Source organism: Perognathus longimembris, chromosome 17, assembly GCF_023159225.1.
Source record: "Perognathus longimembris pacificus isolate PPM17 chromosome 17, ASM2315922v1, whole genome shotgun sequence".
NCBI classification, from domain to species: Eukaryota; Metazoa; Chordata; class Mammalia; order Rodentia; family Heteromyidae; genus Perognathus; species Perognathus longimembris.
Window position 1 is genome coordinate 432,830 of NC_063177.1, and position 288,358 is coordinate 721,187.

At 45.1% G+C, this 288,358-nt stretch overlaps 3 protein-coding genes and 1 long non-coding RNA gene across 8 annotated transcripts; 1 reads left to right on the plus strand and 3 right to left on the minus strand.

Annotated features, from left to right (window-relative positions):
- Positions 1–2,041: 2,041 nt before the first annotated feature.
- Positions 2,042–12,252, minus strand: Rcvrn (recoverin). Its single transcript, XM_048366212.1, has 3 exons — positions 11,846–12,252; positions 6,355–6,466; positions 2,042–2,499 (listed from the first exon to the last, which is right to left on the minus strand). Exons 1-3 carry the CDS (start codon positions 12,224–12,226, stop codon positions 2,384–2,386), a joined length of 609 nt encoding a protein of 202 aa, XP_048222169.1. The 5' UTR covers positions 12,227–12,252; the 3' UTR covers positions 2,042–2,383.
- A 9,805-nt stretch (positions 12,253–22,057) lies between these two features.
- Positions 22,058–242,712, minus strand: Gas7 (growth arrest specific 7). 5 transcript variants are annotated; one of them, XM_048365734.1, is made up of 14 exons: positions 242,451–242,712; positions 110,619–110,739; positions 72,086–72,166; positions 61,713–61,798; positions 52,637–52,690; positions 45,964–46,053; positions 44,780–44,895; positions 41,455–41,529; positions 36,876–36,954; positions 29,427–29,555; positions 28,695–28,818; positions 25,447–25,526; positions 24,002–24,100; positions 22,058–23,148 (listed from the first exon to the last, which is right to left on the minus strand). In XM_048365734.1, exons 1-14 carry the CDS (start codon positions 242,631–242,633, stop codon positions 23,035–23,037), a joined length of 1,431 nt encoding a protein of 476 aa, XP_048221691.1. In that variant the 5' UTR covers positions 242,634–242,712; the 3' UTR covers positions 22,058–23,034. The 5 variants fall into 5 exon arrangements, with proteins under 5 accessions (XP_048221691.1, XP_048221692.1, XP_048221693.1 ...); XM_048365735.1 differs by lacking the exon at positions 242,451–242,712 and adding an exon at positions 128,806–128,914; XM_048365736.1 differs by lacking the exon at positions 61,713–61,798 and having other exon boundaries at positions 242,451–242,566.
- LOC125365570 (transmembrane protein 11, mitochondrial-like) lies at positions 90,463–91,193 on the minus strand. Its single transcript, XM_048365739.1, is given in 2 exon segments — positions 90,463–91,015; positions 91,017–91,193. Coding segments are annotated over 2 exon segments (582 nt in total). The 3' UTR covers positions 90,463–90,610.
- Positions 97,338–104,399, plus strand: LOC125365571. Its single transcript, XR_007213723.1, has 3 exons — positions 97,338–97,352; positions 98,703–98,707; positions 104,259–104,399. It is a non-coding gene; the product is annotated as an uncharacterized LOC125365571 (long non-coding RNA).
- Positions 242,713–288,358: the final 45,646 nt, after the last annotated feature.

The window sequence follows — 288,358 nt, forward strand, 5'->3', positions numbered from 1 at the left end:
GGGGAATCGAACCGAGAGCTTCATGTGTAGGAGGCAAGCACTCTTGCCACTAGGCCATACTCCCAGCCCCATGACTTGCATTTTTTAAAGACTGGTGATGTTGACCATCTTTCATGATCTTAATTATTGGTCACTTTTGTCTCTTTTAGAAAATTATCTGCTCAAATCTTCAACTTTATGAGTTGGGTTATTTATTGTTGAGTTGTAGGAATTCTTTAGGTACAGTGGCTATGGATCCCTTATCAGATACATTCTTTAAAAATATTTTCTCATTTTGTGAAAGACCTTTTGTCCTCTCAGTAAACACCCTTTTATGTATAAATGTTTAAACTTTTGATGAAGTATAAGGTGGTATTTCCCTTCTGCCCCTTTTATTGTCTGTGTTTTTGTTGTCAGAGCCACTTGAGTGATTATTTCATGTAACTGACCTCAACCCTGGATGTGGCAGAACAGAAGCAGGTGACATCTTCCATATGAACCAACACCTTGCTAAAGCCCTGAGAAGCTAAGCCCTAGCAGCATTGTGAACTTAGAAATTCTTCCATAAGAACATTCTCAGGTCACTCACAGCTCTCCAATGCTGTGGTGACTAGCCCAGATATGTGACTTGCTAAGGGATAGGCACTCCTGCTGGGTCCTATAAGCCTGAGACACAAGCTTACTTAAATTTGTATTACTACTGAGGGATAGGACTTGGGGAAGATGAGCAGGCACATGGCATCTGTCATCCCACTAGCCCCATGGTCATGGTCTGAACATGAACAAATCCAGAAGAGCTGTCCCCATGGCACACTGTCTGGGCAGTCATTCTAAGAGACTCTAGTGTAGAAATGTTCCTATCAGATGTATCTGTACACAGCTTGGGCACCTCAGGAGCACTGTAGCTGTGCCTGTGGTAGGAATAACTGTGCCTGGGAGCAGCACTGGCATCTGGCACCAAGGGACTTACTGGTGATTCTGTAGGAGGCACCTTCAGGAGAGGCTTTGAGATACTCATAGGGGCATGCACAAGGGGCTGGGATCCTGTGTGAGCAGGTCTTATGGTGGCATAGTGCAGTTTGGAATTGTTCTTAGTTGGACATTGGTCTGCTTCTGCCCTTCAAGCAGGGCTGTAGAAATTTGAAGTAACTTCCCTATGTCTTTAAAGTGAACATCTATTTGATGTTTTACAATCCTGCATCTACATACTTATGGTACCCCAGATTTCCTCTTGGTAGCCGTTCACCTTCTTTTTGTCATGATTTTTGAGCTCTCCTGACTACATCATCAGCTCTAGAGATTGGCATAGCAATCTTCTTTGTCAATCAAGGCCTTCCATCTTCCAGGCATGAGATAATGGGTCAGGGATGGACATAAAATCTTACAGAGGTCAAGATGCACTCCTGGGACTTAGGCTGGGACTCCAAACAAAAGATTTTTTTTTTTTTTAATTTCTGCTGAGTTTGAAACCAAGAAGAAATCAGCACTGCTCTTCTAGTGAATATCTTGCTAACCTGGGGAGAACTTGCCTAGAAATTACAAAAATACTAAAAAACAAAACAAAAGATCAAAATCACACAATTGCAATATATCCTTTCCTAATCTGGGCACTTAAGAATCACACCTGTAATCCTAGCTACTTAGGAGTCTGAGATCTGAGGACCCTGGTCTGAAGGTAACTCCAGGCAAAAAAAGTCAACGAGATTCTTATCCTCAATTAACCAGTGAAAAGCTGGAGGTGATTCTTTAAAAAAAAAAAAAAGTCTAGTTGGGATAGTTCAAGTGGTAGAGTACCTGCCTAGGAAGTACAAGGTCCTGGGCTCAAACCTCAAAACTGATATAAATAAATAAACAAATAAAGCAACTCTATTTTTTAAAGCTGCAAGTAGAGGTGTATTAGAATACCAGTCTTGACTGAAAAAAATGAAAACAAAAGCCAAGCAAGAGTGCAAGATTCTGAATTCAAACACTACTATCTCACCCCTCCCATCAAAACAAACAAACAAAAAAAAAAACGCCTACATTCCTTCAAAATGAAAAAGAATGACCAACTAGCTGTGTCCCTAGCTCCTGTTGTATTTATTGGAACCTGCTTACTCAGCAACCCACCAAGGAGCTTACAGAGAGAGGGACAATACTTAAGACTCCTACTATGTAATCCTAGGATTATCACAGGGGTGTGGGGAGGGAGGGATGGGCAGGTGATGATGGGAGAAGGGTCATTAAAGACAGAGAAACAGGGACCAATGGACTGGTCAAGACCTTCAGCTTGGCAGGGAGCTGCTCCAGGCTTTGGAGCCTCTTTCTTGGTCCTGGGTGTGTGTGTGTGGACATGCAGGTGAATGTGTGCTCACAGGTATTTGAGTTGGGGGAGGGGTAGGTAGAGAGGTCTGAGCAGTTGGCATCAGGGTTTCTTTTCCTTTATCCTTTCCTTCACTTTCTGAGGCTCAAATTGGATGAGTCGCAGGATTTCTTTATTGGCGAGGGTTCCCTCTATGAATTCTTCTTCTGTAAGTTTATCTGTGGGCAGGGGAAAACCATCAGTCACCAGTGGCTGTTGCAAGCTGCAAAGAGGATGACATCAAGACACAATGCCAAATATAACTGTATCTATTATAAAAATGTTGACTACACAGTGGCTCTATGGATTCTTCTCCCTACTATCTCCAGTACCCTTAGATACCTCCCCCCTGCAACCAGGAACAAGAAGGCTAGAACTTTGTGAGTCTCAAGGACACCCCTTCTGTGGATTCTATGCCTGTGCTTTGTGCTCAGGGCTGGGGGGGGGGGTAGGGGGCACTGCTTTGCTGGTCACGTCACATTTAAATTCTTAATACCACTGTTTCCCTTTGGGTACTTTAAAAAATTACCTCAAGTCACAAGCCTAGAATTCTATGGGTACTTCTAGGGCACTAAGCAAAGCAAAATAACCCAAATGACAGGCCTAGAGTTTCTGGTGGAGAGCCAGGGCCCATCCTCACCCCTTTGGTGGGTAGAGGACCAAGAGGGCAAGGTGAAGGGTCACCAGATGCAGAGAAGCCTCTTTGGTGCCCATAGCACACAGGCCACTCCAAGGAGCCACAGCTGAATGCTCGACTGTGACCCCTTCCTGTGCACCCACTCCCATACTGTTGCTCTGATGGGATGAGGATGGAGGGAGAGCCCTGCTCCTCAGCCAGGCCCAGCTTCCCAGGGTTTCACAAGTGACTCCATGCAGCTGTATGAATGTCTCTGGGCCTTTCCTCTGTGTGCAAGATGCTAGAGAGCTTGGGGGATGAGGCTATTACAGGGAGAAGAGGGTGGGTATTACAGCAAGATCCTCCCCAGGAAGCTATACATATGGTATGAGAGACAAGCCTCTATAGGCAGAAGTCTAAAATGAGAGCTGGAGATGCAGCTCAAGTGGTAGAGTGCTTGCCTAGCAGGCAGAAAGCTCTGAGTAGGATAGAAAAGAAGGAAAAGAACAGGAGGGAGGGAGAGAAGGTGGGAGAGAGGGAAAGAAAGACAGAGGGAGAGGGAAAGAGAGAGAGGTGTAGATAAGCACTGCTGTCCGTTCATGGTAGTATGTTCATATAGTCCCTTGCACACAGTAGGTGTTCACCAAGGTGTTGTTGCTCTGAATTTGATTTCCATTGACTTGTGTTCTGGACCATTGGGACATCCTTAATCCCTTTGGGAATTAGGATCCAGGACAGTTCCCTGCATAAGTCTGGGAAATGAAATTTGGATTTTACAATTTGAACTGCCCAACCAACAACACCTAGAATAAGAAAGTCCCACCCTCAGAGCCTGCCACCCTGGCTGGCCTTGCACTGTCTCTAGATGGGCCACACAAGAATGCATGCATCACTGTCAGGATTACTGTGTGGGTCCTCCAAACTGCCCCTTCCCGAGATGTGGCTTGGGTCAGCTTTCAGCCTAGCAAACCACAGAACAGAGAAGCCAAAACCTGGACATGCCCAAAGAAAGATTAGGAGGGAGGTTAGAGAGCTTGAAGAGCCCAGATGAAGTGCCATAGGGAGGCATATTAAGTAGCCTAGGTTCCTGCAAATGAAGAGAAGAAGCTGCTCAAGGGAGAAGTACCTCCAGAGCTAGGACCAGGTGCCCAGAGAGGGGTCCGGGCAGTTTGAGCCATGAGAGTACAGGGGTAGCATGGAAGAGTAAGGACCACCTTAAGTTATGTGCTTCTCTAACTTGGTCACTTCTCCAGTGACTTTCCTTGACTTGGTCAGAACAGCTCATCACCTCCATCTGTCCTGATCTGGTGTCCTACTCAGGGGTCCTTGCTGGCCTCTCAGATGTATTTGGCCATGCTATGCTTTATTAGATGAGACACTTCTAAGTGTCCATGATTTGGTTGCTGGCTTCTATTTTAAGAAAAGCTTAGGGACAGAGCCCAGGCCCTGAGTTCAAGCCCTAGAACAAGCAAAAGGGAAATCAAATGGCATGGTGCCTACAGGATCTTTATTTCCACATAGAATATACTGGAAATATACTGGTAAATATACTATTTACCAGCCACTGTCACTTAGAGCCACCATCTTCCAAGGTTCTCATTTTCCTCATTCTGGCTGCTGTGGCCTATGACCCTGGGCACCATGGACCAACAGCCTCATCCAGCCTCATCTGATGAGTTTTTGAATGTATAGGGTTTTCAGTGTGAGCCCACAATTCTCCTGGGTAGCTTCCAGCCAGTGACTGAGCAGAGCAGAGAAAATTCACTAGGTACCCTCCCCGCCCAACTCCTCTAACTTCCACTGGCTTTGCCAGCACTATCCTAGAAAAACACTGCAGTATAAACATCTTTTTTTAATCTTTTTTGGAGGTACTGGGGTTTGGACTCAGGCCCTCATGCTTTCTAGGCAGTAATTCTATTGAACCTCCATCTTCCTCCAAAGGAAGAACCTGGGGCTTGAACTCTGGGCCTGGTTGCTGTTCCTGCACTTTCATGCTCAAGGCTAGCATTTTTATCTCTTGAGCCACTGCCCCATTTCCAGGAGTCTTTTGTGATTAATTGTAGATAAGAGACTCATAGATTTTACTGTCTGGACTGGTTTTGAACCCCGATCCTCTGATCTCAGCCTCCCGAGTAACTTGGATTACAGGTGTGTGCCACTGACACCTGGTTTCCTTTCTGTGGTGGTTATTTTTGTGACAGCATCTTGCTTCCTGCCTATACATGGGCAAGGACTATGATCTGCCTGTTGTAGGCTTTCTGCAGTAACTGGGATGACAGGCCTGTGGTTCCACATCCAGATTCTTTGAACCTTGAGACATGATCCTCCTATTCTTGGCCTTCTAAGTAGCTAAGATTATAGGCATGAGCCACCAGTTGATAGCTCTATCTAGACATCCCTTACCAACCCTCCCTTTTTTCTTTTCCCCTTAACAGAGGGGTGGATCTGAATATTAGTCTGATGGTTTTTCTTGTCTCCATTAGATCCCTCCCCATTTCCTTTTATGGTCTTCCCAACAAATCCCTAGCAATGTAATTTAAATTGAATCTCATGTTTGTGGTGCTTCTTGGAGGATCCAAACTAACTCTAGGGAGTTAAACCAGACACATTGAGATTCCAGTTATTCAGGCATTCAGGCATGGCTAGGCTGAGTTGCAATCTTGTTCTTGCTGTTTTTTGTTTTTTTTTTTTTTTAAGTTCACTGGGGAAGGGAAGGGGAACATCAAAATGGAGAGATAAAAGATGAACCAATGCAACAGCAATATTTACAAAACTATATGCTGTAAGTCAACTGTACAACTCATGGGGAGGGGAGGGAAACTGGGAGGGAAAAGGTGGGAGAAAATTAGGGAGGAGGTAACAAGCTGGATAAGAAATGTACTCACTGCCTTACATATGAAAGCGTAACCCATCTGTATATCACTTTGACAATAAAGAAAGAAAGGCTAGGGAAAAAAAGTTCACTGAAGTGTCTAGAAAACAGACTCTCATTTAAAGAGAAAGGAGTTTGTACTTTCTCTGAGCCTGCCATTTGGGTACAAGCAGCTAATGAGTTTACTGATTTTATATTTTATTCTTCCATAAGCAAGTAGGTTATTTTTTTTACTATCACAAAAGATGTTTTCCATCAAAAGCACTCCTAATTTGGGGCTTTTCTTTTCCACAAAGAACCCCACGTGGCACTTGAGTTTGGCCAGTGATGGGGCATGGTGGGGGCATGGCCTCCAGCTGTATTGGCTCTAAGGGGCAGGCTTTCTGGTTATTCCCCTTCTCTTTGGCTCCTGCAGACAGCCTTGGCTGTGTGCAATGGCACGAGGGGTTCCCAGTGCTGTCTGAGTACTGTGATTCAGAAGAAGAAATCTTGTTGGGGTCCCCAGGCTGTAAATTTTAAAATAACAATAATGAAAAAGGAATTCACCATCATCTTTCTTTCCAAAGAATGTCCAGATCTTCTCAGCCCGCTTTTCCGGGGTGTTTTCATCATCTGGAAGGTGTTTCATATCCTCAGGGTTGATCATTTTGAAAATAGCCTGTACCAGAACAAGAGAGAGAATTTGTGAAAAGGAGAAGCTGGAACTGGCATTTCTGGGTCATCTCAGGCACCCACACCAGACACAAAAATCCCCTTACACCTAGGACACAATGTTCCACAACTACCAGAAAACATATGAGAAAAACTTCTTGGGGGGCTGGAAATATGGCCTAGTGGCAAGAGTGCTTGCTTTGTATACATGAAGCCCTGGGTTCAATTCCCCAGCACCATATATATAGAAAATGGCCAGAAGTGGTACTGTGGCTCAAGTGGCAGAGTGCTAGCCTTGAGCAAAAGGAAGCCAGGGACAGTGCTCAGGCCTTGAGTCCAAGGCCCAGGACTGGAAAAAACAAAACAAAACAAAACAAAAAACCAACTTCTTGGTATTGGTCTTGGCAATGATTTTTATTTTCTTGGCTATGACTCTGGAAGTATAGATGATAAGTGGGGTTATATTACATTTAGGAAGTTTTAATTTGCAAAGGAAAAAGAAAAACAAAAAGACAATGAACTTAATGGGAAGAAGTATTTGCAAACTATCTCTCTGATAAGAGAATTAATATCCAAAATATGTAAGCAGCAGCAAATGAACAAATGACGATTTTTTTTAAATGGGCAAGGGACATTAATAGTCATTTCTCCAAAGAAGACATATTAAATGGCCCACAAATGCAAGAAAAGTTGCTTGACGTGATGATTCAAAACTACAATGAAGCTGGACATTAGCGGCTCATGCCTGTAACCTTGGCTACTCAGGAGGCTGAGATCTGAGGATTGTGGTTCAAAACCAGCCCAGGCACTAAAGTCAGTCAGACTATTATCACCAATTAGCCACTGTAAGTACAGCCATGGTTCAAGTGATAGAAGATAGTCTTGAGCAGAAAATGCTAAGGGAAAGTACCCAGGCCTTGACTTCAAGCCCCAGTACTAGCAAAACAAAAACAAGCCAACCAGAATGAGGTATCCCCTTACTAAAAGCACTAAAATGATGGATTGATATTAAAAACCCCAAGAGATAGATGGGGCTGGGGATGAAATTCATAGTAGAGCACTTGCTGAGCATGTGCAAGGACTTAGGTTTGATCCCTGGGAACACACACATCCACACCCACACCCCCCACGAGATAAGTGTGGAGAAGGGTATGGAACAAAGGGGGACCTTGTTACACTATTGGCGGAAATACAAATCAGTACAGCCACTAAAAACATATTGGATACGTTTTTGATCACCTCCAATACAATTTCCCTCTTTAGTGCTCAAATGCCTCCTGAAAACCTTTAAGGTAATGGTCCAAATACAAAGCTCCAGGTCTACCTTTCCACTGAACCAAAATTCCTGAGCAAGGGTGGGATTAGCGCTGGAGCACCTGCAATTTTGGAAGTTCTTATAAGGGACAGGGAATGTGAGGAAAGGAGTGAAATGAGCTTCTTGCTGAATACTTTTCTATACTGGTGGGATTTTCTGATACTGTAGATACTTCTTTTTTTTTGTTTGTTTGTTTGAGATTCTATCAATATATAGCCCAAGATGATCTTGAACTGACAATCCTAATACCTCAGCATTCCTAGTGCTGAGATTATAAGCATGTGCCACCATACCTGGCTACAATCCCTTTATTTAAAAGGAGAAGAAAGAAAAGAAAACCTGCCAGCAATGATCCTACAGCAGTACTAAGGTTACTGTTTGGGAAGCAGTAGCAAGACCCTACTTGTGCCCAGGTTTTAGAACATCAAATGGCTTCTTCTAGGCCCAGGTAGTACTTAATCTTAGTTCCCTAGCAAGACTGAAGACTAATTTCATGATATATGTTGAGAACCATTTTTTTCTAAGCATTTTTACACAGCACCCTGATAAGATAGACATTACCAGTTCCATTTTACAGATGAGGAAACTGAGATTTTCCCTGTCAAGCAGAGATTCTACCCCAGGAAGTTTTTTGTTGTTGTTGTTTTTCTAGAACCTATATCCAGTATTACAGCAGGTCTTCCCATCTTGCCACTGGAGAATAGTGGGTGAGGCTAGATAAAGGGAGAGAGAGATCCATGAGACTTTCTGAAGGTCTTCCAAGGGTATGGTACTCTCTCATGCATCCTACTGCTCATGGAGGGATCCAGCTGAGCTTTAGGCTCAGGACTCCTCACCTCTCTCTAATCAAGAAGCCAGGTAGACAGAGGGCAAAACCCACAGTGCCTCTAGAACTGAGACATCAAAGAAGGGTATGAGTGGCCTTGATGTGTTGTGCTCTTCCTGTACCAAGTGGTTAGAATTTTATTGGTTCAATAACACCTGGGCTGGCCAGGCCTAGGCCCAAGGTAACAGCACTGAGCAGGCTCAGGGTTCAGGCTGGCCTGCTGGGCTGGCATGGTTGTTGGAAGGCTACTGTTTCTGTCCAGAGCCCCTGTCTCCCTGGAGACATCTGGGAGCAGATCAAGTGGGACAAGTAATGTCTGGGAAATTATCTTGGAGTCCTAGAAGGTCAACAGCTTTGAGGAGGCCCCTCTCAGCCCTCTGATGCTAGGAGAGAAAAGCTGACCAGGAAGTCAACGCCAGTGGTTCAAGGCAGCATCCTGGCTGGCAGCATGCACAACCCCTGAGGTGGCTCCCAAAATTCCATTCAGTCGGGCACTACAGGCCAAGCAGGATGAGCAGATATGAAGCCTGATGTTGTAAGTGGCTGGCTGCCTGCCCTCTCTCACTTCTAATGGGGGAGGGAAGGGGGAGAGGCAGACCTTGAAGATCCTGGGAAAGGCCACAGAAATCAACAAAGCCTCACTTATTTATGATTTCCCCTAATAAAGGGGGAAAATTTCCAATAATGAAACCACAATTGTGAATTCACACAATATTATATAAAATATGAAGGAAAGTATTCTTTCCTAATAAGAATGGAATTTAAAAAAGAAATCAAGTGGTATGAGGCATTAAAAACATTAAAAATATATTAAAACAAGGGAACTGTACATGCTAGAATATAAAAGTGAAATACTTAATGTGTAAAAGTATAGGAATGTTTTAATAACCTTGTAGCATTTCCATAAGATGATTTTTTTGGCAGTACTCAGGTTTGAACTCAGGACTTTGTGTTTATAAAACAGGCACTTCTTCACTTGAGTCATGCTTCCAGCCTTTTGTGGGTTAGTTATATTTTTTCCTATAAGGTATCCATGTGTCCCATTTATGTCTAGACCAGCCTGGACTTCGATTCTCCTATTTACACTTCCCTAGCTGGTGCAGCAGATGTACACTATCACACCTAAATTTGATAGTTGAGGCAAGGTCCTGTGAACTTTTTACCCTGATTGCCCAGACAGTCTTCTCACTCTCTAGCTCCTGAGTAGCTAGGATTACAGATATGAGTTACAATGCTCACTCTCCTAGGATAGAATTTTAAGTAGCACTAAGAAAGTATTTTTAGGTCAGCTATGGTGGCACACACCTGCAACCGCAGCTACTTAGGTCACTGAAGCAAAAGGATTAGAATTTGGGCCTAGCCTGGCTACATAGTGAGACTCCACTGCCAAAAACAAACCAAAAATGTTCCTGAAAAATTTGTAATGAGATTCCATACTCACAATGAGACAGTAAAAGAATTTAAAAAAGGGTTGGAAAATTATGCAAATATGTAATTCCAGAGTTGTTTAAAAAACTACACAAACTAGAAAAATGTAGTAATTGTATTTTTCTATGGACATAGGAATTGAAAGCGATTTTAATTTTTTTCCCTGAATGTTTCTGCATTGCATTGACCACTTATATGCTAGACTAAAAATGATTTTAAAAATAAACTAAGCCAAATACTGGCAGCTCCTACCTGTAATCCTAGCTACTCAAGAGGCTGAGGTCTGAGAATTGCAGTTCAAAGCCATTCCAGGGTAGACAAATCCAAAAGACTCTTATCTGCAATTAACCACCAAAAAGCCAAATGTGGAGATGTGGCTCAAGAGGTAGAACACCAGCCTTGACTGAGAAAGCCAAGTGAGAGCCCGAGGCCTTAAGTTAATTCAAGCCCCAGTACCAGCACAAGGAAAAGATCCCTAAAATATTCAGAACAAATGATCTGGCTCAGGAAGCCTGGGGTGAGGAGTGAAGAGGAGGCTGAGGATGCACTATGGGCATTGTTCTAGAGCCTCACCTAGAGCCCTGACTTAAGGCCCCTGACTTGGAGAGCCCAGGTGCAGGGGTGCAGTGACTGCTTTGTTAGGACCAGGACCCACATTCCTCTCCTCCTTCCCCCAACGGGGACTTCAGGCTTGACACATGCTATGTGTTTCAGTTTCATTGTGACAGAATTTGAATGTGGATTGCTGGAAGTTTGATGGATATATTAATGAGCAGAGGAAAGGAGGGAAGAGAAAAGATGGGAAAGGAAAATGAAAGGAGGGGAGTGGGGAGGGAGTGGGGAGCAAAAGAAAGTTGGAAAAGGAGGAAGGAAAAGGGAGGAAAGGGGAGAGAAGGGAAGGGTAGAAAAAAGTAGAAAGGGAGAGGTGGAGGGAGTGAAGGAGGAAGAGAGGAAGGAAGGAAACAAACCGGGCAATGGCTCATACCTGTAATCCTAGATACTCAAGAGGCTGAGATCTGAGGATCATGGTTCCAAGTCAGCCCAGGCAGGAAAGAGTCTGTGAGACTCTTATCTCCAATTAACCACCAAAAAGCTGAAAATGGATGTGTGGCTCAAGTGTTAGAGCCCCTAGCTACTCAAGAGGCTGAGATCTGAGGATCATGGCTCCAAGTCAGCCTAGGCAGGAAAGTCTGTGAGACTCTTATCTCCAATTAACCACCAGAAAGCTGAAATGGATGTGTAGCTCAAGTGGTAGAGCCCCAGCCTTTAGCAAAAAAAAAAAAAAAAAAAAAGCTCAGAACAGTGAAAAGGCCTTGAGTTCAAGCTCTAAAATTGGTACAAGAAGGAAGGAAGGAAGGAAGGAAGGAAGGAAGGAAGGAAGGAAGGAAGGAAGGAAGGAAGGAAGGAAGGAAGGAAGGAAGGAAGGAAGGAAGGGAGGAAGGAAGGAAGGGAGGGAGGGAGGGAGGGAGGGAGGGAGGGAGGGAGGGAGGGAGGGAGGGAGGGAGGGAGGGAGGGAGGGAAGGCGGGAACAAACAAGAGGGGAGGGAAATAGGAAGAGGAAAGGAAGGAGATGTTAAGGGGAGAGGGAAGGAAGGGAGAAGAGACAGAAGCAAACACACTGCTCTAGCAAAACCTAGGTTGTTCTTTAGGAAGCAGCAAAGCTGCAGAAAGGCGCCTCCGTAGCACTGACCATTACACAGCCCCTCCTCATCACACTGGCTGGCGTCCCTCCCCACCCTTCCATGCCTCCTCCACTGCAGGGTGACCCGGTCCCTCCTCCCTCCTCTGGGCCTGGGGGGTGAGTGGCAGGGACCAACCATGACAATCTCCAGCACTTCACTCTTGCTGATGGCTCCGTTGCCATCCACGTCGTAGAGGGAGAAGGCCCACTCGAGCTTCTGCGTGGGCTTGCCCGCCGTAGTCATGTGCAGCGCAATGACATACTCCTTGAAGTCCAGCGTGCCATCGCTGTTGGCATCGAAGCTGCGGAAGACATGCTGCGCGTAGGCCTTGGGGTCAGCATCGGGGAAGAACTTGGCATAGATGCTCTGGAATTCCTGGCGCGTGATGCGGCCGCTGGGGCACTCTTTCAGGAAGGACTGGTACCAGGCGCTCAGCTCCTCCTCAGTGAACTTGGTGTTGAGCTGAAGCTCCTCCAGGATCTCTTTGGAAAGGGCCCCGCTCTTACTGTTCCCCATGCTGAGGGCGGGTGGGCACGCGAGGGCTCCCTGCTCACTGCAGCTCTGAGCCGCCCTGGGATGGCCACCAGGGTCCCTAGCAGATTACAGGGATTTGCAGCCTGTTCCTCCCAGTCCCTGGACGGGGTGGGGCCTCCCAGAACCTTCAGGAGATTAAAATGAAGAGCTGGGAGCGACCCACCACTTCATCCTGGCCTCTGCAAAGAAAGGCAGGAGGAAAGGGAACCCCTTGGACCAGGGTCTCCTCCTCATGACTCCAGCCTGCTGGGGACAGTTATGGTCTCTGGGTATGCTCTGCAGGAGCAAAGGGCTGGCATCCCATGTGGGCCTACTAATGCAGGGGTGAGGAGCCTAGGGTTCCAGACAGCTGGCATTGCCAACTGCCTAGCTGTGTGACCTTTCCCTTCCATTTCCTCCCCTCCCCCTTTTCTCTTTTTGTACCCATAGTGAGGCTTGAACTCAAGGTCTGGGCACTCTGCTTTAGTTTTGTTTCTCAAGAATGGCACCCTAGCCAGTGGCTGGTGGCTCATGCCTGTGATCCTACCTACTCAGGAGACTGAGATCTGAGGATCGTGGTTTGAAAAGTCTCTGAGACTGGTATCTACAATTAACTACCAAAAAGAAGAAGAAGAAGAAGAAGAAGAAAGAAGGAAGAAGAAGAAGAAGAAGAAGAAGAAGAAGAAGAAGAAGAAGAAGAAGAAGAAGAAGAAGAAGAAGAAGAAGAAGAAAAGAGAGAAAGAAAAAGAAAAACCAGGGTGGAGCTGTGGCTCAAGCAGAGGAACACCAGCTTTTAGCAAAAAAGCTAAGGGGCAGAGCTCAGGCCCTGAATTCAAGCCCCAGTACTGGCACAAGAAAAGAAAGAAAGAAGGAAGGAAGGAAGGAAGGAAGGAAGGAAGGAAGGAAGGAAGGAAGGAAGGAAGGAAGGAAGGAAGGAAGGAAAGAAGGAAGGAAGGAAGGAAAGAAGGAAGGAAGGAAGGAAGGAAGGAAGGAAGGAAGGAAGGAAGGAAGGAAGGAAGGAAGGAAGGGAGAGAGATAAATCCCTCATAGTAAATGAAGAAACAGAAAGGCCTCTCTGAAGGTTTCACTCCAGCAAACTCTCCTGAAGTGGGGGCTGTAGGAATCCCAAGCAGTGTGTGTGTGTGTGTGTGTGTGTGTGTGTGTGTGTGTGTGTGTGTGTGTGTGTGTGTTTTCTGATGCTGTCTCCAGAAAGACAGGATTAGAATTGAATTGGACCACAGCATCACTGGACTCCTCCTCAGAGGGGAATGTGGGCTGCAGGTGGGGAGAAGCCTCCTTATCTTTTGGGGTCATGGAAGTGCCCTGTATTGTGAGCAGACAGGAAGAGGAGAAGGTGACTTTGAGCTTGTTTTTCCTTTATGTGGTCAGACCAGCTTTGCAAGATTTTTTAAAAAAAATTATTCAACAGAAATAAAACTTTCAAATGTGACTTAAAACTTTTAAACTTTGGCAATTAATTATGAGCCCAACACAATGAACCAATGGCTCCGTTTCAGCCTGCAGGTTTACCTCTAGGTAGCCTGGCATGATGTTGGGAGCTCCTTCCCAATAGTACATGTTTGCTGAGTGAGTAGACAGATAAACAATAAGCTGGAGCAACTTGGCATTGCACTCCTCTTTACTAGGGATGAGGATTTTGAAGAACAAAATCCCCAAGTCTCCAGGCAGGTAAGTGGGGTTCGATTCCTATTTCCTAAGAGGTTACTAGTGGGGAAAGCAAGTCCTCCCTGCTGAGTGAGTCACTTGGCAGACCCATGTGTTAGCCAGATTTTTGTCACTGTAAGAAAATTCTAACCAACAGTAAATTTTAAAAAGGGGAAAGGTTTGTTTGGGCTCACAGCTTTCTAAGATGCAGTCCATGGACAATTGTCTCCATTTCTTTTGGATCTGTGGTGAGGCCGTACACCATCTAAGAGGGAATGATAGAGGGAGCTGCTCACATCACAGCAGCTAGGAAGGGTAGGGGAGGGAAAGAGAGGGAGAGTGAGGGAGCGAAAAACAGAAAGACAAGAAGGGGCCAGACCCAATATCCCCTTCAAGGGCATGCTCCCAATGATATAACTTCCTTCCAGTAGACTCCACCTCTTAAAGGTACCACCAGCTCCCAGTAGTGCCATGGCCCAGGGACTAAACCTTTAATACATGGGCTTTGGGGGATCTTTATCCAAACTATAGAACCCACCTTAGCATTGCTCAGGAAGGACCTAGAAGGTCAAGGATCAGAGTGCTGACTCATCCCTGACATGGATGCCACCTGATGTTACTCCAAAAACTTTATGGTTAGGGGTGTGTGTGTGTGTGTGTGTGTGTGTGTGTGTGTGTGTGTGTGTATCAGAAAGAGAGAGAGAAAGGCAGAGAGAGAGAGACAGAGAAAGAGAGAGACAGAGACAAAGAGTTCTCAAAACTTTTTCCAAAATTTGGGAGGGACGATTATTTCTTAATAGGAGTACTTTCTCTGCTTCTCTTTCACTGTCCCGCATCAGATATTTATTGGCAAGAGTAACTAGAAATGAGACAGTCACCAAACTTGAAAATCAACCCACCCACCCTGATTTAGAAATCATTCATGCTTCCTGATGCATCCTTGAAGGGTAGGAGGCAAGTGAGGCCAGGGGCCCTGAGGCCTTTGTTCTGTGCCCTGAGAAGAGACAGCTAGAAGCTCTCCCACTATCACTGGCCTGTGTACACCAAGTCTGCACACAATGCAAGGCTGATACCACAGATGAGGAAACCAAGGCTTCATCCCTGGTCCCAGGTTTCTACAAGGTAAAGCCTGGAGATCTGAGGCTTACCCACTTGGGGGCTTTATAATACAGCCTCTTTTTTTCAGCAGCAGATGGAACAAAGATACCAAAGGTGAGGGCTTGGGGCTGCTGTAGCCACAGGGGAGATCATGGGATAGGAAAAACTTTCCCTGCATCCCAGGAGACATCTACCAGAGTTGCCAGGTATTTCTGTCTTTTTCAGGAGTGAGGAGGAGAGAGCCAGAGCAGATTTGATGCAGTCTTATTTTTCAGATTACTGTGCCCAGGGCCCCTCTGTGGGTGGGGACCTGGGAAGGGGACCCACAGGCAGCTGTGTTGATATTGAGAATGTCCTAGAGGTTTGTTTGAAAACCTGCATAAACATCTTCTTGATAGACAGAGAACTTTGGCTTCTTAGCCAAACAAGTTGTTGGAGATGATAGATGGTGAATGGATTTGTTAAGTCTACCCTGGGGCCATAAACCATAAACTCACTGGGTACTCCCTCTCCCCAGCCCCACCCACCCATCCCAAGACCACTAGCTGTGGGGAACAAGGCTATTTGTGTCTCTCCTCCATTGATCCTGCCTTGATTGAGTGCAGCACATGCTTTCCAGAGACTGGTTGTGCCATGCCCTAGGTGGGAGTTCAGGCTTGGCTGTTCTGGGCTCAGTTATTCAAGCCCACCCTTCCACCTTGCTTGTTCTGGGCCAGGACCATGTGGTTCTCCAAGATTGCCTTCAGGGAGAGGAATGGTGATGGACACAAAGAAGAAAAGGATGCCCTCCCATCCCCCATGTCCAACCCCATTGTGATAAATGGCCACTCATCCTTTGGGCTGGCAGGACTGAGATCTTAGATCTCATATGTCTTTCTGCCAAACCCATATCACACAGGTCAAGACACCATCTTGTTCCCCCCAGAGGAGGACCTGCCCCCATCTCCTCTCCCATGGCGAGCACTCCCTACCAAGAGCATTGAAGTTTTCCCTTCCTCTGCCCTTATCCACAACAATGCCACATACTGCATTGTGTCTTTTTACACCAACATCCCCCAGAGTGATGGTCCACCTTGCCCTGCCTCTATTTCCCCAAACATACCTGCTCCATCCTTCTTACTCCCTCCACTCCAGCCACGTTGGCTTCAGACATTTATTCTGGCTTTAAAAAAAAATCCCTCCTGGAACCTTCTTCCTCTAGAGACCTGCGATAGTCTCCCTGTACTTGATCAGATAGCACTTTCTCAAGCTGGTCATTCCAATCACCCTGGTTGTGACTTCAGTTCCCCTTTTCCCCTTCCCTGCTCCCCATTTTCCACAGTTGGCATCTTCTGAGCCAAGAATATGATGCTGTCACCAGCTCTCTGGCCTTCTCTCTCTGGTATAACTCAAGCTGCATGGTGGCAGGGCTCTGTTCTGGTCACTGGTACATTCTCAGTGCCCAGAGCCGTATCTGGCATACAGTAGACATTCAGTGACTGTTGACTGAATAAACAAATTGATGAATAAGAATGGACACAATAATCAGTAACCCCAAAGGCAAAAGGGAGGCAGAGGACTGGGACCCATAGAGATGAAACACACCAGAGGGAACAGGGCTGGGGCTAGCAGTGGGTATCAATGACTAGGTGTCCTTTGTCCTTCCTCTGAGTTACCAAGCAGACATCAGCTCTGGGAACTCCAGTGGGGGTGGGGGTGAGGAAGGGAGGAATGCAAAAATCATGTGTGCAGCCTTCTAGGAAGGAGGGCAGCCCTGGGAACCAGTGTCTCTGAACAGTTGGTTTTACATGGCTTAAATCTAAGCATCTCAAGTGTACACAGAGCTGAAAGAAAATAAAAATAAAAAAGACAGAGCATTGAACTTCCTGAAAACACTTTATAATAACATAGGGCAGCTATCTATAGCAAATGCCTTCAAAATTTAAACTCTTTAAACATTAAATTCTTCCACATTAATACACATAAATGCTATGAGAGGAGGAGAGGAGGGAGCTACAGCCCCCATTGGGGTCAGAGTTTCAACAGTGTTACTTATAAATTACATTACATGAGTTTGATTTAGTGATGGAGGCAGCCAGAGGGTAGGAGGAGATACAACATGGAATAAACACATTCATACCATGCTGAGGAATGCCATCGAGATACCACCCACTGCTAGGAAACAGGACAAACATATATAAAGTATTTAGCAAAAGTTACAGGAAACAGACCAAGCAGGTTTATTTTGTTAGGAAAAAAATCCACTTTCAGAAGGTTTGTGGGTGTGCTTGTATCTTTCAGAGGGGAAATTTGTGGCTGTCTTCTGCCTCAGGGAGAGATGCAGACTGGGGACCTCTGTCACTCAGGCTGCCAGGTGTCCCCCATCTCTCTGTGGTCCCCAGAAAATCTGTTGAAGGAGTTTCAGAGAGAAGAGGCTGTGCTGGACAGGTGGGTGCACAGAGTTCGGATAGGAATGGCACTAGATGACAGGGAAATGAGAAGCAGGATTGGGCCTTCATATCCCACCAGAAAGTGCCCTGGCTGTCACCATGGGCCCCCGTGAACTCTGACTTCAGGACCCCCCATGTTCATGTAGGCTCCAACCCAGGTCCCCAGTGCAACATGGAGGATTTCTAGCATTTGATGATGATCGACACTCAACCTTGAGGAAGGGGTACCCTGGGGGGTTGTCACACCACAGCCTAGCCTAGCTGGGTTTGGGGTATAGATACGAGCTAGGCTCAGTGTGACAACTTGCAAGGCCTATGAATGGTGGCTCTCTTTTCATCCCTGCCTTGGCTCTTGGGGCATAGATCTAAAAGACAATTACTTAAGAGGGTTTTTTTTTTTGGGGGGGGGGGGGCTGGGAGGGTCCTAGGAGAAACCACCTCATTCTTAGCTCAGGAAACTCTAGCTCCCTTTGGGTCTACATGAAGAAGTGTCAAGCGAGGAGGATTTGGGGGTAAGTCTGAACAGCTGTGCAGATGCCACCCAAATTTGCCCTGCATAGAACACAAAGGAGAAATGAGGGGAGGAGCTAGGGAGCCTCCTTGCTTGATGCCCTGGAGACCATCTAGAACCAGTGCACTCCATTGGCAGATGAAACAATAGTCCCAGAGATGGGTCAGCCTGTGCCCAAACAACACCCTTCCATTTCACCATGCTCCTCCCACTCACCTCCCATGGCCCCAGCACTCCAGGAGTTCCAGGTCAGTGGGGACTGAACTGAAAACCCAGGAAGGCATTGATTTTTCTGCTGTGATGGAGAACAACTGAGACCCTGCCTGCTACTTCCCTCCAGTTTGTGCTTTCTTCGTGGGCCAAAGTACATATGAACCAAAAAATACAAGTTTAACTCCCCTCTCCCCGCCCCACACACAAGAGCACTCATGGGTCCAGGGGCCTGAGAACTTTAGGTTGGATGTAGTTGTATGAATCAGATGGAACACTCAGCTCTCTTCAAATGACTCATTTTTAAAATAAAAAAGCAATGTGGTCCATCATGCATGGAATACTACTCATCCCTAAAAAGGGAACACATTACTGTCACATACAACATCTTGAGTGATTCAAAGGTTATATTAGAGTGACTATTTATATGGCATTCTAGAAAAGGCAACAGTATGGGGTCAGAACATTGGCAGGGTTGCTGGTCCAGGAAGGTGGGAGGAAGGACCACAATGCAGATGTTAAGGTATTTGTGGGGGGAGTGACAAAAATATTGTACTGATTTTGGTGGTGATTAGAAGATCACATAAGTTTGTCAAAAGCCACTGAGCTGAATACATGTGGCAAATTGCATCTTAGTTTCCCTGGAGAGAGAAGGAGCAGTGAGCTTTGCAGGGGTGGGAAGTACTATGGGGGTAAGATGGTATCCAGTCCAAGCCAGCAGGCTGCTCATCTCTCTCTACTTAACATCTGTGAAGTGTTTTTCCCTGCCTGCACAATAGGAGCAGCTCTCTAGGATTCCTGTCTAAACTCTCCCCATCAAAGTTAACTCACAGCTGGGAGTAAAATCACCTCCACAAACCAGGGTCTTTGATATCCTTTGAACTTTAATGGCTTGTATTTCCAAGAAGGGACTTTGGCTCAGCCAAGATTTTTCTATGTATCTATCCACTAAATCTAGTCATTGACTTTTTTTTCTATAAAGGAAATAGAAACAAATCCCTGGGATGGATTTGTACAGTCTGTGCCCTTTGGCAGTTTAATCAGCCCCAGTGAATGGTGCAGAGCCTCCTATTCTAGAAATAGGTCAGGAGGATGTGGAGGGGACATTTTCTCTATGTCAGACCTAGTACAGGGACCCACATTGCCCAATGTCCTGTTGGGTAGGCCTGCTCAAAAGTTCTACAAGTAGTGCTTCCTGGCAGTTGTCATGGCAATGACCTCACTTTGAATGCATTCATCTTCTAGATTTAAAACCAGGCTTTCACAGACAACACTGAAGTGCAGCAGGTCTCTCAGGCAGGCACACACAAAAGGACTTCCCTTGTTTTTCTACCTGGACAATGCATGCTCACCCACCATGAAGAAACCCAAGCCAGATCCTCCCATAGCCTAATCCCTACTCCCCACCCCCCATGCTCACATGCATCATGTGCATGCATGCACACACACACACACACACACACACACACACACACACACCACCACCACCACCACCACCACATAAAGCTGGAGGCACAGCTCAGTAGTAGAGTGCTTGCCTTCACATGAGGCCCTGGCTTCCATCCCCAGCATCACAGACAAAATAAAAGAATCCAAACAACAACAACAACCCTGACAGTGTGTTTGTCACTCCAAAATGCATATTTAGATTTTTTTTCTAGATGTCACCCTAATCTTGATTTTACCCTCAGGTGACTAGTTATTTCTTCGCTCCTATCTTACTTTTAATTCTGTGTCATTTCATGACACTGACCTTAGGCTTCAGCTTTCTTCCTGGTAGAGCATGGAGAGTTCTTTACAACCTACAAAAGATATTTTGGAGGGCTGGGAATACGGCCTAGTAGTAAAGTGTTCACCTCATATGCATGAAACCCTGGGTTTGATTCCTCAGCACCACATATATAGAAAAAGCTGCAAGTGGCGCTGTGGCTCAAGAGGTAGAGTGCTAGCCTTGAGCAAAAAGAAGACAGGGACAGTGCTCAGGCCCTGTGTTCAAGCTCCAGGACTAGCAAAAAAAAAAAGATATTTTGGAACTTTGAGTTGGCTCCGGGCTGGTCAGGTGATCACAATCTTGTTGCTGTTAGGGCTTCTCACACCCTAACTAAGGGCCTCATGGTAGTAGACATACAAAAGTGGCATTAGGGAGATGTGGAAAGTATGGCAAAAATGCTCCTCTCTAGAAACTTCTAAACATACCCTGTCTATAGAGATGAATTGATAACAGTGTCCGTCTTAAACATAAGTGCGATTCTAGAATTCAACACTTGCTAAGTTTTCCTGAGCATTTGCTGAGAAAAAAAAGAAATGTGTAAATGAGCCAGATGTCAGTGGCTTATGGCTGTAATCCTAGTTACTCTGGAGGCTGAGATCTGAGAATCACAGCTCAAAGCTAGCCTGGGCAGGAAAGTCCATGAGATTCTTATCACCAATAAACCAGAAAAAGCTGGAAGTAGAGCTGTGGCTCGGGTGGTAGAGTGCCAGCCTTGAGTGGGAAACAAAGTCAGAGTGAGAGGCCCTGAGTTCAAGCCCCAGTACATAAATACATACACACATACACACACACACACACACACACACACACACACACACAAACATATACACACACATGCAGTTGAATCAGCGTAAGAAAACTCCTGAAAACCTAAACTTTCTGTAGAGAGTGTGAGTGTAAATACCAAGATGATCTTGGAGAAGGGAAGGCTCTGTGGATCAAGAGTTTGTGGGCTTCCTGGATGATCCAGCGGTATCTTGTCTTCTGTGAGATCTTAGCACATTGCCTGACCTTAGGTAAATGTTCAATGAATGAAGCAAGGAATAAAGAAAGTAAAACAGAAAGGCCTATGTGAAGAAGCTGAAGAAGAGGAGAAGGAGGAGAAAATGTCCTCAGAACAGGCTGGTCCAGAGGCTGCTTGGATCGATGTGCAAGAGGTGAGACAGTTTAGAAGGCTCTGCACCCCTCAAACAGGAATGAGAAGACAATGTCACCGTGCCACCTTGCCCTCAAAACATCTGCATTATTAAGAACAGAGCCACATTGGCTTTGAGTGGCAATCATCCACAAATTAGTTCATGAAGCCATACTGCAATGACCACTAGCACCCATTTGTAAAACAAAGAAACCAAGAAATAAGATCCTAAAATTGGTAGCTGGTATATGGTAGCCTGAGCTCAGCCTAGATCCTCCAAGTGGCTCCCCAACCTTAGTTTTGGTTAACGTCTTCATGCTGGTCTTTGTGGTTGGGATATTTGAATAGGAATCAGGGACAAGGTTCCATTTGCTTTAGTATGTTAGGTGTCTAGTAGAAACCACGAGCGAGCAATTCAACAGAAAAGGTGCAGGAAGATTCAAGATTCATTATTTGAGATTCGTTATTAACATGGCAGACAGAGAAAGATCCCAGATTGGTGCTGGCAGCATTCTGCCCCCATGGGGAATGGATGGATGGAATCCATGGTCATCAATAGGAAAGATGGATTCCCAGGGCTTTAGCATAGAGCCAAGACCTGTCCCCTTTGCTCTTGGTGGGATATCCTACAATTTCTTCTTTTTGCCTGCCCCCTCAGCTAATTCTTCTAGGCTCACATGGTAGAAAAGCTGCTTATGAGGAAAAGACAGAAGGGGAGGTGGGGTGCTGGGCCCAGGGCTGGAAGCATGTCCGGGTGCATGGGACTCAGGATTTCAGGGAAGAGGAGCATTGGGAAGCAGGCACAGGGCCCATCACAGAGTTGGGAGCTGGAGGAACTGGAGGCCAGGTAGCAGGACACAGCCGTAAACCATCTGGTTTACAACCTACTGCAGTCTTAAGACAGTCTGCAACAAGGAGCAGTAATTTCCAACCCTGTCATGTATAAGTGGCTGGAGCCTTCCAGGGAATCCCAATGATGTGTCCTGACTTGTATCCTTTATGGGACAGTCCCACCCCGATGACACCCCTGGGAGAGCAGTGGCTGGGCCAGCTCAAGGTGCAGGGGACATGGATACAGACAGATCCTTGCTGGCCCCTCTGTGCCTACTGGTCTCTGAGGCAAGCCAGGAAGTCTCTACCCTCAAAGCCTTTCAGTATGTTCCCAACTAGCTGAGTCCTGGGCAGGGAAGTAGGCCAGGGCAGGGGCAAGAGGCTTGCTTGAGCAGGCAAGCATGCCAGCTGATAGGTGGGTTGGGGCTTGGAGTGGATGTCTGATCTGCTAGGAACCAGGATTAATACATGCTCTGACTTTGGGCTGATGTACCAAATGAGGTAGTCCCATCCTGCCCTTTCCAGCCAGGCTTGGTCTGGGATGACAGGAGCCAAGCTTCCTTCCTAAGACCCCTGGGGATGAAAAGTGACCAGAGAAAAGCCAGATGTGGGCTTCCAGAATGCAATGGGAAAAAACAGGGGAGAATTGCAAAAAAAAAAAAAAAAAAATTCTGGGTGTGAGCTGTGAGTGGAATGGTGCCTTCTATCCACTATTCTGACACTAACATTGGTTGGATGGAAACTTCTCCCCTCTGGTTTTTCAAAGCCCTGGAGACAATGGGGCCAGCTGGAGGGTGAGTCTTGAGCATCCATGGACAAAAGCATGTGACAGCCACCCGTTTGGAGCTTAGTTGGGGTCACAGAATTCCAGCCTCAGTTTGCTCTCTAAATGACAAGCACAGGGCAGGAGTTAGGGAGGCTTAGTCTTGGAAACAAGGGCAGGGTTGTGGGTCTGTTTTCATGGCCTGGCACTATTGGGGTGCCACTGGCCTCCCCAGTTGGGCCAGGTCGCCTTTCTGGAACCACCAGCTCTTTCCCTTCTCCTCAGTGGACTGGGAAAACAGACAAGAGGGCAGCTCCACCCAGCATGAGCCACCACCCTCTCTCCACAGGCCCCCTAGCCTCTCCCAGGCAGGATCCCCAGGGGCTGCGCAAGTGTGTCTAGATCTCCATGTCCACAGGGCGAATGTTTCCTGTTTTGTGCTCTCTGACCCACAGCTCCCTGTCTTTGGCTGGGTCCACTTTTCGAAGCAGTTGGTCCACAGGCTCGACTGTCTGCAAGGGACAGAAAGAAGAGGTAACACTGTCAGAGGTGGCAGGTGAGCTAGGGCTGTCCCCTCTGTACTGTGCTGCTCTTGCTCAAGCACTGATTTAAGCAGCCTTTCTAGAAGGTTCCCTGGGCCCCATGGGAGGCCCATCTGAAGGCTTTAAGAGCTAGATGGAGCCTAGGACAGGTGCTGATTTGGTTTCTCACCCTGCAGATTTGAGGCCTGGATGAGAGTGCATAATGCCTTAAAGACTCATGGCCAGTGACCTTTGCCTCTAGGTGTGTCTCCCGACCAGCCATGAGAATGACCTCCATGTTTTAAATACACCTAGAAGTTGCAGTTGTTCAGAGCTGCTTTTTCACTTCATTCCCCTTAAGATATTCACCACAGAAATGGAGGGACAGAGGGTGAAGAAATGTAGTAGTGCTGTGGGTGGGGATGGGAGGGAAAATCTGGGAAAGAGCGAGGGAAAGGGAGACACTGCCCAAAAAGAAATGTACTCATTACCTGACTTATGTAACTATAACCTTTCTACACATCACCTTTATAACAATTTCAAATTTTTTTAAAGAAATTCACTATGGCAGGCAATAATGTTTTCAGCCATTTTAACTATGGCAATGGCTCACGGGGACATCTGTGCTCCACCTAGGATGGACACAGGTGGACAGTCCTAGCAAGTCCATCCCAACAGGTCACTTACGAGCAGCAACAACTGGTTGCTGCTGCTTCGGGACAGGTTCTTCTGTAGCAGCCACTTGATGTGCCATGGGCTGGAGCCATGTGGGTCTCCCCTGGCTCTTTGTCCCTAAGGATCCTGCTGGCTAGGGTCTTGGGGGGAGGGATGGGGAGGAACTCACACTTTGGTTAAACATGTCCGTCTCGTGCCGCAGCTGTGTGTACTGGCAGAGATGTTGCCGGATCATCTCCACTCTTTCCACCTCTAGCCGCTCCAGCTCCTGCCCAGGCAGGAAAGACCAGAAACTTCTAAACATATCCTCTAACTCAAGTGCCTGCCAACCACACAGGTCCCAGACTTCTGTATGCCTTCAACACAGGCCCTTGCTGCTAGCCCCCAACTGCATCTGATGCTCTGGGCTCTGATGGAGAAGAGACCCTTCTGTGGGAGGAAGGAGATAATGGAGGCCAACACTACTTCCTGAATGTGAGAGCTCTGCCAAACGGGATGGAAAGCCTCACATGGATCCTCCAAATGTCCTCAGCAGGGTTTTCATAGAGAGGTTCTCTGATCAGCCCTGTTCTCCTAACCAGGGGATGATGACATTTACCCAAAGTGATGATCAACTGTGTGAGGTCCAGGCCTTAAACCGGGGGGCTAGCATATTCTTAATGATGATGGTACATCTGCTTAACCCCAGCCCTAATAGGACAGAGCAATGAGACACATGTGGGAGCTGCTGGGTCCCTCAAACTCCTTGTCCTTGAGCATTTTTCCATCCTTAGGGCTATTGGATGGAGCAGAAACCTGGCAGGGGAGTGGTAGCAGGTGGGGAGTGGAGCAGCCCACTGTGGAAGGGAAGAGGAGAAGAGGCTTGTCCTTTGGTTTCTAGGTGGTTCTGTGTCTTTGGTATGAACTTAGGGGATTAGACTGTTATGCTGTGCATAACTAGGTCAGAGCCCAGGTGATTAACCAAGAAGGGGAGTAAAGCAGGGGGCTTAATTGGAAGCTTACTAAGGAAAAAAACCAGGTCACTGACTTGGGGGAGGCCTCTAATCTCCCTGGTGGTCTGGCTGGCTCCTTAGGGAAGGCAGCCACTTGGGCCTGTGTTAGATGCACAGGATTGGCTGTGGGTGGTGAAAGGATGAGATGAGCAATGGCACACTCTCTCCTTTCTCACCAGTCACACTTCAATGACCTTTTCTGGCAGGTCCTGACTAACCAGGAGACACTGCCTCTTATAAAATATGCTAGAGCTAGGGAGGCCTTCTGCCTTGGTGAGAGGCTGCCTTACATTCCCCCTTGCCAAGGCAGTGGTAAGGGTAGGGTTGAAGTCATTCTACTCCTTGGTTGTTTATCATAAAAGGGCCATTATCTTCTCAGTTAGAGAAGTCCCCAATAATCTTGACCCTTCAGTTGGCAGCCCAAGGAACTCATACAGCAGGGGTGACAGACGAGGGGTTTGAATGCATGGAGGCCTAGACTGAGGTCTTAACCCCAACAAGTGGAACACATCTAGTGACTTTGGCCACCTCCATGCCACTCCCTGTGCACACTAGCAGCTGTTCAGGGTTCCCTGGGTGCCAGCCTCTGTACTAGCATGCTCCCATATCTCTGGTCACATACCAAAGTGGTGGTCACCATCTCTTCAAACCACTTGGACTGGGCCTGGTTGTAGAGGTCCACACAGCGCATGAGGTCATCTCCTGGGGGGGAGGGGAATATGGCATCCATCACATTCCATTCATCCTCCTCAGGGCAGGCCTACCAACCCCGTGTCTTGGTGGTTACATACTCTCTCCTCTCCTCAGGGCTGATCCTTACCACCTGCACCCCCCTCCCCCCTAATGTAGGAACACGAAAACCAAGTGAATGGAGAAAAATATATCTTGGAAAGGAAGTTCTTACTATCAGTCTTCCTCAAACCTAGATTCCCATGAAGAAAATACTAGACAGAAAAATAGAAACAAAAACTAGATGAATAAATAACAAAAATCATTTTTTAAAACAAAGAACAAAATTAGTTGGAGAAGTGGCTCAAATGATAAAGCTCTTGCCTAGCAAGCTGGAGGCCCTAAATTCAAACCCCAGTACTGCCCCCCGCCAAAAAGAAAGAAAGAACAAAGCTGTAAGATAAATGATAACCCTAGTAAAAAAGTTATAATTCAGGTGACAAAGAGTTCATCTCCCAAGCTTAATCTTTGTCAATTAGTCAATAAGAACAAGATCAACCACTCAACAAAAAAATGGGGAGGGGATAGGAGTTAATCAAGTCACAGAGAAAAATAAAAGGAAACAATTTTCTAAGTCTATTTTTAAAACACTCAACACTGCTCATAGAGAAATACAAATTTAAAACATCATCATCATCATTATTATTATTATTATTATTATCATCGTCATCATCATCATTATGTGCCAGTCCTGGGGCTTGAACTCAGGACTTTGGTGCTGTCTCTGAATTGAGCTTTTTTGTTGAAGGCTACTACTCCATCACTTGAGCCACAGCTCCACTTCTGACTTTTGTGCTTAACTGGAGACAAAAGTTTCAGACTTTCCTGCCTGAGCTGGCTTTGAACTGTGATCCTCAAATCTCAGTTTCCTGAGTAGCTTGGATTATAGGTATGAAGCACGCGTTCCTAGTTTCAAAGTATTTTTTTTAACCATCATGTCTAATGATTGCCAAAAAGGCAGTCCTAAGCATTTGGGAACAGATATTCATAGATGATTCTGATGGGGATCCCCTGTGGAAAGTGCTTTGGAAATACTCACTGAAATGAATAAGGCTTTATTTTTTGGTGGTTTTTTTTTGTTGTTGTTGTTGTTGTTTTGCCAGTCCTGGAGCTTGAACTCCTTGGGCACTGTCCCTAACCTTCTTTTGTGCTCTACCACTTGAGCCACAGTACCACTTCTGGCTTTTTCTGCGTAGGTGGTATGGAGGAATGGTACCCAGGGCTTCTGGCATGCTAGGCAAGTACTCACTCATGGCCCTATGATTAAACCTTTTGAGCTAAATTCTCTCTAAATTCAGATCTTGCTTGTCAATACACACACACACACACACACACACACACACACACACACACACACTTGTAGTTACGATAACCCTGAAGAGCTAGTATTGGAAAATGCTCTGACACAATCTGAAATCATAAAAAAAATCTACTAAGGGAATGCTGAAATAAATATAGATGTGATCCTACAATAAGATATTGGGCAATCATTAAAAAACAGAGTCTGATGGGAGTCTTGGGATGGGCTCCTGCCTCATTTGCATTGTCCCTCCTACTACAAAGCAATGGGGCCCAACCCTAGGATGACTCTTAAAAGAAGGTCATCAGGAAGATCTCGCTTTGACCCTGCCCTTTGGTAGCCCCAGGATGGGGCTAAACTGGGGCCTATCCTTTCCCCTAGCTCTTTTAGGTGGGCAATTAAATAAGTTAAAGTAATTATTTTAAGTAAAAATTAAATGCGATATACAGGAATTCATATGTAAGTAGATCTAGAGGACATTAAGTTGGGCTGTTTCTAAGATATGTTAATTAAAAAGTAAGTTCAGAAAACAGTGTAATGATCCAATCTGAATAAACTTAATGTGAGAACACTGTTAAAACATTAGGAAGTACTGTTGGGGATTATTTCTGGCAAATAATGCTTTTTATTATTGTGGAAAGATTAAAATGTTTTGCCACATACCTGTATTGTTTTTGCAATATGACTATTTACTTAGTCCTGGTCCTTGGGCTTGAATTCAGAGCCTGGGCTCTGCTCCTTAGTTTTTTGGTGTGTTTTTATTTTTCTTTTCTCAGAGATGCTGTTCTACCACTTGGCTACAGCTCTGCTTCCAGCTCTTTGCTGGTTAATTGGAGATAAGAGTCTCATGGATATGTCTACCCAGGCTGGCTTTGATCCTCAGACCTCAGCCTCCTGAGTAGCTAGGATCACAGGAATGAGATAATAGCATGTGGCTTTAAAAAAAATAATAAATTAAACTAACTTAAGTCACTTCTTTCTCTGATCCCCTTCCTATTCCCAAGAAATCTATTTTGTATTTATAATAATGCTCTGGACCTAGTGACTTATCATTTTGCACTGTCAGGTCTATACAGTAAATGCTATGCTTATACCACATTGGGGAGGGGTGGCTTATTTCTGTTCCATTTTATTTCAAAATGTCTGCCATGAGGCTGCTTCATTATATAACAAAATTAATTATAATAGGCTCACTAGGAGTTAATATTAAAGGCAACTGAATGTCATCCAAAGACTAATCCTGCAACATATATTTTAATTACAGAGACACACGGTGTCTTTGCATGTCATAAAGCCTGGCTTCTTTTAGAGACAGATCCTGCGCTGCTTTATTAGTTCTAACCAGCCCTTTTCCTTAGATCTTGTATAGTACATAACTTTTTCCATTAGATGGCAGCAGAAAACAACTCACTGGGGGAATGTGGGTGATTCTGAAGGCTGATTAACCAGCTATCCCTGCCTGGAGAGATTGGCAAGTCTGGGTATTTTATGGGTTCATTTCTATGATCTCTTAGCAGGGCCAGGACACTACACTCTTGTGCAGGAGGGATTGTTCACTCCTGGAGAGAGAATCAGAGTGGGAAAGCAGAAAGGCCAAGAAAGGAGAGTTTGGTTGTTTGTCCTGCCCCTACCAGGGCCAGGGAACAGCCTGGTCCACTTCTACCTCGCACATCTTGTCCTTTAAAACCCCTGGTCATAGACAGGAGAGAAGACAAGGTGCTGGAGGGAAAAGAAGGGAAGAAACTCACACAGGAGAGGTGCCAACTCCCTGCAGGAGCATTTCCAGACCTCCTCCCACCCTGTGGTCCAGTGCCAGGTCAGGCGGGTGGCAGGGGCCTCACCAGCCTGCGTGGACTTCCTCCTTGCCTTCTTGATGTCCTCTTCTGTCTTGTTGCTCAACTTGATCTCCAGCTGTTGGGTCTTCATCTCAAGGTCTCTCTGTCTCTCTGTGAGGGCTTTTCGGGCCTGCGGTATAGGGACAGGTCACAGAGACAGTGGCAGGTTCACAAAACTCAGAGCCTGCTTGGGGGGGAGGTGGGGCTCTCTCTTCTCACTGCCAGCCCATTGCTTTTCCTGTTTGTGTGGACGTTGCCACCATGGCTCTGAGGGACTAAGCAGAGGCTGCATCCTGGCCTTGCCCATCCTGACCTGTCCCACTCCATGTGGACTTGGCCTAAGTCATCTTTCAGGTGGCTCCCCCACCCCTCTAGGGTGTGACCACCTGCAGAAGGTGGTAGTCAGGTAGCAGGGAAGGGTGAGATTCTTCAGGCGAGATCCCAGGCATAGCAGCCATGTGGATAACAGCACCACATCAGCCATAAGAACTCAGGCTGCCTTGCCTCAAGTCCCTATCATAGTCACCAGTGTACCTGCAGTCTCCATGTGTTCCCATTGGCCCCTGGGACAGTGATCCTGCCTACCACTTGTATAGAAGAGAGCTCTCCAGCCTTCTCACTATCCTGCTATATGGGAACAAAGGTCTCTGGATGGTACACACAACCACAGCTGGCTTTCCAGCCCTATCCCTTCTCCCCCAAAGCTTCCATGTGTGGCGTAGCTGTCCAGCCCCTCACCTTCTCCACGGAGGCATAGCGGCTGGCCAGCTGCTTGCGGAGGTCGGCAATATGGTGATCGCACCTTTTCAAGTCTTTCTTGAAGTTCTCACGGAAGTTCATCAGGGGCTTTTCTACCTCACTGTGGAGCTGGAGAGGAAGGTAGGAAGGCCACAATCAGGCCTGGACACAGTAGCAGCAGCAGGATGAGCAGGCAGGAAGGAGGGATGCCTCCATTTTTCTCCCACAAGAGATGGGGTTGGCAGGACAGGAAGGTCAGGGACAAGGGGTAGATGTACAGGCCTCAGTGTACACAAGTCACCTTGGCTCCCAGGCCTGCCATTCATATTTTGGAAGAAACAAGTTAGCTTGGAACTTTCTCCTTCCCCTATCATCTAAGTGTTTCCTCTTCTAATTGTCTATGATAGCTGTCTCTCAAAAACCTAGGTCTTAAGTTTTTCTTGCATATGTTTAGGGTATACAACATGTATGCATTGGTAATTGGCTAAATTGAAGCAATTACTACCACCCACTTCTCACATGGCTTTGTGTGGCATCCCTCTCTTGTACTGTCTAAACAAGAAATTTCTGGGGACAGGAATTATGTCATACCCACCTACATCCTCAAGCACTTGGCCTGGGAACTGCTGCTTGCAGCTCAACAAATACTGATTGAAAGGACTCTGTTTAACTGGTGATCCTGGGTGATTCCTAGGTATTGACTGTCTTCTATGGGCCAAGGGCCTAGGATGCAAAGGTGACAGGGACCTGCTGCAAACCTCTAGGAACCTACAGGGGGCGCTGCTTGGGGGCTATTGGGAACTTACGAGGGGAAATGCCTGAGCAGCACCCATGGGTACTCTCAAGTGAAGGGGCTGGAGGGGGCTCTGACCCCCAAGGTCCCACCCAAGGAATGGTGGGTTCCTGTCCCACCCAAGGAATCATATTGTATTCTGAGAGATAGGGAAAGAGAAGAGTTGGTTGGCACTGAGATTAGATTTTCAGCTTTCTTTCCCTCTTTTCCCCCACTCCCCCCACCCTCCTGCTCAGTTCTTTGGATTTTGATCGTCAGATCTCAGTCTCCTGAGTAGCTAGGATTACAGGTGTGAGCCACTGGTGCCTGCTTTCTTTCTCCTTTTTTTCCTTCCCCTTTTCTCACCCCACTCGACTTCTTTTTGGACTATTTTATTCAGACAATTTTGGAGATTTGTTGTTATTGTGAGTGTGATATTTATTTTATTTATTATTATTATTATTATTTCTTTTCTTTTTTTTTTTTTTGATCTTTTATAGTTTTGTGATTTTTTTTCCGGAACCGGGGACCGAACCCAGAGCCTCGCGCTCGCCAGGCAGTGCTCTTCTGCTGAGCCAGATCCCCAGCCCCTTATTATTTCTTTTCAATGGCATTGACCTTGGGGGCTTGCACTTCCAGAAGGGCACTCTTATCTCTTGAGCCATATCTCCAGCTCCTTTTACCTTCATTATTATTTTTCAAAATAGTTTCATATTTATTGATACCAAGGATGGCCTTAAACCACAATACTTCCAATCTCAGCTACAAATACAGGCGTGAACCTCCACAAGTGGAGATGACAACATATATTTCTTTAAAACAACAACATCCTCCCCCACCCCCAAAAAAGAACACCTAGATCAACAAAAGGCTGTTCTGATCAAAGCCAGGGGTAGGAGACAGCCTAATACTTCCCTGCTCACTCCTCAGCCTTCCAGAATGCACTGCCCCCTGCTCACACTCAGCCTGGAGTCCCAGCCACTCAGCTTCTCAGGCCCTTCCCCTGGGTCTTGGCCTTCTATAACCTCACTAGCCATCCTCTCCAGGGCTCCCCAGCCCAGCCTCTATTTGTCCCACAGGTGCCTGTGATTAATACCACTCCATTGCTTCTATTAAGTGCCATCCCAGCTGAGGTTCTGTGACTTCTTTCCTTTCTTGTCCTCTCCTCTCCAGGGTTCTTGTGACCCTATCTGCCTTGGAGATAGCTAGGACCATGCTAAGCAATGCCCATGTGAATACCTAGGGAAGAGGCCACAGCTGGCTTGACCACTGTGGGACACAGTGTCTGGGCCATGTCTACAGCAGGGTAAGATTCATTCACTACTTGCAGAAAGTGATGGATGTCTAAGCAGCCCATCTCCCTAGTGGCAAGACCACCGCTTTGGGGTGACTAATGGGGAGAGCCCACTGGCCCTCTGGACCCCTGGACAACCTTTTATGGGTTGTGAATGTCTCCTGTCACTCCATTTTAAGTCCATAGAACTTCCCTTCCATAAGAGAAAATCCCCACCAGATGGTGTTGGTGAGAAGGACCCTTTCTTATCACTATTGACTATGTCCCCCAAATTTCATGCACTGAACATTTTTTCCTTGAATTCACATGTCGAGCTTTGGGAGGCAACTAGAATTCCATGAGATTGCAGGGCTGGGGCACCCATGATGGGACCCCATGCTTTGTAGGAGATAGGACATGCTAGCTCTGTTTGGCCGTGTGCTGCTGGCTGCCATGTATGACTCCGTGAGAAAGCTCTTGCCAGATGCCAGGTGCCTTTCATCTTAGACTTTCCAGATTCCAAAACTGTGATCTAAATGAACCTCTACTTGTTATCAACCATCTAGTCTCTGGAGTTCAATTATAACCAAACACTGCACTACTACACCTCTGTAAAGTGATGAGGCATCTTCTGTGTAGGAGCAGTGGAATTTAGTTGCTATGGGAACCAGCTCCCGACTACTGGGGCAAGGAGGCTAACTTAGCTATTGAATCCAAAGCTCTAGATCTCTTTGAAAACGTGGCAAATGTGTGACTGCTGGATCTTCATGAGCTCTTCAGTGACCTGAAAGGAGGCTCAGCATGAAGCCCCAGCTCAGGATCCTTGGCATGAAGCCAGTGGATGTAGCAAAAGGCTTTCCCCAAATTCCAAGTGACATTCAGGAAGCAATGCTGCCCTCTGCCAGAGGTAATTCAACTGCACAGGCAATGATTTGAAAATTCAGGCTCAGTCCTAGGTATATGTGTGTGTGTACATGTGTGCATGTGCACACGTACACACACGTGTGCACACACATGCACACTGCATGTGCTGATACTGGGGTTTGAACTCTAGGCTTCTTACTTTCCACTGTTTTGCTCAAGGCTCTACCCCTTGAGCCAAAAACCTAGCCCAGCATTTTGCTGTCTCATGGATTTGTCTGCCCAAGCTGGCATTCAGCCTTGATTTTATTTGATTTTTTCTTATTTATTGTCAAAGTGATGTACACAGAGGTTACAGTTTCATATGTTAGGCATTGGATACATTTCTTGTACTCTTTGTTACCTCCTCCCTCATTCTCCCCACTCCCTTCCCCTTTTCCCTCTCCCCCCATGAGTTGTTCAGTTGGTTTACACTGAACAGTTTTGCAAGTATTGCTTTTGTAGTCGTTTGTCTTTTTATCCTGTGTCTCTCGATTTTGGTATTCCCTTTCACTTTCCTAGTTCTAATACCAGTATATACAGTTTCCAATGTACTCAGATAAGATACAGTGAGCAAAGAAACATGGACTCTATGGTCTCCCTCATAGGGAATAATTAGCACAGGTTTAGGCAAGTCACAGCAGAGGATCACAAGAGCCTAATAGCTATGCCCCTATGAATGCATAAGATAATGCTAAGTGAAATGAACTCCATGTCATGGGAACGAGTGATATATCACTGTTGTAATTACTTTCAACATGCCATGTGAAACCATAGCTTCTATTGTTGATGATCCTCTTGTATCACCTTCCTGTGGTTGTACCTGCACTATCAGCCTTGATTTTAAATGTCAGTTGCCTGAGTAGCTAGCATTATAGGCATAAGCCATGGTACCTAGTGTATCTTAAGTACTTTTTGAAGATATAATCTTTTCCTTTAAAAAGCTGGTTTAATTTCACATGGTATGTTGAAAATAACAACAATGATAAACCACTTGTTTCCATAACTTGGAGTTCATTTCAATTAGCATTGTCTTATGTGTTCATATGGGCATAGCTATTGTAACCTTCTGCTAGGACTATCCTAGACATGTACTAATTACTCCCAATCAATGAGGAAAACCATAGAGTCTATGTTTCTTTGGGTCTGGCTCACTTCACTTAGTATGATTTTTTTTCTAAGTGCTCTTTGTCTTTTGTCTTTCTTTCCCATGGTTTTTACTACTGATATCACTATAACTGATTTTAATACCCTGGATATTGTACATACGTATATTGGAAGTAGGGAAGGGAAAGAGAATACCAAAATGGAGAGACAAAGGATAAAAAGAAAAACCAATGCAACACTAATGCATACAAAACTATGTGGTATAGGCCAACTGTACAACTTACAGGGTGGAAGGAAATAGGGAAGGGGGAGGCAGGGGAAAATGAAGGAGGGAGTAACAAGTTGGATAAGAAATGTACTTGCTGCCTTATGTATGAAACTGTAACCCCTCTGTACATCACATTAACAATAAAAAATAAAAAAAACCCTAGCTTAGTAGCTTTTAATACCCATTCTTAGCTTGCTAAGAGTCTTCGCTTACCAGGGACTCAGTGAGAAGTCCCTCCTGACAGTGTGACTCTGTGGGTGGCCTGGCCCTGTACCGGAAGAGCCTGCTGCCTTTCCAAACCTCAGTTCTTCTGGCCCTCCACTCCTTTGCACTCACACACCATGAGAAAAGAACAAGAGAAATTCAGAATGCATGCGATTTCAGATATCCAGCATTCTTCAAAAGATGAGTGATGACTGAGAGCACAGAAGTCACTTTAATGGATCAAGACCAGCTCTTCAGGGAGAACAGAGCAAACGCTGATAGAAGATAACAGTGTTTCAGGCAGAGGAGAAGTCTTGGGTCAGGAAACATCTGTTTCTGCCACCTACGTGTGTGAATACGTATGAGCCGGCATAAGTGTGACTACACGCTGATTGTGGCTGTGTGAACTGTATTTGCGTGGGTCACTATCCATGAGCTTCATGTGATAGTCTAGTTCAAGCTTTTCATTTCACACCTGAACAAATGGAACCTTGGGCTGCTAAGCGACTTGCCCTAGGTTGCAAAGCTTGTTAGAGACAGCACCAAGCTAAAACTCTTTATCCTCCCTCCCCTGTCCTGCAAATCTGACTGCAGGCATGGCTTGTATTACATAATTAAATTTCCTGTCAGCAGCAGGAAATTTCCCAATCCTTGCTTTTTTCGTTGGAGCCAGGTAAAGCTCTTTTGGAATAAAGCAATCACTTCTCTTCTACGATTAGCAACAGCTTGGTTGGGTAGATGAGAAAAGCCATAAAGATTGACATAATGAAATTACATTTCTTAAAGAGCTTTTACCCCTTACAGTGAACTTACAGAGAAGAATTTCAATATGTCTTTTGGGGAGCAGATCTGAAAACATCTTTCATGTGTATGTAGCTTCATGATCCAGGGCGCGTGCACACTTACACACACACACACACACACACACACACACACACACACACACACACGTCATTGCTTCCTCGCAAGGAATTGCCAAGAGACCACTAGGAGGCTCCTAGGGCAGCTCAACACCACCAGCTGGACAGAAAGACTAGAAGCAGTGGAAAGTTTCCATTGCCAAATCTGTTGGGGTGCTTGGGGAATCCTTCTTTATAATTCTCTGAATTGATGAATGTGAAATCTACAGTGCTCTGTAGACACTGGTGTAAATGGCCTGACCAGTTGGGGGACCAACCTGTACCCCATTGTTGCCACTCCCAGAAGGGCAGAGCATCCCTCAAGAACAAGGCTTTATGATGCTGTGTTTGTGTGATCTTGAAGTTAGAAACCAGACCTCTCCAGTGGGAGAGATTCATCTCTAGCCCCAAGGACCCATATTTTAAACATCACTGTTGAAAAGCTGGTGCTGTGGGAAGCAAAGGTCTGGGATCAAAGTCCTTCACTCGCTGGCCCCTCTGTTTCCACATCTGTGGCTGGGCCCACTTGGTTGTGGGAGAGGGCCTGGGACATCATCTCTGTCCTTTCCCATTTGCAGAGTGGAGATGCTGTCTTGCATGATGGATGATAAACTCAAGAAACATGAATTCTGCCCTGTCCTGTGTACCTGAGAGCAGTGTTTGTGTGTGTGGGGGGGGGGGGGGAGAGGGTGTATCAGACAGAGAGAGAAAGAGAGGAAAAGAGACAGAGACAGAGAGAGACTGAGAGGGAGCATGTGCTGGTCCTGGGGCTCAAGGCTGTCCCTCTGTCACTTGAGTCACAGCTCATTTATGGTTTTTTGCTGGTTAATTGGAGATGAGTGTCTCTCTGATTTGTCAGTCTGGGCTGGCTTCAAGCCTTGATCTCCAGATCTCAGCCTCCCGAGTAGCTAGGATTAGAGGTGTGAGCCACCATTGTCTAGCAATGAAAGAACACGTTGCCACCCACGTTAAAGTCTAAGTGGTGGTAAACGAGAGGTCCTGGCAATGGGTAGAAAATACCACCCAACTTTTCCAAAGCTCCCAATTTAGCTTATGGCCCCACCCTGCATAACAGCAGCCTCCCATTTATTCCTCCTGTTCCTGGCCGTGTCCACCAGCAATGGTGGAAATGGGTGCTGCTGGGAGCTCAGACAGGGAGCCAGAAGAGCACCTCATGATCCCCAGCATAGACATAACCTGTTGGAAGCTATGCAGGAAGCAGGATGCCACCTCGTCCCCACTCTCACACCTGGCCGCAAGCTCTTGGGGATGGAAGTTACATCCTTTAGAAGCAATGGTGATGGTGTGTCTCTTCCCTCCCATCCCAACTCCTCACAAAGCTCTCTGGAGAGTCTTGGCCACCTGAGCCAATCATTCTGTCCAATGGAGGTAGAGTAAGAGACCTGGGTACAATGACATTCTTGTGCTCCCAGAGCTCTTATCACATGGAACCCTTCCATCTTGGACTTGTTGGGGAAGTGCAATTGCAAGAGGGAACAGCCCAGAAAGGGAGATGACCAATGAGTCCCAGGGAGGAACAAAACCTCTGAGGAGTGCCACCTTCAAATAATAAAGCAATAAAGCAAGTATTTAAATATGGTGCAGAGGGTTCAGAGAGTTTACACTGCTGTATATGCCTGGTGACTTTAGGAGGGCAGAGAGAAGAGTCAGCCAGCATCATCACTCTCAGGGGGCCTTTCTTCCTTTAGAAGGTAGCTGTGAGAATAGACCCCATAAGTCATGCACACTTTAGTATGAATTTGGAGATACTAAAACATAGTAATGAATACTTAGTACTTATCCCTTCCTATGACTATTATCCAATGGATCTGCACAACGGAAACATGATCTAGGGGTGTGCTACTTCATATTGCTTCCCACCTCTTAGTGACTTACTATGTGTAGCTTAAAAGTTACACCAACAGAAATGGCTAACACTATAAACAGACAGTTCCTAGCCCTGGGTCAGGATGCACAGGTCCCCTGTGTAGCACTAGCCCAAGGCCTAACCTCAGGATGCACTTACTTTGGCAGAGAACTTAAGGTGAACTTCAGCCTCATCTGCAAGGCTCTTCTTTACTTGGGCCCAGGCTTCTCCCAGGGAGCTGCAACAGGAAGGAGACTGTGAGATGGGGGAGTGGGACTCAGAGGCTGTGCCCACTTGTGGTGGGCACCTGAGCCACAGTCCTCCCCAGGTGGGCTCAACTTCATGTCTGGACAAAGTCTGTGCTCTACACCACTTTGGTCCTGGACAAGGCAGAGGCCAGGCACAAAATACCCACCGGGCCAGACCCAAAGCCAAGATGGGCTTGTGTTCTCTCTGAAGCTCACAGAGCAGACAGAAACATCCAGCAGAAAGGCTGGGAAATATGTACAAGACAGTGGGATGCAGCTCTAAATCCTCAGCTGCAGCAAGGGCTTTGATATCCAGCCAAACAGATGCTTTCCCGGAGCCCCTCTCCCTTGTTTCCCAGGGAGGGTGCACATGTATCCTGGTAACTCAAGGATCACAAGCAGACTCTTGCTGCTTGGATCTGAGGAGAGGTGCAAGTGGGCCATCAGGTGTGGGGACTATGTAGATACAGCTGCATGCAGAGAAGGTTCAAGATCACCATCCTGACAGGTGTGGCTTCTCCCCTCGGAGATTCTGGATGAAGCGCTAACTGCTAACTCTGCTCAACTCACAGCATTCTCTCTAAGCTACATCATGGCTCTATGCCAAGGAGAAGATTCAAATAGAAGAAATTTCCAGAAATCCCTAAGATTTTCAAAGGGAGGACCCCATGCCTACAAGCTTCATTATTTGGAATTAACCTCACGATCATTCAAAATAATATCTCTCTCCCACACAAACACACTTATTCCCAACCTCTCCAACCCAGCCAAAGAAAGCCAGGCTGAAAGTTCAGGAGATTTAATTTCATTGAAAAGCTACATCGCCTGGGGAAATTCATTAAACGTGAGTGGCAAAAGCTGATGAAAAGATAGCACACTGGGATGCTTCCAGCTTCCAGACCAGGCAGTGAAGAACTGCCCCCACGAAACAGAGCAATCATCCCTCTGATCAAAGTCCAGGTCTGTCTGGTTCAGGGGTGTGTGTGTGTGTGTGTGTGTGTGTGTGTGTGTGTGTGTGTGGATAATGGCTGACTGATTTTTATCTAAGTCTGGGCTAAAAAGAAAGGGCTTCCTGAGAGCCTGCTGGAGAGGCTGTGCAGGGATGCCGGGGCTCACTGATGACATTTGTCCTTATAATAATAACAGATGGGACCTTTGAGGTAAGATTAACACAGACAATAACAGAGTTCCATGCTGCATGCTGGCTGGGCATCACACTCACTTTCTTACCATGAGATGCCTTTGGCCATGTTATGGTACAGAAAGAGAGCCCTCAGCTTCTGGAAGTGAAAATAAATCTCTTTTCTTTATAAATGACCCAGTCTGTGGTATTCCCTTATAGCAACACACAAAAGTGGAAAATGTTAGTAAGAGTCACACAGATATGATGCATCAGGAATGTTAATGAGGAGACCAGTGTGTGTGTGTGCGCGCGCGCGCGCGCGTGTGTGTATGTGTGTGTGTGTGTGTGTATTCTGCGCTAAGTACCTGCTCAGAACAATTCTATCCTAACATACAGTTTAAGGTATACAGAATCAAAATGCAGGTAATGACTGCAACTGCCAACTGGGAATGGTTAAAACTTCATTTTCTTTGTACATTCATGGGAGAGAAAAACTCAAGGCAGAATAAATAACCAATTCTGCTTATCCACCCCCCTGCTCATGTCTTGTGAAATCTAATCTGGACATGGGGGCTACCACAGTCCAAGTCTCCCACAGCATCCCCTAGACTGTACCAAATTTCTAAGCCCTAGCTTTGCAGTGATTTATTTTTGGTTATTGCTGGCCAGGCATGTGTTTGGACTGTCATCCACCTATTTTAGGTGTCCTGTCACAGCTGGGATGACAGACATGTTTATTTTGTCATAATTTCTTTCTTAAATGAGAACATATCTAAACGGCTCTTCCCGTCCCTCGCCCACAAAGCAGTTATGAGACACTACACCTAACTTTCCTTCTTTGGACATCTCTTCCCTGGCTTGCCACAAACTTTGATCCTTCCACTTTCAATCTCCAATGTAGCTAGGATTATGGACATGAGCCACTGGCACTAAGCCTGCTTTGGCAGTTTTTAGGATGGGCTGAGTTACTTGTCCTGATGTAAACTAGTGTCACTGGACAGTGGGTGGCAAAGATCCCTGCGCTACTACCTAAGTATCTGTTAGCAGAGTGTGTGTGTGTGTGTACATGTGTGTGTATGTGTGTGCATGCACAAGCACAAGTGTATGTGTTTGGGGGGTGTTGGAGAACTATAGTCTCCAACCAGTGGAAAAATTTAGCCCCAGCGCAGTTACTCCGATGCCTCATTAGCACACTAATAGGCCCTTGGGAACACATTCCCAGTAAGGGGTTTCTGGTGTTTGCGGGCCAAAGGAAGCCACCTGTTGTTATCTCCTTTTCCCCCCTGCTTAGCAAGTCTCCCTAAGGAGACTTGCTTGACCAGCTGCCTTTAGTGTTAGATTCTCACTATAAACAGGAAAGTCTCCTCACTGTTATTTCACAAGTATTTGGAGAAGTCAAGATTGATGATATCTAGCCTTAAGGAGATAGTAGCTAGGAGATAATTATAGTTCTACCTTGGTTGTATACAGTTCCTTGTTTTGATATCAACAATCTTTGTAGTCACTACCTCCTGTAATTAGAAAGGCATTTGTACCAAGTTCCTGCCCTCACAGTAGGAAATTTCCTCCACTTTTGTATTTGAGAAAAATGTCATGCTGTATTGATCTTTTACCCTGTAATTGTAAAATTGGTTTCTAACCCTATATAAACCCTGTCCCTCTTGGAATAAAGTATGCATTGGTTCACTCGCCTTGCATCCCCCGTGTCCTGATTACGACTGCAGTTACCCAGGTTCAACAGGGGGGTATGTGCATATGCAGTAGTGATTGGACCTTATGCCTACATACAGCTGAATGGCCCTGATGTTTGGATGTGAGCTTGTGCTGTTTGTTCCTAGGTTTGCCCCTGTGTATGTACCTGGAATAGTGGTGCTGGCCAGACGTGTGGAGCAGAGCATGGCTGCTCAGTAAGGAGCATGTGTGTGTGTGTGTGTGTGTGTTGGCAGGACACTGTGTCTTTGGCAGGAACCCAGCCCCAGGGGATAGAAGCTGTTAGACTGCAGAGTGGCACAGTGGTGCAGGGAGCAGGGCGTGGCTGGAAGTCCCCACCCCTAGCAGCCAGGCTACTTCCCTCTGTGCCTCCTTCCTTCCCCATCCCAAGCCCATGCACCCTGCAATGGGTGTGGGGGGGGAGGGGTCAGGAAGCCTCTCCGGCGATGAATATATGTGGCAAAGGCACCAGCCCTGCTGTGGTCCATGAGGGGAGCGAAAATCACTGTGCTCCTCAGCCGTCAGCCCACATCAAGGCCTTAATCAAAGCCACATTTGCCTGGTAAAATCTGCGTCCCCCGAAGGGTTCCAGGCCATAAAGGCAGATTTGGATTTGTTTAGCATCCCAGCTGTCTCCCCAATGACGTGTCTTCCTTCTTGGGGATTCGCTTCCCCTTGCGGGGGATTAAAAAACACTTACATGGGACTGAGGTAAAAATGGAGGCACTTTCAACTCTAACCTCCTGAAATGCCACATTAGTTTTTTAAACAGGGATGAAAAACATCACATATCATAAAATGAACCAATCTAACACAAACTATCCCATGGTGTTTAGAATATCAGCCATATGGTACAAACAGTCTGTGTTATTTTGGGATAGGAGCCGCATCAGAAAAATATACACCCTTAAAGGAAAGCTGTACCCCCTTATGCAGTCATTCCTCAAGTCCCTTTCCCCTGGCCCTGGTAACCCCTTCTGTCCCTATGGGTTTGTTTATTCTGGATATTTCATATAAATGGAATCATGTACTATGTGACTAAAAAAAAATACATGAGATTCTTATCTCCAATTAGCTACCAAAAGGCAGAAGTAGAGCTGTGACTCAAGTGGTAGAGTTGACAGTCTTAAGCAACAAATCTAAGGGACAGTGCCCAGGCCTTGGGTTCAAGAGCCAGTACCAGCATGTGTGTGCGCACACATACACATACACACACGTATGCACACATATATTCACACACAATCTCCTCAGACCTAATTTCTCCCCATCCTGCTCTCAGAGAAAGAGGAACAGGAGCATGTATCCAGATGCCAGGACACAATGCCATAGGGGTTCTGGAAGGTTCTGAAACCTGGTAGGAGGCCTAGGTGTCTAAAGAGACAACAAAGAGAAAGTGCTTTTCTGGACCATGGCTGTCCAAGCTCTGAGCCACGACCACTGGTTACCTTCCCCTTGAGCAAGGAGCCCCCACACTGAGCCATGGACCTCATAAGCTGCCTCCAGCTCCAAGCCACTAAGTCACACCTGGATGCCATCTTGAGCCAGGCCCAGGGAGACTCCCCAGCCAAGACAAGTGATGGGCAAATGAGGACACCCCCCCTTCCTCCACATCCTCTCACTCCCCCTACCAAATCTCCTCCCTCTGCTCCTAACTCACCCTTCCTCCTGTGCAGCCAGGGAGTTCTGGGAGAGTTTGGCCAAGTTCTTTGCATACTCCTCTTCAATCTTTATCCTGCCAAGGGGGAAAAAGTGACACGTCAGCTCACTGCTATACGATGGACAGGACCTGACACTCTGCCATGTGTCAGAGGTATAAGGGAACCTAGTATACCTACTAGGCTGTGGGCTCGGAGGGGACATGGCCTTGTCTCTGCCCAGCACACAGTAGGGCTTCAGAGATGGAACCTATTTCTTCATCTGAACAACAGGACATTTCTGCTGTCAGCAGGGCTGTGAAGAAGTAATGTGCTGTTTGCATGGCATGTAGCCCAGGGTCGGGCCAATGAGAACCTTTACACAAATGAATGCAACTTGTGATGTGCCATCAGGGGATCCCAGTATGTTCCCCCCTTCTTTTCTTGTACCCAAACCTAGGTTCAAGCCCTCCCAGATGGTTGTTGGCCTCTTGGAAACAAGAACAGAATATCCCTCTAGGGTCCCCCACCCCCAGTGTCTCTAATTGCCAAGAACTGTCAAGGGCACATGAGTTTCCATGGAAACCAAGCAGTGTCCAGAGCTGCAGCTCCATTCTACTTCCCTGGAGAAGAGAGCACTTGACAGAGTTTAAGGTAAGCCTCCAGGGGATGTTCTGTGAAATCAAGGACTTGTGTGCTGAGTGTGGGGTGTCAAAGGCACCAGGCACCACCTAAGTACTCCTTTGGGCCAGAGTGGGGGGTCAGGTGTGCTATGTTGATGACCACCAGAGTTAGACTCAGAGGTGGGACTCCCACAGCCCCTCTGTGCCTTCTGGCAGTGATCAGAAAAGCCAAGAGACCCTGGGTAGCAGCATTGGCTTCCTGGCTGCTCAGGCAGCTGGTATTGACAGGGTGTCATGAGGGGGTGGCTGACAAAGTCTGATGGGCCCATTTTGTGCTAATGATTATGACACAATTAGGTACAGGCATTCATGATCTGTTACCTCCCACACTGCTTGGTCCTAACCTCCACCTCCAGCTGCTCTTTCAGTCCTTCTGAGTCTCATACTCATTTAGCTTCCATTCTTCTCTCACCTTTGTTGCTCCACCTCCCCTCTCCAGGATTATGGGGATTGCTAGCTGCAACTCCACACTGTGGCTGAAACCTCCGGAACCCAGATCTTCCAGATCACCATGAAGATGGCACACACTAGTACAGGAGGGGCAGGTGCCATCTGTCTCCTCAGCCTCCCATGAGTGGCCAGCCCATATCTTTCTCATCATGTGCCCCACTTTCCTGAGCAAAGCGGACCAGGGCTGCATCCCTAGCCAGTGATACTCCAACCTATGCTCCTAGACTCTTATCTCTCCTGGTCTTGACCCCAGGGTACACTGAGAAAAGTTCCAGAAATATTCATTTCCTCTGGGAGGGTCTGAGTGTCCCGAAATAGCAGCACCCAGGCACCAGCTAAGTTAATATTGTTAAGAGTACAGAGCTGGGTGCCAGTAGCTCACGCCTATAAGCTTAGCTACTCAGGAGACTGAGTTCATAGTCAGCCTGGGCAGGAAAGTCTGTGAGCTTCATATCTCCAATTAAATACTAAAAAACTAGAAGTGGAGCTGTGTCTCAAGTAATAGTGTCAGACTTGAGTGAAAAAGTGAAGTAAGGGCTGGGGATATGGCCTAGTGGCGAGAGAGCTTGCCTCGTATATGTGAGGCCCTGGGTTCGATTCCCCAGCACCACATATACAGAAAACGGCCAGAAGTGGCGCTGTGGCTCAAGTGGCAGAGTGCTAGCCTTGAGCAAAAAGAAGCCAGGGACAGTGCTCAGCCCCTGAGTCCAAGGCCCAGGACTGGCCAAAAAACAAAAAAAAGTGAAGTAAACTTACAAACCCTGAGTTCAAGCTCCAGGACCAACTGGCGCACGCACTGTCTCTGTCTCTGTCTCTCTGTCTCTGGCTCTGTCTCTCTGGCTCTGGCTTTCTCTCTCTCTCTCTCTCTCTCTCTCTCTCTCTCTCTCTCTCTCTCTCTCTCTCTCTCACACACACACACACACACACACACACACACACACACACCCCACACCATGGTCATGGTCATGGTCATGGTCTCGCTTCAGTTCACACACTTTAGTCTATTTGTCTGCTCTATACTTCTGCTCCCTTGTACCTGAGCAATGAGCTTTCCAATATCTTAACCAGCTTGATGGACCATAAAATAAATATTTACTTCTAAAGATACAGAATAGGCCTCCCAAGGACAAAGAGAGGGGCTGTAAAAATGCCAAAGCATTATTACCCGATGAATGAATATATATGAAATCTGTGGCTGGGTGCCAATTGCTCACGTCTGTCATCCTAGCTATTCAGGAAGCTAAGGTTTGAGGATTGTGGATAAAAGCCAGCAGAGCAAAAACTCTTACCTGCAACTAACTGCCTCCTCCAGCACCCCACCCCCAGATAAAGCTGTCAGTGGAGGTGTGGCTCAAGTTGATAGAGCACTAGCCTTGAGCACAAAAGCTCAGGGACAGTGCCTAGGATTGGCGCATGCCTGTGCATGCACGTGCACGTGTGTGCGCACGCGCACACACACACACACACACACACACACACACGAAACCTGTGAAAAAGCTGTTGCCATTTGCTGTAACTATTTCCAGTATGCCTGGGAAATTCTAGCTTTTGGCAAGTTGTAAGCACATGCATGCAGGTATGTGGGTCTGTGGCACAGAAGGAAGGAGATGGAAAAGCGACTTTCTTCTGTAGCTCCCCATGTTTTCACTGGGCTGGATTTGTGGTTTCTTCATCCATCTTCAGATGAAGCACTGAAGACAGGGCTGAGGTTATGGGGGTGATTCTCTTCCCATCAACTCACACAAAGCCAAGGTAATATCGGTAACATCACCCTTTGGGGTATCGAGGTAAAAGGTAATATCGCCCTTTGGGCTTTATGGGGGCAATGCTTCAAATGAGGGCTACAAAGGGAAATCATGAAGTGGAGGGACCTGTTGGGTATAGGCAGGAACAGTGAGGACTGTAACACAGAGGCTGTGTCCCTTCTTCAGAGTAACAGGGACTTGGCTCCTGTCAGTCACTGGAGAAGGGTATAGAAAGTATCGTGACAACTTTTTAGTTTCTCAAGAGATGCCAGTTACACAGAATATTAGGTTAAATTTTACAAGAGTTTTTTTTTTTTTTCCAGTACTGGTTCTATGCAAGACAAAGCCACATATCTGCTGGCCTCTAACATCCCAGGGCTGGGACTGCAGTGCTGAGACCCTAGGTGGACTCCCCTGAACACAGCAGTGGGAGAGGCAAGGGAGGGGCGAGGGCAGGGCCTGGGCATCACCTTTCTCGGATGAACTCTGACATCTCCTTCTGCATCTGTTTGCCTTTCAGTTGCTTCTGGAGCAGCAGTTCAAATCCAGCCACCGTGCCATTGCCTTGGGGGTCCTTCTTATCAGCCTAGGGAGAAATGGAAGCATAATTGATCTGTGATGGGAGTGTCTGGAGCTGGGAGAGAAGAGTGCAGGGAAGGCAGAGTCCAGGGAGGATACAGATTTACCAGCCACCTGGCTCCCAGCTGGCTAAGGCTGGCAAGAGCACCCATCTCCCTGGTCTCACCTGGGGCTCCAACTCCCATGTGCTGGATCTCAATCCCAGGCTCCAGAAGCCATAAGCCAGATAAACCTCTGTTCACCATACAGGGCCCAGCCTCAAGTGATCTGTTATAGTAGCACAGGTCAGACGGAGACCTACATGTATCTCTCCCCATCTCCCACCCCACCCCCACCTGCACAGCACATGTGGGCCACATCACCTGGGATTTCCTCCTAAGCTCTGCCCCTCCATACTGCAAACAGCACAAGCCCCCATATCCTTCCTGGATCCAGCAAAGTCATACGTACTGTGAGGCCTGCTCGAGGTCCCTGCTGCCCTTCCTACCTCTGGGGGCTCTGCTAAAGCCCCCTCCCCCACCACCCTGTGTGCAGTTCCATGCCCTTTACACAGACCTCTGGCCTAGAAGTAACACAGTGGGAGGGACTGGGGTGGTCCCTAGTGGTGGAGCACTAAGCACCTTTGGGTATCTCCTCATGTGGAAGCAATTGGTAGAAAACAAAGATACACTTTGCCTGTTGGTTATTTTTCACATAAGTTCTGTTTTCACCTGAGGTTGGCTTTGAACCACAACCTTCCTTGTAGGTAGCTGGGATTGTAAAAACATGGCACAATACTAAGCTTGCTTGTTTAGGTTTCACTAACTCTTTTTGTCCAGGCTGACTTTGAACCATGATCCTCCTGATCTCTACCCTCCTAAGTAACTGAAATTATATTCATGAGCTACCAGGCTCAACTCTAGTCTTTTTAAAAAATATATTTTCAAAGTATGTTACCATCATCACTGTGATTCAGAATAGGGTGATTCTACCTCCAGGTATCAGCAAGAAAGCTTCCCCTCTCCCATGGTGTCTCCTAGATGTGTACTCCAGACTGTTGGGGCCCTAAAGAGAAAGAAACTGAGGCAGCACCTACCCAGAAGTAGTCACAATAGCTCCACTCTGTTGGCTTCAGCAGTTGCTGTTCGGGCATGGTGTCGGGATGAGGGAATGTCACACAGTTGATCTGCAGGGCAGAGAGCAGAGAGGAAACAGTTTTCCTAGAGGATTAGAAATGAGAAGGTCCCTGCCTCCAGAACAGAGTACATAGGAGGCATTCCCGTGGCCAGCCTCATGGGACATACCCTATAGGCCAGCATCTCAAATTCAGGGCCACAGGCACTCACACTCCCCCTAGAAGTAGGAAGGCTCTGACATAATTGCAAACATCTGTATCCTTCCACTCGGTAACTGCACTGTGTTTTTTTTTTTTTTTTGGGGGGGGTGAGGGGGCTAGAACTCAGGGTATGGGCACTGTCCCTGAGCTTTTGCCTTGAGGCTAGTGCTCTACAACTTTGTGCCACAAAGCCACTTCCAACATTTTGGTAATTATTTTGAGATAAGTGCCTCATGGACTTTCTTGCCCAGGCTGGCTTTGAACCTGGATCCTCAGATCTCAGCCTCCTGAATAGCTAGGATTACAGTTGTGAGTCCCAGATGCCTGGCTTTCAGCACCTGCACTTCTAAGCGCCTTTACTATAGATTTGTTTGCTCCTACATGCAGGGATACATGTACATGTCTGCACTACAGCAGTATCATGTCAGCAAAGGCTGGACCATGAATCCATTATCCACATAGAGCACAGGAAGACAAAGAATGAGACAGAAATCTCCCTTGCACATGCTAGGCAGGAGTACCACCACTTGAGCCACACCTCTGGCTCTTTTTGCTCAATTTTTTCAAATAGCATCTTGCTTCTTGCCTGGACAGGCTTAGACCATGATCTTCCTATTTAGACTTCCCTTATATCTGGGATGACAGGCCCACATACCACACTCAGTTTTTCCCACTGACACAGGGATCTCATGAAATGTTTGCCTGAGCTTGTTTTGAATCATGATCTCTCTGATCTGAGCCTCCCAAATCACTAGGACTACAGGTGCGGGCCACTTTACCAGGCTGCAGATCCAATTCTTAACCACTGATATATCAGGATGAACTGTTAAGGTGGGGGTGGGGGAGGAAGGCAAGGCATCAAATGAAATTATTAGAGTATGCTTCACTTGTATAAATAAGGTGAGACTAAATATACATCCATTTAATTTTTTTCTGAATAGAATAATTCTGGAAGTGGTCTAATTTCTTCCCAAGATAGAAACAACAAAATTGGGGACAAAAATGACCCTGAAGTGGGTGAAGGTCACATGCAAGAGGTTATTTCATGATCCATTTTAAGATCCACATTGCATGAACTACAACAGCTTAAAATCATAGCGAAGAACCCACACTTGGGGCTGCCCTTGCCAAGGAGAGTGTGGTACAGAAGTTTCTGGGTGGCCTTCAGCATGTTTTGCCCTCGCATATTTGAGGTGCTCCCTGGCTGTTGGAGATTCAAACCCCAGATGCTTCTGTAACCCCCCCCCCCCCTTGCAGCCTGAACTTTGGCTGGATCAGGGGGATGTCAGGTGGCAAAGGGCAGAACTGGGGATTGCACAGATTCCCCTACCCGCCAGGGGCACACTTACCAGTTCGAGTAAGAATTTAAATCACCTGCCATATTATGTAGTGACTTGAGAAAAGCTGAAAGCTGGGGGTTTATGCAAATTCTCTCAATTTTTTTCAGTATTGGCAATTAATTTAAGATTTCACAGAATAGTAAAAATAAAAATAATAATAATAATAATAAACCAACAAAGTCCTCTGTCCGCTGAGTCAGGCCCAGAGGCCTTTCAATATGATCTCTGATTAAGGGTTCCAGGTTGGCTGCAGGTCTGTGTGGCCTCTTCCTGCTGTGGCTGCCAAGGGTGCATGCTCTGGGAAAAATGTTAGCTGAAGGGAGGACCCCCTCCCCTGGACACTGACATATGGTGAAGCAAGGCTGGGAGGGGGGTACTCTGGAGAGACATGGGGGAATGACCCAGCAGGTTGGGAAATGGATAGTACTGAATTTTTCCAGGGACATGAAAAGCCTAAGAGATTCCCAGGATTTAAGTCCCAGTACTCCGCCACTCCAGGAAGCCTGACCTGCAGCAGCCTAGGGGAGGCCAGACAGCATCTCACCCCAGCCTCAGGAAAGGGCTGGCTTGGGGCAAGCATAGAAACAAGGGATGTTTTCTGAACTTTCATATATTCCTCAGAGCCCCGACTGTTAGGAATGCATATCTGGGAGATGTCAGGGTGAAGCACATGGTGAAGGTGGGTGATTCAGGAAGTCTGGGTGGGGCCAGGGCTCCCAGGTGATGCTGGGGATTCAGGAGCCACAAGTGGGGGGGGGGAGGGGGGGGTGGAGCACCATCCAAGGAAGGCATTATTCTCAGCCAAGTGGGGAAAAAAGCCCCAGATCCTGCATGAGCCTTCCAAAGAGATGCCTGCCTCAGGGACTAGAAGGGGAGGTCCCTCAGATGGCCCTGCCACCCTACCAAAGGAGAGCTGGATGGATCAGAAGGGAGGCAGACGGCCTTGCCAGCCCCCTAGGTGCCAGTCACTGCCTCTGTCAACTCTGGTTTTCGGGACTTCTTGCTTGCACATTGCCCAAAGGGATCTCCTGGCATCGAGGCTCTCTGCCCCCTGGTGGGAATGTGAAGAACTGCACCTCACTGACAGGTTTCTAGAGAGCACTTAACTCAGTCCATGTCCCAGAGCTTGGCATATACCCTTAGAATAGGCAGAAACCCTCAGCCTATGATATGGGGATATGAGAAAATCAAAGATCACAGAAGTATGAGTATTTAAATCCAGATCAGGCTGACAGAAAAGCTAAAGCCTCAACCCCAAGACAGGGGTTTCAACAGTGAGCATGAGAGGGGACTGCCTCCCACTGTGGAAAGGGTAGGAGAGTGCTGGTGGCCACTCCTGCCCTCTCCTCCCTGAGCTCCCAAGGATCTGGACCATGCTGAGAGCCATGTCCCCTGCCCTGTCCCTGCTGGGGTGCCCCACATGCAGAGGATGCTCTACCAGGCCCATTCTACACTGGAGAAGCCAAGATTACAGGGGGTACTCCCCCTGAACTTTGGGGTGCCACAGCACAGATGCAAGCAGTGAGGCACCCATCCATGGTGTTAGAGCCATTGAACCCCTCCAGAGGGGCTGATGTGGGGAGACAGGGTGCCCTGCTCCCATCCTAGCTCAGCTCAGGGCTAGCCTGAGGGTTAAATGGGATAGTCTCCTCTACCACCTGTCTTGGTTGCCTGCTTGAAATGCCAGTGGAACTTGGTTTGACAGGCCAAAGTTCCTGGATCTTCCTCCTGGTTCGGAAAGGTAGGGGAGGGGAAAAGCCAGAGACTTGGGGTGAGGAAAGAAGAAAGAACTGACTCTTCTCACCTTGCTCCCAGCTCTATCCAGGGTGCCCTGCCTGAAAAGCACAAGGATCCCCAAGTTCCTCCTTCCAGGAGAGAGTGTAGCCATACAACTTTCCTGTCATCTTCCCTGGAATCTTCTAGATGCTGAATGGCCATTAGCACCTGTCACTCTCAATCAAACAAGCCCCCTCCATCTGCCAGCCCAGCTAAGCACTGGTGACAGCCAGGGACAAGAGCCAGCCAAAGCTGCCAATTCTGCCCCTGCTGCCAGGACACCTGTGTGTCTACCCTTCCAAACCAGTTCCAGGCCACCAAGCTTCAGAACTGAGCCCCCTTCCCATTCCTCAGTGTGGACATACCCCATTGTGCTCTGGCCTGGACATGTACAATCGTGGACAAGACAGCATGGGAAGTGGTACTCCTAATTCCCACACACCAGGGAGATGAAGCTCCTGTCCCTGCCTCCTCCCGAGCTCTGGAGGATCTGAATCCAGAGCAAGGGCTTGGGTGTGGGAAAAGGGGCCTGGGTGGAGCAAAGAGCAGTGCTGCAGATATCTTTAGCCTAGAGACATAGGGGGCCATGGTGGCCAGGCAACAGGTGGTGCAGCATCCTGAACTGGCAGCTGGGAGGAGACTGGAGTTCAAGTCCCTCCATTGCTCAGTTCCTGGCAACACCTTTCCCAGGCATAAGTGTTGATTTTCAAACTGCTACAAGCATTGGTGAAAATGCAAATTTTTGTATTCTATTCAAAGAAAGACTGAACTGTAGATATCTTTCAGGAATCTGTACTCTTTGTTACATTTTATATTATTTTTTTCATTTTGGCAGTACTGGGCTTTTTCACTTGCTAGATAAGTACTCTACTTTTTGAGCAATGCCTGAAGCACTTTCTGCTTTAGTTGTTTTTCAGATGGAGTCTTGCATTCTTGCCTGTGCCCAGCCTTGGACCTTGACCCTCTTATCTCTGCCTCTTGTATAACTGGGATAACAGGCATGTACCACCACAGTTGAACCTACATGTTAAAACCAGTATCTTGGAAGCCTGGAATATCAACCTCATGCTGCAGACCACCTCAAGAGAAGCAGACAAAGGAACAAGACAGTCACCAAGGTGAGGACAAGACATGCTGTTCTAAAGAAAACTTCATTTTTCCTGTTTGTCTAATTGCTAATGGGTATATCCCTCTTACATTCTTTTATTTAGGAAGCTTTCTTTTCCTTGTGGTATTAGTGTTTGGACTCAAGCCTTGGGCCATACCTCCAGCCCCCTTTGCTCAGTTATTTTTTCTTTTCTTTCTTTCTTTCTTTCATCTTCTCCTTCCTTCCTTCCTTCTTTCCTTCCTTCTTTCCTTCTTTTTGCTGGTACTGGACCTTGAACTCAGGACCTAGCAGTTGTCTCTTAGCTCCATTTACTCTTTCACTTGAGCTACAGCACCACTTCTAGCTTTTTCTTTTTTTTTTTTTTTTTTTTTTTTTTGGCCAGTCCTGGGCCTTGGACTCAGGGCCTGAGCACTGTCCCTGGCTTCTTCCCGCTCAAGGCTAGCGCTCTGCCACTTGAGTCACAGCGCTGCTTCTGGCCGTTTTCTGTATATGTGGTGCTGGGGAATCGAACCTAGGGCCTCGTGTATCCGAGGCAGGCACTCTTGCCACTAGGCTATATCCCCAGCCCCACTTCTAGCTTTTTCTATGATTAATTGGCAATAAGACTCTCAAGAACTTTCCTGCCTAGGCTGGCTTTGAACCTAGATCAGATCTCAGCCTCCTGAGTAGCTAGGATTACAGGTATGATCCTCTAGCACGGGGCTTGTTCAATTACTTTTAAGAAAACATCTGGCTTCCCAACCTCTCCCCCCCATCCCCTTGAGCCTCCTAGAGCCTCCTATTTAGCCTTCTTGTAGCTATGATGATAGGCACATGCTACCAGGCCCAGATACTGGTGGCAATGGGGGGCAGGGAGGATGTCTTAAGAACTTTTGTCTAGGATGGCCGCCATCAGAAATCCTCCTGACCTCTGTCTCCCCAGTAGCTAGGATTATAAGCATGACCCACTGAAACCCTGCCAGAACTTAGGTTATGATCCTGATGCTTCTTGGTTGGGTAACCTTGGAGCAGTGTTGTTCTGTGCCTCACTTTCCTAGTCTATAAACAGGGTGAGAATCACACTGGTGGGTACCCGGCATTTCCTATGTGCCAGGTTCTATTCTAAGTGCTTTCCCCACACAGAGCCACTCAGTCCTTATCCATTCCCTCATCACAGGAGCCCTGCCTGCCCCTTTCACAGATATGGACAGTGAGGCAGGCAAAGTGGAGGAGCTGGACCCAAAGGTTGTGCAGCTCAACAGTTCCCTGCAATATTCTGGCCTCAGAAACCAGACAAGCCACCACTGTACTGAGTCTAGTACTGTATTGAGTCTAGTAACACCTCACCTAGCCAGGGTAAGATACATGGAACTCGGCTTGTAGGAAAGAGGTGCATAGCAATACTTGTTAGTCTTTGTCTCTTGCTCCCACAGAGCAGGACTGTCAGCATGGATGAGCCAGAGAAAGGCACCTGCTTCTGGTTTTGTGTCCAGAAGGGCTCAGCATGTGGGAGATGGAGCCCATGAGCCTATTTCCGCACTGTAGAACTATGGACAATCCCTGTGTCCCAGTCTCCCATGCTTGGGTAGATGTAGCAAACCCAGGACTCCACTTCTTAAGTCTGAACATTGCATCCTCCACTAGGAGGAGGCACTGATGGCCAGCCCCTCACCCCAGTCTAGCACAGGGCTGAGTGGGGAGGTGGGGGCAGGGCTCCTTTGTGGACTGACAGTTCTAAGCAGAAGCTGACTGCAGCTCACTAGGAACTCCCAGGAACTATTCTTAGGGTGTCATCTCTTGCTTGTTAACTTTGACAGCTTCCGAAGTTTCCCCTGCACAAAAGCAACCCTACTGTGCTGTAATTTACATGTCACCTCACTTGTGCACAGCACGGTCCACCTTCCTCAACCCACTCTGACACATGTGCCTTCTCTGCCTACCTGACAAAAATGGCTTCTTTGCCATTTCTCCACTGTCCCCCTTCCCATGGCCATTTCTTCAAGGAGGACATGGTGGGGAGAGGGGATGAAATGAGAAACTGACAGGGGAAGGAGGAGAGGGAGGGGCTGGGAAACTTCAGTCAAATCGAAGGTTTGCAACTTCCCCATTTTCCAGGCTGATTATTGCTTCTGCTTGGCAGCCCACATTGCCATGGCAACTGCCCAGCCGTAGCCCAAATGCCCCCGTTTGCCACCCAACCTGGGAGCACCCCATATAATAAGGTACTTACAGTGATGGTGTTTTCCTTACTGTGCTTTTTGCCTGGTGATGAGGAGCCCAGGTTCTGGAGAGAGAAGTGAGAAATATCATCAAAGCGGTTCTCCATATTGGTTACGTATGTATTTATAGTCCCCCCCTCCATTCAGGTTCCCCTAGTGGGGAGGGATTGGTGATAATCTTTGCACTGGGGGAGGAGGCTGGGGGTGTGTGTGGAGAGGAGTTCAGGGACCTCTGCTTGTCAACTCCTAAGTCACCATATTCTGGAGCAGGACAAGCAAGAGTGGCCCTGAGCCCACGCTGCTTCCCCCATGCCCGAACCTTGCTCACTCGACAGAGTGGAGGAAGGTTTGTGCACAGGCTTCTAGAGAATTGCTCCAAACCAGATCTCTCCCTCCTCTTCTCCGGGTCTGTGAGTTGGGGAATTAACCCCTCCACTGCCCTCTGCTGGTGAACAGTTCCTGTTGCTGGCTGCCTGCGCCACAGGATCCACAGGGGAGTTGAGAGTTAAGGCTGACTGCAGGTCACTGCTTCCTGGCACTGAGGACTCAACACATGCCATCTTATTCTGAACTCTCCAAGTCCAAAATATCAAATCCCAAATACAGTTAGCATGCTTGAGGTGCTGCTCAATCAGTCCCTGGAGGCCAAAGCAAGTGTCGGACTCCTGCATTTATTCTTTTCTTGTCTGTTTTGTTGGGAGCAAGGGAATCAGGGTTCCCAAAGGTGGCCAGTAGCTCACACCTGTAGTCTCAACTTGTCAGGAAGTTGAGATCTAAGGATCCTGGTTCAAAGCCAGACCAGGCTAGAAAGTCTGGGAGACATCATCAATTAACCAGCAAAAAGCCTCAAGTAAAGGTATGGCTCAAGGGGTAGACTACGTCCCAGGCTTGAGTGGAAAAGCTAAGGAACAGTGCCCAAGCCCTGAGTTCAAGCTCCAGTACTAGCAAAAAAAAAAAAAAAAAGAAAAGAAAGGCAAGAGAAAGTTAGAGAGAACCAGAATCCTAACTAACTTGAAGTCCACAGGTCCACAGCTGTTTGCTAAAGTCCTAAGGTTGAACAGGTGGAGAAATGCAAGGATGGCCAGCTAAAATGACCACATCTGAAAGACAAGGTTCGGTTCTGATCTTCACTGGTCAATTATCAGTTCTGTTCAAGAGTCAACAGCAGAAGTCTGTGGGGCCTGAGCCATACAATAACCCCTAAGGCACTCGGGGTGACCATCGCATGTGTTCTGGGCCTGCCACTGTGTCAGAGTGTAACCAAGTAGCTGTCACTTTATAAATAAAAGCTGGAAGAAGTCAGAAGGAGCTTCATCAATGAGGCTCAATGAGTCCAGCAGCCTCTTACCCCCACCTCAGGCCAGCACAGACCTGGACCACCAGGTAGGTTGAGCAGCAGAGGGGACACTCCCTGGCTCAGGGCCTCCCTACTTCCCCAGCAAATGAGGCAAAACAGCTTGACTCAACCCCTTCCAGTCTTCTTGCATCTGGTAAACAAAATTAACTCATGGAAATGAATGTCTTTGCAAAGCTTAGCAAAAGGAAAGCTGAAGAGCCATCGATGTCAGACAATAAACTACAGCTAGAGCTCTGAAACCCTGGCCCAGGATGCTAACTCATTGAAGCCTTACTTTCACCATCAATAACATAGATGGTGATGGCAGGCCCTCAAACTTTGGTACACTGGCATGAACTGATGTAGCTCCCAGGGGATGCAGGTCCCAAAGGAGACCCAGAGCTCCTCCCATGAAGTTGGAGGCACACTCACTGAATGTGTGTGTGTGCATGCGCATGCGCACGTGCACACACGCATCTTTGTGGGCATGCTGGTACTGTGGCTTGAACTCAGGACCTGGGTACTTCCCCTGAGCTTTCTCACTCAATGCTGATGCTCTACCACAGTTTTATTTTTGGCTTTTTGCTAATTAACTGGAGATGAAGGTCTCTCTCATTTTTCTGCCCCAGCTGGCTTTGAACTTCAATCCTCAGTTCTCAGCCTCCTCCTCCTCCTCCTCTTCTTCTTCACCAAGAAGCCTCTGGGCATCCCAGCAGGCCCTGGTGTGACATCAGGCTTGTGGCCCACTGTGGCTTCCATGGATATATTCCAAGTAGCCAGGCATCCATCTGACCCATTTAGTACCCTTCCAAGCTATCCATTCTTTTCCTGGGCATGTGCCAAAACTGCCAAGGAAAGACAGCAGCCAGTGGTGAGTGCATGGCTGGAGCTTGAGGTACCAGTCATCAAGGAGTAGAGGAGAGTCCTGAAATCCTTGCCTCCAGCTTCCATGCACAAACTTTAGTCAGGTACATACATAGCAGGAAGAAGGATAGATTCTGTAGCTTGTGGTCTCCCCGCCATGGACAAACATTACATTGTCATGGCATGGTGAGCTCACCGCAGTCCAGGGGGAAGGAGGAGATGTGGCTTTGATGGTCAGCACTTGGCGGTGGTGTTTGAATTTCCAAACAGATGTGGGGGTGTGAAGGCTGAGGAGGACTATCAAGAATGGGGACACACAGCGAGAGCCCCCACCTGCGGTGTGCTGCTGTATGGCACTGGGCACAGGCTGAGCATTTGCCATATTTACTCTCCCTCTATCCCTACAGCCCCAGTGAGGCTCCTGGCCTCCTGTCTAGGTGGTAGACTGTGAAACTGAGGCTCACAGAAGATACAATGGCCCAAGGTCATAGGCTAGGAAATTGAGAAATGGGAAACTGGAGCCTAAGTCTACATACTTTGTTCTTTATTTCTCCATATCAAGATCCAGGGTACTAGCTCATTTCTCAGGGGTGTCTGCGGGAGGTGGGAACAAAAGAAAGACTTCTACTACCCATGAGCATTTGCTTCAGGAAAGCTATGTATGGGGCTATGGACTGAGAATGGACAGTCACCTCCTCCTGGGCCAGGGAAGGAATGCACATCATCCACTGAGATGTACCTTCCCTTATCCCTCATCTCAGGGCAGTCCATGTTACCTGTGTGTTTTGTTCATTTTCCTTTTCCTCCTTTTCATCCTCCCCCTTTTTTTGTCAGTTTGGAGGTTTGACCTCAGGGCATTGAACTTTCTGAGCTGGCTTGCTCACAGTTGGTACTCTACCACTGGAGCCATGTCTCCAGTGCAGCTTTATGCTAGTTAGCCAGAGACAGAGTAGCCTGGACATTTGCCAAGGTTGGCCTTGAACCTTCATCCTCCAGGACTCAGCCTCCTGAGTAGTTAGGATTACAGGCATGAGCTATTAATACCTATGTATTGTGATTGCAGGCTCTGTCTTTGCTGATGCCAAGTTGTATACTATCATCCAACTTCATCTAAGTGTGTGTGCTTCACATACATGCACAACACACACACACACGAACACACACACACACACACACACACACACACACACACACACACACACACCTCATCACTCCTCTGAAATGGCCTAGAGGGAATGATGTCTCATCATAGTGACATTTACTCTACATTTTTCTTCCTCAAATACTATTCCCTACTAATAGGAACCCAGGCCTTGGCTCCTTGGAAAATGACTAATTTGAATCCACAGTAGACCTAAGATATCTTAGGTCCAGGAGGAAGAAAACATGCAAAAAAGAGATGAAGGTATATTGAAAGGATGCAGAAGCCAGCTTAAAGGTGCTCCTGCAGGCCATGTGGGATAACCCAAGCACCAGGATGAGTAAGGACCATAACTGAAAGGGGGAACATTACATCTCAGGAGATGCCAACAACAACAGAATGTACCAGAAATTAGAAATTCGCCATGTGGAAGCTTCCATGTCAAGAGGAATCCAGGCTAAGATCACCACAAATGTTTGAAGTATTGAAGGGAAAACTGCTAGGAAAGAGGAGCGAGGTATAGTCCCACTGGCACCCTGCAGAGCACCAACAAATCAGAACCACACGGGAAAAACCCAGCAATAGCCAGGCTGACCCAGAACTCAAATTTAGCCTTCTGGTAGAACGAAATCTGGTTGTACTCTTCCTTAGGATCAAGAGATGTGGTAAGAACCACCCAAGAGCCCCATACAGAGACCTCATGGAACAACTCCACCTCTACTCAAACAGGCCTAAGAGACAAGCAGGCAAGAATGTAGGTCATTCATCCCACAAGACAACTGGCCTGCATGCTTCAAAAAGTAAACTAAAAGACAAGAGTAAAAAAAAAAATACATGAGACCTACCTAGATGAAGAGAGATTAAAGAGATAGCACACACATAAAATGGTCTATTTACAATAAGATACTTCCAAGCCAGCGAAGACATCAAAAACAGTGTGAATGGAGCAGCTGGTCGCAAAGGGTCCCACACGGCATGCTTTTCTCGACATGAAATGTCTAGAAGAAGAAAATCCAGAGACAGAGAATAGACTAGCGGGTGCCTGAAGTTTTGGGTAATCCTTTTTGAGAGACAAAAATGTTCTAAATTTCACCAGTATGGCAGTTACACAACTCTATGAACATGCTTTTAAAAACCCACCAAACTGGACTCATTTTAGATGTATAGGTTGCATAATATTCTGTTACATCTCATAAAGCTTTCTTTTTCTTTTTTAACAGGGCAGAGGGTTAGGGAGAAACAACAGATACCCCAGGGAAAACAGAAGAATTTAAGTACTGACATATATAAAATGTATATACTGTATGTGTATATATTATAGATATGTGTATATAAATAATGATAGTATCAAATTTATGTTTTCTTAAAAAAAAATCGCCAGTCCTGGGGCTTGAACTCAGGGCCTAAGCACTGTCCCTGGCTTCTTTTTGCTCAAGGCTAGCATTTATGCAGTACCCAGACAGCAGTCTGCCTAAAGGCTGCACTACCAGCTAAATGTCCACTGGGTGGTGCCAGACCTCTACTACCCATGTCCCATGGATGGGAGGAGGGGCCAGGACTCCCAGGAGCTGCTGGGCACCAAAGTCATTGGTCCTATCTATGACACACTGTGGTAGGGGCTCTCCTGCTCCATGTTAATCAGGCCCCCCTCACTAGTGAAATATTCCAGAGAAGCCTGCTCAAGGAGCAGATAGCAGGTAGATTTTTCCAGATATTTGATCAGTTTGGACTTTGTCACTGTGGCCATTTTTTTCCACTTCATCGTCTGCCTTTCCTTCAGTCACTCATGTTTTGATTATTAGTAGAAGTAACTGTTATGAGTTATGATTGAAAGACTGAGCTGGTGGGTAGATTATCCTGCATGTGGGGAGTACTGTGCATCCTTAGGCATCCTTTATGGGCAGTAGAATATGCAATTAGTAAGCCTTCCTAACTCCTGTCTGTTTAGGTCTTTCTGCCTTTTTGGATAAACAGTTCGGAGTTGTTTGGTTAAAAAGTAGCAGTTTGCTGGGCACCAGTAGCTCACACCTAAAATCCTAGCTACTCAGAACGACTAAGATCTGAGGATCATAGTTCAAAACCAGCCTGGGCAGAAAAGTCCCCATGAGACTCATCTCCAATTAACCACTCAAAATCCAGAAGTGTCATTGTGGTTCAAATGGTAGAGTGCTAGCCTTGAGCATGAGAGGTCCTGGCAGTGCCCAGGCCCTGAGTTCAAGCCCTACAACTGACAGAAAAAAAAGAAAAGAAAGTAGTGGCTTCGGTATCCAGTGGTACCAGACTAAAAGAATAACATTCTGAGCCATGGCTGGTGGCTTATACCTACAAACTTAGCTACCCAGAAGGCTGAGAGGAGAAGACAGAGGTTCCAGGTTAGCCTGGGCATAGACATCCTCAAGACTCCATCTCTAAAACAACCTGCAAAAAGCCAGGATAGAAGCATAGCTATAGTGGTAGCCCAACAGCCAAACAAGCAAATCTGAGTGAACATAAGGCCTTGTGTTCCAACCAAGTTGGACCAGGCAAAATTAAAATTAAAAATTCTACCTTATGGTTCTAGGAATCAATAAGCACGTGTATATTCACCCTCTTCCAATATTACTTTTTTAAAAATTACTTTTATGAGACTTCAATTCTCCAGAACAAAGAAAACATTCTCAAAAGGATATTATCCAAGTGGGCTACTGTGTAGGCAGTCAGTGTCTCCCTAGAACTAAGCTTTAGAGTCAGCCTTGCCCAAATCCTGTGTACCAGTACATCCCTTCCAGCTTTTTAAAATTTTAATTTAAAAAATTGTGTCTGTCTTCTGTAAAAGCAAAGTGCATTCACTTGAGAAAAAATCTGGAGGAAAAAAATAAAGGAAATAAAAATTACTCATGGTCTTTGACCAAGGTTTCACAACATTGGTGTGATTCATATTTCCAGGCAGGATGAGTCTCTGCTGAGGGGAGCTGTCCTGTTTATGGCAGGACACTTAGCAACATTCCTGGTGTCTAGTCACTATGTTCCAGTTAAGGATCAGAATATCTCCAGACACCCCCCAAACGTCCTCTGATGGATAACTGAGATCACAGACAGAGTTAACAACTCCATAAATGTTGCTGGGCACCAGTGACTCATGCCTATAATCTTTGCTACTCAGGAGGCTGGGATCTGAGGATCGTGGCTTGAAGCCAGCCTGGGCCAGGAAAGTCAATGAGACTCATCTCCAATTAACCACCAACAAGCTAGAAGTAGAGTTATGGTTCAAGTGGTAGAGCACCAGCCTTGGAGCAAAAAGCTAAGGGAAGACACTTGGCCTTGAGTTCAAGCCCTACTACTAGCACCACCATACATACTCTGGCTTATTTTTCTCCCAGTTATTTTTCTTCATACATAAGCATATTCTCCTCTTTGCAAATAAGGGTATCTTTGGCTTCTGTTTTTCTCTGCTCAATATTAAATTATGAGCATTCCCCAAATCACTAAATTTTCTCCTAAAGAATTTCTTTCTTTAGGGGAGAAGGATTTGGGGATTTGGCTCAGTGGAAGAACACTTGCCTAGCAAGTACAAGGCCCCAAGTTCAGTTTTAGCCCTGAAAATGAAAAAAAAAAAAAAAAGCTTAAAAAAAAAAGCTTTTTCATGGTCACATAATGCCATTGTCTGGCTAGACATCCACTGCCACAGCAACACCCCCATTGCTGGACAACATTGTACAGTTATAAATGACACTTGAATGAGCAGCCTTGTGCATAAGTCACAATCCCCGAAACACAGTCTAAAAACAAATGCTGAAAAGGACCTTCCCATGTCAAAGGCTCATGATGCATGATTCGGCCAGTTAGTTACACCCATCTACATTTTTAAAAAGTGGTTCAGTAACAGCTTCATGGAGTTCAGGGTCATATTTCTGCAGGGAAGGAAGAATGAATGGACAATTTCCAGCAGTCTTCCTCACAATGCTCAGGGAAGACATGTGGTTTGTCGTGGTTAAACCCTAGCAGGAGACATGTCTTGTCCAAAACATGTCTCCTGTCTTCTCAAGTCAGATGAGCAGTGAGCTGACATCCCAACAGATTGACAGAAGCAGTGCTAAGAGAGGCTCTTTGGGACTCAGCAAAAACTGAGCATACTGAGCCAGGTCTGACAGAATGGGTTACATGAGTAGGTGGCTAGGAGATCATACAAATCACTGTATATTATTAACTGAGCCTAGATCCTCATTACTCAGGCTTGATCCCTGGCAGTCTTAAAACAAACACCTCACGTGAGCTTCCTGGATCAGACTCTTTAATAAGAGGTCCAGCACAAGTCATGTTAACATGCATATCTAAATTCTCTGCCAGACTTGACTGAATTGAACCTGAGTCTAACCAATACTCAGCCTCCTAAGAGGATAATTTAGTAAACGTGTAAAACTCAACATTCTTGCTCATACTGAAGAGCTGAATGTAACATTGTAGTTGATGGTACTAACAGAACCATCAATCAAAGGACCTAGGGTCCTTTGCTGACTGGGACACAAAAGCCATTACATAAGCATCAATTATTCTCATCAAAATCACCAGGGTGTTATCATCAATTATCATTGTCACCAATTATCATTAGCACTGTCACCCCTAGAGGCTGGCATTTTGATTTTAGGAAAGGGCTGTGTGGGGGAGGGGGTTGGTGGTTCCCTTAAGAAATTCTTCTTGAGTTGAGCATGGTGGCACATGCCTGTAATACCAGTTGTTTGTGAAACCTAAGTAAGAGAATGGCTGTCCGGGCTGGCAATGGGCAAGATGTGAGGCCTTATCTGAAAAATAACTAAAGCAGAAAGGGTTGGAGGTGTGGCTCAAGTGGCATAGTGCCTGTATAGCAAGGGCAAGACTGAGTTCTAACCTCAGTACCACCAAGACAGGAAGTGTCTTTTGGATTGTCTGTGAGAATAGTAAATGAGACGAGTCTTCAGTGCAATTGGAGAACCAGGAAATGTGGCATCATGACTGGGGTGCAATCTGACCTGAGCCACCATGGGTACTAGTCTAAATCACTTAACTGGTCTGTGCCTCTGTGGTTTTGTGCACAATCTAGCAGGGATTTTGACACTCACCCTGTGCCATGGCACAACCTGTGCCAGGCTGGAGAATGAGCCAGCATGTCTTCCCAGATGTTCTGTCTGATGACTATACCTACACATGCTAAGCACTGAGATGACCAAGTTTTATCAAGTACCATTCCAGGCTGGGTGCTGGTGGCTCTTCTCTATAATCCTGGCCATTCAGGAGGCTGCGATTTGAGGATTGTGTTTATCGCCAAAAGCCAGAAATGGAGTTGTGACATAAGTGGTTCAGCCCCAGAGAAAGTATCTATGTCCTGAGTTCAAACAAATATGTTCAGGGACAGTATCCAGGCCCTGAGTTCAAGCCCCACGACTGGCACTAAAAAAGTACCATTCTGAGGAAAGCCTGGTGATGGGAAGGAAGGGAAGAGAGAAGGACAGAGGCCTGCCTCACTCCCACCCCAAATGGTAGAAACCTGGACTCTTCTGTCAGCCCTTAGCCTGTTCCTTAGCCCTTCTTCCAAACCACCGTCAATTTTCAGAAACCCAACTAACCACAGTCCTCTGATGTTCACCCATTAGAACTCAGCCAACCACTGTCTATGCATCGGCAGAACTGGGTTGAAATACTTGGCTCCCCCATGTGCCCATCCTTAATGAGCCTTTCCTGGGCCTCAACACACAGCTGTCCTACCCCTGCCTCCCCTAATAGGACCCCTTACCTGGGAATCACCGGTGGGTTTTCGGAAACTCATGTGGACAGTCTCTGGAGGGTGCGCTGGGGTCCCTGATGCATGGTATCCATTCACTGCAGGGACAGAGACATGGCTCAGATGCTGAGTGGGCCTAGACAGGCCTCCTCGACTTCCGCCACAGGAGTCCCTTCTCCCACCACCTCCCCAGCTGTGGGGAGGTCTTGAGTGTCTACCATCATCTCTTTCTCTCAGTCATGATCAGTAGCAGCAGTGCTAGAAATGCACTCTAAGGCCTAGCACCCGGGAGTACTAAACTCTTGGAGGACTGAGTTTCTCCTCAGGAATGTTTAGCAGAAGTTGAGGTCATTGGAGTCCAGCAGCCCTCGTAACAGACCAGCTGTTCAAACTCAGAGCATTGTGATGTAGCTTCCAGGCTGAGCACCCATTTTCCAAGATATCTGGGATCCAAATTGTTTCAGATTTCAACCTAGGAGCTGGTGGCTCATGTCTGCAATCCTAGGTCCTCACAAGGCTGGGATCCAAGCTAGCCCTGGGCAGACAAATCACGGAGACTCTTATCTCCAATTAAACCACCAAAAAGCTAGAAGTGGAGGTGTAGCTCTCATGGTACAGTATAAACTTTGAGAGAAAAAAAAGCCAAGTGGAAGCTCTGTTCCTGAGTTCAAGCCACAGTCCCAGCCATTAAAAATAATGGTTTCCGATTTCAAAGACTTACAATTATGAAATACAAGCGTAGACTTAGCACAGGTTGTACATCCTTAATCCAAATATCCCAGAGCCAAAGCTTTCTGAATGTCATGTGAGTGCTCAAAAGGTTTTGGATTTAGATTTAGGATTTGGGAGTTAGTTGATGTTCCTCGTGGTGGAATAGTAGAGAACACTGGGTTTACTGGTTATCATAAAACCTGGTTCTGCCAATTAACAACTGGTGATCATACACACAGATTCTCGAGCCCTGCTTTTCCTGAAAATATAAAGAAAAGGAGTCCAGCCCTTAGGAAACACATACCCTTTGGGGAATTCACTCACATCCCCAATGTGTGCAGAGAAACTAGCTTTCCTATGGGCAGGGGAGACTCTCATTTGTAGCAACTCCCTCTCTCTGCAGCATCCCCCACCATGATCTCTTCAAGCCCCCAAAGTCTACCTCCCTTCTTCTTTTCCTTCCTCTTCTTCTTTTGTGCTACCGGGGTTTGAACTTAGGGCCTGGGCACTGTCCCTTTAGCTTTTTCCCTCAGGGATAGTGCTCTACCAACTTGAGCCATACCTCCACTTCCAGCTTTTTGCTGGTTTGTTTAAATTGGAAGTTTCATGGTCTTTCTTGCATGGACTATAGCTAGTATTATGGTTGTAAGCCACCTTTGCCCAGCTTTGAATGCTTCCCATATCATGACGTCATCCCAGGACCTGCACCACGGCTGTTTCCTGGCTCTTTTCCAGTACAAGGCACAAGATTAGGGAAATCTGTCCCCTCAAGCTTCTGGAGAGTGGGGGTAACTCTTCCTACTCTTCATAACCTGCTTTGTTGCAGGGACAATCCAACAAGGTGATCATTACACAGGGGGCTTTTGGATCATAAGGTACTTCACTGGAAATGGGAAGGGCAGGCAGAGGAGACTGCTGTATTGTTCCTAAATTTAGTCTCCTGGACCTCAGGTTTGTAATTTCTGGAGGCTGGGAGAGCACAGAGGAATTCCAGAGCTTGACCCAATGCGTTGGACTAGAGGGAGACACACACATTGATGTCCAATGTCCACCTCCCAATTCTTCTTGAGAAAGCTCTGCCCTGGTGCAGGAAGCAAAGGAGGAAGTACCTAAGAAACAATAATACATACTAAGCACCCCTGATTCAAAAGTTTGAACTCTAAAATGCTCCAAAATCAGAAACATTTTGAATGGCTTCATGACATCTTTAGTAGAATATATATATACATATATGTGTGGGGCACTGGCCTGCAGCTTTAGGAGGCGGTCCTAATAGGCCCACCTCTTCTCCTGGCCTGGGGCGGCGTGGCTGCTAGCCCCGCTTGCCTTCTCCAGGCCTGGAACCAGAAGGGCGCTCTAGCCAGCCCCACCTCCCACCTCAGACCAAGTGTAAACCAAGATGGCGGCGGGTGATGAACCCAGAGGCGGTCCTGGGGCCATGATCTCCGCCCCTAGGGGAAGTCCCATGATGTCACCTGTGAAGGACAGCCTGATCAGCCTATCGCCATGTCTAGCTAGCCACTCCAAATCCCTCTCCTTCCTGCTCGTCATCATTGCTATATAAACCCCACCCATGGATTAAACTTTGGATGTTCATGTGAGGACTCCCCGAAATTGCCTGTGTGTCCTGAGTCCTGCTTTGAATGTAAGGGGGCTGGGGTTGGCGTTTTTCGCGACTTGCACATTTTCTCGGTTTCTACCCCTCAGGGGTACCCCTCGCTGGGACAAGAGCCCCGAAGCCCCGACATATATGTACACGTATACACACACACACACACACACACACACACACACACACACACATATATACCAGCTATATCACACATAACTGAAATGGATAAAGTAGAAGTTATGGAAAGTTTAAAGGCAACCATGCAAAACCTCAGTACTTTGCTTTTGGTATAGGACTAGTTGATAGACAAGCATGAGGACAAACAAGATTTGAATAATAATTTAATTAACTTTTATGGCAGTACTGGGGCTTAAACTCAGGACCTGGGCTTTTTGTGCTCAAGGCTAATACTCTAACATGCTGAAAGCTAATGCCACAGCTCTAGTTTTAGCTTTTTTCTTTTTATTTTCTTTCTGGTTAGTGGGAGATAAGAGTCACTTTGAATTTCCTGCCTTGGCTGGCTTTGAGCAATGATCCTCAGATTTCAGCCACCTGAGTAGCTAATAGTAGGTAGAGTCATGAGCCACTGGCACCCATCTGAATAATTCAGTTTAAAGAATGATTGAGGGCTGGGAATATGGCCTAGTGGCAAGAGTGCTTGCCTTGTATATATGAAGCCCTGGGTTCGATTCCCCAGCACCACATATATAGAAAATGGCCAGAAGTGGTGCTGTGGCTCAAGTGGCAGAGTGCTAGCCTTGAGCAAAAAGAGGCCAGGGACAGTGAGTTCAAGCCCAGGACTGGCAAAAAAAAAAAAAAAAAGAATGATTGAACTAGATGTATTAAATTCCTGCCCCATACATCTTTAGCCAACAAGCCATGGTCCATTAAGTAATTGGCCAAATTTCAGCTACATGTAAAGTTTCAATAAATAGGAAGGTCATAAATAACCTCAGTCTTATTCTTGAAGCAGAAACAGATAAAAGTAGAGATTAATGATGAAAGAATAAACAAATACACAAGGTTCCCAATCTCCAGCTCCCAAATACTTGGAAACTTAGGAAATAATGTTGGGTCAAAAGAGAATTTAAGTCTTATTATTGGACAGTGTCTAGAAAACAATACAAAGAAATACTGACTAGTATAAACAGGTTAAAACCTGATTATACTGGGAGCAGACTCCATAGCCTTAATTATCCTATTACTAAACCGAAAGGAACAGAAATAAATGGAATCAACTAAGATTTTATCAAAAGATCTAATCAATAAACCAAATAAAAACAAAAGAAAGCAATATCAACAGAAATTAATTAATTAATTAACCAATTAGTGGTGAATGGAGCGGGGCAGGGACAGGCACCACAATAAAGGAAGGAGATGAGCCAACCTAATTTAAGAGTGACCACAAATGGTCAGAATTAAGAATTAGGAAAAAAAATATTGATGCAATAAATATAGTAATTTTTATTAAATTCATTAATGTTATGAAAATCCAAACCTTCAAAGACAATCAAAACATCAAAATGTTTTCAAGGAACACAAGAATTGCCACTTGAAGAGTACAACCTGAAAAATTACCTCCCAGCCAAAGGCACTGAACTGAGATTGGCATGATGGGTGAAGCAAGCCATATTGTTACCTGAAAAGGTATGGTCTCTATCTCTGGTGATGCTAAATCCCAGTAAAGCAAGATTCGAGGGCAAAAGTTCTGTTCCTCACTCTTACTTCCCCCTTCCCAGGATCTCAGAGTGCATCCTCAGTAGGCCACTTTCTGCTTCTGCCCCAGCCTCACTGGGCTCACAGCCCAATGTGCTAAGAGCAGCCAGGACCCATCTCATGCACGGGCATTCTGCCCCAATCCAGTCCATTGTTCTCTCTTCAGTTCTGATCTGTCAGCTGTTGGCTAATTACTACTCATGTCAAAACAATTACTAGGGAAGAAAGACGAGTTTTCCATTCAACCATTTCTCCCTTACACAGCAGCTCTCCTCTGACACTCAGTCTTGGGCTCCCAGGCACATTCAGAAACCATATCAGTGGAGATGGAGGCAGCAGTGGCTCACAAGGCCCTAGAAGCCTGGCCCAGGAGCCTTTGCAATAGCCATTTCCTGTGCTCTGGGATTCTGGTTCACCAAGCATCAGCTGCAAAGTAAACAAGTCCTGGAGTGGGATCACCTGGGGCCTCTAGGATGGGGAAGAAGTAAAGTTGCTCAGGGAACATCCACACATGCAATTAAAGTTTGGAATAGAAGAACAAAAGTAAAGTGCTTAATTCAGTGGGGGAAGGGGTTAAGCTTTAAAAAGGAGAACCAAAATGCTATCTAGTAACTTTAGTAACTCCACATAAACACAGGCACACAGGCATTGCCGTATGGGTAGCCAGACAGTGATTGGGAGGTGCACAGGAAGGGAAGGGGGCAGATATCTAGGGAGAAAGGAGGAGAAAGGGTGTGGAAGTGAGGTAAGCATCTAAAAGCAGAAAGAAAGAACGGAAAAGCTACCTGGAGACCAAGCACCAAAGACCTAGCAACTCCTGCCATATGGAATTCTCCCTCCCTAGAACTCTGCTCCCTTTTACAGCCCTGGTTCCTCAACAGAAAGCCCCATCCTCTGCACCCCACTTCCCAGATTCCTGTTTCCTTGAGAACACAAAACATACAGGAAAACCAGTCCTTGACTGATTCATTCTTTTTCAGCTTAAGAAACCTGAGGGCTATGCAGCCATGGTTCTTGAAATCTATCCTTTCTTTTACCAATTTATCCACCCATTCAACATCCTTCCTTGCCCATCCATTCATTTACCCACACACCTACCCACCCTTTCTTCCATTTGTCCATCTAAAACCTACCTATCCACCAGCCATCCAAAAACCCATCCATGACACTCTTCCTTCCATCTATACAGCCACATATACCCATGCACCCAAACACCACCTATCCATTCTTTTATGCCTCTAAAAATCCATCCATTCATCCATCCATCCATCCATCCATCCATCCATCCATGCATTCATCCAACCACTCCCATGGATCCTTCCTTTTCGATTCATTTGCCCACTTATCCATCCATCCATCTTTCCCTTCCTTTCCTTGCCTTGCCTTCCTTTCTCCCTCCCCCCTCCCTGCCCTTCCTTCCTCCCCCTTCCCTATCATACAATAAATGAGGTAGACGACATTATTTCCTAAACTATGTTATTAAGAACACTAGTTTTGCAGTGTTTGTTATAAATATTAAGCATTGAAGGAAAGGCGCGGGTTGTATGATGCAAAGAGCTTAGGGCCAATGATCCCATCATTCACATTTGTGTATGTACAGTAGGTTGTGAAATCTGTCCACTGGTGATTCAAAACCTTCTAAGGCCTCAGTACATATCATTCCACCTGTGCACTGGCATAGACCTGTGGGGGCAGCAATCAAGGACTGCCAGAATCCACCTTGGGAAACACAGCTGTAGCTGTAAGAACACTGGGTTTGAAGTCAAGGAAACCAGAGCCAGTTCTGAGCTCAGTGTGCTACTGGGACAATGGGCACAGTGCTTCCTCTTCCCAGCCTAGCATACCCACTAAGGCTTGACACTCAGCTTCTCCAGAGGATTTGGAGTCTACGCTGGGCAATCCAGGCCTCTTCTGCTGCAGAAGTTTCTATCTGGAATCGCGGTTCTCACTGTCTCCCCTGACTGTCTAAGATGTAAACTCTGCTCCTAAAGACAGAATTCATAATACATTTTTCACCTGTGGTTGTGAATGGCTGAAAACAAGGGCTCTTTTCCAGGGGAGCCAAAGGTTTAACAAGTCTCTGTAAAGTCTCTGGAGCCTTAGCTCCCAGGAACAGGAGTTCCTAAAGGAATGCTTGAGATTCTAATTCTTAGGAAGCAGAGGCAGGAGGGTCCTAACTTTGAGTTCAGCCTGGGCTACTTGGCAAAACTGTCTCAAACAAACAAATGAACAAACAAAAAACTGAAGGATCAATCAAGCCTCCTGTCAGTAGGAAGTGTTAGGGCCTCTCCTGAAGTCATCAAGGAAAGTCTCTGGGAGTCACTCTGGGACTGGAGTCATTCAGTCTGTAACGAGGCGCAGTCCTCCATGTGGTCCCAGATGAGAGCATGAGCCATCCAGGCCTTTCTGAATTGGGGAAGAAGGGGTGGTGAGGTGAGGGCATGAGTTCACAGCTTCTTCCCCACAAACCTCTGTGTGAGGGAGACACAGCTGTTGGCTTGAGCACTCTTGGCTGGTTCCTCATCCTCCCACAGAGAGGCAAGGGCCTCCCAGATTCTGGTTGCCTCTCCCTTTCATTTGGGTCCCTGAAAGCCTAAGGATGATGCCTGGCTAGGCTCAATCCTTAGGGCAGAATACAGATGATCTAGATCCTAAGCCTAGTTTACAAAAACACCCTTCCTAAACCCCTACTAGGCACCTCCAGTAAATAACTGTTTTTCTCTATCCTTAGTACAAACACAAATACAAGTTCAATGCTGATACTTAGCCTAGAGGCTCAGAAAATCCCCCTCCCTGCATCTGCTCTGTTAGATATAGTAACCAATAGCCACAGGTGGCTAAGTGCACAGAAACACAGATTTAAATAAAGCCTAAATGTGATATGACTTCCAGGATTGGATCACAGATCAGACAAAAGGCATTAATGTGAAAATATGAGATGAGAATAAAAACATTGAATTAGAAGAACGATGTTAATTTTGACAAATCAATGATGGTGTCAATAGGATGCCAACAGGAGAAACTGACGATTAGTACTGAGGGTACAGATGGCTCACACCTGTAATCCTAGATAAGCTACTCAGGATGCTGAGATCTCAGCATCATGGTTCAAAGCTAGCTCAAACAGGAAAGTCCGTGAGACTCTTATTGCCAATTAGCCACCCCAAAGCTGAAAGTGGCTCTGTGGTTCAAGTAATAGTGTACTATTTCCTTGAGCATAAAAGCTCAGGGGTACTGCCTAGGCCCTGAGTTCAAGCTCCAGTGTGTGTGTGTGTGTGTGTGTGTGTGTGTGTGTGTGTGTGTGTACCCATGGGTGCACGCACCCATGTGCATGCCTAGCACTCATTCCCATTCTCCATTCCATCTTGTAATTGTCCTTAAAAATAACCTAGATATTACTTCCTCTCTGAAGTCTTCCCTACTCTCCCAGTTACTCTCTGTGACGGAGCCCCACTGTCATTCCTGTGTAAGTACCTGACCTATTTCCTGGGTTCTCCTCTGTCCAGCTCCCGTACAATAGTGCCTGTAGATCTCTGACTATGTTGCAAGTACTGAGAGCCACAGCTGACATATTTAGGAATGAGAAGGGCTGCCATTCCATCTCTGTGGCTTTCTCAGAGACATGAAAACAATAAGACAAGTTAAGATCCAGCGCTAAGGGGGCACTAGGACAGCAGTCTGCAAACTCTTGAAGCCTGAGAACAGGAGCCAAATTTTAAAGCAACCTAGTACTCTTACCACATCTATTTCTCTTTCCATAATAAAATTCCGCCTTCCAAAAGCTCTTTGCCCAGAGCTAAATGGGAAGGAGAGGGCCCTAGTATTCCTCTACAAAGAATATGGCTATTACTTTATTCTTTAGTTATGATATTTAGCTTCAGTGTGAGGGAATAAAGCATCTGGCCAGAAAAGGCAGTTGAGATTTGCCCTCCATGTCTGACTGTCTGGCCTAGAACTAATCAGGAGGCAGGGTCCCATCTCACATCATTCATGCTGGCAATTCTATTGCTAAAACATCCCTAAGAACAGCAGCAAAAGAAGGGGAGGCAGTGTGACTGGAACTATCTCTGGTCATCTAATCTGTAGCTAGAAAGGCTGAACAGGGAACATTTCCCGGTACTTTGTCTGAGGCTGCACCATCTTGTCAGGAAATTGACTCATTTCCCTCTTGAATAGGGATGTCCTTTATTTAAAAAAATACTTTACTCAAGTAAAAAGAAACATATGTAATATGTTTAAAGTTAAAATACAGGAGAACTTTCATTAGAAAACATCTACCTCCCCTTCCCCCACACCAAGTGTCATCTCATTTGATTCCTCCTAGAGAACTGTGTCCCTGTCATTTCTAGTTCCCATCACTAACAAGGCTTCCTTTTGACAATGAGTGCCACAGGGTGAGGCTCTGCCTCTCTTGCAAGGTTTCTCTTACCAACTCTCGTTCTGTGGTTATCTGTGCTGTTTTAGGGAAACAATTTAGACCTCCTGACTATTTTTTATTCTGAGAACTTTATGAGGATGCTTTCCTTCCTCTCTAGAGGCTGAAAATGGTGGCTTCCCACTCCTGTGAGTGTCCCCACCCTTGTCCTGCTATACTTTCTGTTGTTCTCTCTCTCTCTCCCCCTCTCTCTGTATGTGCATATGTATATATACACACATATGTATAAACACATTCACATACAAATGTTGGCAGCAGCACTAGGAACTGAATAATTGAATTCAGGGCCTCATGCTTGCAAGACAAGAGCTCTGTCACTTGAGTTATGCCCTCTTTCTTGCCTTACATTTTTTCAAATTTTTATTATCAAACTGATATACAGAGAGGTTACAGTTTCATACATTAGGCATTGGATACATTTCTTGTACTGTTTGTTACCTCGTCCCTCATTCCCCTCTCCCCCCCCTTTCCCTTTCCCTTTTCCCCCATGAGTTATTCAGTTCATTTACACCAAACAGTTTTGCAAGTATTGCTTTTGTAGTTGTTTGTATTTTTACCCTATATACCACTGTTTACCAGTATACATGGTTTCCAGTATACTCAGATAAGATACAGAGATATTGTAGGTACAACCACAGGAAGGGGATACAAGAGGATCATCAAAAATAGAAGCTACAGTTACACATAGCATATTGACAGTAGTTACAACAGTGATATAACAATCGTTTCCATAACATGGAGTTCATTTCACTCAGCATCATCTTATGTGTTCATAAGGGTATAGCTATTGGGCTCTTGTGATCCTCTGCTATGACTTGCCTAAACCTATGCTAATTATTCCTTATAAGGGAGACCATAGAGTCCATGTTTCTTTGGGTCTGGCTCACTTCACTTAGTATAATTTTTCCCAAGTCCTTCCATTTCCTTACAAATGGGGCAATGTCATTCTTTCTGATAAAGGGAGTTATGCCCTCTTTTTTAAGATAGGGTTTATACTCATCTTGGATTATTACCCTCCTACCTCTGCCTCCTGAATAGAGTGGCTGGGATTACAGGTGGGATAATCACAGTCACTTTTGTTCACATTTGAATTTCCAGCCACCCTTCAGCACCAAGTTAACTTTCTAAAGGGGAAACTCATCGAGTGTGCTTTACATTCCTCTTGATGGTAGAGACATTTGTGACACTCAGCATCTGTGTGGGCCCTGAGGATTCCACTGAACTAAGAAAGACCCAACCACTGCCCACTCTCCCCATAGAGTGAGGGAAATTAGTAATCAGCAGGGAGAAGAACGCTGAACCAAGTTAAGCAGCATATTCCTGTGCTCTATAGGGTTTTAAATGGGTCTCAGGGAAGGCTTCCCAGAGAAGATGACATTTAAAAATACCTACACCATGATACATCCACCACAGATTTCCCAAAGGTCCTGTAGCCTTCTTCCTGGCATGTCAGCCCTAGCTGTCTTCCAAGGAATCTCAAACAAACCTCTAATAAAAATGTCTACCTTGAAGGCTTCATGTGCTGACCTCTGCAGACAGACAACTCACATCCTCTACGAGAATTCTAGCACATTCTGTTTGTTCCATCTCCTTTTGGCTTCTAATCCTCAGTGCCTACAGGAACCCCTTGGAGCTGCTCCATCTGCATCAGGGAAGACCTGCGCTAGGGGACCTCACCCCAACATTCCCTCACAACAAGCAAGCTGAGTGTGTGAGCTGCAACCACAGTGCCAGATGTCACCAAGCTGCTGGGCATCACCAAGCTTCGGGGCACCCAGCTTCAGGGACCTAACCCAGCCCAAGCCCTCCCTCCCACTCTGGCTATTGGGACCCCAAGCCAGGTTTCAGGCCTTCCCCTTGATGGTGGCATAGAGCCCTCCTGGGTGCCCAAAGTTGGTGAGTACATGGTACCTGTTGGAGGCAGAGAGCTCCTGTGAGGGCCAGGGCTGGCTGAAATCCCAGGAGAAGTGCTGGGGCGTTCCCAGGTGGTCTCTGGTCAAAGAAAAAGCAAAACCACAGTGAGAATTCTACAGAATGAAAACCGAGTGTCCCAGCACTCACTGGGACCCCTGGCTATCTTCCTCCCTTATCTCAGCTAGGCAGGTCCATACTTGCTGCCCACATCCAGCCCCCTGGCCAGCCTCAAAGACAACACAGCCTCTCTTTGCAGGCATGTGTGGGAGAGTCTTCTCCATGGGCTGGAAAAGGTAGGTTTCTGGCTGGGAGGATCCTCTGAAACATCCCCAGGATTGTTACCTACCCAACCCCATCCTTCTATTCCCTTGTCCACTTCTGTCCCTTGGACTTCAGTCCCTTGGACTTCCTAGGATCCCAGCCATAAACTGGAATTCACTCCCACATTTCCATCACTACCTGAAGATTCTAAAGAATACAGGAAGAAAAATAAATAGAGGCCTCTGTCCATTGGGTTGTGAGTAACAGAGACCTTCCTGATTTTCCCATTGTTCAAACTATGACTGCTTCCTCTGCCTGATCCCCTGTCCCTCTTCCAAACTAAGCTACACATCCAATGAGAGATAAAGCTAGTACTGCACATCTGCTCTTGCCTCCCTGTCCCCCCACCCTGCTTGACTTTCCCCCACTTCATTGCCATGTGCAGGCTTCTTACAAAACTACCCAGTAATAAAAGCAATGCTTTTGCTTGCCAAGTGTGATGGTACATGCCTGTAATTCCAGTACTTGGGAGGCTCAGGCAGGAAGATTGTGAGTTTGAGACCAGCCTGAGACATGTAGTGAGACCCCTATCTCAGCAACAAAACAAAATGAAATGAAAGTTATTCCATCTGTGTGCACACTAGATAATGCAGAAATATAAAAAAGGAAAGAAAAGAAGAATGATGTTTAATACCAAGGGAAGAGCATTGCTACCCACAGGGTAGTGCCTCCACTAGCTTACCTGAGTCACATCTAGACTCCAAAAATTGGAGTCCTGGGAAATGCTGTATTGTTCTACCTTACCCTCCAGCTGGGCTCTACCTGGGAAAAGGCCACTGTCCAAAGGGCTCAGTCCAGGCGATCTCTGAGGCTTGGCCAAGACATAAAGGCAAGCCTGAAGCAGGGACAGAACTGAGCCAGGCCAAGCCAGAGCAGGCCAAGATCTTTGGCCCTAGCTGGGTGACCTTGCCAGCAGCAGGACTGTCCCACAGATGACCACACCACCCATAGAAAGAAAGCCATTTCCAGGCCTTTGCCCATGGAAGATTCTCTGATCTACTTACAGTGCACCAGGCTCTTGGACCAAGCCATGGCAAGACTGAAGGGACAGCTCAGAGCCTAAGTCACCCTCTACCAAGGCCCTTTTATATTCTCTCAGCTTCCTTTCCTGGAGCCCAAGGTCATCTGGGGTGATGGCCACCTGGACTCTACATGGCCTGAACCCAGGGTGGAAGGACACAGGTGGCATCGGGTCCTCCTCCCCCCTTCCCCTAGCTAACACACAGCATTCTTTCCTAATGGCAATAACTTCCTCCAGTCCTTGTCCACTGAAACCAGGGCAGCTAGATGCACAGAAACAACAGGCCCTGGATGAAGTGAGGTTGCTATCCTCACTACCAAAGCCAAGAGTCAGGGTGGAAACAGAGGGCCGGCCAGGCAGGGAGGATTCTGGAGCGAGACAGGCCTCCATCTGTGGGTTACAGTATCTGTCCCAAGAGCAAAACTGGTGAAGAGAGAGGGCAGTGGAGAAGCTGAAAGTTGTGTAAATCTGAGTTTCAAAGCATAGATATCTCTCTTTAAAATAATGATGATTGCCAGGCTCATGCTTGGTGGCTCATGCCTATAATCCTTAGCTACTCAGAAGGCTAAGATCTGAGCATTGTAGTTCAAATCCAGCCCAGGCAAGAAAGTCTGTGAGATTCTTCTCTTTAATTAACCAGCATAAAAAAAAAAAATGCTGGAAATGGAGGTGTGGCTCACATGTTAAGAACTCCAGCCTTGAACCAAAAAGCTCAGGGAGAGCGCCCAGGCTCTGAGTTCAAGCCCCAGGACCAGCACAAAACAAAATAAAAACAAACCTAAGAAATATATGTTGTTTTTTTCCAGTGTTAGAGAAGAAACTGAGGCCACTGTGAGAAATGACATTTCTGAGGCTCCATGTGCCAATGGACACCACCACTTGTGGGTTGTGAGTTTGCCATGTCCTGCCAAGCTCTATGCTGAGATACTTAAGTATAGCAAAAAAAAAAAAAATGCTGATTATAATTTCTATTTGATAATCCTCCTCAAAAGTAGTGTTATTCATTTAACAAATTTGAGCACTTCCTGTGTATATAAGGCTGATGTGGACATGAGGGCAGGGTACCGTAGGGAAGATAATAGTTAAACACTCCTTATTCTCCCTCAGCTTCCATTACAGTGGTCATTATACATTTCTATTTTTTCTTTTCAAGGCTTTTGTTGTTTTTGTTTTGACAGTTGTAGGACTTGAACTCAGGGCCTATGCACTGTCCTTGAGCTTTTTCACTCAAAGCTAGCACTCTACCACTTTGAACCACAGCACCACTTGTGCCATACTACTTTTAAATAAATATTGAAAAGTTCTACATTCCCTTTTCATTTTAGGATGGAACTCATGGCTCCATCATATCTTAAAAGGACCCAGTGGTGTGTTTAGTCGTGTGTGTGTGTGTGTGTGTGTGTGTGTGTGTGTGTGTATGTATGTGTGTGCTTTGGGTTGTTTTTTGGTTCTGGGGTTTGAACTCATGGCTTCTCCCTTGCTGGGCAAGTGCTCTGTGAATGAGCCACACTTTTAGCCTCCCTTCTAATTTTAAATAAATATATTCATGGATGGTCCTCAAATTATGATCGTGTCTCAATAAATGTGCCATTTGTGGAAAACGTAGTTAATGTCATGAGAAACTTATTATAAAATCAGGAAATATGAGGCCAGGCCATTGTAAGTTGAGAACTTTTTGCATATACAAAGTTCTCCACAAACAATAGTGTGAACATTTTCTAATGGGAGTATGCTTTGGGGATGGGGAGGAGTTAGATCAGGAAACAGAATAAATATGGAAAATAGTTAACTCCAATGCTAGTACATGCCAAAGAGAAAAAAGCAGGGAAGGGAGATAAAGAATATATTATAAAGATGCTGGCATTTTAATAGGACTCATTGAGAAAAGAATATTTGAGTAAAGGTCTGAAAGCTATTTATTATCCATCTATTGCCACATCTCAGATGATCCTAAACTTAGCAGCCAAAAATATCAAATGATTATTATCTCATGTGGTTTCAAAAAGTCAGGACTGCAAAGGAGATGCTTAAGAGGATACTCCCTAGACCCCACAGAGAAGCAACCTTCTCCACTCATGTTTCACATGCTGTGGGCATACAGCTGATTCCTGAATGGTTTAGTGACTCCCAGGAGAAACTGTGCTATGAAAGACACTCCTGCCAGCTTCTGCCACTATCCCTGATTCTGCCTCTTACCCTCCCCCCACCCCCATTCCCTGTGCAGCAGGAACAGACCTCTGGCAAAGGGAGAAACATTGCTGCTCTCCAACATCTGCCCACACATCACTGGACAGGAGCCAGACCAGAACTGTAGGATCAGCCATGTCTCTTCACAGGGGAGTGGTAGCGGAACAACTGCTGACCCAGACTGTCCATTCCAGGCAGTCAAGAGTTCTCCCCAAGCCCATGTCCTGAGCTTCAGTTAGCATATGACCTTAACCAACGAGCCTCTCTGTGCTCTAAGGGAGTGGAAATTTTAGGTACAAGAGGTTCAGTAGTCTTGGGGAAGGAAAGAAATGTGACAAGGATGTGCCTCTGCTATGTTGAGAATTTCCTTCAACAGCTGTGAAGTAGCCTCAGGTCCTATCTGAGGAGGAATTCAAGGGCTGGCATCTCACAGACACCAGTGTTACTCCAAAGTGCAGCCCTCATTTCCAAATGAACATGTCACTGAGCCTCAGTTTTCTCATCATGCCACAGGGATGACTATACCACATTCCAGGTCTGTGGTGTCATGGTGAGGAGCCAGGGTGGCACATCTTCTAGCACTTTTATTTTTATCAGCCAGGGGCCTTGAAGTCAGGGCCTAGGCTCTGTCCATGAGTTCTTCTGCTCAAGGCCACAGTGCCACTTCTAGTTTTCTGTCGGTTAATTGGAGATAAGAACCTCAGGGACTTTCCTGCCTATGCTGGCTTTGAACCACGACCCTCAGATCTCAGCCTTCTGAATAGCTAGGATTACAGGCATGAGCCACCTGTGCCTGGCCTCTTTTTATCACTTTCCACTGTAGCTGTAGCGGAGTCCCACAGATCTTGAATAGCAATGGGTGACAAAATCCTCTCCATCCCTTCCATCCTCTCCTATGCTTCCCACCCCCCCCCCCTCACCTACCCCTGCCTCAGATGGTGCTGGGGAAGGAGAATTAGAAAGTCTTCCCCAGTAGAGCTGAGCTGAGCAGTTGGGGGGGAGGGGTTCCCTAAGTGCTCCAGGAAACCTCACTGTTGGAGGTTCCCTAACTCCTCCACAGTTTACAAGATCCTAAAAATAGCCCTGTGATCAACAGGGGGCCTCTGGCTGGCAGAGTAAACCAGAAAGGCAGGGCCTGGGAAGGCCATGTGGTATTCTGTGGCAGTCCTCCACAAAACCTGGGTGTTTTTTAACATTTAGCAAGAGCTCCCTGCCCTACTTGGGGACTGAGAGCTAAGGAAGCTTGTCTGCAATATAGAAAAAAAGTGTTCTGTCACTAAGTGGATAGGGGTGTGTGCGTGTGTGTGTGTGTTTGTGTGTGTGTGTGATATCAGCCGTTAGCCACTAGCAAACCTATGCTCACTCCCAAGACACTTCCTGAGTGTCTGCTCCATGCATGGGGAGGGAAGATTGTGGATACTATGCCTCATCTTACATAATTTATGTCTCTCTTGTTATAGCTGAGAAAAATCACAGGCAGGTCACAGGAAACAAAGCTTTTCCAGTCCAAAGCATGGACACTCAGAATCCAGACCCTAAATGTGGCCTGTTTCCCATCTTGCTTCCTCCCCAGGGTGTCTGGGGCCATTTGCAGGAAGTGCAGCTTCTCTGACTGGCAGATCTCCCTATTGGGTGGATCTCCCTGTCAGTCCTAAGGCCCTGATGATGAAATCCTGGGTAGAGAACAAGACAAGTAAGTTTTTGGAAAGCTCACTCTCAAGGACTTGAAGTGGATGGAGCCATGGCAGGAAGGAAATAAGCAGTGGGGTATTCTCACTGTGCCGGGGGACAATCCGAATGACCGTATGGTCTAGCCTGGGTATTCCTTCCCACTGTCCTTCAGATTTTGTGATCGCAGGAAAGACAGGGAGCACACAGCCTCTCTGTAGGGGAGCTAATGGACCAGCTGAGTAAATGATTTCTGGGCTATAACATATGATTTCCTGTCCCTCCCTCTCACCACATGGATTCTGAGGGCTGAGACTGTCAAAGACTGTATCTCTGTCTCCCCTCCTATGCCCCAAGCAGACACTCAGGAAATGGCTGGGGAATGAGTGGAGACTCATCACAATATAACTATTAGAATTAAGTTTAGTAGTGGGTAATGGACAATTTAAAAAATATCAGTTGCATCCCAGTGGCTCCTGCCTATAATCCTAGTTACTCAGAGGCTGAGATCTAGACAATAGAGATTTGAAGCTAGTAAAGTCTGAGATACTTCATCTCCAGTTAGCCAGAATAAAAGCAACAGCTGGACTGGAGTCATGGCTCAAGTGGTAGAATGCCACCCAAGCAAGCAAGCTGACTAGATGGCAGGTCTTGAGTTAAAGCCTTCATACCATTCCCTGCTTCTCTTCCAAAACACATGGTTAGATGAAAAGAAAGATAAAGAGACCAACAGCAAAACCAAGAAAGGACCAGGGAGGGAAGACTGAAGTCCAGTTTCCCTCCCCATGGTATAAATGACAAAGCAGTAGCTGCCTAACTTTAAAAGAGCAAAGCGGCTAGGAATGTAACTCCATGGTAGAACACTTGCCTAGCAGGCTTATGGATATGGGTTTCATCCCAGCCCTGGAAATGAATGAATAAAATAATCAAAGAACTCATATGGAGAGTTTACAAAAAAATTAGGAACAATCAGTAAGTAAGAAAACATGTTATTCCCACTGAAAATTACAGAAAGACAAGCTAACAGGTACTATTTTATCACTCAAGAGATAAATTACATCTTTCAAGAATGACAACCACTAGTTAGCAAGTAACTAGGAAAGCCTGGGGGAATGTCTCTCTTTGAAAGGCAATTTGGAGGTATCTATCAAAACCCCCAATGCACACAGTGTTCAGCAAACAAGAGTAGTAGGTGTGCAGTGAGATAAGGGTAGAGGTATTTGGGAGGGAAGGGAATCATTTTTGTTGTTGTTGTTAGAAAAAGAGATCTCCTGCCTGAGTGGCCAGCCCATGGAGGGCTGTGCTGGAGGTGTTGGCTGGCTGGTATTCCAGGCAGCTGTGAAAGTGAGGAAGATAAACCTGGTATGCCAGTGTGAAAACAATCTCCAGAGTCTATTGCTAAGTGTGCAAAAGTCCTCACCTTTATGAAAGGGTGTAAGCAAAAATGTGTGTGCTTGTTTTTGCACTGAAAATGACTACAGGCATGTACAAGCAGCATTTGATGCTGGTTGATTCTTAAAAATGAAATCAGAGTAAAATGCTGATCTGTATGTGTGTGTGTGTGTGTGTGTGTGTGTGTGTTGTGTGTATGTGTATGTATATGTGTGTACTAGGGCTTGAATTGAGGGCCTTTAGAATTTTCACATAAAGTTGGTACTCTACTACTTAGCCATACCTTTAGTTCTGCCTTTTGGGTGGCTAATTAGAGATAAGAGTTCTACAGGCTTTCCTGGCTGGGTTTGAAGCTGGATCCTCAGGTCTCAGCCTCTTGAGTAGCTAAGATTATAGGCCAGTGGCCAGCAAATGATTACTTTTTTTTTTTTGGTAGTATACCCTATTTGGATATAATTTCATTCAAACTATAAAATAAAAAATTATGCTCATATGAAAAAAGCATATAGTATCTACATGATTTGGCACTTACTGTGTATGATTTTATGACCCACTTGGAATACCACCACGGATGTGTGTGAGGCTGATATAGAAATAAAGAGAACTACCAATGGAAAAAGACAGGTGAGAAATACACTGGAGCAGACCAATACAGCACAGAGTCAGAAGGTCTTTCTCAGAGGCAATGGAGAAAGACAGAAATAGCTGATAAATGCAAAAACTTGTCACTTGTCACACATTTCCTGAAATTTAATTCCATCTGGATGAAAACTTTTAAGGGGGAGGAGGAAGCCACCCAGAGGAGTTCTAAATGAAATACTACCACTCTTGCTAGTGAGGATCTATTTATGTGTGACTTCAAAGGGAAGAAATCTATCTCTATACAAATTAAGTTAAAAAAATCAGAATTATAAAACACTATTAACAACTCACATCCATTTTCTACATAGGCTGAAGAGCCTTCTCTAAGATGTGCTCAAACTGCTGTGTAGTCTAATAATATGCATTCTTGGCCATTGCCATTTGGGACAATTTGGAGTCCTACAGAGGGAGACTAGAAGTGACCATATTCACTGTAGGTGGGCATTTGCAGCCAATAAGAATAAAAGAAGAATAAAAGGCAAGTTCAGATACTCGAAGCTAACCCAAAGAAAGGAGGGGCTATAAGACATCCCAGGATCCCAGACAGGAGACAACAAAACCTTAGCACCTAGTTTTCTATCCTCATGGTTTTTGGTTAAATGCCCCCTCCTGGGGGCTTGAACTCAGGGCTTGGGTGCTGTTCCTGAGCTAGATTGGGCATGTTGACTCATTTCTGTAATCCCAGTTGCCCAGGAGCTGTAAATAGGAAGATGATGGTCCAGGGCTGGGCAATACCACAAGACCCTATTCCAAAGATAATGAATGCAGAAAGGGCCGACAGCATGGATCAAATGGTAGAGCACTTGCCTGGCAATGCAAGGCTCTGAGTTCAAACCCCAGTGCCAACAAAAATAAATAAATAAAAGCTAATATGTGTGTGTTTCTAGTTTTATAATAAGACCAAGGAAGCTCAAGGACACCAGGAAATTACCCTGCCCTGAAAATGGTCAACCTATTCAGGAGACATTTGATTGCATCTGGAGCATTGTCTTATGGCCCTGCTAAATCATGGCTTCCTAATATGTCTAAAGAAGGATGGGAAATCATACCACTCAACTACTGGTAAGCTTCAAGCCTCCCTTCCCTAACACTGGTATTTTCTACCTATACGTCATCTTTTTCTGTTATTTGTTTTCTGAGAAAGTTGCCATTTATTCATTGCAGTCATTCTGCATTGCTAATCTTTATATAGAAGACTTTCCAGTAAAAGGTATGATTTTTGCCTTTATAAATAATGCTCAAATCAATGAGAGTGTTGCTTTTCACAGGAAAGGGGAAATTGCCAGAAAGAGCTAAAATTATTGGGAAATTGAAGCAGCAAGCTTTCTGGAGAGCTACAGGGATTTACAAATCCATTGGGATTTTAGAGGGAAGCCACTCAGCCCCAGGGACAAAGAGGACTCCCCCCCAACCAGTCCCCCTAAAGCACGAAGAACATGTCTTCCTCCTGAACCAACATTGCAAAGCATGCACAGAAATTCTCTCCCAAAGAACCTAACCTATTCTCAGGATAGCCTTGAATAGCAGAGAAAGGAATCAGACATAAAGAAGGTCATGCAACTTGGGGACAAGTTAGGTAGCATTTTAGACTTGAATGAAATAACATTCCTTAGGAAATTGCCTGAGCAGATTTCAAACCCTCTCTGTGAAAAGGCCTCCAACACACACACACACACACACACACACACACACACAATGCCAGGATGCCAAGAGCAGAGAGGCACTCTGTAAGGCAGCCTCCAAAGTGTGCTTTATAAACTGTCCTAGACCCTGGGATCACCTGGAAGGCAGGTGAGAACACAGAATCACAAGGCCTGACCTCTAGTTGCTGATTATCAGTCTGGCCTGTATCCCAAGAATTTGCTTGTGGGTCAAGTTTTTATGCTGTCCTGGTGTTACACCTGCCTGTAGGTATTAGGCTAGGATGAAAAGAACAACATACAAGCATCAAAATGCCCTGTAAATTACTGTTAAGTTGAACATGTCCGTTACCCACTCCATTTCCTCCAAGCAGATGGCACCAAGGAAAGCTGCGGAAACTCTCTTTCCTCTTTTGGGATGGTGTCTGGAAAACTCAATGTATTGTCACAGGCTTTCCTGAGACACAGCCCCTAGCAAAAGCAGGCTGTCCTGAACCCTTAGAAACAGCATCTTACAGCCGGGAGCTGGTGGCTCATGCCTGTCATCCTACCTACTCAGAAGGCTGAGATCTGAGGACTGCAGTGATACCCAAAGGCACCCAGCAGTTGTCTAAGAGGAAAACCCATCTGCAGGGTCTAGGCTGCTTCTACACACAAGTGACAGGAACAAGCAGAAAATCAGTGTGAAAAGTATTGGGGGCCCAAGCACAGAATCGAAGCCAAATAAAACATTTTTTAATAATAAAAGTCGAAAGGTAAACCAGGCTCTGGTGTCTCAGGCCTGTAATCCTAGCTACTCAGGAGGCTAAGATCTGAGTATTGAGGTTCCAAGCTAGCCAGGGAAGGAAAGTCTGTGAGATTCTTCTCCCCAATTAATCACACACACACACACACACACACACACACACACACACACACTCACACACAGCCAAAAGCAGAGCCATAGCTCACGAGGGAGAGTACCAGCCTTGAATGAAAAAACTACAGGAAAGCCCCTAGACCTTGAATCTAAACTCCAATACAACAAACCAAAAGAACCTCTAAAAGACTAAAAATATGTAACTAAGAAATAACAAATGAAGAAGCATGATGAATGAGCATGTTGAAACTATCAAGTTGGTCTGTAGGGTCCAGGTAAACAAATTCTCTGAGAGAAACTGAAAGGAACCAGGCTCAAACATACTCAGTTTACAGTCAAAGCTACTTGAGGTTTTCACCTTTGTCACCAGGGTCCCCCGTGAGGTCTCTACATTCTAGCCAATAAGACTTAAATCATTACCAGTTTGGGGGGAAGGGGTAAGCCCACACTCCCCATAGATGGGCTGTGTGCCCATACCTCATCTCTAGGAAAGAACACTCAGCTCACGGCTCTACTTTCACCATTGGTAGAGGAGCAATTTCCTTTGTGATGGAGGTAACTGCAGATCTGTTGCCAGTCTAGCCGGCAAGAAGGCAGGAGCTACAGTCCAAGGGATGACAAGTCCCCTGAGGGTCTCAGAGTCCCTCTGCAGGACTGGGCACACTGCTCCCAGAGGGAGTGGGCACAAAGGAAACAGGCATCTTTCATGACTAACTTCGCTGTCCCTTTTATTCTTCCCACAACTCTTAGAAGTGTCCTGCCAACTTTGGAATCCAACTCAGCCTGAAAGAACAAAAAAGCTTTTACCCTACTCAAAGATCTGCCTCCAACAATACAGATCGCATCCCTGAAAAGTCCTGCCAGGTTTACATATGGAGGTACACTTGACAACAGTTGTGGTGGATGAGAACATTGGGGTTTCAGTAAAGTTTTTGAGCTGGAACGGACCTTCAGAAGTATACTCAAGCAGAAAAGAAAGTCGAAGCTAATGCACCAGGGAAGTCCCGCTGAACTTGAGAAAGCCTCCAGTCTTCCCAAACATGTGGCCATTTGCATTGTATTCGCCCACACCACCCTGCAAGAAGCCATCCAAGTGGATAAAATCAGAGCTGGGCATCCACAAGGCATTTACCAAACACTTGTTGTTTGATAATCAATTCACATGGTCCCTACCCACTTGCTTATCAAAATAGAGCCTACAGAAACATTCTGCATCAGTGGCTCATGTCCATAATCCTAGCTACTCAGGATGCTGAGATCTGAGGATTGAGGTTTGAAGTCAGCCTGGGAAAGGAAAGTCCATGAGACTCTTACCTCCTTAACTACTAGAAAGCCAGACATGGAGCTCAACTGGCAGAGTGTTAGCCTTGAGCAGAAAAGCTCAGAAACTAGGCCCAGGTCCTGGGTTCAAGCCCCAAGAGCAACACACACACACTCAAATTATTTTTTCTTTTACTGAATCTTCTAAAAAGTTACAGCTTCTAACTTCCAAAACACTGTGCCCCATTATTCCAGTGTCCTGCTACAGTCCCAGGCTCCCCCATGTCCTTTGGGTCCCAGCAGTTTGGCACAAGCCTTAAGTTGTTTTTGTTTTTTTTATTATTATTATTATCATCATTATTATTACTGGTAATTATGGTGGTAATTATTGTTGTTATTGTGCCAGTACTAGTGCTTGAACTCAGGGCTTGGGCGTTATTCCTTAGCTTTTTCATTTCAAGGCTGGGACTCTACTACTTGAACTACACCCTTACTTCCAGTTTTTTACTAGCTAATTGGAGATCAGAGTCTCATAGACTTTCTTCCCAGGCTGGCTTCAAGCCATGGTCCTCAGATCCTAGCCTCCTGAGTAGTTAGGATTAAAGTGTGAGCCACTGGTACCTAGCTAGCCCCAGGTTTTGATGAACAGAGAAAAAAAAAAAAAAACACAGCAAAAAGCCAGAGCGTGGGCTGAGTCTGGAGGTCCCTCTCACAACCAGTGCCTTATGACTGTTGATTCCCATGTTGTTTCTCCCTCCATCCCTTATTCGAATTGCTTGTGCTCATTCACCCTCTCCCATTTCCAAGGCGCTTATAAAATAGCATCCTGAATTTGGGTCAGACTCTGTCTCTGCCTTATAATATTTGACACAAAATCATGATGCTCTATCTCAACACAGAGCCAAAACTCTTAACACCAATAGAACTGGACACAGATACCATGCCCAAAGCCTGACTAGGCAGAAAATCATCACAGGAGTGAAGACCTTCTCAACTCCCTACAACTAGCTATGTTCAGGCAGGAAGGTGGGTTGCTAGGATCATATCTCATAAAAATATCCATATGTTTGTGGAAAATCTCCCCAATTTTCAATGTTCACTGCTAATTGAATATAACTGAATTTTGTGTGCATGCATGCATGTGTGCCTGCATACGTGCATGCTGTCCCTTAGCCTTTTCTCTCAAGGTTGATACTCTATGGTCCTCTACCACTTGAGCCACAGCTCCACTTCTAGCTTTTTGACGGTTAATTGAAGATAAGAATCTCACAGACTTTCTTGTCTGAGATGGCTTTGAACCATCGTCCTCAGATATGACCCTTCCAAGTAGCCTGGATTACATGGGTAAGCCATCAGTGTCTGGAACTGAATATTCTTAAGAATTGCATATACAGAATAAAAGGCATCTGGAGGCACATTGCAGCCTGAAGACAACCAAGCTCGTGACATCTACTAACTGGCTTGTCTTTGCAGAAGAGCTCACTAGGATTCTGTAAGTCCTGGATATGCCTAGCTGTCACTTCTCCTGTCCCTCACCACACCTACATGACACACAATAATGCCATTTTTCTGGAAGTTCAGTCATCACAGACCTGAACATTGTTTTACTTGCCAAAATAATTGTGCCTATGTGGGGTTACAATTTGATGATTCAATATAGATATACAATATAGTATAAAATCAGGGTAATTTGCATTTCCATCTTCTTAAATAGTTCCATTTTTCATTCTGGTAATCTCCTAAGTCCTCTTTTTTAGTTTATTATGAAATCATAATAAACTATTATAAACCAGACTCTCTTTCCTATTTTTTTCATTGGTACCCACCATCCTCCCTCAGACCCCTTTACTCTCTGTATCCATGAAATCAACTTATTTAGTTTCCACTCATGAATGAAAACACACAGTTCTTGTTGTTCTATGTCTGGCTTGTTTCCACATAATGCAATGCCCCTCTGTTTCATCTATGTTGCTGCTATGGCAAGATTTTTCATTTTTCTCTATGGCAGAGGAGTATTCCATTGTCCCTATTAACCATATTACCTTTATCCATTCATCCATGTTTGATTCCATGCCTGGGCCATTGTGAACAATGCTTCAATGAACATGGAAATGTGCCATTGTTATCTTGATTTCATTTCTTTGGGATATATACCCACTCATGAGATTGTTATATAAAACTAGTGCATTAAAAAAAAAAAAGAATTCAACTGGGATTCCAGGGAACATTCCTGAATATAATAAAGGCAGACTATGACAAACCAACAGTAAGCATAATTCTAAACAGTGAAAAGCTAAAGCCATTCCCTTTAAAATCAGGAGCAAGACAGGGAGGTCCGCTCTCTCCTCTCCTCTTCAACAAAGTAGTAGAAATCCTAGCCAGAGCAATTAGGCAAGAAGAAAACATAAAGGGGATCCAAATAGGAAAACATGAAGTTAGACTTCCTCTCTTCGCAGATGACATGATCCTATACCTAAAGACCCCAAAGACTCTACTCCCAAGCTACTAGAGCTGATCCAAAACTTCAGCAAAGTAGCAGCATATAAAATAAACCATCAAAAATCAATGGCTTTTTGGGCTGGGGATATAGCCTAGTGGCAAGAGTGCCTGCCTCGGATACAGGAGGCCCTAGGTTCGATTCCCCAGCACCACATATACAGAAAACGGCCAGAAGCGGTGCTGTGGCTCAAGTGGCAGAGTGCTAGCCTTGAGCAAAAAGGAAGCCAGGGACAGTGCTCAGGCCCTGAGTCCAAGGCCCAGGACTGGCAAAAAAAAAAAAAAAAAAAAAAATCAATGGCTTTTTGCCAATGACCCAAAGACCGAGGCCGAAATCAGGAAAGCGACTCCGTTTGCAGTAGCCTCAAAGAACATAAAATACCTAGGAATAACCTTAACCAAAGAAGTGAAAGACCTCTATGATGAGAACTTTAGAAACATGAAAAACAAACTTAAGGCAGAACTAAGGAAATGGAAAAACCTCCCACGCTCCTGGATTGGGAGGGTTAATTTTTGTCAAAATGGCAATATTGCCAAAGGCTATCTACAAATTCAATGCAATACCCATTAATATCCAACACCATTTTTTAATGAAATAGAGGAAGCAATTCAGAAATTTATATGGAATAATAAAGGACCCCAAATAGCAAAAACAATCCTAAGCAGAAAGAATAGTGCTGGAGGAATTACAATACCCAACTTCAAGCTGTATTACAAAGCTATAGTAATAAAAATAGCTTGGTACTTGCACAGAAACAGATTTGAAGAACAGTGGAACAGAACTGAAGATCCAGAAATGAACCTGTAGACCTATGCCTATTTAATCTTTGAAAAAGGAGCTAAAAAAAATAGGATGGAAGAAGGATAGCCTCTTTAACAAATGGTGCTGGCAAAACTGGTTCAATACCTGCAACAAACTAAAACTAGATCCTTATATATTACCCTGCACCAAAACCAATTCCAAATGGATCAAAGACCTCAAAATAAAAACAGCTACCCTGAAAACACTGCAAGAAAGAATACGAGAAATACTTGGGCTCCTTGGAAAAGGATGAAACTTCCTTAATAAAGGCCCAGAATTGCAACAAATCAAAGAAAGGTTGGACAAATAGGACTTCATCAAATTGCAGAGCTTCTGCAGGGAAAAGGACATAGCTTTCAAGATAAACAGAAAGCCCACAGATTGGGGAAAGATCTTTACCGGCCTATACAACGGACAAAGGCCTCATATCTAAAATATATGCAAAACTAAAAAAATTACCTTCATCCAAAACAAAACCTCAAAGAACCAATAGCCCCCTCAACCAGTGGGCTTAAGACTTAAAAAGAGACTTCTCTGATGAGGAAATGAGAATGGTCAAGAGACATAGGAAAAAATGCTCTACATCACTGGCCATAAAAGAAATGCAAATCAAAACAACATTGAGATTCCACCTCACCCCAGTAAGAATGTCCATTATCAAGAAAACAAACCAAAACAAATGTTACAGGGGATGTGGCCAAAAGGGAACCCTACTGCATTGTTGGTGGGAATGTAAACTGGTTTAGCCACTCTGGAAAGTGGTATGAAGATTCTTCAGAAGGCTAAATATAGAGCTCCCCTATGACTCAGCAGCCCCACTTTTGGGCATCTACCCAAAAGACTACAAACAAGAACACACTAAAGCCACCATCACAACAATGTTCAATGCAGCAAAATTTGTCATTGCCAAAATATGGAACCAACCCAGATGCCCCTCAGTAGACGAATGGATCAGGAAAATGTGGTACATATACACAATGGAATTTTCTGCCTTTATCAGAAAGAATGGCATCACCCCATTCATAAGGAAATGGAAGAGCTTGGAAAAAATCATACTAAGTAGAGTGAGCCAGACCCAAAGAAACATGGACTCTATGCTTTCCTTCATAGGGCATAATTAGCACAGGTTTGGGCTAGTCACAGCAGAGGATCACAAGAGCCCAATAGCTATGCCCTTATAAGCACAGAAGATGATGCTAAGTGAAATGAACTCCATGTTATGGAAACGAGTGTTATATCACTGTTGTAATTACTTTCAACATGCCATGTGAAACCATAGGTTCTTTTCTTGATGATCCTCTTGTACCCCCTTCCTGTGGTTGTCCCCACACTATCACTGTATCTCATCTGAGTACCCTGCATACTGTATATACTGGTATTAGGACTAGGGAAGTGAAAGGGAATATCAAAATCGAGAGACAAAGGATAAAAATACAAATGACTCCAAAAGCAATACTTACAAAACCATTTGGTGTAAACTAACTGAACAATTCATGGGGGGAGAGGAAAAGGGGTCGGGGGAGGGGGGAATGAGGGAGAAGGTAACAAATAGTACAAGAAATGTACCCATGGCCTAATGTATGAAGCTGTAACCCCTCTGTACATCACTTTGACAATAAATAAGTAATTATTATTTTTAAAAAAAGAATTCATGTGATGCAAATTTAGGGAACACAATTAGAGGACACACAACTAAGGGTACCCAATTTACAGGGTCATCCTGAATTTCCCCTGCTCTTTCATATATGGTTGTTGGCTAGTGGAATGACTAGAAGAGATTCTGTCCCTTCACAGAGGCTCTCAGATGCCACCAGAATTTTCTAGGCCACTGGGCTCTGCACTATGGTGAACCACACAGGGACAGTGACTATTTGCTGGCACAACTTCCCAACTGAAGAAGAAGCAAGCCAACAAAGCCCCAGTGTAAAGATCTCCAAGGAAGACAAATATGATGTCTCCCGCAAAACTCTTTGAAACAGTCTAACCTCTTTCAAGAGACTCACGCTACTCAGAAGCAAGTATGCTGTTCCATTTTGTCCATACACAAGTTCTAAGTTGATGCAAAAAGAAAAATTTTGTAAGCCCCAAATTTCTCCACTCAGAAAAAGAGTTGAAACCAGGTCCCACATGTGATCTCTACTTTATTTTTTAAATGGCCATAATGCTAAGATCAAAACCATAGACTCAAAAGTTTTTCAATGATAGATCTGGCATTTACTACATCATGTTATAGAATAACAGAAACAATACAGGTTAGGAGATATACACAGGTTCATTGTATCCTGCTGACCTTAAGAATATAATTATCAGCCATGTAAAAGACCTTTCTTGGCAGTTTACTACTCATTCTAAATCTTGTCACCATAAAATTAAATTATTTAGCTGTGTGCCAGTGGCTCATGTCAATAATTCTAGCTATTCAGGAGACTGAGATCTAGGTATCACAGTTTGAAGTCAGCTGGAAAAGGTAAATCTGTGAGATTCCTATCTCCAAAGAAAGCTGGAAGTAGAGTGGCTCAAGTGGTAGAGAGCAATCCTTTCACAAAATAGCTAAGGGACAGTGCCCAGGCCCAGAGTTCAAGTACCACATTGGCACAACAAACAAACCCCAAACAGAGTTACTTGACTTCAAGTAACTCTTCTGTGAGATTCTATTTTTTCCTGTATTTTCTCACTGTATTTCTGATAGTGAAAATTGGATTTAAATTTTCTCTTTAATTTTGTAAATACTTGATTTGCAGCTATTGGTATAGTTGGGATAGAAACATCTCCAAGAGGCTCATGTGTTGAAGAGTTGTTCTTCATCCTGCAGCACTGTTGGGAGGTGAGGAACTTCAGGAGGCAGGGCCTAGTGGGAAGAAGTTAGATCCTTGAAGGGAATATTGGGATCTCAGTCCATTTTTCTCTCTTTTGCTTCCTGGTCACAATGAAGTGAATAGTCTTTGCTACATGCTCCCACCATGATGTTTCATGCTGCCACAGGCCCAAAGAAACAGGGTCAAGTGGCCAGAGGTTGAAACCTCTCAAATCTGAGCCAAAATAATTAGCCTCCTTGTGAATTGATTGTTTCTGACCCAGTGACAGAAAGAAAGCTAACACAATGAACCAATTTTTGTTGTTACTAGGGTTCTTTGTAAGTAAAAACCAGGTGGCTAGTGTCAGAAAATGCTTAAAATATCCAGTCACCTTTGAATAACTAACCTAACAGTGTAACAAAGTGGATACCAGAAACTGGAACTTGAGGTATCAGCATGGGTAAGGTCAAGAGAAGGTGAGGGAGAGGGAGGGGCAGACAAATGAAGAGAAGAAGGGTGGGAGAATGCAATCATGATATTAAATGTATATACGTGAAAACGTAGTTGGAAAAATTGAGGGGATAGGTGGGATTGGGGGAGAATGATGAAAGGGGTAACAAAGCTGCACTGTACTTATAAACTGACATGTTGAATTGAAATTCCTCTTTACAACCACTTAAAGACAATTTTTTAAAAGCATATAAAGTAAAAAATGTTCACTCTTTCTAAATAGCAGATTCCAATTCAGTGGATCTGTGATGGACTTCTGTTTTGGTGTTTTCTTTTCTTTTTTTGGTCCAACACTGGAACTCAGACTCAATACCTAACTCATTCACTGACTGGTGCTCTATCAACTCAGCCCTATACTGGTATTTTTTAAAAGCAAATTCCATATCATAGATGTTTCTGTAGCACATCTAAGTTAGGGAACCACAACCAAGAAAAACCCAACCAAGATGTCTAAGGAATTGCTCCCAGTGGGCCAACAAGAATGTCACATGCTTACCTACCCTCCTTGCACATATCTATGCTTAGTAAATCTTTTTTTTTTTTTTTGAAATTCTCATAATTTTAATGGTCAACAGCTTCTGGTTGGCTCTGAATGGTGCAGTTAAACAATACACTTAAAGACACCCCCCCCCCCCCAAGCGCGTTCACACCCATCAGAAGCGTTGGCCTCCATCCACATTCCAACACCTAGCCAGACTTCCACAGCCACGGACCCACTCCTGGGTTATGGAAATCCACACCTAGTGTAATGAGCTGAAAAAACTCGTGGTTACCCTGTGTTATTTTTTAAAAAATAACAAGTATGAAACCAAACACCTTCCCAGGCTCTGCTGCCTCACAGAGCAAGCACAAAATATTGCTGTGGCGATCTGAGTGCTCTCCTCTCCTGTGGGCTGCGCAGTTCTGCTCTGCGTCTCGCTCTCCTGGAGTCATACAGCGTAGAGCTCGTAAACCTTCTTTACACAGTACACCAGGGCAGCCAATGCTATCGTGTTGTGCAGTCTCTTTCTGTGCAGGTCGTCCTTCCGGACCAGCACCACTGGGGTGGAGGAGGTGAGCGTGTGCAGAGGCAGGCGGGACAGTTTACAGGCATCGTACTCCACCTGGTGCTTACAGCACGGGTCAAACCACCAGGAGATCCCATAGAGGCTGCAGCAGGCCAGGCTGAGCACGCCGGCAGGCAGGGAGATGTAGTGGGAATAATCCCGGGGCAGTGCCAATGGGGTGAAGAGGCAGGTGGTGCCCGCCAGCACAGCTGTCTTGTGCAAGCAGTTGCCCACGGTGATCCAGCATGCTGTCTCATCACCAATGCGGGTGGGCTCTATCACAATGTACCTTGTACTGGGCTTCCAAGGCCTGCTCCAGCTCGTACTCAAACTGGTCCTGGGGGTTCTCCCCATTGTAGATCTTGTGTACTATGTAGCAGTCCGTGGCCGACAAGCTTACCCTCTTCTCTCGGGAGCTGCCGCCGCTGCTGCCTGGGCCCAGACGCCTCCTTCCCCACGCAGCCATCTTGGAGAACTTAGTAATTTTTTGACTGCTATATAATTCACACAGTACAAAACTCACTCTGTAAAAGCACAGTGTGTTTAAGTAACTTCAGAATTGTGCAACCCTCACCACTATCTAATTATAGCACATTTTGATCACCTCAACATTGAACTCATTAGCCGTCACCCCATTTTCCAGCCCTTGGTAACCTTTAATCTACTCTGTTTCTATGAATTTCTTATTCTAAACATTTCATATAAATAGAATCATGCGGTCTGTTGCCATTTGATGGAACATGATAGCATCAAAGTTGAGTCACACAGTAAAATATATCTCCCATTGTGTACACACACCACATTCTGTTGCCCAATTCACCAGTTTCTGGGCCATAGTGGTGAGCATAGTGCTGGGCCTGTGATGAGCAAAGCTTCTCCCAGGACATATACATGAGAATACATAGATGGACAGTTTGGGCTTCTTTTGAGTTATTCAGTGAAGAAGAGAATAGCTCTTACAGTTAATTTTTTTTTTTTTTGGAGGGGGCAGTACTGGATTTTGAACCTGTGCCCTTGTTGCTTGCTAGGCATATGCTCTACCACTTGAACCATATCTTCAACTCTTTTTGCTTTTAGTTTATTTTTCAGATAGAGTGTTGCATTTTTGCTCAAGCAAATTTTGGACCATGATCGTTCTACCTCTGTCTTCTGTGTAGCTGGGATTACAAATGTGTGCCACCATGCTTAGTCTAGTCCACACACTTCTTTTAGCTCCACTTCCATATCTCTAATACTTGCTGCTAATCAGCAGCTCCCACTAACAGCCAATGAGGTGTGATGTGCTCAAACTATTTACCAACAAAGAACCTTTTTTTTCCCAAAATAACACAACTTCCTAGGATAAATCAAGCAATAAAATCAATTTCCTTTGTCATTTGACTTTTGTGGGTCTTCAATGTAATCAGTAGTGTGAATGAACCATCTGGCATTTTCTACAAAAAAAAGATTATTGACCTTAAAAATTGGTGGTTAGTGAGGGGTGTGCTACATATATAAGTATTACCTAAACATTACAAATTAAAATGGATGCCCTGGAAGAGAAAAACAAAGCCTACCCTAAAGAGATTAAGGGTAAGATTTTTCAAGTCTAGCAGCTTTCCACTGAGCATCTATTAAAAAATAATAAGGCCAAAATAAAGAAGACACAGAAATGTGCATGCATACACACATACATACATAGCTTAATTTGCTCAATTGAGTGTGCCAGATACCAACATCTCTTTAGTTTCACATTTGCTCAACACAGATGGACAGGAGGAAACAGACTGCTGTTTTGGTTTCATTTTGTTTTGTTTTTTGCCAGTCCTGGGGCCTGAACTCAGGGCCTGAGCATTGTCCCTGGCTTATTTTTGCTCAAGGCTAGCACTCTACCACTTGAGCCACAGTGCCACTTCTGGCTTTTTCTATATATGTGGTGCTGGGGAATCGAACCCAGGGCTTCATGTATGCGAGGTGAGCACTTTACCACTAGGCCATATTCCCAGCCCCAGACTGGTGTTTTGGGATGAAGTTTCCAGGGCAACTTTTATTACCAAGAAATTAGCAAGGCCATTCTATTTAGGAATTTAGAAAAGCAAGCAATTATTTGTAACAAAGGAAAGGGAAAGCTGGAAAACTGGGTTGAAAAGTGCTGTGCTGGAAAATTTGACCAGAAAGTCAAATTTGTTCTTGGGATGATAAAGCTGGAATAAGAAATCCACTCATTTAAAGATTAAAGTAAGAAATCAAGAAAACTATTTGGCAAATGACTCCTGAAGTCCAAACCTTAGTTTAGTCCATGCCAAGTTTCATTCACAGACCTAATAAAGCATAGACAGACAGCTCTTTGTCAAAAAGAGCATTGAAACAATTTTCATACCACAGCGAAGTCTCCTGCACTGCACAATTAAAACACATTAATAAAAGCATGGAAAATTCAATTTAAATTATAAATTCTCCTGAGGTTTAGTTGACTCTGAAATAACATGGGAAGGTGTACCTCAGACCTAGTTATTACTTCCAATGAATTTCTTTCTTTTTTTTTTGCCAGTCCTGGGCCTTGGACTCAGGGCCTGAGCACTGTCCCTGGCTTCTTTTTGCTCAAGGCTAGCACTCTGCCACTTGAGCCACAGCACCACTTCTGGCTGTTTTCTGTATACGTGGTGCTGGGGAATCGAACCCAGGGCTTCATGTATACCAGGCAAGCACTCTTGCCACTAGGCCATATTCCCAGCCCTCCAATGAATTTCTTTAGTTACTAATCCATGAACTCAGTTCCCCTTATTCTAAATTAAACCTTCTGAAGACCAAGGAAGAAGAAAAATTATGAGCAGATAGGAGTGGTCTAGCTATAGCTTGCTCACAAATGACTATGAGTAAATGCTTGCTTATATATGACCCAGAATAAATCTACTACCACCCAGAAGACTCCATTTCTATTTCTATAAAATGAATGGTTCTACCTGTTCCATGAAAGATCAACATTTTTTTTCTGTGTGACTAGCCTAAACCTGTGCTAATTATTCCCTATGAGGGAAACCATAGAGTCCATGTTTCTTAGGGTCTGGCTCACTTCTTAGCACAATTTTTTCCAAGTCTTTACATTTCCTTACGAATGGGGCAATGTCGTTCTTTCTGATCGAGGAATAAAATTCCATTGTGTATATGTACCACATTTTCCTGATCCATTCGTCTACTGAGGGGCATCTGTGTTCATCCGATATTTTGGCAATGATGAATTGTGCTGCAATGAACATTGTTGTGCTGGTGGCTTTAGTGTGTTCTTGTTTGTAATCTTTTGGGTAGTCACAGCAGAGGATCACAAGAGCCCAACAGCTATGCCCTTATGAACACATAAGATGATGATAAGTGAAATGAACTCCATGTTATGGAAACGAGTGTTATATCACTGTTGTAATTACTTTCAACATGCCATGTGAAACGGTAGTTTTTTGTTGTTGATGATCTTCTTGTATCCCCTTCTTGTCGTTGTCCCTGTGCTATCACCGTATCTCATCTGAATACCCTGGATACCGTATATACTGGTATTAGAACTAGGGAAGGGAAAGAGAATATCAAAATCAAGAGATAAAGGATAAAAATACAAATGACACCAAAAGCAATACTTACAAAAGCATTTGGTGTAAACCAACTTAACAACTCATGGAGGGAAAGGGAAAGGGGTAGGGGGAGGGGGGAGTGAGGGAGGAGGTAACAAATAGTACAAGAAATGTACCCATGGCCTAACGTATGAAGCTGTAACCCCTCTGTACATCACTTTGACAATAACAGTAAATATATATTGGCTTTGTTGATGCTATGTTCTCTGTGGCAATGACTCCACTCAGCCTTCTTGGTGCAAAGTGGCTGCAGATGGTGTGTAAATAAAAGGGCATGGCTGTGTTCCAATATTAACAAAAAATAGGCTGTGAGTTTAATTTAATCCATAGGCCCCAATTTGCCAACCTCTGTGGTAGATGATTTGAATGCCTCCCCGTCAGATGACTATAAAGTAAAAATGATTTAGCGGATGAACCCACTTTGTAAATAATCATGTTATCAAGAGCTGACATCAGAGACAGGAGCAGAGCACAGCATTCCACTCTCAAGGAGTCTCTGCATTAGAAAGCTAGTGCTACATTCTCCCTTACATTTCCATCTAGTGACTTCTTCTGTTGTGCTTGGGGACTTGCTCACAATCTTTTGAACTTGGCATCTGGATAAAGCATTCATCTGGGAAGGGAGGGTGGACTCAGGCTCTCAGACAGGCTTCTGGGAGTCAGATGGTCCAACCTCAAAGTAGGGGGAAATACCTCACCCTCCAGGAACTAAACACAGTCCCAATTTAGCCACAGAGTTAACTTAATGAAGAGCATAGCAAGTTCCTAGACAGCACCAGAGAAGCAAGTTACTAACACCTGTACCTTGGACTTTCTAGCACTGCATTGGGGGCTGCTCTGCATGATGAAATGCTCTGGATAGCCACAAGCCATGGAGCCATGAGGGAGATAGGGACTTGCCAAAATTTCACAAACCATGTCTAGTGGATGTGGTGAGTTCACATGAAAACAAGAGTAATGTTACTTCATTCACAGCCACAGAACCTTCCCATCTGGCTGATTTCCTAACTAACCTGAGCTCTCTTGGTGTTTTCATTCATTGCCCTACCATAAACCTATAATAAACCTGTCAGGTTGTCTCTGATTGTCTCGACAATCTATTTTCCATTGCCTTTCATGGCATCCCCATCCTATGAATTCCTCCTCTCTGACTGTCCCTTCAAGGGCTCCTTGGCTGCTGCGTTAAACTTGTGCTTCAGGACTCTCTCCTACAGACTTTCCCATATAATGGTCACAGCTCTCTGCTGAAGAAATGAAAATTCTAGGACACCACGTGATAGTGCAGCTCATGGTACAATGGTGACCACTCCAAGGTGAAATCCAAGTGCTGGGCTATGTTCACACACATGGCTTTCTGAATGACATCTCTAGCCCAGATAACCCTTAAGCACAGATCCAGCCATACAAACATAGGATAGACATCTTGGGGTACATTGAGATGTACTCCCAAGGAAACACAAAATATGGGTTCATTTCCTTTCTTCCAAACCCATTCCCCCATTGTTCTCTAGTGTACCCCATTCTCACTGTATAATGTTACTATGAAAGGTAGAAATCCAAGAGAACAGACAGGCATGGTGGTGAATGAAGTGCCAGACTTTGAAGTCAGGCGCCACTTTACCACACGAACCCCACTTTACCACGTGAACCTGAGATAAGCAGGCCCTGTGAGCAAACCCAGGACAAGCTTATTAGGGCCCAGCCAGTCTAGAACTCTAACTGCTGGGAATGCTTAACTCTGACTGCCCCCAGAATGCCTCGAGCCCTGAGCCAATCAGATTTGTACCTGTGTCCTAATCTTGCTTGCTTGAACACCTGATTGCTGGAACTTTGTTTTTGCCTTTATAAGCCCTGTGTAATCACAGCTCGAGGATTCCTACTAACCTCCACTGTGTCGGTGGGTAGGACGAGGCCCGAGTTGCAGCTTGCTTGAATAAAGCCTTGCCTGGCTTTTGCATTTCGGAATGTCTGAGTCTCGGTGGCCTTCTTGGTGGTCGTCTTGCGACTTGGCACAACATTTGGGGGCTCGTCCGGGATCACCCCAGAGACCCCCGAGACCCCAGACTCCAAAGGTAAGGAAACAGCGCTGTTCATTTGTCTTGTCCTCTAATTTGTCTGTTTGTCTGTTTTGCTTTTGCTTATTTCTTAAAGGAGTTCTTAAAGGAGTTTTCGAAGTGCACGCGCTTACTTGGCAATTCCAGGGAGACTGGGGGACGCTCCGGATCTCCACCATTACCTGAGTCCACTTGGGTCCACTCCTCCTGCACCCTTGCGGGAGGTTGTGGGCCAACTTAGGTCTGCTCCTACTGCTTCTAGCTTGCAGGAGGAAGCTTGTGGGCCAACCTAGGAAATCTCCGACTCATAGATTTTCTAATTCTCAGGCCTGTGTGTTGTATTGTTTGTTTTTTTCTTGTAGCCTTTTGAAATAAACATCTGATCAGAACTATGGGTAACATTCTATCTTGGGGACCTCCATCTAGCCCCCTAGATTTGACCCTAGCTCACTGGAGGGAGGTCAAGGAGATAGCTCAGACACCTGGAGGGTACTAGTTGACAGGGACACTGCAGCTTGGGTTTGGCCTTTCTTAAAATGTTTCAGCTGTGCCCTCTGCTCTGGAGGGTCCTGACCAGTCCTGGTGCCAGCAGCCCAGGGCACGGAGGCATTGGCCCCGATTCCTGACCCTCAGCTGCCGCCAACAGGGGCAGACATGGGGCCAGCCCAAGCCACCTGCAGGTGGTGGGGAGTGACCCCACCGTGCAGCGCTGTCGTCTGTGTTTGTAAGTATGACAGTCTCTTTTGTGTCAAACCTGCATGAGATGTACAGGCGACAGCTCACAATCAGTGTGAGTGTCCGCAAAAAGAACTCTGGGGGGACCCCCACCCAGCCTTCTTAAGCAGAAAATTATTTGGTGTGCTAAAATGTTTTACTAAGACTAAAAATGTTTTACGAAAACTATCAAGCCCTGGAAATGAGGCTGGAGAATGCTAAAAATCATTTGTTAAAGGTTTTTGTCTTAAAATTTGGGTGTTGCAGGAGTAAGAATGACAAAATACCTCTTACCGCTGGAAAATGTACGGCCGATGCTTATTCTGCGTGCTTTAAGATCTTTTGAATATGTATGTGTGTGCACAGGCGTGAGTGTAAACATGTTCAAGACTGTTAGTATGATGTAAAATTGTGTGGGTTTTCAAGTTTAAATTCAAATGGTCATCAAGTTAGGGCATTACCAAATGCTTTAAAGGATTATTGCATTGTTTTAAAGAGGAACTATAGTTAAAAAATCAGAGCTAAGTGTCAGAAATTTGGATTTAAAAGGATATATATATTAAACTAATGGGGATAGAAGTAAACTCTCATTAACTCTATGTATGGAGGAAGAAATGGCAAAATGGGCCAATGTTTATCACTAATATATTGGAAAGCTGAATAGATATTTCTAATTCTGTAATTGTAATTCTTGCATTATGGAAAAATTCAAAGGTCTTCATGCCATGCGGTAAGCTTCAGAGTTTTTCCAATGCAGATAAAAGCTAAAGTGTTGTGTTAGTGTTAAAAAGGCTTTGGAAATCAAGAATACATTTCTAGATAAGAAATTTGGAAGTAAAATTGTCCTAAATAATTATTGCAAAGTGAGAAAAGGAGAATTATGGCTACCAAAATGTTAAATTGCCATTCCAGATTCTTTGTAGGTTTTTTGTAACAGTTTCCAGCAGGCCTACAGAGAAGCACAGGTGATTCCTACAAGTTTGTCAAGATCTAATACTGGCCTTAATAAGTTCCAGGTAAGAGCATACTTAAAAACTACTTCTGTGTGGACCACCTTGTTGCTTTTAAGTGGAGGAAAGTGGCCTCTTGTAAGACTCATTGATCTGCGGTTCGAAGCCAGCCCGGGCAGAGAAAGGTCCCTGTGAGAGACCTGTCTCTAATCAGCCAGCAGTGTGCTGGGAATGGAGTTGTGTGGAGGTCAAAGTGGTAGGGTGCTAGTCTTGAGCTGGAGAGCTGGGAGACAGTGCTCAGGCCCTGAGTCCAAGTCCAGTGGAAAGTCACTCCTCCTGGGAGAAAAGTGGTAGAGCATCCAGAGTCAGTAAGCCACTGCTTGGAATGCAGAGATGGTGTCAGATCCTAGAGTCACTCCCGTTTGGCTTTTCAAAAGTTAATCAAAGCCGGGAAGTCCTAGAAGAATAGTTGGTAAGCATGCCTTTCCAATGCCCATGTCTGTCTACTGGGCAGGAACTTGCCAGTCATCTGTGATAGTGGCTAGTAAAGGTAAGTTTGTCAAATAAGAGGATAGTTTAAAATCCCAACCCCACGCATCTACTCAAAGCTCTGACTGGCAGTAAGAATTTTAAGCTGATACATCTGTTCAGGAAAGAGAGCTTGTAGATCTGAGATTGTGTCCTTACTGAGACCTGTTAAAGCCCTGCAAAGGTCATCAGAGATCAGTTCCCCAGCCAGTCAGGCAAAAGCTTTTACAAACTAGAATGTTAAAAGGCACAAATTTGTAAACCTGAAGTCACATATTTGGGCTTCATATTAAGAGAAGGCAAGCGTTGGCTGTCAGATGCATGTAAAGAGACTGTGCTGAAAATACCTGTGCCTAAATCAGCCAGACAAGTCAGAATTCCTGGGAACAGCAACAGCAGGCTTTTGCCGGCTGTGGATACCTGGATTTGCTGAGAATGTCAAGCTTCTATATGAACAGAGGTATTGACTCTAGTCGACCCAGGGCCAGGAGCTTTGCCTCCTGTACCCCAGTATTCCCAAGAAGACTTGGAGTGGATAGTGAAAATTCCCATGGCCCACAAAACCCCGAACAGAGAAGGAAACAATGACTGGTGGAAAACTTGTGAAGGGAAACTTATCTTGCCACAAGGGCTGGGTAAGGGGATCCTTAAGAGAATCCACTGAGCTTCTCACATGGGAACCCGAAGAATGCAGGACTTGCTCCAACACTCCAAAGTGAAAATTAGACAAGGAAATTAACTTATTGAAGATATTGTTAAAAATTGCAAGGCCTGTTAGGCCTGTCAGCTTACCAATACCCCCAATCAACAAGTTACTAAAGGAGCTCGCCTCCATGGGGATAGGCCAGGCATGTATTGGGAAGTAGAAAATTTGGATACAAATATTTGCTAGTTTTTGTAGACACCTTTTCAGGATGGGTTGAAGCCTATCCAACAAAGCATGAGACTGCGAATGTAGTGGCTAAGAAGATCCTGGAAGAAATCCTACCCAGGTATGGCTTCCCATCCACCATTGGGTCGGACAACAGACCAGCGTTCGTCTCAAAAGCAAGTCAGGGAATAGCCGCCGCACTGGGGACAGATTGGAAATTGCATTGTGCTTATAGACCCCAGAGTTCAGGACAGATAGAGAGAATGATTCGGACTCTAAAAGAGACCTTAACTAAATTGGCCTTAGAGACATGCGCAGACTGGGTGTCACTCCTTCCTTTTGCTCTGTTTAGAGTAAGAAATTCTCCCTATCAGCTTGGCTTTACTCCTTTTGAAATAATGTACAGGTAACCTCTGCCCATTATCCCTAGCCTTCAGATTGAATTGCTTGCTGATTTGGATGATGATGAATTTTTGTGTAAACTCAATTATTTGCAGCTCATGCACAAGAATATGTGGCCCCCAACTTAATGCATTATATGATTCTGCTTCTGTCCCTACCCCCTATTTATTCACACCAGGGGACTGGGTGTTCATCCAGAGGCATAACCCCAAATCCTTAGAACCACAGTGTAAGGGACCCTATGTAGTGCTACTGACTACTCCCACCGCCCTCAAGGTAGACGGCATTGCCACGGGTCCATTGCTCCCACCCCAGACCAGCTGACCCCTTTGCCCTGGACGATGACTACCATGGTGGAACTTGGGAGGTCTCCAAGTACCCAACTCAGCCGCTTCGCCTTTGCCTCAAGAAAAGAAAGTTAGGGGCTGGGAATATGGCCTAGTGGCAAGAGTGCTTGCCTCCTACACATGAAGCTCTCGGTTCGATTCCCCAGCACCACATATATGGAAAACGGCCAGCAGGGGCACTGTGGCTCAGGTGGTAGAGTGCTAGCCTTGAGCGAGAAGAAGCCAGGGACAGTGCTCAGGCCTGAGTCCAAGCCCAGGACTGGCAAAAAAAAAAAAAAAAAGAAAAGAAAGTTAGACTGAATATTGTTATAATTTTCTTTTTGCCTTCTTTCCTTGCTACCCTGGCTAATGTTGACGTTAACCCTCACCAGCCTTTCCAATTATTTTGGCAGCTCACTCCAAAGTGGGGTGATCCCCTTATTTTAGCAACTAAGGAAGCCCTCTTAGGAACCTGGTGGCCAGACATAGTAGTAGACTTATGTGATCTGGCCACAGGCAACTGGGATGTGCCAGATCACTTGGACCCGAACCTGAATAAGCTACTTCCCGAGTATGATGAGCAGGAGTCCTGTCCAGTTTGATGTGTGCAGTCCCTTGGTAAAGTAGACTAAGGTTATAGGTTCCTGGCTAGGTAAGGTCAATGCCCCTGAGTCAGCCTGAAGAAGTTACAGAAGATGGATGATCTTCACCCATCAGCCCCCCTTTAAAACCGAGGGACCAGAGTTGTTTTGGGGAAGATGAGGCAGGATAAACTAGAGGCATGCAAAACAGAGGTACAGAGACTGTACTTGTGAGAAATGGTGACAGGCCCTTTGGTTACTACTTTGGGCCCTATTGGCCCATGCCTTATCTCTATATCATCCCCTAGACACGCAAGCCATTGAAATGGACAGAATGGAGCCATGATTGGCTCCCAAAGTACCAAAAAAAAAAGGGGGGGGGGGGAATGAAGTGCCAGACTTTGAAGTCAGGCGCCACTTTACCACGCGAACCCCACTTTACCACGTGAACCTGAGATAAGCAGGCCCTGTGAGCAAACCCAGGACAAGCTTATTAGGGCCCAGCCAGTCTAGAACTCTAACTACTGGGAATGCTTAACTCTGACTGCCCCCAGAATGCCTCGAGCCCTGAGCCAATCAGATTTGTACCTGTGTTCTAATCTTGCTTGCTTGAACACCTGATTGCTGGAACTTTGTTTTTGCCTTTATAAGCCCTGTGTAATCGCAGCTCGAGGCTTCCTCCTAACCTCCGTTGTGTCGGTGGGTAGGACGTGGCCGGAGTTGCAGCTTGCTTGAATAAAGCCTTGCCTTGCTTTTGCATTTTGGAATGTCTGAGTCTCAGTGGCCTTCTTGGTGGTCGTCTCGCGACTTGGCACAACAGTGCATACCTGCAATTCCAGTTAACCTAGAAGCAGAGGTTGGACAATCATGGCCCATGGCTGCCCTTGGCAAAAGCACAAAACTCTACCTGAAAACAAATAAACAACAGTAAAAACACAACAAAAAATACCCCCCCTGAAAAAAAAAGCCACATATGGTGAAACATACTTGGAATACCAGAATCCAAGAGGCTGAGGCAAGGAGATCATGAGTTCCATGTCAGCCTGGCCTATATAATGAGATTCAGTCTCAAAACTGTTAGCATTTCCCTGGCCTTGGGGCCTAAGCACCCTTTAGTCCCCAGATCCACCCATAACTAAACTCCCTGCCCTAGAACTATAATGGGCCACTCCCACTCACCACTAATAGCTACCTACTTCCCCTTTAGCCCAAGAGAAGCTACCACCTGGATAAGGTGTAGCCACCATGTTGCTACCTCTCCTGTGGGAGATAATGGCCCCACTGATAAACCTCCTTATACACCTTCTTCTCCTGTCTGTGACTATCTCTGCGTGGTCCCCTGGGATGACTGGGACATATCTTTTCATTGGTGCTGAACCCGGGATAGGTTCCCCTGTGGATTTGCTCCCCCATTTCTGGGGGTTCCAAGCAGCTCCTGGGACCTATTCTGCTGTCCTAAGCCCACCCAGAGGACCACCAAGGTAACTTTCTCCTGCCTGAGTGCTCTACTTCCATCCACCACCACAACAAATTTGAACCTCCATCCAGGGTGAGTGACCATTAGCCAGGGGCTCAGATCCGATTTTCTGTTAGACCACTGGGCCAAGGCCACTGGGCCGCAGTGACCGAAATCTTGGTGCCAAGTTCTGAGCACTCCTGCCCTGGCTCTGCCTGCCTCAAGTAGCTCAGTTCTGAAAGACTCAGTAATGTGTATAATTCGAAAATTAGAGTTGGGTTTATAGCAGGCCTGTCATGACAGAGTTGCAGCTGAGGCTTCAAGTGTGCAGTGAGGTAAGACACATGTCTGTGACTCTTACTACAACTTTAAAAGCATGAGAGTTGTGTTTGGTGACCACAGGTTTGTATTGGGGTAGCATTGGTATCTTCCCCCTCTATGTCTCAGAAACTGTCATGGCCACTGCAGAGAGCAGACTTGGTTGTTGGCCTTTGGTTTTTGTGGATTTTGCGACTGGGAAAAGGTTTAAACATGAATACCAACTGAATTTTAGACTGTACTTGCAAGAGATGGTTATTGGAAACCGGTAGGGTACTAGCCTGCAAAAACCAGAGTACTCAGAGTAAGCAACCAGGAAATACTGGGAGATTTCAAATGTCTTTAACCAGTCTGTGTAGAATTTGCAGTCACCCCAGCAGGAAGTGTGACAATCCATCCAAGGGACTCTGCCCAGATCCAACCCATCTCTCCCGCCTGCCTCCATCACACATGACTAACTAAGCTGGTGATTCAGGATGGAAGACACAAGCCACTTTGGATCCACTGACACTGAGACTTTTACATTGTCCTGACCCTTTGCCCTCTTGATTATCATTCATTTGTGTTCTCTTCCACCTGCCAGTAATGTTAATTCCCACAAGTTAGACAACAAGGGGTATATATTCAAAAAAATGATATGATTTTGTTTTATGCTATTTTGTAGTTAGATGCATTTTGGCAAATAGCAAAAAGGTGCCAAGTTTGGATTCTCGGCACAATGCTAGTGGTTAAATAGCCCAAGAATCTAAAGTACTTAACAGTTGTTTTTTGAAGACTCTATCACATCTACTGAGTTTTGTCATTGTAGAACTCTGTCAAGTATTTGTTGGTCAATTCTCAACAAGTTACAGGTAAGCTCTACTCCTATTGGTCTCCTTGTTGTTTAACTGGAAATAAAAAGGGATTTTATGGCCAAGACTATACCTGTCCATGTTCCAACTGGATAGGATCAAGAGGAATAGTTGCTTACCCCCCTAATGTCCATACCTGTCCATGTTCCAACTGGACAGGATCAAGAGGAATAGTTGCTTGCCCACCTAATGCCCATACCTGTCCACTTTCCATCTGGACAGGAACTTGCATTCTTACTTTTGTTACTTGCTATTTGTATATATATATATTAGCCTCTGACTGGTTACTCCCAACCAGTCCACTATCCAGTTGCCCCCCCCCCAAAATACCCTTAAACATTCCCTTCCTGCCCCCAGTCCAGTTATTCCTCCATCCTTGTAATGGGCCACAATTGAGTTTATGCTCCAAATGGAATTTTTCTGGATTGTAGCCAGGGTGTGTTCTCCCATGTCCTTCATGTTAACTGGTCCTGTGATAATATCCCTCACTCAGGACACCAACTGGGAACTTGCAGTTCAAGGGCATCCTGTTACTATAGGCAACTGGAGGCTTCATTACACTTCTCTGTCCAGTGCAGATCTGGATCCTGAAGACCCCCAGACCCAGTGACTCCTTGATGTTCCCAAGCTGCAGGAGGTAGCCAGAAGAGACCATGGCACCCACTGGCTCTGACAACCATTCTTATGGAAATGATGAGGACCTTTACCAACCAAACTATCAAGCAAATACTGCTTGGATGGTACCCAGCCAAATGATGAATCAGGGACCCCTGACTACTTCACCCCTTTACAGCAGGAAATAGCTCCAGAAGAAACAAGCTCTATCCATACTCTCCTGGCCTGGTACCCCTCCTCTGTTATTAATAAACAACAAATGGGAGAATGTTAGCATTTCCCCTGCCTTAGGTCCTCAGCTCCTCCCATTATCCCCCAGGTCCACCCATAACTAAACTCCCTGCCCTAGAACTATAATGAGCCACTCTTACTCACCATTAAGTCCTACCTATTTCCCCTTTAGCCCCAGAGAAGCTACCACCTGGAAAAGATGCAGTCACCATTTCGCTTCCTCACCTGTGGGAGATTTGGCCCCACTACTAAACCTCCTTATAAACCTTCTTCTCCGGTCCGTGATTATCTCCACATGGTCCCCTGGTATGACTAGGTCATATCCTTTCAAAATCAAAACAAAATGATCTAAAAAAAAAAAAAAAAAAAAAGCAAAAGCAGGCTGGAGACATGACTTAGGTGGTAAACCACTTTTATAAGCCCAAATCTCTGAGTTTCAAGCTCCAGTAACAAAAAAAAGAGAAATAAAAGAATGAAAGGAAAGAAAGATAAAAGGGAGGGAGGGACGGAGGGAGGGACGGAGGGAGGGACGGAGGGAGGGACGGAGGGAGGGATGGAGGGAGTGAGAAAGGGAAGAAGGGAGGGACAGAGGGAGGGAGGGAGGGAGGGAGGGAGGGAGGGAGGGAGGGAGGGAGGGAGGGAGGGAGGGAGGGAGGGAGGAGAAGAAAAGAGAAAAAAATCAAGATAAATCTAAGTTCTCCCTGCCCCTGTCCTGCCACCTCCTGTCTGACAGATTCCACCTCTTCCTTTCCATCCACTGCTGAGCTTAGCATATGACCTCATTATTTCTCTTCTCATTTAGGCTATTGGATGCTATGCTCACTTTTCTGAAATCCTTCAGTCTGATGCACAAGCAGGGTGCACAGTGCTCTGATGGGGTCATGCCTCTGCATGGAAACGTTTCACGTTTCTTTATCTTAACAGATAAAGACCCTTCTCCTTCTAATGTCTCATGGGCATTCTGCAGGTCTGACCCCTCACCTCTGTATTCCTCATCAGTGCCAACTGCTTCAGCCTGTCTTTCTCAGGCTGCCACAACTTCTGCCTGGCCTCCCACCTATGTTTAGAATGCCTGTATCCAGGGTCCCCTCAAGGACATGCTTGATGCCCAGATAAAGGTGTCTCGTCCCACTCAGAAGACCCCACATTTCCTTGCAATGCTTGTAGGTATCTATGCTATTATTCTCACGCCCACATTAGGACTGTGGTCTCTGTGAGTGGAGATGGTGCTTGGTTTGATGTTTATGTGCCTGCAGCCTGGCAGTGTGACAGCCCTCATCCACAAATCCTAAATGGATGTGAACATAAGCCGATTAGCCAGCAAGAGAATTTCCAAATGTAAATGAGGCTTTCTCATGGCTATTATATTGGGTGTGACCAAGGGGGCAGAGCACCTATTATGCCCTAGCCCTTTCTGGGAGGGAAGAGACTAAGGATTAAGTGGGGGTGGGGGAGACAAGAGAGAGCACAGGTTCCTCTATATCTTTGGGTTCTGCACTGGCAGATTCTACCAGCTTCAGAGGATTGAAAATGTTCAGGGAAAGACTTTTTTTCTAGTCATTATTGCCTAGGCAATATAGTATAACAACTATTTACTCAGGACTGACATTGTGTTAGGCATTTCTAAGTCATCTAGAGATGATGGAAAACATATGGGAGGAAGTGTATGGGTTCTGTGCCAATGCTGTGCCCTCTTACATAAGGGGCTGGAGCATCTGAGAGATTCTTAACTTGGGGTCTGGAATCTACCTCCTGTCCATCCCAGGGGCATCTGCATTGGGCAAAAGGGAGGAACAAGGTGACAAGGCAGTGGCCCATAGTGGTTTGGGGCAGTGGTTGGACAGGTAGGGTGGGATGGCACAGTGTTGAACTGTTGCCTGGGAAGAGGAGACTGGCCCAAGATAATCCAGAACTGGGTAGAAAGGTGGGGAGGCAGCTAGCCCAGCAGTGAGGCCCAAACTCAGAAGCCAGGTGGTAACATGAATGCAAGTAAGAGAAACTCATAGAAAGATAATCAGACTCCTAAAGCAAAAAACAGACCATTAGCCAAACAAAATTGGTCTTCGAAAGGATTCCAAAGGAGAAAGACAACTGTTTGCTCCTTCCCTAAGCCCAAAGAACAAAATCCAAGACATGATGTTTAAGGACTGTGTGGTGACTACTGTCAGCCATACATTTCCCAATCCCTGCAGAAAGGCCCCTTCCACCAGGAAGCCTCCCAAACTCACCAAGTTCTCTGTGACATCTTCAAATATTCCAAACTTGTCCTTCACAGCCTTCTCATGACTGTCATGATACAAGCATTTATTCTGATCCATTTCTAGGTTTAGATTATGGCTCAGTGGTAGAGTGCTTGCCCAGCATGCATACAATCCTGGGCTCCAGCTGAGTGGCAGGGGCCCTTGCTTGTGATCCTAGCAACTTGTGAATGCTGAAATCAAGAGGATCTCAGTTTGAGGCCAGCTTGGGCAGAAGAATTCATGAGACACATTGGCAACCATACTGGGTAGGATAGTGCTTGTCTTCCTAGCTGTGTGGGAAACCTAAGATAGGTGGGTCACAGTCTAGGTATGAGCCCACAGGCAAGAATCAAGGCTCTTATCCCCAAAGTAACCAGTTTTAAAAAGGACTGGAGGTGTGTCTCATGGTTCAGGCATAGAGTGCTGGCCTCATAAGCACAAGGTCCTGAGTTCAACTCCGGGTACTACAAAAATAAAAGAAGTTCTTGGGCTCCAACAACACATACACACACACACACACACACACACACACACACACACACACACAGAGAGAGAGAGAGAGAGAGAGAGTGAGCACACCTTAAAATCAGCTTCCACAATCCATCAAGAAATCAGCACAAAGCCAAGAGGAGGTGCCTCATACCATAAGCCTGTCCTCCAGGAGGACGCCATTGGACTCCTCTTTGGGGAAACTCTCTGGAAGGAATTTTGCTACATTCTTTCACAGATTTACTTTCCTTTCTAATAAACACATCCTGTTTGTAAACAGATACAAATTTGAGATTTATTAAGTACGTGTTGACTGTATTAGTAATGCAATCAACTAAACTAACAATAATAACAAAAAAAATAATGAATTAAACAACTACATGGTGGATGAGGCTGGCACACATCTAGGATAGACATCAAAGAACCAGGATTACCAAAGCAATGAGGAAAAGCGATCAAGGTCAATTCTGATGGATTTGATGTTAACCTAGCCTACAAGGTCTGCCAATTCCACCACCCAGGAACCTATAGACTTCATTCATCATTTGCAACATATATATTTTTTGACACAGGTCTCTCAGTCTCCTTACTAATGGGATTACAGTTGTGCCCCATCATACCTGACATCTTTTGCATTTTAAAATCTCTGAAAAATAATTTTTAAAATCAAATGTTACTTCAAAACACATAAAAGTTACCTGAGGGCTGAGAGTGTGGCTCAATGGGTAGAACAGCCTGACTAGCAAGCTAGAGCCTTAAGTTAAAAAACAGTACCACCTCCCTTTCCCCTCAACATTCACATTTCAGCGTCGTTTGATAAAGTTTTACTGGAACACAGCCACACACATTGGTTGGTCTATGGAAGCTCTCTGGCTAAAAGAATGACTCTGAGCAGTGGTGAGAGACATCCTACACCTTCCAAACCTCAAGCATCTACTTCCTGGTCCTGTAGAGAAAGCCTACAAAACCTGGAGCAGCACTGGGCTCACAGGGTCTCAGAACCTGTAAGGAAGCTGTAACTTGGTAGGGTAGTGTATACTAAAGGCTAGGAAAAAAGCTATCAGCTGTCATTGGTGCAAAATGTGGTTTAAATATCCATTAACGGATAGAGTGCTGTTTAAGTAGATCGCAGCATAGTTGTATGGTTAACTATTACTATTACATGGCTTCGAAGAGGAATGGGTAAAGACAAGCACTGGTGGCTCACACCTGTAATCCTAGCTTCTCAGTAGGCCAAGACCTGAGGATCATGGTTCAAAATTAGCTTCGGTAGAAAAGTCTTTGAGACTCTTATCTCCAGTGAATCACAGGTAGAGCACTAGCCTTGTGCAAAAGGAGCTCAGGGACAGGGCCAAGGCCCAGAGTTCAAGCCCTGGACTAGCAAAAAGATAACAACAAAAAACCCAGAATGGGTAAAGCGAAGCTGGTGGCTCACACTTGTAACCCTAGCTTTTCAGAAGGCTGAGATTTGAGGATCATGGTTCAAAACCAGTCCAGGTAGGAAGGTCTATGAGACTCTTATCTCCAATTAATAACTAAAAAGCTGGAAGTGGAGATGTCGCTCAAGTGGTAGAGTGCTAATCTTGGGCAAAGATGGCCCAGGTCCTGAATGCAATCCTCCAGGACTGGCACAAAACAAAATAAAAGAAAAAAAAAAACCAAAACAACAACAACAGAGGAATAGGTAAGGCTGAAATGTACAAAGTATTGTTGAAGTAACTTAAAGGACAACATGGATATAAGTTTTAACTTTAAAAGAATAAGCATACCTATGTTTAGAAGTGAGTGAATGCAACTATTAGAAAGGTTGCATATGATAAACAACTCTGGGGAAAGAGATCAAAGATTTTTACTTTGGATTTATACTCATTAAATTATTACCTTGGCAATATGTTATTCTTTCTCTCATTTCTTTCTTTCTTTCTTTCTTTTTTTGGAGGGAGGAGGAAAGAGCACTAGGATTTGAATTCAGGGCTTTGGGCTTATTCAGCTTGCTTGCTCAGCTGTTGCTCTAACATCTGAGTCATGCCTTCAGCCCTCTGTTTTTGTTGGTTATTTTGGAGATGGAACCTCCAGGACATTTATTTTTGTCCTCCCTGGCTGGCCTTGAGCCTCCATCCTTTGAATCTCAGCCTCCTAAGTAGCTATGATTACAGGTATGATCTGTGGATGCCTGGATATTTCTTTTCTTATTTCTTTCTCCCTTCCTTTCTTTTCTTTCTCTTTCTTTCTTTTAGAAAGGGTAGACAAAAATGCTGGTTTCAGAAAGCTCCTCCCCTCCTCTTCCCCTTTGCAACAGAGTCGCTATTTTGGGGATAAGAACAGATTCCTGTCGCTGATGATGTCAGGATCCTGCATCCTGCATCGAAATTCTGCACAGTACAGATGGGGAACTGCGTTCACACACCATCCTCCAGAAAAAAAAAAAAAGCCAAGTCTCCAATAACAGGACAAAGCTGCACATGTGTTTCTTTTGAGGAAGCGTGCGACTAGGATAGTTAGAAATAGTTCTATTTCCCCTTTCCTAGAAGCTGTGCTTGCCTCTTTAACCAGAACACCCCAGTGGGTCACATGGTCAGGGGTACAGAGTAACCAGCCACTCAGAGCAGCAGCTGTCTGTTTCTTTGCATCTCCCTCTAACAGCAGCTGCTCCTTTCCGGTCACCAAGAGCCCTTTCCCTGGTGCATGCTCAAAATTACAAGCCATATTAATGATACCACACCACCAGATACACCCTAACCTGCAAGGAGTGAGAGGTGGTCAGGAAGTCAGATAGGCATAGATGAGGAAAGAGAGAAGCCACAGTGGGTTTGGGTATAATTTCATGTTTGCTCTTTTGTTGTTTCTCTTGGTCATCTTGTGATAAAGTCCTTGGAGGGCCATGTGGCTCAAGATCCAGGAATCTTTACTGATTTATTCTGTCCTGCCCATGACCACCGTCCCAACACTGCCCTGCTCACCTTGGGGGAGAACCTGCCATATTGTACACTCTTTTTGGAAACTTCTCCAGCCCCTATCTGGCATCCTGGAGTGACTTGGAAGACCCAGGAAGTCCATGATAACGAAAGGTATGGAGCTGCAGTACTGCTCAGCTCTGAAATGCACGCAAACACTGTGCTGTCTGATGAAATTAATCCTCATGAAGCCCCACCATAACCTACAAGGCATTCTGAGAGAAACGTAGTCAGGGAGATGCTTCAGGAAAGAGAAAAAGGTGTCATTGAAATTAAGAAGACTGTACTTCTCAGCCCTCATGGGGAGCTACAGGATCATCAGGACTTTCAAAGTGCTAAGAAAATGTGCTGTAGCTTAAGATAGACCAGTTCTGAGACCCCTCAGAAAACCTTTCAGAATCTCTTTTGGAAAATACAGCCCTTAGTCTCTGAGGTTGGGTTTGACAAAGATTCTCAGGGTGCATGGGAGTCAGGGATGGTGTTAGCCTTGGGGCACAGTCTTCCTCCTGATCCTCTCCCATCACTACAGACTGAGGTCTGACCGCCACCATCCAGCCCTGTGGGCCAGCATAACTCCATCAAAACTCCAGGGCAAAGATTATTCAAGAAAATGTCCCTAAACTGGAAAGTGGAGGGAAGAGAAGAAAAGCACCCCTTCAGAGAGACAGACACTGGGGAATGAAGCAGGGTGCTCCTTCAGAGAGAGACTCACCATTGGTGGCCGTGTTGACATAGTAGCGCCGGCCCTGAGGAGACAAGTAGCTCTGCCAGCCAGGTGGAAGGACAACAGTCTGGCTTTCCTCTCCCAGCGGAGGGGGGACCATTCCAGGCTTCTGATGGAGAGAAAAGGGAAGGTCACACGTATTGGGTATTTTTTACAACTGATTTTGAACCAGAAAGTCAGAGACATCCTATAATTGTCCAATGCTGGGGTATAGCATGGCCCAGGGACTCCCTGGGGGTCAGGTCACAAATGACACATTGGGTGAGCTCAGAGGTGCCATAAATATGCAATATGAGGAACACTTGATCCTGCACCAGCCCCTTGCAGGAGGGACAGCTCCCTAGAGCACAGAGAGAAATGGCAGGCAGAGAATAGAGCTAGGCTTCTTCCTTTTCCTCATCACTGGACCCTGGAAAATCAATTATGGGGGGGCTGTGCTTGCCAGGGATTTCTGTCAGTCTACATACCCCACTATGAGATATATGGTGGAGAATCTACAGGCCCACAGAGCACAGCAGCATAAGCCCCTGGCCCACAATGCAAAGCCAGCAGAAGTAACTGATGCAAGTCAAGGTAGAGTGAGATGCAAAACATCTATAATAAAGCCTTGGGTCCATGAAGAACTGGGTGGGGGCAGGGTGTGGGGGGGGAGGGATCTCTCTAGTATCCCAATCATGCTAGCAAAGAGATCTAAGGATTCTGTGTCAAATAAGGCACTGGCTCACTGTTGTATGTATTTTTTTTTTACAGGTTGAATCTTTTAGCAATGTGTTATTCAATATTATCCTTATAATCTGCAAATCAGAAAAACAGATGTAAAATGGACACATGTTAAGCTGGGTGCTGGTGGCTCACACCTGTAATCCTAGCTACTCAGGAGCATGAGACCTGTGGGTCATGGTTCAAAGCCAGCCTGGACAGGAAAGTCTGTGGGACTTTCATTTCCAGTTAACTACCCAAAAGTCAGAAGTACAGCTGTAGCGCTGGGGATAAGGCCTAGTGGCAAGAGTGCTTGCCTTGTATACATGAGGCCCTGGGTTCAATTCCCCAGCACCACATATACAGGAAGCGGCCAGAAGTGGCGCTATGGCTCAAGTGGCAGAGTGCTAGCCTTGAGCAAAAAGAAGCCAGGGACAGTGCTCAGGCCCTGAGTCCAAGCCCCAGGACTGGCAAAAAAAAAAAAAAAAAAAAAAAAGAAGAAGAAGAAGAAGAAGTACAGCTGTAGTGCAAGTGGTAGAGGGCTAGCCTTGAGCACAAAAGCTCAGAGACATCACCCAGGCCCCAAGTTCAAGCTCTAAACTGGCACAACAAAAATAAATAAAATAATAAATGACATACATGAAAACAGCATCCAGGATTCCTGGATGGTGGAATTATAGGTGGCTTTTTAGCATTTTCTTTCTACGTATCTATTCCATGTAAAATTTGTTCAATAAACATGAAACCAAACATTCTTAGCTACAGAACATTTAAAAATAAGGACAGAAGCTTCAAATTAGCCTAAAAAATTGCTACACATTTTGAAGAAATTAAATTGATCTAAGTGAGAGTTCCAGCCACAGGAGAATGGTAGTAAGTTCTCAGCAAAGGGGGAGGCTGTAAGAAACATGAAAGGTTATCAGTTGCCCCAGCATCTCTGGGCTGTGTCCAGAGGGACCGTTTCCTGGGTCACACTAGTGACCACTTCTTGTGGAAGCCATGGGGACTTTTGCTGTCTTGCTTTGGGAATCCTGCAGCACCATGTGTCTCTGTCTCCTGTGGTGTCCTGCATGTCATAAGGAAGCAAAGAGTAAATCCTAGCTGCTCCTGTGATTTCCAATAAACACAGCCTCCTGCTGGCTCTCTGTGGAGCAGTGGTACATGTTTTTGTAGATTTTCACAAGTGCATTCAAAGCTTTCCCCTTTGCCCAGATGTTTCTGTCTCCTCCACCTGTACCTGCCAACCCACAGTGCTGCTTTTGATCCCAGGTAGAAGATGGTTCTTGAGATAAGCAAGTGACCTGAGTGCACAGAAGCCTGGCTAAAAGTATGAAAGGATTTTGCCAGGCTGCTTCCTCACCAATAGAGACCATCCATTAAATATAAGCATACACACTGCCCGAGCCTCCCCTGGACTGGAAGATACCAGAACACAGGTAAGACAGAGAGTCTAATGTGTACTGAGTGAGGAAATGAAGTCAGGTGCTAATGGCTCACACCGGTCATCCTATCTACTTAGAAGACCAAGTCCTGGAAGATTGCCATTCAAAGCCTGTCCTGCAAAAAATCTTTGAGACTCCATCTCCAATTACCCAGCAAAAAGTGAGACTGGGGGCATGGATCAAGTGGTACAGCACCAGCCATGAGCAAGAAAGCCAAGGGGTGTGAGTTTGAGCCCTGGCACTAGTGGTAGAGAGGAAGGAATGTAAAGCAAAAAAGGGCTGAGCTTGATGCTCTCAGTTGATAGAGCACCTGCCTAACAAGTGCAAGGTCTTGAGTTCAAACTCTAATACACACTCTCTCCCCACACACCAGAAAAACCTCACATAGCCAGAAATGGATTGCAGAGAGGGGGACCCAATGATACAGTGAAATCAGCCTTGCAACCTCAAGCTCAAAACACTTCAATGTCAATGCACATGACTGGCAGGGATGGGGTGGGGTGGGGAGAAGACTCAGCAAGGCCATTTCCACATGGAGAAAATGAAAGACGTCATTACCAGCCTGGTTATAGGAGACCGGGAAGATGCTGTGCAGATCATCACTAACCCACCCAGCACTACACAAAGGAGTGCTCATTGCCAGGGGTGCGCCATAGATGTGGATCTCAGTGGATGGGGGCCTAGGGAGATCAGACTTCCCCAGGCTCTGCTTTCTGTGAGGTGAGGCTCAGGCCATCACACACCCCTTCCCTCCACTTCCCCTCTAGCTCCTCTTCATGCTGGAAGTGTCACCAGCAACCGTTGCTTCTATGTTTCTGAGACTACCCAAGCAACAACACCCGCAGAGGAAGTGAACACCCTGAGGTGCTGACTGACAGGTTGGACAGGGGGAATGCCCCCTCTATAGGCTGGAGAGGACAGGGATCTTCTAACCTCTGGGACCAGCTTACAAAGGAACAACAAGGAGCCTGACTTTCTTCCCAGTTGCATAGTAATTCGTTTTTAGAAAGACTTTGGTTACTTTATCTGAATAACCCTGTAAAATAAATAAATAACGCTGTGGGTTCAGAACAAGTCCCAGTTTCCATGAAAGGACCCCTTGACCAAGGAGACTTAGTAACTTCTCACTGGTCTCCCTTAGCTACAAAATGCAGGGCCTTTATGGAGGTACCTGAGCTACTGGGCCCAGTAATACCAAGACTTGCCAAAAGTGGGGAGAAGGCCACCCAGGCCACCAATATGGTCTGTTTCTTATTTCTGTCAACTAGCAAGGGGAGTCTCCATGTCAGGTGGGTCCCCTTCTCTTCTCTGTCTGACTCCATCTCCAGTGGCAGCTAAAGTCCCCCTCCCTCTCTCGGGGAGGGGGTGCTGGTCCTGGGGCTTGTACTCAGGGCCTGGGATTTTTTGCTCAAGGCTAGCACTCTACCATTTAAGCCAGAGGTCTACTTCTGGCCTTTTGGTGGTTAATTGCAGGTAAGTATCTCGCAGACATTCCTGCCTGGGCTGGTTTTGAACTGTGATTCCCATATCTAATCTTCCTGAGTAGTTAGGGTTACAAGTGTGAGGCAATGGCCCCTGACATTCTCTCCTTTCTTAGAAAGAAATTCCTTCTCCTGGTTGACCTCAAACAAATCAGGAGTCAAATGCTATAGAGACAACTGAATAGCACCTCATATACTGACAAGAAGCGTTAAGATAAAATTTAAGCAGGAAACTTGAAACAGGCTCATGGTAACACTATTTACAAGGTCAAAAAGTAGAAGCAACTCAAATGCTGGTCCATGGATGGATGCATAAATAAAATGTGGTAGGCTCATACAATGGATTGTATTCAGAAATTAAAAGAAATAGAGAAACAGGTGCCAATAATTCATGCCTGGACCTCTTAGCTACTCAGAAGGCTGAAATCTGAAGCTTGAGGTTCAAAGCCAGCCTGGACAGATAAACACATGAGAATCTTGAGCAAAAAAGCTGGAACAAAAGTAAGAGGCCTTGAGTTCAAGCCCTAGTACTGGCAGAAAGGAAGGAAGGAGGGAAGGAAGGAAAGAAGGAAAGGAAGGAAGGAAAGAAGGAAGGAGAGAGAAAGAGAAAGGAAAGGAATACAAATTCATGCCATAATATAGATAAGCCATTAAAATGGTACACTAAGTGAAATGTGTCAGACAAAAAAGCCACATGGTATCATTGTATATCAAGAAAACATCCAGAACAGGCAAAACCACAGAGACAGAGAAATATGCTAGGGTTTGCCAAGGGAGAAGGGGTATGAGGTTTCCCTTGAGGATAGAATAATTAGTTGTGGTGGTTATGTAATATTATGAATGTATAAGTCATGGATACTCAATTTTATGTTATCTGTATTTTACAATAAAACATCCTTTAAAAAATATAGCAAAGGCAAATGTTAAAGCTGGCCACATCATTTAAGAGGCCAAAAGTGCCACCCTGACCTGATTGTTGGTCTCTATGGTGGGAAGGAACAGTCAGCCTCTTGGAAGCAACTCACACCATCAACAGGCTATAGTGTGGATGATGATGGGTTCATCAAGGTTTCTTACACATTTCTAATTAGTTTCCTCCCCTCCCTTAGTCCTGTGGCTTCTCTCCTCCATTCTGTGAGCTCTTTCCCAGGGGGAATAGGAACAAGAAAGAGGCCATGGTGCTAGGGAGAAAGAACAGAACCAGAGATGGCAGGATACAGTGGCCGAAGATGGAGGTAGTTTCATTCAACTCAGGCACTCAGAATCTAATGCTTGAGTCTTTGTTGGAATTATAAAATCCTGTCTGATCCTCCAGAGGGAGCCACCCCTGGCCCAGAGGACCAGGATGGGTTTTTAGTCTTTCCCTTCTGTCCTCATCTGTTGAGTAAACAACTTTTCAACTACACAGGACAGGCAATTCTCTAGGAATGTGACAAAACTTACCAAGCTTCTACCTACTCTCCCAAAAGGGTGTAAAGGTTATGCATGTTATAGCACATCATACCCACACAACATTTAAAAGTTCTTCAGAATACTATTACACTACTATATTGTTTATCTGTCTACCCATAGATTGTCATTTGAGTTAAGTTTACTTTGGGGCCATTATGAATAATGTCATTATACACACCAGTGAACAAGTTTGTATATTTGACCCAATTTCCTATGTAATATTGAGAGATTTCCAGACCTCTTTAAAACCCTACTCTAGTAGGTTTCTCCAAAAAGCTCACAGTCAGATATCATTTCTACCCAGCAGTAACAACTTGGACCAATGCTCACATGTCTATAGCATACCAGAGCCTGGGCAAGGCACTTGACACAATCACCAAATCTTTTCTATCTAGCCTGCCTCACAGATGGCATTTATCTTCATTTCAAAACAAGGAATCAAAACAAAGATTCTTAGAGTCACAATCTTCAATAACTTTTCCAGTGTTGTACAACAAGTTAAATGGTAAGACCAAACTGCTTTAAGATGTAAGTTTCAGGGTGGGCTATAGTTCAGTGGTACAGCACATGCTTAGCATGTTTGAAGTCCTGGGTTCCATCCCTAGCTGCGCCACCCCCCCCCCCACCGCTCTCCAAATCAACCAGTCAGACTAAAAATAAATTCCCTTTACTACAGAGAACTTTTAAAATGCTACTGGGGATGGCACTTGGGACTTCATATATGCTAAGCATGCTTGTTGAGCCAGCAGTACTACTAGAGCTATGCCTCAACCCTGTTCTAGAGAACTCTACCCAGTTAACTCAAAGCCAAGCTTCCGTCAGTCCATCTCTGCCCCCACTGTACCCCTCAGCTAACCACAATTAGCTCCATGTCTTTACCTGGACCACCTGCCCTCCAGCTCCCACCAAAGGAGAACGACAACACAGGCCCAAGCCTCCTGCCTGTCTAATAGTCTCCAAGTGAGCATATGCCTTCTTAGAAGAGGTACAAAAATATCACCACCCTCACACAGGCCGTCACGTTCCCTAGCTGTAGGCTGACTGCCGTGTCTGCTTGCTTAAAACACAACTGAAATAATGTCTTCTCAAGGTAGCAATCTATTCCACTTTCAGAAAGTAAGTAGGCAAGCAAGGGAAGTCACCAGAGATTAAAAACCAGTAGCCCGGCTGACTGAGTATGGTTATTCAACCTGGAATTCCACCACTTGGGATTTGAGGCCAAAATAAGACCCTACCTCAAAACAAAACAAAATCAAAAAAATCCAAGAAACAAACAACTTCAAAAACCAAATCAGGCTATGGCTGGTGGCTCACCCCTGTAATCCTCACTACTCATGAGGCCGAGATCTGAGGATCACGGTTTGAAGCCAGTGCAAGCAGGATAGTCTGTGAGACTTTTCTCCAGTTAACCACCAAAAAGCCAGAAATGGAGGGTATAGCTCTAGTGGTAGAGTGCTGGCCTTGAGCAAAAATGCTAAGGGACAGGGCCCAGGCTGGTAGTTTAAGCTCCAGTACCAACACACACACACACACACACACACACACACACACACACACACACACCAATTTAAACAAATCAAGACAAACCAAAATACACTAAAAATGAATAACAAAACAATCCCCCAAACAAAGCCCCTGAAACCAAATACCCCAACAGCACTATTTTTGGAAGTGTGATCCCTTTGGGACACTCCAACAGTTACCTGGGATGTGGGATAAAGTGCATATCCCTATGCTACAATTCCCCACCCCTTCCCCTCCCAATTGAGCAGGGATCCAGGGACCTGAATTTTCTGCCCACACCTTGGGAGAGCCTCCCCACTACCGGCTATGGCTGTACCAGGAGGTTGCTCGGGCGCTGTGTGCATGGAAGCCACCGAGGGAAAACATCACCTCAGAAATGGAAAGCAGGAGGGAACATAAAAATTTAATAGGCACAATTTGTAAAAAGACAACATGAAGCCCCAGTTACTTCTGAAAGAGAAGGAGCCTATCTATCCCCTAACCGCAAGCCCTTCAAGCAGACTATTTTAAGAAAGACTTGAGGTTGGATCTGCAGCATCCAGGCAGTACCAACCCCTACACTCAACTCCCCACAGCCTCCGCCACTTTTTAAGTTCAAGTTCATCCCTGGATGAACTCTACCTGCAAGATGGGACACTCTGGGAGCATCTCTTACCTTCAGAAGCAGTGAGGAAATGCAAGTATGCAGGTATTAACAGGGTAGTCGGCAGACCCTTGATTTAACAGCCAGATTAGAGAGCTTTAAGGTCCCCCTTCTGCATCTTCTCACACCTCAAAACCAGCAGCAATAGGAGCTCTAAAGAAAGGCACATACACAGGGCTCCGCACCCCCACTCCCCCCACACCCAGATCTATATATAACACCTCTGAAGTTGTCAGCCTAAGGAGCCACTTTCTGGCAGACCCGTTGCCATGACAATGACTGCTAATGAGCCCAGTGCTGTGATTGGCACTGCTTGAAGGTTCCTCCACAAAGAACTCACCAACATGTTCTCCCTTCCTCAACCACGTAGCCACCTGGACACCCAGAAGTAGCCAGGGAATGGCTGGATGTGCTCACATGATATTGATGCTTTGAAAATTTAGTTTATTAATATTTAGCCTTGAGTCCTCTGAGATACAACGGCCAGAGTGGCTTCTAGTGCCAACTCTGGCCCCAGCTGAGGTCAATTAGTGATGGCAGCTACAAAGGAGCATCAAGATGGAATGGAGAGTGGCCAATAACCTGCAGTTCCTGCCTTTCTGCCTGTTTAGGGTAGATGATTTGCACACAGAGCTGGGAACAGCTGCCATTGTGGCTCTATCCCCCACATTGATGGCACTGGCTTCTGAGTCTGTCTGCTAGAATGCTGGGCATCTAGGTGAAAGTACTGTATCTCTTCCCTCCCCCTGCTCTAGCTCTGGAACCTTCCTATGGATTCAGAGATTGAGATTCACAGAAACTGGTTAGGAAGGAAATGGGAAGCCCTGGCAGTGGCTCCATGCATTCTGGGAAATGTAGTCTTCACAAGTTGTTTCATAGGAGACAGGCTGGGACCCTGGTAGTGTCTTCATAAGACATGGGATCCAACAGCTGGCCAGGAGGTAGATGAAGAGGAAGTGGATGAAGACAGAGAATGGAGAATAGAAGAGAAGGAAGAAGAGTTGATTTCATCCTATCAACACAGAAACAGACTATGTGATTTCTAAGTCAGGGCCACTAGGCCCTGGTGGCTCATGCCTGTAATCCCAGCTACTCAGAAGACTGAGATCTGAGGGTTTGGGTTGGAAGCCAGCCCAGGCAGAAAAGTCTCTTATCTCCACCCAACCACCCAAAAAACTGGGAGCGAAGCTGTGGCTCAAATAGTAGAGTACCCACCTAGAGCAAAAGGGACAGTGCCTAAGTCCTGAGTTCAAGACCCATACTGGCACCATTTAAAAAAAAAAAAAAAGGTGTTCCACATTTGCCTGATCCACTCATCTACTGAGGGGCATCTAGGTTGGTTCCATGTTTTAGCAATGACAACTTGTGCTGCGATGAACATAGTTGTGCTGGTGGCTTTAGTGTGGTCTTGCTTATAGTCTTTCGGATAGATGCCCAAAAATGGGGCTGCTGGGTCATAGGAGAGCTCTATGTTTAGCCTTCTTAGGAATCTCCACACTGCTTTCAAGAGGGGTTGAACAAGTTTGCATTCCCACCAACAATGTAGTAGAGGTCCCTTTTGGCCAAATCCTCTCCAGCATTTGTTATTATTAGATTTCTTGATAATAGACATTCTTACTGGGGTGAGGTGGAATCTCAATGTTGTTTTGATTTGCATTTCTTTTATGGCCAGTGATGTAGAGCACTTTTTCATGTGACTCTTGGCCGTTCTCATTTGGGAGGGCTGTTGGTTCTTTGATTATTTGTTTTGGAGGAATTTAACTTTTTGAGTTCTGTGTAAATTTTAGATACCAGGCCTTTGTCTCTTGTATAGCTGGTGATGATCTTTTCCCAATCTGTGGGCTTTCTATTTATCTTGGAAGCTATATCCTTTGCCATGCAGAAACTCTGCCGTTTGATACAGTCCCACTTGTCAAGCCTTTCTTTAATTTGTTGGATTTCTGGGCCTTTGTTGATGAAGTTTCTTCCAGTGCCAAGGAGTCTTAGAGTTTCTCTTATTTCTTCTTGTAGAGTTTTCAGGGTGTCTGATTTTATTTCCAGGTCTTTGATCCATTTGGAGTTGATTTTGGTGCAGGGTGACAGATAGGGGTCTAGTTTTACATATACACAATGGAATTCTATGCCTCCATCAGAAGGAATGACACTGCCCCATTGGTAAGGAAATGGAAGCACTTTGAAAAAACCATACTAAGTGAAGTGACCCAGACCCAAAGAAACATAAACCCTATGGTGTACCTCATAGGGAATATAGCTAGTAAAAGAATAGGCTATTCATGGTAGAAGACCAAAATACCCCCAATAGCTTCACCTATATGACCACATAAGAAGATACCTCATGAAATGAACTGCATGTTACAGAAACAAGAGTTATACCACTGTTGTAATTATTCTCAACATGCTATGTGATCTCGTACTACGTTTTTTCTCTTTTTCCTTGTCTGTTTGTTTGACTGAATGTTTGTCTAGTTTTGTTTCTCTTGTATTCCCTTCCTGTAGCTGTACCCTCACTACCACTGTATAACATCCCAGTACTCTGGATATTGTCTATATGGGTAATAGAACTAGGGAAAGGATAGGGAATACCAAAATCGAAAGACAAAGAACAAAAAGACAAACCATTCAAAAAGCAATATTTGAAAACCATTTGGTGCAAACCAACTGCACAACTCGGGGAGAGAGAAAGGGGAGAGGGGAGGGGGAAAATGAGGGAGGAGGTAACAAGTAGAACAAGAAATGTACTCACTGCCTTTCATATGAATCTGTAACCCCTCTGTATCACACTTTGACAATTAAGAAAAAAAAAAGGTGTTGGGGCACTGCTCTGTTGTCCAGTTTAATTTCAGCACAGTTCCCCAAACAGTGAGTTAATGATGGAGTGAATGGAAGAAAATTGGGAAATGTAGCAGGACCTGGGCTGCAAAGAGATTTGAAGAGGCTGTTTCTCAAAACAGCTAGACAGAGAGTGACATCCAGAACCACACGTATGCTCTACCTGTGACTGGCTCAGAGTGGACCTGAATGACTGGACTGTGCAAGGAGGGAAGGGAGATGCAGAGAGTTTCTAAACCTAGAGACAGTACATGGAAACTTCTAGTCAACCATCTCATAGGGTTCCCAATGGTACCATGGAGAAATGCTACAGGAAACTACTTAGCAAGCTTAAAAGAGACAGGGAGACAGACCATCAATGTCAACAGGAGAGAACAAACCAATGAAAAGCAAAACGGCAACTTGGTATGAACAGGAAAATAAAATTACATAAACAAGGAACAGGAAATGGCAACCATTATAGGGAAATTTGAAGGGTTGCAACAGAAGGGAAATGCACACTAGTTGAAATAAAATGTAAAATTTGTATTGTAAAAGGAATAGTGAATTAGTTATGTGCAAAATAAAATGGAGAATTTCTTTCCCAGAATGCAAAGAATAGAAAGGGGTAAGAAAGGACAGAATAGCAAGCCAAGAAATAGATACTGGCAGGAACATAGACTCTAACCAAAAAGGAATTGTTGCTGGATACTGATGGGTCACGTCTATAATCCTAGCTACTCAGGAAGCTGACCTCTGAAGATCATGGCTCAAAACCAGCCTAGGCAGTAAAATCATGAGCCTCTTATCTACAACTAACCAGCAAAAAGCTGGAAGTGAAGCTGTGGCTCAAATGATAAAGTACCAGCCTTGCTCACAGAGAGCTAAGGGGCAGTGCCCAGACCCTGAGTTCAAACCCTAGTACCACTGTGGGCATGTGTGCACTCATGATCACACACACACACACACACACACACACACACACACACACACACAAATATAAGCAAAGATTTAAGAACAATCTCTCCCTGCCTGTATAGCATGGTTAATCTTACAATGTTCAAAACAAAGCAGTTTTTTTGGGGGGTGGGGGGGAGTCCTGGGGCTTGAACTCAGGGCCTAAGCACTGTCTCTGGCTTCTTTTTGCTCAAGGCTAGCACTCTACCACTTGAGCCACATCACCATTTCTGGCTTTTTGTATATATGTGGTGCTGAGGAATCGAACCCAGGGCTTCATGTATACAAGGCAAGCACTCTGCCACTAGGCCATATTCCCAGCCCAAAGCAGCTTTTAAAAGAACAACAAGGATAAGGCTCAACTTCTCTAACCACTTAGGTGAAAAGATGGAAAATTAAGAATTAAAAACAAGGCTAGTGTCAGACGTCTCTATGACCACATCTTAAAAGTCCCCTCCAGTGTTATGGAGATGGACACTCACATGAAGCAAAGCTGCCCATCAAAAGGAAGGTGACAGAAATCCATTCTACATACAAGGGCTCAGAAACTCCACATGTCTCCAGGTCTCTATAGGAAATTGTTGCCAGAGACCCATGGGTACCCAGATGTGGCAGGCCTTTTAACAACTTTATAGAGATATTGTTTACATTGGTTTTAGTAGCACACATAATCTAGAGATGACTTGGCATAATCTATATTCATGGGTTATATGTAGATCAAGCTTCCCAAGCTAAGAGAACACAAGATCTGGAAAGGGTCCTTGGAGAACAAAGGCCCTGGCACTGTGAGACACCTCTACCATCTTTAATTGGCACAGTGAGAAATGGTTTTCCAGAAGGAATTCAAAGCCCAGGAATCCTCTGAGGTGGATGGGCTAGGACCAAAGGCCCTTGCAAGCTGAGGGGAAAGCTCAGCAGGAAGCCAGGGAGAACTCAAAAGAGCCCTAAATAATGATTGTACAGTTCTCTCCTGGCTCATAGTTGCGCATATTTCAGACTTCACTGCCTGGGATAGATAGATGAGGTGGCATAATTCACATTCCACTGGCTTCGGTCTGCCATTTGCACATCTCAGACTCCTGAACCCCTGAAACCTATCCGGGTGACATCTAAGACTGTGCCTAAGTCAGGGTTCTGGGCCAGGTAGCCAGCTGGGGTTCCCTCCATTTTTCCTTGCTGTATCAGCCACATCTCCCCACTACTTTACATGTCACCACAAAGGAGTAGGAAGAAGACTCCACAATGGCTGTCACTGGTGCCCACTAAGAGAATTGGGAACCACTGAGTTTTTCCCAGTACCCACAAATCATCCAGCCAATGGACATTCTAGACCAATGTAGCCCCTGGTAGGCTCCGTGAAGGTCCCATCATGCTAAATATCCACTAGCAAGTCCCCAGTGATTCTCTGAAGGCCAATCAAACCATGGGGTGTGTTTTTCAGGACCCAGCAGGGAGAGGACACAGAAAAATAGTCTCTGTTTTTCTGACCTTATAAAGGAATGGAGTGATCTGGTGAGCCAGGAATTTTGATGAACACAATTACAATGGAGTCCATGCATTGAGGAGACAGGAAGTCAAGCAGTACAGGGAAATTTGCTAAGTTAGAAAACATAGGGGTCTCTGAGGAGGAGACGGGAGGTGAGAATTAATGAAAAGATTTATAAATGATCCTGAGAACTGTATGGATGTGTGGGATGGCCTCCTCCTAAGTTAGAAGTCATTTCATATCCTTCAAGGGTCTAGTCTAGAGGGAAAGGAAAGCAAATGGATATGTACTCTATGAGCTTTGCACACATTCCTTTACACATGAGCCCTAACTACTCTAGGCCTACAGGAAGAGATGTTTACACTCATTGCTCCTCAGATACAAAGACAGAAAGGTGAATTAATACTGATTCTAGGCCAATTATTGGACAATGCAAGAAATTCAGAAAACCCTGTATAGTACTTTTGCATAACTATGACTAAAATGCCTGACAAAACCATTTAAGAAAGGAAAGATTTATTTTGGCTCATGGTTTCAGAACTCAGTCCATGAGCACATGTGCTTTGGGCAGAACATCATGGTGACAGGTGTTTGTGGCAGAGGAACTCCTCACCTCATAGTGGAAAGGAAGAAGAATAGAACAGTAACAGGAAGGACACAAAAAGATCTAACTCCCAAAGTCATGTCTACCCTCTTCTATCACCTTCCAATAATCTAGTCAAGTTTTGAATTCATCCATGAGTGAAAGCATTCATCAGGTCATGGCCCTCAAGAAACCTTTCACAGACACACCTGAATATGTGCTTTCCCCATCTCCCAGGTGTCTACCAGTCCAATCAAGTTCACAGTTCAGATCAATCATCACACTCTGGACACTAGATACTTCTCAGATCTGAGATCAATGGTCCTTCCTACTGGTGGCCCTTCTCAGCAGAATGACACAGCATGACAGGGACCTGAGAGACAGCTTATCATCTGCTCATTTGAGAGAATTTCAGTAATGACCAGCCAGCGTAATTAAATTCACCACTGAATACCACCATCACTCCTTTAGCCTCTTACAGAGGTTTGAAGCCAATGTCTAAGCCCTTCGACTTGTGTTTTAGAAACACAGAACCTGAAGAGAGGGAACTCCTAAAAACAGAACTTCCACCAGAAGTAGGACTATGTTTCCATCTTGGATCCTGCGTTTTGAAACCCCAGAAGAACCTCAGCAGCTCTGACCTGCCACTGCCTACTATCTGCTTGGTCCTGGTGTTCTAACACAATTAAAAGGCAAGGCAGTCTGATCCTGGTAGTCTATGCCAGCATATCTTCCTTTCCAAGCTAGAAAACCTGAGTGGTTCTGCTCACCAGCTGTATTGGACCATTTCCATTATGGATTCCTCTGACAATACACCTGAGGCTGGATATTCAAGTTTGTTTAGCTCACAGTTTGGGAGGTCAGAGAGAACAGTACCAGTATGACCACATGGTAAAGAAGCAGGAAGGAGACTGACAATACAGAAGAGACCACGCATGTGGATGTCTCTGCTTTATAACAACCCTTCTTCATCCCAACTTGCTCAGCCTTAAACCTTTCTACCCCATGACCCAACTATAAGCTCTTACCTCTTAAATGTTCCACCCTTCAACCTGTCCACAATTGTGGACCAAGCTTCTAAAACATGGATCTTGGAGGGACACACTCAAAACCATACCTACACCATAGCTCCAACCACTGACTCACAGAGTCATTTTCCTCAACTCCTTGCTTGCTGGTGGGGGGCTGAGGAATGTGGGTTCATGCCTCCTACCTGTTCTCTAGCCATAAGCCAATAGAATGGGCCATTCTGACAGCTTCCCTCCAATTTCAGATAATCAGAACATTAGCAAAAATCACACTGGTTCAAACACAAAGAGGCTGTGTTCCTAGACAACAAGTTGCAGTGTGTGCACTTTCTATGGTCAGTCTGGGCCTCTGTTTCCTTGTTGGTACGAGAAAGGGGCTGGGGGGGACAGTGTTGAAGTGCTGAAGATGGAGGCTCTAGGACCCAAGAGACATCTTTTGTAGTGGAGTCTGACACCTCCACCAGGGATATTTCAGAGCATTTAGATGTCCAGCTCAGCTTGTAAAAGCATCCGCCACATAAACAAAAGAGACAACAGAGACATCTTGGAAAGGAATACAAATGTCCATAAAACATTATTATTCCTTGCTGCATATTTCTGCCAAATTCTTTATGGGCCCTAAAGGTCCCAAATCTGTTGGACTAGATAGCTTTTCATTTCCTTAGCCAAATCCAACTTGAAATTGGTGGGAGAAAAACTGTATCTATGGTCTGGGCATGTGGCTCAGTATAGAGTTCTTACCTAGTGTATAAAAGCGTATAAATGAGCCAGGTGCTGGTGGCTCACACCTGTCATCCTAGCAATTCAGAAGGCTGAGATCTGAGGACTATGGTTCAAAGCTTATCCTTGGCAGAAAAGTCCATGAGGCTCTACGCCAATTATTGGACAATGCAAGAAATGTAGAAAACCCTTGCAGTACTTTTGCATAACTATGACTAGAATATCTGATAAAACAACTTAAGGTAGAAAAGATTTATTTTGGAAAGATTTATCTCCAGTTAGCTAGCAAGAAGCCAGAAGAAGAGGGGTGGCTCAAGTGTAGAGTACCATCCTTGATAGAAAAAGCTAAGAGACAGCACCCAGACACTAAATTCAAGACTTACTACCCCCACAAAACATAAAAAATTTCAAAATGGTATCAAATGCATCAATAAGGTGGTGGACACAAAAATCAGCCATGGAAGATATACCCAGACCAGGATTTAAGATTGAGCTATGATCAAGGAGTCTGACTGCTCTGTTATTCTCCTCCCCTAGGCCACAGGTCACTGTGCCTGTCACCTATTACAAAAAGTCCCACTTTGTTCAATGAAGGATTTGCGTTTGAGGTTAGCATTTCTTCTAACTCTGAAGGTTAATAATCTTAAAATTACCCTAGACTCTCTATACAAGCTTAGATGGACAGTGTTAACAATTATTTATCCTGCCCAAGAAGATATTTTTGAAGGATATCTTTGAGGACTATTCCCAAGGAGCTTTTGGTTGGGTTAAGACCCATCTACAAGGTGGCACAGTGTGGGAAGTGACTGCCTACCAGAAAGAAACTTCAGGGGATTCAGGCTCTAGTGGCTCCCTGCAGGGACCCTGGAGACAAAGCAGGCTTCCTCAGGGAGAAAAGGCCACTCATATTAAGGAAAGGCAGGTGGTAGCTCAGTAGGGGTAGAGGTAAATGCCTCCTCCCACCATGTGTGCCTGCCATCTAGCAGGCCCAGCTCTGTGGTCACTTGTTGAGGGCTGCTGAGGACTGTGGGCACTGCATAAAAGCAGAAGTAGCAAGTCTCACTCTGCAGACTTTCTCCAGTTACTCTGTAGTGCCAGCTGCCTGTGGACCCAGTGATTCTAATCAGACTTCTGCTTGCCCTAATTGGTTCTGAACCATGAGCCCAGAGGGAGAGGAAGCCCAATGGGCATGACAGCAGTTTCTGAGAGGAATGGGAGTGATCCCTCAAGCTTCTGCTACTGAATCCATGAGGCACATAATGGGTGGCAGCCAAGGACCTCACAGTGGAGGCTGGGAATTGGCATTGCATGATGCCAGCCTGAAAAGGGCAGAGGGTGTGAACCAGGACTGAGGGACAGACCTGGAGCTGCTGTGATATTGCTGTGAGATCTTAAGCAACTGGCTTTATCTCTGTGAGAGGCCTCCAATTTCCTCATCTCTTAAAAGTGGAACTTAGACATGATGGTCTATATTGCCTTATTCTTAATACATGTAAACTTCATACTCATGATTCTAAGTGTTAGTATTAGTGTGTCTGTTCTAAGAATGTACCATTTGTGGAGGAGGATGGTACTGAGCTCTGAACTCAGGGCCTTGAGATTAGTTCAGCTTTCTTCCTCACGGCTGCTACTCTAACATTGATCCACTCTTCCAGCCTAGCTTTTTGCTGATTACCTGGAGATGGAGTGTCACAGTCTGTGAGAATCTTCTGTTTAGGCTGTTCTTGAATCTCAAGCCTCTGGATCTCAGCCTCTTGAGTCCTAGGATTACAGGCAGCCAAGTAAGGACATACTTTTTTTTTTTTTTTCAGGAGGAAAAGAGTCCCATTCAATGCATACACGTGATTTAGAAGTAACACTGTCTAGGTCCCAATCACTTGGGGATTGCACCTTTACACATGGTGTGTTCTGTCCCACAGGGCCTTTCCACCCCTTCCACTAGAGGTCTGAGTTCTATTTGCTTAGCCCCTGGATTTCTGCCCTGGGACCCTGGTCTTCTGTCTCTGTGTTCATATTCTGTGGCATTCTGAAGTCACAGTTGACCTGTCCACAGCACAGGTATGTTCCAGTGGAATTGTTCTGTGCCTGCCTGTTTCAAAGTTATCACACCTTGATCACTCTTCCCAGTATTCTGCATCAGCTTAGGCACCCCCTACCAAATGGCCTCTGTTCCACATGCCCCACGCTGCCAAGAGCTTGACTTGGGTTTGTGTGTTCATCTTTGCTCATTTCTCTTTGCCCAGAACCGCCCCCCTCCCTCCACCTGTAGTCCATAAAGCCAGTCTCACCAGCATCTCCAACACTCTGCAGTCAGAGTTTGGATAGCTGGAACTTGATCAGTGCTCCTTACAGTATAATTCCCTTCAGCACTGGTGTCCTCTGCCAGCTGACAGGAAAGGCAGAGTCCCAGATCCACCCTACCACCAGTCTGTGTTTCACAGGGCCCCTGGCAGTTCCGATTCAAGTGGACCTTTGAGCAGAGGATGGCTGGCTTCTGAAGGCTTATAGATTGGCCAAACCCAGATTACTGTTTGCAAATTTCACCCTTTCCTCTGTGGCAGCCCCCACCATCAAGTTGGAATTGCCTTCTGTGGAGCTAAAGACCCCAGGAGATTCCCTTTAGCTTCCTAAAGAGTTTTTATAGCCCCACCTCCACCCCCACCCACCCCTGATGTTTGTCCCAAGTAGAACTGAGGCATTGGGAAGAAGCTAGAAACCATGTTTCATTTGGGGGAAAGGGTTAAGTGAAGGGTAGTAAGAATATAAATCCAGCCAGGCCCAGTGACCCACACTTATAATCCTAGCTACTCAGGAACCTGAGATCTTAGGATGCTGGTTCAAAGCCAGTCCAGGCAGGAAAGTGAGACTCTTATCTCCAAAGAATCACCAAAAAGCCAAAAGTAAAGAGTATGGCTCAAGTAGTAGAACACTAGCCTCAACTGAAACAGCTAAGTGACAGCACCTAGGCCCTGAGTCCAAGCCTCAGTAACACAAATGCACATACACACGTACCCCTACACATAAATCCACATTACCCCTGTTTCTCCATCATGTGCCTTCAACTACCAATCCCAGGGAGGTCTTCCCTCCACAAATACCTCTTCTCAACTCTAATCCATCCCCTCTTGATCCTTTACATAACAGGTCAAGACATTTCTCTTTACTCATGCTTGGGCTTGTGCAGGTAACCCCAAATACACAGGGTCCCCAGGTCTCCAAGGCTTAATAAGTAGAACTTCAAGTAGAACCCAAATAGCAGAAGATTTTTCAAGACAACCTTCTTAAACTCTGGAAGGCATTTTAGCAACATGCAGAGACACACTGAGCACCGGATTGCAGAATCAATTCTTACCATCAGAAATCAGCTAGTCTTCCCTAGGAGCTGCTGCCCTGGACAGACTCAGGGTTGGTCTGAAACCACAGGTTCAGGGCTGAGCTCCTAGCAGCTTCCTTGTTTGGGCCCCCTCTGCTCAGCTGTGCTGGAATTGAGGCTGAGGCTAGCAGCCAGCCCAAGGCCAGAGCTCGGGGCACACTGGAGGATGTTCTGTGGCTTTTCTTGTTGTACTTCTTTCATAAAGAACCCACTACATTGCATAGTTCCTTCCAAATCTACTCCAGTGCCTACTGGGAAATCAACAACTTATTCTGGACTTTCCAGATGCAAAGTTTCTGGAGGACTTCATTCCTTGCCCTCCCCCCACTCCCACCACAGCTCCTTCATTTTCCTCCATCTCAGCTTTAAAAAACGTTGGCTAAGGTCATGGCATACAATGGCCAAGCCTGTATCACTGACCAGATGCCTCCCACCCCCAGACCTGTGTGTACAAGAGGGGCTTTGTCCACTGAATTTTAGGAATGATTCCCTGGGCCTATGAAAGCTCTGCTGAAGGAAGTTTGGGCCAACTTTTCCCCAACCCTGAAACACAGCTCTGGCGAAAGCCCTGGTCCCAGATGTGTGAACCCAAGGTCAGATGAAAACGGACATAAAAAATAAAATATAGAGAATGTTCCTTCAAAGAACCATTGTGTGAAACATATCCAAGCCTGGCTATCTGGTACCCCACAGAAGAATGAGATGTAGTAACTCTCTGGCTTTGACCTCCAGTCTACTCTCACCCTGCCCAAACCTTGAATGGGCAGCAGGCAAAAGAGGGGTAAGTAACACCATGTATCTCAGATCACAGAGTTGCTTGTTACATATTATTTACAAGTGAAAACAGAATTGATCCACCAGAGTGAGACTCTATCTACCAGTATAGGCAGAGATGTAGATCTTTGGTGAATCGATCCTTTGTTTGGAAGCAGCTTGCACATCTGAAGAGTTAGCACTCAAATTTACAGATACTTCCATATTTGCTTTCTGAGATCTTAGGAATTGAGTCTCTTAAAAGATTATATTATTTTTTTATGGTACTGGAGTTTGAACTCAGGGCCTCAAGGTTGCTATGTTGGTGTTCTGCCATTTGAGCCATACATGTAAGCTTTGTTTTTGTGCTAGTGATTCTTAAAACAAGATCTCACTTCCACTCAGGCATGTATCAGAGCCTATTTTAGTCTTACCATCATTGCTGAGATTACAGATACCTGCTACTATATCCAGCTCCCTTCTGTGGCAATGGAGTCTCATGAACTTCTGCCTAAACTTGCCTGAAACTGCCTTCCTCCCAATCTATGCCTCCCACAAAGCCAGTATGTATATCACTGCATCAAGCTACAACAGCTCTCAGCTTTGCTGTCTAAGTTGTCCTCAAACTTTGATCCTCCCAAACTCAGGCTCCCAAGTAGCTAGGATTCTATGTGTGAGCCATCAGCAACTGCCTGGGAACTGATTCTTTATGTAAAACTCAATAGAGGCTGGGTAGGGGAATCTACATATTTACCTCTGAGGCCAGATGAAGCTGACACATGCAACATAGGAGCAAGGTATTCTGAGACTTCCTAGTTTTTCTTTTTTTTTTTTTTTTGACTTCCTAGTTTTATCATACAAAGAGGTGACAGTTTTAAGGCTGCTCAGCATTAACCCCTCTCAGGACACAATTCTGACACTTTATTACACAAAGGAACAGGTTCAATCACAAACAGCAATGCCCCACCACAGGGCACACAAAGAAATAGCTGCCATTAAATGCAAATAAAAACAACCCTGAGATACCACCTCACTACAGTTAGAATGGCCTATACTCTGAACTCAGCCAACAACAAATGCTGGAGGGCATGCAGGGAAAGGGGAAACCTTCTCCACTGTTGATGGGAATGCAAATTAATACAACCACTTTGGAGAACAGTATGGAGGTTCCTCAAATAGCTCAGCATAGACATACCCTATGACCCAGCCATACCACTCCTAGGCATCTATCCTTAACAACAGGTCTCAGGATATCATAAAAACATCTGCACATACATGTTTATCGCTGTACAATTCACAATAGCCAAAATATGTAAACAACCCAGATGCCCCACTACAGATAAACGGATCCAAAAAATGTGGTACCTATACACAATGGAATACTACATAGCAATTAGAAGTGATAAAATATTGGTATTTGCAGGGAATTGGTCAGAACTTGAACAAATAATGTTGAGCGAGATAAGCCTAGAACACAGAGAACAAAAGGGCATGGTCTCCTTGATCTATGACTGTTAGGGTGGGGGAGGGGGACAGTAGAGACCAGCTCTGCAAAACAAAAACTTCTTTTCAAATGGTATTTCCACAGGTTTGGGTCAGCGACCCTACATTACGTATCTAAAACTAAACAACTACTAAACTTAAAAGGTCTAGATAGACCTATCAGTGGATCACAATAGCTCAACAGCTATGTACATATGATATATAAGACGAAGATAAGCAAAAACAACTCCAAGAGAAGGACACAAGAGGATTCTATTGTTGATGTTACATTTAAAGTTCTAGGTGAATTTCCTTTGGCGTATGCTACGTGGTTACTGGATATGATTTTGGCACACTGGGTATTGTATATATGCCTACCTGATCTAGGGAAGGGAAAGAAAAATGAGGGCGTAAGATATCACAAGAAATGTATTCACTGACTTATTATGTAACTGTACCCCTTTTGCATAACACCTTGTCAACAAAATTTAATTAATAAAAAAATTCAATATATATCCTACAAAATTAAGAAAAGTGAGGGAAGGGGTGGGAAGGGGAGGGATGGGGGGTAAGAATGTTGAAAGGGGAGACATTGATCAAGACACATGGTATTCCTAAACTGCTTTGTTGAGTGGTAACTCCTTTGTATAGCTACTTAAAGATAACAACAACAACAGTGCACTGGAGGGCCTGCAAGATTTTTCATTTTTCACATTCAAAGAGCATGCACACTCAGTTCCACCAGTGTTATTTCTTTGTCTTTTCCTCCTCTTCCTGTACTTCAGCAAAGGCCATCAGCTGAGTCCATGCAGAAAACTGAGTGTCATCTTCCCTTAGCTAGGCCTCCCCATGCAGATGGGTCACTAAGCTTCCCCTACTTAAAAAGACAGAGGTGCTAAACCAACTGGACGTTTATCAAGCCCTTTCATACCACAGAATGCTACGTTGCTTGTACGAGTGATGTCTTTCTGTTTCCCCTCTGTTTGTCTGTTAAATATTAGGTGATACTTAAGCTTCTTTTCCTCTAAGCCTTCTTTGTTTCTCCTAAGTAGACTTGGTCACTTTCTCCTTTGTATCTTCTTAAACTTACCAGTATCAAGATAGTTTCACAATATACTGTGGTTACTTCATGTATTCAACTGTCACTGCAATCCTTCTGGGAGAACACAGCATCTATTTTTGAATCACTAGCACCCAGCAGAGTGTCTCTGTGTTCTAATAATAGTGTAATAAATAAACATATATTAATTACTGGGTCAAAGAACAATAGATTGAGTTATTTAGAGGTCCAAATTTAAAGATAAGGATCATATCTTCCATGAAGTCAAATAATTTGCCTAATAGTACTCAACTATTAGTAAGGGGGCAGGACTTGAACCTGATGCACTATGACAAAACCAGTCTATCCACAGTGTTTACACTGCTTCCTCTTTTTTGACCAAATTACAGTTTTTAATTTAGCGCCTCATGCTTGCTGGCCAGGCTCTTTACTAATTGAGCCACACCTTAGCGTTTGCTTTAGATATTTTTCAGACAGAATCCATGTCTTTGTTCAGGACTGGCCTTAGACAAACATCTGCCTACCTATGATCCATACATATTTGGAATACAGTTGTCATGGGACACAGGGGAGGGTTAGTGAAGTTTTCCTTTAATTTAAAGGTAGGGACTCTTGACTTCAATTGTAAAATAAGAATTTCTGGACAAATTACGATGGTAAGAAATTTGGTGGGGCTTTATTAAGTAAACAAGCAGAGAGACAGACAAACAGAAGGGCAGGAGCATACTCTTAACAGGATGTGGGTGCTCTCAAGGGAGATAGACACAGACACAGACAGACACAGACACACACACACACACACACACACACACAGCTCTATGGATGTTAGGGATATCTATATGGTAAACGCAGGGAGTCTGACTTCAACATTAGGCAAAGCTAGGTGTTTTATCTTTGCTCTAATCACTCCTGGTGCTACTTTCTGAGTTTCTGGATGTTTTGGGCACTCTTTACTGGTAAGAATGCATTCTACCATAAAACAGATCCTTATCCTTGAGATAAGGAAGGAACCTTGTTATCTGCAGTTGGGGTAGGAAGTTGCTGAAGTTTGGGGGAAGCATTTTTCTCAGGAAGGCATCCTGTCAGACAAGTGTTAATTCTTGGGGTAAGAAATGTATCCCTCAGGAAAGAATTCATCCGGTTGTCTCTCTTTAAATCAACGATGGAGCGTCTATGTTTCTAAATATCTTAAAAAAAAAAAAAAATGGCTGCCATTGCAAATTCCAATATGGCCACCCACCAATGGCCCACGACCTTTCTGGGGCCCAATAAAGCAGGAAGCCAATGTGCTCTGTCCTGCACTTACCAAAACATACTAATTAGGGAGATCTTGTTTTCTTTAGGGTTCCCCAGTGCTAATCTCTCAAGGTCTGATAGACTCATAAATGCATTGTAATGGATTTTCTGGTTCATCCTAGCTTCTCAATCCAGGAGTCATATGAATCTTGCTTTATCAATAATTCTGGGATGACTGTGAAAATTAATTATATTTCTACTTGCCTCTGGAAACACGTGGGTTTCTACAGTACAGGTTACCTATTCCCATAAGAGTCAGAAAAGCAGAAATCTAAAACTCACTTCCAGGGATGAGAATTTTCTTGAGTCTAATGGAATCAGATAAGGTCAATCTACTTGTTATTATTCTTTGTTTCCAGTGAGTAGAAAACCACCCACCAAAATAGGCCACATTTACTGCAGGCCCTTGTCCTCCTATAGGCTGAACTCTATTCTCTTACAATGATAATTAATAAGAAAGAACATCTGGGTATGATGGTGACTCATTCTAAATGCTTCATAGTCATGAAGAGAGGATTATTCACCACCCCAGCCCATGCAGCCTCCAGGGTATAGGGTCTCAAGCACCCCCAACCCCGTAGGTGGCCTGTTGACTATATGATCAACTGACCCACAGTTACTAACTTCTTGTATTCTGAGGAAGATGTAGGCAAGTATTACATTAAGATCTGACTTCTGAAATTTGGAAGACAAGTCATAAACAAGTGACTAGAGAAAGCAATTGGGGCCAAGTGAAACAGTGCCAAACGAGAGAAGTTGGGAGACAAAAGGGCTTTCAGAATCCAGAGGTGGGTGGGGTCGCTGGTGTGTGGGAGGATAGAGGGAGGTGGCTGCTCAGAAGATAAAGAATCTTCCCCATGGTAGGGATAAGGAAGGGCTTGATCAGAGTGCCAGGGATAAGGTGCAAGAAGCACAAGCAGCTTGGAAACTGATAGGTGAGATGAAAGGCAGGAGGAGAGCGTGAGGTTATATCCATAGGGAATAAGAGATGCTAGAACCAGAATTCCAGAGATCAGACCAATGGTGGGAACCAGTTTGGAGCATGTGTGTGTAGTTTCTTGGCTTTAGACCCAAGTTCAAAGTGTTCAGTGGGCCATGGGAGTCAGTCTGATCCCAGGGCTCATGGAAAAAGCAGCATTTTCAGAGGAGGTGGTAAAACACATAGATAGATTCAAGGTCCATAAGGAATGAGAGGAGAAAACTCATCTTGAGTTTTGGAAAATCTGTTCTCTCCTGGTGCTTCTTGAGGGTGTGTGTGTGTGTGTGTGTGTGTGTGTGTGTGTGTGTGTGTGTGTTTTCCAGTAATGGGGCATGAACTCAGGGCCTAGACATACTCTCTTTAGCTTTTTTACTCAAGGCTGGTGCTCTACCACTTGAGCCATAGCTCCACTTCCAGCTTTTTGATGGCTAATTGGAGACAGAAGTCTCATGGACTTTCATGTTACCCTCAGATCTCAACCTCTTCAGTTGCTAGGATTACAGACATGAGCCATCACATGCATTAGGCTTCCCAAGCCTTCTGTTAGGGCATATAGCTACCTGTGTCCCTCTCCACTCTGAGAGATAAGAACAGGTCTTCTTCCTTTCCCTCCCTCACCTAACCCAGTGCCCAACACTTAAGGGCCACATGAGAAATACATCATGCAAGTCCCAGAAATTGGTCATAGAAGACAAATGAGAAACAGATCACAGCAAGAAATAAGCAGTTAATGTCCACAAAAACATGAACTGATGTGCAGTGTGCCACTGTTTATCTGGGGAAGAGAAACCTTAGTCTCTGTGGGACTAGAGATGTACATACAAAAGGATCACAGGTATATGAGGAAATAGTGCGCACGTGGACATGAAGGAAGATAGTAAGCTGCCATTATAAAAGAATGCAAGAAAGAGAATGGAGCAGTCAGAGTGGTTGGCTGCAGACCTAGGGCTGTACTGGACAGACAGCTCCTGGTAGTGGAGGTTCTTGTACCCAAGTTGGCAGAATCTAAGAACTAAGAACTTACAGAGTTTCTATGTGGCCATGCCAGAAAAGATTTCCAATAGAAGATGAAAATATCAGAATGCTACTCAGTTTAAAAGGCCTCCTAAGATCAGCACCAGTGGCTCTCATCTATAATTCTAGCTGATCAGGAGGATAAGATCTGGAGGATCAAGATTCCAAGCCAGCCCAGGAGGAAAAATCTGTAAGACTCCATCTCCAGTTAACTACCAAAAACCTGGAATAGAGAGGCAGTTCAAGTGGGAGAGTACCAGCCATAAGCAAATAAGCCCAGTGAGAGTATGAGGCCCTGAGTTCAAGCCCTGGTACTAGCACAGACACATACCTCCTAGTAGCCCTGATTCAAGGGATTTCCTAGTTCAATGTTTCCCAAACTTCCCAACTGTGTTGAGGATTTAACCCAGGGCCTTCCACATGCTAAGCAGGCACTCTACTACTGAGCTACAGATGTATCTCCTACTTCATTCATGAATGAACTTGATATTTTTTTAAACTGACATATAACCAACTTGAATTTAGTCTGGCCTTTAATAATATCTATGAAATCTGGATGCTATTTGGTTGTTTCTTTGTTTTTTTTCTGTTACAGGCTACAATAAATATAACTTTAAAATCGTCATCTCAACATGATCTAAAATTATCTTGCAGATCCTTCCTTGTACACTTGAGCACACTTTGAGAAATACTGTCTCAGGCTATTAAAAAAAAAAACACACAATGGGGCTGGGGATATGGCCTAGTGGCAAGAGTGCCTGCCTCATATACATGAAGCCCTGGGTTCGATTCCCCAGCACCACATATACAGAAAATGGCCAGAAGTGGCGCTGTGGCTCAAGTGGCAGAGTGCTAGCCTTGAGCAAAAAGAAGCCAGGGACAGTGCTCAGGCCCTGAGTCCAGGGCCCCAGGACTGGCAAAAAACAAAAAAAAAAAAAAAACAAGATGGAACACCCACAAAATTGTTCTGAGGTTCTTTATATAATCCCAGAAAAACCAAACTTGAATTATCTCCTGACCACATCATCATGGTGGCAGGGATGTGACCCCTTGCATGTGCATCTGGATCACCACAGGTCAGTTAATGGGAGTGAAGAGAAGCACAGAAAATTCTCATGGTGTTGAGCATGGGACAAACATCACAGAGCTGCCTGTGTCAACTTGCTATGAACTTGCTGCTTAGCTATCAACAGGAAGGAAAGAAATAAGGAAAATCTCACCCAGTCTCAGTACACACTACCTGAGGAGCCAAGAGGTTCCTCAGTGGAGCTAATAGAGAAGACCTTGCAGAACAGATAGTCCAGCTATAGTGCCTTTAACACTCCCTTCTAATTTGAAAGGCAGGATTTGCATTGACATTGACTCTGAGCAATCAGTCCTCTTTTTTTTTTTTTTTTTAAATGCCAGTAGTGGGGTTTGAACTGAAGGCCTAGGTTCTGCCCCTTAGCTTTATCACCCAAGGCTGGAGTTCTACCACTTGACTCACATCTCCACTTGTAATTTTTTGGTGGCTAATTGGACTTTCCTGCTTGGGCTGACTTCAAACTTTCATTGTTGGATCTCAACCTTCCATGTGGCAAAGATTATAGGTGTGTACTACCAGTGCCCAATTCAATCAGCTCTCTCTACATACATGTGGCCTTGAGGTGCATCTTCTTTCCCCATGGCCCATTTAGGATCAATGGTTCCTAGGAAAAAAGTAGACAGAAGATATGGTGGGCGAGAAGGAGGGATAGTCAAGAAACTTGGGAGAGTTGTTTATTGTTCTGAAAGTGTCAGGGCCCACAGGTCAAGCCTGGACAACAGTGGAAATTTTGATTTCCCATGTACTTCATAGTTTTGGAATGTCAGAGAAGCAGATCATTTAAAACATGGCAGCACAAAGGGATGGCCAATTTGAAAATGGGACCTAGATACAAGATACATACACCATCAAACTTACAGGCTCTGCAAAGGGCAGTCAACCTTCTCCCACATGATTGGTATCAAGAAAGATAGCAGGAATCCCTATGTGCTATCTGTTGGCACATGTCCCATCTACATAGTTCCCACCTTGTTTACGAATAAGATGGAGGGCCAAGGCACACAGAATCAGAGTGAGGAAACACCATCCTGTGTCTCACCAAAAGAGTGAAAGAGCAAAGCACAGGAAGTAATTCAGAAGAACCTCAGGAAGCTGTCATAATGCTACAAGCTGTGACTTCTTTGAAAGAGGAACAGAACGTTGGGATGGAAAAACACAGCCTCAATAAAAAGGGATGACCTAAAGAAGAAAATGCATGAGGTAGGCATTATATGAACATTGCTCAGTTAAGTCAGCCACTGGTGACTCATACCTGTAATCCTAGCTTCTCAAGAGGCTGACATCTGGAGGAATACAGTTCAAAGCCAGCAAGGGCAGCAAAGTCTGATTGATTTTATCTCCAATTAACTCGCGAAATGCTGGCCTGGAGGCATGGTTCAAGTGGTATAGCAATAGCCAATGAAATCTTAGGATTGATCATGCACAAAACAGGGAGGAGAGAAAAGGAGAAGGAAGAGGAGGATGGAGAGGGATGGAGGAGAGACAGAAAAGAGGGAGGAACGAGAGACAGAAAAGGAAGAATGAGAGAGAGAAAAGAGGGAGGAAGGCAAAGAAGGATGAAGGAAGTGAGGGAGACAAGGAGGAAGAACTTTCTCCCAGAAAATTCTAGGAAATAATCCCACTGAGGTCAAGCTTGGAAAGACAAATTCATTCTTTTGTCACTTTCTGTGAGTGATCAATAAATATTTGTGGAATGATGAAGAAGCAGTGACTGTTCAATGGAATGATGGCCTGGTTCTGGAACAGGGAATGAAGCCCATTAAGATAAGTACAAACATATTTGCAGGTATTTGTTGAATGATAAAAACAATTGGGACTGCAAATAGGAGTTTCTCTGTGAAAACTCTGCAATCTGAGAAAGACATATCCAGCACACTGTGTTTCACCGAGGAAAGAAGGACTAAGGCTCTCTTGGGCATGTGAGGAAGATATCACCCACTTAGCCTTCAAGCACTTTGAGATAAATCAGCTTAGGAAGGAGGTGATGGGGAAGTCGGGACATGAATGCATCCATCAGTCAGTCCTTGCTCAGTGATGGACTGTGCTGTTGGGTGGCCTTTCCAGTGCAGTACCACTACTGTGGTTAGAGAATGGGCATGTGGTCAGACAACACAGCACAAGTCAAGCCCCACTTAGGACTTTTTAAGTGCTCTGGGAAAGACAACTCTCTTCATCCAGCCCTCTCTACCGCACCTCCAGCCACCCACAGCTGTTTGTAGCCAGTGACCTGAGCTTCATGAAAGGAGGAGGTCCAGGGAGGAAACATCTGGCAACACAGTGAAGTGAAGCCCAAAACCCACCTGATTTTCCCTCTTGCCAAATCCTCTTCTGCCTGCCCCTTCCCCCAATTCAGATATGAAGCTCCATTCAAATAAGGTGACTTGGAATAATCCAGAAGCTTCTAAAACTTACACTACAGAGCTTCCCAGCACAAAGTGTATGTGTGATTTCACTGGGCTGAGGGCAAGGGAGATCAGGAGAGCCCAGTAAACCACTAGGTTGGCCGCAGATATCTCTGTTTGCCTCCAGATCTGGCTGTTCCCCTTCAGCCAGGCACAGAACTTCAAGTCAGATTCAAATCATGCCTCACTGGAGAGAAAAATGGAAATATAACAGGAAGCTCACAGGCTTTTGTAAGGATTCAGTGAGATGCAGGAATGCTGGAAGATGGTAGATATTCACCTGGTGATGTCCACTGAGTTCCTTGATGTCACTCTGCCATCAGCAGAGGCCACCCAGGGAGACTCACTCATATTGCAGGGGCTTCCCAATCACCTGCCTGGAACTCTCCAGAATAACCCTCCCAACATGAACAGGCTGACAGCGGGAACAAGAGGAAGAGTAGTTACTTGGTAAGACTAGAATTCAGAAAGACATCCAAAGGTGCCAGTGAAACCGATGAGGTTGAGGGCTACCATCATCCTTGTACTCAAGGGGCTGAAAGGGGCTGAGGAACAAACACAGTTCTTGACCAAGAGGTGCAAACAGGCCACACGAGCCCCCTGACAACCTACTCCCCAAGAGACCCACGAGTGTCTTAATTAGATTCCTCTGGCCATGACTAAGTGTACCCCAAGAGAACGGTCTCCTGTACTGACTTCAAGCTTCTGAAAAAGGGACAGGTTGGGTAATGGAGAGCAAAAGAGGCTAGATTCACCCCTTTCCTTACCACTGGAGGTCATCCAGGTCAGGTCAGTCCCTTCTGCCTGCACTGCAGCATCAGATGTGATCTTAGTGTTGTCTTTAGTTGCTGAAGAATTCACTATTTAATTGTGGGCTAGTAACTTGATCTATAACAGCTTATTTAACCCTTACAAAAACCTTGGGAAGGGAGTACTCTTTATTTCGTTTTATAATTATGCTACACTGAACTTGCTGCTCTGTCTCTCAGGCTAGCGGTAAGTTCTCACCCCATACTTCTACATGGAGCCTGGGGCTCGGTGGTGGCATCTAGGGGTCCTGCCTCCATGGCACACACTCCAGGAGAAGGCCAAACCTCTCATTACCAATCTGACCCAAAAGATAGGCAGTAACAGCTCATTGCTAGTAGGAGCCTCATTAACTAGAGAGCAGTGCCAAGAAGGAAGAAGGGGGTCATTAAGTGGGTGGGAAGGAAAATCCCACAACAAAGAGCTTTGACAGGCACCCAAGGACAGAACAACACCATAGCAGGAAGTTCAAAGATGAGCACATCAAGTGGCTGGGAGCAGTTTGTTTTGTGGGCGTGACAGCACTAGGAGGTCTAACAAATAGTCCCTATAGCAGCAGCTATAGGCTCAGCTCTCATGCTTCTTGGGACTAGGAGTTCCTCCCTTCCAGGTTGAATTGACTCTCTGGCACCAAAGGGAAATACTGTTGCTGTGCCTGCCCAAGGGACCAGTCCACTCACTATAAGAAAAAAAAAGATCTGAAATGAAATAATAATGGCAGTTGTTCCCAGACTGGCCTCTGGACTGGTGGATCATGAAGCAGAGATCAGTGGGCACTGTGGCAAAGCTGAAATCGGCCACTCATTATCATCACCTTGTGGCATGGCAGGCTCAGTGTAAGAACAGCTTTTCTTTCTTTTTCTTTTATGGTTTTGTTTTAGTTTGGGTTTTTGCAAGAGACTCTAGAAATCCACATTTTGTAATGTAAAATGTGCCGATTTCAAGATGTTGCCAACCATCCCAGCACAGTGGCTCACAGCTATAATCCCAGCTACTCAGACACTGGAAATATTGTGGTTCTAGGCCAGCCTAGGCAAAAAAGTTAGAGACTCCATACCAATAAGCCTGGTGTGTTCCCAGTGAAGTATAGATAGGAAGATTGTGGCAATTTGAAGCTGGTCCCAGGCAAAACCACAAGATCTTATTTGAAAATTAAAGCAAGGGTTGGGGGCATGGCTCAATGTAGCAGAGTGCTTGTCTAGCAAGTTCAGGACCCTGAGTTCAAACTTTAGTCCCATCAAAAAAGAAACAAAACAGTTGACAAGTAAAAAGTTGAAATATGAAGCCATGAGCAAAATCAACCAAACAAAACCCTCTAAACAAGAAAACAAACAAAGGAACCCTCCCTCCACACACATACAGTTCTGTATTTGATTTTGCCCACTGGCCACCAGTGTGTAGCTTCTGACTGGATACCTATGTATATAATCAGTTGAGAGGGGGCTCCTTAGTTTTGTTTCTTATTTTAATTAATTACCTAATTTTCTAATACTGGGGCTTGAACTAAGGGCTTCAAGCTCCACTTGGCTTTTTCATACAAGGCTGGCACTCTACCACTTGACCCATGCCTCAGTTTCCAGCTTTTGGCTTGTTAATTGGATAAGAGTTTTAGAGACTTTTCTGCCCAGGCTGGCTTTGAACTTCATTCCTCAGATTTCAACCTCCCAAGTAGCAAGGATTAGAGTTTTAAAGACTCAAATATCACATCTCCAGATTGAGCCTCAGCCAGTGTACCCACCCTGTAAAATCCATCCTATTGGCCAGGACGTCTGACTACCAACAAGTAGGGTTAGAGGAGGCAGCTGGGACACTTGTGCCCAGGTATCTGTGCATACTCTCCTAGACTGCAAACACACAGATAGCTCCCTCTTGTCCCAGATTTGCACTCCCCAGCCTGACCTAACACCAGATTTCTGGACAGAGAGGATTCTGGAAAGAAAAGCCTGTCTTTCTCAGCTCCTGGCAAACATACCCCATCCATAGATGAGAAGGGGGTGGGGGAAGGACAGAGCAGAGATTCACTAGGGAATATATATATATATACACACACACACAGTGTGTGAGAGAGAAAGAGAGAGAGAGAGACAGAGAGAGAGAGAGAGAGAGAGAGAGAGAGAGAGAGAGAGAGAGAGAGAGAGAGAGAGAGACGGAAGCCAGCATGTTGGACCACAGGGAAGAATACACACTCGAACCCTGAGCTTCAGGGGCCGGGGCACAGGTAATCTTGAAACACGAGATGGTGCAGCAGTTGCTATAGAGCCTCAGGCATTCTCTCTGCAACAGTCTGTCCTCTAACCAATTCCAAGCCTTAGGAGGGACTGCCACCTCCTTGCCCAGAGATCTCCAACCTCCCAGCTTGTCCCCATTTGTGTCTCCATAGTGTCTTCTCCAAATACAGCCACAAGAGGACTTCCCCATGCAAACCCTGGCCCTCCCCTTCCCAGGGTGCCAGGAGGAAAAGGAAGCAGTAGTCTTTTTCAGAGGAAGAGTTCAAGCTTATTTAACCACCACTAAGTTTCCAAATGTCCTTACTGTTTCTTTTTTTAAAACTGCATCTCTGATTCATGGTAAAAAGCATACTTCACTTCATGGCCCCAAAACACACAAGGCAAACACGATGTGTGACAATGCTGGCCCTTTGTCACATGCAGGGCATGGACATGAACATTCTGTTTCTCCTTGCAGGACTCCAGGTTCAAAGACACTGGTCACTGCTTCTCCAAATTTTGGCCTTGTATCGTATGCCTTCCTTTGAAAGCTGAGGGTGGTGATGCATGCCTATAATCCCAGACTAAGGCTGAGGGATCATGAGATCATGAGTGCTGGAATACATTCACTACAAGACTGTTGGGGGGTGGGGAGGGAAGGAGAGAGAGAGACCAAGAGACTGGAAGACAGAGAGATCATATAATGGATTATTTCCAGATCACTTGAACCTAGGAGTTTGTGATCAGCTGATGGACACAGTGAGAGGCCCCATCTCAAACAAAACAAAAACAGCTAAAAAAAAATGAAGCTCATATATTTAGATCCAACACACTTCAGTTGCTTTCTGAGTGTTTTATGTTACAGGAAAAGACAAGATGCCTGAATGTGACATTCTGATGACATCATAATTGCACTGCTTTGGCATTATAACCAGAAACCCAATCTAAGGTTGGCTTGGCCAACACTGGCTTGGCCAGTGTCCCTGTCCCAGCTACAGGAACTTGACACTTTGTAAGTCACAAAGCACATCATCTTCACACACATCTGTCATGCCCTCCCAACCCAGCCTAGTCCTCCATAGGTTCATACTGGCTGTAACATCAAGTCATCACAGTGCTGGGTGCAGTTAATGCACACAGAGAATTGAGAAAAGTTGACAAAATTGTCATCCAGGTAGAAAGTGGCTAGAACCAAGTGAATCCCAGTTTTCTACACCTAAACTTCCATGTTTCTTCCTAGAAGCTAGCTGTCTTCTGGACCCTGTTACATAATCTTGGGCACATTACATGTCCTCCAACTTGGAGCCCAAGCAAGAATGTCCAGTGTGTCTTCATTTGTAGATCCTTTCATTGATCTGTATGCCTCAGGCGCCAAGATCCAGGACAGAAACACAAACAGAAGCCACAGATATCTTCCCCATCTGTGATCTCTCTGGCTTTGTGACCCCTGGCCAGCAGCCTCCTCTCTGCTCTCCCTCTTCCAGAGCCTGGGGAAACTATACCTATAGATTCCAGGTGTGTGAGTGTGTGTGTGTGTGTGTGTGTGTGTGTGTGTGTGAGAGAGAGAGAGAGAGAGAGAGGAGTATACGATTGTGTGAATGTGTGTGTTTGTGTGTGGGAGCAAGTGTTTGCTGGTATTAGGGCTTGAACTCCAGGCCTGGGCTCTGTCCCTTAGCTTCTTTTGCTCAAGGTTGGGGCTCTACATTTGAGGGCATCCCCCCTACTTCTGGCTTTTTGATGGTTCATTGGAGATAAAAATCTCACAGACTTTCCTGCCTGGGCTGATTTCAAACCATGATTCTCAGCTCCCAGATTTCTGAGTAGTTAAAATGATAGGAGTGAACTACACCAGTGCTTGGCTATTTAGAACTATTTTTTTCACTACAGGAACTGCCTATACTAGGAAACCAAGACAAATTAAAAGTAAGGGAGAAGAAAATTCAAATCAAGAAATGAGGCAAGCCCGAGGCAATCAACTCCAACACCTTTTCCTTACTTGCAGAGTCTTGTGTCACAATGCAACCCAGATATCCTGCTACCATGAAGAGGGGAGACATTGGAAAGAGAGAAAAGAATAAGCTAAGTGCCTTCAAAGAAAGCCAAGGAAGTCTTCTCTGTCCATAGGAGTGGAATTACTTCACACTCATACTGCTCCAATTAGCCCATAGCATCTGCATTGAAGACAATCAGCCAGACCCTGTTCCCACTCACCTCAGCCCCACAGTCTGTCTTCATGCAAATCTGACACGCTGGTCATTTTCTGTCACCGTCCCCACATCCATTGCTTCCCCGTGCCATTGGCTAATTCATTGTGCAAAGCAGCATTTATATATAGAAAGTTGCAACCACGCAGGTTAGCATTAAAATAGAGATTTGGCGTTGTCATGGCAACCAAACAAATGATATTCAAAATGAAAGAGAAGTATTCTGCAATTGCAAAAGCATGTCCACAGCCTTCCCAGACAGCTGGCCCCTTTTTCCCTTGAGGGTGGGACGGTCTCCCAGAGGAGTACTTGATCCTCATGAGCTAATGCCTCCCATTAAGTCACTCATTCTGATTTCAGCTGTGATCATCATTCCTGCAGGTACTTCTCATTAAAGCCAGCTCCTAGCTGGAGTAGGCCCAACAGAGGGGGGGAATGTGATGATCCTGACCAGATATAAAAAGTTCTACTCCTTGGCTCCACATGGACTTAGCCTGTGGCCCTGGGGTTATTGCTAAGAATACTTTTGGGAATAAAGATAGTCTTCTGTCATTGCCTGCATTGCCAAGTAGTCAAACGGCCACCAGCTACCTGAATGACACTTGAACCTTTCTGAGCATCAAAGGTGAAACAAATAGGGAGAGGTGAAAAGAAGCTGCTTAGTGCTTTCCTCCTCTATGATTGCAGACTCCTTGTCTTCTTCTTTTCTCCATCTTCTTTTCTTACATTCTTCTTGGTATTGCTGAAGCCCCCAGGACAAAACAGAAGCTGCTGGCTCCAATATCCAGCTGGCGCAATAATTCTCTATCACTATCCTTCAGCCTGGCCACTAGCAAGAATGCCCAGAGCCTTCAAGTGAGCAAGTCTGGATTCTAGCCCACAAGGAGTCACACCAAGAAGCTAGGACCTGGGACAACTTTCTGAGCCTTTACTGTGACTCTTGTCTATGTTTTGAAATCAAGTGTGATCTAGAATTACTTCAATGTTAAAAAAAAAAAAAAGTACTGCTGACAGGGATACAGAGCAACTGGAACTCCCATGCATTGTGGGAGGAAATGTGAATAGGTTCTGCTGCTCTGGAGAGCCTACTGGCAATTTCCTGTGGCACTGAATATGTACTACCACCTAACCCAGAAACCTCAAGAGAAATGGGATTTATGTACCCAAGTGAAGTAAAAAGATATGTCCACATAAAATCTTGCACATGAATCATCAGAGTAGCTACTAAAGTTTGGATCTGAAATGTGCCCCCAAAGCTCAAGTGTTGGGGCTTGTTGTTCAGCCCATGACACTGCCAGGAAGTAGAAGAAATTTTAAAAGATTTAGGCTCTACCTCCAGAACGTATATTTCTAGAGGTCTGGGTAGGGTCCTCAGGCTCTGTACATTCTTACAAATTCCCAGGTGATTCTATTAATCCAGTTCCATACCACTTGTAGAATATTTCTCTAGACCAATAAGCACATATATTTCTCTAGAGCAATAAACACAAAAGAACACATATAGTTTAAAATTATAAACTGTGAATGGGGTGAGGTGGACCTCAGACTCTCTCCTCCTCCTCTTTTTATGCATCCCAGTTTTGAGGGGAGCCACCATGACATATTTGCTTGACTGTCCACAGTTCAAAAAGAAGAGGCTAAACTAACAGTACACTGAAACCTCCAAACCTGTGAGTCAAACCTTTTGTCTTTGTAATAGGTTGTGTCACTCATGTATGTTATAATAACCAAGAGCTGGCTAATACCACAGCTTTATGCCTACTGACCACCAACTAGAAAAAAAATCCAAAAGAAATTCAACTGGAAATGAGGAACATGAAACAGTAATACAGTGGAATACTAATTACCAACAAAACAAACTATTAACAGGACCATGTGAGTCAATTTCAGAGGTACTCTGGTGAGAAGTCAGTCCCTAAAGGTTTGGTGTTGTGTAATTCCACTTCTATGTCGGTCTTAGAAAGGCAGAAGGCACCAGAAATGATGAAGGCACTGGAAGTTGGAGTAGGAAGGATTTGAAGGCAAAGGGAGAGAATATGGGAAGTTCTGGGGGATGATGGGATTTCTGCATCCTAGCAGTGGTGAGCAGCTATATAAATTTACATATATGTTAAAATTAAAGAACAAGCAGATGCTCTTGACTCATGACTACAATCTTAACTACTCAGAGCGCTGAGATCTTAGGACTGTGGTTTAAAGTGAGTCTGGGCAAAAAATCAAAGAGACTCTTATCTCCAACGAACCAGAAAAAAAGGCTAGAAGTGGAACTGTGGCTCAAGTGATAAAGCACCAGCCTTGAGCAAAAAGCCAAGTAAAAATTCAAGACCCTGAGTTCAATACCCAGTACCAGTACAAACAAACAAACAAAATATTTATAGAACTGTATGCTAAAACAAGTCAAATTTATTATATGATGACTAAAAACATGTTATAGTCACTATGGGGGTGGGGAATTCAGAAATTATGATCCTTATAGTATGATTTGAATACTCAAAGAATGAGTCCTCCCACTCAAAGAGCCAAGTCCTGAGAACAATTCATTGTTAATATAATTTTAAACTACATGTGTTCTTTTATTGATCTAGAGAAATATTCTACAAGTGGTATGGAACTGGGTTAATAGCATCACCTGGGAATTTGTAAGAATGTACAGAGCCTGAGGACCCTACCCAGACCTCTAGAAATATACATTCTGGAGGTAGAGACTAAATCTTTCCAATAAGTGACTCGATTGCATGCTAAACACCAGCTAGCTCCAACTATACTATCCCATCATGCAACAGTTTGGCCAGTATCCCTGTCATAACAAAAAGCCATTGACAGCCTGCTTGCTGATGGCTCCCGTCTGGAATCTTAGCTACTCAAGAGGCTGAGATCTGAGTTTGAAGTCAGCCTGGGAAGGAAAGTCCATGAGACTCTTATCTCCAATTAACCCCCAGAAAACTGGAAGTGGTGCTGAGGCTCAAAGTGGTAGAATGCTAGCCTTGAGCAGAAAGAGCTTAGTGACAGCACCCAGGCCCAGAGTCCAAGCCTCATGACCAACACCAACAACAAAAGCCATGGACACAGATCTTTCTCTGTATCTTTTCTCCTCTTCCTTTTCTGTATTCCCCACCTCTGACTTTAGCTTCCTCTAGACATGGCAAGCTTCTGTCTTTCAGGGAGAAGCCAAAGACCAGAGCTCTTCCTGAGGCAGCAGGTGTTATGGTCACACTTGGATGTAAGGATATCTGGGTCTTAAGTCAAGGATCAGAAAGGGACCCTTGACTGTGCAAATACACCATGTACCCGTCAACTCCTCTCCCATCAGCACAAGCCTACCTTTTCTTTTGGCCTAGGAACCAGAATGCACTGAGCCAGTCTGTTTCCCTCCCTCAACTTCCAAAGCACAACTTCCTACCTTTCCCCAGAACAGTAACTTCAAAGACGCCTTGCCTAGTTGCTGACTCCAAAGCCCCAGAGATGACAGATTACAAGGAAGAAATCAGAACCATGTGGATTTCATATTCAACAAAAATAAACAGAAATTACAGCATCAGGGCTGGGCCCAAGAAACTAAAGGTCTGTGTGCGTGGCACAGTGCCCAGGCTTGGTGGCCCTCAGCATGGGTTGGGCTTCCCTGGCCTCACCTCTCCATCCATGACTCCCACAAACACTGCTGGGATGTGTGTGTCAGGGGGGATCCAGTCCACTCTTCATTATCCTTGCCAAGGTCTTGACTACCAATCTTGCTGTGACTGATATTTTAATGTTTTATTGAGTTTTTTTATATGCTCTTTTATAGTGCAATTGAAGACAGTTTGGCTTCTTTTTCTGGTTTTATCCACGGGTGCACAAGCACGAACAGGAATACAGCATTGTTAATGACACTGTGACAGCTCCAAAGCCTCTGGGGAGCTGGGGGAGGGGCAGCTGCAGCACCCACCTCTTTCTTGCCATGAGTTCTTGCCTCCTAGAGCAAGCACATCTGGGGCCCCCAGTCTATCAATCCCATTGCAATCCCATTAGAGACATTTCCTAGTTATCATCATGGAGGCGGGAGAGGCCCAGGGCTTCTAAAGCTATGTCAATGGCTTTGGACAACATACATCTACCCTAGGGCTCTGTCATTCACTAGGTGGGTCTCCCTGGGCTGAGTAGGCCCCATTAGTAGGGCCATGCTCCTCCTGGAGTCTCTGCAGAATCTGTTCCCAAGTCTTTTCCAGAGGTGGTCCAGATTCCCTGACCTGAGATTGCCTCCATCTTCAAAGCCAGCAAAGGCAGGTGAGGCCCTCGTCACATTGCCACTTTTCTGATTCTCCTCCTTCTTCTACCTTTTTCTTCTAACATCCCTATTGGGGCAGCTGAATGATCCAGAATAATTTCCCAGGTCAAGGTGGCTTATTTGCAGCCTTCATTTTATCTGCACATTTAATAGTCACACACACACACACACACACACACACACACACGTTTCCAGAACAAACAAAATGTGTCTTTGTTGAGAGTGTCATGGTGGTGCCTAGCTTTCAGAAATATCAGCATCTAGCTCAAGGAAACCTGAGTCTACAACACACAAGGTCTGACTCAAGTCCATTTCCACAGACAACTTCCCCTTGGGGCAAGCAGAGGTCATGAGTTCTGACCCATAAGAAAGCATCCTTTTCAGTGTCTTAAAGTAGATTCTCTAAATTCTCAGGTTATGGCTTCAAATGGTTCTCTACTGATACACAGAAAACCTAAATCTTCACAAATATGTAAAATGCACGCAGCCTAGCCTATTAGAGCCATACAAACACAGTTGAAAGAAGCCTTAAATCTATGGATACATTCAAGTTGTGTAGCTATTTCTGTTTTTGCTCGTGGACTGCTTTTTTGGTCTCCTGAATCCCCGAAATGGACAGCTGGACCTGTTCCCCCACTTCCCCATTATTTCTCTTCTTCCTTTCTTTTCTATCCTGATCTCTCTCACTGAGCCACTGATAGCTGACACTAATTCTCAATGACCTTGAAGGTCTCAGTCACCTCCACAAATGCCCATTGGTCCCCCAGAATCCTGTGGGAAACAAAGGAATACCCTCTTCCCTGAAGGTAGAGTGGGTGGGGGGGAAGCTTCTGGTAAGGAAGGCAGCCTGAGGAAGGGCAGAGAGACTAAAGAGGCCCTGGCTCTACTAGAGGGCGACACAGGAAGGATGCATCCCTCTCCCCTCACTCAGTGGAGACAAACCCTGCCAGCAAATGAGGTGTTGCTTTCATGGGATTTCCCCTAAAGCAACATCCGGGCAGGGCCTGTTAACATCACTTTCTTGTCATGGTGACGAAAGAAGTATTTGCTTCCTCCCACCTCCATAAAATGATGGACAAAAAGAAGCCTGGTGGTAAGTGTGCGTGTGTGTGTGTGTGTGTGTGTGCATGTGTGTGTGTGCGTATGTGTGCCTAGACATGCAAGTGGCTATCCCCTTTTGCTGCACCCCAGGAAAGCCCCTACAACCCCACTCTTTCAAAGCACAGTGAGGTACTTATTTAACTTCTGTGTTGCAAACATTCGTCATTTCTGCCAAAGCCACCACCCACTCCAAAGTATGGGAACCATGGCTCCAAGGAAACCCTCACAAGCTGCATGAGAAGGTAATCAAGGCTCAAGATCATCTTTGCCGACATGTCCACTGATCGGACACAAGATTCTTGTCCTTCCATCCAACAAGTGCTTGCTGAGTGTCTGCTCTGTGCTACCCCAACACTCCAGCCATAAGCAAAGACACGGGGCCTTGCTCACAGGGATGAAGATGGGGTCCGGCTCCAAACATTTCCAGGCAGTCTCACATATGGAATATCCTGGCAGAGGTAGGCAACCTGAAACCACCAAATTCTATGGCTTCAGACTCCTCTCAGTGGAGGAAACCCAGGTTTGGTCCCATCACTGTTTTGGAGACTAGATACGGGTGACAGTGCTCACAAGTCACCACACTGAAGGCTAAACCTTGCATGTCTGTCTCTGTAACTCTGTCACCCTTTCCCTCACCTGTCTACCATTGAATTGGGGCTCAGTCGCTGACCACCCTGACCTGGTCAAAGGTCTCCTTCAGGACTCCTAGGCTCAAGGCTCCCACTTATAAGGGAAGGGGACACAAAGGAGAGAGGAAGTATTTTTCCCACTCAGCCACAATGGCTCTTTTGTTGCCAGGATGCCCCCAGTGATTCACCCTTACAAAGACCACAGCCAAAGAGAGGCCCATTGTAGCTGGAGCTCCCTTCCCTATTCCCTTCCCCATTTCCCAATGCAGAGCTCCCCACACAGACAGAACATTAGTCATGTAAATGCCAACCAAAGTTGTTCAAAGATGCTTTGATAATGGGATTTTCAAATGGAAAACCCCAGCGGGATGGAGTGGCAGCTGCTGCTGGAGCTTCAGAGCTCCATCATTTCAATTCTCTTCCTCCTCTAGGCTCCCCAGTGTGTGTGTGAGGGGATTCCTTTGCCACAGGCTGGGCCAGAGGGACAGCCTCTCAGCATGTGCTGGCATTTGCAAACTTATCCAAGGTAATCCAGTGGCCTAGAAATGACTGTGGCTCCCAAGGCATCTCCATCAGTTTCCACCAGAAACCACCAGGCCAGAAGAAGTCTACTGCATAAGCAGCCCAGCAGAATCTGCACTTCTGGCAATAAGAGAGCCTAGATTTGCCTTTAGGAACTACTTTTCCCTCCCCTGCCCAAGTTGCAGTGGATCTAAGCCTGGAGAATTAGCATAGTCCTCTCCTTGAGTAGTTTTAAGGTGGGTAAACCACCCAAGTCAGTCATCTGGGGTTGAATCATTGGACTCTGGTTGGAGTCATTAAGAAAAGCAGGTATTCAATTTTAGTTTAGAAAAGAATAAAGTTTAGTTATTCAAACTTCAAAAAAAATGATAGAATACCAATTTACTGGTTATTTGCTGGTTACTGGTGGTTATCTGGACATACTACAGAAAACCTCACCAAGAATGGGGCCAACACAGAAGAGAGTGGAGATGAAGAGGAGGAATCAGAGACAGAGACCTCTCAGGCATACCAGTGATGACACTGATTAAGTAACTTGATCAAACCAGGCCAGCAGCTCAACTTTCTATGAGTTTCATCTACAACAACCGGCTGACATCTTTTTCTTTCACTAAATACAATTTTAGATGTAAACAGAAAGAATCCTGGCTAACATTTCCTTGGTAAGGCCAAGTTAGTATGTAAACATATCACATTCAAAGCTAAAGACTACAATGCAGGGAGAATGTGGAGATTCAGGTCCTCATTTCAGCCAGTACTTGGTCAAGGTCTTCTCTGAAAGATGCCCACATTTCTAAATCCTTTCCTTCACAGCTACAACTACTTACCATTGACTTGGTAACTGATGGTTTAAGACAACAGGGCTGGGAATATGGCCTAGTGGCAAGAGTGCTTGCCTCCTACACATGAAGCTCTCGGTTCGATTCCCCAGCACCACATATAAGGAAAAAGGCCAGAAGGGGCGCTGTGGCTCAGGTGGTAGAGTGCTAGCCTTGAGCGGGAAGAAGCCAGGGACAGTGCTCAGGCCCTGAGTCCAAGGCCCAGGACTGGCCAAAAGAAAAAAAAAAAAAGAAAAAAAAAAAGACAACAAAAATGTATTCTTCCACACTGCTGGAGGCCAAAGGGTCTGAGATCAGCATTAGGAGCTTAAATCAAAGTACTGGGGGCTGGGAATGTGGCTAAGTAGTAGAGTGCTTGCCTTGCATACATGAAGCCCTGGATCCGATTCCTCAGCACCACATATATAGAAAAAGCCAGAAGTGGCGCTGTGGCTTAAGTGGTAGAGTGCTAGCTTTGAGCAAAAAGAAGGCAGGGACAGTGCTTACCCCCTGAGTTCAAGCCCTAGGACTTGCCCAAAAAACAAAGTACTGCAGGATCACACTCCCTGCGGAGGCCCTAGGAGTGTACAAACTTTGCCACTTCTGGTTTTGGGTGGTGGTTGGCATTCATGGCTCTGAGACCCCATGGCTCCCACTGCTGCCTCCCTGGCCATCCTCCCTGTGAGATGTGTGGCTCTGGTCTCCCGTAGACTCTTTCTCTGAGAAACAACTTGTAAGTGCATCCAGGGCTTAAACACACAATCGAAGACAATCTTAACCTCCTTAACTTAATTACATTTGCAAAGACCTCTTCCAAATCAGTTACTGGATATGCACATACCTGAGAACCATTCTCAGACACAACCTAATCCTACCGAGTTGGACAAGGAGATGAGACAAACCACTGATACACGCTCAGCGCTGACCACAGCAAGAGGATGTGGGTGCCTCAGAGAAGTGCTTTGCCACATAGACACATAGACAGACACACACAATACATCAGAAACAGCTGTATGAAACAGAAATGTGGTGACTGGTTTCTATATACCAGGCTCAGAAAGCAAGGCAGAAAATTGTGACTCCCCAAGGCAAAGAAAATGGGTTTGCCAAACCCCTTTAGCCCCAAGATAAACCCTTCAGGCAATGTCCAATGGCTATTCTAAGGGATTTACATTCTCCATAGTTATCCATGCATGTCAAAGTCTATTCTTTCTTATATCTTAGTGCATAGAGCCTGCGATGTCATTTACATGGCATCATGTAGATGTACTAGTGACCAGGATCTGCCTTTAATAGCTTCTCAGAACACTGGATTTGGGAGTAGGATGGGACAGCTGGAGGCTACAAATGTTCAAAATGTAGTGTCAGAGATGGGCTTGGGAGCCAGACTGCCCAGTTGAATGAATCCACACTCATCCTAGGCAGGCCACTGGGTCTTTCTGGAACGATATGGAAGAGTCCAATTCCCATGTTCATGGTGATAGTATTGCCATCATTAAAGTCTCTGGCCCAAATTAAATCAGGGAATGTACATAGAGCACTGAAAATGGACCTTGTAGCGAAAGAGGATGAATTTGATTACAAGACAATGTGTGTGTGTGTGTGTGTGTGTGTGTGTGTGTGTGTGTAGATATCACAATGTGATAGTAATCTGTATAATTGATATAGGATGGTAAGAACAAACAAGTAAAAATAAAATTGGTTTGTATTTGCTTAAACTGCTGGCAAGTCATAGCATCTTCTCCTAAGTCCATATTCTACCACCATCCTTTATAATATGTTCCCATGAAAGCTGGGCATCAGTGGCTCATGGCTATAATCTTAGCTACTTAGGGAGCTGAGATCTGAGGGTTGTGGTTAAATGACAGGAAAGTGTGTGAGAATCATCCTTAATGAACTACCAAGATGCCAGAAGCAGAGCTATGGCTCAAGTAGTAGAGCAATGGCCTTGAGCAGAAAAAGCTAAGCCACAGTACTCAGGCCCTAAGTAAAAGCCCTACTACTGGTATATGCCTGTGCACATGTGTGTGTGTGTGTCTTAAAGGTTAAACACATGTGTGCACATCACACAAACATATACACACACAATGTTCCAATGAGAGTAGATGGCTTCAAGCATCCTTCTTATATCAGCTGAGTGTCCTCTGTGCCTACTGTTTCATTCTAGCTCCTGTCATTCCACCCATAGGCGCCCATTCCTCTGAGTTTCATGGTCCTCCCCAGTGGCTGGAGTGGGGAGTCCAAACCAAAGGCTAGCAGGATCAAAGAATACATCTCTGGTGATCTTAACAGAACAACCATACCATGAGATCCAGCCCTAAGCCAGGAATGTCTGTAATCACTCACAAAAAGACAGTTCTTTGAAAATACAGCCCACAGGCTCTCCTGTGGTCTACTGACCATTGCTCAGGGTAGCTGGGGTCAGAGGTCATAAATCCTGTCCTGGAAGTTTAAACAGACATTTAAGTGAAAAGAAAATTCCATCCCTGGTTCAGCTCCCCCAGGGGGGAGTACATATCAGCATTCCCTAATCTTGACAGGAACCACAGCCAGGGTGTGGTCACAGTTACACACTATAAAGAAACTAGGATGTGGTATCTCTCAAAGTATTGGTTACAAATCACTGGTGCTCATCCTGATCATTTTTGCAAAAAAAATAAAAAAGTAGTTCTCTGACTTTCAGAGATTTAGCTCATGCTTTATTTGAGAATTAACCCGTGCATAAAAATTCCCAACACTTCCTCTCAGACCTTTTGAGCTGCTCTGTGAGAAGCAAAGGGACATCACATCAGTATCCACAGAAACCCTGCCATATGCTCTTGATAGGCTGGCTCTTCCCAGGAACACTCGTATTGGTACCAGGACCCTTCCCTCTGTCTACTCTAGGAGACATTTTGCTGATTCTCAACAGGCTATGTTGAGAGTTGCCATGACCATTCCTAGGTTTCATGACTGGCTAGAAGAACTCAGAAGATCCAGAATATATCTGTCCTACTGGTTAGGATGTATTTCAGCAAGAAGGTACAAAGTAAGTGAAAGAGAATGGAGCCTGGAGCAAGGTCCAAGTCTAAGTTCAAGAAGTTCTTTTCTGGGAGAATCGTCTATCAATGGAGTCATTCAGAGTATGACTCCAGTAATAGATTGTGACCACAAATATAAAATATCAACTATCAGGGAAACTCATGAGAGATCTAGTCCCTAGAATTATTACTGGGGGCCAGTCATGTAGGCATTTCCCCAACCCTAAGTGTGAATGCTCAGTGGAAAAGCAGGGATTGAGCATAAACCATATTGTATATACCAACAGTTTTATAGAAGGGCCACTAAGGAATAGTAGAAATTCTTCCCAAATTCAATTTCCAGGACACCATGATGGAGTGGAGTTTCCTGAGGAAAGCAGGTGCCAGCCTGCTAGGCGAACTCTGTCTATAGAGCATTCATTGGATAGAACCTTTGCTGCTCTCTGGCCCCTCCAATAGTAGAATCCTGACACCAAATCCCACATAGTGACAAGTTGCTAAAGTGCTGCACTGACCGAGCACTTAGTCCCTCACAAAACTTCCTGTCTCTAGATGGCTAATGCCTGTCATTAGACCAGGAATGCTGTCCTCCCTCTGTGCTCTGCACTATGTGTCAATGAGCATGTCATGTAATAACAATCACTACAAATGCCTTTGTGTGAGGCACTGGGCCAAGCAGTTGACACCTTTGAAGTTCATTTAATATCAGTGCTTTACAATGGATTCAGCCACAGCACAAAGATGTGCTATCACTTGGGCAAAGTCACGTGGATAGTGGGTTTGAACTCTTGTGTGTTTGATCCAAGATTCAAGGATCTTTAAGTCATTCATTCGGTAACTCCTGACTACTATCATAATTTTCAGCACAACTTTTTCTCTTGTTTCAGTTGAGTCACTTTCCTTATACACACATACACACACACACACACACACACACACACAAACACAAACACACACAATGGCTCAACAGAAAATGTTCTAGTCATCTCCAAATGGAAAACTAGTTGTGTTAGCCAGAGCCTGCAGTAATAATCACCAAGAAAACCAAGAAAAGCTATTCAAGCCTAGCTGCTACCTGCTGAGGCTTTCTCTCAGCCACCCAGAACTTTCTTCCAATTGTAATCATGAGTGCATAGAAAGAAATGCAAAAGGAAAACCCTTTCTTGGCATGACTCACTGGCACTGAATGTCTTTCCCATAGACTGTTACCATAGCTTTCTGTCGCTGTGACAAAACACCTAAAAGAATCAACTTAAGAAGAGGAAATGTGAATTTTGGCTCCTGGTTTCAGTCTATGTGCTTGGCTCCATTGCCTTTGAGCCTCTAACTGCACAGAACATCATAGCATGGGCAAGAGTTGGAGAGAATTGTTTGCCTCATGGAGACCAGTAGGCCAAGCAAAGAAATAGAAAGAGGCTGAGGTCTCGTTATTCTCTTCAAGGACATACTCCCAATGACCTAACGTCCTCCCACTCAGCCCTATATCTAAAGGTTCCATCACCTCTCAATAGTATCATGGACTAGTAAGCCTTCATTCCATGAGCCTATAGGGGATATTCTAGTCCAAACTACATCATCCATTTCAGCATGACACTTTGGGAAATGCATATATATGTAAAATATAACCTTCCCCATCAGACTTATGAGGGAGGCCCAGCAACAATAACTGTGTGCCCCAGTCCTCCACCCATCCCCTCAGGTCCATTCCAGCCTCATCCTCCCCCATTTTCATTAGTTTTCTCATTCATTTGTTCTCTAGAATTGGGGCTCACCAAACTCCAGGTGTCAGCCATCACCCCCTACTAGACTGGAGCAGCTTCCCCAGCCTCTTCTAGTACCCCAAGACCATCTCCCTATTTCCTTCATTTCTAGTTCCTGCTTTCAGAGGCTCAGCTCAGCTTCCCAGGCTATTGGCCTGGCCTTACAGAGAACTTCATCTTATGGGGAAAATGGACTTGGGTTGGAATCCTGGCTTCTCAGTCCTCTCAAGAATGTGACTTTGTGCATATGAGGGATGGGATAATGTCGATTGGCCAGGCCTGTGCTCAGTAGATGCTATCTGTACAGATCTTGGCTCTGAGACTGGCGCTGAAAACAGGAGATGATCCACAGGGTGCACTGGCACTGGCACTCATATATTGCAGAGAACACTCAGTTCCACAGAGTCCCGCCCATGATGATGGCTTACACTATAGGCCAAAGCTTGAAAAGTACACCACAGGCCAAATCTAGTCTCTTTGTTTTGCTTTGCAAACTTTTTTTGAAAAGTATTTGACTTTGTGGCCAACATAAAAACCAAGGATGCTCTCACCAAAACCCAAATCATAATGATTTCAATTGTCTCTTGAAAACTTTGGATGCCCATAATGAAATTGCTCTGGAAAGAATGAGGAAAATGTCTCATCTTTTCTACCATTCTTTGCTGCTGTGGTTTGCACACCTGTGACTGCCCATGAGAACCACCTAGGTAATGAATGAGACTCTAATGCCCAGGAATGCCCCCATAAACATGGATCATGTGGAGAAACAGAGACCAGATGCTCTTAAATCCAACAAGGTGATCCTCATGTGTTGTCACAGGACATCCCTTTTATAGTCTCTCCTGCCTCATTCAGCACTGTCACCTACCTGGCCCAAATACTTACACAGCCCAACAGTTTGTTCAGCTGAGCTTCTGCATTAGGAAGGGCACAGCACAAAGGCAGCACACAAACCCTTGCCAGAGACCCCTGTTTATCCACAGTCCATTCCATGGCATCTTGAAGGAGTAAATGAACAGTTGGCTTGACATCCCTACCCCAGCCCTGACTTTCTCCCAAGGCTACAACTCTGTTCACCCTGGGATGGCTGACTCCCAAAGGCCAAGGGTGCCTGTGGAAAGAGCCAGGGAAGACTTTCCTGTCCTAGGCCTGGGCCTTGTCATTCCCAAATAACATTCCAGTTTCAGATTTTCTTACCATGTCAGAGTTTCAAAGCCAGGTGCCAGTGGCTTGTGCCTGTAATCTTAGCTGCTTAGGAGGCTGAGGTCCAAGGACCTTGATTTGGAGCCAGTCCTGGCAGAAAAGTCTATAAGACTCCATCTCCAATTAACAAGCAAAATATTGGGTTGGGGATTATGACTTAAGTGGTAGAGTGCCAACCTAGTAAGTGTTAGTTCAAACTGCAACGAGAGAGAGACAGACAGAAACAGAGATACACACCCAGAGAGATTCTTGTGGCCTTTTGTACAACATTGGAGCCAAACTAGAGCCTCAGAAATCACTGTCCCATCATTTCTTAAAAGAACCATGCTTCTGTCCACAGGCCTTCCCACTCCACAGGACTTGATATGAATTATGATCAAGAATGGGAATTACCCCTTACCAGTCCCATTTCTGAGACATGGCAGAGGTTTGAGAGAAGAGAGCTGTGGAGTGAGTGAGGTTGATGAGTAAAGTTCAGTGAAGAATAGGAGCCTGTGGTGTGTCTGGCTCTAGCCAGGACTGAACAATAGTGGTTTATCACATCAAAGGATGGGGGCCATTTCCCACTGACTTTATGCCTTTTTTTTTTTTTTTCTAAAAGCAAGGAAGTCAGAAGAAAGAAGAAAGACAGTATCATTTTCTAGCCTGTATCTGATACAAAACCAAGAGATGGCCTTCCTGCCCCGGAACCAGAGTGACAGCAGGGTAAAGGCTGGCTGTGATGACACAGGAGAATAGGATTTTGATTGCACAGATGAAGCATGGTGGGGCCAGAGAACAGTGACAAATGATGTGAGAATCTTTGAGACAAGGACTTGCAAAGATACAGCATGTCCCAACAGGCTGTGTGTGGCTCACCCTGAGAAACCAGAAAATAGTGTGTGGTCAGGATGCCAGCACCACAGGAGCTCATTCCATCCTGGGTTCCCTGGGGATGAAACTGGAGCCAGCTGATTTCATGATGCATGGTTGGGGGTGAAAGGTGGGACACCCCTCTAGCCAGCATAAGGCTGGCAGGCAGAGCAATCACTGGAGCTCATTCTCTAGCATGTTGTCTCCAAGCATCAGGGGCATAGTGTGGGTACAGGTGACAGCTTGTACCATGCTGTATAATGAGTGCATAGAGTGGCCAACAGTGGATTCGTCATACGCACAGCATGCAGACTTTCTCCATCAAGATCCACATTCGAGCAAGTGTCCCCAGGGTGAATTGTGGGCACATAGATGCCAAAGAAGCACTCATTTCAAGCATACAAGCTGTCTCCCCAATGCACAGGGAATCTCTGGGTACTGCTATGTTCTACAGGTTAAGTGCATAATAGATGCTCAGGTAGCTGAGAGACTAAGAGGCACATTCAGGTGAGCAGAGGAGCTCTCCCCACCTGAATCCAAGGCTGCACATCTTTCCTCTGATCCTCATCCCCCTGATCAAGCAAGGCAATCTCAGTTGAAAATGCTTCCCTGTAGCAGTCAAGCCTGGCAGAGAGCATCATTTGTGAGTTGTTTGCTTGTCGGCTCACTTATTTGCCTACTTGTTCATCATGTTTATTCAAACATTTAAGCAGGGTTCTGGTGGCTCACACATATAATCCTAGCTACTCAGGAGCCTGAGATCTGAGGATCACTGTTCAAAACCAGCTTGGGCAGAAAAGTCTATGAGATGCTCTTATCTCCAATTACACAGCAAAAACCAGAAGTGGAGGTGTGACTCAAGCAATAGAGCACCAGCCTTGAGCAACAAAAGCTAAGGAACAGAGTTCAGGCCCTGAGTTTAAGTCCTTGTACTGGCCTGAACATTTACTGGACATTTATATATGAGGCACTAAGAACACGCAAATAAATGATCCAGCCAGACCCAGGAAGAATTGCTTTCTGGTAAGAGAGGAAGATGGTAAGTGAACTATGCTGTACAGTATGAAGGATGTACTCCATGTTAAGGTTGCAGACAGAGAAAGCAGATCTAGCAAAGCTTCCTGGGAGGAAAACTGCCCAAAGGCCATCCTCAGGACATGCTTTAGCAGCCTGTTCTCTCTGCATGCTTTGCTCCCTCCTGCCTTACTTTATATGGGATTGATTGCCTTTTCTTTATGGCCCATATCCTCCCACAATCTTGCCATTTGGAAAGCCCATTTGTACTACTTAGGTGGTTACGCTGACATTTTGAATACGGGCACTTGACTTCAAGCACAGTGTTAATCAATAGCTCTTTTCTCCTTCTGAATAATACAAAATCACAGCAGGATTCATCTTCCATCTCTTTCTTCCAATTTCTGAGTGTTGGTGACATGAATGAACTAAAAGTGCTAGTTCATCCCCCAAGTCCTGGAATTACCTGGTTATATTATCTCCTACCACTGATAACAATTTTCCAGAAAAATGGAAACGCTCAAATTGAATCAAGAGGAAATAGAAAACCTGCACAGGTCTATAACCTTCAAAGGCATTGATCTGGCAGACAAAAATCTAAAGAAATGTGATGACTATGTGGTTTGACTATCTTGAGTTCTCTCAAAGCTTTAGGATCTGAGAAATCTCATCCAGAAATTAAGGGGAAAAACACTCTTTCGTTCATAGTATTTTAGTAGCAATTTCAATGAGTAAGAATACAAGCAGAAAAGAATTTAAAAGCCTGCCTAACTTCATGAAAGTAAAAGGATTTGAAATCATCACTGGCAAGTCTTACATAGGCAGCAATGTTAAAAACATCAGAGAGCCCACTAGTTAAACTCAACACAAGAAAAGATACTGAATAATCCACATGCAGAACCAATACTTGATTAAAAACTCTGTACCCATGTGTGGATAAAAGTCCTTGGAAAGTGCAACTAAGGAGGAATTTTCTTAATCTGCTGAATCATCACAGTTCCTGAGTTAAAATTCAGGAAGCTTTATTGTTATAAGGGTTAGGAATAAGACAATTCTATTCGTTGCTATTGTTTCTTTTTTCAGTACTGTACTGAAGATTCTACAGCAGAACAAAATAGAAAATACATGGATTGCAAAGTGTGAGCCAAGCACAGAGGCATCCTCTTGTAGTGTAGCATTCAGGAGGCAAAGGTGGTTCGGGGACAGCCCGGGCTACCTAGAGAGACTGGCTGCAAAATGAATGAATGAATAAATAAATAAATAAATAAGGTCAGAAGGAGAGAGATTCTGCTGAGTCAAACTTTCGTTTATAGCTTAATTTTTATATCAGGTGATTGATTGTCTACTCTAAACACCAAGAAATTCCATAAACTATCAGAATTAATAAAAGAGCACAAGAGCTATTTATAAAAGCCTATCTATCAGCATTAATCAGAAAACATAATAAATACTTCTTGTTAAAATGGCTGATTGATTGAAATCAGATTATTTATCTCCATGCTTTCCTGAAAACCAATTGAACATGACTGGAAACAAATTAGGGAAGAAGCTACAAGGACAAAAATTCTGAAGGAAGAAAAAAAAAGATGCAACAATAAATAAAATCCATCAACAAAATTTTGGACAATGGGAAACAAATGGATACATGGCAATGACTTAGCACAGAGGAGAAAAGTGAAAACTATGTGCCTATGAAGAGACTGAAGAAAGAAAGAGAGGAGCTAAATTACAAGGTAGAATTTCAGAAAGGCCCAGGCAGGCCACAGGCACAAGTATCTATGAAGTGGAGGTTTGAAATGCAGGTGAGAGACAAACTTCCTACATCCTATACAGGACAGCCAAGTGACTCCACCCATCCCAAGGGCAAGGAATATTAGCTTGACTCCACAGGCCAGTAAGTTCAGGATACCTGGAGGACAGGTGACAAATCATACTGGAAAAGAGGCAATTGGGCAAATAGTTTCTTGCTTCTGATTAAACTCATAGCAACTTCCTTTTCATGAATCTGCTGAAGGATGAGCTCCAACAAAAGAGAAAACCAAGAAAGAGAAAGATGTAAGACACCCCCAGATACACACCCCAATGCACCCAAAGCAGAAGAGGCACAAAGGCAAGTAACAGGCTGGCAATGAAGGGAGATGTCAAAATGCTAACTGTACAGTAGACCAGATTAGATTCTTTCTTCCTTCATGGTCAAAAGCAAACCTGTTAAGGACAAGTGTGGGGGCTCAAGTGTGCAATCCCAGCTACATGGGAAGCAGAGGTCCAGGGATCAAGGTTTGAGGCCAGGCCAGGCAAAAAAGCAGTTTGAAGGATTCCATCTCGACTGATGGCTGGGCAGTGACTGCTATCCCACCTATAAAGGAAGCACAATGGTTAAGTGATGGCTCAAGCCTGTCACCCCCAGTGACAAGGGTAAACACAAGTAGGAAGGTCACAGCCCAGGCTGGCCTTAGATAAAACATGAGACCCTATCTTGACAATAACCAATGTAAAAAAGGGTTGAAATGTTTGCCTAGCAAGTGTGTAGGCCCTGATTTCAAACCCAGTACTGCCAAAAACAAAAGTAATAGAATACAATAAAAATATATAACTTTATGGCAAAAAGTAGGTGTGATAGATTGCCTCATGAGTTTACAAGTATGCATAAAAGTATGCATAAAAGTATGCATAAAAATTAATCCAGGGGAGGAATTCATACATGGGATGGAAACACATGAAGTAAAAGAAAGTTGGCTTTGGTTTTATTTAATTGACTTTGTTCCACCAAATAAGTAGACACTAAGAAGAAACTCAGTTATAATTTATACAGAATAATAAACCCTGGGCTCGGATGTGACTATATATCATGACATCACTATTTGGGAGCAGTTAAATGGGTTATGTTGGGGGAAGGGAATAAAGCACTAGTAGGGGAGCCAGGACTAATCATCTGTAATGAGACAACTCAGAAAATTGGCATGTATGGGGAGAAGATCCACAGCACCAATATATTATTTAGAAAATGGAGTTAAAGCTGTAGAGTTGCCTCTGAGGAGGACAGGAGATAGGACTTTTGAAAATTCTATTTACTCTGATAAAAATGAGCATCAATATCAATAGAAAATAGTATAAATGAGCAATCCAGAAAAGCAACAAAATTATGCTAGCTATAAGTAAATATAGCTACAAGACAATTATGAAACTTGTTTTTATTTTGGCAATGGAGTTTGAACTCAGGGCCTGTACTTGCCAGGTAAAGACTTTACAACTGAGCTGTGCCTCCAGCCCTATGAAACTATTTTTGAGATTCATTAAAGAAAGCTTAAAGAAAGAGGCAGCTTCATTGGAAACTAGAGGCTCACCCCTGTAATCCTAGTTATTAAGGAGACTGAGACCTGAAGATTAAGGTTTTAAGCCAACCTAGGGAAGAAAAGTATGTGATATTCTTATCCCAATTAACCAGCAAAACACTAGACTGGAGGCATGGCTCAAGTGATAGTGTTTCAGCTATGAGAAAGCAAAGCAAAAGTGTGATGTCTTGAGTTCAAGCACGAGTGCAAGGAAGGAGGAAGAAAGGGAGGGAGGGAGAGTTAAGAAGGGAGGGAGGGAGAGAGGGAAAAAGGCAGGAAAGGGAAGGAAAGAAGAAAGACAGAAAGAAAGAGAGAGAGAAAGAGAGGGAGAGAGAGAGGAAGAAAGAAAGAAAGAAAGAAAGAAAGAAAGAAAGAAAGAAAGAAAGAAAGAAAGAAAGAAAGAAAGAAAGAAAGAAAGAAAGAAAGAAAGGAAGGAAGGAAGGAAGGAAGGAAGGAAGGAAGGAAGGAAGGAAGGAAGAGAAAGAAAAGAAAGAGGTAGCTACGACTTGTTTGTAGATTGGAGGCTCAATATTATCAAGGATCCTTTCCACTCCAGTTTGTGTTGGTCAGACTTTTGTCACTGTAATCAAATACCTGAGAGAAACAATACGAAGAAGGAAAGATGTACTGAGGCTCACGGTTCCAAGGATTTCAATCCAAAGTCCTGGCCTCTATTAATTCTAGCTAACAATAAAAAGAAATCAGAAAAAAGGCACAATGCCTATGTGCATCTTATACAAAATAACATTTATCAAAATGAACTCCAGGAAATGAAAATAAGAAGTCTTTTCTTTTTCGATGTTTCTGTCTTCTTTCTTTTTTGTTCCATTCATTTATGTCTTTGGGATTGTAAGGGAGGCACAAAATTGGAGTGTCAAAGAGTAAACAAATGCAGCATTGGCGCTCACTGGACACTATGTTGAAAATGAACTATACAACTAATTGGTGGGGATGGGACAGAGCAAGGGGAAGGGGTGACATTGTCCAAAAGGAAATATATTCCCTATCTGATTTAAGTAATTGTAATCCCTTTGTACATTACATACAAGATTTTCCATATATATTCATAAATTTATCACATATGTACATGTATGTGGGTATGGATATATACAAATATATATTAAAGGCCATTAGGATTTTTTGATAATACAGGAATTGGATCTCAAAGCCTAATACTTGTTAGGCAGGTGCACTACTACTTGAAACAGGCACTTCATACTTGTTAGGCAGGTACTCTACTACGTGAGCCAGGCTCACAGACAAAGAAAAATTGTTTCCATTCTTTAAATTTTTTTCTTCTTAGATATAGTAATCTAGTTTCAGTCTTTTTCTGTATGTGAGCATCCAGTTAGGAAACTATTTCTCAAAACAGAAAAAAAAAACCCATCAAGTAATAGCTACTAATTTCAATTATATTACAATCAAAAACTTCTGCATGACAAAACTATTAGTAAAAAATGGAAACAGTGGTTAAAAGAGAGCATGAAAGAAACCCAGAGCTGAAGGGAACCCAGAAAGACATAGAAGAAGTTACATGGTAAATAAAAACAGGCAGACATATACAACCTCATTAACAATCAGAGAAATGCAAACACAATTTAAATCTGAAGTGCATGACTATGTATTCTCAGATGGCAAAAATCAGGAGTCTGATGGGCTTGGCAATGGCAAATGGAAATTCTGACACTCAGTGGGTGGCAGGATATATTTGCAAAACCTCTTTGAAACAACTTGGCCCTATTAAGCCAATTCCAAATGTGCATACTGAGACCAAGAGGTTCCTTTCTAGGTAACTAGCCCCAGGGGAACACTCACTTAAGTACCCCAGGAGCATATAAACAACTGCAATGTCCACCAGTAGGGATAAATGTGGAGTTTTCATATTATAAGATTATGCATCAGGTTAAAATGTCTCAACTTGCAAAACCCCAAAAGCAAACTGCAAAGAATAAACATTGCACAGCACATTGCATGGAAGTTTGGAAATGCACAAGACATTATTTAGTATCAATCTGGATATATACAAACAAATAAAAATGCAAAACATGTTTATGGAAAGTACACACCAGCCATACAACAGTGGGTACCCCCAGGAAGAGAAGGAAACAAGCAAATAGAATGAGAGAAATACACAAGGGTTTTTCATGTCAACTGATATATTACTTCTTTCTGGCTATCTGGCAGATAGTCCAGAGTTAGTGCTAAGCACATGAAAAAATGCTCAGCATAACCCATATTTAGGAAAATACAGGAACCATTTCATACTCAGTAGGACAGATTAAATATTTATTTGCTCATGTGTTTATTTATTTATTTTGTCCAGTGCCAGGATTCACACCTGTAATCCTAGCTACTTAGGAGGCTGAGATATGAGGAACTAAGATCTACATTCAAAGATTGCTAGGGCAGGAAAGTTTGTGAAACTACTCTCAATCAGCAAAAAACAAGCTGTGGTTCAACTGGTAGAGTGCCAGCCTTGAGTGAAAAACTGAAGGGACAGGGTTTGAGTTCAAGCGCCAGTACCTGTGCACACACAAAAATACGTTGGCAATAGAACAAATGGAAGTTTATACCTTGCTATAGATGATGAGAAAGTTGAAGCAATTGTTTTGTAAAGAATAGGGTTTTTTTTTTTCCATTTTCCAAAAAGTCAAAACTATATTTACCATAGGATCCAGTAATTTCATTCCTAGGTACTTATGCCAAGAAAATAAAAACATGTCCAGAAGGTTCACATTCAAATGTCCACAGAAGATTTTTTCATAATGGCTAAAAACTGAAATCTCCCAAATGTCCATCAATCAAAAAAAGAATCAGCAGATGATAGTAAATTCAGCTAATGGAATTCTTGACATTCAAAAGAAAGTAAGCAATGCAAGAAGAATGTAGATGAATCTTAGACATTATCCCATACAAAAGAAGCTAGTCTTAGGGTACATTCTGTCTGATCCACTTCTCTGAAATTCTAGAACAGACAAAATGAATAGGACAGAAATAAGATCAGAGATGACCTGGGAGGGGTTTGGGGGTGGGGTGGGGAATGGGTGGGAGCAGAGGAGTGCGAATGACTCAAACAGGCCAAAGGAAACTTTCTGGAAAAAAGTGTATACTGTCAGCTATCCATATTTGTGACCCCACATTACAGATTGTCCGAATGCAGAACCAAAAATATTTGAGGAAAATATGAACTTAACATGTAGATTCTTTTATTCTTGTCATCATTCCCTAAATTAATTAGGAACTTATATACATTAATAATATTTACAGAGTATTTGCATTAGTAAATATATGGTAGCCTAGGGATGGTTTAAAGTATGGAGAGGATGTACATATGCAAACACTATACAATTTCACTTAGGGGACATAAGCATCCTTGCCAGTCCCATATGCATATTAAAGGGTGGCTGTATATTGACTGGCTAGAATGGTGGCCACCACAGTATGTATAATCTATATATTTATAATATACAATATATAATGTTTATATATTATATAATGTATAAATATTATATAAATACACAATATATTACATATAATTTTATAAAAGTATATATTACATATATCTATTTATTTGAAGTCATTCACTTATGTCTTATATTGTACTGTTTGAAGCAGAGTCTGATTATGTAACCCAGGCCAGCTTCAATATCATGATTCTACTGGCTCAGTCTCCCAAGTGCAAGAATTACAAATGTGTACCACCAGGCACACCTCAGTCACCTATACATATAAAATGAATTTTATTTTACGCTAAACTTTATAGCTCATTGGAATTGGTTTCTAGAATATGATACACTTATCATCTGTAATTTTCTATAAACATGTTATTAAACATCACATGATTAATAAATACTGGTTATTAAATACCTATATTGGGAACAGGAAGTTTTAGGGGAAAATGAAAATCTAAGGTGGCTTATAATGTCAATTCCTATTATTCTCAGAAAAGGAGTCATTTAATACTTAGAGAAGTCCTATGAGAAATCAAAGGGTTATCTGGGTGCTGGTGGCTCACATCTATATAATCTTAGCTACTCAAGAGGCTGAGATCTGAGGACTGCAGTTCAAAGCCAGACCAAGCATGAACATCTATGAAACTCTTATCTCCAATAAACTACTCCCACAAAAGCTGGAAGTGAAGCTACAGCTCAACTGGTAGAGTCCTAGCCTTAAGTAAAAAGAAGCTCAAGGGTAGCTCCCTGAACTTGAGTTCAAGTCCTAGAACCAGCCAAAAAGAAGAGGAGGAGGAGGAGGAGGAGGAGAAAGAGGAGGAGGAGGAAGGAAGAGAGAGAGAGAGAGAGAGAGAGAGAGAGAGAGAGAGAGAGAGAGAGAGAGAGAGAGAGAGAGGAAAGGAAAGGAAAGGAAAGGAAAGGAAAGGAAAGGAAAGGAAAGGAAAGGAAAGGAAAGGAAAGGAAAGGAAAGGAAAGGAAAGGAAAGGAATCAAAGTATTGTTGATGGCTGGTGGTTCATGCCTGTAATCCTAGATACTAAGGAGACTGTGATGTGAGTATTGAGGTCTGAAGCCATCCTAGGCAGAAAAGTCCACGAGATTCTTATCTCCAATTAACCAGCAAAAAGCCTGGCTGGAGGTGTGACTCAACTGGTAGAGCACCAACTGTGAGCAGAAAAAGCTGAGCAAATGCATTAAGTCCTGAGTCCAAGGCCAGGTACTGGCATTAAACAAACAAACACACAAGCAAATAAATAGTCCTTCAAGAGCATCTCATTCAAGTGCCTCATTTCCAGAAAAAAGCACAAATCTGTTGATTCAGTGTCAAGTGTCTTCCCCCCATATCTTTATTTTTTCAATACTGGTCCTAGGGCTTATGCTCAGGGTCTGAGTGCTGTCGCTGAGCTTTAGCACTCAAGACTAGCACTCTACCACTTGAGCCATAGCTCCATTTCTGACATTTCTGGTGGTTAAGTGGAGAAAAGACTGTCACAGACTTTCCTTCTCAGGTTGGCTTTCTCACATCTCAGTCTCCTGAGCAGCTAGGATTCTAGGTATGAGCCATGAACCAACAGCCATTTCACCATATCTTAACAGCATCCCATTCCTTTCTGAGAAATGATCTCTTCTCTACTGGCACTTTCTCTATTTCTATTACTCCAGGGCCCCTAACCCCCTGCCCCATGACAAACCCAAAGAGGTCCCTGGGATTCCTTTATCTTTCACAGGGTGCAAGAAGAATATTCTGGATGCCCTGTGAAGACACTTTAAATAATGAGCAAGAGAAACACACACACACACACACACACACACACACACACACACACGAGTCTGTGTCATTTTTTGTGGTAAGATTATTAATGTTATAGTGGTGCCATAGCTTCATACAGCTGAGCACCTGGCTACTGGCTGCTTTGAGAACTTTCCCCAGGCTCCTGCCCATACAGAGAAACTCCAGACCCTGGGTAAGAAATTCTGCTTTGATGTTATCAGCCAGAATCAGTTTCTGAGGGTTGTATGAGTAGAAAAGTTACAATGATTCCTCAATTCATCCGCCTCACAACCTAGGGCAGTGGTATCTGAGCAGCTCAGGATCCTGGGCTTCTCCATCTCAGTGCCTCTGGACCACAGGAAGGCAGAATGAAGAGAGTCATTACTTACTGAGAGAAAACGCCACTTGGACACACTTTCATTTAGTCCCTCCAATTGCCTGATAAAGAAGGGATTATCCTACTTTATCCATAAGGACATGGAAGCTAAAGAAGAAATACATTTCCCCAAAGCTTCAGAGCTCACATGTGACAGATCCACAATTCGAGGCAAACCTAACTCGGAAAGTCAAGCTCTTAGCCAAATGCCAATTTCTCACACCTGTAATCCTAGCTACTCAGGAGGCTGAGAGCTGAGGATTACAATTTTAAGCCTGCCCAGGCAGAAAAGTCCATGTGACTCTTAGCTCCAATTAATCACCAAAGTGCCAGAAGTAGAAGAATGGCTCAAGCGGTAGTCAGCCATGAGCAAAACAGCCAAGTCCTGAGTTCATGTCCCAATATTGGCACAAAAACATAAATGAATGAATGAATAAATAAAAGCCAAGATTAGATTTGATCACCTCAACATTACTGCCTTGCCTTGAGAAATACTCAGTTGCTGAAACTTCAAATTAGGCATCAGAAACATGACTGACTCCTACTTGACTGCATAGCAAGGGTCAGGAGGATGGTCAAATATGTCACACTCTAGGCCAAGACAATCCACTAAGTGACCACACATGGGTAGGCAGAGGGCAGAGGTGAGGAGTAAGCTTTAGGAAGAGCACAAACATGGAGGAAACATCCTCATTCTACAAGGATGAAAGTAAATTTGTCCTAGTTGGGAGATGAATAGCTGTTCATGTTCCCATGGCAACGGAGCATGCTCACAGTTGTCCACACCTGTAATGGAGTGACTCACATGTTTGGCATTGCATTAGCCTCATCCAAAGTCATTAGCTAATCATCCAAGAATGTTCCCTTTAGCACTTAAAGATAGTATCTGGGGAGATGAGTGGGGTCCTCATAGGTCTGCTTCCCTGTGATCTAAGAGCTAGAGTCTGCCTGCTCCTTCCCACATAGCATTCCCAGTACCTGGCACTGATAGATATCCAGGTCATTCACAGCTCCCAGCACAGTCCCTGTTATGGGTCTATTATAAGAAACCTGGGCTTGCTCTGGATGATCTAAATAAGGAAGGGGCTTGGTGACAGAATTTGAGTAAAGGCCAAGGACAGAGAAGAGAATTACACATGGTATGAAATAAACTTGCATTGAACAAGCTATTGAAATCAGAGAGAACTGCTGAGCAAGGCCCTTCCTAAATCCTAAAGGTGGCCTGTGGAAGAAGTCTGGGCTGGTCCTACTGTGATCAGGCAGCCTGATTCAGTTCAGACATTCATGTTTTCAGAAAGGTGTATACAGAGTCCTGGAGAAGACATCACTGAGGCACTGCCTCATCTCAAAGAGTGCAGCCTGATCAAAGACACAGAAGAGAGCTGAGGCGGGTGCAGAAAGAGCTAGATACAACAGATGGTGAAGCACTCCTGGTGTCTCCTATAGGAAAGAGTCTCAGAGCTTTGGAGTGCCAGCAGGCCAACCTAAAAACCTCCCGAGTGTCACAAAGGACCTCTACTGGACACTGGCACACACCAAAGGGCCTGTAAAACCCAGGGCTTACAAGAACCACTTTATTTATTTCTCTTTATACAAAGGGAAAAGCTGTGGCTCTACTAGTAATTTGGTAGAAAAGAAAAAGCACAGCTTGGGGTGTTAGGGGAAAACCCATAACTCCAGAGGAGGGTCAAGTACCCAGAAGTTATCTCCCTGCCGGCCCCCCCCACAACCCTGCCCCGCCCTTCACCTTGTTCATGTTCAGAACCAGGCCAGCTGGGAAGAGCTTCATACTACACTCAAAGGGAGAAGAGCAGGGGTGCGGGAGGGGCAGGGAAGGGCAGAGGGAAGAAAATTTTAAGCAACATCCCCACAATCTGCAAGCCTTCATTATAAAGAACTGGCTTTGCAAGCCTGAGGTCTCAGAATGCAGCTAGCATGTGACACTATGTGACACTGCACTATGAAATGAAGACTACAGGAGGTTCCCCCAGGAGATTTAACATTGATGACAAGTTTACCACAGAGGTAGGGAGAAAGGCTCAACTCTAAGATTCTTCTCCAGTCTGACTGCTCCCTCCCCACCCCAAGTCTCCAAGAATCCCTTATAAAGAAATGAAAAGGAAGCCCATCCTTCTAAGGAATGAAGAGCTTTGGGAAAGAGGAGAGAAAGGAGGAGGAAAAAGGCAGATGTATGGCTAGGAGTGGAGGGCATGGGGTATCTCCAGGCCTCCTACCTTTGCTTCAAGCAGAGCAAACCCAATTCCCCTTAAAGCTGCACTAGGCTGCTGTGCACTATTTCCATATCTGGTTGATTCTGTCCATCTGAAATGGCGGAGACCAGATGCATTTCCAATTGGAAACTTTCAGATTTGGAATAAATCGCATACACACAAGGAGATGTTTTAGGGACAAGAATTCAAGTCTAAACAGGAAATCCACTTATGTTTCATATTAGCCTGAAGGTTTTTATATAGTATATCCAATAATTCTGTGTGTGATCCCACATTTCATGGAGTAAAATTTTTTCACTGTGCTATCCTCATGTCAGTGCTCAGAAAGGTCCCAATTTTCAGGGGCATTCAATTTGTAAAGGCAGAAAGGAGTTTGTGCTGTTTTGTATTTTATTTTATTTTTTTACTTATTTATTTATTTATGTCAGTCATGGGGCATGACCTTTTGCTCATATCAAGTGCTCTACCACTTTGAACCACAGCTCCACTTCTGGGTTTCTGGTGGTTAATTGGTGATAAGAATCTCACAGCCTTTCCTGTCTGGGCTGGCTTTGAATGATGATCCTCAGATCTCAGCTTCCTGACTAGCTAGGATTACAGGCGTAAGCCACCAGTGCCAAGCTGTGCTGCTTTTTAAAATACAGGAATAAATAATGAGAAAGCAAGCACAACTATGGTTGGTTGGCACAGCAAGCAGATGGGATATCTTGTATTTTGGGAGGGGTGGGCCCAAGGCCCCAGAGGGCCTGGTTGTAGGTGACCACCCTGGCTGCAGGTGACCATCACTGGCTTTAACATTCCCAGTTTTGCAACTCTCTGCTGAGGCCATGAATGAACATTTCAGGAAAAGGGGACCCCACCTATGACTTCGGCCTCTCTTTGACTCTCATTAAACCTGTGCAGGCCTGGGCTGGAGGGGCGGCTCCATGCAGCACTAATTGCCAAGCAGCTTTTATAAGCCTCACTACAGAAAGCTGAAGAGATTCAAGACAAAACCTCACAGTCTCACTGTGTCTTTAACAGAGAAATATAAATCACCCTCGATGACACAGGGCAAGCTGCCAAACTTCAGGACAGGTTGCTTCTTACATGGGAAGGGAGGGAAAGTCCAGCAGGACACAGGTCTGATTTGTAGGCAGGGAAGGCCTGCAAGGGTGAGCTGGGCTCTCCCCAAATCCCAGCCTCTCTCAGGCTCAGGATAAGAGAAGATATGAGTGGGCATGGATACCAAGAATCCCGTAGCCATGCACAGGACAAATTTAGAGAAAGAGAAAATAACAGAAAAAGCAGGTCTGGGTAAGCTGGGGATCTTTTCAGTTCAAAATGCCAGCACAAAAGATGAGTCCCAAATTCAGCATGAGGCCAGGGTGAAAAAGAGAAAGCTAGATGCTTGGCAACCTGGGCCTCAGTATCCTCAAGATAAATTATGCCCCTTGCTTAAGAGAAGCATAACCATTCCTGTTGTAACACCAAAAGACAGTGCTCCTAAGGGGCTGAAGAAAGAAAACTCACAGTAATTGAAAATAGTCTTTATAGATTAGAGTGCCATAGGCTTGTGGGGGATGGCTACTCCTTTAAGACCTGGGGTGGCTTTAGCCACTCCCACCCCCATCCGGTTTCTAAACCTGAAGAGAAGCCATGGCAAGCACATGTGTCAGGTGGCGCCCATTGAGCCAGAGGCGGAGCCAAGAGGTCCGTGACATCACCGTGATGGACACCCTCTTGTTAGCTCCTGGCCAGTCCCTCTCCTTCCCGTGTCATTACTGGTATAGGACTGTTAGCCCGTCCCTTATTAATCTCAGAACACCCCTTGAGGGTTCTCCGAGAAGTCCACACACCTGTGTCTTCCTTGGGAAATATGGGGAGGGGGCAGGACATTCTCCAGACCACATGCTAATCAAGGCTGCATGTGGCCTTCGCTCTCAGTTAATCCCTACTGGCCAGGGGATGCGGTAGAGGACCACAAGGAAGAGGCAGAGAAGCCCAGGACCTCCACGCAGATGGAGGTAGAGCAAAGCCCGGCATAGGCTAAATGTTTTAACCCTTCCTTTGAATTCAATTCTTAAGAAGGACTTCTTATGGCGATTATTACCTCTTTGGGAGATTATGATTAAATATATATATATTACATATTACATATTGCACGTATATATTACATATATACATATGACTGAAGTATATCTATTACATATATGTGTGTGTCTCTGTTAATGAATAACAATAAAATCCACAAACTATTAAAAGTGACATGGGGAAAAGAGAAGAGCTAAGGTAATTTTGGGTATCATTGTCAAAAGCTTAGTTGTATGGGTCTGTGTGGGTTTACTTACAGGTTTACTGTCCTATAATATTGGTTTATGTGTCTATTTTTGTGCCAGGACCATGCTGATTTTATTTTATTTTATTTTTTTTTATTTTTTGGCCAGTCCTGGGCCTTGGACTCAGGGCCTGAGCACTGTCCCTGGCTTCTTCGTGCTCAAGGCTAGCACCCTGCCACTTGAGCCACTTGAGCCACAGCGCCACTTCTGGCCATTTTCTATATATGTGGTGCTGGGGAATCGAACCCAGGGCTTCATGTATACGAGGCAAGCACTCTTGCCACTAGGCCATATTCCCAGCCCCCATGCTGATTTTAGACCATGGCCCTGTAGTCTAGTTTGAAGTCAAGTTTTACTCTTCAGGATTGTTTTGAATGTTTGGGATATTTTCTGTTTCTGTAAAAACATGAGGATTATTTTTGCTATTCCTATGAAGGTCATTAGAATTTCGATGAGGATTATGTTGAGCTTTGCTTTTGGTAATATGGCCATTTTGACAATAATAATTCATGAAGTAAAAAAGGATTCCTTAGAGCCAGGTGTGGTGGCACACATTTATACCCCTAGCTATTCAGGAGGCAGAAATAGAAGGATCTGGCCTGGAATAAAGCACAAGATTTTACTGAAAAATAATTCAGTTCAATCTCTAGTACTAAAAGAATGAGGAGAGAAGGAAAGAAAGCCAGGGAAGAGGAAGAAAATGGAGAGGAGATGGGTACGTTTTAATATCAGTATCTGGCTATAGTTCCAATGTCCCAGTTGTCATCCGTGAAGGGGCAGGTCACAGAAGAAATGAAAATAAGAAGGGGAGTGGACTGAGTGTACAGCTTACCAGTCCTGAATTCCTTCTGCAGCAGAGTAGCAGCAACAACAAAAGAACTAGCACACTTGAGGCATAGTGTAAGTCCCTAATTCCTCTTCTGTTATCACAGGCCTCAACAGATACTGTTAAAATGAACCCTTTGAGTGTCAGTGGCTCATACCTGTAATCCTAGTTATTCAAGAGGGTGAGATCTGAGGATTGAGGTTTGAAGCCAGCCCTGGCAGGAATGTCTATGAGACTCTTACCCCAATGAGCCAACAAAAATCCAGAAGTGGAGCTGTGGCTCAAATGGTGGAGCACCAACATTGAGTGAAAAGGAGCTAAGGAACAGCGCTCACACCCTGAATTCAAGTCTTCGCACAGGCACACATACACACATAGTTAATAAATCAGAAACCATCATACAAATATTTTATCCAAGATTCTGGAGGAAACTACCAAGGGAATTAAATTACACACTTAGATGTACACTGTGAAGGAAAGGAGAGGGCTGTGAGGGTGTTGCTTTGCTTTCTGAGCCTTTATTATTATTTGTTTTTGTTTTTAGCCATGTGCACGTGATTGCTTTTGCTTAAAATAAGAAGAAATACCTTTCATTGTATAGCCTGGAAAATCAAGAATGACACACCACAATGCAGCACAGTTACAAATGAGAGAGTGAGCAGTTAACAGGATAACCTTGAGTTTGCTGACTTATGTGCAAAAATAACAGCACCCAGAATGATGGAGAACGGATTTCTGCAACACTCCTCACCACTGACAAAGATACAGTGCACTCCCACCAAAGCTATCCGACTGCAGTGCCCTAAGACCCCATATGAGACCAATAAGGTAAGTTTTTTACACTTGACTTTCTTAGAAAACCTCAGGATGAGCTAATTTTCATGAAAGTTGTTTGCTTCAAAAGGCTACTTATTTTCAAATTCATTGGTACCATCTCTACCTGAAACTGACCACAAAGCCTAATGAGGGTAGAAAAAAAATAAATAAAAAAGCAAAACAACAATAGCAACAATACAGCAGGTTATACAAACACAAAGACATCCACTTACTTTCCCAGGAAGATGCTTGGATATCTTCACAAATGCTGGTGATTTATCCAGCATTGGCATAAATCACTGAATTATGCAATCCAAAATCTCATTAAAGTCCTCCATGTTTTTTTGTTTTGTTTGTGTTGTTTTGTGGAGGGACTGAAGGCGAAGTGGCTGGCCCCAGTGTCTTAAAACAATGTGGGGGCAACCTCAAAACCCAATTCTCATGAGTTCCAATCCAGGCTCCTTTCAGCCATATCAACATGAGTTCCAGGACATTCTGGACAAATGGAAGAACTATTTGGGAGGGGGAGGTCTCCACTGTCAAATATGGGCTATATCAAGGTCAACAGGCTTTGTCTCAGTCTAGTGTCTGTTCCAATCACTGAATATCTATGATTGTATAATTTATAAAGAACAGACTTTTTTTTGGCTCATAGTTCTGGAGACTGAGAAGTCCCAAGTTCAAGCTGTCACATCTGGTAAAGGTCTTGAACCGCTTCAACTCATGGTGGGAAGCTGAATAAAAAGGGGAGAGGGGCAAGACCTAGCAACCCATTCCCATGGCAACTCATCCAATCATGTGGGAAAGACTTTAACCCATAAACCTAACATTTCACACTGGATCCCATGTCCTAACATTGCCCCAGTGAGAAACTTACCACTATAAACATCACGAAGCCACCCAGGTATCCCATCCTGATCCAGCCCCTTTCCATCCTCAAACCAAATGCTATCCTGACTTTCCTAAAAATTATTTCCTTGCTTGTCTTTATGGTTTCATTCCCTTACATATTCTCAGTTCTTTTACATTTTTCATTTTGTTGACCTTTCTATTAATTTAGCCATATTGAAATAGCTATGTCTATATCTAGTTATATACAGCTATTTATCTACATATATATGTGTGTCTATGCATACATTTATATGTAGACATATACATATATAGTTATATACATATCTACACATATATATCTATATATATCTACATATGTATCTATTTACTTATAGATAGATAGATATGTAAATATAGATACAGAAGAGTTTTGCATCTTTCACCAAATACTCTGTAAGACTGATATCTGTGTCACTGCATGAGCATTTAGTGCCTTAGTATTCCATAAATTTTTTTTACCAAATAAGATCTTGTTCATGTCTCTACTCATTATGTTGCCCATGGACAATCCTATCATTTTCACTTTGTTGCTATTATGCTGCTGCAAAGATTAAGTCAGGTCTAAACAGGTGGGATTCATATACAATACTATGTATCTGTTGGATGTACAGGTGTATGAATCTGGAAAACAGAACCAGGGTTCCCACTGTTTCTCACAAACTGACAGTGCGGCCCAACTCATCCTCTGCTCAATGCCAGCCTCCACAGGTCCCCTTTAGTTGCAGATTGAAGAATTCTCTGCACAGCTTCCTCCTTCCCTTTCCTGTTCAGCCTCACCTTCTTCCTGTCCATCTCAAGGCTGTTACAAAGGCTCCCTTTTCACTTCTGCTTTCCCCTACTCCAAGTTCTCTTGCAGGCCCCCCATTTGCTCCCTCAGTGGCTCTCCTGAAGACACCCTCAAACATGCACTTGGATCCCACTTTCTCACAAGCCACATTCAGTCTAAGAATTACAGATTAAATCAAGTGGTGATGGCTCATGCCTGTAATCCTAAACTATTTAGGAGATCTAAGGATCAAGGTTCCTAGCCAGCCCAGGCCAAGTCTTTCACCTCATATGAACCAGCAAAAAGCCAGAAGTGGAGACGTGGCTCAAGTGGTAATTTACCTAGTCCCTGAGTTCAAACCCCAGTGCCAACACACGCGCGCGCACACACACACACACACACACACACAGTCACATGCCCCAGCCCCCAAAAGGTATGTGTATATTTATGTTTATCTTGAATAGAGCCTGTAGAAGCCTGCAGGAGGTCCCTCCCTTCTTGTCTTGCAACAACTATAAAGTCCAGAAAAAAAACAGCCTAAGTCTTTGCAGGAGCTGCAACAGTCTGCCCACCCAGCGGTCAACCTGTTGATTTCACCTACTTAGCCACCAGCCCCTTCTTCAGCATCTCATTTTTCTGCAAAGGTCCCACCTCTCTGTTCTTGGGGCTAGAGCCCACCCTCCAGCCCCTTAACTCATCCCACCTATAGCACCTGGTTCTGAGCGGCCACCCAATTCAGTAGGATTGAATAAATCCAAGAATACTAGAACTTTATGGAAAAAGCATCCTCTTTTGTTCTCTCTCTCTCTCTCCCCCCACCTCCTCTCTACTCTTTCTCTCTCTTGCTCACTCTCTCACTCTCCCCCCCCCACCCCTGTGCCAGTACTGGGGCTTGAACTCAGCCTAGAAGCTGTCCCTTAGAGATTGGATATTAGAGATTAGAGTCTCCCAGAATTTCCTGCCTTTTTCTGGCTTCAAATTGCAATCTTCAGATCTCAGCCTCCTGAATAGCTAAGATGACAGATGTGAGCCACTGATGCCTGGCAGCTACATCCTTAGACTCTATGAGACCTATAGTCATATCACTATGGTAGAGTCCTAAACATTCAATTCTTTGGGGTAGCCATACTAGGCTGCTTTTGTAGTATCTGCAATAGAAAGGATCCCATCAGAGATACTAACTTCTATCATACTCTCACTCCAGATCTACACCCCAGCCAGGCCAAACATTTTCTTTTTCTAAAAATTTTATTTTATTTTAATTCTCAAGATGATGTACAGAGGAGTTACAATTACATATGTAAGGTAGTGGGTACATTTCTTGTCAAACTTGTTACCTCCTCCCTCATTTTTCTCCCACCTTCCCCCCCTTGCTAGTTCTTCTGTTTTGTTTTGTTTTGTTTTTGCCAGTCCTGAGGCTTAAACTCAAGGCCTGAGCACTGTCCAGGGCTTCTTTTTGTTCAAGGATAGCACTCTACCACTTGAACCACAGGGCCACTTCTGGCTTTTTCTATATATGTGGAATAGAACCCAGGGCTTCATGTATACAAGGCAAGCACTTTACCACTAAGCCATATTCCCAGCCCCTCTTTCTTTCTTTTTTTTTTTTTTGTTGTTGTTGTTCATGGGGCTTGAACTCTGGGCCTGGGCACTGTCCCTGTGCTCTTCAGCTCAAGGCTAGTACTCTACCACTTAAGCCATAGTGCCACTTATGGTTTTCTTGTAGTTAACTGGAGATAAGAGTCTCACAGACTTTCATGCCCAGGCTGGCTTTGAACCGAGATCCCTAGATCTCAGCCTCCTGTGTAGCTAGGATCACAGGTATGAGTCACCAGTGCCCGGCTAGGCCAAACATTTTCCAAATAAGAAATTAGACAAGAGCTGAGGTTGTCCAGTGGTGGAGCACAGGCTTCTTAGCACCAGGCCCAGGGTTCCATCCCAAGTTTATGCCTTGGTTTCCCACATGTCCTTTCAACACTCTGCCTTGGCTCCTACTCATCCCTGGGCTTGGGTTGCCTTCCTTCTCTGGTCTCTGAGCACCCTAGTTTTCCTTTCATGGCTAATACTTCCTCTTTTGTGAAACCATAACCCCTTCTTCCCATCTCTGAACCCCTATAATATTCTCAATATTGATTACTCCATTTACCTGTTTACAGTTACTCAACAAGAATGCAAGCTATAGCCAGTACTGGTGGCTCATTCCTATAATCCTAGCTACTGAGGAGATCTGAGGATTGAGGTGCAAACCCAGCCTGGGCAGGAATGTCTGTGAGATTCTTATCTCCATTTAACCACCAGAAAACCAGAAGTGGTGCTATAGCTTAAGAGAGCTAGCTTGAGCAAAAGAGCTCAGGGACAGCACCCAGGCCTTGAGTTCAAGCCCCACTATTGACCAATAATTAAGAATAAGAAAGCAAGCTACATTGACTGTCTACAGTCACTGTTATCACTGCAGCTTTCCCAGGAGGTCACTTGATAAATCATTTTTAAAGGTGTGGTATGTGTGTTGAAATTGAACTTAGATTCTTACACTCTGCTTTAACTTTTCTATTCAAAGTTGGTATTCTGCCATTTGAGTTATATCTCTACTTCTGGCTTTTTACTTGTTAATTGGATATAAGGGTTTCACAGTCTTTCCTACTCAGGCTGACTTTGAACCTTGATTGAGAATCTCAGCCCCCCTGAGTAACTAGGATTATTTGAGATAGGGTCTAGCTATGTTGTCCAATTTGACTGTGAGCTCCCCAGGCTAAAGGGATCCACCTGCCTCAGTCTCAAGTACCTGGAACTACAGCTGTGAATCATCATGCTTGGCAGTATTTCAGAATTTAATTCTCAGGAGAAAGATGGCGTAGCAAAAGTGAGACACTCCTGTCATTGCTTAGCCACTCAGGACCTCATCAAGTGCAGACCTTACATATAGTCACATTCCCATACTGAGAAGGATCAGGTAGCACCAAGATGAAGACCCAGGATGCAACACACAGCTTGCCTCCAAGCTGAAGGAGCAGCATAATGCTTGGGCGTGTGGGTCAGATGAGGCTTTCATAGGTACAGGTGCAAGTGGAAACTGGGATTCCTGAGCTGTGTGGTTCCCCTTCCATGTTCCTTCATCTTGTGGCAACACAGCTTTAAAACTCAATTGGGCTTCATGTTTTCATCTGAACTTCAGACAAACACACTAGGGACACACTGGCAACTTCTGCCCTACAGCCAGGTAGAGGAGGTGAGAAATAAAACAGGGGTGCCACCCCCCACTCCCTGGCCTGGCCAGTAAAGCAGGAAGTGGCTTCTTTGGGCTGTTACAAAAGCCACTGTTAAGCCATCACAGGCGGGAGTGGCTTACCTCAATGACTTTTACTTGGATATTTACTCTGTATTTACCATGTAGACACAACCTAACAGGACATGAAGATGGATTGGCATGGGGTAGTCCAGGCACCCATCAGAAAATGAACCTTTATTTACCAATGGTGGACCAGGCCCTCTCATCCTGGTAATCAGGATGGTGGAGAAGAACAAGGTGGGGTACATGTAGTTTCTCATAAGTATGATAGGTGTAACAGGAGGGTCAGCTTGGGGTTGTGGAACCACATGCATTCCCAGTGCTAGACACCTGCTTCTGAGAACAGATAATCAAAATCAGTGAACTAAGGTGCATAGTAGTAGCCATAAGCATGGAAGGCTGAGAGTTCCAGGACCTTCTTGAAGCCCTGGCTCCTCATCTTGTGAAAGGAGCTTGATGATCTGTCTCAGAGCATGCATCAGTTTTTGAGTCATCAGAGAGTGCAGAGGGAGGTAGGGGCACACCCATCCAGCTCCTGCCATGGCCACACCCTTGTTTACCAAACAGCACTGGCTTTCCAGCCCTCCTGAAGAACTAGGGTGCATTCCTGAGCTCTGGGAAAGGTTCCATGTTGCCTGCCAGACTTCCACCATAAATGCTGAGGTCAACAGCTTTGCCTGAAGCTGGCTATGGTTCAAGTAGGCTTGGACTTTGCAAACCTTTTTAGCCAGTGAGAGGTTGTGTTACCTGATAAAAAAGGTATCTATCTTTCTCTTGCCCTAGGTGGCTTTGCTTCTTACCCTTGCACTGCACGTACTAAAAATTAGCTAACTGGGGCTGGGAATATGGCCTAGTGGCAAGAGTGCTTGCCTTGTACACATGAAGCCCTGGGTTCGATTCCTCAGCACCACATATATAGAAAATGGCCAGAAGTGGCGCTGTGGCTCAAGTGGCAGAGTGCTAGCCTTGAGCAAAAAAGAAGCCAGAGACAGTACTCAGTCCCTGAGTTCAAGGCCTAGGACTGGCCAAAAAGAAAAAAAAAATAGCTAACTGAACTTCATTATTCTGATTCCTACTCCAATGTATTATTATTATTATTATTAAAGATCTCTGATACAATAGATGAAGTTACTCAATAGAATAAGAAAGAGTCTCTTACTAGGCAGGGTGTGACCACTTAAAATACAAATGTATCTCTGTGCAACAATCTTGTGAAAGGAAGTGGGATCTTTGGTGACTTTGCAAGGTTAGTCACCCTGGGTGTGTCACTCCATGCACTAGTCTTTCTGTACCTTCACCTAGTCCACTCTCTCAAGCAAACTAGTATACCCCAACTCTATGAGCACAATTCATCACTTAACTTTCTCCCAAACTTGCCAGACACGGTATCAGCCTCCAACCCCCATCTAAAAAAAAAATCTAATAGGGCCAGGGAAGGGCCAGGGCTGTCTTTTCTTCTACTGAACCTGAGGTCTATTGTAGCTTATTATTAGTTTAATTCCTTAGTACTTACATAGAAGACCAAGAATGGAAAGAGAAACAAGAAAGGAAAAGGTAGAAACTCATCCATTTCCCCCTTTGTTGTTAAAAAGTTCTAAAGGCTCAGAAGGAAATGAAAAACTTTTGGTGAAAAGAAGAGTTGGAGTTTTTCAGGTTTAAGAAGACTTGAAATGAACTTGACATTTTTGTGGTTGGTTTCATGGTATTTCTAACCCAGCCGTAAACATGTATCCTACTTTGCTAGATGATCAAAAGCTTGTTGCCAGATACTCAAAAGATCATTCTATCTGTCTGCCTTGGTTTCTTTGCCATCTTTCTCTTTACATCTTTGTGTGCATACAGGCCTATGCTCTCTGTGTCCCGTTAAACACTGAACACCATTTTCCTGCCACAGCCCTCACTCTTAAAGTCCCCATTGAGCTTCTGCTTTCATGCCTTGAGACACATCCCTCTACTTCTGTGTCTCTAACCATTCTGAAAACTGGAGTAGATCTCTCTTATACCACCTAGATGAACAACAAGCTTTCCATCACTACCCTGTCTCACCAGTTACCTTTGGGTACCACTGTTACGCCTTCCCCATGCCACTAGCTAGGTAAGGATGTGACTGATCTTATACTGTATTCCAATATTGCTCCCTCAGACTCCATTTGAAATCTTCTGAGTGACTACCCTGTTTTGTTTTGGGATTTTTTGGGGGGGGGGCGGGGGGTGGTAACTGAGGGTGACTGGAGGGGCAGTCCTGGGGCTTGAATGGAGGACCTGGGCATTGCCTCTGAAATTTGGTTTTGCCCCAAGGCAAATGCTCTATAACTTGAACCATAGCTCCACTTCCAGCTTTTTGATGGTTAATTTGGTGATAAAAGTCTTATGGACTTTCCTGCCCACTCTGCCTTCAAACCGTGATCCTCAAATCTCAGCCTCCTAAGTAGATAGGATTACAAGCATGAGCCACAGTTGCCCAGCTCTTCTTACTTTCTTTTTTAAAATATGGTTCTTGGGGTGTGTGTGTGTGTGTGTGTGTGTGTGTGTGTGTGTGTGTGTGTGTGTGTGTGTGTGTGTGTGTTGTGAGACAGAGAGAGGAGGGAGAGAGAAAAACAGCAAGAGGTGCCTCCTGGAGGACTGGAGACAAGCAGAGAGGCCTTGAGGCCAGAGCCTGTGGAGAGGACTGAGGAGAGACGATGCCTACAGGGAGGAGGAACAGAAAGAAGCCTGCTCCCTTGGAGACTTGGAGGTTTGGAGGTAGAGGCTGCTCTGAGTTCTCAGTTACAGGTTCTGGGTTCTGGGTAGATAGCCCAGGACAAGGTAGGTGCAGGCCAGTATGTGGAGGTCAAAGCTGTTCTGGTTCTGGGTTGTAAATAAAACTCATTTGTAAATAAAAATACTTTGCCACCTTTAAAAAAAAATATGGTTCTTTAGAGTCTTTCTGAGGAGGTTGCTAAACTAGAAATGACATTAAGACAAAGTCAAGCAAGAGAAAGAATTTGGAGGGCATTGCTTTTCTGTCTTCTGTCTTCAGTTATTATTATTTATATATACAAATTAGCCCCAAATTTAGTGCTTTTAAAACAACAATCATTGCTCTTTCAGTTTGGGGGGACCAGGTATCTTGGACCCAGCTTTCCTATACCATCAGTCTACTCAGTTCTTCAAGGGACTGCAGTCAAGATGGTGGCCAGAACACTGCTGGAGGAAGATCTACTTCCAAGCCCATTCACTGGCTGTTGCAGACCTCAGGTCAGGAAGTTCTTCACTGGTTGCTAAGGCATAAATTCCTTGATATAAGACCATCTCCCTGGAACAGCTCACAACTAGCTTCCCTCAGAACAAGGCAGCAAGTAAGTAAGAAGTTGAGAAGGCAAGGAAGAGGCAACAGCCCTTTTGTAATCTGTCCTGCTAAGTGACATCCCATCACTTCTGTAGAAGAAAGTAACCAGGTCCTGTTTACATTCAAGGGAAGAGAATTATAAAAGAGTTATCACCAAGACATAGGGACCCTTGGGAGGAAGGCATCTGTGAGACCATCTAACATACCTTTAGAAGGGGAAAAGACTACAGCCATGTATCTGTTTGGCTTTTCACTTGTGGAGGCCAATAATTCCTTTGCTTCATACTTTTTGTTGTTGTTGCTAAGCTATGGCTTTGGGTTGTTAGCACATGAAAACAAGGGCCAGAGGATTTATCACAATTCCAGGTGTACAGTCACATTGACTCTTTCAGATTTTCCCTCTTGTTTCCTGAAGAGATGCTTTAGCCTGTGACTTCCACCTTGTCAACGGTTTTGATCAAATAAGGGTCCATCCTATTATTAAGCTTCTTGCTCTTCTACACTTGCTCTTGACCAGGTGGCATGACGCTAAGAGCTCTATTCAATGATGGCCTTCTTTAAATTTTTCTAAAAGACCTCACATTCACAAAGTTATATGAGATACCCTCTCCCCTCATGGACCTTGTACGTAAGATAGACCAAATGTTTCAAAGAGCTCTCAACTGTATGCTATGGGGCAATACCACGATTCTAGAAGAGCAACCTGCTAAGTAGATTGTTCTTGCTAATTAACATAGTATTTCTTTGATGGGAGTGTGTGATATTAAGCTATTAGAATGGCCCTGGCATGCTGATTTTAGGTGAGCTAAATTGTTTAAATAGACAAGAGCCCAAACATTCTAAGTACAGCTCAGCTCCACTCTATCTTTATAACCTACTCGCACAGTCATCCTCTTGACCTGGAATTTTAAATAGTAGTTCTCATGCCTTAGGGAGCATCAGAATCACCAGAGAAGCTTTTAAAAAGTAGGGTACCTGGGGCTCACCTTACATTAATTAATTCAAGATCTCAATCATTATTAAAATACTCAGTCCCTGTTTTGCTTTGTTGCTTATGTGCTTGAAGTTCCCAGGTAATATTTAGAAGACCTGTTTGAAATGGATGGTCACAGATCTCAAAAGACACCCCACACTTGGTTCTTTGGCCTACATTTAAGTTCTGAGGACAAATACTGAGACATATCCTGGATATCACATGAGGAAGCCTTGCATCTTCCTATGCTTTTTATGCCTCCCATTGAAGAAGTGCTAGAGAACTGGGCACCTATGGCACAGGCCTGTAATCCTGTAATCCTAGATACTCAGCAGGCTAAGATCTGAGGATCATGGTCTGACGCCAGCCTGGACAGATAAGTTTGTGAGACTCTTAGCTCCAATGAACTACCCCAAACCAAAGTGGAGCTGTAGCTCAAGTGGACAGTGCCTAGGCCCTGAGTTCAAGACCCAGGACAGGCACAGACACACACACACACACACACACACACACTCACACACACACACACACGTACTGGGGACTCTTTGCTACTTAAAGTAGGAGTAAAAGAAGTGCTAGGGACTCTTGCTACACAAACTGGGGTCTGAGGGCAGGAAGGATCAACAACACCTTTGAACTTGTTAAAAATATGTAATCTGCATTTTAACAAATCAAGTGATATATGAGCATATTCATGCTTGAGAAGAATAGTTCAAACCAACTAGCAACCCTATTAGTTTCCCAGTGGGTTTCCTTACCATTTTCAAACCAATGGTTTATTTCTCCCATGATGCCTTTGCTTCACACTACTCAGAAAGATAAGAGCCATTCAACAATGACTACTACTCAACTCACCATCCATATCTACCCACTTTTCTTGTAACCCATGGAAGTGTCTTCTTCCCACCATAGGTGGCCTATCTTACCTATCAGTCTATCACTCTATCCTTAAGTAAGCCATGGAGATAAATATAGCCCATGACCTCAGTGCCCCATCTCTGACTTACTCTTTGCTCCCAGACAGCAAAAATTTCCACCAAATGTGTTAGGAGTATACAGCTAAGACCTCCTCATTTTCTCTACACATTCCACTAAGCTCTTCCACATTCTCACCAAATCCATGGGCATTTCCAACAGAATAATCCACAGGCCTCAACCAGCCAGCAATACTCGACATACCCTCCTTCTCTTGGTTTCCATATCCTCTCTTACATTCAGTCTTAGTTTCCTTTCTGGAACTTTCTCCTGGACTCATGTCAAATATGTTGTACTGTCTCTAGGATCTCTCCTCTTTTTCTATCTGTTCACTCTTTGGTGACCTGACCCTGCCTAAGAGTTTTTAAAAATCTCTATTTCCTGGTAACTGTACAGTCCTATCCCTAGCCCATACTACTCTCAGCTTTCTAGACCCAAGGCTTCTTGGATTCTTGTCATCCTTACACCAAAGAATCTAACAAACTCAACAAAGAAATAGTTTTCTTCACTTCCCAAAACAACAAAGCCTGTGTTGCACTATCAGTTTTAATAAATACTATTGCCAACCACTGAGAGAAAGAAAGGAGAACTGTTGGGCAGTTCTGAGATAAAAAGTGGCAGGCCTCTCTATCAGAAAGAATGACATTGCCCCATTTGTAAGGAAATAGAAGGACTTGGAAAAAGTTATACTAAGTGAAATGAGCCAGACCCAAAGTAACAAACATGGACTCTATGGTCTCCCTTATAGGGAATAATTAGCACAGGTTTAGGCAAGTCACAGCAAAGACACAAGAGCCCAATAGCTATACCCTATGAACACATAAGATGATGCTAAGTGAAATGAACTCCATGTTATGGAAATGATTGTTTTATCACTGTTGTAACTACTTTCAACGTCCCATGTGTATCTGTAGCTTCTATTATTGATGATCTTCTTGTATCCCCTAACTATAGTTGTACCTACACTATCTCTGTATCTTATCTGAGTATATTGGAATACCATGTATACTGGTATTAGAACTAGGAAATTGAAAGGGAATACCAAAATCGAGAGACACAGGGTAAAAAAAGACAAACAACTACAAAAGCAATACTTGCAAAACTGTTTGGTGTAAATGAACAGAACAATTCATGGGGGGGAAGGGAAAGGGGGAGTGGGGAGGGGGGAATGAGGGATGAGGTAACAAACAGTACAAGAAATGTATCCAATGCCTAATGTATGAAACTGTAACCTCTCTGTACATCAGTTTGATAATAAAAATTTTTTTTAAAAAGTGGCAGACCTAAGACATGGTGGATAACATGTATCTCATCAGAGCACTTCTTTTTCCCATAATGGCCTCCTACTCAAATGTTTCTTCTTCCCATCATGTCCTGGGTGCCATCTCAACCAATGAAAAGAGCCAGGGTGGTACAGGGCCAAGCCATCAAACAATCAGTGGAAAGCCAGGGTGAGGTGATAAGGGAAGAGCCTCATACTATAAAATTGCCCTGAGAGGACCCCAATGGATTCCTGTTTAATCCCCTGTCCAGATGGAGAGTTTTGCTTTCTTTCATGTTCTTTTTTTTTTTTTTACATTTTCAAATAAACATACTGTCTTTACCTTAAACATTTTCCTGCCTCTTAATTCTTACTCCCCAAGTGTAGGAATATCTAGTCTGCCCAACTTCCACCCCCAAAATTTCTCAAATATTTCTTCTGTCTCTAAAACTCATCCAGAATTCACCTATATTTCTCCTCTCCACTGCTGCCACCCAATTCCCAAGGTATCTTCAACATCTCCTCCATGTCATATTACAATGATGTCCTGCTTTTACTATCATCATCTACAACTCATCCTCAACATGGCAGCCAAAGTGGACTTATAAAACAATCATCAGTAGCTGCTGTGGTGGTGTACACCTGTAATTCCAGGTACTGTAGAGGTAGAAATAGGAAGATTGTGGTTTGAGGCTAGCCAGATATAGTTAGGGCAAGATCCTATCTCAAAAAGCTAAAAGGTAAACAAATAAACTAAAGGCAAAAGGACTTTGGGATGGAGATAGGGAAGAGCTCAAGTAATAGAACATTTTGCCTAGCAAATATAAGGCCCGGAATTTAATTACCAGTACTACAAAAATGAAAATTAGATTGTATCCGCTTTTTAAATAAAACCACCCAAAGACTTTGACTTACTCTTAGGGAGGAAAAAGTCCAGCTATCCTAATTCAAAAACCAAACCAAAATAAAACAATGAACCTACTTTACCTCACTTTAACTTCTCCCCCTCCAGATACCTTGGCCTTGTAAATAGCTTTGTGTTGTCCAACACAATAGACTCTGATCATCTTCCACAATTTAAAGTCACACTTCAATTTATTCAGGCTCAACTGAAACACAAAATTCAAGGCTTCTGTCTTTCTAGCCACACAGCAAGTGCTCAGTGATCACAAGAAGCCAGGAACTACTTTGCTTGACAATACAGACTGAGAGCATTCTCCATCCTGGAGAAGTTCTATTGGACAGTACTTCTCTGTCTCTTGCAAGTTGGATCATATCTCACACATATACTTGCTATTGCCACTACCTGGAGAGCTGACTCCCACCCTCACCCCAATTTTTCCCAAGCCAGCTCCTTCTTGGCATGCAGATAACAGCAAAGTGTCACTTCCTCCTTCTCCAAGCACACAATCTAAATAAATTACCCAGTGGCTCCTAATTCCATGAGCCTGTGCAACAATTTGGAGCACTTAACATTGGCTAATGCTTTTCTTGTTTATTTGTGTTTATCTGCTTATTACCCAACTCTACCATACCAATCCACCTCAAGCATGCTTGTGAGATCAAGAAGCTTGTTTATCTTATTCACCACTGTATGCCACCATTCTCATCCTGAGCACATGGAGCAGACTTCCTAACACATTCTGCTCAGCAACTACTAATGGATTCTTAGACCCACATCGCACATGTATTTCTCCTTCAGTCTCTCACAACTGTCACCTATGTTCCCCATTGCCCTGGCCACCATCCAGGATATCATCTACTGCAAACGGACAGTACTGCAGGTAGAATCGTGCCTCTCTCTTCTGGTCAGCCCTGTCAACACTAGCAGGTCACGCTAGTTAATATCCCTCTTGTCCCTCATCCTGATCCCCACTGGCTTCCTTGTCCCCAGGTGGGACACACTTACCTCACCTCAGTGCTGCTGGCAAGGCCTCTGCCTCTGCTTGGAGTGCTAGCCCTGCTTCTTCTCAGGGAAAGCCACCCCTTCTCTGGCCTCTTAGGTGTGTCTCAGGTGGCAGCTCATTGGCAGACACTAGCCCCTCCTCCAACCCTCCCAGCACTTCATATCTGCAGCCTAGCATTCACACTTGCTCACCTTCCACAAGGAGGCACACAAATAACTCTGGAATCATATCTGAAAGTACTAGTTCTCCAACCTTACTGATAATCACTAATTACCTGGAGAGCTAGCAAAGCACACACAGGCCCAATGTCACTGACGTGAGGCTCAGGAAGCCTCAGTGAGGTTCCCATGTTCTCTAGGTGATCCTGACAACTAGAAAAGTTGAGACTCACTCTTTCAGAGCATTGACTCTTCAAGTTCTGCTCATGCCCACAACCCCAGAACACCCCAAAGTGCCCTACTTCCTTTGCTTGCAAGAACTTCCTTTTTCTTCCAAGTATTGAAAGGACCTCCCTGGAGTAGGCTGGAAAATGGGCTTCGATATATTCACATCTTAACAACCAGAAGTTCCTAAGGCCATCTTATGACCAAAAACACATTCATGGGGCATGTGATATTTGTGATTCCATGGTGGTAGTTACTCTGGATGATCTGAGTCAGTTTTCAATGCAGTCATAAGGATCCTTCCAAGAGGAAAGCAAGAAGTTGAACGTGGAAAGAAGCTTGTGTGGAAACGGGGTGAAAGACAAGGTGATGTAGAGTCATGAGCCAAGTGAGGAGCCTCCAGAAGCAGGAATCAGGAAAGAATGGAGTCTTCAGAGCCTCCAGAAGGATCCAGGCCAGTCAACTCCTTGATCTGAACCTCAGAAGACTCATTTTAGACTTCAGATCATTAGAATTATAGTTTTGAGATGGGTTGTTTTTAAGCCACAAAGCTTATGATCTGTTATAGCAGCAGTTGGAAACTGATATTTGAAGATAATGATGTTATTATATACAGCTCTTGTATTCACATGGAACTTAGGTATGAAAGCCAGTGCTAGATGCTTCACCGGGACAGGGCTAGTTGCTTTGTGTCCTTGGTGCCAGCTGTGAGGATATCTGTTGATATCAAAACTTCTCAAGGAAGCCTAAATTCCCAGTTGGAATTTTGGGATCATTCCTTGGTGGAGAGCTGAGTGGCCTAACCCTAATTATGTTTCTAAGATGGGAAAATTAATGAGTTCTAAAATAAAGCAGATTCTAGATTTGTGACATTCAGAGAAAGAGCTACTGTTGGATGTGGATTTAGGGAAACCACAATGCTCTCTCTAAAAGTATCCAGTCCAAAGCCATGCTGTCTGCCAGGGAAACCACTGGGCACATATGGCTATTCAAAATACATTAAATTAGATTAAGTCAACTATTTGCTCAGTTCCTTAGTTACTCAAGTAAAATCCTCAGTGCCACTAGGCATGTAGTAGTAGCACAAATGTAAAATGTTTCCATCCTCTCAGAAGGTTTTATTAGCCTGGGTGGGTTTAAGACACCTTTCCAAGCATTCTTGGCTCTAGCTTCACCACCAGCCCCCTGACTAGAAAAACTGAAACTCAGGAGGAGAAAAATGCTGACATCACACCCAATCCCACCCAGGAGTTCACCCTTGAGCAGGTGTCTCAAGATGCATATCTTGTTCATGGTGCCCAGAGATATTTGCCCAAGTTTGGCTTTTCACTGACAGATGAGATCTCTGGAATGTGCAAAGCAGAAGCACACAGGATAGACACCACAGAATGACAGCTGGGACTCACAAGAATGAGGTGGGGAGGTGGAAAGTAAAGAGAGGAAGAAAGAGAAGATGAAGAAACCACTGCATGTAGGAAAGAGAATGTGGTGGTGTTACCACAAGTAGAAAATGTAAATGCTGAGAAGATTCCCCTGAAACTAGAGTGGGTTGAACAACCCACCAACCAGCAAAAGGCTTTGGCCAAGCCCGCAGAAGGACCTGCAGGAAGGAGGATCATCTCAGGGTCCTCAGGATAGGGCCCTACTCATTCACTGCCCCATGAAAGCTTAATAATGTGGGGGAGGTGTGGGAGAGGAAATCAACCAAGACAAATTCAACATTGATAAAATTTCTGAATGGAAGTGTAGACATTTTGAAAACCTGGGCTGGTGAAATGGCTCAAATGGTAGAGCATCTGCCTAGCAGACATAAGACCTTGAGTTCAAACTCAATATCTTCCAAAACAATGAAGTTTTAAAACCTAAAAATACACTATATTGGCTAGGCTATGGAAAAATAGACACTTCTGCATGCTGCTGGTGGGAATGCTTGCTAGAAAAGGGGATGTGAGGGAGTAGGATGGGCCTTTTCTGTAGAAATAACAAATTTAGCCTGTGAGCCATGGCTCACCCATGTAATCCAAGCTATCCAGGAGGCTGAGATCTGAGGATATCGATGATTTGAGGCAAACTGGGCAGGAAAGTCCATGAGACTTTAATCTCCAATTAACTACCAGAAAGCTGGAAGTGGAGCTGTGGTTCAAGTGGTAGAGCACCAGCCTTGAGTGAAAAAATTAAGAGACAGTGCCTATGCCCTGAGTTCAAGCCTTAGAACCAGCACAAAAAACAGAGGGGGAACACATAAATTTGCAAGTGCATGGACTACTTCAGGAAGTTCCCATGAGAAACCATTTGCCTCTAGAGAAAGGAACTGAGAGGTCGAGGACAGAGGTGGAAAGGTATCAAACTTCTCACTCTACATTCTTTGTCAGGCTTGAGCAAATTACCTCTTCAATAAGTGTGAAATTTAGAAAATCAGAAATTTAGAAAAAATCCCTAACTTATGTTGATCCAATTAGAATTATTTTGCTTTATGATGGTGTAAATATATGCAATCAATACAAGCCATATTTGGGAATTCTGTATGGGTTTGCCAGTACAGAGGCTTGAACTCAGGGACTGTGCACTGGCCCTTAGCTTTTTTGCTCAAGAATAACTCTACTAACATTTGATCCATAACTCCATCTCCAGCTTTGGGAGACTTTCCTACAGGGGTTGGCTTCAAACTGTGATCCTCAGATCTCAGCCTTCTGAGTAGCTAGGATTACAGGTGTGACTCACCAGCACCAAACGTATATTTGAGAATTTTAAAATTTGATCCGTTTCTTTGCTGGCAATACACAGTATCATCGTCTCCACCCCACTGGGCCCAGCCTGAAATCTCAGGGGAAACAAGTAACCATCTATGGTAAAATGTTGCTGAGTGAGGCTACAGCCTGGGTCTAGTTGTACCTTGCATATTTTTTAACTTACTGTTTTCAGTTTATCACTGTGAGTTGAGGAACAACTGTATACATTGGTACATGCATGCTAAACCAGAAGTTTAAGACCCACTTCTCCATGGACACTATAGAAGCCTCAGTGAATAGGGTCACAGCTACCCTGCACTCCCAGGATGCCATGGCCACATGGCTCTCTCTCTGCTCTGGACAAATCCTTCTTTGTTGCCTGGGGCCTTTTATGTGTTCCCCAACACCTGGCCAGCAAACCTGGGCTATAATCCAGCCTTGAAAATGACAAGGAAAAGTGCTCCTCCTAAATTCTAGCTTCAGGTACCTACTTCTGACTTGGGTGCTACTGCACCCCAGTGGTCCCTTGAAAGCAGAACTTGGAGAGCCATCATGGAAGGATCATGGGCCAGCTTCTCCCTCCCGGGAAGGAAATCAAAGCAAGTCCCATGGCTGCTGTCTGATAGTCACTATGGACACCAGACAGCAGCCTGCATCAGGGCTGTGTTCAATTAGCCACCCCCATACCACCACCATAGCAACAAAGGTAATATTATTGTTCCAAAAAGCAAAGGAGAAAGATCACACACACACACACACACACACACACACACACACACACACACACACACACTCATGTGACAGCTTTTAAAGCCACAGAGACAACATTTTTCTATACCCTGCAACTGCCTGTCACTTCCCCACATGTGGCTTCTTCAGTGGGCAGTCACCTCCTCACACCACTGCAACACATGCAGTGTGCCCTTCACAGGAAATTGACCTGATGAGTCTCTCTAACAGGAAGCATGGGAAGGGTCTGCCTCCCTCCCAGCCCTGGCCCTCTGCCTTGGAGGCAGGGAGGCTGGAGGAAGCTGGGATAGCTACAAACTGTGCAGGGGTAGGGGTGTGTGTGTGTGTGTGTGTGTGTGTGTGTGCACGCATAGGTGTGTGTGTGCATGTAACTCCATGCTATCCTCTGTCTTTCTGTCTATGTGCCAGGCCCCAGCCAGGCACTGGGGTATTGGTGGTTATAGTAGTGTACCCTGCACTAATCTCCAGACCTAAATGTGGAAAGCATTAACCCAAATGAAAAGACATAAATCAGGAGGGGAGTTTACAGCTCAGAGGAAAACAGCTCTTCTTCTGGGAGAGCAAGAGCCAGGGCTGTTGCACAAGAATGGAGTGAGTCAACCAGCCAGCCGAGGGATGGATGGAGGAAGGAGGAAGGCAGGGAGGGGAGCCCTGGTTTGGCCTGAGGGTGGTACTAGACAGAGGAGTGATTCAAAAACACAGCTGTAGGTTTATACCCAAGTCTACCTCATCAGCAATCAGAAAGAGGGTAAGGGTCAAAAGTGCTACCTCTTTCTAGCTCAAGAACTTCTGCCCAGGAAGATGGCAGGAAGCCAACAGGCCACCCTTACAGCTTGCAGTTGTGCTCCCCCCCCCCAAAAAAAAACTTACCCTTCTTGGCTCCTCCTTGGCCATGTTGTCAAGGGCTCTGTTGGGGTCCCCAAGCCTGAAGGGACACCCTAGACACATTCACACCCCCTCCTCACCCATCCTGGAGACTGTTTCTTATTTCTTCTTCCTTTCCTTTTCCCAAACACCTCCGTTCTCCACACAGGCTAGCTGTTGACAAGATTCTGCTTCTGCCTCAGCTTTGGCCCTTGACCCCTATTCCTGGGAAGGTCCTCATCCCTTCCTCTCAACTCATCCCACGATAAATTGATGATGGAGATTGAAAGTCTCCACCTTCCATGCCAGTTCTAAGTCTGTGCTAGAAGTAGTAAGCCATGCATGCCGTTCCTGGCTAAGAAAGCGGAGAGGACTCCCCTGAACCCCCAGTGAATAACTCAGCTAGGAAAAGAAACAGCAGGAACTATGAAATCCAGACTTTGGAAAGCGGTCAGCATCCTGCAATCTGTGGTGAGGATACTCAGCTCTCTAGAGTTTTGAAGTCAACCTGTCACTGAGTCTGGGACTATGGTCAACTGTAGGAAACACAAAACCAAACTAAAGGAGTTGGTCCCCATGTGTGCCAAGGAATGTGTTCCAAGCCCTCCACAGTGAATGCTTGAAACATAGGCAATCCAAAACTCTCAGAATATAGTCATCTCTTGGTTTCTGTTGGGGATGAGAATTGGGATTCCCACAGACAGCACCATCAGCAGACGCTCAAGTCCCTTACATAATAGGCACAATATTCCTGGGTACCAGTGGTTCACGCCTATCATCCTAGTTACTCAGGAGGCTAAGATCTGAGGATCCCAGTTTGAAGCCATCCTGGGCAAACAAACCTGGTGAGGGACTCATCTCCAATGAACCACCCAAAATCCAGAAGTAGAACTGTGGCTTAAGTGGTAGAGTGCCACTCGAGCAATAATGCCAAGTGAGAGCATGTGAGTTCAACCTCTAGCATCAGAATGCACACACACACACACACACACACACACACACACACACACGCACACAGCACAGCATAGTATTTATATATAATGAATATACATCTCCATATACTTTCATCACCTCTTGATACTTACTATACTTACTGTACCTGGTATTACATAAATACTATGGAAAAAGTTGTTATACTGTGCTGCTCAGGGAATAATGAGGGAAAGTCTGCATATGCTCTGCACAGGGCCAAGGCTTTTCAGAGTATTTCTCATCACCCTATGGGCCATGATAAGAGCTTCCTCAGCTTTTATTCTGCTGAAGTGATATAGGAAGCCACACCAGAAGCAGAAGGGTGACGTGATCAGACTAATAATTTGAAAGGATAGTTAGGAGCAGTTAGGAGATAATTTCCATTGTCCCTGGACATCGGGCCAGTGGTTTTGGCTTCAGTTTGTGCAGCTTCTTCTTCATTCTGGGTGTAGTGGCCCACACTTGAATAATCCTAGCTGTACCAAGGGTAGAGATAAGGAGAATGGAGGTTTGGAGCCAACCCCAGGTAAAATGAGCAAGAACCAATCTCCAAAATAATTCTGGGTTGGGAACCTGTGGGTCACACCTATAATCCTAGCTACTCTGGAGGCTAAGATCTGAGGATCGAGGTGCAAAGCCAGTATTGGCAGGAAAGCCCATGAGACTCTTAGCTTTATTCACAGAAAAAGCTGGAAGTGGGCTGTGGCTCAAGTGGTAGAGTGCTAGCCTTGAGCAAAAAGGAGCTCATAGACAGTATCCAGGCCCAGAATTCAAGCACCAGGACCAGAAAAAATAGTAATAAATTGAAGGGGAAAAAAAATCCTGGTGCTATGGTGGCACATACCTGTGGTCCTATTTACTCTGGAAGTTGAGGTAGGAAGTTCAGTTGAAGCTGGCCCTAAGCAAAAATTTGAGACTTTATCTCAGAAAAGGAACTAAAAAACGAAAGATATGAGGGTGTGGCTGAAGTGGCAGATTGCCCAATTCTTCCAAAGAAAGTCATTTTTAATCTGTTTTGCCAACTTGCTTTCCCAATACATGGGATATAAAGAGGAAAAAGAAAAGCTATGGTATGGGTCTTCAACAAGTTGCAAGGAGAAACTGGTCATTGACTAAGGTACATTAGGGGGAAGGAAGAGTGACCTTTGGTGAAACCAGAGCATCTAGATTCAGACAGGCTGGGGTGGAGATGTCAAGTTCCACAGCTGGATGCATGACTGAGAATCCAGGCCTGCCATTCACCCTGAGGGTCTGCAGTTCACCTGCTCTCCCAGGTACACACACAGCCCTGACCACCTGAGTAAGCCGGTACATCTTGTTGAAAAGCAAGACAATGGAGAGGGAGTAAACAGGGATTTCACCTTTTGCCATCCATTGCACAACTCCTCACAGTCCACAGGGTGGGAACCCTGTGTGGGAGTAGGGCAGGATTAGGAATGCAATCCAACTGCAAACCCCAAAATCCTTGCTTACAAACAGCTCTGCTGATACCTGCCAGCCTATCTAGCCTGTCTTTGCAGCCTGCATTGCCTTGCCAGGAGATTCCAGAAAGCTCTGTTGTCTTGGAACTATCACAAGGTATCCCCTTGGTCCTACTTCAAGGCCAAGTAAGCTCTGAGATCAGTACAGACCCAAGGCATGCAGCCAGGCTATGCGGGGGAGCTGGGTCTTTATTTCTAGCCAACACTATGCACTTACTAGGCAAATGTGCTCAGGGGAATTCCTAAGGACAAATGGCAACAGCTAAGTACTGCCCAGGCATTCCCACCCATTCATTCATTTGATAAATATTTATGGAGCACATATCAAGGTTTTTTTTGGGGGGGGGGCACAAGAGGAAAACCCTCTGCCTTCAAGGAGGATATGTTCCAGTGGAAGATGGAAGGTGTCCACTAAATAATGGATACAGGATGTTAGCAGGTGACGGTTGGGCAGGGGATAGGATGAGGTAAGGAGACTCAGGAGCTCAAGTGGACTGGAGCATGGGTACTGGTTTTGAATGGCTCAAGGTATGACTGGGGGAGATGTCTCATGTCTGTATCTTAGCTACCTAGGAGGTAGAGATGGGTGTTGAGGAGAATGGTGATTTGAGGCCAGCTTGGGCAGAAAAGTTCACAAGACTACATCTCAACTAATGGTTCGGTTTGTTGGTGCTGGTCTACTGCCCCTGCTTATGAGGGTAGGATAAAGACTGGGTGCAGTGACACATGCTTGTCATCCCCAGAGACATAGAGAAACACAAACAGGAAGACCAAAGCCAAAGCAGACCAAGGCATAAAGCCAAATACCCCAATTCAAATATAGCCAAGTGAAAAAAGGGCTAGAGCCAGGAGTTCATGGCTCACACCTGTAATCCCAGCTACTCGGGAGGTTGAGATCTAGAGATCAAGATTCAAAGCTATCCCATGCAGACAAATCTGAGAGATACCATCCCCCAATGAACCAGCAAACAGCTGGAAGTGGTATACCATCTGCCTAGCAAGCATGAGGTCCCCAAATTCAATCTCCAGAATTTCCATAAAAAGAGATGTAACCATTGCTTCTGGAACAAACTTATTCCTTCATCAAATAGATGACAGAAAGCTTGTCACAGGCCTGGACTGGGCCTTCCATTCTCATGAAGCTGACATTTTATTCAGAGAGACGGAGATTGAGGCAACTAACTATTGAAGAGTTAAGAATGAGAAAGAACTGCCTGCTTCATGGGATTTGTGAAAGCATAGCAATCACACGGAAACATGGAACTTGCTGGAACAAAGAGTGGAAGGCTCCTCTGTACAATGTCTTTCATTGGTGGTCAAGGTCAGGGGAAGACCCCTTCCTCTCAATGCCACCATAACCTGGGCTCCTAAAAGCTGCTTGCCTCTTCACCACTGAACACTCAGTTCACTGGGTTGTCTGGAAGCACCCCAAGGAAGGGCCTGACACCTTGTCTGGTGGTCATCCAACAGCATCTACTGTGTGTGTGTGTGTGTGTGTGTGTGTGTGTGTGTGTGTGTGTGCGTGTGTTAACATTTGTGTGTGTGCCCATGCCCCAGTCCCAAGGTTTGAACTCAGGGCCTGGGCATTGTCCCTGCTCTGTTTTGCTGAAAGCTACTGCTCTACTATGTAAGCCACAGCTCCACTTCCAGCTTTTTTGGTGGTTAATTAGAGATAAGAATCTCATGAGCTTTCCTGTTTGGGCTGGCCTCAAACTACAGTCCTCTGATCTCAGTCTCCTGAGCAGTTAGGATTTTAGGCATGAGCCACCAGCACCCCACTTTAGCACCTTCTTAACTAACTAGACCACTCCCTCTTACAATACTGGGGATCAAACTCAAGGCCTTGCCCTCTCACTCAGCTTTCTTACCTCACAGATGATGCCCTACCACTTGACCCACACCTCCTGCCTGGCTTTTTTGGCTGGTTAATTGGAGATAGAATCTATTGGACTCTTCTTCCAGGGCTGACTTCCTATCTTGACCTTTCACATCTCAGCCTCCTGAGTAACTGAGATTTTAGGTGAGGGTGGTGAGAACCACTGACAGCAAAGCGTTTTGTTTTTAAAGGTTGGCTGGAAGACACCCTGTTTAAAGAAATGAAATGCTTGTATCTGTTTATTTCATGCCTGTGGGTTTCTGAGTCCACAGCACCCACTGGAGTCATCTGTCACCTGGTGGACTTGGGAAAGTGTGTAAACTGTTTTTAAATCTCCTTCTTAGGGCTATGAATCAGAAGCCCCTGGGGAGCATGCAGGGCAGATGGATGAGCCCCTTTCTGGCACTCAGGCCTGAGAATATGAAGTCCATCAGCAGTTCCCATGCAATGTGGTACTTGCCCATCCACGGACCACACTTTGAGAAACATACCTTGGATTTTGTTTTTTTGTTTTTGTTTTCGTGGTTGGAGGGCAGCAGTAGAAGAAGAGGAGGAGGAGGAAGAGGAGGAGGAGGAAGAAGAAGAGGAAGATAGTGAGCCCTCCCATCACAATAAACACACTGAGTATGTGATTCACATTTATAAATCTAGGTACACTAGAGACATAGGGAGGAAGATCATGTTTAGAGGCCAGCCCTGGGAAGCAAAGTCACAAGATCCTATCTAAAAAGTAAAAGCAAAAAGGGTTTGGGGGCCTGGCTCAGCAGGCCCCCAGTTCAAACACTAGTATTACCAGAGAGAGAGAGAGAGCGAGAGAGAGAGAGAGAGAGAGAGAGAGAGAGAGAGAGAGAGAAACAGGAAAAGCTAGGAAAGAAGGGAGGGAGGGAGGGAGGGAGGGAGGGAGGGAGGGAGGGAGGGAGGGAGGGAGGGAGGGAGGGAGGGAGGGAGGGAGGGAGGGAAGGAAAAAGGAAAGAAGAGAGGAAACATCCCCAAGATGACTCCATGAAAAGCCAGGAAGCTCTTTTTCTTTCTTTTTTTGTTTCTTTCTTTTCTTTATTTGGGTTTTCATTGTTGCCCTTGTTGCTGGGGATCAAATTAGGGCCTCATAGATGCTCGATAAACGCTCTTCCACACAGCCAAACTCAGCTCAACTCCACTGAGTGCCGATAGCCTTCCTTGTGGTACCAGGTTGGGTCCTGCTGTTAAGCCTCTGAGCTATTTCATCCCATGCCTCCAACACAGGCAGAGCCAGGAGTGGAGAATCCCAAACCCTGCTCATCATGCCCATCGCCTCTGACCCTCATGGGTTCCTGTGTCTCATCCTTTGGTGTTGCACAAAAAGGCTGCTGAGTGACCTTCTGCACCCAGCCTCCAGCTTCCTCTAGTGCCTGCTTCCTCCTCTTTGCAGGGTCTCCCTTCCAACCTTCCAGGAAAACAAGGTATAGGCTAATCCTGGGAGGGTTGGGGCCCAAGGCCCACAGGTAAGAAAAGGTGCACTGTAGAGCCTTGGGGATGGCTGATCTAAGGACAAGCCCCTCCATCCTGGACACAGCCTGGCCACGGTGGGATTCCTAAGGGGGCCTAGGCAGGCATACACACTACACCCAGTGTCCTGGCCACACAATGCACAAGGGGCTGGCAGGGCAAGCAGCCAGAGTCCACTCATGCCAGTACCATGTGGGAGCCCTTGCCAGCCCTCAGAGGGCCGGCCGAAGAAGCTGGACTCTGTCCTGGGGCATAGTTGGGCTCTATTCTTATCTCAAGGGGGGAATGTGTGACACTCCTTCCCGTGAATGGAGGCCCCTGGCAAGAGAAGAGGAAACAGAGCCATCACTGTGTCTAAGAGGGCTCCCCACACGGCTCCCAGCTCCAACCAGCCCCTCGTGGTAGGGCCTTATACAAGCCTGGAACAAGGGAAGGCCAAGCTGAAGGCCAACTGGGAAATGGCCAGTCCAGAGCCCAGCCCAGACAGCTCTGGTTCACACAGGCCAGAAAGGTTCAACCAGCAACTTGCACACACAGGTACCCAGAGAGACCTGAAAGGATAGGCCTTGGAGGACAACACAGCTTGCTAGACACAGTTACTCAGCAAATTCTAACAGGAAAGGCATCCCAAGAGGGCCACACACACAAGCTCCCTCCTGATGGCGGACATAGGCCTCCTACTGGCTGGTCTCTATGAAAGCACTTTAAAGGCCTGTGAACCTGCCTCGAATGGCACTTGGGGTCCAACCTATAAAATGAACACAGTGTGGATCAAGATACATACCACATCACAGGAAACTAACCTTAATGCAACAAGTCAACTTAACAGGGTTTGTTACCCTCCATGATTGTAATAACAGCCACAAAAAGAAAAAAAGTAACCCTACTGAGCACTGGTGGCTTGCACCTGTAATCCTACCTGTTTATTCAGGAGGCTGAGATTTGAGGATCATGGTTGCAAGCCAGGCCAAGCAGGAAAGGCCTGAGATATTTTTATCTCCAATTAACTACCCAAAAGCCAGAGGTAGAGTTGTGGCTCAAGTGGTTCAAGTACCAGCCTTGACTGAAAAAGCTAAGGGCCAGTGCCCATGTCCTGAGTTCAAGTCCTAGTACTGGAGCGTTGTGTGTGCATGTGCGTGCACGCGCGTGCATGCACAAACACACAGAGATTTAGTGAGTAGCACTAGGCATTATCAATAACAGCTCCTCTAAGATATAAATTAATAGCAAAAGCCAAAAATTGAATGCATGTATTTACTAATAGAGATGTACTTTAAGAATACCTACTTAGGATATATACTGAAGGATATTATGTTTAGCTGGGCACTGGTGCCTCATGCCTGTAATCCTAGCAATCTGGGAAGCTAATTTGGAAGGATCTGGCTGAAATCAGAAGGATCACAGTTCCAGATCAGCCAGGGCAGAAACTTCCATGAGATACCATCTTGACAGGAAGAATATGGATATGTTGATGTATTCCTGTCATCCCAATTATATTGGGAAGCCTAAAATAGTCAGATCATACCTTAGTCACATGCCCTTTGAGGAGGCAAAACTTCACCTCAAAGTAAGTACAGAAAAGGGAGGGGGGATTGGAGGTATGGCTCAGCAATACTGTACCTGCCAGCAAGCACATGACCCTGAGTTCAAACACTAGTTACCACTTTTAAGGAAAAAAAAAGCGGAAGTGGGGGTGGGGACTGGGAATATGGCCTAGGGGCAAGAGTGCTTGCCTCCTATACATGAAGCCCTGGGTTCGATTCCCCAGCACCACATATATAGAAAACAGCCAGAAGTGGCACTGTGGTTCAAGTGGCAAAGTGCTAGCCTTGAGCAATAAGAAGCCAGGGGCAGTGCTCAGGCCCTGAGTCCAAGGCCCAGGACTGGCGAAACAAAGAAAAAAAAAGAAATAAAAAGATGATGGAGGTTATTTAAAAATACCAAAAAAAAAAACAAAAAAAAAACAGAAACAAAAGCAAAAAGCAGGGAAAGGTGTTGCTCAGTGGGTAGAGTACTTGCCTAGCATGTATGAGATCCTGGGTTCGATTACCAGCACCACAAAAAATGCATAAATTACAGTTATAAAAGTGCATGTATAATGCAATTGTAAAGAGAAACAAAGGAGATTCCCTTTCTGGCTTGGCAGGATAAAAAGAGAGGCATAAAAGGTGAAGGGACAGCAGGAAGAGGAGGTCAGCATGGGTTTGGGCTCAGTGGAGGTTGGGAAGGGGGAGGGAGGACACTGAGAGATTCCACTAAGCCCTTTCCAGCCTTCCCCTGGATAGGCCTTAAAGGACTATGAAAACATCCGGAAAATATTTAGCTAGTAAATCTTTTAGAAACCCCTCCACCCTTCCCTATTTATTAACACTTCCCTTCCATTCCCCCAGCCCACACCCTCCTCAGTCTAGCACAGAGCCAGCAGGAACTGGACAGAGTAGAAATACAACGGGCTTTGCCTGTTTGTCTGCAGACAGTTCAGATCTGTCACGGGGGACTCCACGGCAGAGGGCTTCCCCTGCTGCACCCCCCCCCCCCCCAATAAACAAGAGACTCACAGCAGGGGCTGGCTAGGGCTGGCAGTGCTATTCTGAATCCCTAGCCACCACATCAGCAAGGAAGGACCAGAGACACAAGGAAGGGCAAGAGTTAAATGGGACTTTCTTACTAGGTAGAGAGGGGAAAGTATTTGCTCCAACTGGCTCCCTTTTCTTGGAACTCCTTGGAGTTCTCAGGGTGGAAACCCTTGAATAATGAATGGGTGGGAGGAGAAGACAGAGAATTCACATGCATATTGTGCATGTTCACTCTCTCTCCCCCCTCACCCCCATGCTGAGATGCCCCTATAATCCAAGGCAGCCTTAGCCCTCTCTTGGGGGTTAAAGCTTATTTAGCCACAGAGTGCCACTCAGAACCAACACACTCTTATTCTAGATAATCATATGGTTCTGGGTTCAAATCCCAGTTCTGCCACCTGAGCTGCTAGACTTTCCATAGTTTCTTGGGGTCTGTATTTCCAGGCCTGGAGACTCCAGGATGGTTGCAGGGAAAGACAGCCCAGTGACTTGCAGTCTAGGATTTCAACACTGTATTTTCTGCTGTGAGCACCTTAGGATTCAATTTCTTGGGCACTGAGGACTGCCATCGGAAGGCAGTCAGGTTGGGCTTGCTAGCACACCAGGTTATTTGTGGTTAGTTTTGCTTTGACTCAACTTGGCAACATTGCAAGGCAGGAAGATTTTGAGATTTCCAACCTGGAATTATTCACAGTGATTGGATGACGGTTTTGACAGGTCTTAGCCACTTGCTGGCTTCCTGTATCTGTGAGCCCCACTCAGGAGGTTTTACTTTCTGGGATTATGGGTGTCTATGTTGCTCTGAACAGGGGGGTGGCTCTGGCAGTGGTTTGGGGAGTCATGGGAAGTAGATAGCAGTGCCTCCTTCGGTCCCTCAGTTTGAGGGGTCCTCCTGTCTTCCAGAGACCCTCCCTAATACACCTCTCCCTCATTTCTGCCAGCCAGTACGGACTTGGACTGAGCATTGCCTAGGAAGCAATGTCTGCAAACTGGGCTCAATGTCAGGGATGGGAGCTTTTATGGCCCTGGGGGCCTGAGCAACCACATAAAAGACTGTCTCTGCCCCAGATTCTTGCACCCACTGTCCCCTCCAGCAAATAATGTAAGTATTTCATCAATGCAGCCAGCCATCCAGGGACACACTTGGGCCAGAGCCCAAGCTAGACAGCCCAAGTACACCTGGAGAAATTTGATTGTGAAGACATTAACCAGAACCAGGGCAATGATGGGCATGACAGGGAATTCTACTACATTGAGGGGTCTACTTAGAAAGTAGAGGCACAAGATCCCCTCACAGATGAGAGCAGACCCCAACCTCTAATTGCCCTGAACTCCTGGCTCCAAGCAAGTTCCAAGCAGGCTATGTAGATAGGGTGAGGAGAGAGGCTAGGGGGTGAGGAGGGGAGCTCTCTGCCTCTCCATAGAGATGCTGATTAAACACCAGAACACTCACCAAGATCTGAGCAAATTCCAGGACCACCTCTCGGGCCACATAAGCTCTCTGCAGAGCAGGCAAACACTGAGTCAGCCCTATGTCTAAACATCTGGGGCTTAACTAATCCTCTGTTCTCCAGCGATCTGCTGGCAGACTCAGAGGAGAAGCAAAGCCAGCAAGGGAATGTAGGCCCATTTTCCAAGGAGTCCAGAAAGGTCTGGGAGCCAAGACCTAGACCCTGCCCTGGGCCAGGGCTTGAGTCACCCACGAGGCCCTATGCATCCTCCTTGCCCATACCAGCAGTTCTGGGCGGTTTCATCACCCAACCCACCCATGGGAGGTGGAGGCCACAGTGCTCTGGAATTCCATTCTCTGGTGGAGGTTTCAGAGGAAACAATTCCCTAATCCTCTTCCTAAATCAAGGCCAAGAAACAACTCGCAGAGTCCACAGACAACTGTTCCCTATGCCTGGGCTGTCCCTGTGCTGACCTCTGGCTGCTGGGAAGCTCCAAGGAGTCACTGTAGGGAGGGGACAAGCCCTGTGGTATGAGGGGGCCCGGGGCTCCTTGTGGCCACAGATAGACCCAGGCCCGGGGTTCCTACACTTGATATAACCAACTTTGATTTGCAAACCACAGTTCAGAGCATTCCAGAGCAAGCTGGGGCCCACCACTGTCTTCCCTTGCATCCTTCACTGGGCCAGAATATAAAACTCGATCTGATTGCTGCTTATCTATAATGTACAACTGTGTTCATTGTTTGTTTGTGGTACTAGGAGGTGAATTTACTAGGCAGGTGAGCTAAGTCTCCAGCCCTTTTGGCTTAAGTTATTTTGGGGGTAGGGTCTCATTTTTATATCTAAGCAATTCTGGACTGTGGTCTTTCTATTTATACTCCCTGACATGGTTAGAGTAATTGACACACACCACCATGACCAACAACTGGTTAAAATTAGGTTTTAGTAACTGTTCTTTGTTCTTTGTTTTTGTCAATCTTGGGGCTTGAACTCAGGGCCTGGGCACTGTCCCTGAGCTCTTTTACTCAAACTAGAACCCTATCACTTTGAGCCACAGCACCACTTCTGGTTTTCTGGTGGTTAACTGTAGTCTCTGGACTTCTCTGATTTGGCTGGCTTTGAACTGTGATCCTCTTATCTCAGCCTCCTGAGTATCTAGGATTACAGGTGTGAGGGACCAGCACCTGACTTACTAAGCTTTTTGTCCAGGCTCCCAAGTTGCTGAGATTACAGATGTGAGTAATTGTGACCAGGTAACTGTAACACACCAACACCCACACAAAAGTCAGAAGTAGATCTGTGGCTCATGTGGTAGAGTGCTAGCCTTAAGCACAAAAGCTCAGGGACAGGGACCTGGCCCTGGGTTCAAGTCCAAGACTAGTATTAAAAAACAAACAAAAACAAAAAACAAGATTCTATCTCAAAATAACCACTGCAATAAAAAACCTGGAGTTATGACTCAGTGGTAAAATGCTTGCCTGGCAAGCATAGGCCTTGAGTTCAAATCCCAGTACTGCTAAAAAAAATGTATATAACTAAACATAGATAATAACATGTATTGGCAAGGATTTGGAAGGGTAGGAACTCTCACAGACTCTTGGTGGAAAATAAAACAGTACAGCAGAGAGGCTCTAGTGGTTCAGGCCTGTTGTCCTAGCTACTCAGGAGGCTGACATCTGAAGATCTCAGTTCAAAGCCAGCCCAAGTAGGAAGGTCTATGGAACACTTATCTCCAATTAACCACCAGAAAACTGGAAGTGGTGCTGTGACTCAAAGTGGTAGAGTGCTAATCTTAGGCAAACAAGCTCAGGGACAGTGCCCCAGGCCCTGAGTTCAAATCCTACAACTAACAGAAAAACAAAAAACAAACTAAGAAAAACCCCACAGTACAGCATGTCGGGTGTCAGTGACTGTGGCTTACACATGAAATCTTAGCTACTCAGGAAATTGAGATCTGAAGATTGTGATTCAAATCTAGCCTAGGTAGGAATGTCTGTGAGACTTATCTCCCATTAACCACATAAAAAAAAAAAAGAAAGGAAGGAAGGTAGGAATAAAAGATGGAAGTGTAAGGGTATGGCTCAAGTGGCAAACTACCCTTGAGTGAGAAAACTGCCAGAGGCCCTGAGTTTAAGCCCCAGGACCAGAAGAAGTAAAACAAACAAACTAAAGTACAGTTGCTTTGGAAAATAGTCTGGTAGTTCCTGAAAAGGTTAAATATAGGTAGACCATATGACCCAGCCATTCAACTCCTAGTTATTCATCCTGCAAAATTAAAGGTGTAAGTCCACACAAAAGAAATGTATATAAATGTACCTAGCAGAATCATTCCTAAGAGCCAAAAAATAGACACAGTCAAAGAAGTGCTCTTGAACTGAGGGCAGGATAAACACAACACATGTGTCCATTCCAACAGAAGATGAAGATGAAATGACTTCTGGTACATGCCACAACATGTGTGAGCCTCAAAATCATTCTCAGTCAAAGAAGCCAGAAAGATCCAGGTCAAGGCTGGAAATCTCATTTATGTGAGATCGTCTAGAAGAGGCAAATCTAGAAAGACAGACTTGTGGGTACTGAAGTCTAGGGTGGGTAGTTGCTAGTGAGTATAGTTTTGTTTTATGGGGTTTTGCTTTTCATGATAGGGTCTTACCTTGTAGCCCAGGTTAGCCTGGAACTCTTTTTTTTTTTTTTTTTTTTTTTTTTTTGCCAGTCCTGGGGCTTGGACTCAGGGCCTGAGCACTGTCCCTGGCTTCTTTTTGCTCAAGGCTAGCACTCTGCCACTTGAGCCAAAGCGCCACTTCTGGCCATTTTTCTGTATATGTGGTGCTGGGGAATCGAACCCAGGGCCTCATGTATATGAGGCAGGCACTCTTGCCACTAGGCCATATCCCCAGCCCCCAAGCCTGGAACTCTTGATCTTCTAGCCTCCTGAATGCTAGGATTACAGGTAGGTGCCACACACTACACTTCACTGTATCTTTTGGAAGTGATAAAACATTTTAAAATTGATTACACAACAACACACAGTTGGTAATACAACTATGTGAATGTATTAAAACCACAGGGCTTGACATGCTAAATGGATAGACTGTGATGGTTGAATTGTATCTCAATAAATCTAAAAGGTAGCGGGGCACCAATGGTTCATGACTGTAATCCTAGCTACTCAGGAGGCTGAGGATGGTTCAGGAAAGTCCCTGAGACCCTTATCTTGAATTAAGTACCAAAAAAAAAAAAGAAAAGAAAAGAAAAGCAAGAGGAGCTGTGGCTCAAGTGGTAAAGGGAAAACACCTGGGCTCTAAATTCAAGCCTCAGACTGGCACAAAACGAACTAATGAACTAAGAAGTCTCTTATGTTTCTGATACGGCATATCCAAATTTATGTGTCAAAGGCTTGGTTTCCAAAGCTATGGCTGTCAAGTAGAAGCTTCAGGAAGTGGCGGGATCATGAGGACTATGCCCTACTGGGTGGATTTATCCTCTGATGGATGTATAATTTGCTGGCATTCTTGGGAACTGTTAGAGAGGAGAAAGTAGGGCCTAATTGTTGGAAGGAGCTCACTGGAGTGTGAACTTGTAGGATATACCTTGTCCCTGACCCTTGCCCTCTCTCTGCTTCCTGGTCACCCTAAGGGGAGCGGCTCTGCTCTGCCTCAGCCCTACCATGAATGCTCTGCCACTCCACAGACATAAGCATGGCACCTCTAATGTCCTTTCTCCTTTAAGCCATTTATCCCCAATATTTTATCACAGTGACTGAAAGATGGCTAATACCACATCATGCTGAGTTTGCTTATTATTTCCATACTCTAACCAGAGCCAGGACTAAAGTCAGATACACTCCCATCTAACTCTGCCCCCCAACCAGGTTGTTTGCTATGTGTCTCCCTTCCCACATTTCCTGCCACCTGCATGAGTCTCAGGTCAGCTTTTAACATTGGTCTTACTATGTACCCCTTCTCTATGAGGGGGGAATAGCCAGGCAGAGTGGGCACAAACTTTCTTTTCTCTTCTTCAGGCACTACCTCTGAGCTCATAAGACCTCCACTTCTGAGTTCACAGGACAACCCCAGGCCTCAGACGTGGGGGAGGTAAAGTAAGGAGCCACCAGCCAAGGGCCTGTTTTTGATGCTCAGCCTGGATGCTTAAACACTGGGGGAAAAAAGAAAATTCCCAGCAAAGATCAAAAGAAGGCACTCAAGTCAGCAGAAAACAGTGGGGGAGATGACACTACTATTTAGGGAGCCTGAGAGCTCTTCCCAGTTTAGAGTTGAGAGTGAGTATGAAGAGCCAGGGCATAAATTAGCAAGTTGGCCGCTGGAGGCTTGAGCCTGAACCGCACACAGGGCTGTCTGAGAAGGATCGGACATTCTTGAAGGAAAGCAAATGTCTCCCAAATGGTGCTTCTGGCTCTTATTAATTCACCATGATGTTACCCACAGCCATTTACTCTTCTGAGTAATGCCAACTTTAACTGTGTGGCAGAACACTGCCTGATCCTCCTCCTCCTTTGTCGCTCCCCTGGGGCAGGGGGAGGGAGGGTGCACTGGACGTGTTTGTAGCATCATGAACTCACCCTGGAGGAGAACTGGGCTCAGCCACAGGACAGAACTGCCCTGAGGGTGTCCAACTCCTTCATTTCAGGCTGATGTTTGGAGAGCTGCTGGGGAGAAGGGGGTGTTGGAGGTGGCAGTGGGTACTCTGATTTCAATGAGGACTGCAGGCCAGATTCCTTCCCTATGGACAGCAGGGTTAGAGGACACAACTTATTCTCACAGACCAAGTCAAGACAGCAAACACTGTCAACAACACCTGCAAAAGGGACCCCACATTCCTGCTCACCAGCCTTCATTCATCTCACCCCAGATTGAGTGGCCATCCCTGTTTATCCTCAGTTCATCCTCAGTGACAACTCATGTTTTCCTCTGTAGCCAGAGCTACCCTCGATCATTTCACCTGCACACAAGGCTTTCCTTCACAGACAAAACACAGTCCCTGGGATGGCCCACGATGTCTGACCATAACTAACTCTTCTTGAACACCCATACCTGAAATGCACCACTGACTTGGGGCCTTCACATAACTTCCTATTCCTGCTACCTGCAGGATTCTCCCCCAAGATTTGCACACTTGTGTCCTTTCTCTGCATTAAGCTCTCTGTGCAAATGTTCCCCCCACCCCACCCCTCAGAGGTCTTCTATGACCTCCCTATTTAAAGCAAGCTGTCTCATTCTCTACCCCACTCCTCTCCAATCCCTTAGTTAGCTCTGTAGCATTTTTTTACATGGCTGACACATGTAAGAAAGTGTTTATTCATTTGGACTGTGTAGGGAACTTATGAATGAATGAATTCTTGGCTGACTATGACCCAATAATTGAGATCATAATACTATCCTCATTTCATACTTTTCTTCATAGTTCTTTTAACAGATGCAAAATTATTTAGTTAAATGTTTAATAAAAGCTGAGCTAGCAGTGTGGTTCAAGTGATAGAGTGCCAGCTGAGAAGCACAGACTCAGTCATAAGACTCTGAGTTCAAACCCGGGTGATACTGAGGGAAATAAAAAAAAAGAACAGGATTAGACCACTAATTTAGCTTCCAGAGAGTGTATCCTAGGCCTTAATTTCAACCTTCTATCATACCAGAAAAAAACAAAAATGTTGTTAATTGTATGAATAATTCATATGTATGTATATATGGAGAGAGAGAGAAAGACTTTTGAGAGATGTCAGCATGCCATCATTTGATAAAATCCTACATCCGTTTGTGATTTTAAAGACCAGGCTAATCTCATCCCCTCCACGAAGATACACACACACACACACACACACACACACACACACACACACAGAGAGAGAGAGAGAGAGAGAGAGAGAGAGAAACAGACATGAAAGGATATTAAAATGCTAAACCGAAAATATAAATGCTAATCTAAAACTAACAGCCAGGACCAGTGTTATAGGAAGTTCCAGAGGAATTCCCATTAAAGATAGGAATGTGACTATTTATTAGATCCTTCTAAAACCGTACATCATCCATAAGCAATTGAAAAACAAATTAAATTTTGCTCACAATAATAAAAAAGAAATATCGACTTCCCAGAAATAAACATAATGCAAGGAATACACAGGCCATGGGTGAGGAAACCATAGGTCCAGTCTGGGTCCAGCTTGGACTAACTACATGGCCAGATCTTCTCTTTGTGTCTCTGTCTATCTTTCTGTCTCTCCCTCTCTCTCCCTCTCTCTCTCTTTCTCTCTCTTTCTCTCTCTCTCTCTCTCTCTCTCTCTCTCTCTCTCACACACACACACACACATACACACACACAGTGAAATAGAATGATAGCAATTGTGATATCAGGTCCCAAGAAAGGACACAATCTTTGCTGGTCTCAGTATCAGCTAAAACAAGACCTGGAAAATCACTACAGGTCCAGTGTTTCTTATTCAGAATACCCAGGAGGGGACTGGGAGTATTAATGGTTTCAGATTTTCAGTCTTTACAAATACCTAATGAGACATCTTGAGAATGAAACCCAAGTCCAAACACAAAATTCATTTATGGGCTGGGGATATGGCCTAGTGGCAAGAGTGCTTGCCTCATATACATGAGGCCCTGGGTTCAATTCCCCAGCACCACATATACAGAAAATGGCCAGAAGTGGTGCTGTGGCTCAAGTGGCAGAGTGCTAGCCTTGAGCAAAAGGAAGCCAGGGACAGTGCTCAGGCCCTGAGTCCAAGTCCAGGACTGGCCAAAAAAAAAAAAAATTCATTTATGTTTCCCATCATTGCATGTGACATGTACACATGCACAGATGTGTGTATATATGCGGTATGCATGTATATATATATATATATGCATAGTACTTCAACAATTTTGGTTGTGGAATTTTCCACCTATCACATCATATCAAAGCTCCAAATGTTTTGGATTTGGGAGCACTTTGGATTTTAGATTTGCAGACTAGGCATGAAGACAAATTCAGAAACAGCCTCTGCACACACACAAGACGGTACCAGGAGGACCCTTGAGTGCCCTCCACACTCAGGAGGCTCCTGCCTGCACAGAGCCTCAATTAAAGACCAATGCACCCTCAATTTCCAAGGAACTGGGGTGGATAAACTCAGAACCGTGAGGTATCATGACCAAACTGAGTCTGAAACCAAAGTGTAGGTGATGCGGCAGCTCAGTGGTAGAACACTTTCAGCATGCATGAGGTCCGGAGTCTCACATTCCATCACTCTCCCTCTCCCCCCAAAAAAGAATATGTGCATGAGAAAAGAAAAACAAATATTTTCAGCTGGGCATGGATGACTCATATCTATAACCCTAGTTACTTAGGAGGCTGAGATATATGCAGGATTAAAGTATGAGGCTGGCCCAGGCAGAACAGTCCAAGATATGTTCTCTCCAAATGAACCAGCAAAATGTTGGGCTGCAGGCATGGGTCAAATGGTAGAGTGCCATCTGTGAGTAAGCAAAAAAGAGCAAGTGTGAGACCCTGAGTTCAAAAGTTCAAAGCCTAATACTGGACACACACACACACACACACACACACACACACACACGTATGTATATACAACCTTTATAACTCATCAGCCCTTTAAATCCACTTACTAGAAGATACCCCAAAGACAGCAGATGCTGACCACAACCTCCATGAGATGACTGATCTCATCTTTCTTCACAAAACAAAACCCTCTGCAGAGATCATGAGTGAATGCCCATAAGGTCCACTGTCCAAAGACTATGCTGGTATAGTCAAGCATCACTTGGGAGTTTGGCAGAAATGCTGGTTCTCAGGCCTCACTCCAGACCCAGTATGTTGAGCTCTCTGTGAATGAGACCCAGAAAGTAGCATCAAAACCCTCCCTCCACAAGATTGAGGCTGGCTCAGCTCAGGAACTAGCTCTTTTATAAAACAGGCTAAGAACTCATCAAGAGTTAATGCATGATAGTGTGTGGCCATCTCCTGCAGTTAAGACAATAAAAATGCCTGCATTTAGGGCCTGCTATTTCAGAATCTGGGCTCCTTTGGGCCTAGTGAATTGAGACATATCTATTAAGTCAAGATTTATGGTAAGTAAGAAGGAAGCCAAAAGTCCTCTTCAAATACTTAGTCACCTGCCTTCTCCTTCCTTCCTTCCTTCCTTCCTTCCTTCCTTCCTTCCTTCCTTCCTTCCTTCCTTCCTTCCTTTTTCCTTCTTTCCCTCCCTCCCTCCTTTCTTTCTTTCTTTCTTCCTTACTTATGTATTAGCTACAAAATATTTATCCATGCCTACCTAATTGGCTTTAAGGCATGGCCCATCATTTGGCGCCTCTTTATTTGTGGGGTATGTGCTTGGCTTCTGGCTCTGTGTAAACAGATAGGTGTCATCACACTTTCAGGCCCAGTCACAAGGATGGAGTTTGGGTGGGGACAAGAGGGTAGTACATTTGTGTCTGTGTTCAATCAAATCCCAGGGAGGCAGAATCACACAGTCTCCTCAATGCAGGATAGCATCAATTACACTGATTTCTAAACTGCTTAGACAAAAGGACATTCCCAAAGTTCCTGTAAATGCTTTGACCCCACTGCTGAGTCTCACAGTTTACAAGTGACTCATTATTGAAGGGAACTGCAACACCCTAATATCTGCTCTGGCAGCTCAAATAAAGACTTTTAGCCTAGTGCCAATTGTTCATACCCGTAATCCTAGCTACTCAGAAGGCTGAGATCTGAGGCTCATGATTCAAAGCCAGCCCCAGCAGCAAAGTCTGTGAGACTCTTCTCCAATTAACCAGCAAAAGACAGAAGTAGAGCTGTGGCTGAAGTGGTAAAGCAATAGCCTTGAACAAAAAAAGCAGAAAAAGAATATAGTGCCCTGGATTCAAGCCTCAGTACACACACACACACACACACACACACACACACACACACACACACACACATACACACACACACACACACACACACACACACACACACAGAGCTAAATGAGGACAGTTTTCTTCCCAACCTCGCCCTTCTAGCTAACAGAATTAGATATCCAGTGCCAGTGGGAGAAGGACAGAATCCTTTCTAGTTATGAACTCACAGAAAACCCCAAACCTTGGGTCTATGAATGGGTAGAAACAGCCTGATATTCAAGGCATGCCAATCCCAGAGAAGACAAGGGAAATTTTTATTTTATTTTATGGATCCACTTCTGTCAATTTCCCTGAGAACATTCTCCTTGGTACCAGCACCTTCAGCCTCCAGTGTGAAGTCCTGTCTGACAGCAACATGGGGAACTTACAGCCACCCTTCCTCTGGCAGTGGCTGGATAGATCTCTTTCAAGATCTGCTAATGATGGTGAGTTCTCCTGCAGGCTGACACTCATCAAGAAAAAAAAAAGTCATGTAACTAGAAATGAAGAGAAGATAAAGCTTTGAGTTCCATGCTTAGAAAAATCTGCTGCTCCATCCAATTTTTAGGTAAGTTTTAACCAATCAGAATTTCCTTGCTCCTGACATTGGACTTTGCAGCTGGGAAAATTCATCTTTAGTTAATGGGTCCCTAGATGGTCACTCTTAGTCCTACCCCTTCCCTTGCTAGTCAACTGATTCTTCCCCTCACATCCTCCTCCACAAAAGTTAAAAGCCACCTTTCTACCTTCCACGAGAGAGGAAATGCAATGGGCAAAATGGTACTACAAAGGGCTCAGTAGCCTTAGTCATCAGGAAGTGTGATGGCCAGGTACCAGTGTCTCATCCCTGTAATCCTAGCTATCAGGATGCCGAGGTCTGAGGATTCCAGTTCAAAGCCAGCAGGGGCAGGAAAGTCCATGAGACTCTTATCTCCAACTAACCACCAGAAAAACGGAAGTGGTGCTGTGGCTCAGGTGGTAGGGAGCTAGCCTTGAACTGAGGAGCTCAGGGACAGCAACCAGCCTGACCCCACAACTGACCAAAAATAAGAAGAAGAAAAAGAAAAAGGGGAAAACCTAAACTGTAAACATCATTCCATGTGCTGATGTGTTGGGGTGTTTACTGCTCTTCCCCATCTTCTTCAATATGCTTCAAAATAAACTAAGATGGTGGTTAGGGGCTAGCCATGTCATAAAATATTAATGGCAGAGATAGATGGTGAACTTTGTTCCCATTTTCCTGCACCAATTTTTCATAATAAAATGGGGGGGGATCTTCGACCAAAAAAGCAAATATAAAACATATACACATTATTTGAAATGTCTATATTCTTAGGTGAATGACTAAAATTAAAACAACATCAAAAAGCTATAACCTCACACACCACTTCGGAGGCTGGCAGGAAAATCTTGAGTGTGAGGCCAGCCTGAGCTATGTAGTAAGATCCCATCTAAAGAAACAAGCAGACCATACTCCAGGCAAGCCACAGAAGACAAAAAACTAGATAGACCCCATCTCAACTAACAAAGCAGGTGTGATGAAACTGAAACTGTTATCAGCTCATATGGGAGTTTAGAGATGACTGTGTTTAATTCCTGCATTTTTTGAGATGACCACATTTACCCTTCCACCCAGGTAATCACAGGCTTACATACAGTGCTCATCAGCACATGAGAATTTCTCCATACATTTGTTTTAAATGGATGCAGTAGGTTGCAAGTCCCCAAACCTATGCTAAGTAATTTCAGACATACACGTAACTGCCCCCCTTCCAACACACACACACACACACACACACACACACACACACACACACACACACACACACACCACAGTCAACAGCATGTATTGGATCATAAAACTTGAAAGTCAACGAGTATATATGGCTTTCAGGTACTGATGGATCCAGGTGTTCAGACTAGTGCTCAACTATTTTTCTCTTGGCTACCTTCATTCTCAGAGGCTCCCCCAAGTATTATCACATAGACTCATGGCGGCTTCAAGTTTATATTCTTCCTGGCTTTAACATATCAAGAAACAGAGCGGGGGGGGGGGGGGGGGGAAGCAGTGTTTTCCCAAACCACACAGTGGAAGGACCCAAGGGGGAAAGGAAGGGATCTCAGCTAGCTGGAGCATGGGCCACTCCTCATATGTGGAGTGTGGCAAGCGATCCAGGTCAAGCCTGGCTCCAATCAAACCCAAACCATCCATTTCAACCAAACCATTCATTTTCTGGGAATCTGGTGTGTCTGTGGTTTCCTAGGACCTAAAGAAGTTCAGGTTTTCTTTTTTTTAATTTAATTTATTTATTAATTGAACACAAATTTTTTTGACAAGGTGTTGTGCAAAAAGGGTACAGTTACATAGTAGGGCAGTTTGTACATTTCTTGTGATATCTTACGCCCTGTTTTTCTTAGACATATATACAATATACAATGTATCAAGAACATATACAGTAGCCACGTGGCCAAGCCCAAGAAAATTCACCTAGGGCTTTAAATGTAATGTCGATATTAGACAATATGTTGACAGTAGTCTTATATGAACGTACATACATAGCTTTTAAGCTATTATATTCCACTGAGAGGTCGATTTTTGACCTTTATATGTTGAGTAGTTGTTTGGTTTTAGTTACATAATGTAGGGTTGCTGCCCCAATCCTGTGGGAAATACCATTTGCCAAGCAGTTTTTGGTTTCACAGACCTGGTCTCTACTGTCTCTCCGTCTCCCTTTCTTAACAGTCATGTATCAGGGAGATCATGCCCCTTTGTTTTCTGTGTTCTAGGCTTGTCTCGCTCAACATTATTTGGAGGTTTTCTTGATAGCACAAAAGAATACAAGAGACTGAGCTGCAAATACCCACAGTAATAGGCATCCCCTGGCCCCTCCTCTGAGCAATGGGAAAGAAGTCTTCCATGTGAGGAGAAGGGAAAGACCCACGTTTTCTATGTGGCCTTCCTGTGGGCTCAGATCCCCCCAGGGATCTCGGTGGCTCCCCTCTGTCATCAAGCATTCTCCTGAAATCACACAGGCCCTCCTGTCCCCACCACAAGCATCTGAGGAGGCAAGAGGAGGCCCAACACCATGCTGGTGTCCAGCATGTTTCAGAAAAGTGCCTTCCTAGCATTCCAGACTCCTCGGGGTTTCCCTGGGAAGAGCCTGGGGTCCCCCAGACACATGCTGGGTCTCTCTGGAGATGCTCTGAGCTCAGTGGTTTGGCTCAGACCAGGACCTCCTTGCTGTGACGTAGGGCCCCGGGGCAGAAGCAGCTCTCTGGGGTTACAAAGACACCACACAAGACAGCAGCCTGCACGCCTGTGCAGAGAGGAGCAGGTTGGTGTGAGGTGGTAGGGGGTGTACGGGGACTCACTGAGCCCTCACTCTCCTAAGGAGGGGGCTGCAACCACTTCCGAAAGTTACCCTTAACAACGTACCCTCAGGTTGTTTCCTGGGGTGTCTCCCCCAACCCCAATTAACACAACTATGGTGCTGAGGCTTGAACTCAGGGCCTTACATGTGCTAGACACTGCACCACTGAGCTACATTTCCCTCTGCCTAATTTTTTGTTGTGTTTCGTTTTTTTTTGTTTTGTTTTGTTTTTTGTTGCTGCCAGTCCTGGGGCGTGAACTCAGGGCCTGAACACTGTCCCTGGCTTCTTTTTGCTCAAGGCTAGCCCTCTACCTCTTGAGCCACAGAGCCACTTCCGGCTTTTTTCTATATATGTGGTGCTGAGGAATCTGAACCCAGGGCTTCATGTATACGAAGCGAGCACTTTACCACTAGGCCATATTCCCAGCATCCCCCTCCCCCACCTAATGTTTTAAAGAAAAGAGAAAACAATCAAGAAATTGCATTCAATTTAAGCCATACTTCTAACTTGTAGTATTTTTTGCTAGTCAAGTAGAGATAAAAGTCTCTCTGTTTTGTCTGCCCATGCTGGCTTCAAACCTTGATCTTCAGATCTCAGCCTCTTGAGTAGATAGGATTATAGGTGTAAGCCACTGGTATCTGGCTCTGGCTCCCTTTTTTCAAGAATCAGCCTGTTGAGAACCACTGACTAACTAGGCATAGGTGGCTGGCTCATGCCTGCAATCCTAGCTATACAGGAGTCTGAGAGCCAGAGGATCAGAATTTAGAGCAATTTGTACAGAAAATTCCAATGGACTCTAATTAACCAGCACAAAGCCAGTCACTGGAGGCAATGATTCAAGGGACAGAGCACCAAACACGAGCATCAAAGCCAAGGCAGAGTAAGAGACCCTAAGTACAAGCCTCAGTGCCAGAAGGGGGAAAATGCTTTCTTGTGATTTATTTAAGAGAAGAATGAAACCCACAAAATATGTGGGTACATTTTCACAGAGGGCTGGAAAGACAGTTAAAGGTACTTTCAAATGATTTGGGCTTATTTTCATGTCATCCTCTCCAAGGAGCCCTTTGAGAAGCTTCTTTCCTAATCGTGTCTCCACTGCCATGAAATTTTAATATCGCAGACACACTATAGATCTGTTTATATGCTGTGCCAAGGGAAGACCATAAACCATTGTAAGTCTTCACAACAGTTTTGCCGACCAAGAACCAATTTCATCCCCCTTTTGGGGCTCTGTCACCATACTTGAGATGCAAGGCGTAACTCATATAGTACTTGTGTGATTAAAAATTAACAATGAGAAGAAATACTGGTCTATATTCAGCATAATAAGAAACCTTTTGGACAGTCCATGCTTCCTTGTGGGCAGGGCAGTGCAGTAGGTGAGGCAGAGGTCAGCTCTTGGCACTGTATACACAGGCCTGGGCCATGCTAAGGTTTATGTTTGTGAGGCTACAGAAGAGACGTTTCCAACACCAGACTGTGCACACAGCCCCAGAGCTGTGGTCTAATCCCAGGGCAATGCCTGTGTTCTCCACTTCAGGGGTCCCTGAAGTCACTGTCCCCCAGAACGCCAAGCCCAGGGAGCAACTATGTGATCTCCTGCGTTTCCACTCTGCCTTGTTTCCCCCTGCCCTGCCCCTCTTTCTTTTGGTGCCAGTACTGGGTCTTGAACTCCAGGCTGTCTAAATACTGTCCACAAGCATTTGTGCTCAAGGCTAGTCCTCTACCACTTAAGCCACAGCTCCACTTTCTGCTTTCCATGGTTAATTGAAGATAAGATGGTTAACTGGGGCTCTCCTGCCCGGGCTAGCTTGGAGCTGTGATCCTCAGATCTCAGCTTTCTTAGTAGCCAGGATTACAGGCATGAGCTCCTATCACCTGACTGTATCCTCTTCTTTGTAGTTGGTTGATTTGATACTCACCTTCTCTCCCCCACCTCATGCTTCTGCTTTGGGGGAACTTCCACATACTCACAAATCACATTTCTAAAGACCTGCCTTTCTTGAGACAGGGTTTCCATAAGTAGCCTAGGCTGACCTCAAACTGGTAATCCTCCTGTCCCAACCTCTCTAGAGTGTTAGGATTATAGGAGTGTACCACCTGACCCATCTCAAACTATTTAATTAGTAATATTACTTTAACATATGTAAGACATTCCAGGTTTGACCTGCCCCCAAATAAACTCTTGATTTCCTAAAGATGTTTCTACCATCCATCCTCCCTTTTCAAGATCTGGCAGCTCTGTTCTTCCATACTCAAGCCAGCAACACTGGAGCCATCTTCACATACCCAACTCAAACCCACTGGTCTTACCTTCAGAACACATTCAAAACCCACCTATGGCAGCCATGTCAACATCTGCTACCTTGCTCAAAGCTAAGGCCACTGCTGCTTGTTCTTGTTGGTTTGGTTTTGTTTGGAAGTGTTTGGGAGAGTTCTGGGCTTTGAACTCAGGACCTCCTATACCTGCTAGGCAGGTGCTCATCCTTTGAGCCACGCCCCCTGGCCAAGTACTTCGTAGTATTTTTTGAAATACTGCCTTGTTCTTTCTTTTGGTCAGGACTGGCCCTGGATGGTGATCCTCCTACCTGTGCCTAACAAGTAGCTGGGATTGCAGGCATGTTCCACCACAGCCAACGCTTGCACTAATGCAGTAAAACTCTTCACTCGTCTCCATCATTCTGTCCCTTGCTCTCCATCCCCTCTGTTCCTTTCACATCCATTCTCAATAAAGCAGCAAAGTGAGCCTTGTAAGCACAACCATACCACTGATCTGCTCAAAAGTTTCTATTGTAGGTCCTCTAGGACTTAATATAAATGTCAGGACTCATGAGGGTCCCCAAGGCCCTCACACCCCAGGCATCCCCCACCCCTCAGTCCAGTAAACTCTCTGCTCTATGTTCAATACTCTTTATGCCATATCCACTCATTCTTCTCCAGCTACATTGACCTCTTTGTACCTCTCCAGAAACACTCAGACCCTAGGCCTTTGCACATGCTGTTCTTGCTGGCTAGAGTGCATGAAATCTACACATTTTCTACCTCATATGTTCTAGAATGTTCATCAGATATTCTCTCCTAAAGAAACCTGTATACCTATCCACTTAAACTTACAAATTGTCTAAATCATCACTTTATCTGCTTTTTTTTTTGGCGGAGGGGAGGGGGTTGTGGGGCTTGAACTCAAGGCCAGGGTGCTGTCCTTAAGCTTTGTTGCTAAAGGTTAGAGCTCTACCACTTTGAGCCACAGCATCACTTCTGGTTTTCTGGTTGTTAATTGGAGGATATAAGAGTCTCACACGGGCTGGGGATATAGCCTAGTGGCAAGAGCGCTTGCCTCGTATACATGAAGCCCTGGGTTCGATTCCCCAGCCACATATACAGAAAATGGCCAGAAGTGGCGCTGTGGCTCAAGTGGCAGAGTGCTAGCCTTGAGCAAAAAGAAGCCAGAGAGAGTGCTCAGGCCCTGAGTCCAAGGCCCAGGACTGGCAAAAAAAAAAAAGAGTCTCACAGACTTTTCTGCCCAGCCTAGCTTTGAACGGGGATCCTCAGACCTCAGCCTCCTGAGAAGCAGAAGTGAGCCATAGGTAGCTAGCTTTGTCTGCTTAGCTTTCTTGTCTGACTGTTACAAGGGTTTCTGTGAGCTAGGTTCACTGTGATCTCCAGCCTCCCTACCTTCCACACGGCAGAACTCCTGAGCACTGGCTTCACTGGCTCCATGAAGGAACTGTTGCATCTTGCTCTCCTGTTGTTGTTGTTGTTATTGTTGTTGTTTTGAGATAGCCTCTCATCCTGTATCCCAGGCTGGCCCTGAACTTGAAATCTCCTACTTCAGCCTCCCAAATGCTGAAGCGATCTAGTCTGAGCACCAAAGAGCTCCAAGATGAGAGTGTACTTTCTACCTCCTACCTTAGGCGCAGCAGTGCCATCACTTTGGGGGACATCCCTGAGCTTAGGAGCACCCCAACCACATACTGAAACTGTGTCAAAGTCCCCAACACCCAACAGCAAGCCACCCAACACCAGCTTAGAGCACCCCTCACCCCCACCTCCAACTCCTGAGGGCCTTGTCTTGGCTGTGTGGTTTTACCTGAGTCGCAAAGCACCTAAGATCAGCCCTGTTGGGAACTCCATTCATAAAAAACCCTAGCACTTCCTTCATCCTGTAAATCACAAGCTTTTCCTCTTCTGCTTTGGAAGAAAACCAGAGGTGTCAGAAACAAACATCCTAACCGAATTTTCTCCAGGCAAGCTTTCCCCCAGCTTCCTCTTAGGCCAGATGCAGCCAGAGCCAGACCTGTCAGTAACTTGGTCCGATGCTGAGCTCCAATAGCAAAACCCGGAACTCCATCCCAAGCTGGGCAGTCCTACCCATCTAGCAGGGTGCCTTCACCAAGAATCCCTGACAACAGTTCCTAAGTCAGACCCACTATTACATGAAGAATACTCCCAATGAAGCAGGAAACCAGCTTTCCTCGAAGCACCTCTGAAGCCAGTTGAGAAAAGAGGACTCTCGTAGACTTGAGTAATAGAAAGGAACACCTGCAACTTTTATAGAATGTCTTCCTGACTTGAAGATTCTAAACTGTTGCTGGGTACTGTGGCTCACGTATGTCATCCTAGCTGCTCAGGAGACTGAGATCTGAGGATCACGGTTTGAAGTCAGCCTAGGCAGAAAAGTCCATGGGACTCTTATGGCCAATGAACTAGCAAAACACTGAAAATGACAAAGCAACTGCCTTGGGTGAAAAAGAGAAGCAAGCATATGAAGACCCTGAGTTCAAGGTCCAGTACCAGCACGCGCACACGCTCGCACGCACACACACACACAAAAGAATGAAAATTTAGTGTCAATAAAACCCTCTAATATGAATGAGGTCCAATGGCACAAGGATTCATTTCCTATCTCTCAAAATAAGCTCTACCACATGGTTCTTATCTGATATAAAAAAACAAAACCAGAACTCCCCGCTCTGGGTAGGCAGCAGACAATACTGGTTCCGAGCAGTGACAGAACCTCTGGCTGGCTGTGAGTCCTGGGCAAATTGTTCATCCTCTCTGAGCCTTAAGTGTCTTTATCTGGGCAGGAATCTGTTTGGCCAGGTCATATATGTGCAGATGTGTCTGAAAAGCACCGTGTCATATATGTGCAGATGTGTCTGAAAAGCACCGTGAACAAGCTTAAGTGAGAATGAAGGCCACTATTGTCCTTGCTTTCCAGAAAAACCATAGCCACATGCCCAGAAAAGTACAAAACTCTACCACACACACACACACACGGCTCTCCCCTACGTGTCCCTTACACACATGTGTTCCCTTGGAGTCTAATTTTGCAGTAACCAGAAATTTGGTTACTTCCTGGGCTGCAAAACCTCAGAGCTGTCAGCAAACTCAAGTCTTTAGAGCCAAGTGGGACTGGAAGGATGACACCCTGGGTTCATTAACAAGTCTGGATTTGGGCTCAAAGAGGAGAATCAGACCCCAGATCCTTGGATTCTGACACCCACACATTGTGGGCCCCGGGCTCTAAGGGTCTTCGCCAGTGCTGGACCACGTAAAACAGAGAGACACACAGCTGTGATCTCCCAGAGCTCACAGGCTCGTGATGACACCATAACAAGGTAAACACACAGAATATGCAGCCTGTCAGATAGGAAATGTTAGAGAGAAAAAAATGAGAGTAAGCAGAGAGTCCCTGTTTGTTTGGCTTGGTGGTTTAAGCAGAATCAGGGAGATTAGTCACCTATCCAAATGCACACAAAGGGCTGGAACTAGCTAAGGCTCCAATGACAAAGCTCAAATGTTTCTCATCTAGGTGCTTCTCGTCTAGCTACTCAGGAGGCTGAGATCTGAGGATACTGGTTTGAGGCCATCCCAGGCAGGAAAATCTATGAAACTCTTATCTCCAATTAACCCCTTGAAAACCGGAAGTAGCACTGTGGCTCAAAGTTGTAGAGCATTAGCCTTGAGTTAAAAAGCTTAGGGAGAGTGCCTAGGCCCAAAGTTCAAGCTCCATGGTGCAAAAAGCCAAGAGTCTCAAAGACACAAATAGGGTTGCTTCCTTTTGGGGCCTCTTCTTAGATTGTGGAGGGTCTTCTTTAACCTGACTCTGTCTCATCATCTTCCGAATCTGGATTGTATGTATGTATGTATGTATGTATGTATGTATGTATGTATGTATGTATGTATTGTGTGGTGTGTGCTTATAACAGGGCTTCAACTCTGGCTTTATGCTTTTAATTGGCTTGTTTGCTGACAGCTGGTGCTCTACAACTTGAGCCATACCTCCAGCCCAGTTTTTTGCTAGTTAATTGGAGATAGAGTCTCACAGACTTTTCTACCTAGGCTGCTTTGAACCACAATCCTCCAGGTCCCTGCATCCAGAGTAGATAAGAATACAGGAGTGAGTCACCAACACCAGGCCAATTTCTCTTTCTTCTAAGGCCCCCCATCATGGTAGCTTAGGGCCCTGCCCTGATGGCTGCCTTGTAAATTACCTTCCCCAGGATCTTGCCTCTGAGACAGTCACATCTTGGGGGTCTAAAGGTGAGGATGTCTACACATGAATCTGGAGGAGACACAGCCAGCCTTCATGGGCTCTGAGCTTTCCCTCACCCTGGACTGCCCCAGGACCCCCTTTCTTTTTTTTCTTTTTTCTTTTTTTTTTTTTTGGTCAGTCCTGGGCCTTGGACTCAGGGCCTGAGCACTGTCCCTGGCTTCTTCCTGCTCAAGGCTAGCACTCTGCCACCTGAGCCACAGCGCCCCTTCTGGCCATTTTCCATATATGTGGTGCTGGGGAATCGAACCAAGAGCTTCATGTGTTGGAGGCAAGCACTCTTGCCACTAGGCCATATTCCCAGCCCCAGGACCCCCTTTCTGTGCCCTGTGTGTGTATCTGGCCACTCGCTGGTTTCCTGGGGGCTGCAAGAATTCCACCACCTCACCTCTGCTGTACCAAGCTCCCAACACATCAATCTTTGGGGGAGACACTTGAGCCCTATCCAAACCACAGTGCTTAGGTGAGGAGGGGTGGAAGAGCCCTGGACAGAAGCAGCCTCTGTGCAAAGATATGAGGGCATCCTCCCTCCTCAGGAGAGCAGAGGGAGGAAACCTGAGAGGGGATGAGGCCAGATGCTGCTCACACAGGGCAAGGAGCCCAATCAACAAGCACTTGGAAACTTGTACCGGGGCAACCAGTGGAGATCTTAGGGGGACTGAGGTTGGAGGAGGATGCTGTTGTTGTCCACGTCCATGCTGGGGCACCTGGCTATGTAGAGAAGCTGCTCACTCCCAGAGAGATGTCAGGGGCCTTTGAACTGCCCCCTCCAACCCACTAAGATGGGTGTTGTAGCCCAGTACCAGTAGCTCAAACCTGTGACCAGCTACTTAGGAGGCTTAGATCAGCTACTTAGGACTGTGGTTTGAAGAGACAGATCATGCAGAAAAGGAAAGTCCATGAGACTTCTCTAATTAACCACCAAAACGCCAAAAGTGAAGCTGAGATTCATGTGGTAGAGTGAGAGCCTTGATCAAAAAAGCTAAAAGACAATGTTCAGGTCCTGAGTTAACGCCGCAGTAATGGCATGCACACACACACACACACACACACACACACACACACACACACACACACACAAAAAGGAGATGGCTACTTCCTTTCCCTCCAGTCACATATAGGTGACTCTGGTTATCAGTCATGTCAGCTGCCTGGGTGCAGAGTAGCCTTTCCAATTTTCCTGCATCTCCCATCAGTCCTTCTCATTTGCAAGAGACTTGTAGCTGTAGCTAAGAATATGTATGTATATACACACACACATACACACAATCTTCATGATTTTCAGTGAAGCATAATTTATACCTTTGCCTGCTTCTCAGAGAAATCATTTCCCAAGACTAATGATAAAGCACCCAGCCACCCACAGTAACAGAGCGCCTGGCCTCCCCTGCTAAGTGAGTCAGAAATGCGCAGTGGCCCTGCCTGCAACCCCCACACTACAAAGATGCCCACAGACAGGCATTGCTTAGAATGGGATTTTCAAACCAGATCCCACAGAGACTGAGAGGTCCTGCTGCTTGTGATGCAGGAACCTTGCTACAGTCTTCTGGGGGAAGTGTAGTAGGGGGAATAAGGTTCACAAGACCAGAGCTGGGAGACGAGTGTTTCAGGTGCTGGCTCCCTTCTATTGCTCTCACTCCTGCTCCCTGCTCCTATGTCACTGGATTCTAAGGCCAGGAGCCCAGTCACAGGCAAAGGGCAATGCCTTGGCCACACTCCAACATCTTCCCAGTGGCAGGGCTCCCTATACCCCAGGGAACACCCTGAAAAGGCTCCACATAGATGCACAAAGGAGGCCCACTTTGCTACCCCACAGGCCATTTCACCATGGGTGAACCTCACCCTGCATGAGGCACAGGAAATCATCTGAAAATCTAAAGCCACGCCCACCACAGGTTCTATGGGGCCACAGAGGTGCAGAGCCTGGCTTAGACCTGCATCTACCACCCCAGCTCACCGAAATCTGAACTCACACACGTCAGCAAGAACCATCCTCTATCTAGGGGACAAGCTGACCTTGGAGATCCATTCCCCTCCTTTTTTACCACAGGTGGTAGACCAGGTATGCCTCTTGCCTCTGAAGCAGGGAGTCAGACATGGGGAGAATCCTGCTGTGCCACAAGCCCATGAAGACTTCTCTGTTCCCTGGTTAATGGACGAAACTAAGGGAAACAGGAGAGCAGAGAGCTAATCTTCTTCCAAGACCACACTGAAGGGTCAGAGGATGGGGCTAATAAGGGCTGATGGGAACTGGGGCACAGCCAGCTTCAAAGACCACAGCTGAAAGGCTAAAAGAAGAAATCAACGTCCCCTTAGCTATGTCCCAACATGAGGGTCTAGGATTCCCAGTGACAGAAGAGCATTTAGGAAAGCCTGGTGAGGCAGTGCACACTTATAATCTCAACAGCTGGGACCCCAAGGAGGAGGTTGATAATGTAAAGTTCATCAGAAAGGAAAACCACCACATGGTTCAGGCAGAAAGGAGTTTACTGGGGGGAAAGCAAACTGCCAGCCCACACAAGATGGAGGCGTGGGAAGGAAGAAGGGAAGGAAGAAGGGAAAAAAAGAGAGAAGAGCAAGAGATAAAAGGAAAGAGAGTAGGGACCATGTTGAGCCAGATTATGTAGGAAAAGGTGGGAGATATGGCCAGGTGGATTGGATGTGACCTCAGAGAAGGAGGAGGTAGCTGCCTCCAGGTGTGCCAGTTACCTAGGTAACTCAGGAACTGGGTGGGGACTTAAATGGGGAGGAGGGGGGGTATCTGCATGGAGCCCTCCCGGGGGTGGACCTTACAGATAATTTAAGGCTAGCTTGGGCTATGTAGTGAGACACTGTTGAAGAGAAAGGAAAGAAAGAGATGGAGAAAAAGACCAAGATAGAAGGAGAAAGAGAGAAGGGGGTGGGGAGAGAACAAGAGAGAACTTATCTTTCTACTAAGTGCCAACATATTCCAGGGCAAGGTGATATTTCGAGCCTCAGGTTGAAAAAAAAAATCTGTTTTCAAGCTGGTTTATCTGTCACCTGCTCCAAGATAAGGTTCTTCTTAATTACTGTCCTATTAAGATTCTAATCTGAGTTTCATCTTTATCACAGGCAAGGAGACCCAGAATGAGAGGAGACTGCTGAGAGGAAGTTGTGGTTTAAGTTTATGGTCCAAACACACCTTGACCGACATGAATACTGAAGGAAGGAGCCAGCATTTTCCTTGGTCAAACATATCTTCAATGATGATGCAAGAAAGAGACAAAAAGTGACTAGGAACAATGGAGATTGAGAGTGAATTAAAGTGACAGTGGCCAGGAAGGAGAAAGACAAAGTCACCATAAAAAATGGTGACCCTGAGTTCCAGAGGGAACTTGAAAAAGCAGGTTTCTTTTTCTAAGAAAAAGCAAATAGTTATACACTATTCTGAGTGATGAATGGAAATAAGAACATTCTTAGAACAGGAAAAAGGGAGGGAGGGAAGGAAGAAGGAAGGGAAGGAGGGAGGGAGGGAAGGAGGGAGGGAGGGAAGGGAGGGAGGGAGGGAGGGAGGGAGGGAGGGAGGGAGGGAGGGAGGCGGCAGGCAGCTATCAGTCAACTGAGCAGCAATACCAGGCTTTCTGCAGAGCAGATGTATTAAAGGAGAGAACTCTAACAACCATTCTTGAATATGGGCCTATTATTTTCATTCAGAGATCTGGAAACTGAGGCATAAGGTGAGGTGCATAACGTGACCCAAGTCTCATCTACCCAATGTTGAAACAGCTCCAGTTTGGGTTGTTCTGAACACCCATACTTGTCACCACTGCCTCCTAACACAGCCTCTTGTGTGTGAAAGCTCTAGTCCCTGCCTGTGCTAATGGAAGGTGGTTTAACTTGCAAGAGGCATAGCCTAGTGGAAGGAAGTTAAGTCGCAGGAGTTGGGGTTTCTCTTAGCAGTAATATTGAAAAACAGATGCCTTTCTTACTCTCTTTGCTTTCCAACCACATAAGGTTAGCAGTCTTCCCTCTCCAGGGTGCCCCTTCATCCTCTTTTCTTTTCCATTGTGGGGCTTGGATTCAGAGCCTCAGTATTGTCCCTGAGCTCTTTTGTTCAAGGCTGACACTCTAAGGCTTTAAGCCACAGCACCACTTTATGGCTTTGAGTGGTTAATTGAAGGTAAGAGTCTCATGGGGACTTTTCTGCCCAGGCTGGCTTTGAACTGAGATTCTCAGATCTCAAGATCCTGAGTAGCTAGGATTATAGGCATGAACCACTGGCTCCTGGCTCACTATGTCCTTCTGTCATGAAGTACTGACTCACCACAGAATCAAAGTGACAAGGGCCAAAGACCATGGAATGAAGCCTTTGAAACAATTAGGCAAAAATTAACCTCTTCCTTGATTAACTTGAGTTCTCATTGCAAGAGAAAGCTATGATAGCTCTTCTGAGAGCAACCCATCTATCAAATCCATCCCAAGGGAGATGGATTGCCTGAAGGCCTGTTTTTCTTTCCAGTAGGAAACCATATCAGATTGCTGCCCTTTATAGATCTAGAGCTATATGCCCTACACAGGGGCTTTGTGGTGAGTCATGTCACAAGTCTGTCTTATGGACCATAGTCCATGTGTAAGATGCCTGGATGCGAACAAATTCTATAGGGCTATCCTCCTGCAAACATCATTATTGTTTCTCTATGTGAAACCAAATAACTAACATGGTGGCAAAGACTGAATTATATTCATTGGCACCACAGTTCAAATGAGTTACTCTGGTCCTTCTTTGTCTCTGTAAGTCTCTATGCTAAGCAAAGAACTTAGTCCACAAAGATCAGAGACCCAATCCTAGACCTCAGGAAACCCACAAACTGGGTGCTAGTATCTATAATCATAGCTATTCAGAAGGCTTGGATCTGAGGATCAATGTTTGAAGCCATTTTGGACAGGAAAGTCTGTGAGACTCCTATCTCCAATTAGTCACCCCAAAAGCCAGAAGTGGAACTGTGACTTCGCCAGCCTTGAGCAAAAAAAAAACTAAGAAAGAACACCCTGACCCGGAGTTCAAGCCCAGGACTTAGTAGACACAGACTGATAGAAGCCATTTAGGGGCTGGTATGTAACTCAGTGGTAGTGCTTACCTAGCATGACAGAGGTTCTGAGTTTATACCCTAGCACTGAAAACAACAACAGCAGCAAAAACACTAGCATAGAAGCAATATTCACAATGACCAAAAAAAGAGAAGCAACTCAAATGTCCACCCACTGGTAAGTACGTAGATTAAATATGGTATATCGGGCTGGGGATATAGCCTAGTGGCAAGAGTGCCTGCCTCATATACACGAGGCCCTAGGTTCGATTCCCCAGCACCACATATACAGAAAACGGCCAGAAGCGGCGCTGTGGCTCAAGTGGCAGAGTGCTAGCCTTGAGCGGGAAGAAGCCAGGGACAGTTCTCAGGCCCTGAGTCCAAGGCCCAGGACTGGCCAAAAAAAAAAATATAAATAAATAAATAAATATGGTATATCTACACAATGGAATATTATTTGGCCATAAAGAAGAATAGAGGGCTAATGTATGCTTGTCCATACTAACACATGGACAAGCTCAAGAACTTTATGCTAAGTGACAAGAGCCAGATACAAAATTTCATAAATTGTATGATTCCATTATATGAAATCTCCAGAGCAGAGACTCTACAGACAGTGCAGCAGCCACCTGAGGCTGGGATTGGTTGGAAGAATGGAGAGAAGCCTGCTAATGGACACAGGTTGCTTTTAGGGAGGGGGGTGTGTGATAAAAATAAAAACATTCTGCAATTAATCATGGCAACAGTTGCACAATCCATGAATATTCTTTTATATAAACAAAAGAAAAGGGATAAGCAGGGTTAAGAGAGCGCACAGGGAGGGAGCTGCTTCAGGAATAAGAAACTCATGTGCCAGGACGTGGTCAAGAGACATCAAGGTCCTGGCCAAGAACTAGATGTCCCACATGGTTTTGATAAGACAATGGAACAACAGGCTGGGAACAGACAGCCCAGGCCAGAGGGCCTCATTGGTTTTACAGGTTGAGCTTCCTAATCTGAAAATCCAAAATCTGAAATACTCCAACACTAAAAATTTCCTGAGTAAGCACAAGACATCTTCACGTGACAAAGTTCAGGGAAACTATAGCTCTAAAATGAACTTCATTCAGGGGGCTGAGATCTGAGATCACCACTCCAAGCCAGCCCTGGGCAGGCAAATGCAAATCGGAGAGACTCCTCTCTCTAATTAGCAAAAACAAACAAACAACAACAACAAAAAAGACAAAACCACTGAAGTAGAGGTATAGGGCCCAATAGGAACAAGAAGCTTTGTGTTCAGGCCCAACTAAAAACACACACACACATACAAAAATAAATATTTTAAAAAATAAAATGGCCTTCAGAGTGTGTGTGTGTGCTGTGTATATAAAATCTATTGAATTTTACATTTAGACTTGGTCCCTTCCCCAAGATATGTCATTAGCTGAAGATTGGTGGCTCATGCCTGTCTGGCTACTCAAGAGGGTAAAGATCAGAGGATCACAGTTTAAAGCCAGACCTGACAGGTAAGCCCAAGAGACTCGTGTGTGTGTGTATGTGTGTGTGTGTGTGTGTGTGTGTGTGTGTGTGTGTGTGTGTGTGTGTGTGTGTGTATCCTAGTGCTTGAACTCAGGGCCTGGGTACTGTTCCTGAGCATTTTTTTGCTCAAGGCTAGTGATCTGCCACATGAGCCATAGCTCCACTCCTAACTTTTTAGTGGTTAATTGGGGCTAAGAGTCTCATGAACATTCCTGCCCAGGCTAGCTTCAAACTGCAATCCTCAGATCAGCCTCTTGAGTAGCTAGGATTACAAACTCCAATTAACCACCAAAAAAGTCAGAAGTAGAGCTGTGACACAAGTGGTAGAGTGCCAGGCTTGAGCAGAAAAAGCTAAAGGACAAAGCCTAGATCCTGAGTTCAAGCTCCAGTAATAGCACCAACAAAACCCCCATCTCATCATATATATACAAACCCCCAAACCTCTCTAGACCCCAAATTTCTTGGATCAGAGTCATTCAACATTAATGGAAAGACCATGAAAAACCTAAAAGTCTTCAACGGGGGTTTAGTGATCAAAGTGTAGCCTGATGGTGAAGAATAAACATCTAGAAGGCTTATGAGCCAGCCACACCTCTGGAGAGAGACAACAGCAGTAACTGGTAGGGGAAAAGTGGCTAAGCCTAGGACAAAACCCAGGGGTTCTCTCTAGGAACTGTGGGAGACACCACCTCCATGACATAATTTCCAACTTAGAGCCCTAGGACACTGCCCAAGCTTCCATCCAGCCCCTCCCACACACAGCACTTTAAAAAACTATTTTCAGGATGAGCAGGTGTTTGGCTAGGTGGTAGAGCAGAGGTTTTGCAATAGGGTGGTCTCATGCTGGAGGCCCTGGGATCTATCCCCTGCACCACTGGGTAATGAGGTTGGAGGGGGGGGGGGGGGGGTCCATCCAGATTTTGCTCCAGAGACAGGCTAAAAAAACACAAAAGGAAAAGAAGTGAAGATATCCATTAGCAGCCTCTTGAACTTGACCCCTCTCAATGAACAGTCTTTATCTTCATTACAAAAGTCTCTTCCAGAAGTTTCCAGGAAGCAGGGGACCCAGCAGCCCAGGTAAGAAGCAATTAACTCTAACTATCCCAGCCCAATCATGAGGGGATAGTTTCCAATAAACTAGCAAGGAACAGAAAGTTTGGCTGCTCAGGAACCATCTTCAGTGGGACTTGTGTGTGCCCTAGCCAGCCCTTCTCCACACAAAAAACACACTTTATGACTATTTAACTCAAGACCTGTAGCATCCCTGGGGAGCGTGTTAGAATTGCAGAGTCTCCCTGGGTGTGGTATCCCAGCTTTTATAATCCTAGCTACTTAGGAGGTGGAGATTGGGGGATCTCAATTCAGCTCGAAACCAGCCCCAGCATAAAAGTCCAAGAGACTCCATCTCAACCAATGGCTGGGCATGGTAGCTCATGCCTCTTATCCCAGCTATAGAGGAAACACAATGGCTATCATCCCCAACAATGTGGGGAAGCCCAAGTAGGAGGATGGAATCCCAGGCTGACCAGGTCATAAAGTGAGAACTTACATCAAAAATAACCAATGGACCTGACCTGGGCATCTGTGACTCACATCTATAATCCTAGTGATACAGGAGGCTGAGCTCTGAAATGGTGGTTAAGCCAGCCCAGACAGAAAAGTCCATAGGAGTCTTATCGCCAATTAACCACTAAAAATTGGAGCTATGGTTCAAATGAATTGAATTGAATTCAGGCCTGAATTCAAGCCCCAGTACAAGTATATGCATATATATGAGAGGGAGAGAGAGAGAGAGAGAGAGAGAGAGAGAGAGAGAGAGAGAGACAGAGAGAGACAGAGAGACAGAGAGACAGAGAGAGAGAGAGAGAGGAAAAGGAAGGGAGGGATGGAGGGAAGTTGGCTGGCAGGCAAGGCAGGCTGGAGATGTAGCTCAAGTGGTAGAGTACCTAATTGGTAAGTTAATAAGTTAATGGCTTGACTTCAAACCTCATTACCACTAAGTAAAGATAAAAGAGAGAGAGAGAAATAAAAGCAAAGTCCCCATGTCCAACCTTCAAAATCCCAATCTACACTTCACCAGGTTCTCAGAAGTGCTGTTCTCAGAAGCCTGCCCATAGTGATGCAGCAGGACTGTCTGACCTGCCCCCACAGGGACCCTGGGAAAGGCTCTCTCCTCCTCCAGTGGCAGAGCCCCCCAACCAAACCCGCCCCCAAGCAACAGGCAGCTCCCAGCATCCAACTTGGCATATAGTTATCACATAAGAGAACGTAAACTCCCATTACAGTGTATGAACAAGGTGGGGGCACTCCCCTTGCCCCACATTCTCCTGACCCTCATACAAACCCTAAAAAAAACTCCCAAGACTCTGCTGCTTGCCTGAAAGCTGAGCTGGATTCAGATGCTCATTGAGGATGGGCTGAGCAGTCAGTATTATGCACAGCAACAGGGATCAGGACTGTGGCCCCAATTTTAACCACACAAGCAACCCATATCCACAACACGGACCCCCTAAAGCTCTGAGTACCAGAGCAGAACATCCAGGCTCCTTCTACCTCTATGCTCTGCATACTGAGTCAAGGCCCCGTATCTGCCACCTCATACCACATACCACACTGTCTGCAAGCCTTGTTACTGGCTCTACCTCCTCCATAGCCAGGCTCCTGGCCCTAAGCCAGTAAAGCCTTCCTGAATCCCACCCCACTCTGTGCTCACAACTCCTGTGGACAACCAGGAGCCCCAGGCACTGGCCAAAGATTAAGTACACTCAGAGGTCTAATTCCTAAACCCGTGTTCTTTTCCATTACTTTCAAAGCCTCATATAATCCACTTTAAAAAAAAAAAAAAGCAAAATTTAATATCCAATCTAATTCCAGGGTCAAATATGTCTTGCTGCAAACTTAAAGAAAAAAACAAAAAACCCTAAGTACCAAGTGACTTGTAGCTCAGGGACCAGCAACAGTTGCTTCCCTTAGGAGTAAATTAGAAATGCAGGACCTCAGTGTTGTATGAGACAAAATACATGGCTAGTGTATGGCTCAAGTGGTAGAACACCTGCCTAGTATAGTCAAGATCTTGGGTTTAATCCCTAGCCTCACAAAAAAGAAGATGAAAAATCGGGCATGGATAGCTCATGCCTGTAATCCTGGCTAATCAGGAGGCTGAGAACTGAGGACTGCAGTTCAAAGCCATCCTGAGAAGGAAAGTCTGTGAGACTCTCATCTCCAACTAACCACAAAAAAAGCTGGAAGTGGAGCTGTGGCTCAGGAGGAAAAGTGCCAATGGTAAGCACAAAGGTGAACGAACAGTTCAAGCCCTAGTGTACACACACACACAAAAGAAGGAGAAGGGGAAAGGAAGGATATACTTACCAGACAAGGTATTGGTGGCATTCACAATGTGGCTGTTTTGTGTGTAAATTCTCACTCTAATCTTCAAAGTTAGTTCTTGTGGGAGAACTAGCATGGGGCAGAGACCCCCTCCCAGCCAATCACTAAAGTAAGTCATGCTGTGTACTTGGACCTAAAGGGTGAGATACTTTTCCCTCAGACCCAGCCATCAACCCAAACCTATGAAAGTAGAATCTGCATTTTCCCACAATGATTTGCATCCACATTAATGTTGAAGTAATGCTGACATTGTAGCTAAGTATCTACACAGGTAGACTCTGATGTGCCCCAGATCCAGATCCTTTCTTACAGCACAACCCAAGACTGAGCACTGGCTTAGATTTTGTTATGAGTGTGTCCTTGATTATCAACTACTCAATATGGTTGTATTTTTTCCCCTTCCAAGCACAATGAATGCTGGTAGTTATTTATCAATAAAACACTTGTTAAATGAGAACAGTAGACTCAAACTAAATTTAAAGTCGAGGTTTCATATTTCTATGCCTAAATTATATTACAAATCAAAAACAAATGGCTCAATGACCCCTCCCAGAGCCTTTGCTAAAATAAAGATCCCCTCTCATGATTAAATTAAGGACAAGGATTCATTTTGCAGACCCTTTTTTTTAATAGCATCTCTAAAGAACTTTTACAACTTAATTAGTTTTCTTGTTCACGGATCCTGGAATTCTCTGTGCATTTCACAAGCTAGTGAGAAGGAAAGAGGAAGGAAGGTATCTGAGAAAGAGTTAAATGTCTGGATGCTCTTTCATATGAACTAGTATGAACCTAAAGTGTCTTAAAAGGGGTCCCTCTGGAAGGAACATCCTTCAAGGCCTCTCCACAAAGAAAACTTTATCTGTTAACTTAGCTGTGTGTGTTGAATCTTGTGGAAAGCACAGTACACAGTAGGTGCTCAATTGTTTAAAACACCCCCTGCTCTCCCACACACATGCACACACACACAGAGAGAGAGAGAGAGAGAGAGAGAGAGAGAGAGAGAGAACAATAGCAGGGAATCTGGCATCATGTAATAGCCATATTTGTTTTAAAAGTACAGACCAAGTATCTACCAGGATGCCCAACAGGACACTATTGTACTATTGTATGCCTTGGATAGCTGTGGAAGGAAGGAGCTATAGGGGCAACAGCAACTTTCTTTTTACTCCATAAAGATCTGATATGTCTATAAAGCAAGCTGCCAGTGGATAGATTAACCAGAGAGAAGCCATACGCCTCTGTTGACATGGAAGTACATGAGAGTCAGACTCAAAGGGCCAGATGGTTATAGTTTTAGTAACTTCTTCCCAGGGAGCAAGGAAAGTGGTAGCTGTCCACAGTATTAAAGGAAGAAACTTGCATATGTTGGGGGTGGGGGGGGAGATTAAACTCAGGACCTGGGTGCTGTCCCTTGGGTTTTGGCCGGTGCTTTACCAGTTGAGACACAGTTCTGCTTCATGGTTTTTGCTGGTTAATTGGAGACAAGAAGATAAGAGTCCCATGGACTTTCCAGCCCAGGTTGATTTTGAACCTCAATTCTCAGATCTCAGCCTCCTGTGTAGCTAGGATTGCAGGTGTGAGGCACTAGGGCTCTGCTAGGAAGAGAGAATTTGAGAGGCCATATATGGGCCAATAGACAATAGCTTGGGTATCAACCACAGTCTTTCTTGCTGTGAACTAATCTGGAGTCTTGCCTGTTCGCTAGATAAGAAAGCATCAGAGAAAGCCCTTTCCTGAACTTCAAAACGAAAAACAGATGAGATGAGAGGTGGGGAGAAAGGGGTCAGAGAGACCTTGGTTCTTTTAGTTCAAAGCACTCACAAGGAACAGAGAATCATTTTCATAGCCCACCAAAGCCTACTTGAAAGAATAATAGGCATAACAATGGATTTTCAGAGCTCAGGGTATCTCCTGAGGTCCACATTGTAGTCTAATTCTTTGCAGCACCCACAAAACCTGAGCACTTGTCAGACATAGAGAGCCTCTATCTGCTTCCATCTCAGGACCATTGAATCTGAATACAGGCCACAGGATCCTGTGAGAAGTCCCGTTTGAGAAGCACCACTCTAGATGCAACTAGGACGCACTGAATCTAATACAGACCAGGGCTGGGCATCCCCTGTGTGACCAGGACCACAGTAGTCACCAGGGCAGTCCACACCAAGATTCAGCTCGCTCCTTTTCTCTATCCAGGCAGATAAAACTGCATCCCACCATTGTCTTTAAGTGAAGTGTGGCTGTGCTTTATACAATGAAATAGTAGATCAAGTTATGTGCTACCCCATCCCACCATTGTCTTTAAGTGAAGTGTGGCTGTGCTTTATACAATGAAATAGTAGATCAAGTTATGTGCTACCCCTAGGCAAAAGCTTTTAAAGCAATATGTAATTTAATTCAACTGTCCAGGAAGATTCCAAGAGTGGTTTCTCTATAATCCTCGGTCCTGGAGGTTGTGTAGCCTCAAATTAACTCTCATCAGACACAGCATGAGCAAGAGGCAAACCTAATGTTGTTTTAAGTCACTGAGATTGTTTTGTTGTGGTAGTGTATTTTAACCCATCCTGATTGATACATTGTATAAGCTCATAATATGACTGTGTTCAGAACATTGCTGTTAGTTTTCATTGGGAACTGACCAAATACATCATTACTTGAAGGGAAGACCTCTCTTCAATCTGATCAACACTTTCTAACTCAAGACCTGTCACTCAAATTTCATTCCATCAGATTTCACACCATCATCTTGTCCCTTGTTCTTGTTTTCTCCTCTCTCCTTTCCTTGAATCTCTTCACACATTTATGCTTTTATCTGAATGTACTGTATGCTTTTTGGTAAGCTGCCTTAAGTCCTTTCTACAGCAAGGTGACAGACAGTAGCACCATAGACATACCAGACTTAGCTCAGAGGAATATTGGCATTTTTTAAAAGCTAAATCTAACCCCACCCACCCTACCCCCACTGGCGAGTGACAAAATTCTGTTGTTAACGTGGGATAGTTCAAAGACAGTCACCTGCGACCACTGAGTATTCTTTCAACCTGTTCCTTCCACAAAATGATAGTTAGGGAATGTTCTGTACACACAGTCACTGCTCTTAACAAGCAGTTTGCTCATAAACAACACCAACTCTTTATCTGCACCATTGGAGTTTAAACTATGCCAATTTCTTGAGAATAGGCAGCATCACTGGCAGCATTTTCGGTTTTGAAATTCAGCATCAATTTAGTTATGTGTATGTGTGTGTGTGTGTCTGTTTACATGTGCGTGTGCTTGCTCATGCACACAGGTACTGTGGCTTAACATCAAAGTCTAAAAACTGTCCCTTAGTTTTTCTTGTTCAAGGCTGGTGCAATACCACATGAACTATGCTCTACTTCCAGCTTTTTGGTGGTTAATCAGAGATAAGACTTTCTTGCTTGGGCTGATTTAAAAGTGCCACCCTCACATCTCAGCCTCCTGCATAGCTAGGATTATAGGTATGAGGCACTGGCACCTGGCTGGCTCAGTTTAGTCACTGACCTTTCTGCATGCCTAGATTTGTGCTAAACACAAATCTAAAACTGGATTTTAACCAGATGGTCCAGGTGTATATTTAGGAGACAGGCAATCTCCACCCCCACAGGGGACATGAGGAAGCCTAGCAGAGGCCTCCTGAATAGAAATTTCTAGAAACACAATTGCTGGGTCAGAGTTTACGTATGTTGTTCATGCTATTAAGTACTGTAGGATCATTTTTCTGTTCCCTGGAAATACACACTTTCTGTTACTTTTTTTTGTCAGTCATGGGGCTTGAACTTGTCTTGGGTACTGTCCCTGAGCTTCATCACTCAAGTCTAGGGCTCTACCACTTTGAGCCATAGTGTGCCACTTTTGAAATACACATTTTCTAAATTGATTTTGATATTATTTTTAAGAGTTATCTCTTTTTTTTGGGGGGGGGGAGTACTGGAAATTGAATTCATGGCCTCTTACTAGCTAGGCAGGTGCTCTACCATTTAAGTCATGTCTCCAGCCCCTTCTTCCACTGGTTATTTTTTGAAGTAGGATCTCACTTTTTTTTTCCTTAACTGGCCTGGACAGTGGTCTTCCTATTACCTTTTCTCTATGTATGTCTCTGGGGGAAACAAGTGTGTGCTATTTCCCCAGCCATTGGGCTTCTTCTGTAGTTGAGACAAAAGGTGTATGCCACCATACCCAGCCAATAGTTGAGATAGAGTCTCAAGAAATTTTTTATACCAGACTGTCCTTGAATCATTGCCCCTGATCTCCACCTCCCAAGTAGCTAGGATTACAGGTATGAACCACCACATCTGGCTAAAGATATCTTTTCATAACTTAAAAAAAAAATCTTTGGTGGTACTAGAGCTTGAACACAGGGCCTCATGCTTGCTAGGCAAGCCTGCTACCACTTGAACCATGTCACCAGCCTTGATTTGCCATTGTTTGATTACTAGTGAGATGGATTTTGAGTGACTTTGTATGTCTTCTATTATATTTTACCCAAATACTTTGCCTATTCACATACCAACATATTATTAACAAGCTGGGCCCTAGTGGATCACACTTAGAGTCTGAGGATGGCAGCTCAAATTCATTATAAGTAAGAAAAGTAAATGGAAGTTTTATCTCCAATTAACCAGAAAGAAGCTGGAAGTAGAAGTGTGGCTCAAATGGCAAAGCGCCAGCCTTGAGAGACAAAAAGGGAATGGACAGCACATAGGCCTCGAATTCAAGCCACAGCGCGCGCACACACACACACATACACACACCAGAAAACTTCATGGCACACAAGGAAGATAACAAGTTCAAATGTAAATTCCAATAAACAACATTTGTATTTATTTATTTTGTGGCACTGGATCAAACCCAGTGCCTTAGACTGGTGCCCCACCAGTATGCTACCCCCTTAACTGGGAGTCACTGGGAATAGAACTCAGGGCCTTGCACATTTTAGGTAAGCTACCACTAAGCTACCTCCTATAACCCCTATCTACCAGGCACCAGTGTTTCAGCCTGTAATCCTAGCTACTTGGAAGGTTGAGATCTGAGGATTGTAACTCAAAGCCAGACCAGGCAGGAAAGTATGTGAGACTCTTTTCTCCAATGAACCACCAGAAAATCAGAAGTGGAACTATGGCTCAAAGTGGTAGAGCACTAGCCTTGAGTGAAAAAGCTGAATGAGAACACAAAGTCCTAGAGCTAAAGCCCCAGTGCCCGCACAAAAATAAATGTGAGCCAGGTACCAGTAGCTCATGCCTAGAATCTAGCTACTTAGGAACTGAGATCTGAGGACTTCAGTTCAAAGCCAGCCTGGGAAGAAAAGTACATGAGACTCTTATTTTCAATGAACCAGCAAAAGAGTAGAAAATAAAGGTCTGGCTCAAGGGGTAGAGTGTCAGCCTTGAGCAGATTGAGAGCACAAGGGCCTTGAATTCAAGCTCCAAAACCAATACACAAAAATAAGAAGTAATAGAAGGAAGAGAGTGGATCTTCTTACTGCCTGCTCTATGGATGTAGCTCAGTAATAAATATGATCTTAGTTTTGATGAGGCACTGGGTTTGATCCCCAGTATCAAAAAAAGAGAGACAGACTTTATAATTCATATACTACCCTTCTCCATATCATCCTCCTATGCTCTGATCTGCAAAAGCAGAAGCCAGACACACCTGCTAGGTGCCATTTCTACTCCTTGAGAGGTATAAAGACCACCCCAGAAATCTCCATTGCAGGGAGAGAGCAATCCACTAATTTCTTAATTAAGCACAGGAATATCAGTCCCAACATTCTGTTAGAAAATTTTTCCTGTGTTGCTTTGTTACTGTAATAAGGGAGCAAGCTGCTAGAGCAATATCCCCTGGTGGCCTGCTTATAGCCATAACTTACAGGCACACAAGACCTCCTGGTTTGCCAAACATTTATTTCCTTTCACCAGCCAAGTGGGAACCAGATTCATGTTCACAGGTACTTTCCACTAAGCCATCAGACGCTAATGGGGCTTTTCCGGGCTTAGAAGAATACAAGGAGGTCAGCATCTCATTCATGTTTCTAGGTGGAAATGGATGTGAGGGTCTCACGTGGTGATGAATAGATGTTAGGGATTCCTGGGCTTTTTGTTGCTTAGGGAACTTTTGTGAAGATACCATGGGATTGCCCACAGAACCCCAGAAGCCCTGCCCACTGCTTTAAAGTTCCTGACAGTGGACGCTTGACCAGACTGGCACACAATGTAGAAATGGGGATGACTAAGGGTGGACAGATGCAGACTGAGCAGAGGCCAGTAGTAGATTTTCAAACCTTAAGGACTGTCGGTATGTGTCACAGCCCCCAAATCAAAGGGTAGGATGACTGCAAAGATGACACAATTTCAGTTCCAATTACAGATCATGATCATCACCAGCCCTAACGACACCTTTGTGTAAATAGAGTTAATGACTGCCTGAAAAATATTGGAGTGAAGGTCAAGATCATACACAACTTTGTTATTTTTCATGCTACAGGGGAAAATGGCCCCATATTAAAATCAATTTGTATTCCTTAGCAACTTCGCCCAACAGGAAGCCAGAGATACATGCCAATCAAAAACTCTATTTTCAAAATGCTAGACCACTAAGGCAATCCAGTAACAAACAAACACAGGCTCTACTTTATAGCCAAGCAAAGCTTTGAAAAAGAAAACAGAAAACAAGCAGGCCTCAAATTCATGGTCCTCCAATCTCAGTCTCCTGGATGCTGGGATTATAGCCATGCCCCACCATGCCTGGCTTTGGGTTCAAGCAGATCTGATTTCAAAGTCTAGCTGCATTATACATCATAAATATCTAAAAATAAACCTACAGAGTCTGATGGCAGGGGGTAACTCACCAAGGGTTGTAGTAGAGCATTTTCAAGCCAAAAGACCAAGTCTCTTGCATTTTCCCTTCCTCTAGGGGCTCCCCCTCTCATCAGTCTCACTTGGCCCTGCTGCCTCCTCCTGAATAGATCATCTGACCCATATGCATTCTTCCTGGCCTTTTGAGGCTGGGAAGTTATGGTATGTGGATCTTAAGTTTCTAGAATGATCCATAAAGATTCAACAATAACCATAAAGATTCACCATGACCACTGTGAATCTTGCTTCCTGGTTTCTGCACCTGTGTCCACCTCTTTCCACACTGGCTTCAGACTGGTCCCATAACATACCTTACCAACAGAACACAGCAGAAGTGATGAGCCAGTTCTGAGCTAAAGCTCCAACAAGGCCTGGATTATCTGTGCCTATTATTTATGCTTTTGTGTTCTTGGAAGCTAGCCACCAACTATGTAAGAATTCTCACTCCCTCACTGAAGAGAAAGTTCTCTGTAGACAGACCCTGGAGGAGGAACTACCACATGGAGAGAGGCCACGTGGAGGAGTACCAAGACACCAGCCACAAAACATGGAAGCCGCATCATTGCAGCTAACAACAGTGTCCAGTTAAAGCTCTGGTGTGTGTGTGTGTGTGTGTGTGTGTGTGTGTGTGTGTGTGTGTGTGTGTGTGTGTGTGTGTATTCCAATATTATTGCCCATTCTGAAAGCTCTTCTGTTTCTTTGGGAAATGTCTTATAGCATATACTAGGTAAGTGCCTAGTTTCTCCTCTCCAGTCAAAAAGTAGGCCACAAGGAATTCCTGAAGCCACTGAGGCCCTTCAGCCAGCAGGCCTGACCAGTATTCCAACCACTTCTCCTCCCATGTCTAATTGTCCAAGTCTTCCCAATCTCCCTCATCTAACTACCTACCGCAGGAGCTGTGTACCCCAGAAGGCTAGTGAAAATTTCCCCCCATGTGGGTGGCCCCATGCCTGTGGAGATGGTCTAGGGCCTGGCTTGGAGCTGACAGGACGTAAGCCAGAACAATCAGTCCAAGTTTCAGGTTTCCACTAGCTCACATCTTTTAAATGATATTAGGAGAGTTCTCCACTTGCCCCACTTCATTGAGGCTGAAGACACCACCCAGAAAGATTTTTTTCTAGCTCCTCTTACCTAAGGGCCTTTATATCCTACAGTCAACTGTGAGGCTTGTCTTTTAGGCCTTGTTATAGTTCAGATCTTATGTTTCTTTAAAGACTTACACTACAGGTTGAGTTGACAGCCTGTAGCAACTAATGGGAGATGGTAGAATTTTAAGGAGGTGGGGTAGGGTATATGGGAGGAAGTTACATCATTGGGAGTGACACCCTTGAAGAGGACATGGAGATTCTGGTTCCTTCTTCTTGTTCCTGGCCACTATGGGATATGAAGTTTTATTCCACCGCACACTGTCTTCCTGATCCATCCGAAAGCAACAAGGCCAAGTGAGCATGGATTGGAACCTCTGAAACAAATGAGCCAAAATACACCTTTCTTCCTTATAAGCTGTTTTGTTTAATCTTAGGCTTTTTGTCACAAGGATAGAAAGCTGGTTCCCCTTGAAGGACTGTTTTATACCCTGTGTAGCCTATCCCTGTGGACAGAGTCCCTGGAACTATCAGGGTGCTCCCCATTTCTTTGCTTGGGCTGAGGTTTCCTTGGAGTCTGTATGCTAGAAGCCAGGTATGTGCTACAATTGTGGACAGTCCTAACTGAAGAAATCTCCCTGATAATCAAGCCTTCCACCAGATGGGTTACTGGAGAGGGGAGGGGGGAGAAGGGTGGACCTGGATGGCTATCAGGGTAGATCTGGATGTTTCTCTTAGCTCTAACTCTCCACCACGGCCCATACTTGCAACAAAGTCAAGGGTCTCTTTTCCCCTTTCTCAACTGAACAGCATCCTTGGGCATGTCCATTTTGCTCATACTGTCCTCAGTTTCTCACACTGCTCCACCAAGACAAACCTCACTGCTACCGTTTTTTCCATCGAAGACTGAAAGGTTCACTGGGTGGGGAGCATGCTGGAGGAGCCATTCTCCATAAACATCCACCACCCCATGTTCCCCAGGAGGCCAGCAAGGTCCAGTCTGTTTGTCTTTATTACCAGTAATGATTAACAATCCAGTACTGATAGGCCTTTTCTCTGTTCTTTTGGCATCAAGAGCCCCTGTTGGGAACCTGGAGTCTCAGGATTTTATATGTTTGGCCATTCTACCCACTAGATGCGTTATTGGGAGCTCTGCTTTTTCCAACTCTTTAACCCCTCTCTCATATGGATTGACACAGGACTCATCCCTTTTCTGAGAGTAGTTGGTTCCTTTCCAAAGGCTTTGCCACACCCTGAGTAGCCAGGACCTCAGGGCCAGAAGTCTTGGGCCTGTCAGGATGGTCCATGTTCCTTTTCTTGGGCTGATATTTTCCTGGAGCTATTTGCTCATCTATAAAAATCAGAGTGGCATCTCACCCTTCATAAAGATGACAGGAAAACTGGAAATGATGTGCATACCACACCTGGTGCCTAGAAGATGTTCAACCAATTGAAGGAGCCTTTCTGTAGCACTAAGAGACACTTGTATGGCAAGTTTTGAAGGTCCTGGAGCACGAGAGACTTCCTAAGTAAGTACAAGCCAGAGAATGTGACTGGCACACCCAGGACTCTCCCAGATTGTAGTTCTGTTTTGTCCCTGGGGCCTGGTATACCCTCCCTTCCTTTCCCAAGGAAGAACAAAAATAAAAACAAACACACAAAAGACAAAAACAGCTCCACTCTAACCTTACCAATACCCACTCAGCCTTAAAGCAACCAGATGGGTCCATCCAGGAGGCCCCCCCCCCGCTTACCCAACAGACATCCACGACCCCCATTTCCACATTCAGGATTTCCTGGAGAACTGTAGTCAACAGAATTCTCAAGATATGTATTTCTCCCTGGACTTTGGAGCTAGACCCTTCCTATGAGAAGTAGGCCACTTTATTTCTTTTACACCTGACTCAGGAAAGGGACTGAAAAAGCCACACCTGAGCTTCTCCTATAGGTACAGATGTTCAAAACAAAATTAAGAGTTCCCAAAAGGGATTCTGCTAAAAGCCCATAGAAGCTCATTTCCACCTTTCCAAGGCAACCCCTAGATTTTACTCCTGAGATGTCCATCCACTTGGGAAGGAGCTGTGAGAAACATCACCACTCCTAGAAGGCTAGGTACTATTTGGAATCCATCTGTAGATATCAAATATATGTATGATATCAAATATATATCTATAGATATCAAATACTTATCTATAGATTATCAAATATATCTGTAGATATATCTATAGATGTCATACAAATGCACGCATATGTATATAGCCACAAGACACTCCTCAGGCAAATATTCCCTAAATTGTCTCACTCTCAACTCTCTCTCTTCCTCCCCTTCCTCCTCTTCCACCAAGAGTCACAGGGAAGAATGTTCATTCAATATTTGCTACTTTGTTCTTTGTGCAACAGGCCTGGGTAAAGGCATAAACATAGTCTCCCATGGTCTGGGCAGACTTTGGTGTTTTATGTTTAAGAATATTTACAGAAAATTGAGGATAACTTTTATTTCAGTCTTTGCAACAATCCTGGGGTCAGCCAGCTTTCAGTGTCAGCGGTAAAGCAACACCCCCCACCCCACCCCCCGCACACAAACACATACACACAAAGGACTTTAGAAACTTCGGATCCCACTCAGCCTGTGACCATGAGCTCAGCGATGAGAGGACATCGAGGCCCTTGATTGTCACCCAGACAATGAACAGCCAGATGTCCTGGCTCAGAGGGTCCTGACTACTTCCAGGTTCAGGTTGGGAGCGCCGGGCAGGGGGCAGCGCTGGTTGCGGGTTGCCTGTACCCCAGATCACGATCGCTGGTGGAGTGAGGGATGGCGACTGGTGACTTGGCTGACCAGCAGGTGGGTGGCACCTCGGCGGTGGCGGACATGCAGCCTGACCCAGGACAGCAGGACCCACCGCCCATCGGCCACCAGGCTCCAGTGCTGCAGTCGGAGCAGCAGGACTTCCGGGCCACTTCCTGGATCCCGAAAGACCACCAACCTCAGGCAACCCTTGGGTGACCCCTGTCACTGCCCTCAGCGCTCCCGTCTGCTCCACAACTCCCGGCAACAAGTTCTTGCTGCCTCCGTGCAGCCGTGAGGGGCTGGGGAGGCCAAGCGAAAGTGGGGGCGCGCACACTCGGCCGGCCGGTGCTCCCCACGTCTCCAGGGGCGCCTGCTACCTTGGCTGCCCCCAGAAGCAGAAAGATCAGAGGGCAGCGGCTGCTCCGGAAGCCCCTCGGCCAGGGACAGGGACGGGAACAGCATCCCGGGAGCGGGCAACAGGTCTGCGGGCACGCGCGGAAGACCTCAGCCTGGGTGTCTCCACCCTGACCCCCCGCGCCCCGACCCCTACCCCTTTACCTCCAGCAACTGCACGTAGCTGGCGGGGAACCATCCGCGGAGCCCGTCCTCCTTCTCTCCTTCCCACCAGCCGCCGTCCGGGACCTGCAGCAACGTAATGACCTCCCCGGCCGCGAAGCGCAGCCCCTGGTTGTGCCGCTCCCCGGAGAAGGGGTACAGGGTCCGGCAGCGCGCCTCGGACATGGCCTCGGTGCCGGGACTCACCGAGCAGCCTGCATGCCCGCCAAGCCCCGCGGGCTAGCCGGCCGCTCCACGGGGTCCCAGGCGCCGGACGCCCCAGGCTCCCGCGCTCTGGACGCGCGCCGGGCCGGGCCGGGGGGGGGGGGGGTTGGGGGGGGCTTCGCAGGGGGTCCCCGGGCCGGCGGAGGGGAGTGTGACCCGCGCCGAGCAGCGGACTCGCGGGCGGGGCAGAGAGGGCGGCGACACCCCCAGGCCGGCTGGGGGCGGGGCTCAGGGGGAGGAGCCCCAGGGGCCGCGGGCTCCCGAGACAACTTCCCGGGGACGCGGAGCGCGGCGGCGGCGGCCGCGAGGATCGGCCCCAGCGCGCAGACGGACGCCGCTTCCCGGGGAGGCGGGACCCGGAGCAGCCGCCTCAGCAGGCGGGGCTCCGCGGACAGAGAGCGAGGGGCCGGGCCGACCAGGAGAGGGGCCGGGCGGTGGGGGTGGGGGGAGGGGACTGGTCCCACGCGACGGGGGCGAGAACGGGGGGGGTAGGGGGGGCCGGGGGCGGGCTGGGGCTACTACGACCGCCAAGGGCTGGGAGCTGGGAAGAGGAGTTCGCTGGGGGCAGGTCTCGTGCAGCGAGACCGTGGGGTGGGGTTCGCGGGGGGGGGGGGGGGGCAAGGGGCAGAAGGTGTGGGCGTCCCCCTGCCCCCGCGCCCAGGGCCGCTCGGGTGCAAAAACCCTTCTATGGCGGTCGTGTGGGCCTAGGGGCTGGTGGCGGGAGGGCGTCGCCTCCTAGGTGTCAGTGCAGGAATGTGCTCAGCTGTTGTCATAGAATGCGAACCTGGAGCTGAACTTGACTCACCGGAAAATGAATAATGGGTGAATGACAGGTTGGAAGCCTGGAGCCTGAGCTGGGAAGCCCAGGGCAAAGCTAGGAGTCACACCAGCAGAACGAGAGGGTAGGGGATGGGAGGGGAACGAGATGCATTGAAGTTGGTAGAATTGGGGTCAGGCCCAAGGGGCTAAACTGAGGAAAGGTGAAAGATGAGAGCACCCTCCTCCCACCACCGCTTTATCTACAAAAGGAAGGCGGCTTCTGGGTTCAACCCTCCTAAAAGTCTAGATGGACTGGCTGAAGAGCACATACTCCTTCATTCAGTCAACAAACAGGAAGAGGCCATCCTGCTCCCTTCAATGCCTATGGACTACAAGGATCATTTGGGTGAGCCTCTCAGGCTCAGTCTCAAGGGGCATCAAGCCCTGAAAAAGTTGATCTCAGCTCAGCTCTGTGCAGGTGGCCTCCTGCCTGTAATCCTAGCTACACAGGAGGCTGAGATCTGAAGCCAGGAAAGTGTGTGAGATTTTTATCTCCAATTAACCACCAAAAACCTACCAGTGGAGCTGTGCCTCCGGGGTGGAGGGCTATCTTTAAGCCCAAAACGTTCAAAAACAGTGCTTAGCCCCTGAATTCAAGCCCCGGGACCAGCAAACACACACAAATTGCTGATCTCCAACCAAGGGTACAGAAGTAAAAGGCCTTTTTGTTGTTGTTGTTTTGTGTTGTGTTTCATTTTGTCTTTTGCTTGCTTACTCTATAGGAAAAACTATAGTACAGTTCCTGACCTGTAATTAACAAAATCTTTAATCTCTCTGTATACAAATTGAGCATTCCTAATCTGAAACTCTGGAGTCCAAAATGCTCCAAGAGCCTAACTTTTGAGTGCTTTTCCACTGGGATGCCCCAGTGGAAAATTTCACAACTGACCCCATATGAGGGGGGGTCACACTTAAAACACAGATGCAGTTAGATGTGGTGGTGCACACCTGTAATCCCAGCACTCAGGAGGCTGAGTCAGAAAGATTTCAAGTTGGAGGCCAGTTGGACTCCACAGTGAGACTCTTGTCACAAACAAAGCAAAAGGAGATGGTTTCAGAGCTGGGAGTATGGGTTGGTGGTAGAGTACTTGCTTAGCCCCTTTGAAGTCCTAAATTGATCCCCCAAATAGAAAACGAAACAGAGAGAACAGAACCACACTCTCTGATATAAAAACAGCCTCTAAAATTAATGGGACTAAGTTCTGAAAAAGATAAAATGGCCTGCATCTGGGGAATGTGTAACTTTCTATGAGCAGGCTTCATATCTAATGGCATGGCTAGGCACAGCATGGGCCCTCTGCAGCCCTCCCCCCCCCCCCCCCCCCCCCCCCCCGCAAAGCTGAACTCTCTGGCCTTACCTTCTAGCCACCTATGATCCCAGGGAGATTTGAGATTTCTCAGCTACAAGCAGACCAAAACCTCCCAGGAGACCTAGGCAATGGACTAGGGGAGGAAGGGAAGGAAGAGAGGGAGGGAGGAAGAAAAGAGGAAGGGAGGGAGGGAAGAAAGAAGGAATAAAAGGAAGCAAAAGAGTTTGTCTAGTTACAGTAGCAGTGTTGGAACTTATGTCCCTACCAGACAATCCACAACAAGTTCAGGTCTTATCTCCCCTTGGTACAAATATAAATGGAAGTTAAGAACAGAAAGATGTGACTTGAGACAGTCAATTATTGTAGTGAATGGCTATAAACTCTGGACTGACTATATCCTAACCCCAATTCTGCCACCTTCAAGCTGGGTGGCCTTGGGGAATTTACTTGACCTCTCCACACTTTATTTTCCTTATCATGAAAAGAAGATGATACCTAGCAAGCACAAGACCCTGAATTCAGTCCTCAGTACAATAAAAAATGATATAGCAATATTTACACTATGTAGTTAATAAGCAGATTAAATGATTAAACACATATAAACTGTTAGAGAAAAGACTGATACATTAAATAATTCAATATTGGTAATTATTGTGATCTATCTAGTTCAATGATCCTGGTAGTTTTTTGAGACATGATCTTAACCATGTAACCCAGGCTGGCCTTGAACTACTGATCCTCCTGCTTCAGTCACCTGTGTAACTGGAATGACAGGCATGCACTACCATACTTGATTCTAACACTTCCTTTTTAACTAAGATTTCCAAGGCAATATTTGGAGTGGAAAGTTAAATATAGCTGGGTAAGGTAGCACACAACTGTAATCTCATCCCTCAGGGTGAGGTCATGAGTTCCAGGCCAGCTTACTATATAGCTAGACCTCGTCTCAAAAAAAGAAAAAATATATTAAATAAATTCACCATCAGCAATTCCCTCTAAGGTATCTAACTTAGAAAAGTTTTTAAAATAACCACATATGTCCATATAAATACTTGTGTTAAGAGTAGTGTCTATCAGTTGCTGAATATGGTGGCATATGCCTGTAATCCCAGCAATTGAGGCAGGAGCATTACTGTTCAGGACCAGCTTGGGTGGGTGAAATACAGGTGAGACCCTGTATCAAAAAAGAAAAAAACAAACAAAAATCAATAAATCCAAATTTCCATTATTTAATGGATAGAAAGATGAAGTGTATCTAGAGGATGGAATAGTCAGCCATGAAAAGGAATGAAGTCCTGACAGATGCTACAACATGAATGAATCTCAAATACATTATAGCTAAAAAAAGCCAGATGCCAAAGGCCACATGTGATTAGATTCCTTTTTATCTGAAATGTCCAGAGAAGATAAAGCTGTAGAAACAGTAAATACATCAATGGTTGCCTGGGGACAAGAGTAAGCAAACAAATACAAGGCTTCTTTTTGGGGTAGTGAAAATGTCCTAAAAATAGATTATGGTAATGATTGCACAACTTGGTGAAGTGCTGAGTTATAGACTTCAAACAAACATATTTTATGGTAAATTATACTTCAATAAAATTACTACCAAAAATAAATAAAAATACTTCTTTACCAAATTGTTTTCTTCCCCACTCACCATGCACTGGTTCATTTAACAACCTAAAGAGCTATTTAATGCATATTAAAATCTGAATAGCACTCCAGGCTTAGAGATGTAGATTAAAATGCCTGTATGTGCTGGTGGCTCATGCTTGTAATCTCAAAGCTAAATTGGAGGCTGAAATTGGGAGGATCATAGTGCCAGGCCAGTTCAAGCACGTGTGTTTGCATGCATATGGGTACTGGGAATTGAACTCAGGGCTTATGTACTGTTCCTTGGCTCTTTGGTTCAAGGCTGGCACTCTTATCACTTGAGCCACAACTCCACTTTTGGCCTCTTGCTGATTAATTGGAGGTAAAAGTCTCATGGACTTTTTTGCCTGCCTGGGCTGGTTTTGAACTGGGATCCTCAGATCTCAGCCTCCTGAGTAGCTAGGTGTGATCCACCAGCATCCAGCTGTCTGAAACCTTTTTTAGCCTAACAAAGTATTGATTAAATGAGGAAAGAAAAATAATTGCGGGAAAAGGAGAGACAGAGAATGTGCAGTAAGAAAAGGGAGCAGGGATAGAATGGAGGCTGGAAAGGAGACTGAAGAAAAAAACCGAGTCCAACTTTCCCATCCTCCCTCCCTCCCTTCCAGACTCTGAAGCCAGGAGAAAGGCCAGTCTTACCCCAGCTACCTTTTAGGGAAAACTAAAGTTATCACCTGCGAAAGAAGTCTGGCAAAAAGAGAAAGGAGTGGCTTCTGAGAAATTAAGTTACGGGACCAAATATTACATGAGTAGAAGATTGTGGCTGGGGTTGTATCAGTGTGGTCAGCATACATGAGGTCATGGGATGCATCCTCTACTCCTAAACAAAAAGATAAAAGGAAGTGAAGTCTCTGGACAGTAGTTGCCCACAGGGTGTGGAACTTAGGCCTTCTGGCTCACTTATTGCACAGCAGGTAAATCTCTCAAATGGCCCTTGGGGAGGAAAGAACAAAAGATCTATCTAACTAGCTGGTGCTGCAGAAACCATGTAAAGACCAAAGTCTCCAGTACTGAAACCCAACTCCAACTTGTAGGTCCCTATTAACATATCTAAAGCTAGGGAAATTGGGGCCCAATAGAACTGAGATCTGAAGAAAAGCTTAGGAAGCTCCATTAGAAGGAGGTTTATAAACACCTGTCCTGCCAGGCCTTGAGTCTTCTTTGCCTAGGAGCACAAGTTAGATATCTCTTGCACATACAGAGAGAGAGAGAGAGAGAGAGAGAGAGAGAGAGAGAGAGAGAGAGAGAAATTGCCTTGACTATTTAGCTCCTTCTAGAGAAGACAGCTCCTAATTTCCTTTCCGAGTAGTGTGGCTGAGTATGATGTTTTCGTCTGTAAACAGCACCCCCCATCAAATTGTAATTTTTTTTCCTGCAATTAGTAAAAGTAGCTCATGGGGCTGGGGATATGGCCTAGTGGCAAGAGAGCTTGCCTTGTATACATGAGGCCCTGGGTTCAATTCCCCAGCACCACATATACAGAAAATGGCCAGAAGTGAAGCTGTGGCTCAAGTGGCAGAGTGCTAGCCTTGAGCAAAAGGAAGCCAGGGACAGTGCTCAGGCCCTGAGTTCAAGGCCCAGGACTGGCAAAAAAAAAAAAAAAAGTAAAAGTAGCTCAGGAAGCCAGGCACTAGTGGCTCATGCCTATAATTGTAGCTACTTAGGAGGCTGAGATATGAGAATTGCAGTTCAAAGCCAGCAAGGGCAAGTCTGTGAGACTCTTCCTCCAATAAACAACTAAAAAAGCCAGAAATGGAGCTGTAGCTCAAGTGGTGGAGAGCTAGACACAAGCACAAAAGCTTGAGCTAGACACAAGCACAAAAGCTTAGGCACAGTGCCCAAGTCTTGAGTTCAAGCCCCAGGACCAGCACAAACACATAAAAAAGTGGCTTAGGACATCAATCCCTGGAGAGTTTTGAATTCCCATAAAATAAAAGAATAAAAGTAAAAATAAAACTGCTTACAAATGCATGGTGTGGTGGAGATTCTTGGTTTGCTTCCTGAGAGAAAGGGCTGGCCGAGAAAGATTTTCAGCAATAAGCCGTTTCTCCATACAAACCCCCACCAGTCTCTATTCTTTGAAGGCTAAAAATATATTCTGAATTCTTCACAACAGAGAGGGAACAGTCTCTCCAATGACTATAATTAGTTCTCAGTTTATTAATGAAAACTCAAATGACAAGGTCCTTCTGAATCCCAACTTTTTTGCTCACTAATCACATGGCCAAGCCAAGTGGCTCTGCTGTGTGTGCCTCCATTTTCCCATCCACAGAATGGGAATGGGAATACCTGCGGTCACCAGAAGGATATAAGAGGATGTCTGGGGAGTTTACCTGGCCAAGGGTCATCTCTACCAAAAGTCCAGGGAGCCTAGTGCACAGAGCTGGCCTCTGACCAGGAGAAATGGCATTGGATGGATGTACTGGATGGAAACTTCCAGGCTTGGCCTTGTGAGGAAGTAGTGGGTTAGCATGTGCATTTTCCCCTTCCCCTCCCCTCGCCTCCCCTCCTTTTCCCTCCCTTCCTTCTGCTCCCCTTCCCTTCCTGTCTTTTGTACTGATACTGGGGCTGGAACTCAGGGCCTGCACACTGTCTTTTAGTGTTTTCCACTCAAGACTGGCATTCTACTTTTTGAACTACAGCTCCACTTCTGTCTTTTTGCTGGTTAATTAGAGATAAGAGTCTCATGGACTTTTTCTGCTTGCTCTTTCTGAAGCCTATGAGGGCTGGGTGAGGAAATAGAACTCAGGCTTGGGTAGATTCTTCTTAGCTTTTCCAACAGGATCACCCTGCTGGGCTGGAAAAAGGAGATTTCCTAAGCCTTCCCCAAGGCTGAAGGTCAGTGCCCTAGAATCAGGAATACTCTAAGAGAATCTAGTGACTGGACAGAAAGGCCTCCGAAGAATGCTCTTGTAAATCACCCTGCAATCTATCCAGGCCGTAAGCATCTTGAAGCCCAAAAAGGGCTTGACAGGATCCTCCTTGGTTATTCAAAGTTGGGAGTAACAATACAGGAAATCTTGTTTTTCAGAGGCCAATAGCCAGATACTTCAGGAATGGAGAATTCAGGGAAAACTGAACAAAAGAAATTTTGAATAAGCCAAGCAAGAAAAGTATAGAAAAGCTAGGTGGTGGTTGCTCATACCTATAAATCTTAGCTACTCAGTAGGCTGAGATTTGAGCATCCCAGTTCAAAACCAATCCAAGCAGCAGCAAAGTCCATGAGACTCTGGTCTCCAGTTAACCTCCAGAAAGCCAGACATGAAGCTGTGGCTCAAGTGGTAGAGCACTAGTCTTGAGCAAAAAACTAAGGGACAGTTCCCAGGCCTTAAGTTTAAGTCCCAGTACAAGCTCAAAAAAAAAAAAAAAAAAAAAAAAGACAGCTGTGTATAGTATCTTTTTTAAAAAAAAAAAATTCATCTATAGAAGTTAAAAGGCTCCAAATTATTTCAAGTGTTTGTAAGTAAAATCAGCAATTTTGATTATTGGACAAATTCATTTATGTGTGAACAGCTCATTTCCTGGTTCAAATTAAATTAAGTGGCTGATTACTGGTCGCCTAGGAGAAGCCAGGAATGAATGGGAGACAGGGAAGAGAATTACCTCCTCCTTAGAGATCTTAGCTACAGTAAGCTCCAATTGTGTGTGTGTGTGTGTGTGTGTGTGTGTGTGTGTGTGTGTGTACTGAGGCTTGAACTCCATCTCAGTGCCCTTCCCCAGGTGAGCTAGCAAATTTCGTACTCTAAGCTCTCCTGAGTCTCCCTCCCTCACCACTCCCTTAAGGACCCAGGCTGAAACTTCTTTCCGCCTGCCCAATATTCCTGCTAGTTAGGAGTTTGAACACTGACCCCAGGCTCCATTGTTATGCCCATGTCGCGAGGAGACCACCAAGAAGACCACCGAGAGCCAGACGTTCCAAAATGCAAAAGCAAGGCTTTATTCAGGCGAGCTGCAACTCGGGCCTCGTCCTACCCACCGACACAGCCGAGGTTAGGAGGAAGGCCAGGAGCAGAGTTTCACATGGGTATTTAAAGGAAAAAATCACAAAGTTACATAAACCAGGTGCAGGCAGGATTGGGGTGTGAGGACAAATCTGATTGACTCCGGGCTAGGGGTTCTCTAAAAATTGGTCTGAGGACATTTCAGGGTGGTCAAAGTATCTGGAATGTTCCCGAACCGGTTGGACCATCTGGGAAATGGGTTTTTATGGCCGGTTGGTTTATTCTTAGCTTAACACAAACAACAAGATGGTTGCAGTTTCAAGATGGAGTCCTCCTAGTCTTTCACCATGAGCCTCTGGGAACAGCTGTCTCCTAATGAGTTGTTATTAGAGCAAGCTATACAAAAATAACAATGCCAGGTTACTATTTTTTTCAACAGACAATAAGTGTAACTTCATAGTTTCAAGGCAACCTGTAGCCATCTAGGGTTAAGCAACACCCAGCCAGCCTACAATTCCTCCAGTTCCTCCTCCATTGCTCAGATCATTCTCAACAGGAAGCTTTGCCTGTGTTGCTCTGGTTTGTGATATGCAAGGCCAGCTGTGCACTGAATTTGCAAAAAAGAAAAAAAAAAACCCACAAAACAATCAAATCCATGGGACCAGCTCAAGGAGTTTATAGTGAGGAGGTGTGTGGGGGGAGGTGCATTCTTCCTTTGGTTCCCCCAAAATGATTCTCAAGCACAAAACTAGCTCAGAACCTTGGGCCTACAGTATAGGTGACAATTTCCTGAAGATTTCAGAACACCTGGAGGGCAGAAATTCAGGGACACCATTTCTTCTCTTCCCTACCCTCACTCTAGTCCTGGGAATTGAATCCAGCCCCTCACCCCCAGCTTCCTGGAGATGGAGTGTATACCACTTGAACTATGCTCCCCTTTGTTACCACTTCTTTGTCACCAGATTTTCAGTTACTAGACAGATAGCTTATAGTCTGGGACTGGAAGAACGGAGATTGAGGCCAACCTGGGCAACAAAACAAACAAGTTCACATGTCCCTCTTTCAACCCATAAAAATCTTGGCATGATGATGCCCACCTGTTAGCTTAGCTACATGGAAAGTGTAAATAGAAGGTTTGCAGTCTAGCCAGCCTGGGCAAAATGTGAGACACTATGCAAAATGTCACTAAAGCAGCAAGGGCAGTGAGTGTAGCTCAAGTGGTAGGGTCCACGCCTCATAAGCTTGAAGTCCTGAATTCAAAGTCTAGTACTGCCAAAAATAATAGAAAAAGAAAAAAAAAGGTTTCCAAATATTCTCAATGTCCAGACAAGTTTGGTGACCACTGGCACAGTGAATGAATGACAGGGTGTATTGAACTTTATTTTCAGAAACCAGAAGTCACCTGTAGGCCAGAGCTGATCATGTCAAAATCACCAAATAGAATTATCTGTGTATGATGCAGGCAGAGGACAACCCTGTCTGTGTGGATGGCTTTGATCAGCACTTTGTGAAGTATACCCATTTTTCTAGTTGCTGGGCTTGCTGGTTTTGCCCCCCTGGCCATCTGCCTCTGGAGAGGGGACACTGGCTATGCTTGCTGTCTCTGCCCCTTTCTGCTTCCTCTGCCTTCAGATGCCCACTCTACTTGGGCACCAGTTCCCTGGAAGTACAGCCCAGACCCACCAGGGAGCATGTTGCCATGACGATGGTGGCATACTGCTGCCCAGCCCCCTTCTACCAAAGCCCTGAGAAAAATCAGAATTCATGGGACTCTTCTGACTGACCTCTCCAGGTGTAGGAACTTTATTCACTCTGTGCTTCAGGAAGACAGGACAGATCAAGGGACGTATGCAGCCTCACAAGGAACATGGAATTTCCCACTTATTGAGATACACACAAAAAACTACTCTCCTTACCTTTCCTTTCCTTTCTTTCCCTTTCCTTCCCTTCCCTTCCTTTCTTTCCCTTCCATTTTCTTCCTTTTTTTCTCCCTTCTCTTCTCCTCTTCCTCCTCTTCCTTTTTCTCCTTGTATTGAGACATATTCTCACTCTGTTATCCAGAAAGGTCCTAAATTCAGCTACCATCCTGCCTCAGTTTCCCAAGTAGCTGAGACTGCAGTGCCCACCACTGTGCTGAGCCAAGGCATAAGTCTAAGAGGAAAGAGGCACAGGGAGTCAGTGAAGATCAGGAAGGAGCCTGGAAGCCAGGAGGACCAATGGGGAAAATGCACTTGTTACCTCTTGCTGTGGAATCAACTCTACCCATACAACAGCTGAGCTGGAAAATTCTGACTGGAGATCTCTCATGAGGTTACAACTTGTTCCTGACCTTGGAAACTATGTGTGAGTGAGTGTGTGTGTGTGTGTGTGTGTGTGTGTGTGTGTGTGTGCCAGTCCTGGGACTTGAACTCAGGGCCTTGGTCACTGTGCCTTTGTACTCAAGGCTAGTACTGTACCACTTGAACCACAGCTCCAATTCCAGATTTGGGGTGGTTCATAGGAGATGGGAATGTCATGACTTTCTTACCCAGGTGGGTTTGAAGCACGATCCTCAGATCTCAACCTCCTGAGTAACTAGGATTACAGGCGTGAGCCATCAGCACCTAGTCTGGGAATTTTGTAATGATTGGTAGATGCTTCTTCAGCTAGAAGCTTCAATGAATTCATAAAATGTCAACACTATCTCCCCACTTCTTTTTATACAACTCTTGCATTACCTGTGAATTTCTCTGTTCTGAAATAAGAGGCAAATCATGGGGATGTATAGTTCTGGGTGTTTAGTCTGCCACCAGATCTACCTCCCTGACAGCACATTCTATGGCTCCCTCCTTCCTCTTTAAGAGTCCTTATCTATATGGTAGTTACTCAACTAAGAATGATTGAAGAGTTTGCTAAATTCTGCATGTAAAACTCTGGGCTCTGAAATTTTGCAGGAGTGATGGCTTCTATTTTTAAAGTGGCTGATTCTTTCTTTCTTCTGATTATTTGAAAGTGAAATTTGAAAGCCCAGCTGCAATGTCGATTCTTCCCATGCTACATGAAGCTGGGTCAGTGTTTCATCAAAGTGTGTGTGTGTGTGTGTGTGTGTGTGTGTGTGTGTGTGTGTGTGTGTGTGTAAGGGGGGGGGCTTCTACTGGAGATCTAGTGGGGGGGGTATGTGGAAGAGCACCAAAAATGGGCATGGTGTTGCATACCTGTAATCCTTGTACTCAAGATGCAGATGTAGAAGCAGCTTATGGTGGTGGTCAGGTTGGGCTATGTCCTAAGTTCAAGGCTTGCCTGAACTATACAATGAGACTCTGTCTCAATAGATGGCTAGATAGGTGAATAAAATGATGTTAAATTGAATATTTAATTATTGTGTTCCAGGACTCCAGTACTCCAGTTTAAACTCAGAGTACCAGTGCAGTCCCTTAGCTTTTTCGCTCAAGCCTTGAGCAAACTTGAACCACCTGAGCTACACTTCCAACAATTTGGTGGTTAACTAGAGATAAAAGTCTCATAGACCTTTCTGCCCAGGCTGGCTTCAAATTGCAATTTTCAGATCTCAGCCTCCCAAGTAGCTAGGATTACAGGTATGAGCCTCCAGAACCAGGCTTTACATAATTATTTTATGAACTTCAAACTTGTGACTTCACAAACAGTGTTGCTAGGGTGAGATGAAAGTAATAACTGTGTTAACTCACAAGTGCTTGAAAGAAAAATGATAGTCAATGTTGTGCCAAGTCGTGAGACGACCACCAAGAAGGCCACCGAGACTCAGACATTTCGAAATGCAAAAGCAAGGCAAGACTTTATTCAAGCGAGCTGCAACTTGGGCCTCGTCCTACCCACAGACACAGTGGAGGTTAGGAGGGAGCCTCCAGCTGCAATTACACAGGGCTTATAAAGGCAACAAAGTTACAGCAATCAGGTGTTCAAGCAAGCAAGATTAGGACACAGGTACAAATCTGATTGGCTCAGGGCTCGAGGCATTCTAGGGGTGGTCAGAGTTAAGCATTCCCAGAGGTTAGAGTTCTAGACCGGCTGGGCCCTAATAAGCTTGCCCTGGGTCTGCTCACAGGGCCTGCTTATCTCAGGTTCATGTGGTAAAGTGGGGTTCGCATGGTAAAGTGGGGCCTGACTTCAAAGTCTGGCACTTCATTTTCCCCTTTTTTTTTTGGTACCTTGGGAGCCAATCATGACTCCATTCTGTCCATTTCAATGGACTGCATGTCTAGGGAATGACATAGAGATAAGGCATGGGCCAATAGGGCCCAAAGTAGTAACCAAAGGGCCTGTCACCATTTCTCACAAGTACAGTCTCTGTACCTCTGTTTTGCATGCCTCTAGTTTATCCTGCCTCATCTTCCCCAAAACAACTCTGGTCCCTCAGTTTTAAAGGGGGGCTGATGGGTGAAGATCATCCATCTTCTGTAACTTCTTCAGGCTGACTCAGGGGCGTTGACCTTACCTAGCCAGGAACCTATAACCTTAGTCTACTTTACCAAGGGACACACACATCAAACTGGACAGGACTCCTGCTCATCATACTCGGGAAGTCGCTTATTCAGGTTCGGGTCCAAGTGATCTGGCACATCCCAGTTGCCTGTGGCCAGATCACATAAGTAAGTCTGGCCACCAGGTTCCTAAGGGGGGCTACTTTAGTTGCTAAAATAAGGGGGTCACCCCACTTTGGAGTGAGCTGCCAAAATAATTGGAAAGGCTGGTGAGGGTTAACATCAACATTAGCCAGGGTAGCAAGGAAAGGAGGCAAAAAGAAAATTATAACAATATTCAGTCTAACTTTCTTTTCTTGAGGCAAAGGCAAAGCGGCTGAGTCAGGTGCTTGGAGATCTCCCATGTTCTATCATGGTAGTCATCATCCAGGGCAAAAGGGTCAGCTGGCCTGGCGTGGAAGCAATGAACCCAAGTGGTGATGCCGTCTAGGGTCCCTTCCACCATGGTTCTAAGGATCTGGGGTTATGCCTTCGGATGAACACCCAGTCACCTGGTCTGAATAAATGGGGGGTAGGGACAGAAGCAGAATCATATAATGCCTTAAGTTGGGGTCACATATTCTTGTGCATGAGCTGCAAATAATCGAGTTTACACAAAAATTCAGCACCATCCAAATCAGCAAGCAATTCAGTCTGAAGGCTAGGGATAATGGGTGGGGGTACCTGTACATTATTTCAAAAGGAGTAAAGCCAAGCTGATAGGGAGAATTTCTTACTCTAAGCAGAGCAAAAGGAAGGAGTGACACCCAGTCTGCGCCAGTCTCTAAGGCCAATTTAGTTAAGGTCTCTTTTAGAGTCTGATTCATTCTCTCTACCTGTCCTGAACTCTGGGGTCTATAAGCACAATGCAATTTCCAATCTGTCCCCAGTGCGGCGGCTATTCCCTGACTTACTTTTGAGATGAATGCTGGTCCGTTGTCCGACCCAATGGTGGATGGGAAGCCATACCTGGGTAGGATTTCTTCCAGGATCTTCTTAGCCACTACATTCGCAGTCTCATGCTTTGTTGGATAGGCTTCAACCCATCCTGAAAAGGTGTCTACAAAAACTAGCAAATATTTGTATCCAAATTTTCCAGGTTTAATTTCTGTGAAATCTACTTCCCAATACACACCTGGCCCACGGAGGCGAGCTGCTTTAGTAACTTGTTGATTGTGGGTATTGGTGAGCTGACAGGCCTTGCAATTTTTAACAATATCTTCAATAAGTTAATTTCCTTGTCTAATTTTCACTTTGGAGTGTCAGAGCAAGTCCTGCATTCTTCGGGTTCCCATGTGAGAAGCTCAGTGGATTCTCTTAAGGATCCCCTTTCCCAGCCCTTGTGGCAAGATAAGTTTCCCTTCACAAGTTTTCCACCAGTCATTGTTTCCTTCTCTGTTCGGGGTTTTGTGGGCCATGGGAATTTTCTTTATCCACTCCAAGTCTTCTTGGGAATACTGGGGTACAGGAGGCAAAGCTCGTGGCCCTGGGTCAACTAGAGTCAATACCTCTGTTCATATAGAAGCTTGACATTCTCAGCAAATCCAGGTATCCACAGCCGGCAAAAGCCTGCTGTTGCTGTTCCCAGGAACTCTGACTTGTCTGGCTGATTTAGGCACAGAGATTTTCAGCACAGTCTCTTTACGTGCACCTGACAGCCAACACTTGCCCTCTCTTAATATGAAGCTCAGATAGGTGACTTCAGGTTTACAAATTTGTGCCTTTTAACATTCTAGTTTGTAAAAGCTTTTTCCTGACTGGCTGGGAACTGATCTCTGATGACCTAAAAAAAATTACCTTTGCAGGCCTTTAACAGATCTCAATAAGGACACAATCTCAGGTCTACAAGCTTTCTTTCCTGAACAGATGTATCAGCTTAAAATTCTCACTGCCACTCAGATCTTAGAGTACATGCGGGGGTTGGGATTTTAAACTACCCTCTCATTTGACAAACTTACCCTTACTACACACTATCACAGATGACTGGCAAGTTCCTGCCCAGTAGACATACATGGACATTGGAAAGGCATGCTTATGAGCTATTCTCCTAGGACTTCCCGGCTTTGATTAACTTTTGAAAGGCCAAACAGGAGTGACTCTAGGATCTGACACCATCTCTGCCATCCAAGCAGTGGCTTACTGACTCTGGATGCTCCATCACTTTTGTCCCAGGAGGAGTGATTTTCCACTGGGATTGGACTCAGGGCCTGAGTGCTGTCCCCCAGCTCTCCAGCTCAAGACTAGCACCCTACCACTTTGAGCTCCACACAACTCCGTTCCCAGAACTCTGCTGGCTGCTTAGAGACAAGTCTCTCACAGGGACCTTTCTCTGCCCAGGCTGGCTTCGAACTGCAGATTTCAGATCAGTGAGTCTTACAAGAGGCCACTTTACTCCAATTAAAGACCAAACAGGGTGGTCCACACAGAAGTAGTTTTTAAGCATGCTCTTACCTGGAACTTATTAAGGCCAGTATTAGATCTTGACAAACTTGTAGGAATCACCTGTGCTTCTCTGTGGGCCTGCTGGAAACTGTTAGAAAAAACCTATAAAGAAGCTGGAATGGCAATTAAACATTTTGGTAGCCATAATTCTCCTATTCTCACTTTTCAATAATTATTTAGGACAATTTTACTTCCAAATTGCTTATCTAGAATGTATTCTTGATTTCCAAAGCCTTTTTTTTTTTTTTTTGCCAGTCCTGGGGCTTGGACTCAGGGCCTGAGCACTGTCCCTGGCTTCTTCTTGCTCAAGGCTAGCACTCTGCCACTTGAGCCACAGCGCCACTTCTGGCCATTTTCTGTATATGTGGTGCTGGCAAATCAAACCCAGGGCCTCTTGTATATGAGGCAAGCACTCTTGCTACTAGGCCATATCCCCAGCCCTCCAAAGCATTTTTAACACTAACACAACACTTTAGCTTTTATCTGCATTGGAAAAACTGAAGCTCACAGGCATTCTGAAACCAGGTGCCGCCCTTTGCCTCCCGGCTGCTTGTTTCAAAAGAGCCTCTCTGTTTTTTTTTTTTCTTCAGTCCCAGTTACTGCATGGCATGAAGACCTTTGAACTCAAATGATAATTTTTTCTTAATGCAAGAATTACAATTAGAAATACTTATCCATTCATCTATCCAATATATTAGTGAGAAACATTGGCCCATTTTGCCATTTCTTCCTCAATACACAGAGTTAATGAGAGTTTACTTCTATCCCCATTAGTTTAATATATATATATATACATATATATATCTTTTAAATCCAAATTTCTGACACTTAGCTCTGATTTTTTTAACTATACTTCCTCTTTAAAGCAATGCAATAATCCTTTAAAGTATTTAGTAATGCCCAAACTTGATGACCATTTGAATTTAAACTTAAACTCACTCAATTTTACATCATACAAACAGTCTTGAACATGTTCACACTCACACATACACACACACATACATATTCAAAAGATCTTAAAGCGCAGAATAAGCATCGGCCGTACATTTTCCAGTGGCAAGAGGTATTTTGTCAATCTTACTTCTGCAACACCCAAATTTTAAGACAAAAACCTTTAACAAATGATTTTTAGCATTCTCCAGCCTCATTTTCCAGGGCTTGATAGTTTTCGTAAAACATTTTTAGTCTTAGTAAAACATTTTAGCACACCAAATAATTTTCTGCTTAAGAAGGCTGGGTGGGGTTCCCCCCAGAGTTCTTTTTGCGGACACTCACACTGATTGTGAGCTGTCACCTGTACGTCTCATGCAGGTTTGACACAAAAGAGACTGTCATACTTACAAACACAGACGACAGCGCTGCGCGGTGGGGTCACTCCCCACCGCCTGCAGGTGGCTTGGGCTGGCCCCATGTCTGCCCCTGTCGGCGGCAGCTGCGGGTCAGGACTCGGGGCCGACGCCTCTGTGCCCTGGGCTGCTGGTGCCAGGACTGGTCGGGACCCTCCAGAGCGGAGGGCACAGCTGAAACATTTTAAGAAAGGCCAAACCTAAGCTGGAGTGTCCCTGTCAACTAGTTCCCTCCAGGTGTCTGAGCTATCTCCTTGACCTCCCTCCAGTGAGCTAGGGTCAAATCTAGGGGGGCTAGATGGAGGTCCCCAAGATAGAACGTTACCCATAGCTCTGATCAGATGTTTAATTCAAAATGCTGCAAAAAACAAACAATACAACACACAGGCCTGAGAATAAGAAAAGCTATGAGTCGGAGACTTCCTAGGTTGGCCCACAAGCCTCCTCCTGCAAGCTAGAAGCAGCAGGAGCAGAACTAAGTTGGCCCACAACCTCCCGCAAGGGTGCAGGAGGAGTGGACCCAAGTGGACTCAGGTAAGTGTGGAGAGTCTCCTAGGTTGGCCCACAAGCCTCCTCCTGCAAGCTAAACAGCAGGAGCAGACCTAAGTTGGCCGACAACCTCCCGCAAGAGTGCAGGAAGGGGCTGGTGATATGGCCTAGTGGCAAGAGTGCTTGCCTCATATACATGAGGCCCTAGGTTCCATTCCCCAGCACCACATATACAGAAAATGGCCAGAAGTGGCGCTGTGGCTCAAGTGGCAGAGTGCTAGCCTTGAGCAAGAAGAAGCCAGGGACAGTGCTCAGGCCCTGAGTCCAAGCCCCAGGACTGGCCAAAAAAAAAAAAAAAGAGTGCAGGAGGAGTGGACTCAAGTGGACTCAGGTAAGGGTGGAGATCTCCTAGGTTGGCCCACAAGCCTCCTCCTGCAAGCTAGAAGCAGCAGGAGCAGACCTAAGTTGGCCCACAACCTCCTGCAAGGGTGCAGGAGGAGTGGACTTAAGTGGACTCAGGTAAGGGTGGAGAGTCTGGGGCGTCCCCCAGTCTTCCCGGGATTGCCGAGTAAGCATGTCCGCTTCGACTACCCCTTTAAGAACCCCTTTAAGAAATAAGCAAAAGCAAAACAGACAAACAAACAGACAAATTACAGGACACGACAAATGAACAGTGCTGTTTCCTTACCTTTGGAGTCTGGGGTCTCGGGGTGGGGGGGGGGGGGGGGAGTCGCTGGGGCGATCCCGGACGAGCCCCCAAATGTTGTGCCAAGTCACGAGACGACCACCAAGAAGGCCACCGAGACTCAGACATTTCGAAATGCAATAGCAAGGCAAGGCTTTATTCAAGCGAGCTGCAACTTGGGCCTCGTCCTACGCACCGACACAGTGGAGGTTAGGAGGGAGCCTCGAGCTGCAATTACACAGGGCTTATAAAGGCAAAAACAAAGCTCCAGCAATCAGGTGTTCAAGCAAGCAAGATTAGGACACAGGTACAAATCTGATTGGCTCAGGGCTCGAGGCATAGTGCTCGTCGAGGCGTTCTCGGGGTGGTCAGAGTTAAGCATTCCCAGAGGTTAGAGTTCTTGACTGGCTGGGCCCTAATAAACTTGCCCTGGGTCTGCTCACAGGGCCTGCTTATCTCAGGTTCACGTGGTAAAGTGGGGTTCGCATGGTAAAGTGGGGCCTGACTTCAAAGTCTGGCACTTCAGTCAACAGCAGTGCTCTTGTTTTCAGCAGTGACTGTAATAAATTAATGCAAACTAACTAGGCGTATGATTCAAATACTTCTTCTCTAGCAAGTGCAAAGCCCTAAGATCAATCTCTAAAACCCCATATAACAACAGCAAACCAGGAAAACCAGACTACAGACCTGTTGGCTTTAAACAAAATACATTTGTTCTGCGTGCTAGAGGTTGAAAATCAGTTCCACTGTACTAGTTAAGAGTTGAAGTTGAGGTATCGGTAGGTCTGTGCCTGTCCCAAGGCTCAAGGGAAAAATATATTGTCTGCTTCTATCAGCTTTCTGGAGACTACCTGCATTCCTTGGCTTGTGGCCCCCTCATCCCAACTGATGCCTCTGTAGTCACACTGCCCCCTCTTCTGTGTGTCGGGAAGTTCCCCTTGTCCTAGATACCTGTGGTAGCATTTAGGATCCTCTGGAGAAGACAATATTGCTGTCTCTAAATCTTTGATTCAATTGCATCTCCGAAGACTGTTTTTTCTTTCTTTAATGATCAAGGTAACATGTCGGGGGGATGAGGATGCAGATATTTTGTAGGGGGATGCCCTTCTTTAGCTTGTCACAGCTACTCGGGTTGTTTGGAAAGCATAAAAAAGAAATAAGACTGAGTGAGGTGGTGCACACCTATAATCCCATCAATCAGGGAGTCTGAAACAGGAGGATCACTTGAGCATAGAAGGTCAAAAACAGTCTAGAAAAACACAGTGAGACCTCAGAAACAATTGGGGACAAGCAATTCCCTCTTCTGCTTTCAGAATCAGTACTCCAAGAATCTCCATGGATTGTGTCCTCTATTGCTGCCTCCATCTCCAGAAAGCCATGAGATGTTTGAGGCATGCAGGTGGAAGTAGTTATTCTTAATGTTCCTTATGAGTTCCATTTATTAAAGGGACCTGATATTATTCATGATTTCACAAGGAAATATGAGGTCCCTAAGCAGGCTAATGTGTTCTTAGGAAATGGGTGAAGACAGCTTTCTGTTGCATAATCAGTAAATTAGAAATGGGATTCTTGCATTTCAGGGAAAGCTGCCTGAAATACTTCTCACTCGACCTGATTAGTGCTTTTACAGTGAGGGCTTTCTCTTGGAAGGCTTTCTGGAGAGAGGTTTATCAACTAAACCTGTGTTATTTGACAAGTTGAGTACAAGAGTTTAAATGCAGTGAGGATCATATCCCAGATTTCAATGAGCAATTTTGTGTGTGTGCTGGTCCTGGGGCTTGAATTCAGAGCTTGGGTGCTGTCCCTGAGTGTTTTCTGCTCAAGGACAGTGTGCTACCAGTTGACCCACAGCTCTACCTCCTGCTTTTTGGTGGTTAATTGGAGAAGAGAGTCTCATGGAATTTCTAGCCCCAGCTGGTTTCGAATCCAGATCCTCAGATCTCAGCCTCCTGAGTAGCTAGGATTACAGATATGAATCTCAGGTTCCCGGCACCCAATCAGCTTTGAGGAGACTCTGGCTCTGTCCCACTCCCAGCACACTACCTCTGCACATCTGCATACGTCTTTTCTTACCTTGGCAACTGGCACCATCAAATGATGTCTTTTCAAAAAAAAAAATATTTTTTTGGCCAAGTAGGTGGGCAAACAGGATCCAGAGAGCTGAGAGAGGCATGACAGACTGCAGCTGCTGGGGATAGGCCAGGGAAAGCTGGCAACTCTGTCCTCAGGACCCTGGAAAGAGCTGCTGATTCAAATTGCCCCTAAAGTAGGGTCCATTAACCTTTCTTAGCCAGGTTTTCTCCTGAGCCTCACTGGGGCGAGAGATCCTGGCTTGCTCTGATCCCTGGCCAAGGACCCTCCTCACTTTTGCTTTCCATTCCTACTTCCTTGATTCCATTCTCAGCCTACAGATTTTCACCATATGGGGTGAAGGTGTCAAAAGGAGCAAGGAGGGCCTCTTTTCTGTGAAGCAGTCTTGGAGGAGGGAGGAGTGACACATCCATGAGAAGTTGGGTCCCCAGCTTGAGGAGAGACAAGGCCAATCAGACTAGCCAGAGACCTCAGGGGAGGAAGCTCTGATTACTTTGACTCTAAAGAGCTTTCTTCTGTGTGGAGTTAGGAGTTAGAAGCCATAAAAAAGGTCACATCCAACAAGTCCTAGGGCTCAAAACCTAGAGTTCTATTCCTGTCCCTGGGCCAGATTCTGGCCTTTTCTGTTTCACTACTGCATTTACTTCAGGGCATAGCCATGAGACAGACAGAACATAGGCTCTAGCACCAGGTGGCCCTGGACTTGAACCAAATCCAAGCAGTAGCCCAAGTACTAGTGTCTCACTCCTGTAATGCTAGCTTTGCAAGAGGCTGAGGTCTGAAGATCAAGATCCAAAACTAGCCCAAGGAGGAAAGGTTGTGAGACCCTTATCTTCAGTTAACTACCAAAAGAACCAGAAGTGAAGCTGTGGCTCAAGCGGTAGAGGGCTAGCCTTGAGCAACAAAGCTCAAGGACAGCCCCCAAGCCTGAGTTCAGACCTGAGGACCAGAACATATGAAAGGAACAGAACAAGTTACAGATAGAAGAATGTATAGCTCTGGCTTTAGCCTGTTTAGGCCCCTATATAAAATACCACAGACTGAAAAATGTATAAGCAACAGAAATTTATGTTTTGGTTCATCTAGTTTTGGAGGCTTGGAAGGTCAAGGTTAAGACACTAGTAGGCTCAGTGTCTGATGAGGTTTCATTCTTCTGAGATGGTGACTGCTATGTGTCCTCACATGATATAAGAGGTCAGGAGGTCTTTGATGTCTATTATTATTACACATTTGTGTTAATCATAGGGCTTGAACTCAAGATCTCAAGCCCTGATTAGATTTTTCTGTGTAAGGCTAGGGCTCTACCACTCGAGTCACACCTCCACTTCCATATTATCATTACTTTTAATGACTCACAAGCTGGTCTTAAATTTGCCATCCTCCTGCCTGGACTCCCAAATGTTGGAATGACAGGGATGTAGTTATGTGCTCAGCATGTAAGCCTCTTTGAAAAGGGCCTTCACTCTCCTTATTAGAGTACAACTCTCATAATCCTGTCACCAACTAAAGACCCATCAGTTAACACCAACCCATTGGGGATAAGATTTTAACACAAGAATTTGGGCATTCAGCCCATAGTGGGCCAAGTTGCCTGTTGTTTGCTAGCTGCTGGTCCTCTTATGATAGTTCATACCAAAGTTATCCCCATCCAGACAGGGTTCAAGCTTGGAAATCTAAGGGATCTTTGGGTGTTTCTTTCACCCCAGCAAACTCATTCTTCCTTGGCTTTGCAGATGATGGCTGCTCATGTACACCTGGGCCCCGTAGGGTTGAGAGGTGAGAAGTCAGTTAGAGCAGTCTGAGCAACCTGATTCTGAAGCAGCCCAAGAGAAATCCCAAGGACAGTGTGAGGAAATCTTGTTATGTGGACCCAAGAGTCTTGGACCACTCTGCCTGTCACCCCAGATGTGCCTTTTTGTCCTCTAGGCAGCTGGCTGTGTGGGTGGAAAGTGACAGATGTGGCCCAAGGAAGGAAGCCTTGAGCTCCCCCTGGTGGCCACACTGTAGCCTATAAACAAGGGGCGGAGAGTTATTTCCATCCCAACATCCCAGTCCACAAAAAGTTCTGAGCTTGTCCTCCAAGCCTGGTCACTGTTTCTTTACACAAAGCCAGAGACTACAAATTAAAGGTCTGTGGCCTCTTATTTGACCAGCTCCATGTTAAAAATAAAAAAAAATATTTTCCCAGACTTAGACATCCCATTTGACATAAACAAACAAACAAACAATCCCGATTGGTGGTTTCTCCTGGAAATCAGAAGCTCTGGCAGTGCTGGACCTGGGTGCATGCATAGCTGCAATTGGCTGAGAAGTTTTCTGAATAAGCAAAAATCCTGCCCTTCACTGCTTATGGTCTAAAGTAGTTGGGAGAGGGGACAGGAGATGGGCACTTAGAATAGATTATGATACACTGGAAATGGGCCAAACAATCACATCCCATGGTCACACAGGGCCTGTAGGATGCTCAAAGGACAGCAGCTTTTACACCAAGTGCATGAGGAGCCTGTGAGGAAGCCAGGATCTTGGTTATAGTAAATATAAATGTGTAGCTGGTAGAGGCCAAAGGCAGAATCAGAGGATCTATCAGGAGGTTGGTTTTTCTAATTTACAGAAGGGATAGAGGCGTATGGACCAGGGTGGTGTTAGTACAGATGGTTAGAAGAGGTTGGGGCCAGGCACTAGTGGCTCATGCCTCTGGTACTCAGAAGGCTGAGATCTAATTATCTGTGTTCAAAGCCAGCCTGGGCAGGAAAGATCTTTGATTAACCACCAGAAAACCTGAAGTGAAGCTGTGGCTCCAAGTGGTGGAGTGCTAGCCTTCAGCAAAAAAGCTCAGGGTTAGCTCCTAGGCCTTGAGTTCAGGCCTCATGACAAAAAAAAAAAAAAAAAAAAAAAAAGGAGGTTGGTATCACAATCACTCACCCCTCAGTGTGCATGAATTATCCCCTTCCCCATTCCCCCTGACCAGAACTTATGGGTGTCCTTTAGCTTCTCTGCAGAAAGGTGACTTCCCTTACCCATGGCTCTGAGGCTTCAGGAGTCATCCGGGTAGTCCAGCATGTTAGCCCATGTCCTCCACATCTAGAAAACCAAAGCAAAGGGCTAGGGGGAAGGGTAGCAGAGGGGATGAATTAGATTAAAGTACATTATGTGCATGCATGGAAATGTCACAATAAAATCCTTTTGTACAATTAATGTATGATCATTTAAAAAAAACAGGCAGAGCTGGGGATATGATTCAAATGTTGTACAGTGCTGGCCTAGCAAACACAAGGCTATAAGTTCAAACCACAATGGTACCAAAACAAAAACAACAAAGATACAAACAAAACTCCAGCAAATGCTGAACCTCGGTGTGACCGACAGAATCGTTCAGTCTTCTTTTCTCATTCAGTTCTACTAGTGAGCCAGGTTCTAGAACTCTAGAATTCTCTACATACTATTTTTTTCTTAGAATATAGCCAGTCCTTCTCAGTCATGATGGATACATTCTTTTTTTTTTTTTTTTTTTCCAGTCTTGGGCCTTGAACTCTGGGCCTGAGCACTGTCCCTGGCTTCTTTTTGCTCAAGGCTAGTACTCTGCCACTTGAGTCACAGTGCCACTTCTGGCCATTTTCAATATATGTGGTGCTGGAGAATCGAACCCAGGGCTTCATATATACAAGGCAAGCACTCTTGCCACTAGACCATATACCCAGCCCCATGATGGATACATTGTTAGACCCCCATGTAGATGCCTGAAACCACAGAATTCCACGTGGAATTCCACGTGTACTGTACATACTATCCTTCCTTCTTTCCATCCTTCCTTCCTTCTTGCTTTTTTATGTTGAGGATTGAATCTAGAGCCTTGTACATGCTTAGAGCATGTTCTACCACTGATCTATCCCCAGTCTTCTTATTCTTTCTTATTTCAAATAGCTGCTTTATAGGTTTTCTTTGGCATACACAAATAGCAAGCATTATACATTGTATGCCTTGGGGCCATTGTGAAGAAACATAAAGGGTAGCATATAGAACGTGGATCCGTTGCACAGAGACATGGTCCATGTCCTGGGTGGTAGAATGGAGTGTGTGGTACAAGATTTCACTATGCCACTCAGATGGTGCACAATTAACATTTTAGGATTTCTTTTCCTTCCTTCTTTCCTTCCTCTCTCTCTCTTTCCCTGCCTCCCTCCTCCTTCGCTCTCTCTATTTCTTTCTTTCTTTCTTTCTTTCTTTCTTTCTTTCTTTCTTTCTTTCTTTCTTCTTTCTTGTGGCTGGAACTCAGGGTGCTGTCCTTGAGCTGCTTTTGCTCAAAGCTTGCACTCTGTCAATAGAGCCACACCACCACTTTCAGCTGCTTTCTTTCTTTCTTTCTGTCTTTCTTTCTTTCTTTTTCTTTCATTTCTTTCTTTCTCCCTTCTTTCCTTCCTTCCTTCCTTCCTTTCTTTCTTTCTTTCTTTCTTTCTTTCTTTCTTTCTTTCTTTCTTTCTTTCTCTCCCTCCCTCCTCCACCCCCTCTTTCATTTCGGTCCTGGGGCTTGAACTCTGAGCTCCTCAGCTCAAGGCTATTGTTCTACCACTTGAGCCACAGCGCCACTTCCAGTTTTCTGGTGATTAATTGGAGATAAGAGTCTCATGAGTTTTCCTGCCCAACTTTCTTTGAACTGCAAAACTCAGATCTCAGCCTCCTGCGTAGCTAGGATCACAGATATGAGCCACCAGCATGTGGCCTGGAATTGTTTATTTTTTATTCCATGGATTGTTAATACATGGTATCTTCCATTTAATATTTTCAGGCTGTGGTTTGATTGCAGAAAACATACTATGGCTAAGAGACACACCTGTGCTTCTCCCCTCCATGGATTAGCCCTGCTTAGACATGCTCTCTCTACAGTCTTGTCCTTGAGTACTTTGCAGTGGTGGCAGCTATTTCCAATCAGAAAGTGACTCCAAAAACCTCAGTACTAGTGATCCGGAAGATGGCGCCGCCACAGTAGGGAGGCACCCCGACTCGCTCCAACTGAATAGCGAGGTGGGAACTCCAGCACCCAACACCCCATCAAGAACCTAGAAAAACCAGCATCCAGAAGCAGTGGAGAAATGCAGGAAAACAAAAAGGAGCAAAAAAGAAGAGCCAAAAACCTACACGGAGCCGGAGAATCTACAGGCACCCTCCCCCCACCAGCCGACCCTGGCCCGAACAGGGTCAGGCTGGGAAAGGGGACCCGGCGATTGGCAGACCAACTGCCAGGAGCTCAGAGTCCAGACAGCAGAGCTCCACGGACACCAGGGAGAGTGGGGACCAAGACACACAGCGACAGCAGTGACGGTAAGTTCGGGTCCACACCGGGAATGGACGTAAGCGGCTGGGGAACCCAGTGGTGCAGAAGGGGAGAGCTGGGGACGCCACCACGACCTTTCACCACACCCAAAGGACCAACAGCGGCGCGGGACACACACACAATCCAGGACCAGTGAGTCCCCCATTACCCCCTTCCCCAATGGGAGACCAGCTATCAGAGACCCAAACCCTACAAAGAAGCTAGATCTCCCTCCCTCTCCATCCCCACCCCGAGGGAACAGGAACCCCCAAATCAGGTGGGAAGCTCCCATCAGGCGCTGGGAAGTCACAGGAATTTAGCAGGGGAAGGGCGGAGCAGCCCCAAGGCTGCCCAGGAGCCTGAACTGGCCTAACCGGCCCTGCCCCCTTCCCAACAGGGGCCATGGGATGGCCGGCAGTGCAAGCCCCACCCGAGGTGCCTGGACCTCGCAAACTTTTACAACTAAAATCACAGGTGCTGGTGGGCAATACCAGCACAGCAGGGACACCTGGGCCTGATCACGCCCCCCCCCCCCCCCATCGCAGCGGAGGCGCAGTCTGAGGGCACTAACCCACGCCTGGACAGTTGATCCCACAGGGCCCCACACATACCGTCCCCCAAAGCGGACTCCCGGGAGAGCACAAGCATAACCCAACAACCTGGGGCTCACTCTGGGAGGTGTACCCTGCTCAGGTGGACGGGGCCACAGCGGCAGCGCCCATTGTAGTGGGTGGACAGTGCACAGGTGGGTGGGGCCCCTGGTGACAGCGCCCACTCTGGTAAGCATACCCGCTCAGGTGAGTGGGACCACAGTGGCAGCGCCCGTTGTAGTGGGCACACAGCGCACAGGTGGGCGGGGCCACAGCGGCAGCGCCTGCTCTGGTAGGCGCACCTACACAGGAGGTCAGAGCTCTCCATTGGCCTGTGCCCACTCAGTTTGGTGTATTACGCACAAATGGGTGGGCCGCACCTCAACAACACCAGCCCTGGAGCAGTCCACACAGGAAGACGAACTGCCTGAGAGGTGAGCTCCTCTGACCAAGGTACAGAGTGGAAAAAAGAACCAAAGAAGAGATAAGCCTCCACACCACGCTGAATTAGCGACCAACAAACCCCCAACAGGGGCACGCTAGAGTCAGCACAGCACAGCGGCAGGACACTATCCCGCAGAGAAAGACACAGAACCTACCGGCCCCCAAGTGCAGGGAGAGTGACCACCTCAGCAACAACCGAGAAGGTCACATTCACCCATTGGGAAGCAAGGTCAAACAGCCAAACCCAAACCCAGAGCCAGGACACCAGGGCACAAGGCTCCCACTGACGGACCAGTGGGAACCAGCACAAAACCAAACCAGGGAAGCCACCCACAGATCTCCAGATGCGAAAATCGCAAAGAAATATAACACAGTTCATCAAAGGACAAGCTAACTCGCCAGCTCCAAAAAGCAGCATGACTGAAGAGGAGATGGAGAATAAAAGAGCAAATGAGGTCATGTTAACAGAAATGATGGACAGCGTCAGAAACGAAATCAGAAAAGAATTCCAGGAGTTTAGAGTGGAAGTCTTGAAGGACATCCAGGAAGCCAAGAAAGAAATGGAAGCAAAAATGGATACAATGCAAACCTCCATTAAAGAAGACCTTAACAACCGAGAAGTGAAATGCATGAAAAAATAGATTTAAAATACAACTCTTTAAAGGAAGAAATTTCCACGATCAGAGCTGATCTGACAACCACAAATAGCTCTCTGACATCCATAAACTCCGCAATTGAATCCACAGCACAAAGAATTGACCATATGGAATCCAGAATCTCTCTCCTGGACGATGAAGCAGCCAACAACAACCAGAAAATTACCACACTCCAGGGCTTCAGGGCAGACTAATCCAGGAACTAATGGACAAAGACAAGAGATATAATCTGCGCATAATTGGAATAGAAGAAGGAGCCAAGTACCAGAGCAGAGGGCTTCATCATATTTTCAATAAAGCTATTGCAGAAAACTTCCCCAATCTCACAAGGGACCCCATCCAGGTAACCGAAGCCTATAGGACACCTGGCAGGCCAGACCCCAGAAAAGCCACCCCAAGGCACATAATATTCAAGACTTCAGATCTCAAGAATAAAGAGAAAATTCTGAATGCAGCCAAAACGAAAAAGGAAATTTTCTACAATGGGAAGAGGATCCGAATAACAGCAGACCTCTCCACACAAACCTACCAAGCACGAAGTGAGTGGAAGGACACCATCCAAGTTCTACAGGCCAACAGTATGCAACACAGGATTAAATATCCAGCAAAATTGGAGTTCACATTCAAAGGGAAAACCAGATCTTTCCATAGCAAAGAAGATCTAAAGGAGTATGTGAATAAAAAATCAGCCCTACAGCAAATTCTAAGAGGGGAATCCCACCCAACAGAGATCATACAGGACACACAGACAGAAACAGAAACAGAAAGAGCAGCTCACTAAAGACAAGAAAAAAAAAAGAGGAATAAAACAGCCCAACAAGAAAATGGAAGGAGGAAAAACACTCTTATGCTTGATCTCTTTGAATATAAATGGTATAAACTCTCCGATAAAGAGGAGCAGACTGGCAGAATGGATCTGCAAACAAAAAGTTGGCATCTGTTGTATACAAGAGAGCCACCTTACAGCAAGGGACAAAAACAGGCTCCGAAAGAAAGGATGGAGCAAGATCTTCCAAGCAAACGCACCTACCAAAATGGCAGGTGTAGCCATCCTGATCTCAGACAAGCTGGACTTTTCATTAAAATCAACTCAAAAAGACAAAGAAGGATACTACATTTTAATACAAGGAAAAATCCAGAATCAAGACATCACGGTAATAAATGTATACTCACCGAACAAAAGAGACCCTACATATGTCAAGCAAATTCTCACAGAATTACAGAACAAGATAGACGCAAACACAATCATAGTGGGAGACTTTAATACCCCACTCTTTCCAAGAGACAGATCCAACACCCAGAGGATCAGCAAGGGAGCTGAGGACCTAAGTAACACCATATCCCAAATAGATCTGACAGATCTATACAGAATCTTCCACCCTACAGAGACCCAGTACACCTTCTGTTCAGCAGCACATGGATCATATTCCAAAATAGACCATGTCATAGCCCACACAGAGAACCTCAGCAAATACAAAAGTATTAACGTCATCCCATGTATTATATCTGATCACAGTGGATTAACGGTAACCCTCAATAACAACAATTACCACAGAAGCTATACACATTCTTGGAGGCTAAACCCCACACTGTTATCCAACACATGGGCCACAGACCAAATTAAAGATGAAATCAACGAATTCATAAGCCACAATGACAATGAAAATATATCACGAAGAAACCTATGGGACACAGCTAAGGCAGTACTGAGGGGCAAGATCATTGCCCTCAGCACTCACATTAAAAGAATGGAAGCAGAGCAGGGGAATAACCTCACGATGAAACTAAAACAACTGGAGAAACAAGAAATGACCGAATCTAAAATGACTAGGAGGAGAGAGATTACAAAGATTAAAGAAGAGATAAATCTGATTGAAAATAGAAAGACCATTCAACAAATAAATAAGACTAAAAGCTGGTTCTTTGAGAAAATAAATAAAATTGACAGACCCCTCGCAAGACTTACAAAAAAAAGAAGAGAAGAGACTCATATACGTAAAATCAGGGACTCCACTGGAAAAATTACAACAAGTACAATATTCAAACAATCATAAGGAGCTATTTCCAGAACCTCTATTCAGTAAAAAACAATAATTTTACAGAAATGGATCAATTCTTAGAAAAGTATAAACTGCCCAAACTGAACCAAGAAGAAATAAATCAACTAAATAAACCAATAACTTACAGTGAGATACAGGAGGTAATCAAGAACCTCCCAACAAAGAAAAGCCCAGGCCCAGATGGATTCACCAACGAATTCTACAAAACCTTTAGTGAGGAGCTAATACCAATACTCCTCAAACTCTTCCGCAAAATAGAAACAGAGGGAGAAACCCCAAACTCATTCTATGAAGCTAATATCAAACTCATTCCCAAACCAGGCAAAGACCCAACAAAAAAAAGAGAACTACAGACCAATATCACTAATGAACACAGATGCAAAGCTCCTCAATAAAATATTAGCTAACAGAATCCAGAAACTGATCAAGAAAATTATACATCATGACCAAGTAGTCTTCATCCCACAGTCACAAGGATGGTTCAACATCTGTAAATAAATCAACGTAATTCACCACATAAACAGAACTAAAATCAAGAATCACATTGTTATCTCAGTCGATGCCCAAAAAGCCTTTGGCAAAATACAACATCCATACTTATTAAAAGCTTTGGAGAGAACAGGAATAGATGGAACATTCCTCAAAACAATAAAAGCCATATACAACAGACCAACTGCTAACATCATATTAAATGGAGAGAAACTTAAATCAATCCCCCTAAACTCAGAAACAAAACAAGGATGCCCACTCTCCCCACTTCTTTTCAACATAGTGCTGGAATCCCTAGCCATAGCAATAAGGCAAGAGGAGGACATCAAAGGGATCCACATCGGCAAGGAAGAAATCAAGTTATCCCTATTCGCAGACGACATGATCTTATATCTGAAGGACCCAAAAAACTCAGTTCCCAAACTCCTACACCTAATAAACCATTTTAGCAAAGTAGCAGGATACAAAATCAATCCACAAAAGTCAGCAGCTTTTCTGTACACCAGCAATATACAAAGAGAAAAGGAAATTATGGAAACAATTCCATTTACAGTAGCCAAAAAAAAGAATAAAGTACCTAAAGTACTTAACCAAGGACGTGACGGACCTATTTAATGAAAACTATAAAAATCTAATAAGGGAAATCAAAGAAGACACAAGGAGATGGAAAGACCTCCCATGCTCATGGGTAGGCAGAATCAATATAGTGAAAATGTCCATATTGCCTAAATTGTTATACAAATTCAATGCAATCCCTATCAAAATCCCAGTCACATTCTTCACTGAAATAGAGAAAGCAACCCATAAATTCATATGGAACAGCAAAAGACCTAGAATAGCCAAAGCAATTCTAGGCAAGAAAAGCAGTGCAAATGGTATCGCAATACCAGACTTCAAGCTCTACTACAGGGCCATCATAACAAAAACAGCCTGGTATTGGTATAAAAACAGATCGGAAGACCAATTGATTAGAACTGAAGATCCAGAAATAAAACCACACTCTTACAGTCAGCTGATATTAGACAAAGGAGCTAAAGACATACAATGGAATAAACATAGCCTCTTCAACTACTGGTGCTGGGAGAACTGGGCAGCCATATGCAGAAAACTCAAAGTAGACCCAAGCCTATCACCATTCACCAAGATCAACTCAAAATGGATCAAGGACCTCAATATCAGACCTGAATCCCTGAAACTACTGAAGGACAGAGTAGGAAAGACGCTAGGACTTATAGGCACAGGAAGGAACTTCCTGAATAGAGTCCCAGGGGCACAACAAATAGGGGAGAGATTCGACAAATGGAACTACTACAAATTAAAAAGTTTCTGCACAGCTAAGGACATAGCCACCAAAACAGAAAGACAGCCAACCATATGGGAAAGGATATTTACCAGCACAGCAACAGACAAAGGCCTAATACCTGTCATCTACAGAGAATTCAAAAAACTAAGCCCCTCCAAGCCCAATAAACCAATTAGGAAATGGGCAAAGGAGCTAAAGAGAGACTTCACAAGAGAAGAAATAAAAATGGCAAAGAAACACATGAGGAAATGTTCAACATCCCTGGTAGTAAAGGAAATGCAAATAAAAACAACCCTGAGATACCACTTCACCCCAGTTAGAATGGCCTATACTCTGAACTCAGGCAACAACAAATGCTGGAGGGGGTGCGGGGAAAGAGGAACCCTTCTCCATTGTTGGTGGGAGTGCAAATTAGTACAACCACTTTGGAGAACAGTATGGAGGTTTCTCAAAAAGCTCAATATAGACCTACCCTATGACCCAGCCATACCACTCCTACGCATCTATCCTATACAGCAAGTCCCAAGATATCAAAAAGACATATTTGTACTTCCATGTTTATTGTGGCACAATTCACAATAGCCAAAATATGGAAACAACCCAGATGCCCCTCCACAGATGAATGGATCCAAAAAATATGGTACCTTTACACAAAGGAATACTACATAGCGATTAGGAATGGTGAAATATTGTTATTCGCAGGGAAATAGTCAGAACTTGAACAAATAATGTTGAGTGAGACAAGCCTAGAACACAGAAAACAAAGGGGCATGATCTCCCTGATATGACTGTTAAGGAAGGGAGACGGAGAGACAGTAGAGACCAGGTCTGAGAAACCAAAAACTGCTTGTCAAATGGTATTTCCCACAGGATTGGGGCAGCGACCCAACAGTATGTAACTAAAACCAAACAACTACTCAACATATAAAGGTCAAAAATCGACCTCTCAGTGGAATACAATAGCTCAAAAACTATGTATGTACGTTCACATAAAACTACTGTCGACATATTGTCTAATATCGACATTACATTTAAAGCCCTAGGCGAATTTTCTTGGGCTTGACCACGTGGCTACTGTATATGTTCTTGATACATTGTATATTGTATATATGTCTACCTGACCTAGAGAAGGGAAAGAAAAACAGGGCATAAGATATCACTAGAAATGTACACACTGCCCTACTATGTAACTGTACCCTTTTTGCACAACACCTTGTCAAAAAATTTGTGTTCAATTAATAAATAAATTAAATTAAAAAAAAAAAGAAAGTGAGGGCTGGGAATATGGCCTAGTGGCAAGAGCACTTGCCTCCTACACATGAAGCTCTTGGTTCGATTCCCCAGCACCACATATATGGAAAACAGCCAGAAGGGGCGCTGTGGCTCAGGTGGCAGAGTGCTAGCCTTGAGCGGGAAGAAGCCAGGGAGGGTGCTCAGGCCCTGAGTCCAAGCCCCAGGACTGGCCAAAAAAAAAAAAAAAAAAGCCGGAGACAGTGGTCAGGTCCTGAGTTCAAGCCCCAGGACTGGCTAAAACAAAAAAAAAGAAAGTAACTCCAAATACATCTTACACTGGAGTGAGAGGGAGGTGCACACTGCCTCTCAGTGCTGGCTTAAGAGTGTCTCCTTCAGCCCTCCTCCTGGGAGTCTCCTTGACCTCACTTGAATCCTGGTCTGTGGTCTGTGGCATATGGGGAAGCCATGCTCTGGGGCTTTGGGTTGTCAGATCCCTTGCCCACCATGTCCTAAGCAAGACTGTGCCCATGAGAGGCTCCAGTATGAGAATCAGAAGAAAGAAGACTGGACAAAACCATAGTTATCCTGCAGTGCTGAGTCACCAGCTAGCAGCTCTCAGTGTTCCAGAGTGACCTTCCTGAGGTCACATCACAGCTGCTGAGAGACCCATGCACCATCATTTTCCCACTGGCCTTCTTGACCTGCACTCTCAATCCTCTTATCTAAGAAAAACCTTTGCACTTATCAGGCACCAACTTGCTCCCCAAACCCCTACAAGATTCCCATGAGCCTAGATTTTAGTCACTTTTCCAAGCTGATGGTGTCTGCCATCAGCCAGCTCTGGACACTCTTGTCCCTGTGTCCAGGCTCTCTGGTTTTCCCTTAGTTCCTTTGCCTGTTCCACAACTTGCAATCTCCCTTTCTCATGGGCTCATCACTAACCCTTCTCTGGCCCTGCCCATTCCATGTGGGATCAAGACACTGCCCTGATAAACACTCAGTCTAGAACTCCTTGTTTTCACCTTCACAAAATTTATGTATACATATTTCTTTGATTATTTAATAGTTGCTATTTTCTCACTGACTCCATGGTAGTATTCATGATCATAGGCAGTCTTGTCCGTGCCTGACCCAGTATCTGGCATTAGGTACCTAGCATGGTTCAGTGAATATATAGCATAAATAGTTTCTTGTTTTAAACTGTATCAAACATTTGTGTAGCATTTTCTCAGGGGCAGGTGTTGTGGGAGAAGTAAGCAATGAATAATCCATAGCAGGATAGGAAGGGAATCATAAGGGCACATAATCAAACATGGCTGCCATGGTCTCTCCCCTTCCAGGAGCTTTTGTTATCACATCATTTTGACACCTCACACATCAAGAGGTACAGTTTATATCTTCTTCCTTTGAAAGTAGATGTCATTTGCTCCTGTTTGATCAGCATTACAGACTGGTAACAACAAGCAGTGCAGTTATTACTTGACCCTGGAGTTTTCCCTCCAGCTATGGTAAGCAGTCCTGCATCCCTTGAGGCTGCCATGCTGTGAGGAAGCCCAGACTCTCTTACTTGGAGAGCCCGGAAGCTACTTAAAGAAAGAAGCCCTGCCATCTCGAAACTGTGTGGCGGTTCTCTGATTGCAACTGCATGAGACCACTGGCTAGAAATGCTCAGCGGAGACCCTTGAAAATACCTGACCCACAAAAACAGTGAGATCCAATAAATGACTGCTATTGCTTTAAGTCAATGAATTTTGGGATGATTTGTAACATAGCAAGAAATACCTAGAACAGCTTTTAAATTCAGAGAACTTAGAATCTAGTTGGCAATCCAAGAAGTGATTAAAGTTAACCTAGTTAACCACAGCAGCGGCTATTGTCTTTGGGTAACAAAGGTGCAGAATGACATGTATGTAAATAAAATCACCCATCTCTTCTTTCCTCTCTCAATCATTTCTATCCTTGTCACTGTCATCTTTTTTTTTTTTATTTTCCCGTGGTCATTGGGCTTGAACTGAGGGCCTGAGCACTGTTCCTGAGCCTCTCTGTGCTTAAGACTAGCACTCTACCACTTGAGCCACAGTGTCACTTCTGACTTTGTCTGAGTAGTTTATTGGAGATAAGAGCCTCATGAACTTTTCTGCCAGGGCTGGCTTCAGACTCCGATCCTCAGATTTCAGCCTCCTGAGTAGCTACTATTACAGGTGTGAGCCACCATCACCTGGTTGCTACATCTTGACTTTCTCAAACTCTCACCCGAGGAGAACTTTAAATTAACAAGCTACCTGGTCTCCCACAATTTTGCTCTGGATATATTACAGAGAGTCAAGTCAAGGATGTTTAAATCAGAAATTCCTAATCCTGGCTCCAAAATCTGGGTAACAGTCACTACATAAATTTTCTAGCAAGAGAGACATCTGCATAATTAAACCAAAGATATCATAGACTCAGACACAACCAAAGAGGGCAGGGCTGGGAGAAGGGCCCTAGTCATCAAAGCCTCATCATAAATTCAAGTTGAAGGATTGAAAAGAAACAAGATTTCCCAAACCCAGCAGCTAGACCTCTCCCTGAAACCCTGAAATCACTGTAGCACAACTCCACATCTGGGAGAGAATAAAAAATAATAAAAAATTTTCAAAGAACAGATGCTGAGTAATTACCAATTGAAGGGTAAAACCTGAAGACAGAAATATACACTGGCACATGGGTCTTAGGACTGTGAAATTCATCCAGTTGTAGCCACTGTTCTTCATTGTGACAAACACTCAGTTAGCAAATGCTCTTTCTAAAGCAATGAACATAATTATGGTCAGGTTGACATGACCTGAATTAGGGTTAATGATTTTTTAATTTAGTCCATATCAGTTATGAAACAAAATATCTGGAGGCTTTTGGTGTTGAGAAGCACCACCAAAGGGTATTGTTTACTTACTTGTTTACTTATTTGTTTATTTGTCTCTCTAAATTTCCCAAGCCTATTTCAAGCCTATGAACTGAAAGTAATCTTTCTTCATCAACCTCCCTAGTAACTAAGACTATATAGGCTTGGGCTACCACACTCAAATTAGAACATTGTATTTACAGTGGTTTTTAAGTCTTCTCTTCCATGTATCAGTTGTATGAGATTATGGCATTATTTGATCTCCTAAACTTGTAAAGAAATCTGTAAATGGAGATAAAAGCAACCTACCAGAGTTTTTATGGGATTAAATAAGCTACTCTGTCTTCAAAACCTCGGCGACATAGTTTTCAGTTTTCTTTATCTGAGAAATGAGAATAACATGGTCACAGTGTTATGTGTGTTATAAGAGTCCCTTAGCTTATTAATTTACTTCAGATAGTCTTGGTTGTAAGTAACAAAAAGCAAGACTTAGAGTAGTTACTGTTGATCCTTCTTCCTCAGCCTCCTGAAGACTCTGATTATAGGAATGTGCCACCATGCCTCTTAGAGCTGTGCTTTATATACAAAAGGAATAAGAAGCTAGGTGCCAGAGGCTCACACCTGTAATCTTAGCTTCTAAAGGAGGCTGAGATGGCAGTTTGAGGCCAGACTAGGCAGAGAGTCTATCAGACTCCATTTCCAAAATATCCAGCACAAAGCCATGCTGGAGGTGTGACTCAACTAGTAAAATACCAGCTGACCAAGCAAGGAAAACAATTGTAAGGCCCTAAATTTGAACCCAGTGCTGGCAAAAAAAGACGGGGCAACAAAAAAGTAAGACTCTTCCCCTCTGGTTGGCCCTCTGGTTGATGAAATTACCTCCTGTTGAGAATTGTTTCAAAGACTAAGCCTGTTTCTAATGATCAGCAATGTGAATGCCTTTGGTGATTATATTGCCTGGTTCCTGTTGCTGTAATAAAATACCACAGATGGTGTGAGTTAGAAGGAATAGACAGTTACAGTTCTGGAGCCTGACAAGTCCAAAGACAGGGCACCATCAGATTCAGTACCTCCTATAGGCAGCCCCGTGCTTCCTCCATGGTGCCTTCTGCTTCACAGACTGAGAGGGCAGAAAAGAGGAGGATGGGGCCCTAAGGCCATTTATCTGTGCACCAACCCACATACAAGGGATTACAGGGGTAGAGCCCTCACTAACCCATCCCACCCAACGTCGTGCCATCAGCAATGATGCTTTAATGCATCTCTGTGCATTAAATTATTTGGGAGGGTACATGTATTTTAAAATTAATTAGTTAATTAATTATTTTGTGCCAATATTGGTACTTGTTGATTTACTTTAGCATTTTTTTGGGTAGGTCATTTTTTATTATTAATTAAATTTTATTGACAAGGTATTGTGCAAAAAGGGTACAGTTACATAATAGGGCAGTGAGTACATTTCTTGTGATACCTTACACCCTCGTTTTTCTTTCCCTTCCCTAGATCAGGTAGGCATATATAAAATACCCAGTGTACCCAAATCATATACAGTAGCCATGTGGTGTACGCCAAAGGAAATTCACCTAGCATTCACTTTAGCATTTTTGCTCAAGGCTGGTTCTTTAGCATGTGAACTATTCCTCCATTTCCAGTATTTTGCTAGTTAATTGGAGATCACTTTCAGTCATCATTATTATTATTTTGTATGTAGGCTGGTCTTGAATCATGATCCTCATATCTCAGCCTTCTGAGTTGCTAGGATGACAGGGGTGAGAAACCAGTGTCCACTCCAGCAATGTTGTATTCTTTTTGTTATGGTTTCAAGATGGATAATTTCCCCATAGGTCCACAAGCAGAGGCTTGGTCCTCTGGGCAATGGTGTTGGAAATGCTGGGGAATCTATAAGGAGTGGAGAGTGGTAGGAGTGGCCTTACCCTCTCTCTGTTCTCTGTTTTGGAATGGATCTCTCATTCCAACACATGCTCCAGCCAAGCAACACAACTGAATAAATCTCCTCTCTATATAAAGTTAATTACTGCAGGCATATCATTATAGTAACACAAAGCTGCTGGATGAAACCCCTTCAGCCTGGTGGCTCTGGTGATGTAGTGGTGACATGGCCAGGTGGAAAGTTAAAGCACCAAAGAAGGGTCCACTAGAGAAGACCTTCAAGCCAGAGCCCCTATTGTTGTATAGTAAGTCCCCTCCATACTTAGTGACATCATATGATTTCTGTGGGCTGAGAATCAGGGTGAGGTTTAACCAGGTCCTCAGGCTAAGGAGCTTCCAGTTCCAGGCTGGCTCCATGGGGGGAAAATCCACTTCCAAGCTCACACCCTGGGTGTTGACAGAATTCTGAGGTTCCCATGTTGGTGGATTAAAGACCTCACCCCCTCACTGGTTGTGGCCTGCAGGATTCTCTCAGTTCTTCACCATAGGAGACCTTTTGTAGGGTAGCTGGCACCATGGAAGCTTCATCAGTGAGAAACAGTGATAGAAGTAGAAAGAGTCAGACAGACAGGGAATGGGAGAGAAGCAGAAGAGGCGGTGGGTGATAGTGAAGAGATTTTCTGGTATGCAAATTATACAAACACACACGTAGAACCACATAGGATCCCAAGGATCTTTGGGATCCACTTTGGAATCCATCTTGGGGTCAAGCTGAAATAAGGGAATACACTGCTCACAGATGTCAGACTTTCAGTGGTGGAGATAGAGCAGATAGACAATACACAGGGAAGCAGCGGGGGCCTGTCCTAAGGCAATGCCCTGGCGCAGAGACAAGGCCTACTGAAGTCAGAGTTCCAGAAGATATGGTGGACACTAGGAGCTGTCCCCTGACTCTGCAGCCAGGCAGCAGAGATGAGTCAGGAAGATTCTAAACCAGGAAGTGGCTGTCTCAGCCAGGAAGCCCCAGACACACTCCATTGCCTGGTAGACCCAGGGTTCTATCTGCAGGTGGGGACAGTTATCATTTTGGGACAGCTCTGGTAACTGAGAAACTTAGAATCCAAGTTCATAGTAGTTAGGAAAGCATCTGGAAGAGTCTAGTAGTAGGCAAGTGGGCTTAAAAAGTCTCTACTAAGCTATTTGTTAGTTGCAGGACTTCAGTTTAGTAAATCAGGCTTCTACTCTGAGCTTCTTCTTAAAACAACAATGACAACAAAATACCTCAATTGCTAGTGAAGTTGAAATGTGATGTACACTCTTTAGTGCAGAGCCTGCTAGAACAAGCATTTACTACCTGTCCCTTCCTTCCTTCCTTCCTTCCTTCCTTCCTTCCTTCCTTCCTTCCTTCCTTCCTCTCTTTCTTCCTTTCCTCTCTTCCTTTCCTCTCTCTCTCTCTCTCTCTCTCTCTCTCTCTCTCTCTCTCTCTCTCTCTCTCTCTCTCTTTCTCTCTCTCTCTCAGCGGTCATAGGGCTTGAATTCTGGGCCTGGGAGCTCTACCACTCGAGCCACAGTGCCACTTCCAGTTTTCTGGTGCTTAATTGGAGATAAGAGTCTCATGGACTTTCCTGCCCGGGCTGGCTTTGAACTGCAATCCTCAGATCTCAGCCTCCTGAGTAGCTAGGATTACAGGCATTAGCCACCAGTGACTAGCTGTTGTTTCCTTATTACCTAAAAGTAATACATTTTGAAAGGATAATGAGTGTCATCCTTGAAACAAAAACAACAGAAACAAAGCATAGTCTTTTCTGATGAACAAGGTACTGACTCAAGGGCTGGGAATATGGCCTAGTGGCAATAGTGCTTGCCTCGTATACATGAGGCCCTGGGTTCGATTCCTCAGCACCACATATACAGAAAATGGCCAGAAGGGGTGCTGTGGCTCAAGTGGCAGAGTGCTAGCCTTGAGCAAAAAAGAAGCCAGGGACAGTGCTCAGGCCCTGAGTTCATGGCCTAGGACTGGCCAAAAAAAAAAGAAAGAAAGAAAGAAAGAAAGCAAACTACTTTGATAGAAGGTACTGACTCAAGATCAAACTCAACTTTATATTAATGAAGAATAACAGGCAGGATGGGAGCCACATTGTTGAATGGTTGCTTCCTGTGAAGCAATGAGACGGGTGCCTGCTTATGTCATTCTTTCAATTCATGTGTAAGTATTGTCTTCCCATTTTACAAATGAAGCAATAGAGGCTTGAAAAGATCAAGTGAGTTCCTGAGAGCCATATTATCAACAAGCCCCAAACCCAACATAGACTTTGTTGGGTTCTAAAGCTCCAAGCAACTCTAGGGGTGTGTGTGTGTGTGTGTGTGTGTGTGTGTGTGTGTGTGTATGTCTGTGTGTGTCTCTGTGTGTGCCTGTTTCTCTGTGTGAGAATTGTTTAAACTCAGAGACAGTGTGCTTTCCTTTAACTTTCTGCTCAAGGCTAATGCTCTACTGCTTGAACATCTTCACATGTCCAAGCTTTTTGCTGGTTAACTGGAGATAGGAATCTCATGGATTTGTCTACTTAGCTGCTTTCCAATCACAATTCTCAGATCATAGACTCCAGAATAGCTAGGATTACAGGCATAAGCTCCAGGAGCCTGATTTATCCCAAGTAATTTAATAAGCTAAGGGACTCTTACAGCATACATAACACTGGACTGTGTTGTTCTCATTTCACAGGTAAAGAAAACTGAGAGGAATGTAGCTGAGGTTTTAGAGACAGATTACCTCACTTAATCCCATTCAAACACTAGGAGGTAGCTTTTATGTCCATTTCCAGATTTCTTTGCAAGATTAGGAGATTAAATACTGTTAAATCTCATATAATTAATACATCGAAGAGAAGACTTAAAACCAACTGTAGGGGGCTGGGAATGTGGCTTAGCGGTAGAGTGTTTGCCTAGCATTCATTAACCCCTGGGTTTGATTCCCCAGCTCCACATATATAGAAAAAGCCAGAAGTGGTGCTGTGGCTCAAGACATAGAGTGCTAGCCTCGAGAAAAAAGAATCCAGGGGCAGTGCCCAGGCCCCGAGTCCAAGCCCCAGGACTGGTGGGGGGGAAGCTTTAAATGCAACATTGTTCTAGTCTCCACATGATGGCCCAAGCCTGTTGTCTCAGCTGCTCAAGAAGTTGAGGAAGGAGGGTTACTTACATCCCATAGGTTTGTGACTAGTTTGGACAATGTAGAAGCTATAGCTATAGATAGATAGATAGATAGATAGATAGATAGATAGATAGATAGATACATACATACATACATACATACATACATACATAGATGATAGATAATAGATGGACAAGTAAACAAATAAATGCAGCAATCTTTCCAACATCCTTTGGTGGTGTTTCTCAATATCAAAAATTTTCTGGACATTTTGTTCCACAGCTGACATGAAATAAATAAGAAATTCAGTAAACTTGCAATGAGGAGGATCATGGTCTAGGTCAAGTCAGGCAAAAAGTGAGATCTTCTCTCCAAAAACAACCCAAACACAAAGACCTGCTAGAATGGTAGAGTGCCTATTCAGCAAGTGTGAGACCCTTGTATTACCAAAAAAAAGCAGTTTTGTGGACTTACTCAGGACAGAAGGAGAAGGTAGAGTGAATCCAGACAGTGAGTGTGACAATGGGTACCAACAAGTCAGCCAGCTCCTGCTTTCACTCATGATCTTTCAGCAAGGAGAAAGGTTTCTCCTGCGGGGAACAGAGTCAGAAATCAGAGTCATAGATAACCAAACAGTAATATGATTAATCTCATCATCAGGCACCAGTTCTTTACTATTTGAGTTTCCCCTGGGAACAAATGACCCATCCTCCAGTCCATTGTCACCCAGAAGCAGACCTAACTGTTCACCAGCAGGGCCAAGGGCCTCCAAGGAGGTTTTCGCTATGAGTGAACTGTTCTCCAACCCCTGCTTCTCACATACTCTGGCTCCTCGAAAACCCTCTCTGAGTGCCAGAATGTGCCAGAGGGAAAAGCCAGCTATGACTACAGAAGTTGAGAAGCTTCGGTAGGAAGGGAATTACATACAGGCATTATTATACCACCGCCACAGCTCCAGGAAGACCAGAGAGACAAATGTGGAACCTGCCAGGGAAAAGGCAGCCAGCCAGCCACGTTAAGGACTATAAGGTATCTGGAAGTTTCTTCAAAATAATAGAGGGGTAGAGCCCAGCATGGATGGCTCATGCCTGTAATCATAGCTACTCAGGAAGCTGAGAGCTGAGGATCCCGGTTCAAAGCCAGCCTGGGCAGGAAAGTCCATGAGACTCTTATCTCTAATGAACCCCAGAAAACCAGAAGTGGTGCTGCGGTTCAAAGTGGTAAAATACTAGCCTTGAGCAACAAAGCTCAGGGATAGCACCCAGGCCCCGAGTTCAAGCCCCATGACTGACAAAACAAATAAATAATATAGAGGCAAGGAAAAGTGAGTGTGGGTATGGATGAAAGGAAGATGACCACAGTTTAATAAATATTGAGGTTGGAGCAGGTGTCCCAGTCTTCCTTTCCAAATGTTATTTTGTTAAAACAGATTTATTGACATGTAATGAGGGTGTCATAAGACTCACTCTTTTAAAATGTACAACTCAATGTTTTCAACCATAGAGATTTAAGTAATCATCATTATAATCTAGATTTAGATTTTTTGTCACCTTCCAAAGTAACTTTATACTTGCTGGGCATGGTGGTACACTCCCATAATCTCTGCACTCAGGAGGCTGAGGTAAAATGATAACAAGTTTGCAGCCAGGGTTGGATACATAACGAGAGCCTGTCTCAACAAACAGGAATAAATGAAATAATGCTCTCCCTCCATACTCATTAGCAGTCACTCCTTATCCCAGAGTTTCCCAGCTCTGTCCCTGCCAACCACTCTCATAGACTTTTCTGCCATGGATGGCTTTGAGTCGCAATCCTCTGGACCTCAGCCTCCTGAATAGCTAGGATTATAGGCGGGGAGCCCTGGGTGTCCAGCTCATTTCACTTTTTTTTTTTTACTATAGTAACATACAGAGAACATACATATATTACCTTAACTACATGAATTGTGCAATTCAGTGACATTAGGTGTAATAACAATGCTGTATGAAACATCAGTACTATCTATGTCCAACAGATTTTCATCATCCAAATAGAAACTCTGAGATGAAAGCCCCTAGCTAATGCTTGTGATTGTAGCTATTCAGGAGGCTGAGATCTGAGGATAGAACTTCTAAGACAGTCCCCAGGTGGGTTGGGGAATAAAGTCTGTGAGATCCTTATCTCTAACCACCAGAAAGCAGAACTGAAGATGTGGCTGGAGAGGCAGAATGTCAGCTGAGTAAGCAAGCTGAGCAAGCATGAGGTCCTGAGTTCAAATCCTGGCACTGGCAAAAAATAAAATAAAAATAGAAAAAGTGAACAGAGAAATTCTGTTTCCTTTAAACAGTTGTTTCCTTACTTCCCTTTCCTCTTAGTCCCTATACTTTTGGTCACTCTATTTGCCTCTTCTAGGTTCCTCATAAGTGAAATCATACAGTGTGTTTTTGTGTCTGGCTTATTTCCCTTAGCATAATGTTGGAGACGTAGACGGCCCTGTTGCAGCATGCAGCCAGAATTTCATTGCATTTCCTCCCTGAATTCTCTGCCCTGCTAGATGTAGACCAGAGTCTATCCATTCTTCTGTTGGATGACAGGAGGGTTATTTTCACCTTTCACTATCGTGAATAATGCTGCTCTGAATGTCAATGGAAAAGTACCTGAGTGCCTGTGTTTAATTCTTTGGGGGTATCAAGCCAGAAGCAGGATTGCCAGATCATGTAGTAATTCTATGTTTAACTTTTTGAGAACCTACCAGATCCTCTTGCACAGTAGCAGCACCATTTTCATCCCCAGCAGCAAAGCACAGTGTTCCAATCCTTCCTCAGCCTTGCCAACAGAGACTTCTCCTTCCTGGTGGGGGAAGGGCCCTCTCACTGCCCTCCTCTTTTGCATTTTCCTGATGGATAATCGTGCTGAGTGTATCATGAAGGGGGGAATGAAGAGTTCAAAGTAAACCCCATTTTCAGGCAGCCCCCGTTTTGCAAACCCAGGGCAAGCTTATTAGGGCCCAGCTGGTCAAGAACTCTAACCGCCTGGGAATGCTTAACTCTAACCACCCCTAGAATGCCTCCAGCCTAGTACCTCAAGCCCTGAGCCAATCAGATTTGTACCCGTATCCTAATCTTGCTTGCTTAAACACCTGATTGCTGTAACTTTGTTTTTTGTCTTTATAAGCTCTGTGGAATCACAGCTTGGGCCTGGCTCCTAACCTCTGCTGTGTTGGTGGGTAGGACAAAGCCCGGGCCGTGGCCGCGCTTGAATAAAGTCTTGCCTTGCTTTTGCATTTCGGAATGTCTGAGTCTCGGTGGCCTTCTTGGTGGTTGTTTCGCGGCTTGGCATAACATTTGGGGGCTCGTCTGAGATAGCCCCAGAGACCCCTGAGGCCCCAGACTCCGAAGGTAAGAGAACAGCCCTGTTCATTTGTCTTGTCCTGTAATGTATCTGTTTGTCTGTTTTGCTTTTGCTTATTTCTTGAAGGGGTTGTCGAAGCGGACGCGCTTACTTGGCAATTCTGGGGAGACTGGGGCATGCCCCAGACTCTCCACCCTTGAAGGGGGACCCCTGGAGCCCCACCTTCAACTTAAGTCCACTCCTTCTGCAACCTTGCAGGAGGTTGTGGGCCAACTTGGGAAATCTCCATCTCCAACTCATAGCTTTTCTTGTTCTTCTTCTTGTTCTTGCCTGTGTGTTTTCCTCCTCTTGTATTGTTATAATTGTTTTGTTTTTTGTAGCCTTTTGGACTGAACATCTGATCAGAGCTATGGGTAACGTTCTATCATAGGAATCTCCATCTAGCCCCTTAGACTTGAGTATGATGCAAAATTAAGTTTAAGTTTAAATTCAAATGGTCATCAAGTTTGGCCATTACCAAATGTTTTAAAAGAACAGGAACTATAGTTAAAAAATTTGTTTAATTAAAAAACCAAGAGCTAAGTGTCAGAAATTTGGATGTAAAGGTATATTACTGTTAAAATAAAATGCTGGGTTTCTCAGTTCAAAGACCAATAGGAAGGGACAGGAAAAACCTGGGATGGGCCTGTGTGCCTATCCACAAGAGTGAGGGGTGATCTGGCAAAGGTGCAGCTTAGCCAGTCCACGTGGTGACACAAGCACTGGAGGGAATCCACGTGGTGGGGCAGCCATAATGGGGTGTCCATTCATGGTGCAAGAGGACAAGCCAGCACCAAGACAGTTCATCAAGCTCTGAGGAGTAGGATGGAGATAGGCCGTTTGGTAGGACAGGCCAATGGAGGCCTCTCTTGTCTCTTTTGTTTTCAGGTGAACTTTGGAAACCTTGGGGTAAAAATGAATGATGTGACTGGAATTTCTAAAACTGCCCCTTGAGAGTTACTAATAATTGGAAAAGTTTTTTAAATGGTTAGAAAGTTTATTTGATGTGATTAGATTCCTGTGCTATTTTTGTAATTTGGAAACTAATGGGGATGGGAGTAAACTCTCATTAACTCTATGTATGTAGGAAGAAATGGCAAAATGGACCAATGTTTCTCACTAATGTATTGGAAAGCTGAATGGATAAGTATTTCTAATTGTGTAATTGTAATTCTTGCATTAAGGAAAAATTGTCATTTGAGTTCAAAGGTCTTCATGCCATGTGGTAACTGGGACTGAAAAAAAAAAAAAAGAGGCTCTTTTGAAACAAGCAGCCCCAGGCAAAGGGCGGCACCTGGTTTCAGAATGCCTGTAAGCTTCAGAGTTTTTCCGATGCAGATAAAAGCTAAAGTGTTAGTGTTAAAGCAGAGGTTAGTAAAAAGGCTTTGGAAATCAAGAATACATTTATAAGAAATTTGGAAGTAAAATTTTTCCAAATGATTATTGTAAAGTGAGAAAAGGAGAATTATGGCTACCATAATGTTTAATTGCCATTCCAGTTTCTTTGTAGGTTTTTTGTAACAGTTTCCAGCAGGCCTACAGAGAAGCACAGGTGATTCCTACAAGTTTGTCAAGATCTAATACTGGCCTTAATAAGTTCCAGGTAAGAGCATGCTTAAAAACTACTTCTGTGTGGACCACCTTGTTGCTTTTAATTGGAGTAAAGTGGCCTATTGTAAGACTCACTGATCTGAAATCTGCAGTTCAAAGCCAGCCCGGGCAGAGAAAGGTCCCTGTGAGAAACTTGTCTCTAATCAGCCAGCAGAGTGCTGGGAATGGAGTTATGTGGAGCTCAAAGTGGTAGGGTGCTAGTCTTGAGCTGGAGAGCTGGGGGACAGCACTCAGGCCCTGAGTCCAAGTCCAGTGAAAAGTCACTCCTCCCGGGACAAAAGTGATGGAGCATCTAGAGGCAGTAAGCCACTGCTTGGATGGCAGAGATGGTGTCAGATCCTAGAGTCACTCCTGTTTGGCCTTTCAAAAGTTAATCAAAGCTGGGAAGTCCTAGAAGAATAGTTCGTAAGCATGCCTTTTAATGCTCTTGTCTGTGTACTGGGCAGGAACTTGCCAGTCATCTATGATAGTGGGTAGTAAGGATAAGTTTGTCAATGTCCAAACCCCCTGCCCTCATCTACTCAAAGCTCTGACTAGCAGTGAGAATTTTAAGCTGATACATCTGTTCAGGAAAGAAAGCTTGTGGACCTGAGAGTGTGTCCTTATTGAGATATGTCAAAGGCCTACAAAGGTAATGTAGGCATTTTTTAGGTCATCAGAGATCAGTTCCCCAGCCAGTCAGGAAAAAGCTTTTACAAACTAGAATGTTAAAAAGCTACACTGCGACAGCCCAAAAAGAAGTCTGTATAGTTGAAAGTTAAAATGTTGAATGTAATTTCTAGTTTGGAAACTCCTAATAGACATCTGATGCTGCAGCCCCTTGGTAAAGTAGACTAAGGTTAAGGTTCCTGGCTAGGTAAGGTCAATGTCCCTGAGTCAGCATGAAGAAGTTACAGAAGATGGATGACCTTCGCCCATCAGCCTCCCCTTTTAGGACCAAGGGACCAGTGTTGTTTTTGGGAAGATGAGGCAGGATAAACTAGAGGCATGGAAAACAGAGGTAACAGTATACAGAGACTGCACTTGTGAGAAATGGTTACAGGCCAAACCTTCTATGTTGGTTTAAAAAAAAATCCTAGCCTTATTGGAAATATCTGATTTAAACTTATTGCCCTGGCAAAATGACCCAAGGGCCATTGATTGCCTAAAGCTGTCTTGACTTTCAGTGATGTGCCAGCCTGAAAAAGCTAGTGTGCTTAAGAAGGAATCAGGAAAATACTAGGAAATTTGACTAAAGTTAGGCTTTGGGTTAACTTAGGTTAAGCTTCTCTAACCAATCTATGGAGAAAGTTGTAGGTAACCCAGCAAAGGTGTGACATTCTACTGGAACCACTGCCACTGCTGCCTGACACCATGGCCCCTGCCCATTGCATTTGAGTGAGGATCAAGGACAGTCTAATAGTCATCTGGAAGACTCTACGTCTTCAGATGAGACTCTTATCACATGCAG

Bases quoted from the DNA above. Each gene is read 5' to 3' on its own strand.
- Gas7 (XM_048365734.1), bottom strand. From the start codon at position 242,633: ATGTCCGAGGCGCGCTGCCGGACCCTGTACCCCTTCTCCGGGGAGCGG. The intron at 44,896-45,963 runs GTAGGTGCTGCC...ATTTCTCCCTAG, and splicing joins GCTATTGTGACTACTTCTGG to GCTGATAAGAAGGACCCCCA. The intron at 41,530-44,779 runs GTGATGCCCAGG...CCCCCTTGGCAG, and splicing joins TCAGAGTTCATCCGAGAAAG to GATAAAGATTGAAGAGGAGT.
- Rcvrn (XM_048366212.1), bottom strand. From the start codon at position 12,226: ATGGGGAACAGTAAGAGCGGGGCCCTTTCCAAAGAGATCCTGGAGGAG. The intron at 6,467-11,845 runs GTTGGTCCCTGC...GTTCTGGTACAG, and splicing joins AAGTGCTGGAGATTGTCATG to GCTATTTTCAAAATGATCAA. The intron at 2,500-6,354 runs GTGAATTCCTTT...CCCTGCCCACAG, and splicing joins CTTTGGAAAGAAAGATGATG to ATAAACTTACAGAAGAAGAA.